Source organism: Dipodomys spectabilis, unplaced genomic scaffold (genome assembly GCF_019054845.1).
Source record: "Dipodomys spectabilis isolate Male_0828 unplaced genomic scaffold, ASM1905484v1 ptg000783l, whole genome shotgun sequence".
Taxonomy (NCBI): Eukaryota; Metazoa; Chordata; class Mammalia; order Rodentia; family Heteromyidae; genus Dipodomys; species Dipodomys spectabilis.
The window spans coordinates 18,164,664-18,427,500 of NW_024871460.1; the positions used below are offsets into that span (position 1 = coordinate 18,164,664).

The window sequence follows — 262,837 nt, forward strand, 5'->3', positions numbered from 1 at the left end:
ATATCCACTCGACAGCCCTTCTGATTTTTGTTGTTGTTGTTGGTCATGGGGCTTGAACTCAGCCTGGGCGCTGTCCCTCAGCTCTTCAGCTCAAGGCTAGTGCTCTACCACTTGAGCCACAGCACCACTTCTGGCCTTTTCTGCTTATGTGGTGCTGAAGAATCAAACCCAGGGCCTCATGCATGCAAGGCAAGCACTCTGCCACTGAGCCACCTTCCCAGCCCGCCAACAGCCCTTCTGGAATAAACCCAGTAGCCAAAGGCGATTGGTTTGCTCTGAGGTGCACAAACGCTTCACTTTTCCCCCCAAAACCAGTGCCATTTAAACTATGTCCACTGCAAATCCTAGCAGTTCCCTGGAGAAGTCTATACCATTTTTTTTTTTTTTTTTTGGTCCAGTCGTGGGGCCTGAACTCTGGGCCTGGGCACTGTCCTTCAGCTCTTCAGCTCAAGGCTAGCACTCTACCAGTTGAGCCACAGCGCCACTTCCAGCTTTTTTTAAAGTTTTTTCTGCTTTCGTGGTGCTGAGGAATCGAACCCAGGGCCTCATGCATGCAAAGCAAACGCTCTACCACTGAGCCACCTTCCCAGCCCTCCATTTTTCTTTCAATTTACATTTATTTTATATGTGTTGATTCTTCTGCCAGCTCTCAAAGGCAAATCTTTATCAAATAATGGTATGATGTTTTTCTCGTTTGGTTTTGAGCGCTCACTTGAGAATAATCAGAGACAAGACTGCAACTCTGGAGGACGGGACGGGGGGTGGGGGGTGATATTGGGTTCAGGTGTGTGCATCAGGTGATAAACAAGGACATGAACTCAAGCTGCTTAAAACAAGGAGGGATCTTTTACCTACAGGTGCTAGAGAGGCTGGGGCGCCAACTGAAGGGAGGCCAGGAAGAAGAAGATGCAGCAAGAGGCTCCAGCATCAGGTAAGCACAGAGGGAGAGGGCAGGAGGGAGAGGAGAAATGGGGGGAGACTCTACCCTGGTTAAGGCCCAGGGGCTGTGCGTGTTATTATGGTTGTGTCAGTCCTGAGGCTTTAAGTCAGGACCTGGGCACTACACCTGAGTGCTCAAGGCAGAGCTCCACTTATGGCTTTTGGTTGTTAATTGGAAATAAAAGTCTGACAGACATTTATGCATGGGCTGGCTTTGAATCAAAATCCTCCATTCTCAGTCTCCAGAGTAGCTAGGGAATTACAGGCGTTAGCTACTAGAGCCAGGCAAGAGGGGTGGCTTATTCTTCCATAGGGGTGTGAATTGACTAGTTAAAAGAAAACACACCAGCATTAAGCACTAGTCTGGGATTGTGGGGTTGTGAGTTTTTAGTTAGAGTCTCACTATGTGGCCTTTGATGGCCTCCAACTCTCAGATCTCCTGCTTCGGGTTCCCAACTTCTGGGATTGCGGGTATGCACCACTGTGCCCAGCTGACCATTAGATTTTAGTGTGGTTACTGGCTGAGGTGTGTGTTGATTTTTGAGTTGGTGAGATGAGGAACAAGTGGGCTACATCACAACCACTCAGGGAGGGGAAGCTTTAGCTACAGGAAAGGTGATGTATAATTAATTGGATTTTAAATAACATATAAGGCCTGCAATTGATGAAACCTTATTTACATGAATAGATCTAATGCTACTTACAGGAATAGAACTAATGTTATTTAATTCTCACAACAATCCTACCCAGTCAATGTTGTTATGATCCTAGGGTTGCAAATGAGCAAACAAAGGCTCAGAGAAGTGGAGCAGTTTGCTCAAGGCCTCACAGCTAGAAAATAGTACAGCTGGAGTTCAAATCCAAAGGATTGGACTCCAGAAACTATATTGTCTCTAAACTACAACAAATACAAACAGGCACACTCAGACATTTCCTATCAGCTTTTAATATGGTAGAAACTACCGTAGCACAAACTTGTATGAATCCTTTTGGAGCGAGGTCTTCATTCATTCCTTCAAATAACAAATGTTGTTGATTATGTACATACATCTCTATAGACTTCCTGTAACTGTATTGATTAGAAACCTCATGGCTCCACCCTCCTTTTAAAAAATATTTAGGTCTGTGCATATGAGATCACTTAAAATCAACCCCAGCATGCATGAGTGTACACTGACTGATGAATGAAGAACATTTTGAGGCAAATGTTGTATTTAGCCATTTTGTTATTTATTGTGAGTGCAATGTGATTGACTTTTGTAAATGATTTTCATATTCCCAACAAGAAGAGAACTGAACTTGGAGAGAGTAAGGGAAGGGGTGACATAGTCCAAAAAGAAATGTACCCTTTACCTGAGTTATATAATTGTAATTCTTCTGTACATCATTAATAATAACAATTTAAACACTTAAAAATAAAGAGAACTGTTAGCAGTTAGAAGAAAATGTTGTATGAGTGATTTGGTTTTTGTTGTTTTGTTTTTATTGTGGAGGGGGCAGGACTGGAGTTTGAACTCAGGGTTTCATGCTTTTGTTTTGCTTGCTTGCTCATTTGGTACCCTACCACTTGAGTTATGTCTTTATCTCAGCTTTTTGCTGGCTATTATTGAGATGGGATCTTGAGGTGCTGGCTTTGAACTTCAATTCTCTGGATCACAGCCTACTGGATAGCTAGTATTATAACTGTGAGCCACTAATGCCTACTTGTATTTCAATTTTTTTTTTTCAGTCATCGGGCCTAAACTCTGGGCCTGGGCACTGTCCCTGGGCTCCTCAGCTCAAGGCTAGTGCTCTACCACTTGAGCCACAGCGCCACTTCTTCTGGCTTTTTCTGCTTATGTGGTGCTGAGGAATTGAACCCAGGCCTCATGCATGCAAGGCAAGCCCTCTACCACTGAGCTACCTTCCCAGCCCTGTACTTCAATTTTTGAAACTAAAGTTGTGTACTTTTCTTTGAAATTGAAGGTTGAAGAGGCTTGAACTCTGGGCCTGGGTCTGTTTGTTATTTATTTATTTATTTAGTAGCTTTTTTGCCCAAGGATAGTGCTCTAGCACTCATAGTTCCACTTCATGTGTGTGTGTGTATGTGTGTGTGTGTGTGTGTGTGTGTGTGTGTGTGTGTGTGTGTGTGTGTGTGTGTGTGTGTTCTGGAGCTTGAACTCAGGGCCTGGGCTGTCACTGAGCTTTTTAGACTTATGGCTAGTGCTCTACCACTTGAACCACTCTGGCTTTTATGGTGGTTATCTGGAGATAAGAATCTCATGGATTTTTCTTGCCCAGACTGGCTTTGAACCATGATCCTCAGATCTTTGCCTTCTGATTAACTAGGATTATAGAATTACAGGCCTGAGCTACCAGCACCCAGATCACTTCCAGATTTTTGCTTGTTAATTGGAGATGAGTCTTGGTGGCCTTTCCTATCTGGGCTGGCTTTGAACCATGATCCTTAGATCTTAGCCCCCTGACAAGCTAGGACTACAGGCATGAGCCACTGATGCCCAGCTGAGCTGCACTTCTTAAAAGTCTAATCCAACTGACTTCATGATGCTGACAAGTGTCTTCCTGGAAGTTCTCTGCTATGTTGTGGTTCTAAGAAAACATAAGAGCTTCTCCCCAGAGGAGGCTCTCAGTTTTCATGTATTTCTCTATGCCTGGTAAGGATTAGCAAATCCTAGAGACACAAGCCACTGCCTTGTGAGAGTGAATATGACTTCTGGTGACTCATTCTTCTACTTCATTGAAGGGTAGTTCTTTGTTATAAATACCCAAGGAAAAAATGCTGCCATATATTAGTCTATATTCAAACAGGCTCAGAGTTAGTGTTTTCTGTCATCAAAATCAAAGTGTTTCCTTGTCATCAAAAAGAGTGGCAAATGGCCCTTGATAACACTAATCTGTAACAGGATTTACAAATTTTGTCTTTGACAATGTCTTTTCCCACAGATATGCACTGCAAAAGTACTGATGCCAGTCAGTACTGATAGTATATGGTTGGTTTCATGTGTCCACAGCTTTTGCAGCCATGAACCAACCAAAGATTAAAAAAAATTGCCAGTGACTCATATCCAAACTGCATAGGAAGCTGAAATCTGATGGTTGTGGTTCTAAACCAGCTAGAGCAGAAAATCTATGACCAGCAAGAAACCAGAAGTGGAGCTGTGGTTCAACTGGTACAGTACCAGCTTCTTGAAGGTACTGCCCAGGCTGGCTCAGATCTCAGCCTCCTGAGTAGCTAGTATTATAGATGTGAGCCACTAGCATCTGGCTTCATGCTCTTAATTTTAAAAGCATATGACTAGAATTTATTATCCTCAATTGTGTGTGTGTGTGTGTGTGTTCTGGTACTGGGAATTGAACTCAGGGCCTGGGTGCTGTTGCTTGGCTTTTTCAAGGCTGGTGTTCTACCTCAGTCATACCCAGCTTAGTGTGTCACTTGTCTGTCAGATTTCAGACTTTCCCTGATGCCACAGTACATATTGAATTGTACATCTGTTATAAATCCTACCTATGAACTTACAAATAAGCAGAAACTTTTTTTGTGTGTGTGGGGGGGGGCTGGTCCTGGGGCCTAAACTCTGGGCGTGCACACTGTCCCTCAGCTCTTCAGCTCAAGGCTAGCACTCTACCACTTGAACCACAGTGTCACTGCCAGCTTTTTCTGCTTATGTGGTGCTGAGAAATCAAACCCAGGGCCTCATGCATGCAAGACAAGCACTCTACCACTGAGCCACCTTCCCAGCCCCAATAAGCAAAAACTTAAAGCAACTCAACCCAAATAAGAAACTGGTTAAGGAAATTATTGTGCCCCTTTCAAGAATATACAACCATATGAACAATCATATTATCTATGTGCCAGTGGCTCACACTGGTAACGCTCTGCTACTCAGGAGGCTGAGATCTGAGGATCCTGGTTCTAAGCCAGCCTGGTCAGACAAATCTGAGAGATTCTTATTTCTAATTAACCAGCAAAAAGCTAGAAGTAGAGGTATGATTTAAGTGGTAGAGTGCCAGCCTTGAGCAAAAAAAAGTCAAGCAAGAGTGAAGGCTCTGAATAACAGCACAGAAAATAAAAACAAAAATCTCAACCCAATCATATTGTAGAAGCATATTACAGAAATGAAGTATTGGGCCTTTTAATAATCTCACAAAACTTGAATAATAGTATACACTTTGTAAAAACATAAATGTTCCTAGCTCAGAATGAGGTTGAGGCCATTTACCTGGATTTCTCTGAGACTAGGGAAAGGAGCCTGGGAGCGGGAGGGGGTACTCCTTTTTTTTTTTTTTTTTCCAAGTTCAGAGTGGCTGCCTCTCCTGTGGTGATAGACTAGAGCCTAGGGGCTAGGACCCTGGATGGGGGGGTAGGGCAAGAGGTAGGACTCTCTCCCTCCCCCCACCCATCTCCTGCCTGTCTTCTCCGCAGTTTCATACCTAAACCCCTGACAGATGTCAGCTCTGGGACCAGAAGAACAAGGAAAAACTGAGCAGTTCTCCTTGCCACCTCAGCCAGTTTGAAAGGGAGGAGTCACAGGGTTGTAGGACTGCACCACACAAGCTTTCAGAGCAATTCTGGAGAGAATCTGGGCTCGCCATCAGGCGGTGTGATTTTTGAAGATGTGATTTTTTTCTATGGATTCTATGTGTGTGTGACAGAATTTGAATCCAGGCCTCACCCATGATGTTAGGCAAGCTCTAGGCTATTGAGTGACATCCTCAGCTTTTAGTATTATTATTATTTATTTTTCAATTTGTGTCCAGGTCTTGCTGTGGAATGGAAGATGATCTCCAGCAGGAGAACCCCCCCACCCCCGCCCCACTGCCTCCCCCAGCTTTCCAAGTGCTGGAATTACAGGTGAGCTCCCACATCCACCCCAGGAAAGATTCTTACCTCCGTTTCCTTATGTACAAAATGAGGATGACACTAATAGTTAACAGGGTTGCTGTGACTTGTGTGCTGAAAATTGAATATCTTTGAACTTAGTGATAAATATCTTAGAGCGGATACATATTATGTACCAAATATGAATTCCAACTCATCACAAATACTGTTATTGGCTTATTTTTTATTTTTCCAGTATGAGACTTTGAACTCATGACCTTGTGCTTGTCTAGAGAGGCCTTCAACTATTTGGGCCATAGTCCAGCCTATAAATACTGTTAAAATCTTGTGCTGTTGGTTTTTTTTTTTAACCTTAAAAAATAGTGACTTCTTGGTGCCAGTGGCTCACGTTTATAATCCTAGCTACTCAGGAAGCTGACATCTGAAGATTGTAGTTCAAAGCCATCCAGGGCAAGAAAGTCTATGAGACTCTTTAATCACCAAAAGGCTAGATGTGGAACTATGACTCAAGTGGTAGTGTGCCAGTCTTGAGATAAAAAGCAAACAGTGCCCAAGTTCCGAGTTCAAGCCCTAGAACAGGCACAAAACAATACAAGTAATGACTCCCTGCTGTTTGCATGTAAGAAAAACCTGTCATTATTTATTGCTCTTCAGACTTGCCATTTCAGCATCTTAGAAATAAACCAAACAAAGAGAAATTAAAGTGTGTGACTGCATTCCTTCCAACAAACCAAATTGTTTGAAAATTTCCCTTTTCATTTCCAGATTTCAAGAGGTTTAGCCTGCTTCCTGCCCCTAATTGCTCTATTAACTTAATCTGCTCAGAGTTTCCCAAGACTTTTAAGTCATTGGTGTTTGAAGCTGTCTCAGGCTGGTCTGGGCTGGCCTCTTCCACCAAGAGTTGGAGCTGAACAGTTTTCCTTGTTATCTTGAGTTCTGTTTTGCTAGTTTCCTCCTTCCAAGAGCTTTGTCCTGACCTAATTAAAAGAGCTCTGGTATTTGTGCAAAGCTGCACAGCAAGTGAAATGATGTGTAGTTATTTTCCTTTCTCCAGTAGCAACCTGGAGCTACGCATTTGTCCTAATTTTCTCATTTGGCTCCTATTCTGTCTCTTGTGGGCATTCAGTTGCTTCACATGTAACTAGCGTAAATTAGTTCTCTGCATAAAAACAGACTGAGCAAGTTTATTCCTCTTTCTGAGCCTTTACTGTAAAATGGGAATAAAAATTTATTTATTTATTTATTGGGTCCAGTTGTGGGGCCTGAACTCTGGGCCTGGGCGCTGTCCCTCAGCTCTTCAGCTCAAGGCTAGCGCTCTACCACTTGAGCCACAATGCCACTTCCAGCTTTTTTCTTTTTGCTTATATGGTGCTGAGGAATCGAACCCAGGGCCTCAGGCATGCAAGGCAAGCGCTTTACCACTGAGTCACCTTCCCAGCCCATGGGAATAAAAATTTATGTATTAGCTGGACACACTCCTGGTAATCCTAGCTGAGATCTGAGAGTCACAGTTCCAAGCAAGCGGATTCTTATCTCCAAGTAAACAGAGTGGTGGGGTGTGTGTGTGTGTGTGTGTGTGTGTGTGTGTGTGTCTGTGTGTCTGTGTGTCTGTGTGTCTGTGTGTGATTCAAGTGGAAGAGCGCCAGCCTCAAATAAAAAAGCTAAGGGACAATGCCCAGGCCTTGAGCTCAAGCCTCAGTAAAGGCACACACACAACCAAAGAGACAAAACGAAATACTATATATATATTTATTTACTAGGATGCTGTGATACATTACCACAAACTTGTGGTCTTAAAATGAATTCATTCTTAGCCGGGAGCTGGTGGCTCACACCTGTAATCCTAACTATTCAGGAGGCTGAGATCTGAGGATCACGGTTCAAAGCCAGCCCAGGTAGAAAAGTCATGAGACTCTTATTTCCAATTAACCATCAGAAAACTGGAAGTGGTACTGTGGCTCAAGTTGTAGAGCACTAGCCTTGAGCTGAAGAGCTAAGGGACAGTGTCCAGGCCCAAAGCTCAAGCCCCATGAACAAAAAAAGAAAAGAAAAGAAAAAAAAAGAAAAAAGAATTTATTTTCTCATACTTTTAAAGGGCAAAGTACAAACTAGAGGTGTTAGCAAAGTGGTGGTATTCTCTCCAAAAGCTCTAGGGGAAAATCCTTGTAGCTGTTAAACAAAAATTAGAGGGCATTGTTTGGACTAAGCTTCTGTACCAGGCCCCAAAGATGAGGCTAAAAATCAATTAGAGTTGATTTAATCCAAACTGTTTCTTGACCTCCCAGGAATCAGGATTAGAAAGGAAACAGCCAAATGCACCTTCTGCCCACATCACATCAGGCCCAGTAGCATTGAGGATCTAACTAGGCATTTGCTACAATCCCAGGCCCAGGCTTGAAAATCAGCTAATATGTGATGTTTACCAATAAGTTATTTCTCCATTATTTTCTAGTCTCTGCCCTGCAAGGAAAATAACTTTGAAATGACCGATCTGCTTTTTTTTTGGCTGCTTGTTTCAGCTTTCTTCAGCCCTATTCCGTCTTACTATCCATGTCCTTACCACCGCTCTTGTCAACTTATTTTATTTTGTGGAAGTAGTGTTCCTGGCTAGAATCAAAATATAGGGCTAGGAATGTGACTGAGTGGTAGAGTACTTGCCTAGCATGTGTGAAGCCCTGAGTTCAATGCCTCAGTACCACATAAACAGAAAAAGCCAGAAGTGGGGCTGGGAAGGTGGCTCAGCAGTAGAGTGCTTGCTTCTCATTCATGAGGCCCTGGGTTCAATTCCTCAGTACCACATAAATAGAAAAGGCCAGAAGTAGTGCTGTGGCTCAAGTGGTAGAGAGCTAGCCTTGAGTTGAAAAGCTGAGGGATAACGCACAGCCTGAGTTCAAGCCCCATGACTGACAAAAAAAGAGAGAGAGAGAGAGAGAGAGAGAGAGGCAGGGAGGGAGGGAGGAAGAAAGAAAGAAAGAAAGAAAGGAAGGAAGGAAAGAAAGAAAGAAAGAAAGAAAGAAAGAAAGAAAGAAAGAAAGAAAGAAAGAAAGAAAGAGAGAGTGCCAGAAGTGGCACTGTGGCTCAAGTGATACAGTGTTAGCCTTGAGTAATAGAAGCTCAGGGATAGTGCCCAGGCCCTGAGTTCAAGCCGCAAGACTGGCAAAATAAATTAATAAATAAAAACAATTGTTTTTAAAGGGCTAAGAATGTGGCTTAGTGGTAGAGTGCTTGCCTTGCATGTATGAAGCCCTGGGTTCCATTCCTCAGTACCACATAAACAGAAAAACCAGGAGTCGCACAGTGGCTCAAGTGGTAGAGTAATAGTCAAACAAAAGAACAGGAAAAGAACAGGGACAGTGCTCAGGCCCTGAGTTAAAGCCCCAAGACTGGCAAAATAATAATAATAATAATACCAACCAAGATCTTTTTTTTTGGGGGGGGGGGGTCGTTGATCATGGGGCTTGAACTCTGGGCCTGGGCTCTGTCCCTCAGCTCTTTAGCTCAAGGCTTGCCCACTACCACTTGAGCCACAGGACCATTTCCAGCCTTTTCTGTTTATGTGGTGCTGAGGAATTGAACCCGGGGCCTCATGCATGCGAGGAAAGCACTCTACCACTGAGCCACCTTCCCAGCCCCAGGATCTTTAAATTGTTGTGCTTTTATAGTTCCACCTTCCTCAGCTTGTAACAATATAATTCCAGTCTTCTGCCTCCATCTTCACACATCTGTCTTTTCTCTTTCTCTCTCTCTTTTTTTTAATGTACTGATCCTAGGACTTGAACTCGAGGCCTGGGAATTGTCCCTTAGAGCACCAGCCTGGAGTGAAAAAGCTATCACTTGAGCTACAGCTCCACTTCTGGCTTTTTAGTGGATAATTGGAGGTAAGATTCTCTACTTTCTTGCTAAGCTGTCTTCAAACCCTGATCCTCAGGTCTCAGCCTCCTGAGTAGCTAGGATTACAGGTGTCAAGCCATTTTCTCTTGGGTCATTTTCTCTTAACAAGGACATCAGTCGTTAAGTTTTGGGCTTATTCTTAATTATCCTTAATTATATCTTCAGAGACTCTATTTTCACAAAGGTCCTACTCACAGGTCTCTAGGATATGACTAGCATGTAGTTTTTAGCAGACCACTACTCAGGGCCAAGAAGGTGGCTCAGGGGTAGAGTGCTTGACTTGCATGCATGAGGTCCTGGGTTCAATTCCTCAGCACCACATAAGCAGAAAAAACCAGAAGTGGCACTGATTGACCAAAAAAAAAGACCACTACTCAAGTACTAGAACATATGGATCTTGTGATGTTGTTGAGTAAGCATGGATGTGGTAAGGGCTGAGAGCAGAGCTCAGTGGTAGAGGCTGTGGGTTCAATCCCCAGCTCTGCAAAATAAAACAAAATAGGGGCTGGGAAGTTGGCTCAGTGGTAGAGCGCTTGCCTTGCATGCCTGAGGCCCTGGGTTCAATTCTTCAGCACCACATAAGCAAAAAGAAAAAAAGCCAGAGGTGGCGCTGTGGCTCAAGTGGTAGAGTGCTAGCCTTGAGCTGAAGAGCTGAGGGACAGCACCCAGGCCCAGAGTTCAGGCCCCACAACTGGACCAAAAAATAAAATAAAATAAAAAATAAAACAAAATAGGATACTCTTAAGTGTTAAGTGATGCATGGGACTCAGCCAACAGTACTCACTGTAATAATTACTACCATGGAGTGAACGTTTGCGTAGAGCCAGGCTTATCACCAAGTGTGCCTCAGCCACTTGTACAACTTCTTCAGAAAGATTCCAGAAAGATTAGCCAAAGTGAGCTAATGGTAAGATTCAGAGCTGGGGCTCCAAATTAGGCTGTTGTGATTTTTGGAGCCTGTAACTAATCCAATGTATTTGATAGTTTCCTAACTGTCTTCCTCGGACTAGCTGGGACCCATGCACCCCATCACCAGCTATCAAGACGCTGGGCTGGGAAGGTAGCTTAGTGGTAGAGTGCTTGCCTTGCATGCATGAGGCCCTGGGTTCCATTCCTCAGCTCCACATAAGCAGAAAAGGCTTGAAGTGGCGCTGTGGCTCAAGTGGTAGAGCGCTAGCCTTGAGCCGAAGAGCTGAGGGGGCAGCGCTGAGGCCCAGAGTTCAGGCCCCACTACCACCACCACCAACAACAAAAAAAGCCTGAGGCTGAGCTCAGTTAGGGACAAGGGCTTAGGACAAGTAAATTGTTTTACTTCACAAATAAAAATTCAAGGGCACTGGTGGCTCACGCCATAATCCTAGCTACTCAGGAGGCTGAGATTTGAGGACAGTTCAAAGCCAGCCTGGGCAGGAAAGTCCATGAGATTCTTATCTCTCCAATTAGCCACCAGAAAACCAGAAGTGGTGCACTGTGGCTCAGGTGGTAGAGTGTTCGCCTTGAGCTGAAGAGCACTCAAGCCCAGAGTTCAAGCCCCATGACCGACAAAAAACAAAATAAAAAAAACATGACTACAGGCCATGGTAGAACACCAGCCTTCCAAGTGGGAGGCCTTGAATTCAAACTCCAGTACCACACATGCACCTGCTCCCCCAAGTATGTGAATTGTTCAAAGAGATTTCACTGTGGTTATTTCACACATTCACACACTAGATTTTAATCAGATGGATCCTCTCTCTTACTCTGAAAGAGAATATTTAAAGCTGAAATATTGAATGTTCCTCCAAGATTCTACAGGGCTACAGTATTGCATATTTACTTGTTTAATACTTATTTGGCAGTACTAAGGATGAAACCCACAGTTTCTCTCAGACTAGGCAATAGCTCTACAACTGAGCTATACTGCATACTTTTCCAATTGCATACCTAAAAGTCCTGCCTGGAGTCTTGTAAGTCACTGTACTTTCTTGACAGTGGGACTGCCTCTTGGTTCTCTCTTGTCAAAGAAATCTAAAATGGGCCAGGTGCAGGTAGCTCATGCCTATAATCCTGGCTCCTTAGGAGACTGAGATCTGAGGATCTCAGTTCAAAGCCAGCCCAGACAAACCACTAAAAAGCTGAAAATGGAGCTGTAGCTCAAGTGGTAGAATGCTAGCCTTGAGCACAAAAGCTCAGGGACAGTGTACAGGCTCTGAGCTCAAGCCCCAGGACACACACACACACACACACACACACACACACACACACACACACACTCTAAATAGGCATTATTTTCTGTTCTAGAATGTGTTTGTCAGCAGAGAAAGTTAGTGTTCGGAAAAGACTACCAGAGAAAGAACAGAACTAAAAATGAATTGGTCATTTCTTTTTCTGCGAGGAGCTTCATTATTATGCCTGTCTCTCTAATCATGATTTCTCAGGATGTCAGATAAACAGCTTCATTTTATTGAGTGGAGTAGAACTTTGCCTTCAGTAACTTCATTTTGGTGTTTAGCCCTGGTCTTTTAGGACCTGGGAGCTCATTTAGTCCAAAAGCAATGGACTCTTATGACCTCTAGTGCCTGCCATTGTCATCTGTGTTCAATAAACATTTGTTGACTTGAGTATTCATAGGAGACCATTGAGAGATTAGGTAAAATCTAGTTCTAAAAGATTCCCACAGGGCGGCAGTGGCTCACGTCTGTAATCCTAGCTACTCAGGAAGCTGATATCTGAGGATCATGGTTCAAAGCCAGCCTGAGAAGAAAATTCCATGAGACTCTTATCTCCAATGAACCACCAGAAAAACTGGAAGTGGCACTGTGGCTTAAGTGGTAGAGTGCTAGCCTTGATCTGAAGAGCTAAGGGATAGTGCCCAGACCTAGAGTTCAAGCCCCATGACGGACCAAAAAAAAATTCCCAAAGGTCAGAATATTTTAGAAGTCACAAGGAAGCCCTATCCAATGGGCCTGGGCTGACTTGCTCTTTTCTAATTTTGGTGGAGTTTCCAGAAGAGGAAGAGGGCAGATCCCCCAGAGGGATTAGGAAGGATGTGGGAGGAGGTGGCAGGTGGCTGGCACATTTTTTCCCCATGCTATATGCACTTGTGCTAGTATTTTTAAATGGCCTATCATCTGTTTTCAAGGTCTGCTACCAAAGGCCATTCAAGATATCTGAGTGGTGAGAAGACATCCAAAGGGATCCATTACCTCCATTAAACTTTCACTGAATTAGACTGCCTTCCTGTATTGTTCCCTTTTCCTTTTATCTGTACATTTTGTGTCCTTAGATGATTGAATTCCATGGGCAGAGGATCACTTTCCCAATTCACCTCCACCCTCCAGCATAGCCTTCAGCCATACCCACTGCCAACCCTTTCACAATTACTTTTGCTCTTACCTCCAGCCTCTAGACTTGTACACATACCGGGCTCCTCACATAATGGAAGTGTTGGCAGGAGCTTTCTTGTTCAATAAGATCCAGAGAAGACTTTTGCAAACAACCTATATTCCATGGGCTGGGAAGGTGATAGAGTGCTTGCCTCGCATGCATGGGGCCCTGGGTTCAATTCCTCAGCAGAAAAAGCCAGAAGTGGCGCTGTGGCTCAAGTGGTAGAACGCTAGCTTTGAGCTGAAGAGCTGAGGGACAGCGCCCAGGCCCAGAGTTCAGGCCCCACAACCGACCAAAAAACAAACAAACAAAAAACTATTCCAGGGGCTGGGAAGGTGGCTCAGTGGTAGATTGCTTGCCTTGCATTCATAAGGCCTTGAATTTGATTCCTCAGCACCACATAAGCAGAAAAGGCTGGAAGGTGCTGTGGCTCAAGTGGTAGAGTGCTAGCCTTGAGCCAAAGAGCTGAGGCACAGCACTCAGGCCCAGAGTTCAAGCCCCACAACCACCAAAAACAAAAACAAAAAACAAACTATTCCACAGACTTCAGGAACCCCAGTGCCTTCTTTGAGATTTCTGCAACTTCCCAGATAATGGACAGGGGGTTTCCTCAGCTTTCAAATTTCCACACAAAATTGGAGGTCCTTGAGATCCATGTCAGGCTGTCTGACCAAAAAAGGAGAGTCACACAGGGTGAAAGTTTTAGCAAGAATTTATTTTAGTGGAACAAGGTTAAAAGTAGTGAAACCTTATGATGAATCCAAGTCTGAAAAAGACATACTTAATTCCTAACATCTGGCCTGCTCAACCAAATGGGTTGCCAGAAATTAGGGTAGTTAAATTGGCAAGAAACGAATTGAGGCAAGATGTGAACAGAAAAGTGATAGCATTTTTTGGAAAAGAAAGATGGTAGAGATGAAGCACATGGCATAGACATTCCATAGAAAAGACAGCACGGTCCTCTCATCTCTGCTAGCTCCTGAGGTTGACCTTGGGTTAAATATTAAGAACTAGATGGCTGATTGGTAGGTCTACTTTAAGGTTTTCTGTAAGGTTGAGACCATGTCAGAGATTTACTGTCTCGTCCTTTTTCATTATTTGGTAGTCCCTGGACTGAATTTGATGGATGAGCAGATTTCGGCAGATTAGCTGATCCTGATGCCTGCAAGCTGTTTTTTTGTTTTGTTTTTGTCATCCATGGAGCTTAAACTCTGGACCTGAGCGCTGTCCCTCAGCTCTTTAGCTCAAGGCTAGTGCTCTAGCTCTTGAGCCACAGCACTACTTCTGGTTTTCTAGTGGTTTATTTAAGAGTCTCACAGACTTTCCTTCCCGGGCAGGCTTTAACCAGGATCCTCAGATCTCAGCCTCCTGAGTAGCTAGGATTACAGTTGTCGGCAGGCACCTACAAGTTTTAAAGGCCTCAGTTCCTTCAGTGGCAGCTTTTCAGTTGGGAGAACTAGAAAAAGAAACATTTCCTGTTCTCCACACAGGAAATGGGAATTAGATTCAAAATGGTGGCTCTGAAACCTGGATTTTTAGACCGCGGGTGTAAGTTCTAGGAGTCCCAAGTTAGGTCTGGCTGTTCACCCCCACATGCCAAGTAGAGATGGGTGGAAGGGCTTCATTCAGCTCAAGGCAAGCACTCTACCATTTGAGCCACAGCTCCACCTCAGGTTTTCTGGTGGTTAATTGGAGATAAGAGTCTCATGGACTTTCCTGCCCAGGCTGTCTTTGAACCATGATCCTCAGATCTCAGCCTCCTGAGTAGCTAAGATTATAGGCTTGAGTCACTGGGCTGGGCTGGGCTGTTTTCTTTAAGAAGATAAAGCATAGCCCATTGGAAGGGCAGTGAGTCTTTTCCTCTAGATGCTTGTCACTGAATCTTCTGAATCCTGGATCTCAAGGTGATTGCAAAGGAACTTCAGCAGAGAAAAGCTCAGATCAAAGGCACCAATATGAAGTTGGGGAAATTTAATCTGCAGGGCCCAGCGAAGCATGTTTTAAAAGTTACCTCGTACATCTCCAACCTGTATCTGTACTTTCTGAAGGCTGTTCATCAAGTTGTACTTTCTGAGGTCTGTTCATCAAGTTGTCTGACAACTCCTAATCCTTAGACGGTGGTTTTGGGTGGGTGAGACAGGGAAGCCCCCTGCCCCAACATACCAGTAACTTTCCTTCTTGCCAAACCCACCTTTTTATTCTTTGTCTCTTCCCATCTGCAGAGTTTGCAGCTTTTTACCCCAGAGACTTTCCCCCCTCTGCAAAAAAAAAAAAAAAAGGTTATGGTGGGAGGGGACCTTAAATGGTTTTTTGATTTACTTTTTGGTTTGAACTCTGAGTCTGGCCCTTTGGGTATGTGTTTAATTTCCTGTCCCCTTATCTTCCTATCTACCTGCCTCACTTAAGTTTGGGGCACTTCCTGTTCTGCTCTTCTGCTTTGGTGAAGCAGTTCCCTATAGGGCTCTTATGGCTATTTTGCAAAACCCAAGTGCAAGACAGAGCCATTTCCTCGTTTTCTATAAATTCACACTGACACCTCTTTATGCGAACAGCAGATTTTATTTTTCACTAAGATTTCAGGAAGATAGAGGAATTTGCTCATACCTGTAACCTTGCTACTCAGGAGGCAGAGATCTGAGTATCGCTGTTCAAAGCCAGCCCCAGTAAGGAAAGTCTGTGAGACTCTTATCTCGAATTAACCGCCAGAAAACTGGAAGTAGTGCTGTGGCTTAGGTGGTAGAGTGCTCACTTTGAGCTGAAATGAGGGACAGTGCCCAGGCCCAGAGTTCAAGCCCCATGACAGACAAATGAAGAAGAGGAGGAGGAGGAGAAGGGGGGGGGGGGGGAGGGGAAGAGGAAGGAGAAGGAGAAGGAGAAGAAGGAGAAGAGGAGAAGGAGAGGAAGAAGAGGAAATCAGTAGCTGTCCTGCTTGGGTCCTTTCCTGAAAAACATCCTGTAGCCATTTCTTCTGTCTTCTACAGCCTGTAGAATCTTCTCTAACCTTACTGCTTTTTTACTTCTTTGTTTTTTGTGCTGGTCTTGAGACTTGAACTCAGGGCCTTATATTCTCACTTGGCTCCCCTGTCCCTTAAGGCTGGTCCTCTTTATCACTTGAGCGACACCTCCACTTCTGGCTTTTTGCTGGTTAATTGGAGTGATAAGAGTTTCATGGACTTTCTGCCTGGGCTGGCTTTGAACTGGGATTCTCAGATCTCAGCCTCTGAGTAGCCACTTGCACCAGCCACTTTTCTCTTTTTACTTCTTCCTTTTTCTCAGGAGGAAACAAAGTAATCACACACACACACACACACACACACACACACACACACACACACTTACTTATAATTCACTTGCAAATACAATTTCTTCCCATTTTTTTCCTAGGCCATTTTTTTTCAAGACCCATGCTAATTTTTTTTTAAGTAAGTTTTTTATTGTGAAAATGCTGTACAAAGGAGGGGTTACAGTTACATGAGCCAGGTAATGAGTACATTTCTTATCAAGCATTGTTGTCCCGCCTTTGTTTTTCCCCTACTAACCCTTCCTTCCCATCTCCACAACTACACTCGCCCCCCCCCCCCCCCCCCCCCGCCTAAATTTAAAGTTTGTTTTTCGACGTAGTGTTTTGTACATCTCATTGTTGCAATGGGTCCACTTGTATCCCTGTTTAAACAATTTGTTTTTTCCCTTCCCTTCTCCAAATTAAACTAACATCAAATACAGTGAAAACAGGGGTTATACCATGCGGGAGGGACATACAAAGCAACAACAACAACAAAAATCACATGGTACCTTATAAATACATTAGAAGTAATAGCAAGAAAGAAAAAAACCACTTGTGTCTTTATCTTGGAGTTCATTTCGCTTAACATCATCTTATCTGAACTTTTCTGCTTGTTTCAGACATATACTATATTACAAATAAGGGAAATCGTGGGACCTATGTTTCTTTGGGCCTGGCTTACTTCACTTAATATAACTTTTTCCAAGTCTTTCCATTTCCTAACAAATGGGGCAATGTTATTCTTTCTGATGGAGGCATAGAATTCCAATGTATATCTATACACACCACATTTTCTTGATCCATTCACTCTACTGAGGGGCATCTGGGTTGGTTTCATATCTTAACTATGGTAAATAATGCTGCAATAAACAATAGTTGTGCTGGTAGCTTTAGTATGGTCTTGTTTGTGATCATTCGGGTAAATGCCTAAAAGTGGGATTGCTAGGTCATAGGGGAGTTTTATGGGAAGTCTTTTGAGGAACTTCCATACTGCTTTCCAAAGTGGTTGGACAAGTTTATACTCCCACCAACAATGCAGTAGGGTTCCCTTCTGTCCACATCCCCTCCAGCATCTGTTGTTATTAGAGTTCTTGATTATAGCCATTCTAACTGGGGTGAGGTTGTTTTGATTTGCATTTCTTTTATGGCTAGAGAGGTTGAGCATTTCTTCATGTGTCTATTGGCCATCCTTCTTTCCTCTTCAGAGAATTTTCTCTTTAAATCTTTAGCACATTTATTTATCGGGCAGTTGTTTCTTTGAGGATTTGTTGTTGGGGGATTTAATCTTTTGAGTTCCAGGTATATTTTAGATGTGAGACCCTTGCCACGCTAAATTTTTTTAAAGGACTATTCCTAAGAAATTATCTTCTCCCTCCCTGGTCCTGGGGCTCAAACTTTGGGCTTAGACGCTGTCCCTGAGCTCCTTTTTGCTCAATGCTAGTGCTCTATCACTTGGGCCATGGCACCACTTCTGGCTGTTTCTGTGATTGACTGGAGATATGAGTCTCATGGACTTTCCTGCCCAGGCTGCCTTCCAATGGCGATCCTCAGATCTCAGCCTCCTGAGTAGCCTAGTATCCCCCTGAGCCACTGGAGCCCTTCCTAAGGGTTTCTAAGACAAACTAATCTCCATCCCTCCTCTTTGCCTACATGTTCATAGGGTCATTGGTAATGGCTTCGTTTTCTGGTTCCTAGCTTTCCGACCTGTAAAATATGAATAGCCGGGGGCGCCAGTGGCTCACACCTGTAATCCTAACTACTCAGGAGCTCTAAGGATTGTGGTTCAAAGCCAGCCCAGGCAGGAAGTCCATGTGACTCTTGCCTCCAATTAACCACCAGAAAACCAGAAGTGGCGCTGTAGTTCAAGTGGTAGAATGCTTGCCTTGAGTGCCCAGGCCCAGAGTTCAAGCTCATGACTGACAAAAAAATAAACAAAATAAAATGTGAATGTTCTTATCAACCAAGTTGGTAAGAGAATAAATAAGTTGACACGTGAAATCCTTAACACAGGGTTTGCACACACAGCACAGATTGACGGTACCTGTTCTTGCTTGTTCCCGCTTCTTTTCATTGTGTCCTGTTCAGACAATTAGGCACTGTCAAGTGCCAGTGCCCACACGCAGCCCTGTGAGCTCTCCCAGCCAGAACTAAGCACTCCCTCCAGAAATCCTTCTGGCCACAGAGTCACACTTCCCTTTTGGCAAAGAGGAATGTAAAGGTAAATAAGACAAACTCCTGAGCAAGTTAATAATCTGGGAGGACAGAGAGAGGTTGAAGGGAATAGACAAGAAGCCAAGGAGGCCCACGGAAAGCAGAGTGAGGGGTCAATGGCCGGCTTCATGGTCTTAAAGTTCAAAATTTGCAGTGTGAATGTGGTCATCCCTCAATACCCTGAGGCTGCTTTTCAGTCATTTTCCATTAATTAAACATTTACCACCTTCAGATTTAGGGCTTCTCACCTCTGACGTCATGTGGATTATTCCGAAGTTCACTCACAGAGGCAGAAACACTGAGTTAAGGTCAAGGAGTTTATTGTAGAAAGTGGACCTTACACAATTTCGGGAGAAATAGAAGAAGTAAATGTCTGGGAACAAGAGTTAGAGTCTGGAAAAAAGTCATTCACTGGCCCCGGCTCGCAGGGAAATCTGGAACCCAGGCTTTCCGGGTCTCTGGTCTGAGAGTCCCTGGCTCTGCCTGACTTAGCCTCTGTGACTTGGTAGCCCAGCAACCAGGCAGTCCTGGGGCTGCTGTTACTGGCAGGGCAGAGCTGGCAGCCAGGAAGGGCAGCCAGACTACGAGGGGGAGGATGTGGGCCCATTGTAATAGCCTGGCATGTTCCTTCAGGACTGTCTTAACTCTCACCAACATCCTTGAGAGCACAGGCGCCTGCCTGCTTCATTTCTGCTCCTAAATCCTTCCCAACTCCACCCTGAATCACACAGGAAAGGAAGGGCAGGAAATACAGGTCTCAGAGAACAATCTAGCACCATATTCCCTATGAATCTCAGTGTTACTGGCCAGCTGGGAACATGACTGAGCTTTGGTAGTGTGTGTGTGTGTGTGTGTGTGTGTGTGTGTGTGTGTGTGTGTGTGTGTGTGTGTGTGTGTGTGTGTGTGTGTGTGTGTGTGTGTGTGTGTGTGTGTGTGTGTGTGTGTGTGTGTTGTATCTTGGGGCTAGAACTCAGGGCCTAGGTCTAGGTGCTGTCTCTGAGCTTTTTTTTTTTCAAGGCTAGGATTTAACAATTTGAACCACATCCAACAACCACAACCAACACATTTGAACCGCTTTTCTGGTGGCTGATTGGAGATAAGAGCCTCATGGATTTTCCTGCCCTAGCTGGCTTGGAGCTGTAATCCTTAGATCTCAGCCTTCTGAGTAGTTAGGATTATAAGTATGAACTGCTGGCGCCTTGCTGATATCACCTTCATAGAACAAAGAATAAACAATATTAAGAGGCTAATCTTGGACCTACATAAATAACAGCATTAGAATTTCAGAATCTAACCAGGCGTCAGTGGCTCACACCTGTAATCCTAGCTACTCTGGAGGCTAAAATCTGAGAATCAAGGTTCAAAGTCAGCCCAGGAAAGAAAGTCCCTGAGACTCTTATCTCCAATTAACTACCAGTGCTCAAGTGGTAGAGTACTTGCATTGAACTGAAGAGCTGAGGGACAACGCGCAGGCCCAGAGTTTAAGACCCACGACCCACCAAAAAAAAAAAAATTCAGAATCGTGTTTATATGCTCACATGTGAACAGGTGTACTGGACTTAGGTGGTTTGGCACAGCAGTGGGAAAGAGCAATATTTTCAAATAAATGAGGCTGAGTCAACTGGATATCCAGGTAGAATAAACATTAGTCTTGACCCTACCTCACAATGTATATGACATGGCCCTGAGGCATATTATAGATCTAAATGTGAAAGACTAAATGTGAGACCACTCTCATAACTTTGAGCCTGGGCGCTGTCCTGTAACTTTTTCACTCAAAAATGGCATTCAACAACTTGAGCTACAACTCCACTTTTGGTGCATGCACCTGGTGTGTGTGTGTGTGTGTGTGTTCAATCAGAAATGAGAGTCTCATAGACTTTCCTGCCCTGACTGGCTTCAAACCTCAGCCTCCTGAGTAGGAAGGCTTACAGACAGGAGAATAGAACACAACAAGCTCTTGGGGTAAGATGTAGGGCAAGTTTAAAATACAATTATGGCGCCGGGCGCCGGTGGCTCACGCCTGTAATCCTAGCTACTCAGGAGGCTGAGATCTGAGGATCGTGGTTCAAAGTCAGCCCGGGCAGGAAAGACCGTGAGACTCCTGTCTCCAATAAACCACCAGAAAACCGGAAGTGGCGCTGTGGCTCAAGTGGTAGAGTGCTCACCGTGAGCTGAAGAGCTGAGGGACAGCGCCCAGGCCCAGAGTTCAAGCCCCACGACCGACCAAAAAAAAAAAAAATATGGGAGGAGTATATATTTAATCACTTTGAAAAAGCATTTTATGCTATTTGCTGAAGTTGAGTATGTTTATAACTCATATTGTAACTATTTTATTGGAATATACATGGGTACCTAATAGAAATGTATAAATAATTATACCAAACACTTGCATAAAAATGTTTGGGTAGCTGGGCGCCAGTGGCTCACACCTGTAATCCTAGCTACTCAGGAGGCTGAGATCTGAGCATCGCAGTTCAAAGCCAGCCCGGGCAGGAAAGCCTATGAGACTCTTATCTCCAATAACCACCCAAAAAACAGAAGTGGCGCTGTGTCTCAAATGGTAGAGCACTCACCTTGAGTTGAAGAGCTCAGGAACAGTGCCCAGAACCAGAGTTCAAGCCCCATGACCGACAAAAAAAAAAGTTCATGGCAGGCTAGGTGTCTGTAATGCCTATAATCCTACTCAGGAGGCTGAGATCTGAGGGTCATGATTCAAAGTCAGTTTGGGCAGGAAAGTCCATAGAACTATAATGGCCTATTAGCCAACAAGAAGCCAGAAGCTGAGCTGTGACTCAAGTGGAAGAATGCTAGACCCAGGGTCAGCTGGAAGAATGCTAGACCCAGGGTCAGCACCCAGTCCCTGAGTTCAAGACCCAGGACCAGCACATACACAAGGAAAAAAATTCCATAGCATCTTTAAATATAGTCAAAACAATGAACAAATGTGGTATATTCGTACTATGGAATCCATACAGTGATAAAATGAATTACCTCTTGCTATTTGCAGCATTAATTTCACATACATCATCTTGTAGAATGTTGTTATCATTAAGTAGTTGTCTGAGAGGTTTGATTCAACATGTCAGTTTGTGAGAACAGCACATTTTGATCAGCGTCACCCCTTCTACCACTCTCCCCTCATCTATCCCAGCCGCACCCATCCCCTCAAGTTACTAGGTTTCCTTTTCACATTGAACATTGAGTAATATGACTATACATACCTATCCTTCCTCTCTCCATTTGTCAGTTACCCTCCCCAAGTCCCAAAGAAGCTAGACACAAAGCAGCACACTGCTTTCAAAATGGGTGACAACAAGCAACGATACCAGAAGTCAGTGGCTTTCTTGGGTAGCAGAGGTTACTGACTGGAGGGCTGATATAAGAGGCTTCAAATGTTATTTTCTCTGGCAGGTGATTGTGATATTTCATTAAGCTACACATGAATAATACACACTTCCAGAAATACATTTATGTTAGTATTTTTGGTAGTACTGGGGTTTGAACTTGGGAACTTGCCCTTGCCAAGCAGGTGATCTATCATTTGAGATAAGCTCCTAGACCTCTATCTCCATCTTTAAAGTGTGTTCTAGAAAAGCATCAAAATGCTAAAGACTGTTTTCCTTCTATAATTCCTTTTGCAACTTAGACCCTTATCTTTATTACTCACAGATGTTTCTTGAGTAGTTATTATAGACCCAAGCACTGGGTCTATAATGGGAAGGCCAATGAGCTGTCCCAGGACCTGTCCCCTGTAGAACTGTTATCTCCAAAGCAAAGAGGGTTCTGGATGTTCTTGAGTCATGGCTGACTCCCATTTCCTACAGTTGAAGCCGTTCCCAAAGGTCCAGGCTACCACCAACTTTTCTTTTTTTTTGGAGGGGGGGATGGGTGGGGGATCTGGTCGTGGGGCCTGAACTCTGGGCCTGGGCACTGTCCCTCAGCTCTTCAGCTCAAGGCTAGCGCTCTACCACTTGAGCCACAGCACCACTTCTGGCTTTTATCTTTTTGCTAATGTGGTGCTGAGGAATCGAACCCAGGGCCTCAGGCATGCAAGGCAAGCGCTCCACCACTGAGCCACCTTCCCAGCCCTACCCCCAACTTCTCAAAATGAACTATTGGTGCCTTTTTTTTTTTTTTTGCCAGTCCTGGGGCTTGAACTCAGGGCCTGGGCACTGTCCCTGAACTTCTTTTACTCAAGGCACTGAACCACTCTACCACTTGAGCCACAGCACCATGTCTGGTTTTTTCTGTGTATGTGGTACTGAGGAATTGAACCCAGGGCTTCATGAATGCTAGGCAAGCACTCTACCACTAAGCCACATCCCCAGCCCTATTGGTGCCTCTTAAGGGGTCCATCGCTCCCCACATCCTCCTGGGTAAACCTGTAGCAGCATCTCGGACAACCTCTCCACCCCTCACTCAAAGGTCCACCCTCAAACTTCTACCATCAAAATGTGCTCTCCCCTCCCCCCCGCCCCGCCCCATACTCCCCCGTCCCCCCAGTAGAGCACCAGCTTCTGCCCCTGTAGCTCCTCATCTTGAACTCATGCGCAGACAAGGCTGGACAGCCTCAGGAACTGTTGAAAAATCTGGTAAACATATTGGAAGTAAAGTTTCCAGAAGCAACGCCCAATTCCTGAAATCCTATAATCCCAATTCTGCCTGATGCCCTTCTTTGCTGCTGCTGGCCCTGATCACATTGCTCCCCACCTCCTAAAACATCTGATGATTTGGCCTCACTGCTGAGCCGGCATAGATTCCCAATACTTGTGAGTCCAGATCCTCTGTAATCAGACCCCAACTTCTCTCTCTTTTTTTCTTTTTTTAATTGTTAATATAAAGGTGATGTACAGAGGGGTTACAGTTACATAAGTCAGGTAAAGAGTACATTTCTTCAACAAATGCAGCAGTGAACTCACTAGACACTACACTGGAAATGAACTATACAACTTGCGGGTGGGATGGGAGGGAAAAACTGGGAGAAAGGGATGGAAGGGGTGACATTACCTGACTCTTGTAACTGTAATCTCTCTGTACATTACCTTTACAATAACACTTACAAAATGAAAAGCCTTAAAAAAGCACATTTCTTTTTGGACAACGTTACCCCTTCCCTCGCTCTCTCCCAGTTCCCAGTTTCTTTTCCTGGTTTATGTCTTGCCTATGATTTCTTCTACCGTTCATCTTTCCCTAAGCTCAAGCAGTAGAGCCCTAGCCTTGAGCTGAAGAGCTGAGGGACAGCATCCAGGCCCAGAGTTCAGGCTCCACGACTGACAAAAAAAGCAGTATAACAATTCTTTCCATTCAGTATTTTAAGTAATCTGGTAGCCAGGGATGGTGGCTTATGCCTATAATTCTAGCTACTTAGGAGGCTGAGATATGAAGTTGGTAACTCAAAGCCAGCCTGGGCAGAAAATAGGTGAAACTCTTACCTCCAATTAAACCAGCAAAAATACCAGAAGTGAAGTGGAGGTGTGGCTTAAGTAGTAGGGCACAATCCTTGAGTGAAAAAGCTAATGAAGAGCACTGAAGAGCCCTGAGTTCAAGCCCCAGTATTGGCACGCAGGTGCGCGCGCGCGCACACACACACACACACACACACACACACACACACACATAAACACACACACACACACACACACACACACATAATCTGGAGATGATTTGTTCAGGAAGATAGGCAAATACTGCCATTTTATACAAGAGACTTGAGCATCTGAGGACTTTGGTCTTCAGAGAGGACCAATCCCTGAAGGTTATGATAGGATAGCTATAGTTAATAAGGATGTCGTGTTGAGAGATAAAAGAGATGTGGGCTGGAATCCTAGCTATGCCTGGACAAGTGAGTTCCTCGTAAGCATCCTCCATTTCCTGTTCTGTAAAATGAAGATAATAATAGTGCCTACCCCTCAGGCAGGTTGAAGAGCTGGTTGGAATAATCTACCACACCCTTTAAGGCTGGCAACCGCAAGGAGTATTGTCTTATTTACCTTTGCACCCCCTCACCCAGGTGCTCAGTAAATACCTATGAAATGAATGTGCAAGCCGAATCACATTGCAATATCGACCTCAGGTAACCTAAGGTCAAACCAGGTGATATTGTTTGCTACTCAACAGGCCTCTGGTGGGGTCAGCTTAGGATACAGGTATCAGCAAATAATTTCCACTTGTTTTACTAAACCAGAAGAAAATAAAAAGCTAAAAGGCGTAATCAAACAGTATTCTGGGACACCACCCCACAGTGCACGTTGTAGCAAGTTACCAATGTCTCATGAAGCAAAAATTGTATGAGAAGCCTGGGACTGGTAGCTTGCTCACACGTATAATCCTAGCTACTCAGGAGGCTGAGATGTGGGGATCTCAAAAACCCCAAATTGATAATGAATAGGTATATGCAAAGGTATAAAGTAGATTTTTTTTTTTGCAGTTCTGGGGATAGAACCCAGAGCTTCCATATGCTTGGCAAGGATTCTACCACTGAGATACATTTCCATCCCATAACTAGATTGGATATATTTCAGACATACAATCTGGAATAAGAAAACAAATTGCAGAATGATAGGGTATAATATAGAATTGCAGAATGATAGGGTATAATATAGAAGCAACATCATAAAGTCTGTGTGGCTACAAATATATGTAAAACTTAGACGATATGTTGAAGGATGATGTACTAAGTTAGTTAATGTGGTTATTTTGAAAAAAGAACTTCAACTGAGAACTAAGGATTTAATTCCTCTGGGTTGGGTGTGGTTGTAAATCCTTGCACTTGGAAAGTTGAGGTAGGAAGATTGAGTTTGAGACAGACTGAGCTATGTAGAGAGACAGACTGAGCTATGTAAAGAGGCACTGTCTCAATTTTTTTCTTTGCAATAATGTCTTTCAGTTAATCCAATGATGAAAACTGAGTATAGCTCATGGCTATTCTCCTAGCTAGTCAGGAAGCAATTTGAGGATCACAGTTCAAAGCCAGCTCAGGCAGGAAAGGCTATAAGATTCTTAGTTCCAAAAAGCTGGAAGTGGAGCCCTGGCTTAAATGGTAAGAGTGCCAGCCCTTTTTGTTATTGTTGTTGGTTGTGAGACTTGCACTCTGGGCCTGGGCACTGTCCCTCAGCTCTTCAGCTCAAGGTTAGTACTCTACCACTTGAGCCACAGTGGCCACTTCCGGCCTTTTCTCTTTATGTGTTGGGTTTTTTTTGGGGGGGGGGGGTCAGCTTGGGGCTTGAACTCTGGGCCTGGGCACTGTCCTCTCTTTCGTAGGGTCCTCAGTTCACATCCTGCATGGCAATGTAAATAAGTCAGATGGCTCTGGGAAACATAAGACAGAAAGCCCAGCTTCTGCTAGTCTAAATGCCAGCATTTCACCCTCAAAGTTAGTCTCTCAGCCAGAGCAGGAAGTGTCGGAAGCCCATCAGTCATGCAGATGGACTTGCATGTGCTCTGCAGGGACCATGTGGCAGGCAGATGGTAGCCAAAGAGTACTGCTTGCCTACTGCAGGGCCAGCCTCTGTCTCCCCTTGTGCTAAGGCTTTAAGGTTTCACCTGACATAGTGTGTGTGTGTGTGTGTGTTGCATGTGCACATTCATGTGTGTGTGCATTCATGCCACTGTCCCTTAGCTTTGTTGTTGTTGTATAGCTTGAACTCATGGCCTGGGCGCTGTCCCTGTGCTTTTTCACTCAAGTCTAGTGCTCTACCACTTTGAGCCACAGCTCTACTTGCATTTTTTCTGGTGGCTAGTTGGAGATAAGAAGCTTACAGACTTTTCTGCTCTGGCTGGATTTGAATGGAGATCTTCAGATCTCAGCTTCCTGAGCAGCTAATATTAAAGGTGTGAGCCACCAGCCCCCTAGCTCCCTTAGCTTTTCTGCTCAAGGCTGATACTCTACCATTTGAGCCACAGCTCTACTTCCAATTTAATTTATTTATTTTTGTCAGTCGTGGGGCTTGACCTCTGGGTTTGGGCACTGTCCATGTGCTCTTCAGCTCAAGGCTAGTGTTCTACCACTTGAGCCACAGCGCCACTTCTGGCTTTTTCTGCTTATGTTGTACTGAGGAATTGAACCCAGGGCCTCATGCATGCAAGGCAAGCACTTTACCACCTCCCAGCCTGTAATTCCAGTTTTTTAGTGGTTAATTGATTTTGTTTTTTTTTCTTTTTTGGGGGGGGGTTGGGTTGTGGGGCCTGAACTCTGGGCCTGGGCGCTGCCCCTCAGCTCTTCAGCTCAAGGCTGCGCTCTACCACTTGAGTCACAGTGCCACTTCCGAGTTTTTTCTTTTTTTTGCTTATGTGGTGCTGGGGAATCGAACCCAGGGCCTCAGGCATGCAAGGCAAGCGCTCTACCACTGAGCCACCTTAGAGGTTAATTGAAGATAAAAGTCTCACAAGCCGGGCATCAATGGCTCACGTCTGTAATCCTAGCTACTCGGAAGGCTGAGATCTGAGGAATGCCAGCCCAGTCAAGAAAGTCCATGAGACTCTTATCTCCTATTAACCACCAGAAAACCGGAGCTTTTCAGCTCAAGGACAGAACCAAGGCCCAGAGTTCAAGCCCTATGACCAACAACAACAAAAAAGAGTCTCACAGACTTTCCTGCCTGGGATGGTGATTCACAGATTTCAGTTGTCCTTAAGGGGGACAGAGACTTTCCATACGGGCCCTTTGTCTCTGGACACCAAGCTAAGAGTATGGTGGCTTTTTTTTTTTTGGTTGGTTGTGGGGCTTGAACTCTGGGCCTGGGCTCTGTCCTTGAACTCTTCAGTTCAAGGCGACCACACTTGAGCCACAGTGCCACTTCTAGTTTTCCAGTGGTTAATTGGAGATAAGAATCTCACTGGGACTTTCCTGATCTGGCTGGCTTTGAACCAGATCCTCAGATCTCAGCCTCCTGAGTAGCTAGGATTATAGGCATGAGCCACCAACACCGGCTTTATGATGGCTTTTTATAGCAAATTGTGATTGTTTAAATTCATTTTTGTATTTGGACTTTTTGAAATTGATATCTAGCAAAAGAAGAAAAATAGGAGAAATTTAGTTTAAAAATTCTGAAACTGGGCACCAGTGGCTCACACCTGTAATCCTAGCGTTGGAGACAGATCTAAGAATCACAGTTCGAAGCCAGCCTGGGCAGGAATGTCTATGAGACTTTTATTTCCAATTAACCACCAGAAAACTAGAAGTGGCACTGTGGCTCAAAGTAGTAGAATGCTAGTCTTGAGCGAAAAGAGCTCAGGGTCAGGGCTCAGGCCCTGAATTCAAGCCCCATGGCCACCAAAAAAAAAAAAAAAGGAAAAAAAGAGAGAGAAGAAAGAAAGAAAGAAAGAAGGAAAGAAAGAAGGAAGGAAGGAAGAAATCAAAGGAATTCTGAAAATTTATAGAGTTTCTCCTTTTCCAGTCTATGCCAAACTCCTTTGGGTTGAGTTGAGGTGACAATCTGCCAATATCTCAGAGTACCGAGTGGCCCAACCTTGAGAATGCATTAGACATTAAAAGAAACTTAATTCCTTCTACTGACAGAAAGTCAGACATTATCATTAAATATTTTATACAAAAACATTTACCAAAAAATTGACTTGGCCATAAATCACAGGCTAGTATTCATTAAGGTCACTGGTTGACAGAGACAGCTGACATAATGGTCTGGCCCCAAATTATTTTCAAGCCATAGAAAAGGCTATGGAGATATTTGTTTGTTTAGGGGTAAGCTATTCTACAACTGCCAGGAGAAAGTCTATGGAGACTGTGACCTTTAATGACAATCTGCACAACTCAGAAATGCAGAAAAGTCAAACATTGGGCTGGGAAGGTGGCTCAGTGGCAGAGTGCTTGGCTTGCATGTATGAGGCCCTGGGTTCGATTCCTCAGCACCACATAAGCAGAAAAAGCTGGAAGTGGCGCTGTGGCTCAAGTGGTAGAGTGCTAGCCTTGAGCTGAAGAGCTGAGGGACAGCGCCCAGGCTGAGTTCAAGCCCCACAACCGATCAAAAAAAAAAAAAAAGTCAAATGGGGCAAGAGACGTGAGCAGCCCCTGCCCAGACAGACCATCATAGCCCTCCTTAAAATCCCCACCTCTAAAACCAGGTGCTGGTGGCTCACACCCATAATCCAAGCTACTCAGGAGGCTGAGATCTGAGAATCTCGGTTTGAAGCCAGCCCAAGCAGGGAAAGTTCAAGACACTCTCATCATCAATTAAGCAGAATTTTCATTCTGTCTGATTAACAAGGCCCAGAGTCATGTCTGTGGCAGTGTCATGCTACTTCTGGGTGCTACTTCCAAACCCAGGGACATGGCAGGAGGAGTGGTCCTGCCAGCACACAATAGTGGGCACTGTGATGCTCATCCCCCTGGCAACACTGCCTTGCCACTCAGACATGGGCTTAATGCTGGTAGTCACTACTCTGAGACAATTCCCTACCACTGGTTCCCATCCGTATGTCATATAAGAAACACAGGCACACGTGCACACATACATGTGTGTATATTTATATATTTTTTTTCCATTTTTGGCCAGGCTCATGACTATATTTCTAGCTACTCAGGAGGCTGATATCTGAGGATTTTGGTTTGAAGCCAGCCCAGGCAGGAAAGTCCAGGAGACTCTTGTCTCAAAATATCTACCAAAAACCTGGAAGTGGAGTTGTGGCTCAAGTGGTAGAGTACCAGCTTTAAGCAAAAAGATGCTCAGGGACAGCATTCAGGCCCTGAATTCAAGTCCTAGGACTGGCATATATATATATTTCCCCCCCTGGGGCTAGAACTATAACTGAGTGGTAAGAGTACCTGCCTAGCATAAGCAACACCCTGGGTTCCATCTCCACCCCAAACCAGCAAACAAAACGACGACCACAAAAACCCACATTCTGAAGACATATGTAGTATACAGATTATATAGAAGACAAAGATTAGTATTTTCTTAATATATTAAGAGCTCTTACAAATCAAAGACTATTAGCTTGATCTAGTGGTATACACATAGCATCCTAGCATATAGGAGGCTGCAGCAGGAGGACCATGAGTTCCAGGCCAGCCTGGGTAATGTCAAGGAGATCTTAAGAAAAGAAAACGTAGACATTCTCCTCCTCCTTCTGTGCTTTCTGAGCATCGTGATGTGAGCTGCCCTGCTTCACTATACCTCCCACTGTGATACGCTGAAACCTCTGAGCCAGGAGCCAAAATGCACCCTTCCCCCTTTTGAGTTATCTTTGTTGAGAACCATTGTGACTACCTAACCATGTATGTCAGATGCCTTTGGAATTGTTTTGTGAGAGGTATTTGGGGCGTTTGGAGAGGTGGGCTACAGAAGTTGTAGAATGCTTAAAAACTTACAGCTTAATAGGCGATTCTGATGGGAGCTCAGAAGACCCAAATGCAGACAGTAAGACAATGACTTTTATACATTGTTGGAGACTCGGGCTGGGAAGGTGGCTCAGTGGTAGAGTGCTTGCTTTGCATTCATGAGGCCCTAGGTTTGTTTCCTCAGCACCACATCAGCAGAAAAAGTTGGAAGTGGCGCTGTGACTCAAGTGGTAGAGTGTTAGCCTTGAGCTGAAGAGCTGAGGGACAGTGCCCAGGCCCAGAATTCAAGCCTCATGACTGACCAAAAAAAAAATGTACATTTCTTTTTGTACATTTCTTTTTGAACAATGTCACTCCTTCCCTCACTGTCACTAAGTTTTTCTGTTTCCACCCACAAGTTGTATAGTTCATTTTTTTTTTTTCTGTTTTTGTCAGTTGTGGGGCTTGAGCTCTGGGCCTGGGTGCTGTCCCTCAGCTCTTCAGCTCAAGGCTAGCGCTCTACCACCTGAGCCACACCAACACTTCTGGCTTTCTGTGGGTTAATTGGAGATAAGTCTCTCACAGACTTTCCTACCTGGGCTGGCTTTGAACCACAATCCTCTGAGTAGCTAGGATTACAGGTGCGAGCCACCGGCACCTGGCTATACTTCATCTTCAGCATAGTGTCTAGTGAGTATCACTGCTGCATTTGTTTATCCTTTGTTTCTCCATTTCTGTGCTCCCCCATTCTCCCAAAGACAGATAAACAAAACAAAAAAGAAAACAACAAAATACCTTCTTGTTTCCATTTCTTGAAGTCTATTTCAATAAATATTTTGTTTGATCAGAGGCAATAGGCATTGCACCTTTGTTCTAGAGATAAACCTTGATTGTCAATTTGGTTAAATTGACAAGTACCTAAAGATCAGTAAAAGACACCCCTGGTGTGTCTGTGAGGAGGTCTCTAGGAGGGTTAACTAAAGAGGAAGCCCTGTACTGAATGTGGGCAGCACCATCCTATAGACGCAGGATGTGGATGAACTAACAGTGGAGAAAGGAGGAAACCAAGACCAGAGACGTTCTTTCTCTGCTTCCTGGCTGCCACATGTGAGCGGCACTGTTCTATCATGCCCCCTCAATATGACGGTCTAAAAGCCTCTGAAGTCATAAGATAAAATGAATCCTACAGGTTGTTTCTCCAAGTGTATTTATCCCAGTGATGAAAAACTGAGGAACACATAAACCATTGGAGACTTCTAATAAAGTAGAAAGTTGTTTTTTGTTTTTTATTGGTCATGAAGTTTGAACTCAGGACCTGGGCATTAGCTCTGAGCTCTTCAGCTCAAGGTCAGTGTTCTACCACTTTGAGCCACAGCACCACTCCCGGTTTTCTGGTAGTTATTTGGAGATAAGAGTCTCACAGACTTTCTTACCCAGGCTGATTCTGAATGTTGACACTCAGATATCAGCCTCCTGAGTAGCTAGGATTACAGGTGTGAGCCACCAGCACCCAGCTAGAAAAAATAGTCTTTAAATGTCACAAGAAAGGAAAGAAGGAGGAAAGAAAGGAAGGAAGACTGGAAAGAAGAAAGACTATTAACCAAATAAAATGGCAAACAGCATAAATAGGCAATCCATAATACTCATTTATGCAAAAATTATGAAGACTTAAAAATATATAAAAATAGAATTATTGTTGGGGTATGATGCCATGCACCTGTAGTTCTAGCTACTCTGGAATTTCAGAGCAGACTCAACAGTATAATGAAAACTCAAGAGGATGAAACCAAAACAGTTAATTCAGATGTAGTAACATGCATCTGTAATTCCAGTCCTTAGAAGGCTGAGGTCAGAGAATCCTAAGGTTGAAGCCACTTGATCCTGTCTCAAAGAAGAGAGAAAGGAAAAAAATATGGAAATGGTGCTATGGCTCAAGTGGTAGAGCGCTCGCTTTGAGCTGAAGAACGCAGAGACAGTGCCCAAGCCCAGAGTTCAAGCCCCATGACCGACAAAAAAAAAAAAGAAGAAAAAATATAGTATTACTCATAATTAACATCATGGATACTGTAGCATTATTGTCATTTTTTACCTGTAAGATTGGAAAAAATATAAAACACTTTAGCATTATTGGTGGAAGTATACATTTATATGTAACTTTTTTGGGGTTTTTTGTTTTTTTTTGGGGGGGGGTCCAGTCTTGGGGCCTGTCCCTCAGCTCTTCAGTTCAAGGCTAACGCTCTACCACTTGAGCCACAGTGCCACTTCCGGCTTTTTTTTTTTCTTTTTGCTTATGTGGTGCTGAGGAATCGAACCCAGGGCCTCAGGCATGCAAGGCAAATGCTCTACCACTGAGCCACCTTCCCAGTCCCACTTATATGTAACTTTTTTGGATGACAGTTTTCAATGTCTAATGTAACAGACATATCCCTTTGACCCTTTGGTTTTAACTTAGCACAAGTTTATAGTAGTAAAACTTACAATGGCAAAACCCAGAGGCAAGGTAAATATTGTCAATAGTAGTAAGGGCTTGGGAAGTAAGTCAGTGGTAGAGTTCTCAGCCTCCTGAGTAGCTAGGATTATAGACATGAGCCCCTGGCACCCAGCTCAGATTAAAAAACAAAGCAAAACAAAAACCCCAGTGATTTAAATAAATTACACCAGCTGGACATGGAGGCTTATACCTATAATTCCAGCACTTGGGAAACTGAGGCCACAGGAACATGAGTTCAAAGATAGCCTGGGCTACACAGTGAGACACTATCTCAAAAACAAAAATAACAACAAAAGCAAAGGGCTAAGGATATAGCCCAGTGGGAGAGCTCCTACCTGGTGTGCTGAAGACTTTGGGTTTGAACCCTAGCACTGAATAAACATTACATCATGGTTGCCCTCTGAAGTTTTCTGCCAGTACAGAAAAGGATGAAGTTGATCAGTGATCATGTAACAATATGCAAGATGTTAAGTGGAAACAAAAAGGCGAGATAATAGTGTTGTGTGCGTTCATCTCCATAAAAATATAGGTGATATACACATATATACTTACAGACATATTCAGAGATCTAAGCATACACTGATATGTATATATAGAAGGAATCATGAGAAACTGGCAATAGATTACCTTTGGGCAGAAATCTGATGGGCGCTCTATTTATTTATTTATTTATTTGGTGACAGTACTGAGGCTCAAACTCAGGGTCTCCCTCTCACTTGGCCTTTTTGGCTCAAGTATGTAGTTCTAACACTTGAGCCACATCTCCATTTCTGGCTTTTTGCTGCTGGTTAATTAGAGAGAAGAGTCTCATAGATTTTTCTGTCCAAGCTGGGTTTGACTGGTATCCTCGGGTCTCAGCCTCCTGAGTAGCTAGGATTACAAGGCCCAGCTGCCTCTTAATTTTAACACACACACATACACACACACACACACACACACACACACACACACACACGCTAGTTTTGCACTGTTAGTTTATTTTATTTGACCATGGCTAAATGTTTTTATTTTCCTGTGCTGAGGACTGAACCCAAGGCCTTGTTTATGCTAGGAAAAGGCTCTACCATTTAGCTACCCACTCAGTCCTCTTTCGCAAAGGAGGGGGTAACATTGCTGGACAGGAAATATACTCATTACCTTACTCATGTAACTGTAACCCTTCTGTACAGTATCTTTACAATCAGTTTTTTTAATTTAAAAGAATATCTATCTATCTGTCTATCTATCTATCTATCTATTTATAGCTGGGCACTGTTGGCTCACGCCTATAATCCTAGCTGCTCAGGAGGCTGATAGCTGAGAATCACGGTTTGAAGCCAAGCTACCCAGAAAAGTACTTGTGAGACTCTTAATTGACTACTCAAAAACCAGAAGTACTATTATGGCTCAAAGTAGTAGAGGGCTAGCCTTGAGCAAAAAGAGCTTAGGGAGTTGGGAATGTGGCCAAGTGGTAGAGTGTTTGCCTAGCATGCACAATGCCCCAGGTTAAATTCCTTAGCACCACATAAACAGAAAAAGCTGAAAGTGGCACTGTGGCTTTCAAGTGGTAGTATACCAACCTTGAGCAAAAGAAGCTTGGGAACAAGTGCCCAGGCCCTGAATTCAAGCCCCAGGACTGGCAAAAAAAAAAAAAAAGAGAGAGAGAGCTTAGGGACAGCTCTCAGGCCCTGAGTTCAAGCCCCACAACCACCACCAACAAACAAAAATATATTCCTGGGTTTTTCCTTAGACAAATTGGTTCTGAGTCTAGGCTGGTTCAGGGGTAGGACAGAGAATGTATAAGATAAGCCTGGAACAAATTGCAGTGCCCAAAGTAATGAAATCCTAAAAACCAAAGCCATGTGGTATGACACAGGTCCACAGGAGCCAATCTGAAAGAGTTTCAGATGGCCAAAGCTGGAAAAAGACTTGAGCAATAAAATAAATAACATAGTATTAGATTACAACCCAGAGTACAAAACAAATATCCATTAGCCTGTGTTGATAGAAATAAATGACTGGAGAAATAGAAAGACATGTGTTCTTTACTAAACAATTCCAAACATTCCAAATAAGTTACCCAGATGCCGCCTTCTAGACTTACAGCATTGGGGGAGGGGGAGGAGTGACTTTGGTGGGGAAACCTGGAGACTAATGTGACTGTCCACAAAGAAAAGTCATGCTGAGAATGGAGACTTGGACACGATAGGGTAAGAATACCTAACCCCTGTGGCGTCCTTCCTCTATCCATAGAAACCGGCTAGCTATGGGGGGTGGGTGGGGGGAGGGAGAAAACACCAGATAAACCCAAACTGAGACACATTCCATAAGAACACTGACACAGACTATTTAAAGCTGTCAAGGTCATGACAAAGAAGGAAATTGTAAGAAGCCATCACCAACCAGAGGAAACCAAAGGGAAAACAGGATGATTAAATGTCATGCAGCATTCTAGACAGGGATTCTGAAACAGAAAAAGGTTATTAGTGGGAGAACTAGAGAAATCCAAGCAAGCACAGAGTTCAGTTAATAATTATAAGCAGAACCAAAGCTCTACAGAGTTCTCATGCAGCCAGTGGCTCCCGGCTGCCTCAAATCACTTTAAAATCACTTCAACAGCGGGGAAGGTCTCAAGGTTTGGGTGTGCTAGACTCCTTGGGATTCATTAGTTTTCTAGATTTCACTGTGGGATTTCTGATTAACCCATGGGGAGACTTAGGGATATGCTTTGTCTTTTTTTTTTCTTTTCCTTTTGTTTTTGGATTAGTGTCTGACTAGGGCTTGAACTCAGGGTCTCATACTTTCCCTTGGATTTTTCTGCTCAAGACTGCTGCTCTACCACTTGAGCCACATCTCTCCTTCTGGCTTTTTGCTGGTGATTGGAGATCAGAAATTCATAGACTGGCTTGTAACTGTGATCCTCAGAGTTGACCTTAGAGCTAAAGCCCCCAGCATCCAGCCTTCAGTACAGTAGTGTTAATGTCCCAGACACCTGCCGAAACAATGCTTTTCCCTTTGCTGTGGCTGTACATTCCAAGGGCAACCCAGGCTCTATCCCTTTGTGACTGGGTGGGACCTACATTTTAAATAAGCATTACTAGGGGTTCTGAAATGTCTCATTTTGGACAATGTTCCAGAAGCCAACATCTGATATTTTACTAATAATTATACAACCCATCAGGACAATTGGCATTTCACCAGAACACAGATCTTCTGAAGATAGAAAGATCATGATCTCCCATTTATTATATAACATCTCCTGTCTATTTGGGGCATTCAATGAGTGCCCTAATAGAATTCTTACCACCATTTGACATGTGATAAGTGTGAAATGAACAAATACTGAAAATAAAGAATTAATGGGATATCTGCTAATGCATCCATCCTATCATCCTAGGACTAGAAGGGTCTATTTCCTCTGGCACTTAGTTCACATTTAGGTCATATTCTTTTCTTTTTCAGTATAATGAATTCATTTGTAGAATGAGAGCCATTTAGGGCAGAGGCATACTTCTGTGTTCTTGTTCTTCAGAGTCTCCTTGATCACATCTCTCCCTTGAATTCTTTTCACAAAATTTATGACATTCCCATGCCTCCCATCCCTTACCCCATCACTTTTATTTATTTTTGGGGGGGGGGAGGGGAGTGGTCGTAGGGCCTGAACTCTGGGCCTGGGCGCTGTCCCTCAGCTCTTCAGCTCAAAGCTAGCACTCTACCACTTGAGCCACAGCGCCACTTCCGACTTTTTTTTCTTTTTGCTTATGTGGTGCTGAGGAATCAAACCCAGGGCCTCATGCATGCAAGGCAAGCGCTCTACCACTGAGCCACCTTCCCAACCCCATCCCCTCACTTTTAGTTAATTCTACTGGAGGCTTAACTTGAGGATCGGATCTCTGGGTGTGGTTGGCAAGAACACATAATTCCCGCACTCAGGAGACTGAGGCAGGAGGATCATGAATTCAAGTCTATCCTGAGCTACATGAGCAAGGCCCTGTCTTCATAAAGACAAAAGGAGAAAGAGGCACTTCCGGTGTGGTCTTTAGATTTCTTATACTCTTCCTCAGACCATACTGATGAAAACAAAAGCCCACATTTCTCAAGCTCCAAGCTTGAGAATCTAAATATCAGATTATAGACAGGACTATAGGCATTCACATACAATGAGACCAAAGCAGGATACTCTTAGGGGAGAAATACAAGGAGTCAATGGCTCTATGCTTCTGATCACATAAAATAATGTTGATCAGAGCGGAGCACCGGTGGCTCACGCCTGTAATCCTAGCTACTCAGGAGGCTGAGATTTGAGGATCACGGTTCAAAGCCAGCCGGGGCAGGAAAGTCCGTGAGACTCTTATCTCCAATAAACCACTAGAAAACTGGAAGTGGCGCTGTGGCTCAAGCAGTAGAGCGCTCGCCCTGAGCTGGAGAGCGCAGAGACAGTGCCCAAGCCCAGAGTTCAAGCCCCAGGACTGACCCCCCCAAAAAAAATGTTGATCAAAATGAATTCAAAAAAATTTTTTTTAATAAAATAAAGATTCCAGATGCCTTATTTCTAGTTGAACCGTATAGTTCCTTTGAAGTAGAATTTCTTCTTAGCCAAGGAAACATATCAGGCTCAGACAGGTTACTTTACCCATGATACATAGCTACCAAATAATTAAAGTTGGGTTTTGAGCTACAAAAAATATTACTTGAGTCTATGCTTTTAACTATCATAGAAAACTACCTTCCAGCATCCGATAATTCATTGCCTCATTTGAGACTTGCATTTTCTATTAAGTTGTATGATAATCTTCTGTAAGATTTCACATTCCTTGGTGTCATTTACCTGTGTCAACTGCAGTTCAAAAGCATTATTTGGAAAATTCCAGAAATAAACAATTCTTAAGTTTTGAATTGCATGCTATCTGAGAAGTGTATGGTCTGAGCTGTCCAACCTGAGGCTCAAGTCATACTTTGTCCAGCACATCTATGCTCAGATAACTCACTGTTACAGTGGTATCCAATTGTTGAAATATAGTAGGGGGAGCTGGTGTTCAAGTAACCCTTATTTTATTTTATAATGGCCCCCAAACACAGAGTCTAAGAGAGGGCACAAGGTGCTTCCTAAATAAAAAGATGGAAAATTCTTTTCTTAATAAGAAAAAAATGTATGCTGAGATTATTACAATCAACAGTACTAGATATTTTGAGAGATATCATAGCTACAAACTTTTATTATAGGATATTTATATAATCGTTCTCATTATTTTTATTATTTTACTATGCCTATTGTTTTGTCTTTGTGTTTTTTTTTTTCTTTTGGTGATGGTATTAGGGCTTGAATTCAGGGCCTTGTTCTTACTCATGCTATTCTACCACTCAAGCCACACCTCCAGTCCAGCATTTTGATGATTAATCCTAGATAAAGTCTAGTGGACTTCTCAGCCCATGCTGGCTTCTATGCTCATCCAGATCTTAGCCTCCTGAGTTGTTAGTATTAGAGGTATGAGTCACTGATGGCTGAAACTATGTATAATTTTTAAAATTCTACTCGACCATAGGTCTGTATGTACAGAAAATAACATTCCATGTACAGTTTGGTAGCACTGTGATTTCAGGCATCCTCTGGGGGTCTTTGGACCCTGAATTGAGATTCAGGGTAAGGGAGACTACTTGATGCTTCCTCCTGCGTTCTTTCATTGACCAAATATTCACTGAGCAGCTACTTTGTAGAAAGCCATGTGCTGACCACTCGAATCCCTTGTGCATGAAAGATGACCTTACTCTTCAGGGAGTAACAGAATGTAAGGCAAGACACATGTCAACAAATTCTCACACAGAGAGCAGTGGCTGTGAGGGCGCATGCACAAAGTAAAACAGAAATACTTTAGTAGGAGGACAGGAAAGGTCAGGGGAAATAGCATGGAGGTGACCTTAGAGGTTGAGCGTAATGAAAAGATGCCTTCTCATTGCACAACAGAGAAAGATCCTGCAGACAAATAGAAGGTTGCAGACACAGGGTCAGAAGCACACAACAACCTGACAAAGAACAGCTCTCATAGCCACTGTTGCCCCAGGAAGATGTTGAAAACTTACACGATGTTTCACATAAGGGCTTGGGGCATGGCTCAAGTGCTAGAGTTCCAGATTTCCCCTAAATACTTCAAATCATCTTTAGATTAGTTATGATAACTATTACAATATAAATATTGAGTAAATAGTTGTTTAGGCTATATTGTTCATAGTACTTGAGTGAGATAAACTGAATATGAAGCCAAATACTGAGTGATGAGACACTACGTACATCTTCATTACCTTGGATCCAGTGTAGTGGTTGGAGTGCAAGTAATTCTCTAGGGTCTTTTTTTTTGGGGGGGGTCCGGTTGTGGGACCTGAACTCTGGGCCTGGGCTCTGTCCCTCAGCTCTTCAGCTCAAGGCTAGCGCTCTACCACTTGAGCCACAGCGCCACTTCCAGCTTTTTTCTTTTTGCTTATGTGGTGCTGAGGAATCGAACCCAGGGCCTCAGGCATGCAAGGCAAATGCTCTACCACTGAGCCACCTTCCCAACCCTTCTCTAGGGTCTTGATGGCCTGCTTGTATACTTGAGAAAACTTTCTAGATATGTGTATATGTGTGGGCATGTATTGTATGTATGTATAGGTATGTATGCAGGCTGGGAAGGTGGCTCAGTGGTAGAGTGCTTGCCCCTCATGCATGAGGCTCTGGGTTCCATTCCTAGCACTACATAAACAGAAAAGGCTGGAAGTGTTACTGTGGTTCAAGTGGTAGAGCAATAGCCTTGAGCAAAAGCAGCTCAGGGATAGTGCCTAGGCCTGAGTTCAAGCCCCAGGACTGGCACAAAGAAAAAAAAAGAAATAGGTATGTATGTATTAATTGGGATTTAACTCAGGGCCTTATACATAGAAGGCAGTCATCGTACCATTAAGCAACATCTTCAGCCTTAGATTTCTTTTTATATACATATGTTTATTATATATGCATTTAATATATGTAATGTATGTATGTTATATATGCATAATGTATGTATATGTAATTATGAAATATATACATATATGCAATGCATAGAATGCATGCATATAATATACATATAATTCATGCATATATATTTATTTAAAAATATAAAAATATGTGTTAATATTCAGATGGTTGAATGTATTTCATAAGCTTAAGAAGAATTGCCTGCAGTTTAGTATGGCTAAAATATTGGATCTAAGTCAGGGAACATGCGAAAACAATTACCAGCTAAAGGCCTTAAGCAAAGAACTCCAACCTTCTAGTCTTTGGATTCCTTATCTTCCTGTATAGTCACATGCCTTTAGTAAAACTAGACAAGTGTAAACACCAATCGTCCAGGAACATGGCTGCTCCTGAGCAAGCATTCATGTTCTTCCTCCACAGTGCCTTGGAGATCCTGATTTACATTTCATTGATTGATTGGTTTGTACACTGGTTGGATTTCTATCTTATCGGCACTGTCAAATAAGCACAGAGCCACACAGATGAATTTGTGTTGCAAGAAATGAGAAGCATTGTCTATTTTTTTTAAACATAGAGTTGTCCAAGAAGCTAGTTTCCTGTTGAATAGAGAGACAAAAGCAGAGCAAGAATGCAGGATATTACGTATGCTGGGGATGATAGCTCTGAGACTAAACAGAGCTGGCATCTACATGACAGGCACAGACTTTTGATTCCAGGGCCATGGCATTCTGGAATCAAGCCCTTCTAATGTCATTTATTCTAGAGAAGTAAGTAAATTAGACAGTAAAACAGGAGACTCAGCCTGTCTCACTGCCATCTTAGAATTAAATTTATAAATACAAATAAGAAACAAAAACACGCTTGGTTCTTCTGAGAGATTATTGACAAACGTGGGACTCAATTGACAGCTAATTTGAAATGCAATTTTTTTCGTCTATTGTTCTCTAAGATCATGTCTGAATTCACATTTTAATATCTTTGTTTTTGGAATACTTTATTTCCCTCAAGAACAAAGGGATTCTTTGAGGAGAATTATCTGTGAAAATTAGCTGAGTGGTTTGCAACCATTTCTAATGGAAATTAACATGCAGTGACAGTAGTCTAAAATGTAACGTTTACTTTATATAATTCTCATTATTTAAGAGACAAAATCTTACCAGCAAGTAAAAGTTTCTTATGAGAAACTGAGCATTACAATTGAGATTTGTTATCAGAGCAGAATCATATGATTATGGACAGAGTAAGGAAAAAGATTTGAGATTTAATCTTTGTGATTCATTGCAGCTATTTTCCTGGTATGGATTACTTTCACGGATATAGGTGAGGGATCGTGTTCAAAGAAGAAAATGCTAGTAAACCATGTCTTAGTCATATATATCCTCCTTGGGAATTTTTTTGCCAGTCCTGGGGCTTGAACTCAGGGCCTGGGCACTGTCCCTGAGCTGCTTTTTTTGCTCAAGGCTAGCACTGTACCACTTGAGCCACATTGCCACTTCTGTTTTTTCTGTGTGTGTAGTACTGAGGAATGGAAACCAGGGATTCATGCATGGTAGGCAAGCACTTTACCACTAAACCACATTTTCCCAGCCCTCCTTGGAAAATTTTTAAGGAAGAATGAGCATGTAAGAATGAAAGGAAAATGTAAAGAGACTGTGGATGTGAGGAAGTTTGGTTTGGAGAGCTGCTCTAGATATTAACAATGGGGCACAGTGAAAATCTAAACTGCCCAACACGACTGTCAGAGAAGATCCACTTATCTGTCCTGTCACTTGCCATTTCCACTTCCCCAACAGAAGAGTTTTCTTGTAGGTTGCCTTTTGACTGTAGAAAAATCTTTTCTGAATTAATAAGAGGAAATTGAATGACCCAACTAAGGATTTGAATAAGCTGCTTACAGAAATAGAAACACAAATGGCTTTTTTTTGTTTGTTTTTATTGTTGCTGGGATTAGACTCGAACTCTGGACTTGGACTCTACCCTGAGCATTTTTGCTTAAGGCTAGCATCTTGTCCTGGAGCCAAAGTTCCACTTCTGGCTTTTGGTGGTTAATTGGAAGTCTTACAGACTTTTCTGCCCTGGTTTGGCTTCAAACCACAGTATTCAGATCTCAGCCTATGCAGTAGCTAGTATTACTGGTGCCCAACTTCATTTTTTTCAGGTGATAAACTTTTGTTGTTGTGGGTTTGGGTTTCTATGGGTTTTTTTTTGCCAGTCCTGGGGCTTGAACTTAGGGCCTGAGCACCGTCCCTGAGATTCTTTTTGCTCAAGGCTAGCATTCTAACACTTGAGCCACAGTACCACTTCTAGTTTTTCTGTTTATGTGGTGCCAAGGAATTGAACCCAGCATTTTGTGATTGCTAGTCAAGTACTCTACCACTAAGCCACATTTCTAGCCCTCAAATGATAAACTTCTTTTCTTTTTTCTTTTTTTCTTTTGTCCGTCATAGTGCTTGAACTCTGGACCTTGTCCCTGTCCTTGAGCTCTTCAGCTCAAGGCCAGCACTCTACCACTTGAGCCACAGGACCACTTCCGGTTTTCTAGTGGTTTATTGGAGATAATAGTCTCAGGGACTTTCCTTGCCCGGGCTGGCTTTGAGCCCTGATCCTCAGATCTCAACCTCCTGAGTAGCTAGGAGTTCAGGCATGAGCCACTGGCACCTAGCTCATGAGATAAACAAGCTCAAGGACAGTCCTCAGGCCCTGAGTTCAAGCCTCAGGACTGGCACGCACTCATACACACACACACACACACACACACACACACACACACACACACACACACACACACACACACACACACACACACACACACACACACACACACACACACACACACACACACACACAGTTTAAACGAAGTGATTTTTAGTGAAAAAAAATAACAGGTGTATAAGAAATGCACTCTGATCTGCAAGGAATATTGATGTAATATGAACTCTAAACATAACTAGCTCCTTGAACAAAATTGAATGATCCAGCTTCAGACCTCTCATTTCACTTTCTCATTCCCATGGATGAAATATCAGACCATATCCACAGCTTTTCTTTTTTCTTTTTTTTTCTTTTCTTTTTTTTGTCAGTCGTGGGGCCTGAACTCTGGGCCTAGGTGCTGTCCCTCAGCTCTTCAGCTGTGGACTAGCACTCTACTACTTGAGCCTCAGCCCCACTTCCGGCTTTTTCTGCTTATGTGGTGCTGAGGAATTGAACCTAGGGCCTCATGCATGCAAGGCAAGCATTCTACCACTGAGCTACCTTCCCAGCCCTGGAGAAACTCTTATCTCCAATTAACCACCAGAAAACTGGAAGTGGTGCTGTGGCTTAAGTGGTAGAGCATTAGCCTTGAGCTGAAGAGCTCAGAGACTGCACCCAGGCCCAGAGTTCAAGCCCCACAACAGAAAGAAAGAAAGAAAGAAAGAAAGAAAGAAAGAAAGAAAGAAAGAAAGAAAGAAAGAAAGAAAGAAAGAAAGAAAGAAAGAAAGAAAGAAAGAAAGAAAGAAAGAAAGAAAGAAAGAAAGAAGAAAGAAAGGAAGGAGCTGGGAAGGTGGCTCAGTGGTAGAGCGCTTGCCTTGCATGCATGAGGCCCTGGGTTCGATTCCTCAGCACCACATAAGCAGAAAAAGCTGGAAGTGACACTGTGGCTCAAGTGGTAGAGCGCTAGCTTTGAGCTGAAGAGCTGAGGGACAGCGCCCAGGCCCAGAGTTCAGGCACCATGACTGGCAAAAAAAGAAAGAAAGAAAGAGAGAGAGAAAGGGAGGAAGGAAGGAAGGAAGGAGGGAAGGAAGGAAGGAAAGGAAGGAAGAAAGAAAGAAAGAAAGAGCTCTAGACTTATTCACTGGCTGAGGGAGACCTCTTGCAGTAAGAGGATACCCAAGGCTTGTCTCACAGCTACATTGCTATAATCAGGGTGTTTTAAATGTACTTACCTAGGGCATTATTCCACATCTGCCTGGCCATTGATTTGTTCCCTCAGCTCCTGGCCCCTCTTTGTTGGGGTCACTTTTAACCTTTCTAGACAGTACTTGTTGGAACTTTTCTTCTTCTTATTTTTTTTTTTTTCAGTTGTGGGGCCTGAATGCTGTGAGCCACAGTGCCATTTCCCATTTTTTCTACTTATGTGGTGCTGAGGAATCGAACCCAGGGCCTCATGCATGCAAGGCAAGCACTTTACCACTGAGCCACCTTCCCAGCCCCTCTTTGGAACTTTTAAATGCAACCTGTTAGCTAATTTCTTCCGAGATCTAATCTAATCCCCACAGAACCAAGCCCTTGCCACTTAGTAATGGGTGATAGATAGTAATCCTTGATTACTATCCAAACCACTCTCTTGTTCTGCTATCAGGCAGACTGCTGTAGTAACCTCCTGGCCTTTGGACTCCTTCCCAACCCTACCCCCAGGTGTGATTCTCATCCAACATTCAGGATCACTTTTTGGTTTCTGAAGAGTTTCTTGAAACTTCCTCGTCGTCTGGAACGAGGGGGAGACTATCCCATCCAGTGAAGCACATGGGGGTGGGGAGAGAGCATATATCATATATCTGATAACTCTCTCCAATGCAATCTCCACTTGTGATCCCTTCAACCCCCAGTTAATTCTTGGCCTTCTCTGTTATGCACTGGAGATAGTAAGTAGCCCAGCCTGGAAGAGTCACTTTGGGGCCATCTTATTTTCAATTCCTGTGTAGATTGTCTAGAAACTCTATTTAGAATGTGGAGGTTCTTTATACCTATTGTTCTCAGTTTTGGAGTCTAAATTGAAACTCAAAGACAAAAAAATCTATTTTAGTTGTCTATTACATAACTAAAAATGATTATATAATCATATTGTGAAGTCAGTGAGAGGAAAATGTGAATGTGTGTGGGGGTGGGGTGTCATAACTAGGAAGGATGCAAAAGGAAGTGTCTAAAATCAATAATCTATGAAGAAGCCATAGAAGCCCATTGCTTAGAAATATGGGGGAATGCTGGGCGCCATTGGCTCCATGTCTATAATCCTAGCTAACTCAGGAGGCTGAGATCTGAGGATCACTGTTCAAAGCCAGCCCCAGCAGGAAGTCTGTGAGACTCTTATCTCCAATAAACCATTAGAAAACCGGAAGTGGTGCTGTGGCTCAAGTGGTAGAGCACTAGCCTTGGGCTGAAGAGCTGAGGGACAGCGCCCAAGCCCAGAGTTCAAGCCCCACGACCGGATCCCCCCCCCAAAAAAAAACCCAATGCATTTATTTATTTATTTATGGCAGAGTACCACTATGTAGCCCAGGCTGGTCTCAAACTCATGATCCTCTTGCCCTAGTCTCCCAAGTGCTGAGATTTCAGACAGGCACCACCACACCTGGCTACATACTTCTCTTTTGCTGTGTGTACAACCTTAGCTAACCTTAAGCTAGCGAATCTCTCTGTGTCTTACTTTCCTCCATTATAATGTAGAGATAATAGTTTATACTTCATAAAATTGTGAGGATTAAATATGTCAATATATGGAGCTGGGAATGTTGCTTAGTGGTAGAGTGCTTGCCTAGCATACATGAAGTCCTGGGTTTGATTTCTCAGTACCACATAAACAGAAAAAGCCATGGGGTTGGGAAGGTGGCTCAGTGGTAGAGCGCTTGCCTTGCATGCCTGAGACCCTGGGTTCAATTCCTCAGCACCACATAAGCAGAAAAAGCCAGAAGTGGCGCTGTGGCTCAAGTGGTAGAGAGCTAGCCTTGAGCTGAAGAGCTGAGGGACAGCGCCCAGGCCCAGAGTTCAGGCCCCACAACCGGACCCAAAAAAAAAAACACAGAAAAAAACAGAAGTGGCACTGTGCTAGTAGAGTGCTAGCCTTGAGCAAATGAAGCTCAAGGACAGTGCTCCAGTCCAGAGTTCAAGCCCTAGGACTGACAAAAAATATATATAATAAAAATTTATGTGTGTGTGTGTGTGTGTAAAATATTTGGAACCATATCAAAACACTGCAGTGTTTGATGCTATTTGTTTCAGAGTTATCCAAAGAAACCAAGCCAACAAAAAAAAAAAATACAGTTAAAAAAAAACCCAAAGGGCTGGGATGTAGCTCAGTGGCAAAGTGCTTGCCTAGCAAGTGCAACGTCCTGGGTTCGATCCCCAGTACCAAAAAAGAAAAGACAAAAAAAAAAATACAGTTAAAAAAAAAAAAGAAACCAAGCCAAAAGTTTTGTTTGTGTGTGTATATATATGAATATATATGTACATATATATATATGAATATATATGTACATATATATATATATATATCAAGCAAAGAAATATATAAAGGAGAGAGGAAGTGGTAAAGAGAGAGTTTTGAAATTGGATCCCGTGGTTGTAGGAGCCAAGAAGTTCCAAAATCTGTGATCTGGTAGATTGAACAGCAAGAAAGTCAACCAAAAGGACTAAGACCCTGGAGGCCATTGTGAAAGGTACACACCTGAATCCAAAGACCCAAGAGCCCAGAGCAAGGTAGTCTCAGCTCGCACACAGTGCATTTGCCCTTCCTCTGCCTTTTCCATTCTACCTAGCCTTTGCTGAATTGGATAATAGGTCCTCACATTGTTGAGGGACATCCTCTTTACTCAGTGTTCAGTTCAGATGCTAATCTCTTCCAGACACAGTCTGAGACATTCCTATAAATCATATTCTACCAGTTATCTGGACACCCCTTAATGCAGTCCAGCTGCTACATAAAATTAACCATTATGCCATTGCTATTACAATGTAGGGTGGTTGATATTACTTTTTTTTTTTTTTTTAGTGCCCGTCCTGGAGTTTGAACTCAGAGGCTGGGCGCTGTCACTGCACTCTTTTGCTCTGCCACTAGAGACTCAGCTTCACTTTCAGATGGGAGATAAGAGTCTTAGGAGCTTTCCTCCCTGGGCTGGCTTTGAACCTACATCCTTAGTTCTCCATCTCCTGAGTAACTAGGATTATAGGTATGCACTCCTCCTCCTCCCCCCTCCCGCTGGGTCTGGTGTATTTCTGGTTTAACTCTGCGTCATATAATGATGGAGGCATTACAGGAAATACCCAGAACCAAAACACCCAAATTGCTCTTTCAAGGTCATAAGACCGAGGAGTGGTAAGGGAAAAGCTAGTATATCTGTACGAAAAGCTTCCACTGAGAACCAAGTGGTCTTACATGCAGTACATCTGATGTTTAGTTGGCTACTACAACTAAAAATGCTACAGGAGATAATTTTTCAGTTAGTAGTAGTTTTTTTTCTTTTTTCTTTGTCAGTCCCGGGGGTTGAACTCTGGGCCTAGACACTGTCCCTCAGCTCTTCAGCTCAAAGCTAGTGTTCTACTACTTTGAGCTACAACACCACTTCCCATTTCCTCATGGGTAACTGGAGTTGAGTCTCACAGACTTTCTTGCTGTGACTGGCTTTGAACGGTGATCCTCAGATCTCAGCCTCATGACTAACTAATATTATAAGCATGAGCCCACCAGCACCTGGCTAAATGTAGTCATTTTTAAATTGATTAATTTCAAAGATACATAGGAAGGTCATAAGAAGACAGAAAATACTCTATGAAATACCTTCAAAGTGTAACAACACTCAACGTGAGTCTGGGAGGGAAGAGGGGGGTGAGAACAGTGTTGCGTATTATAAACTTTTTTTTTTTGGTGGCAAGTGTTTCCCTGTACACGCATGTACAGTCAGGGTTTGAAACTCTCTACATGGTTGTCCCCTGAAAGAGACCTCCATTCAGAAAATACTTCCCTGAGATGCTGGAATGCCTCTGGTTATTGCCCTCTGGTGATATGGGGATCTAGACTTGAATCTGTCTGCTTCCTTTTTTTTTTTTTTTGCCAGTTCTGGAGCTTGAACTCAGGGCCTGGACACTCAGGGCCTCCGCTTCTTCCATCTGGTAAAGAATGTAGCAGAGGGCTGGGAGTGTGGCTTAGTGGTCAAGTGCTTGCCTAGCATGCAAGAAACCCTGGCGCTGTGGTTCAAGTGGTAGAGTACTACCTTTGAGCAAAAAAAGTTCAGGGACAGTGCTCAGGCCCTGAGTTCAAGCCCTAGGACTGGTACACAAAAAAAAATGTGGCAGGAAGCTGCACCTTGGTGGCTCATGCTTGTAGTCCAAGCTACTCAAGAGGACAAGAGTCAAGGCTCAAAGCCAAACAAATCCTAAAGACGCTTATCTCCAATTAGTTAGCAAAAAACTGGAAGTGGAGGTGTGGTTCAAGTACTAGAACATCACCCTTGAGCAAAAAAGTAAAGCCTGCCAGGGACTAGTGGCTCATGCCTGTAGTCCTAGTTTTTCTTGGTTCCAAGTCTGTGAGACTTTTACCTCCAATAAAGTACTCAAAAAAAAAAAAAAAAAAGCCAGAAGGATATGATGCTGTGGCTCAAGGTGGTAGAGCACTGGCCTTGAGAGAAAGAGCTCAGGGACAGCTCCCAGGCCCAGAGTTCAGGCTCCACGACCGGACCCCCACCCCAAATTATTTTTATGTACATGTATCAGTTCTTGTGAAACAAAGACTAAATAAATTTTTTGAAGTAACACGTAGCTTATATACTACTGAGAATATGAATAATCACTTAGAACATGAGAGAGGTGGGGCTGGGAAGGTGGCTCAGTGGTAGAGTGCTTGCCTTGCATGCATAAGGCCCTGGGTTCGATTCCTCAATACCACATATGCAGGAAAAGCCAGAAGTGGTGCTGTGGCTCAAGTGGTAGAGCGCTAGCCTTGAGCTGAAGAGCTGAGGGACAGCGCCTAAGCCCAGAGTTCAGGCCTATAACCTACAAAAAGAAAGAAAAGAAAAGAAAAAATGAGAGTCTAGGTAGATACTGACCATGGGGGGGGAAAGCTGAAAGCCCTCACTTTGACCTTGAAGGTTTTAGAGCTGTTACACTGATGGCCACCTGGGTCAATAGAAGAACAATCTTTATTGATTTCAGCCACACAGCTTTTTGGGATGGCTTCCAAGATAAATAACTTGCAAAATATTTGCTTGTCAGTATTTACAGACTATTGAGCAGCATCCCCAGAGCTGTGACTAAGATGGCCCTGTGAGTGCTAAACTTTAAAACCAAAACAGAATAGCTTGAAGTACAAATATTCAAAATCACCTTAGAAGTGGGAGGGGAATTGGGCACTGGTGGCTCACACTTGTAACCCTAGCTACTCAGGAAGCTGAGATCTGAGGATCACGGTTCAAAGCCAGCCCAGGCAGAAAAGTTTATCTCCAATAACCCCCCAGAAAACTGGAAGTGGTGCTGTGGCTCAAGTGGTAGAATGCTTGCCTTGAGTTGAAAAGCTGAGAGACAGCGCCCAGGCCCAGAGTTCAAGCCCCACGACCGACCAAAAAGAAAGAAAGGCGTTGAGGGTGGGGGACAGGGAGAATATGCAAGCAGATCTTGGCTACCTTAGAAATGCATCGAAGGAAATATGAGTAATACCTAGCGGAACTCTGCCTTGGGGAGCAGAAATCTTAGCCAATATTTTTTGAACCTTTGCTTTGCTTTTTTTTGGCCTGGAACAGCCATTGCTAATGTGGACATAAAAGTGGGAGATTGCTACCAAGTGACTAAGGGCGCAGAGATGAGACTTTCCCTAGTGCGAACTGGATGCATCACATTCTATGTGCATGACACTATTAATCATTCAATTAATCTAGCTCCTCTTCTCTCGTTCCATGTTAACCATCAGTCTTCTCATTACTCTAGCTTCCTATGCCAGAGAAATTTTGTGTGCAGGGAATATGGTTGTCATGTACTCTCATCTCTTCATAACAATAATCTTTGGCATTGTAAGGGAACTTAATGTTTTGTTTTGTTTTTGCCGGTCATGGGGCCTGAACTCTGGGCCTGGGTGCTGTCCCTCAGTCTTCAGCTCAAGGCTAGTGCTCTAGCACTTGAACCACAGAGCCACTTCCGACTTTTTCTGCTTATGTGGTGCTGAGGAATCAAACCAGGGCCTCATGCTTGCAAGATAAGCACTCTACCACTGAGCCACCTTCCTGGCCCAGGGAACTTAATGTTAATCAATTCGAGATTTGGCTTTGCACACAACTGTAACTACAGGGCGGAAATGAACTGCTTTGTATTTCAATGTACAGCAAGCCATTACTATTATTGTTATTATTTTGCATCATACTGAGATTGAAATAAGGTGTGTCCCTTACTTAGCTTTTTAATAAAGACTGGCAATGTACACCTTGAGCCACAGCTCTACTTTGGCTTTTTGCTGGTTAATTGGAAATGAGTTGCACAAACCGGACGCTGGTGGCTCACGCCTGTAATCCTAGCTACTCAGGAGGCTGAGATCTGAGGATGGCGGTTCAAAGCCAGCCCGGGCAGGAGAGACCGTGAGACTCCTATCTCCAATAAACCACCAGAAAACCGGAAGTGGCGCTGTAGCTCAAGTGGTAGAGCGCTCGCCTTGAGCTGAAGAGCTGAGGGACAGCGCCCAGGCCCAGAGTTCAAGCCCCACGACTGACAAAAAAAAAACAAAACACAAAAAAACATTTCCTGCCAGGCTGGCTGCAAACCATGATCCTCGGGTTGTAGGGTTGTTAAGTTTACAGGTGTGAGCCACTGGTGCCTGGCAAGAATACAAGCCACTATGTTTTGATTTTCTAGTTTAATCTAAGTAGGCCCCTTTTTTTCCAAGAATATGTTCTGCAGAAACCAAAGCTGTTTGCATAGGCATTGTCTGTGGTCATATACCTATTTTACTCCTAATATTGAAAACTGTTGCTGTTTTCCTTGGCCAGTCTGGCTAGAGGCTTGTCCATGGTATTGATCTTTTCAGAAAAACTAGTCTTTGTTTCACTGATTTTTTTTTTATAACCATTGTTTTTCTGTTCTCAATTTGTTTGATATCTGCTCTTTTTTTCCTTTAGCTTTTTTATAGGTTAAATAGAGTTTTTCCTCTTTTCTTTTTTTTTTTTTTGGCCAGTCCTAGGGCTTGAACTCAGGGCCTGAGCGCTGTCCCTGAGCTTCTTCTGGGCTAGCAGTCTAACACTTGAGCAACAGCACCACTTGCAAATTTTTCTGTGTATGTGGTACTGAGGAATGGAACCCAGGGCTTCATTCACACTAGGCAAGCACTCTACCACTAAGCCACATTCCCAGCCTAGTTTTCCTCTGTCTAATAGCTACATTTAGTGTTCTAGAACTCCTCTCAGCCAAGTGTTACTGTACCTCACAAACTTTGGTAGGCTGTAATTTTGTTTTCATCTAGTTCAGTATGTTTTAAACTCCCCTTGAGACTTGCTCTTTGATCCATAGATTATTTAAAGGTGTTAAGTGTTTGGAATTTGAAAGTGCTATCTTTCTCTTATTTGTTTCTTTTTTTTTTTTTTTTTTTTGAGTCCAGTCGTGGGGCCTGAACTCTGGGCCTAGGTGCTGTCCCTCAGCTCTTCAGCTCAAGGGTAGTGCTCTACCACTTGAGCCACAGCGCCACTTCCGGGTTTTTTCTTTTTGCTTATGTGGTGCTGAGGAGTCAAACTCAGGGCCTCAGGCATGCAAGTCAAGCGCTCTACCACTGAGCCACCTTCCCAGCCCATTTGTTTCTAATTTTGTCTTGTGGGAATAGTTTTGTCTGTTTTCAACTGTAGTCATGCAGAATAAAAATGTTTTCACCTACAATGGACTATTTATAGGATAGGTGTTCCATAAGCTTGTATGACCCACAATGGAGTCATTCATAATTAACGGTTCAGATTATGTCCCATTGTAAAGGGGTGCTTGAAATATGAGGTTTGTTTCAGGAGACAGGATTTGTCGTATCTTGGCCTGTGTGCTGTGGTACTTGAAAGAAATGTGTCTTTTGATGTGGCATGCCCTTAAAGTTTAAATGGATCATATTGGTTGGTAGTATTGCTAGAGCCACCTACATTCTTCCTGGGTTTCCATCTAGTTGTTCTTGAAATTCTTTTTGGTTAGTGGTGAGGCCTGAACTCTGGGCCTGGGCACTGTCCCTCAGCAATTCAGCTCAAGGCTAGTGCCTTGAGCTAGTGCTTTTTCTACTTATGTGGTACTGAGGAATCAAACCCAGGACCTCATGCATGCAAGGCAAGCACACTACCACTGAGCTACCTTCCCAGCCTTATTCTTGAAATTCTTGAAAAATACGTTAAAACTTCAAATTCTAACCAGTAAATTTATTTTTCCTTTCAGTTCTATTAGGTTTCTCTTAATATATTTTGCCACTCAGTTGTTTGGTACATATGCATTTAGGACTTTTATGTATTTTGGCATATTTTGGGTGAGGATAGGTAGTCTTGCTAAGTTACTCAAGTTGGCCTCAAACTCCTGGGTTCAAACAATGTTCCTGCATCAGCCTTCCACATAGTTGCACCTATAGCATCCACACAACACCTGCCCCCCATGCCTGGATTTTGTATTTTTTTTTTCAAACTGGGATTTAAATTCAGAGTCTTGTGTTTTCTAGATAAGTACACTGCCACTTCACCCATATCACCAATCCTTTTTTTTTTTTTTTTGGTCGATCATGGGGCTTGAACTCTGTTTCTGAGCCCTTCAGCTCAAGCACTCTACCACTTGAGCCACAGCGCTACTTCCAGTTTTCTGGTGGTTAATTGGATATAAAAGTCTCACAGGCTTTCCTGACTGGACTGGCTTTGAACCATGATCCTCAGATCTCAGCCTCCTGAGTAGCAAGGATTACAAGTCTGAGCCACCAGCGCCCAGCTACCAACCCTTTTTTTTTATTTAGTTATTTTCCAAATAGAGTCTCATTTATGCTTGAGCTGTTTTGGACCATGATCCTTCTATTTACACTTCACATGTCGCTGCGATGACAGTTATATACAACCACATCCAGCTTTTCATTGTTAAGAAGGGATCTTGCTAACTGCCCAGGCTGGCTTCAAGCTGCAATCCTCCCTATCTCTGCCTCCTGAGTAGTTTTCAGGCATGCACCATAAAGCCTGGGTTATTGTATAATCATGTGTGTGTGTGTGTGTGTGTGTGTGTGTGTGTGTGTGTGTGTGTGCGCGCACGCGCGCGAGCATGTACATGCCCATGCAAGTATCAGTTCTGGAGCTTGAATTGAGGGCCTCATGACTGTCCCTGAACTTCTTTGGCTCAAGGCTCTATAACGAGCCACAGCTCCACTTCCCACTTTTTCTGAGTAGTTTTGTTGCAGATAAGAGTCTTATGATGACTTTTCTCTCCAGATTGTCTTCAAACTACCATGCTCAGATCTCAGCCTCCTGAGTGGCTAGGATTATAGGCATGAGATACCAGTGTCTTGCTTATTGTATATTCTTGATAGATTAAATTTTTTATTGTTATAATGTCCTTGACCTCTGGGAGTGGTCTTCGCTTTATAGTCTATTTGACCTAGTATCAAAGCAATCATTCTGCTTCCCTCTAATTGATCTTTTTGAATGTATCTTTTCCCCTTTTTTATTCTTTCAACTTTGCTGTTGTTGTGTATAAAGAGTTTCTTGTAGATAGCACATGGTTGGGTTATGTTTTAAAATCCATTTTATCTCTGTATTAGTGTGTGAGTATAACTTATATTTATGTTAGGACTTTAATCTGCAATTTTTTTTTGTCGAACATGGGGCTTGAACTCTGGGCTTGGACGCTATCCCTCAGCTCTTCAGCTCAAGGCGAGTTTCCTACCGCTTAAGCCACAGCACCACTTCCAGTTTTCTAGTGGTTTCCTGGAGATAAGAGTCTCACAGATCTTCCTGCTTGGGCTGACTTTGAACCATGATCCTCAGATCTCAGCCTCCTAAGTAGCTAGGATTACAGGCATGAGTCACTTGCACCCGGCTTCAATCTGCAATTTTATGTTTTCTGGGACTGTTTTTTTTTCTATATTTTCTTTTTCCTTCCTTTCTGTGGATGACTTAAATGTTTCTCAGAATTCTATTTCTATTTTTGTACATTTATTTTCTGCCAGTCCTGGGGATTAAACTCAAGGCCTGAGTGTTGAACCTTTTTGTTCAGGCTGCACATTACCACTCAGCCACAACTCCATTTCTAGCATTTTCATGGTTAACTGGAGATAAGAGTCTCATGGACTTTTCTGTTCTATCTGGCTTTGAACTGTGATCCTCAGATCTTAGTCTCATGAGTAGTTAGGATTATAGGCATGAGCCATCAGTACTTGGTGTATATATGTTTATTTGTTTGTTTTGCCAGTTGTGGGGCTTGAACTCAGGGCCTGGACACTGTCCCTGAGCTTCTTTTGATCAAGGCTAACACTCTACCATTTGAACTACAGAGCTACTTCTGGCTTTTTCTGTTTATGTGGTACTGAGGAATGGAACCCAGGGCTTTATGCATGTTAGGCAAATACTCTACCATTAAGCCACTTTCCCAGCCCTGTATACGTATTTTTTTTACCTATATACAAACCTATATATACAGTATTTACATATGAAATAATATACATAATATATGCAGATAAATAATATATAGTAGTTATATGTAAAATATACATTATATATAACTTATACATACATGGATATAGATATAGATTTTCTCAGTGTTTTCTTTTGTTTTTTTGTTTTTTTTGGGTCCGGTCGTGGGGCCTGAACTCTGGGCCTGGGCGCTGCCCCTCAGCTCTTCAGCTCAAGGCTAGCGCTCTACCACTTGAGCCACAGCGCCACTTCCGGCTTTTTTCTTTTTGCTTATGTGGTGCTGAGGAATCGAACCCAGGGCCTCATGCATTGCAAGGCAAGTGCTCTACCACTGAGCCACCTTCCCAGCCCCCTCAGTGTTTTCTTTTGTTTGTGCTGGTCTTGGCAGGGCCTAGGCACTGTCTCTGTGCTTCTTTTTTTTTTTTTTTTTGGGTCCAGTCGAGTCCTGAACTCTGGGCCTGGGCGCTGTCCCTCAGCTCTTCAGCTCAAGGCTAGCGCTCTACCACTTGAGCCACAGCGCCACTTCCGGCTTTTTTCTTTTTGCTTATGTGGTGCTGAGGAATCAAACCCAGGGCCTCCGGCATGCAAAGCAAGCGCGCTACCACTGAGCCACCTTCCCAGCCCTCTGTGCCTCTTATTTTGCTCAAGGCTAGCACCCAAGGGCTGGGAAGGTGGCTCAGTGGTAGCGCGCTTGCCTTGCATGCATGAGGCCCTGGGTTCGATTCCTCAGCACCACATAAGCAGGAAAAAAAAAGCTGGAAGTGGCGCTGTGGCTCAAGTGGTAGAGCGCTAACCTTGAGCTGAAGAGCCGAGGGACAGCGCCCAGGCCCAGAGTTTAGGCCCCACGACTGGACCAAAAAAAAAAAAAAAAGGCTAGCACCCTACCACTTGATCCACAGCTCCACTTTAGTCTTTTGGTGGTTAATTAGAGATGAGTCTCGCCAGGTTTCCTGACTCAGCAACCTAAGATCTCAACCTCCTGAGTAGCTAGGATTACAGGTCTGAGTGACTGGTGCTTGTCCTTGTCAGTGTTTGTGTTTTTACCAGATTGAGTGAAGTGGAAGCCTAATTACTTCTCCCATCCCTTCCATGTCCTCGTATAGCACAGTTACCGTAACTGTTTCTTATAAATTTACTCAGTGCCATGTCAGTGTTGTAATTTCTACTTCAGTCTTCAAACACAATCTAAAACAGCAAAGTCTATTCTATTCACCCATGACTTTACTCACCGTATACTCTCTCCCCTCTCAAGGTTCCAAGATTTCTTCATCATTTGCTTTCTTTTCCAATAAATTCCTTTAGCCATTCATTTAAAATTTTTCATTGATGGTAAATTCTTTTAGTTTTCCTCGAATCTCAGAATATGTCAGTTTCCTCTTCATTTCTGAAGCACAGATTCACTGTCTGCAGAATTCTATGTTGATACTTTTTTTTTATGGTTTGAGGTATCATATACAATTTCTTAATTTAAGTATAGGCTTCTTAAGTATTAAGTTATGAGACTTTGGACATTTGTTTTAAAAGACCCTTTTGTTTCAGTTGCTTTTCTTTGACATTATTCTGGTGAGGATGCTTTCTTATTACTAATAAATAGAGGTAGAAATATAGATTTTCCACTTGGCTTGTGATACCAGAGAGGGCAGCCATACTCCTCACCATGGCTGTGGGGTGAGGGTATCAGCTTTCTACCAGGCCTGCACTGGTACCTTGGGCTGAAAGGGGTACAGGGACTTGTTACAGGACTTGTTACTGGACCCTCAGGTGGCGTCCACTGACATCACAGGATAGGAGGTAGCCTTATCACTTCTGGGTAACAGGGCAAGTCTCAGACATGACTTCAGTGGGATGGAAGGGTGCTTCATTACTATGTATGGGCAAGGGGCGGGGGGGAAGGACTCCAGTTTCCCTTGTGTTGTTTTTTTGCAAGAAGAGGTCCATTCCTTCTTCCCTACTAGAGATGAAAATCCCAGCTCCTTTCCTCCTATCTTCTCTCATAGCACCCTGGCAATAGATTTTATATTTCACACTCACAGTTTACATCACAGCCTGATGAGGATGCACATCTCAGCGCTCATCCAGCCTTTGCTCACACTGGCGAGATGGGGACTACAGGTCCTTGAGGGTGTGTGTCTGCTATAGAGCAGCTTCCAACTAAAAGTGCTCTTTTCTTGCTTGGCTGCCCCTTTTCACATCCCTTGGCAGCAGAAACATGGGTTTGTTGGGGCTTTTTTTCTTTTCTTAGCTTGTTGGCATTTCTAGGTTGCTGGCTTGTTTCACTCCAAATCTGAGATATATGAGGCAGAAAGAAATCCCAGGGAACTCACCCACCATGCTGTTCTTTGGGTTACAATGCACCTCACTGATCTGCCTACCTTCTACCTCTCAGAGTGTCTTATGCTTTTGGGTTTTTAACATTTTTTTATTGCTGTTGCTTATTTGGTACAGTTTTTTTTTTCCATGGTAGAGATCAATCTCAGGGCCTTTCCACATGCTAGATAAGTGTTCTGTTGTCTAGTTATCCCTAACCCCATTATGTTTGTTTCTATAGAATGTTTTCAGATTTTAGTTGTGTTTAGTAAAAAAAAAAAAAAAAAAAAAACTAGAGGGGAAAAGTGGCTATTCCTCTTCCCAGAAGCAAAGATGGGGTTGTTGGATATTTTGAAAAATGGACAAAACCTACATCAACCCAGAGAGAACTGCAGCCATGAGATTCATACTGGTGACTGGATTGCTGACCTGGTTGATGATTCTTTGAACCAACTGCTCTGGATGGCTTTTCCAGTAACATTAGGAGTAAGGAAAGGCAAGAATATCCTAGAATCTCCTCCTATTTACTCAGCTTGAAATTGTTGATCAGCTACTGAAAGTGATATACAACAGCCAGTTTCCTGTCAGAGAAAGATCTAAGCAGTTGACCTTGTCTTGTATAATGTGAAGCATCCATTACTCATGCAAGAAACTTGCCTTATGAAAGTTATATGTTGTTATTCACCAAACCTCCAAATCTACACTTACCATTGTCTCTGACAGCCAGCTTTCCAGTGGAAGTAACAATTCCTACTTTTTTATGGGTGGAAAACTTACAATAGACATCAAATTTGGTGATATTTTTTGTTTGTTTGTTTGTTTTTTGTCAGTCGTGGGCCTGAACTCTGGGCCTGGGCGCTGTCCCTCAGCTCTTCAGTTCAAGGCTAGTGCTCTACCACTTGAGCCACAGTGCCACTCACAGCTTTTTCTGCTTATGTGGTGCGGAGGAATTGAACCCAGGGCCTCATGCATGCAAGGCAAGCACTCTACCACTGAGCTACCTTCCCAGCCCAAATTTGGTGATATTTTGACCGTATGTTTGTCCTCAATCCTTGTCAAGACAAGTTTTTGGAGAATGTCTATGAGGCTTGCCAGGACATTCTGCAAGTAGAAATGAAATTTGGTTACCAACAATTCATTACTTAGTGGTGAAAGAAGAAATTTTACCCTGAAAGGTAGAGTTTGAATGGATTTCAGTCAGTAATAGACCAATAATAGTGTTGAAAGGCTTGGTCTCACCTTTCCATCCCATTAGAGAGTTCTGCCAGGCACTTCTGTCTCATGCTTGTAATCCTAGCCACTCAGGAGGCTGAGATCTAAGAAGCAAAGTTCAAAGCCAGCCTAGACAGGAAAGTCTGTGAAATTCTTATCTCTAGTAAACTACTCAAAGAAGCTGGAAATTGAACTGTGACTCAAGTGGTAAAGCACTAGCCTTGAGCAAAAAAGCTCAGGGACAGTGCCCAGGCTCTGAGTTCAAGCCCCAGAACCAGCACAAATGAAGGAAGAAAAAAAGGAAAGGGAAAGAAAAGAGAAGGAAAGGAAGGGAAGCGAAGGAAGGAAAAGAAAGGAAAGAGAGAAAGAAGGGAAGAAAAGACGAAAGAGAAAGAAAAGAAAGGAAGGAAAGGAATAAAGAGAATTTTGACTGTTCTAAAATATTAATTCTGGACTTGGAATGTGGCTTAGTGGTAGAGTGCTTGCCTAGCATACATTAAGCCTTAGTTTTGATTCCTCAGTACCACATAAACAGAAAAATCAGGAAATGGTACAGTGGTTCAAGTGGTAGAGTGCTAGTCTTGAACAAAAGCAACTCAGGGGCAGTGCCCAGGTCCTGAGTTCAAGCCCCAGGACTAGCAATAAATAAATAAATAAATAAAATATGAATTCTAAGATGAGGAATTTGTTTTTAGAATTAGACTCAACCATAAGTGCTGGATGGATCATCATGACAGCAGCTTAAACAACATAATAATTTGTTACTTTCATGCATAAAATCTAGGAGGGAAGCACAGAATTCTATGGCAGTTCTGACTCAGCAGAGCCCGGGCACCTTCCAACTTCTTGTTCTTCCATCTTCAACAAATGGTTTTGTTTTGTGTTGTGTTGTTTTTCCAGTCCTGGGACTTGAACTCAGGGCCTGGGCATTGTCCCTAAGCTTCTTTTGCTCAAGGCTGGCACTCTACCACTAGATCCACAGAACTACTTCTGGCTTTTTCTGTTTATGTGGTACTAAGGAATTAAACCCAGGGCTTCATACATGCTAGGCAAGCACTCTACTGAGCCACATTCCCAGCCCAACAAATTTTTTATGTTAAGTATAACATATCCTTTCTCTATGGTGATTATGGTGATACTTCTGAAACATTCATAGCACATTTTGGACTAAGTCACAAGTTACAGCTTGTTGGACTGAAAAGGTGCCTCATTGGTAGAGTGCTTGCCTTGCATGCATGAGGCCCTGGGTTCACCTCGGCACCACATAAACAGAAAAAGCCAGAAGTGATGCTGTGGCTCAAGTAGTAGAGTGTTAGCCTTGAGCTGAAGAGCTGAGGGAAAGCACCCAGGCCCAGAGTTCAAGCCCTATGATCGACAAAAAACAAAAAACAACAACAAAAACTAAATTACAGCTTGTTACTAGGAAGGTTAGGAAACACAGTGCTTCTCAGTGGCTGTGTCGCAGGGTAACCATTAGCTCTATTGCTCAGGAAGAAAGGAAGAATGAAAGACTTCTATCTCAATGAACAGCATATGAATGGGAGTTAGCTACCTAGGTTTAATACCCAGTACTAAAAAAAAAAAACAAAGTGTGGAGGGGGGAAAGGGAATAGAAATATTGAGACAGATAATAATTCTGTCACAGAAACTGATAATAAAAATTTATATGACTACCTATTAGTGACTACCACAACCCCTAATGACCTGCTTATGTGTTAAGAATCTTTTTGCTAGATACCTGACTGGAAGAGTGGGGTTCATCAGGAAGTGTGCTCTTCTTTTGTAGCTCCAAATAGGTGTGATCACAACCACCAGCAGGTTTAATGTTCAGTTCAGCTTCCAAGAATGATTAACTCTACTGTGGAGTCTATGAAATAAATACCAAATAAATACCACGGCAAAGACATCACAAGTCCAAGCAAATAGCATTCCCTCAGCAGGGAAAATATAAATGTTAGTGCAAATCACATCCATTTTGCCAAGGTGCCAGATCAAATCTGTAGGAAGCTCCAGACTACCTGACGTTAGCAGAGGTTTGAGGGACCAGTCTGCTCTTCTTTTAATTTCTCCTCAAAAGATGGAGGAATATGTTAAAAGTCTGGATTCATTGTTAATTGAAAAACCAACATGAAAAAGTTCAAGATTGGGCTGGGAATATGGCTTAGTGGTAGAGTGCTTGCCTAGCATGCATGAATCCCCAGGTTCAATTCCTCAGTACCACATAAACAGAAAAAGGCAGAAGTGGCTCTGTGGTTCAAATGGCAGTGTTAGCCTTGAGCAAAAGAAGCTCAGGGACAGTGCTCAGGTCCTGAGTTCAAGCCCCAAGGACTGGCAAAAAATAAAATAAAATAATAATGAAGATTGGGCACCATTGGCCCATGCCAGCAATCCTAGGTATTCAGGAGTATGAGATTTGAGGATTGAAATTTGAAACCAGCCCAGGCAGGAAATTCTGTGAGACATATTACCTTTAATCAACAAAAAAACTAGAAGTAGACCTGTGGCTCAAGTGGTAGAGCACTAGCCTTGAGCAAAAAAGCTCAGGGATAGCACCCAGCCCTGAGTTCAAGCTTCGGGAACCGTGAACATGTTCACACACACACACACACACACACACACACACACACACACACACACACACACACACACACACACACACACACACACACACAGAGAGAGTTCATAATTTTAGAGTATTTACTTGCCATGGCTCTTGGGGACTAGTAACTATGTTTGAAATTTAGTGAACACAAAACTGACGAGACTTTTGTGCTTTAAATAGAAGTTTACCTATTTCTAACCTCTCGATTCTCAGGAGCTCAGAAATCTGAACCTCTCAAGAACATAGTTAAGAAACAAAAATTAACTACATGTCTATGAGAAAATGTTTAGCACGTTCAAGGCCCTGGTTTAATCTGCAACTTTGCAAGCAAACAAACAAAGAACTGAACAGAAATATTCTGTTATGTGATTTTAAAAAAAAAAAACCCTCTTGAAAAGATGGTGACTAGCTGGGCGCTGGTGGCTCACGCCTGTAATCCTAGCTACTCAGGAGGCTGAGATCTGAGGATCGCGGTTCAAAGCCAGCCCGGGCAGGAGAGACCCTGAGACTCCTATCTCCAATAAACCACCAGAAAACTGGAAGTGGCGCTGTAGCTCAAGTGGTAGAGCGCTCGACTTGAACTGAAGAGCTGAGGGACAGCGCCCAGGCCCAGAGTTCAAGCCCCATGACCGACAAAAAAAAAAGAAAAGATGGTGACTTAGGGCCCTGACTGGGAAGAAGTGAGGACGCTCATAGCAGTCAGCGGGCTGTTGGCCCAAGGCATGCTGGCAGACATGTGGAGATGGCTTTCCTCTAAAGGCAGTGCAGCCAAGTGGGTTGCCAGGCTTCACAGAGTGCCTCCTAGGCCTAAGCTGGAAGTGTCCTTTGTTCCAAGTTTGCCTGCCAAAGATTGTTCAAGTTTTGAAGAAGTCACTGAATCTATTCTCCCTCCCTTCCTCCCTCCCTCCCTCCTTTCCTCCCTTCCTCCCTTCCTCCCTCCCTCCCTTCCTTCCTTTCTTCCGTGTGTGTGCGCGCGCGCGCACGCGCTACCAGGGCTTGAACTCAAGGCCAGGGCACTGTCTCTTAGCTTTTTTACTCCAGGCTGATGTTGTGCAACCGAAGCCACAGCTCTATTTCCAGCTCTTTGGTAATTAATTGGAGATGAGAGTCTCACAAACCTGGAAACAGTGTCTCACGTTTGTAATCCTAGCTACTCAGGAAGCTGAGATCTGAGGATTGTGGCTCAAAGCTAGCCAGGGCAGAATAAGCCACCAGAAAACTGGAAGTGGCACTGTGGCTCAAGTGGTAGAGTGCTATCCATGAGCTGAAGAGCTGAGAGACAGCGCCCAGGCCCAGAGTTCAAGCCACACAACCGAAAAAACAAAAAGAAAAAAGAGTCTCACAGACTTTCTTGCCTGGGCTGGCTTCAAACTGTCATTCTCAAATCTCAGTCTCCTGAGTTGCTGCAAGCATGAGCCACTTGTACCCAGTTCAGATGAGCCCTAGTCCTGGGCCTTGAAAATTCAGGGCTGTGCTGTCCCTAAGCTTTTATATATCAATGCTAGCACTCTGCCACTTGAGTCATAGCTCCATTTCCAGCTTTGGGCTGGTTGATTGGAGATAAAAGTCTCACAGAATTTCCTGCCCAGGCTGGCTTTGAACCATGATCCTTAGATCTCTGCTGCCTGAATAGTTAGGACTACAGGCATGAGCTACTTACTCAGATAATGTTTTTTTCTTTTATTCCCCCTTCTCTTCTCTATCTCCCCGCCTCCCTTCTTTCCCATCTTCAGTGTTGGAGATAGGACCCAGTTCCTTAAACATGCTAGGCAGGTCCTTTACCTCTAAGCTACCTTCACTCCCAGAAAACATTTTAAGGTCTTGATCAATATGCAAACAACATATAAACACACCAGAATGTCACAGAAAAACATTTGTAGTTTCTTTTCCATGTCAAAGGGAAAGAGTATCCATTCCAATTAATTGAAAATCTGCTTCAAAATACAAGACAGAGTACATATTTTGGACTGAGTGAGTAAAACATTCTGCCTCAGCTTCAAGTCCTCAAATATACCAACATCAAGACCCATGGGCTCACCAAGGCCTTTCCAATCACATGGAGACTATGTGGCTTAGCAGTGGGGTGAAAAATATTAATAAAAGGCCAGCCAGAAGTGGTGCTCCAGCTCACGTGGTAGAGTGCTAGCCCTGAGCTGAAGAGGACAGGGCCCAGGACCAAAGTTCATGCCCCATGACCAGCAAAAAAAAAAAAAAAGGCTGAGTGCCAGTGGCTCATGCCTATAATCCCAGATTATAGGAGGCTGAGATCTGAGGATTGAGGTTCAAAGCCAGCCTAGGCAGGAAACTCTGTGAGACTCTTATCTCCAATTATCCACTAGAAAACCGGAAGTAGTGCTGTGGCTCAAATAGTAGAGTGCTTGCCTTGAGCAGAAGAGCTGAAGCACCTAGGCCCAGAGTTCAAGCCCCATGACCTACAAAAACAACAGAAAGGTAGATATTTGTTTTCAAGTGCTCAAGTATATTCTATTTTATTCTCATCAGTGATGAGCTATTTTAGAAGTCTTAAAATGGCAACAGTGACAAGAACACATGAAGAAAGTCCTGGCTTCTCTTTATTCCACGTACCTCCAGCTCTGTCAACTTGAGCATTAGGAACATGGACATAATCTTGCATGCTGTCCTATTCGTTGTGGTTTTCTGCAAATAATTCTATTAACCATGGAGAGTGTCTTGGCCCTGTCTTTATCATCAATAAAACTTTGATGGGCTGGAGATGTGGCCTAGTGGTAGAGTGCCTGCTAGCATGCATGTATCTCTGGATTTAATGTCTAATATCAAATAAATAGAACAAAACATGGAAGTGGCTCTGTGGCTCAGGTGGTAGAGCGCTAGCCTTGAGCTGAAGAGCTGAGGGGCAGCGCCCAGGCCCAGAGTTCAGGCCCCATGAGTGACAAAAAAAAAAAAAAAAAGAGGAGGAGGAGGAGGAGGAAGAACAACAACAACAAAAAGAAAGCTCTGCAGCCGGGCGCCTGGGCCTCACGTCTGTAATCTTAGCCGGGTGCCTGGGCCTCACGTCTGTAATCTCAGCTACTCAAGAGGCTGAGATTTTGAGGATGGCAGTTCAAAGCCAATTTGAAGCCAGCCTTGGCAGGACAGTCCATGAGACTCTTATCTCCAATAAACTACTCAGAAAAAGCTGGAAGTGGTGTTATGGTTCAAGTGGTAGAGTCAGTGCTAGCCTTGAGCACAAAGAGGCTCAGGGACAGAGCCCAAGTCCTGAATTGGTGCTCCAGGATTGGCACCAAAAAAAAAAAAAAAAAATCAAGCTTTGATGTTTCCTGTGGCCATTTTACATAAATCAATACTATTTTTTTCTTTGTGCTATCAGTCTTCTTGAAAAGTACTATTGAATAAGCTGAGGAAAATTATCTTGTTTATGACAGTCTATGACTCTTATGTCTGTATTATTCCAATGACTATGAATTTGTGCATTTATAGAATCTAAAGAAAGCTAAAGAGAACTCTAAAAAACCACTTTCATATACAAATGAAATAAACTCTTAAATGTAGAAGTTTTCTTTAAAAAAAAAAGATCCATTCACCTAATATCTCAGGGATATTTTACACTTTTTCAGTTGTCTTGAATAAATGACTCAATTTGCATTAGAACATTAGCATGAATGTACTTTGAATATTTAAATGTTAGCAGTTTTAGAGTAAGGTTTCATTTTGTTCTACAAAGCCTGCCAAACTCTGGCTGAAACAAAGCAAATAGGCCAGCAGTATAAAATTAGACACAGTAACATGGCTTCTTTCATGAAACCTATTATAAGTAGATAACTGTGAAAGAAAATTACTGTGTTGTAATGTTAAAAGAACTTAAATGAACTGACTATAACTCATCAAAACCAAAAGCCCAGAAACAGCCTTGCTTTATGGGTCAAGCAAACAATAACCTGAAAGTTAATTCTGTGATTACATTGTATTTTGGAATGTTATTGAAGTTACTGAAGGTTAAGAAAATTCAATTTTAGCTGGTGCTGGTGGCTCCTGCCTGTAATCCTAGCTACAAAGGAGGCTGAGATCTGAGGATCCTAGTTTAAAGACAGCCAGTTAGACAAATCTGAGAGATTATTATCTCCAACTAACTAGCAAACAGCTGGAAGTAGATGTGTGTCTCCAGTGGTAGAGCACCAGCCTTGAGCAAAAAAGCCAAGTGAGAGTGAGAGGTCTGAGTTAAAGTCACAGTACACACACACACACACACACACACACACACACACACACAAGGAGAGGGAGAGTAACTTCAGAGAGTGTTTTGTGATGTTTTGTAATTTGAAATGTGTAACTTGTAATTCAAAAGAGGATGTGATTAGGAGGTAATTTTTCACTATAGAAAAAAGAGATGCATCTACAAAGAAAACTTAGAATAATTACAAATCAATTACAATTTGTAAATTTCCTTTTTTTTCTTTTTCTTTTTTGTCTGTCGTGGGGTTTGAACTCTAAGCTTGGGCACTGTCCCTGCGCTCTTCAGCTCAAGGCTAGCACCCTACCACTTGAGCCACAGTGCCACTTCTGGTTTTCTAGTGGTTTATTGGAGATAAGAGTTTCATGGACTTTCCTGCCCAGGCTGGCTTTGAACAGAGATCCTCAGATCTCAGCCTCCTGAGTAGCTAGGATTATAGGCATGAGCCACCAGCGCCCAACTACAATTTGTAAATTTCATGGGTTAATAATATTAAGGATAGACATTTGATACTCTAGCCTGATAATTGGATGGAAATAAAATGGTGCATAGTAGGGGTCTTCAGTGACATTTTATTTTATTTATTTTTTGCCACTCCTGGGGCTTGAACTCAGGGCCTGGGCACTGTCCCTGAGCTTTATTTGCTCAAGCTTAGCGATCTACCGCTTGAGCCACAGCACCACTTCCTGCTTTTTCTGTTTGTTTGTTTGTTTTGTTTTTTGGGTCAGGATGGGGGCCTGAACTCTGGGCCTGGGCGCTGTCCCTCAGCTCTTCAGCTCAAGGCTAGCGCTCTACCACTTGAGCCACAGCGCCACTTCTGGCTTTTTTTTTTTCTGCTCATGTGGTGCTGAGGAATCAAACCCAGGGCCTCATGCATGCAAGGCAAGCACTCTACCACTGAGCCACCTTCCCAGCCCACTTTCTGCTTTTTCTGAGGAATTGAACCCAGGGCTTCATACATGCTAGGCAAGCACTCTACCACTAAGCCACATTCCCAGCCCCAGTTTGTGACATTTTATGACCTTTAGGTACTTGTACGAAAATATTTATAGCAGGTACGTAGAAACTACTATTGCTTTAAAAAAAAAAAAAAAGAAGAAGAAGATGAAGAGAAGAAGGAAAAAAAAAACAAACACTGACTCCCACCTTGGGCCCACTTGGAGAAGAGCTTGACATCCTTACCTCCATTTTGCATCTGTCTCCTTTTAATCTATGTCTCCTGCAATCATTTTGGATTTAGTATCTTTGTGACATGGGATTGAGGCAGCCCCCAGGAAAGGCCTTACATGTGGGACAGACCAGTCCCCAAATGAGAACAATCACCTGTAATGGTAAGGCTGAACTCTGGAGCAACAGTAACCATCTGATGGGAACCAGACTGTTTCCTCCTAGTGGCTACAGCCATACCCACATCTTCAGTACCCCTCATAGACCCAGAACAGATCATGATCAACCAGGCTACACTTTGCCCAGGGCTGCTTAATTATGCAGTATGCATAAGAATAAATGTTTCCAAAATTCAGATGACCTCTACTGAGGTTAAAGATGACCCAGATGGGGAGGCACTCTTTTTTTTTATTTAAACTGGAATCAAACCCAGAATGTTGCATTTGCTAGGTAGGCAAGCACTTTGCCACTGAGCTACAACCCAGCCCAGAAAGGCACTCTCTTTTGGGGGCATATAAAATGAATTGCAGGGCCTAGTTCACAAAGCTTCCTTTGATACAACTGCTTTGACTTACTTCATACTTCCTTGGGTGAAAGTCACTTTTTCTTTTTTTCTGGCAATACTAGAGACTGCTTAGCAGGCCCTCTACTGCTGAGCTATGCCTTTAGCCCTTTCTGTGCTGGTTATTTTTGAGATGGGTCTTGCTTTCTGCCCATGCACACAGCTAGGCTGCTATCTACCTGTTTTAGACTTCTGGTCATGACTATGTTTGTGCCACCTTGTCCAGCTCTAATGTACCTTTATCTTTCTAAAAATTTTTTTGATAGGTTACTGAGGTTTGAATTCATAGACTTGAGGTTGCACTCTGCCCCTGGAGCTGGGACCCAAACACCAGTTGTTTGCTGAAATGAATATTTTAGTGGAGCTCGGGCCTGGCACTATCTTTATCTTTTTCCCTTAAGGCTGGCATTCTACCACTTGAGCCATACCTCCACTTCTGGCTTTTTGCTGGTGAATTAGAGATGAGTTTCACAGCTTTTTCTTCCCCAGAATGGCTTTGAAAGATGATCCTGAAATCTCAGCCTTCTATAGAGGTAGGGTTACAGGTGTGAAGCACTAGTGCCCACAGAAGATGGCTTTCTGATTGGTGAATCTCCTTTCTGTTTCCTGTAAGGTCAAAATGTCTAAGATTTACTGTTGTGATTTCCTCATTCTTTTCTCCTTGTATTTCCTCATTGTTTTGTAGCCCCCAGCTTCCATTTCATTGTCTGGTAAGTTTTGGTTTATGATCTTGTCCAGCTACTTTCAAGTTAAATAGGTTTATTTCCCTGCTTGGCTCCTTTTCTCCTAACTTATAAGTTGGCCATAGTGTGGCCTTCAACTAGGAATGCAATGCTTGTGAAATATTGATCCAGGAGAAAAGGACTTAGAAGTGAACATCAGAACTCTGTCTCTCCCTTTGTTATTGAGTAGAAGCCAGAGTGGCAAGGGACTCTCATTGCCCATGGATGCAGTTCAGAGTCACCTTCTGAGGGCAATTGCCCTGTGGAGGGGGAGTACAGTCCATCTGAAGAGGCTGAGTACCTATCCAATACAGGTGGGGGCCTGGGTTATGGGTTTGAGGGGATGTGGATTAATGGGGTACAGGGTAAATACACAAAATATCATCACTCTTTGACCTTTCCATTTGTCCCAGTCTTGCTTCAACATAGTACCTTAATGATTGTTTGGGAGACTGTCTTCAGAGGGTCTAAATGTTCTCTCCATTTCTCATACACTCATCCTGGATAAGCTTCTTATGGAAAAGTAACAAAAATCAAACCTATCTCATGGCAAGTTGTTGAATATCATCTTAGTGATCATCAGAGTGGCATTAAATAATAGCAGTGCAAAGCCTTAGATTGTCCTCAAATGGGTTAAAAATCAGGGCAAATCTAGAACTCTTGGAACTATACCAGTACCCTAAGGGAATCTAGTCTTTCCCAGACCACCCCTGCCTGCTCTTCCCTCTCCAGTTTGGTCTCTTGGGTCTCCATTTAATCATTGATCTTTCCTCATTGGGTACTAGAAGAAAGGAAATATAAAGAGAAGGAATCAAGGGTAAGTGTGAAACCTTTTCCTCTTCCGTCAGTCGTTGAAATAACACTGTACTACACATGGGACCTTGAGAACTTGAACCCATTCAAAGGAGGGTACTCAAGCTGACCTTTAATCATTTGTTGATTCAATAGTCACGCCCCGTAATATTATTCTCAGCATTGTGAAGATGGCATTACTCATAATTATTGGTATCTTTTTGTGTGCACAGGGCTCACAGACAAGTGGAGGCTAATGCTCCCTTTTAGACAGCACATACAAAATCTATTTTCTAGTCTGTGGGAACAGCCATTCATTAAAGCATCTGGTGCCATTTATGAACCTGCCTTTTTCATCTGATGGTAGGTAATTTTCCACCTGTAAAACTTGTCACTCCATCTCTAATCGGAAAGTACCAAGGCTAGTCTATCTTCCCTTGTCATTTTTCAGCAAATCATAAATCTAATGCATTGATTCTTGTAATGGAACTAGCAGAATCCTGAATGCAGAAATCATGAGCTCTTATCGCAGCATAGGCAAGTCTTACCAACAGAAGCTCAAAAACATCTGTTGAATAAACAAGTATGTAGTGTAGGGAGCTATATTTACTACTCCAAGGTTAAAGAGTAGAGTGAGAATATTCCTGGGAATAGAAAAGCAATTTTGGGCTAATTAATAGTAATATCACCTATAAGAGCTGTGGCAGATTAAATGAACTAATATATATGTGGAAGTGCCTGGTAAAACATGACAGCATTATGTCATACTAATTATTACACATAGCTAGTGCAGACATCTGATCTTTTTGGAAAGCATACAGATTTGGAGTCAGAAGATAACTCATCTGCACTGCCTTACTGGGAAAGTTACTCAGAATTGCTGAGACTTTAATTTTCTTTCCTTCCTTCCTTCCTTCCTTCCTTCCTTCCTTCCTTCCTTCCTTCCTTCCTTCCTTCCTTCCTTTCCTTCCTTCCTTTTCTTTCTTTTTTCTCTCTGCCCCTGTCTCCTCTCTCTCTCTCTCTCTCTCTCTCTTTGTGCCAGCACTGGGGGCTTAAACTCATGGCTTTGTGCTCTTACTTAGCTTTTCTGCTCAGAGCTGGCACTCTACCATCTCACTAATACTTCCACTTTTTGCTGGTGAATTGGAGATAAGTGTCTCACAGAATTTCCTGCCTAGGCTTGCTTTGAACTATGATCCTCACATCCTCCTGAATAGATAGAATTGCAGGATTGAGCCAGTACACTTTGCTGAGATTAACTTTTCTCATCCGTAAAATGGGAATGTCAATACTGCTATCTTCTTTCACTGATTTTATTTATTTATTTATTTATTTTATTTATGGTCAGTCGTGGGGCCTGAACTCTGGGCCTGGGCACTGTCCCTCAGCTTTTCAGCTCAAGTCTATTGCCCTACCACTTAAGCCACAGCACTACTTCCAGCTTTTTCTGCTTATGTGATGCTGACGAATCAAACTCAGGGCCTCATACACTTGAGACCAGCACCCTACCACTGAGCAAACTTCCCAGCCCAATACTGCTATCTTCTTTCTGTTGTAATGAAATGCTCTGAATTTTGTAAAACAAGACACAGATGATTGTTGCTGGCTTGTTTGAGGGATTACTGCACCATAGCCTGCCCAATGGACAGCATGTCAACAGGATACATACTTCCATCCCAGGAATTATAGTAAGGTTTTGTTTTGTTTTTGTTGCTTTTTAATGTACTGTGTGAAGTTATTTCTTTTCATTTTTCCCCTTTTGGTTTATCCCCTGTTGTCATTGTTTTTAATTTTGGTACCCTGTGTCTTGTATACAGGTTTATCTGATTTGAGGAAGGCAAGGGGAAATGACAAAATTGTGAGACAGAGGACAAAGGGTGAACCAACACAACAGCGATACTCACAAGAAGATATGTTGGAAATGAACTTTACAGCTTGGGAGGAGTCGAGTGGGTGGGGAGGAAAAGTGGGAGAAAATGAGGAAGGGGTAACAATGTTCAACAAGAAATGTACTCATTACCTTACTTAACTATTATCCCTCTGTACCTCACCTTTACAATAAAGTCAAATTAAATTAAAAAAAGAAAATATACACTTCTCAGAAAGTGTATCCATTTTGGGCCAAGACAAATGTGGACCACTCAAGGGGTGGATGCCATAGCCCAGTTGCCAGGCTAGAATATTCTAGCCTTTGAGGTTGACAGAATTAAATTTGTCTGTAATTCTATGTTGTAAGCAACATAGAAAATATACTCCCAAATAGCTCTTCAATGAGTAGCAAAATAGGGGAATATACATTCCCCAAGGGTTTAACAGTAACAACCCCGGAGCTAGCTTCAAGGCTGGATTGTTGTACTTTGTGACTGTGTCATAGCAGATAAGCCACTTATCATCCCTTTAGCTAGGAAAAGACAAAAATAAAAATCTCTTTGGCAAGTCAGGCCTTTTAGGAAGCTAAAATAAATTTGTATATGTAATGTCATTTTGTAGACTGCAAGGCACTAAAACAAATGTATTTAGTATTCTTCCCAGACACGGAGGGAGATTTTACTGAGTAGTAAAATTTCCTCACATATCAGCAAGAAGAAGAGAAAGGGAGAGGGAAGGGGGGAGGGGGGAGAGGAGTCTGGGTCATCTGCAAACTGGATTAACTAGCTCCTGAATCATACAGACATAGCCCGTCTGTGTCCACAGCCAGCCCTCTCAGCACTTCAGTGGCTAGAAAATGGGGCTGTAAGGAGAGCCAAAGAGATTATTTGCTCCACAGAAAATGATGGATGAGAGGGAAAGTAATGCTTTCCAAGTCCACATAGAGAACGACCTATAGGTGGACAGAGGGAGGGATTAGGATCATAGGTCGGGAGCTTTTTTTTTTTTTTTAGCAACTTTATTTTTAATTGCTGAAGTTTTGCCAGATATAGTACTTTATACCTGTAATCTCAGCACTAGAGATGGCTGAGGCAGGAAAATTACAAGTTGGAGGTCGGGAGATTTCTGTACTCCAGAGACGTGGAGCAGAGCTATGTGATCCAGTTGGTTATATACTCAACCAGATGGCACCTTGTAGACGTTGCTTGGGGGGGGGGGGGCGGGGGGGTTGTATTTAGGAAGATTAGTAACACTGAATAAACTTAGGGTGCCCCTTTGTTTGTGGGGTTGAGCAAAAGGTACCCAGGGAACAGGGACTTTCTTTTGACAGGTAGCTTACCCCAGACCTAAAGTATACCTTAATCTCTAAATTAGTTATTTAGGACAATTGATTACTAAGAACAGCCTTAGCAAGACCTTAATACAGCCTAAAAATTTGAGAAAGACATCATCCATTCATTTTTTTAAATTAATCAAGCTGGCACACAGGATGATAAAACACTACCCCCACCACACTCCCTCCACCTTACGCCTGTGATCCTAGAGGATTATGGTTCTAAACCAGAAAGATAGCCTGAGTAGAATAGTCCAAGAGATTCTTATTTCTAATTAAACAACAAAAAGCTGGGAGGTGTGGCTCAAGTAGTAAAGCATCAGCCTTGAGGGAGTTATGGGGAGGAAGCTATGCAAGAGTTCTAGGCCCTGAGTTCCAGCCTCAATTTTGGTGCCAAAACAACAACAACAACAACAACAGAAAAGAAAAACCAAGGTGAATGTAATTTAATTCTTACCTTTTTCTTTGGTGCTGATCCTGGGGCTTAAACTCAGGGTCTGGGCCCTGTTTGTGAGCTTCTTTTATTTTTGGGGGGGGGGTGGTTGTGGGGCCTGAACTCTGGGCCTGGGCACTGTCCCTCAGCTCTTCAGCTCAAGGCTAACGCCACAGTGCCACTTCCAGCTTCTTTCTTTTTGCTTATGTGGTGCTGAGGAATCGAACCCAGGGCCTCAGAGGCATGCAAGTCAAGCGCTGTACCACTGAGCCATCTTCCCAGCCCCTGTGAGCTTCTTTTGCTTAAGGCTAGTGCTCTACCTCTTGAACCACAGCACTGCTTCTGGATTTTTCTGAGTAGTTGATTGGAGATAATAGTCTCATGGACTGTCCTGCCTAGGCTGGCTTTGAAACCTGATCCTCAGATCTCAGCCTCCTGAGTAGCTAGGATTACAGGCATGAGCCACCAGCACCTGGCAATGCTTATCTGTTTATCAGTATTTATTAATTGTACAAAGTAAGAAGTTTCATTGTGATATTCTACATTTTCATTTAATGTACTTTAAACATGTTCACACCTATATATTACTTTCTTATCCCCCTTATAGTATTGCTTATTATATAGTAATCATGAAATAAATTATTTTTAGGTGAATTATAGAGACTTTTTAAAAATTGCAATGAGGAGCTAAGAGAGCAACTTAGTGGTAGAAAATGTGCTTAGCACGTCTGGTGACTAAGGTTCACTCCAACATCAAAAGTCAGTATAGGGCTGGGAATGTATCTTAGTGGTAGAGGGCTTGCCTAGCATGCATGAAGCCCGGGGTTAGTATCATCTTAAGAAAAAAAGCTGGAAGTGGTGCTGTGGTTCAAGTGGTAGAGTGCTAGCCTTGAGCAAAAGAAGCTCGGGGACAGCACCCAGGCCCTGAGTTCAAGCGCCACAACTGGCACACACACAAAAAAAAGTTTAAACTTCTGGTTTTCCAGTGGTTTGTTGGAGATAAGAGTCTCAGGGACTTTCCTGCATGGGCTGGCTTTGAATCGAGATCCTCAGATCTCAGCCTCCTAAATAGCTAGGATTACATGGAGTGAGCCACCAGTGCCTAGCGTCACTTCCGATGTTTTTTTCCATGTATGTGGTACTGAGGAATCAAACCCAGGGCTTCATGCATGCTAAGCAAGCACTCTACCACTAAGCCACATTCCCAGCCCCTCTCTCATTTTTAGTTTATATAATTTTGTTGGTATTGTACAATGAATATAATGACTACATTTGCTCACTCTTCCTACCTTCATTCCTGTCACCTTCCCCTTGCCTTGCCCCCAACATGTTTCTGCTTCCTGGTATTCATTTTGTTAAACAGTTCTTTTAACTGTTCATTTTATTAACAGTTTATTAAACAGTTTAATTTATATAACTTTTTATTCATATACATTTTTTTTTTGTCAGTCATCAGTCTTGAATGGAGAGCTTGGGCACCTGAACATGTTGGGTTTTTTTTTCCTTTTTTTTGTCGGTCCTGGGGTTTGAACTCTGGGCTTGGGCGCTGTCCCTCAGCTCTTCAGCTCAAGGAAGAGCCACAGTGCCACTTCCAGTTTTCTAGTGGTATATTGGAGGTAAGAGTCTCATGGACTTTTCTGCCTGGGCTGGCTTTGAACCGTGATCCTCAGATCTCAGCCTCCTGAGTAGCTAGGATTACAGGCGCGAGCCACCGGCGCCCGGCTTGAACACATGTTTTTGATCTAGCCTAGAGCTCCACCACTTTAAGCCACAGCTCTACTTCCAGTTTCCTGGTGGTTAATTGGAGATAAGAGTCTTTCGGACTTTCCTGCTGGGGTTGACACTGACCCACAATCCTCAGATCTCAGCCTCCCAAGTAGCTAGGATTATAGGTGTGAGCCACTGGCACCAGGACTATTTTTTGTGAAATATATTCAGATTTTGCATGCAGCTATAATGAATTCAGAGTTTTGCATGTATGGTATTACATTGAATGATATGCCATGGTAATCCCATTTTTGATGGTTGTGATAGCTAATGTTAGGTGTCAACTTAACTCATAAAAGAATACCTAGAAACCTGGTAGAGCATTATTTTGGGTGAATATATGAGTACTTCCAGAAGAGATTAGCATGTGAGTCTGAGTGTGTTTGGTAGGGAAGATTTTCCTTCAAGTGAGGCCCATGCAATGTAGGTAAGGACGGATGATGTGGAGAAAACAATTGCGGACATGATAGTCTCCTCTCTGAGAACTGTGTTATACTTTTCTAGTATATGGACACTGAAAATACAGACTTCCCAGGCACTGTGGTAGTTCAAGCCTGTAACCTAGTCAGGAGGCTGAGATCTGAGGGTCACTGTTCAAAACCAGCCCAGGCAAGAAAGTTTGTAAGACTCTTACTTCTATTAAGCACCCAAAAAAGCTGCATGTAGGGCTATGGCTCAAGTGGTAGAGCTAGCCTTGAGCAAAGTAAGCTCAGGGGCAGCACCCAGGCCAAGTTCAAGCCCTAGTCTCTGCACACATATGCTTCAAAAATCCAAACTCTTCAGGAATTATGCCTGTGACTGAGTTACATTGGTAGCTTCCTTCATTCTAAGGCCTTTGGATTTGGACTGAGCCCTGAATCCTAGAATTCGTAGCCTACAGATGGCCTGTCATGGGATTTCTCAGCTGCCATGATTTCATGAGCCAAGTCCTAAGCTCCCTCTCATCATATATTGGTTCTGCTCATCTGGAGAACCCTGACTAATACAACGGTTATCTGAATTCTTTCCAGGTTTGGACTTTTACAAATAGTGATGCTATGAATATTTTTTCCCTTGTCTCTTAGTCACCCATATATATTTGGTAAATACCTCATAGTAGAATTTTTGGAGTGGAGTATCTTCACTTTAATAGAAAATGACCAGATGCTTTTCAAAGTGATTATTTTATGTTTCATCAGCTGTGGAAGTTCTTGTTCCATATCCTCACTAAATTTTCACTGTGGTTTTAGTTTGCTTTTCTCTGCTGGAAGGAGATTAATCACCATTTCTTTTTATTATTTTTTTTATTAATTACCTTTTCTAATGTTTGCATATTAGTTTGTGTTTTGATGGAGTACTTGTTACAGACATTTATCTACTGATTTTTTTTTTTTTTGGTAGGTCGTGGGACCTGAATTCTGGGCCTGGGTGCTGTCCCTCAGCAATTGAGCTCAAGGCTAGCGTCTACTGCTTGAGCCACAGAGCCATTTCCAGCTTTTTCTGCTTATGTGGTGCTGAGGAATTGAACCCAGGGCCTCAGACATGCAAGGCAAGTGTTCTACCACTGAGCCACCTTCCCAGTCCCCAGATTATATATTTTTTAATATCTAAAAATTATAAGGAAAAAGGAAACTAAAAGAATTTCAGTAGGGTTGGGAAGGTGGCTCAGTGGTAGAGTGCTTGCCTTGCATGCCTGAGGCCCTGGGTTCGATTCCTCAGCACCACATAAGCAAAAAGAAAAAAGCCGGAAGTGGCACTCTGGCTCAAGTGGTAGAGTGCTAGCCTTGAGCTGAAGAGCTGAGGGACAGCACCCAGGCCCAGAGTTCAGGTCCCACGACTGGACCCCCCCCCAAAAAAATATAATATATATATATATATAATCTGGCCAGGCACTGATGGCTCATGTCTACAATCCTTGTTACTCAGTCTCAGATCTGAGGATCATGGTTTGAAGACAGCCAGTTGGGGCAGGAAAATCCATGCGACACTTATTTCCAATTAATTTTTAAAAAAAGCTAGAAGTGGAGCTGTGGCTCAAGTAATACAGTGCTAGCCTTGAGCTAGAAATTTCAGAGCAATAATACCCAGTCCCTTAGTTCAAGCCCCATACCACCATCACTACCTCCAAAAAAGAAAGGAAAAAAAATAAAATCAATATGAGTCATTGGACAGAATTGCAAATACTCTGGGCCTGGGTGCTGTCCCTCAGCTCTTCAACTCAAGGCTAGCGCTCTACCACTTGAGCTGCACAGCACCAATTGCGGCTTTTTCTTTTTCTTTTTTTCTTTTTCTTTTTTTGTCGGTCATGGGGCTTGAATTCTGGGCCTGGGCGCTGTCCCTCAGCTCTTCAGTTCAAGGCAAGCGCTCTACCGCTTGAGCCACAGCGCCACTTCCGGTTTTCTAGTGATTTATTGGAGATAGGAGTCTCACGGTCTTTCCTGCCGGGGCTGGCTTTGAACCGAGATTCTCATATCTCAGCCTCCTGAGTAGCTAGGATTACAGGCGTGAGCCACCGGCGCCCTGCTAATTGTGGCTTTTTCTGCATATGTGGTGCTGAGGAATAGAACCCAGGCCTCATGCATGCAAGGCAAGCACTCTGAGCCACCTTCCCAGCCCACTTTTTTTTTTTTTGGGTCCAGTCGTGGGCCCTGAACTCTGAACTCTGAGCCTGGGCGCTGTCCCTCAGCTCTTCAGCTTAAGGCTAGCGCTCTACCACTTGAGCCACGGCGCCACTTCTGGCTTTTTTCTTTTTGCTTATGTGGTGCTGAGGAATCGAACCCAGGGCCTCAGGCATGCAAAGCAAGCGCTCTACCACTGAGCCACCTTCCCAGCCCGACTTTGTAGTTTTAATACTCATGCCTCTACCTCCACTGTGCTGGCTCTTAATGTGATTTTTTTTTTTTTGTACTAGAGTTTGAGTTTGAACTTAGGGCCTCATGCTTGCTAGGCAGGCATTCTAATTCTAACACTGGAGCCATTCTCCTAGCCCTTAATGATATGTTTCTGATCATTAGAAATTATTATTCATAGAACTTTTCTTCCATTTAGGACATTTTTCTTTCTTTTTTTTTTTGGTCGGCTGTGGGGCTTTAACTCTGGGCCTGGGCGCTGTCCCTCAGCATTTTAGCTCAAGGCGAGTGCTCTACCACTTGAGCTACAGCGCCACTTCCAGTTTTTCTGGTGGTTATTGGAGATAGGAATCTCACGGTCTCTCCTGCCCCGGCTGGCTTTGAACCGCGATCCTCAGATCTCAGCCTCCTGAGTAGCTAGGATTACAGGCGTGAGCCACCAGCGCCCAGCATTAGGACATTTTTCATATGCTAAGGACCCTGCTTCTTAGAGATTTTATTATTTACTTCTTGGATCTACAATCCACCAGGATATTTTTATATATCATAGTTAAATGTTAAGATTAATCTTTCAGGGCTGGGAGTGTAGCTTAGTGGTAGAATGTTTGCCTAACATGCATGAAGCTGGGGGTTCAATTCCTCAGTACCACATAAACAAAAAGCCAGAAGTGGCACTGTGGCTCAAGTAGTAGAGTGCTAGCCTTGAGTAAAAGAAGCTCAGGGACAATGTTCAGGCTCTGAGTTCAAGCCCCAGGACTGGCAAAAAAAAAAAAAAAGAAGGAAAAAGAAAAAAGATTACTCTTTTGCCAGGCAATGGTGGCTCATGCCTGTAATCCTAGCTACTCAGGACACTGAGATCTGAGGATCACGGTTCAAAGCCAGCCCAGGCAGGAAAGTCTGTGTGAGACTCTTATCTCCAATTAACTGCCAGAAAACTGGAAGTGACACTGTGGCTCAAGTGGTAGAGCACTAGCCTTGAGCTGAAAAGCTGAGGGACAGCACCTAGGCCCAGAGTTGAAGCCCCACTACCAAAAAAAAAAAAGATTATTCAAGGCTTGGTGTAATCCAAGCAATTTGGGAGGCTAAGATCTGAGGACTGAGGTTTGAGGCTAGTCCAGACAGATTCTTATCTTCAGTTAAATCTGCAAAAGAACTGAAGTGGAGCTATGGCTTAAGCAGTAGAGTACCTGCCTTGAGGGGAAAGTCAAGCAAGAGTACAACACCTAAGTTCAAGCCCAAGTACAAGAAAACAAAACAAGCCGGGTGCTGGTGGCTCACGCCTGTAATCCTAGCTACTCAGGAGGCTGAGATCTGAGGATCGCGGTTCAAAAGCCAGCGCGGGCAGGAAAGACTCTGACACTCCTATCTCCAATAAACCACCAGAAAACCGGAAGTGGCGCTGTAGCTCAAGTGGTAGAGCGCTCACCTTGAGCTGAAGAGCTGAGGGACAGCGCCCAGGCCCAGAGTTCAAGCCCCACAACCGACAAAAAAAAAAACAAAAAAAAAATCCAAATTCTATCTTCCTCTTTCCCCTGTCTGTGTCATCTGGGACCAAGCAACAACAAAACGTATATAGTGACAACATGGTCACCAGTTTATTACTACTGAGTTTGAATGGTCTGAGATCAACTTACAAGCTGGAGAGAGCCCTTAGTTACAAGAAAGTAGGAGTGGGTAAATCAGACTGGAAGCAGAATGGAAGCTTGATGAAAAGATGAAGAAGGGCAGAATTAAAAGAAAGGATTGTGCCAAGGTAATGTCAAGGTGTTGTCCGTCTGGAGCAAATCTAAAGGGAAATAGCCAGATATGTTATTTGCTTAGAACATTCTTGATATCTCAGCCTAAATGACTTCTTAATTTTCTTGACTGGAACCACTTCCTCGTTTAACTTTTATAGCACTTATTGCATTTATCATATTTTTTCTATGGGTTTTGAATAGTTTGTTCCTCCTAAATTATTAAATACTTAGATGGTAACTGTGGTATGATTGGAAGAACAATGGAATCAGAGTCAAACCATAAAGGTTTTAGTCTTAGTTTCAGATCTTCCCTAAGGTGTTTGAACCACAGTATCCTTATTTGTATGATAGTGACCATTCTGTTTATCCCACAGTGTGATTTGATTGAGACATAAGGTATATAAAGTACCACAGATTGAGCTCATGAATTAATTTTACATATTTGATTTTTGTTTTTTTTTTTGTTTTGTTTGGGTCCGGTCTTGGGGCCTGAACTCTAGGCCTGGGCGCTGTTCCTCAGCTCCTTCAGCTCAAGGCTAGCGCTCTGCCACTTGAGCCACAGCGCCACTTCCAGCTTTTTTCTTTTTGCTTATGTGGTGCTGAGGAATCGAACCCAGGGTCTCAGGCATGCAAGGCAAGCGCTCTACCACTGAGCCACCTTCCCAGCCCCAATTTTACATATTTGAAATACATTTATTATATATGTTTTGTTTTGCTTGATGTACTATTTTATTTACATCTCAAAAAAATCTTGTGTATGCTATTATTATTCAACAACAACAAAAGATGCTACGTAGCGGGGTGCCAGTGGCTCATGCCTGTAATTCTAGCTACTCAGGAGGCTGAGATCTGAGGATCACGGTTCAAAGCCAGCCCAGGCAGGAAACTCCGTGAGACTCTTCTCTCCAATAAACCACTAGAAAATTGGAAGTGGCACTGTGGCTCAAATGGTAAAGGCTTACCTTGAGCTGAAGAGCTGAGGGACAGTGCCCAAGGCCAGAGTTCAAGCCCCATGACCGACCAAAAAAAAAGTAAAAAAGAAAAAAAAAGATGCTATGTTTGGGTAATCAAGCACAGACAGTTAAGTAGCAGTAAGAAGGCCCAAATTCAGGTCCTTCTGGCTGGGAAACTAACAGTGTCCATAAGCTCACATTAACTTGAACTCACCTTTTTGTAGAAGCTAATCTGGGCCGGTGTTGGAGATGCTGACCTACTAAAGTGCCCCATTAACTGTCTCAAGGGGTACCTAGTTTATCCTGATTTATAAATAAATTTTCATATACTTTACTTAAAAGAACTTCCTAAGCCAAAGCGTTGGATTAACAAAGGAAAAATATTCTAATACAACTCTGATTTATGAACATCCAGACTGACATTACCAGTTTTTATTCTGAAAAAAAAAAAAAAAACAAACCAAAAACTTGATTTTTTTTTTTTTTAACACATTGCAGAAACCTTTAAGAAGGTAGGAACCAGTTCCAAAGGGGGGTAAAACCCAGAAAGATTCAGTCATCTGCCATTATGAAAACTGGAAGAACCTCTTTATAGAACAGGTATATCATCTTTTATTTGGGTGTGATAAAAGAAATCACTTAAAATCAGAAAATTAGTGGAAATTTCCACATTTTGTCTTTGTGTAGGATCACGATGGTGGGGGTGGAAAACGGAGACTAGAGTGATTTAAGAAGTTCCTGCAAAGTCAATTACAGGATCCAACAGCCACTCTTTGATGAGGCCCTTACGTAAGTACCACACACAGCTCTGCAGGTCCTTCCCATTAATGGATTTTACAGTTCCACTTTAAACACAACTGCGGGTAAAGCAGGAGAAAAACAACAACAAATGCCCCCTAAGGATGCCCAAAATAATTAGGGTTGCCCCCAGGGAAATCAGACCTGGCGCGCTCGAGCCCCCTCCTCCCCCTCCCTCCTCCGGGACGCTAGAAGCACACGCACGCCCTTCCGGATTCCCTAGCCGGTCCGCCCTCCCTCCCCACCCCTCCATCCCTCAGCCTCTTCCCTCCCTCCCCAGCACGTGCTCCCGAGAACACTCACTCCCAGGCGCCCCGCCCTTCGGGGGGGGCGGGCTCGAGGACCGAACGCGCCAATCGGCACGCGCCTTACAACGTCGTGGCTCGACAACGTTAAGCCGCCCAATCGCAAGGGCCTGGCCGCCCGTTTCCCGGAGCGCCGCCCCTCGCGGCCGTGCCCCCGCCCGCCGGTCTCCTCCCTCCGCCTTTCCCGTCCGCCCCTCCCCCGCCGCTCCGGCGCGGCGCCTGAGAGACGGAGAAACTGGGGCAGAAGTGAAGATGGCGGCGGCCGCGCTGGCGGTCGCTCCTCGCCAGTGACGCGCGGTGCGGGCTTCTCTTCCTCCCCAGCCACCCCTTCCGTCCGATCCCGTCCGCCGTCGGGACCACCCCCGACCGCAGCTCCCTCCCTCGCCGCCCCCATTCCCGACGACCGGCCGCCGCTGGCCGCGGCGCGCCCCCGTCCTGGCCCCGGCCTCGCGCCCCGGCGCGCTGCGGCCGGGCGAGCGGGTGGCGCGTTGATCCGCTCTCCTGCCTGCCCCGCCGGACCGCCGGGCCGCGGACACACGCCCGGCAGGGAGGCGGCGACGGCCCCTCGGCGTTCGCGTTCCTCCGTTTGGGGACCGGGAGGCGGTGGCCGTGGGCTTTGGGGAAGGGAAGGGACTCGGGGAGGGCCGCCGAGAGCGGGCGGGGGCCGTCCTCGGAGCGAGGGCGCGGAGGAAGCATCATGACGTCCATCCATTTCGTGGTTCACCCGCTGCCGGGGACCGAGGACCAGCTCAATGACAGGTAATGGGGCTGGCGGCGGGCGTGCCGCGGTGGGGGCGCGCTGCCTCCCCCCCCCCCCCCCCGGCCGCGCCGCGCAGCACCGCGCCGCACCGCGCCGGTGTTTACGCGCCGGCCGGCCGGCCGGGTCGGGCTGCGGGCAGTCCTCCTGCCCCCGGAGGCTCGGGGCAAACTTGTGGTCCGGGGGGTCTGGGGTGGGGGGAGCGCGGGGCGGGCCGGAGACCCCGCTGCAGCCCCCTCCCGCTCCCGCGGGGAGCGCGGCGGCGGCGGCGGCGGCGGGGGGGCGCTGTAATTACCGCCCGGCCCCTGCCGGAGGAATCCATATTAGTCAAAGTTGAATTGAGACAGACAATGCGGATGGGGGATGGTGGAGGCTTAAAAAAAAGGAGGCCCGAGGAGGAGCGGGGCCGGGGCCTCCGGTTCGGCGGGGCCGGGTCCCCGCGAGCTCTGTCGGGTGGGGTGGTCCGGGAGGTGCCAGGCCTCGGGGGGGCCGGCGGCGATCCCCGGCCGGGCGCGGGGGTGGGGGAGGGAGAGAGGGTGACAGCGCCATGATGATCGTTATTATTATTAAATTTCAGCCGTGCGGCGAGGTTTGCCGGCCCCGGGAGGTGGCGGGGGTGGGGGGGTGGATTGCATTCCCTTTGCTCTCGTTCCTCCGAAATGGTTCTGGCAGCTCTTGCTCCGGTCCCCGCGGCGCGATCATCTTCTCCTTTCTTCTTCTTTTTTTTTTTTGTTGTTGTTTCCTTTTTTATTCTAATGAGAGTGTTTTCCCGAGTTGTAATTTGACAGCTGAAAACCGTGCGTACGGTGTCAAAGGAAAAAAAAAAAAACTCTTTGCGTTTGCAGTTCGCAATGCTGCTTTTCTTCACCCGCTGTACATTTCTGGGTTGGGCTTGCTATGGGCGGGGGAGGAATTTTGATTTATTTATTTATTTCTTGTCTTTCACGAGCTGTTTTGGTTTTGGATTTCTACCCTCCATCCAAGTACTCTTGCTTGTCAGTTTAGGATGTTGAGTTGCAGGGCCTCCTGCTCTCAGGCAACTGAGATAATGTAGGAAAAGTTCCTTCCCTGTTGCAAAACAGACAGGAGGTGGAGGAAGCCTCCATGAAAGCTTGCTTTAGAATCTAGGACTCAGATCTAATGATGGGCCAGATGTTTACAGGTCAGAGAGAGGGACATTTTAAACCTCCTCCCCAGTGCTTCCTTGCCCTTTGTATTTCTTTTGAGTATAGAAGGCCATCTAGTTTACATATTTAGAAATTAGATGTCATTTTTGCTAAGTGACTGTGTGACTTAAATTGCATGACGCTCTGTTTGTCATGCGCTTCCTGTGGAGAGGAAGAGGCCTAAGTTGCTAAGACGCTGGCCTTCGTTTTAGCTTGTCTAACTCCCTCAAGTAGAGCAGATAGTTCTTAAATCCAGAGCTAGCATTGTAGCTTTTGGCATTGAGTTTGGATTTGCCTCATCTTTGCCGTGGCCATATTGTTTAATACATGCTTATGAAACTTGGAATAGGTTTAGAAAATAATTTTTGGGTTGTCTTATAGCTCCATTAAAATACAGAAATAACTTTACCTTTTTTTTTTGGTCGGTTGTGGGGCTTGAACTCTGGGCCTGGGCGCTGTCCCTCAGCTCTTCAGCTCAAGGCAAGCACTCTACCACTTGAGCCACAGCGCCACTTCTGGCTTTTTTCTTTTTTGCTTATGTGGTGCTGAGGAATGGAATCCAGGGTCTCATGCATGCAAAGCAAGCGCTCTACCACTGAGCCACCTTCCCAGCCCTGAGCCTTTTGTGTACAAGGCTAATGTTCTATGCTAAAACCACAGTTGCACTTCCGGTTTTGAGGGGTTTATTGGAGATAAGAGTCTCATGGACTTTCCTGCCAGAGTTGGCTTTGAACCTCCATCCTCAGATCTCAGCCTCCTGAGTAGCTAGGATTACAGATCTGAGCCACCGACTCTCAGCCAATAACTTTACCTTTAAGTTAACATTTCTTATATTTGCTTTACTCCTTTATTTCATTAGAGCTCTTTCTAAAGATCTTAACATATATTTCTGTAAATTTTAGAACCAGGCTAGTAAGGATACCTCTACTGTCATTCATGAATGTAATGTCTGTTCTGTAACTTGTTTTTGTATCTTAGAAAACTGCATCAAAGGGAGAAATGGGGCATGTTTTTTGTAATGATCCTAACTTTATGTCCCAAGAACCCTCACTAGCCTATGCATACTGGTTATGCATACCAAAATCTGTTTTGTAATTGTTGAGAACATTTGGATTAACTTTTTTTTTTTTTTTTTTGGTCGGTCCTGGGGCCTGAACTCTGGGCCTGGGCGCTGTCCCTCAGCTCTTCAGCTCAAGGCTAGTGTTCTACCACTTCAGCCATAGCACTACTTCCAGCTCTTTTCTGCTTATGTGGTACTGAGGAATCGAATCCAGGGCCTCATGTAGGCTAGGCAAGCACTCTGCCACAGACCCACCTTTCCAGCCCCTTGATTCACTTTTTAAGTTTTCCTGTTGCTTTAAGTGTTTCAGAAAGTTACAGGTAAAGTAGTTTTTCAAGTACCTTAATTTTTTTTTTTTTTTTGTTTGGGTCATGGGCCTGAACTCTGGCCTGGGCACTGTTCCTCAGCTCTTCAGCTCAAGGCTAGCCCTCTACCGTGTGAGCCACAGAGCCACTTCCGGCTTTTTTTTCTGCTTATGTGGTGCTGAGGAATCAAACCCAGGACCTCATGCATGCAAGGCAAATGCTCTACCACTGAGCCACCTTCCCAGCCCCTCAAGCACCTTAATTTTTCTACTATAAATAATCAGTTTGATTCTTGTATCAGTATATCATAGTAATTAGGATTTGTGAGACTTATGTTTCATAAGGATAAAGGCAACTGGATTACTATGTTTTGCATAAAAATAGGTGAGAAAATAGAATGGTGCTCTAGGTAATAGTGATCCATAGTTGTATCTAGTAAATGTGCCTCATCTGATGAAGCACCATTTGAGACAAGTCAAGGCACCCAAAGTTTCAAAGTTATTTGTGACAGAGGCTGTTGTATCCACTCTTTAGGAGGAAGATCTTTATTGTGTACCTACTGGCAAAGTGATAGGATCAACCTATTGCTTGAGATTTCCAAAGAACCTCTCCCAATGATACAGGGATTTGAACTCAAGGTCTCTTGCTTACTCAGCTTGCTGCTCAACTGGCACTCTACTACTTGAGTCATGGCTCCAGTCTGTTGTTGTGTTGTTGCTTAATTGGAGTCTTACACCTTTTTTTGCCTGGGTTGGGTTTGAACTGTAATCCTCTAGATCTCAGCCTCCTATGTAGCTAGGATAGATAGAAGTGAGCCATTGACACCCAGTTTTTCTGCAACTTTTTTTTTTTTTTGTTCTGGGGCTTGAACTCAGGGTGTGGGCACTGTCCCTGAGCTGCTTTTTTGTTCAAGGCTAGCACTCTACCACTGAGGCACAGTGCCACTTCCAGCCATTTCTCTTTATATGGTACTGAGGAATCAAACCTAGGGCTTCGTGCATTCTAGGCAAGCACTCTACCATTAAGCCACATTCCCAGCCCCTTCTGCAACATTTTTTTTTTTTTTTTTTTTTTGTCAGTCATGGGGCCTGAACTCTGGGTCTGGGTGCAGTCCCTCAGCCTTTCAGCTCAAGGGTAGTGCTCTACCACTTGAGCCACAGCGTCACTTCAGGTTTTCTGGTGGTTAGTTGGAGATAAGAGTCTCATGGACTTTCCTGCCCTGGCTGGCTTTGAACAGCAATCCTTAGATCTCATTCTGTTTAGTAGCTAGGATTACAGGTGTGAGCCACTGGTGCCTGGCTTCAGCAACTTTTTAACTGACAGAAAAGAAAGCCTAGATTTTTTTCTATTTTAGATAGAAACTACCAAGTTTTAGTAAGTTTTGGAATTGGAAAAGAATGGCCTACTGTAGCTTCATTTTAGTAAGGATAATGACAGCCTAGGAGAATAAATGAGCACACTTTATTCCTCACACTAAAAGCTCAAAGATTGGACAGTGTAATACTTCAAATAGTTGCTTGTGTATCCTGTATGGGGCCCCTGGGTTAGACCCCAGTCCTGTCAAAGGGGGACGGGTGGAGAAAGTTAGGGGCCTGAAAATATTTTCTTACCCAAATAAATTTTCTTCTGTGAGGTTTCAGCTTTTTTTTTCTTTTTTTTTTTTCCAGTAAATTTCTTCAATTAGTGCTATGTTCCTGCTTAATGCTTTCTAAGAGAAACCGCAGAACCATACCAAGAACATAAAGCTGAATGTTAAAGGGAGTGCTGGAGTTGTCTCCTAATACCTGGAAAGTGGCTGAGAAGTTATATAGATCAATCTCCCCAGTGAGCTAAAGAAACAGACGCAGAGGTTTATGGAATTTATACTCCAGTGTGAGCTACTGAGAGCCAGCTGAGATTCTCGTGATACTCTTGTGATACTCTTGCTTCTCTCTCCTCAAATCTCCCACTTAAAATCTTTTTAAAGTCCAGAGCTCTTTGCAATATTCCCTAGGGCTTATAATATTCCAGAATATTTCTACTGTCTTGAGTAACCTAGTCATTAAAGCTGTCACCTGTCTTTATAGTTTTGATTGCCCCTCCTGTATACTTTGCCAGGGCTCTAGATGTGATTTTTGTGTTTTGTAGGGGGCTCACTCTGAACCCTTGCCCAATACTAGATCAGAGAGGTTGAACTCCTGCCCAGTACTAGATTGAGGTGTTGTGGGCCTGGCATGGTTTATCCCCAAATTACTCTTTAGGATTCAGGTTAGTTCCAATACAAATCAATTCCCATTGTTTGTATATGGAATTTTCCTGTGATCTTTTGCCACTATAATATGTTATGCAATTAGAAGCAGTCTTGATTGCCATATCAAAAGGATTTTTATTCACTAGTTAGCTCTTTTGGGTGCTATGTTAGAAGGGTACTATATAGTACCAGCATGCTGTTGGTAGGAAGATAGCTTAAATCTCTCCCTCCCAGCTGCTCCCTCCCACCTCAGTCTCTAAATTAGGCAAAGTACCCCCTCAAGGTCTGGGAATAACACTTGAAATATTAAATGGGGGGCTGGGAAGGTGGCTCAGTGGTAGAGGGGGGGGGCTGGGAAGGTGGCTCAGTGGTAGAGCGCTTGCTTTGCATGCCTGAGGCCCTGGGTTCGATTCCTCAGCACCACATAAGCAGAAAAAAAGCCGGAAGTGGCGCTGTGGCTTAAGTGGTGGAGCGCTAGCCTTGAGCTGAAGAGCTGAGGGACAGCGCCCAGGCCCAGAGTTCAGGCCCCAAGACCGGACCCAAAAAAAAAAAATATTCCTAGGGAGGCTGGGAAGGTGGCTCAGTGGTAGAGTGCTTGCCTTGCATGCATGAGGCCCAGGGTTCTATTCCTCAGCACCATATAAGTAGAAAAAGCCGGAAATGGTTCTGTGGCTCAAGTGGTAGAGCACTAGCCTTGAGCTGAAGAGCTGAGGGACAGCGCCCAGGCCCAGAGTTCAGGCCCCACGACCGGACCCCCCCCCAAAAAAGAAAAAGAAATACTAAGTGGGAAAACATATAATGTGAGTTCTGTGGAAAATATTATGAAGAGGTGGTTACTTGTAACTGCTTTTATGTAGTGCCTGGTTTCCAAATAGAAAAGCAGGAATTCAAAGAACATGTTGTATAATATTCTTGGTATTGAGCAAAGTCTCCGGTCTCTATTTTTTGGGGGGGGAGGGGAGTGGGGTCGTGGGGCCTGAACTCTGGGCCTGGGCGCTGTCCCTCAACTCTTCAGCTCAAGGCTAGCGCTCTACCACTTGAGCCACAGCGCCACTTCCGGCTTTTTTTCTTTTTGCTTATGTAGTGCTAAGGAATCGAACCCAGGGCCTCAGGCATGCAAGGCACATGCTCTACCACTGAACCACCTTCCCAGCCCCAGACTCCAGTCTCTTTAACACCAATATTTCTGATTTTTAACTGATAGTAAGTTTTCTTCTCCAGGGTGTGTGTGTGTGTGTGTGTGTGTGTGTGTGTGTGTGTGTGTGTGTGTGTGTGTGTGTGTGTGTGTGTGTGTGTGTGTGTGTGTGTGTGTGTGTGTGTGTGTGTGTGTGTGTGTGTGTGTGTGTGTGTGTACACCTTAAACTCCAGGGTGTGTGTGTGTGTCTGTGTGTGTGTGTACACCTTAAACTCCAGGTCTGGATTTTTGCTTCAAGGGTAGTGCTCTGTCTTGAGCCACAGCCACATCTCCACTTCTGGCTTTTTGATGGCTAATTGGTGATAGACTTTCCCACTTGGACTGACTTTGAACTTAATTCTTAGAAATCAACCTCCTGAGTAGCTGGGATTACAGGTGTGAGTAACTGGCACCTGGGTGCAGGTGGGATTTGGCAGTGTCCAGATGGACCTCAGGACTTTAGACATGTAAAGTAAACATATGGTTAAGCATATGCTATGCCATTTGAGCTGTTCCTGCAACCTGGGTGGGCCCTTTTTTGTTGTTTTGAAACAGGGTATTGCTATGTAGCTTAGACTGGCCTTGAGTTTGAGGTGCTCCTGCCTCAGCCTCAGTGCTGGGATTAGAGGCCATGCCCCGTAGAGCACATTTTTTTGGCTGTCACTCTGGGACCTTGCTACTAGCCTCTTAGTGGATAGAGGCCAGAGATGGTACCAAAAGTCTTGTAATGCACACGATATCCCCTCAAAACATATAATTAACTTGGCCAAAGTGCTAGTTGTACTGAAGTGGACAGTCCCTACTTGATTCTTCAGTGCATGTAGATATAAAAAATGGAAATAACCTATAAAGAACAATTCAAGCAACATTAAATTTTTGTTCTCAATACATGATTGATTGATTGATTGATTGGGTCCGGTCGTGGGGCCTGAACTCTGGGCTTGGGCGCTGTCCCTCAGCTCTTCAGCTCAAGGCTAGCGCTCTACCACTTGAGCCACAGCGCCACTTCTGGCTTTTTTTCCCCTGCTTATGTGGTGCTGAGGAATCGAACCTAGGGCCTCATGCATGCAAGGCAAGTGCTATACCACTGAGCCACCTTCCCAGCCCGATTGTTTAAAGTTAATTACAATTACAAAAATATTTAAGTCAGTCCTTTGGTAACCAGGCTTGCTTCAAGTACCTTGAGGCCACTTGTAGTTAGATGTTGATTATCTTATTGGACGTTTAGAGAACAGAAGGTGCTGTTGGAGAGTGTTGATAGAAAAAATAGGGTAGTGGCACTGTGGCTCAAGTAGTAGAGCGCTCACCTAGATCAAAAGAATCTCAGTAACAGCACCCAGACCCAGAGTTCAAGTCCAGGACTGGCCAGAAAAAAGGTATGAGAAAGTGTGACTTGGCACAGATCAAGACATTTAGTAAAAGCTTATTTTTCTTACCTTTCTTAGTTTAAAGTATAAGATAGATATATCCTTGCCCTTTCAGTAGGAGCCAGAAAGTATGCCAGGGAATTTACAGTGAGCTGAACAAAAATTGTGAGTAGAGGTTATAAAATGAAAACTGTTTGGAATTTTATTGTGCTGTACTAAAACCAGTAAGAACCACCAAACCTCCTAAAACCAAGTAAAACACAGAAGCAAACAAATAACCCCACCATGAAGAAAACCTAAATATTAGGCTGTGTGCCATAGAGCATCACATAATCAGTGGGAAATCTCATTGTCTTGATGACTTGAGATTATTATCTGAAAACTGTGCTGGAAAAGTAGTCATGCTTAGTAAATGAAAATGCTTAACGTGAAATTAAAAAATAATATAAAATAGCCAAACAAAAAATTAAAAAATCAAAACAACCAGACCAATTTTATGAATCAAAAAGTTAGTAATTAAATCATAGACCTAGAAGCACATAGACACTAGTGAAAGAAATTACAGAGTATACAGAGTGCAGTTAGGAATAATCAGATGGAATTGGGAAAGGATTTTTTTCGCCTTAGCTCAATTATTTAGAAAATGGTTTCTGAAGGCAAATTTAATAACTGAAGACTGTCACATTACCCTTAAGTACATTTTTATAGGGTATATTGAAGGAAAACTACACAAAGATGTACCTAATATCTATTTCATGTACACCTAATTAAGAAGATTGCAGTTATCACCTATATTTCTGTTATTTTGATGCCTTGGCAGTCTGATCAAATAGACTTTTCTCCTAGCTTGCCATGATTATGAATTATTGATTTATTTTTGTTTTTCCATGAATATTTTTAAGCTTTTTACTATGGGTAATTACAAACATATGCAAAAGTAGAATGGTATAATGAACATCCATATACCTGTCAGCCAGTCTCAGCAGTTATGAATTCCTGGTTAATCTTCTTTCAGTCTTCGCTACATTTATGCCTTTGTGCCAACTTTCAACATTTACGCCTTTGTGACAGATTTCAATATTTCAGATTTTCCTGTTTACTGCTTTTTGATGGATAATTTTGGTAATAAAGTTGAGCGCTAACATGTTATAAACTTGTTTGTATTTTAATCTTAAAAGAAGGTACAGAGCTGGGTGCTGGTGGCTCATGCCTGTAATCCTAGCAACTCAGGAGGCTGAGATCTGAGGATTGCAGCCCGGGCAGAAAAGTTCCGTGAAACTTGTTATCTCCAGTAAACCACTAGAAAACCGGAAGTGGCGCTGTGGCTCAGGTGGTAGAGTGCTCGCCTTGAGCTAAAGCGCTGAGGGATAGCGCCTAAGCCCAGAGTTCAAGCCCCACAACCGACTAAAAAAAAAAAGTACAGGAGCTGTGGGCCGGTGGCTCATGCCTATAATCCTAGCTATTCTTGAGGCTGAGATCTGAGGATTATGGTTCAAAACCAGCCCGAGCAAGCAGGTTTTTTCTTTCCTGCCTGGGCTGGCTTTGAATCACGATCCTCAGATCTCAGCCTCCTGAGTAGCTAGGATTACAGATGTGAGGCACTGGCGCCTGGCAAGGATTTCTTTGTATTGATTGATTTTGCCAGACCCTAGGCTTGTACTCAGGGCCTGGGCACTGTCCCTGAGCTTCTTTTGCTCAAGGATAGCACTTTACTACTTGAGCTACAGCACCACTGCTGGCTTTTTCTGTTTATGTGGTACTGAGGAATCAAATCCAGGGCTTCATGCATGCCAGGTAAGCACTCTACCACTAAGCCACAGTCCTAGCCCCAAGTTTCTTTGATTTAAAGCAGTGCTTTTCGTAGTGTCTGAATGGCCTTTGCTTATAGGGAGACCACTGTTTGAAGAACACCATTAAAAAGGGCTCTTACTAGCTGGCCTCTAGTGGTTAATATCTGTGATCCTAATTAGTCATGAGGCTGAAATCAGAGGATCCTGGTATCGAAGCCAGTCTGGGCAGGAAGTCTGTGAGACTCTTTATTTCCAATTAACTACAAAAGAGGTGGAAGTGGAAGTATGGTTTAAGTGGTCGAGGGGAAAAGCTACAGGAGAGCTCAAGTCCCAGTAGCAGTGCAAAAAATGAAAAAGAAAAAAGACTTTGTTTACCTATCCCCCTATTTAAAAGAGTTAGCTCTGGCTAGGAAGGTGGCTTAGTGGTAAAATGTTTGCCTAGCATGCATGGAGCCCTGGGTTTGATTCCTCATATCACATAAACAGAAAAGGCCTGCCGGGCGCTGGTGGCTCACACCTGTAATCCTAGCTACTCAGGAGGCTGAGATCTGAGGATCGCGGTTCAAAGCCAGCCCGGGCAGGAGAGACCATTAGACTCCTATCTCCAATAAACCACCAGAAAACCGGAAGTGGCGCTGTAGCTCAAGTGGTAGAGCGCTCGCCTTGAGCTGAAGAGCTGAGGGACAGCGCCCAGGCCCAGAGTTCAAGCCCCACGACCGACAAAAAAAAAACAGAAAAGGCCTGAAGTACTGCTGTGGCTCAAGTGGTAGAGTGCTAGCCTTAAGCAAAAGAAGCTCAGGGACAGTTCCCAGGCCCTAGGTTCAAGTCCCAGGATTAGTTAAAAAAAAAAAAAGTTACCTGATGGTGGTGGAGGCATTTCTCAAATGATAGAGCATTGACTAACTTCACAAAGACAGCAGGCAGGATCAAAACTGCCAGTTCTTTACTGCTCTTAGCTTTTTTTCTTTTCCTCCTTACATTAGAGCCTCTTAGCTGTTTTGAGGATGACATTTTCCTGTTGTCCTTGAGTTTGTTTAATTCGTGTGTATAGATGTGCAACTCAAACCGGAATGTGAGGGAATTATTTGTAATAATTCATCTTTGTCAAACTTTTGTTACTATCTTGAAATTAAGAAAAATTGAGTTGCACAGATACCAGCCCCTCCCTGGAACTGTAACATGCTCAAAGGGCACCTCTAAAAAACCTGTGTTGTGCTCTGAAGCTTACAGTCTAGTTGCAGTAAAGAAACTGGTCCACAGACCAGTAGCACATTATGAAAGACTGGTAAATGAGGTACTTTAGCCTGTGCAAATATTTGCTATGCTATTGCCTGAACAGACTTTGAGAACGGCATAGATTAGTTTTCCTTGTTCAGCGGATGCTGTGTGCTCTCTCATGTGCAAACATGCTCTGCCACGGGGTGGTTGCTGTGTTTCATTTGTTCCTGGAACTTTGGATTGAGGAGTGTTTGAAACTTGTAAAGGAATGTTTGAGAAACTTCAGAAAAGAGTAAAACTGATGTGTTCAGTGAGTGGCTATAGGTGGTTATGTCTTGTTTTTCTTGAGTGACTTTGAAGCAATTACAGATGGTTGAGATGTTGTAAAAATAGTTCCATTTATCTATCAGCTTTCCTTATGCTAGTATGCCATTCTTGTGACCTCCTAGTCACATGACTAAATACATTTTCCCCAGTATTATTCTTTTCTTTCTTTTTTGAGAATTATTTCTCCTGAGATAATATGATAAGAAGAAATAAAGGGGTATTTCTAGAGAGTGATTTAAATTGATAACATGTGCACTGTACAGTGATTTTTGTTTTTCTGTTCTTGTACTGGGGCTTGAACGTGGATATGGGCACTGTCCCTTAGCTTTTTTACTTAAGACTAGCGCTCTGCCACTGAGGCCACACCTTCACTTTTCATCTTTTTGGTGGTTAATTGGAGATAAAGAGTTTCACTGATTTTAATTTTTTTGTGTGTGTGTGTCAGTTGTGGGGCCTGAACTCTAGGCCTGAGTGCTGCCCCTCAGCTCTTCAGCTCAAGGCTAGCGCTCTACCACTTGAGCCACTTCTGGCTTTTTCTGTTTATGTGGTGCTGAGGAATCGAACCCCGGGCCTCGTGCATGCAAGACAGGCACTCTACCACTGAGCCACCTTCCCAGCTTCTAATTTTTGGTTTTGATTTTTACTTTTTGTCCATTGTAGTGCTTGAACTCAGCCTAGGTGCTGTCTTTGAGCTTTTGTTGTTGTTGGTGGTAGTGGGGCTTAAACTCTGGGCCTAGGCGCTGTCCCTCAGCTCTGAGCTTCAGCCACCACTTGAGCCTTAGCACCACTTCCAGTTTTCTGGTGCTTTACTCTGGGGATAAGAGTCTCACAGACTTTCCTGCCCTGGTTGGCTTTGAACCGTAATCCTCAGATTTCAGTCTCCTGAGTAGCAAGGATTACAAGTGTGAGTTACTAGCACCTGGCTGATAATAAGTTTTAATTTCAGTCCAAAACTCTTAATTGCACGCGCGCGCGCACACACACACACACACACACACACACAGTGGTTTGTTCATTTATAAATGCACACACACACACACACACACACACACACACACACACACAGTGGTTTGTTCATTTATAAATGATATGTACATAGTGGGACCACCCTGTGAAAACAGATTGGTTCATTCAGTGCCTCGACTTTATGGTAGAAGAGTATACTTTGAGGGTTGGCAAGGAGGAGAGAGGGAATTATTGAGCTTCTGCACCTATATTTCTTTCTGGTCTCTTGTTTATTATGCCCAGGACAATTGACCTGGTGGCTTTCTTAAGTGCTGCTAGAAAGTGGTGACATAGCACAGAGATAATTATCGGACTCTTTCATTGTTGTCTGTTTGAAATACTTAAGTCTTATTTAGTTATTTCAAGATTATACTTGGTGGGTTTTTGTTTTACTAGTCCTGGGGCTTGAGCTCAGGGCCTGGACGCACCATCCCTGAGCTTCTTTTGCTCAAGGATAGCACTCTACCATTGAGCCACAGAGCCACTTCCGGCTTTTTCTGTGTATGTGGTACTGAGGAATGGAACTCAAGGCTTTATGCATGCTAGGCAAGCACTTGACCACTAAGCACATTCCTAGTCCTGTAACTTGGTTTTTGAAGACCTCAAAGTGAGATGAAATAATAAAAAATATTCATGGACTTTATCTGTCCAAGTTGGCTTTGAACTGTGATCCTCAGATCTTAGCCTTGTGAGTAGTTAGGATTACAGGTATAAGCCATTGGTGCCTAGCAAGTTTCTTTCTTTCTTTTTTTGTTGTTGGATGTGGGGCTCGAACTCTGGGTCTGGGCTCTGTCCCTGAGCTCTTCAGCTCAAGGCTAGCGCTCTACTACTTGAGCCACAGTGCCACTTTTGGTTTTCTGGTGGTTAATTGAAAAGTCTCACAGACATTTCTGCCTGCCTGGGTTGGCTTTGAGTCGCTATCCTCTGATCCCAGCCTCCTGAGTAGATAGGATTACAGGCCAGAGCCACTGGTTTATCCAGGCAGGTATAGTAGTGCAGGTATAGCACTTGGGAGGCTGAACCAGGAAGATTTTGAGTTTGAGGCAAGCCTATGCTACATAGTAAAACCCTGTGGCCACTCACTCTCCACACTCCAAAAGTTTTTCAACAATATTCTGCTGTAAGCATTTTGAAAGAAGCAATAAAACTGAAAAATGAACAGGGAATTCTCTGGTTGTCTTCTTTCTGGATTAATAAATAGCATTTGCTATGTTTTCCAAGCATGCATGTATATATAACTTGGTTGAGTTATTTGAAATCTTCAGCCATTGGGAAACTTAACCTTTATGAATACATATCTTGATCAGTACATGTCTCAAATATAGTTCTTTTCTGTACAACTAGTGTACCATTATTATAACTTAAATTCCCTGTATCGTTCATTAACCAGTATATGTTCACTTTTCTCCACATTTTCAAAAATAACTGTGTAATAGTGGCTTTTCCAAGCAGAAGTTGGTTTCATTGAATTTTATCATGGTATCTTTTTCTGTGTGTGCTGTTCCTGGGGCTTGAACTCAGGACCTCGGTGCTGTCCCTGAGCTTTTTTGCTCAAGGCTTACAGGCTACCACTTAAGCCACAGCTCCACTTCTGTCTTTTTTTGGAAGTTAATTGGAAGTAAAAGAGTCTCACAGACTTCTCTGCCTTCATTGGCTTTAAATTGAGATCCTTAGATGTCAGATTCTTGACTGGCTAGTATTACAAGCATGAACCACTGGTGCTTGGTGATGCTATTGTGTTACTAAAACATTTGCAGCTTTTCCTTGTGCCACATATAATTTGATATATAAATCATTCTTTTTTTTTTTTTTTTTTTTGTCGGTTGTGGGGCCTGAACTACGGGCCTGGGCGCTGTCCCTCAGCTCCTCAACTGTAGACTAGTGCTCTACCACTTCCGGCTTTTTCTGCCTATGTGGTGCTGAGGAATCAAACCCAGGACCTCATGCAATCAAGGCAAGCACTCTACCACTGAGCCACCTTGCCAACATATAAATCATTCTTGGACTCTTGAGTTCATGCTTTTCTGCCCCTCAGCCTCCCTAAGTGCTTTGCATAGCATGACAGTTGCTTCACTAACTTAACCTATGTAGAATATTGTTTTATTGACAGTGATGTGTGTATTTTGATGAATTCCCAATATTCTGTGGACCTCATATAACCTTATACTCTTTGCCTGATTTAAGTTCATTTTGTAAGTTCATTTTGTAAATGCTTTGTTTTGAACAACATTATATTGTCAGATAACATCCTACAATAAGTGATCAGTATGATAGGACAGGTTATGCACTTGTTAGTCTTACAGGAATGTTTGGAGACTTTTTTTTTGCCAGTCCTGACGAGGCTTGAACTCAGCACTGTTCCTGAGCTTGTTTTGCTCAAGTTTAGCACTCTACCACTTGAGCCACAGTGCCATTTCTGGATTTTTCTGTGTATGTGGTACTGAGGAATTGAACCCAAGTGCTTTATGCATTCTAGGCAAGCACTTGACGGACCACTAAGCCACATTCCCAGCCCTAGAGACCATTTTTCCAAGAGATTATTGGTTGGTGAAGCTTCGGCCTTGTCAGCTTTTTTTTCCCTTGTGCAGTCTCTTTGTTGTGAGAATGAAGAAATGAGAACATTGTTAGTACATGTTAACGCTGTGTGATGTTGAGTTTGCCTATCAGTTTTGTGTTTTACTTAGAGTATATAAAAGTGTGGCTTTTTTGTTTATAGATAAGGATTGGATTTTTTTTTTTTTTAATTTAAAAAAATTTTTGGTTGTGGGGCTTGAACTCTGGGCTTGGACGCTCTTCAACTCACTTGAGCCACAGCAACACTTCCGGTTTTCTAGTGCTTTATTGGAGATAAGAGTCTCATGGACTTTCCTGCCTGGGCTGTCTTTGAACTGAGATCCTCAGATCTCAGCCTCTTGAGTAGCTAGGATTATAGGCGTGAGCCACTGGTGCCTAGCTTGGATTTTATTTTAAGCAGCATTTTACTATTCAGAAGTGCAGCTTGTAAATAGGTTATTTGAAATAGATGTAAAATTTAAAGGTGTAGATAATAGAGTTTGCTTTTTTGTGGTGCTGAGGGTTTAACCCAGGCCTTCTGCATGCTAAGCAAGTCCTCAACCACTGACTGAGTTGTACTTCAGTTGTGTAGCATAACTAAGGGATGCTAGTAAGGAAGATATCAAAGGAATAAAATTACTGAGTCTTTGATCAACATGAAAGGAAATGCTGTGATACTCTATGATCATCCTTATTTTTTTATTGTTGGGTAATAAACCACACATCAACAATAGGTAAAACAATTTATATTTATATTCTGGGGATTTATAGTGCTCATTTAGATTATATTTTGAGTTTTTTATGTAATTGCAACTATAGTATAGTTGGAGTGATGTAGAAAACATGTCTGGAATTGCTGAGGTTCCTCAGGCATTTTTGTTTGTCTCTGGTCTCTTGAGAATGGAGGCATAAGGTATCTAGGCTTGTCATGTGACAGCTTAGAGTTTCAAAGGTCCAAGAAAGAGGATGGCTGGTTTGCTTTGGAGTGACGTGACATCATTCTTGCTTCTGGCTCTTTTTGAGAAGCAGGTCCTAAGTCTAGTGTAAATTTCAGTGGAGAGCAATTACAGTCTACCTCTTGATGAGAGAGAATAGTGTCAAAGAGTATACTTTCTCAGCTACCATTAAGAAAGATGATTAATAATAATAGTAAAGATGTGGATACTATGAAAAGACTGGTACCATGTGAAAATAGAAATGCTGAAGGCTTGACATTTATGGCATAAGACATTTTGCTAAAGTATAATTACCAGACAGAAGTACTGAACTTGACAGTTCAACAGGTTAGCATTACAGAAGCCCTAAGAAGCACATAGGCAATAATTACAAGGGAAGTCTGTCTTTTTTTTTTTTTTTTTGGTCATCACTGGTATTATTCCTATAGTCAGATGGTTGATCCAAGTTCATCATTTAGGAAAGATGAACATGTATTCTGAGAATTAAATTGAAATGTGGACAAGTGATAAGATTACTTTCGAGCTCTTTGGTGTATTTCCCTATGAAATGGTATTTTCTTTGGATAAAACTATTTGACTTATTAATCAGTTTTAGGATTGAATATTTTGCATTTTCTGAGATATATCTGACCTGACTAGGCATTATTGCTGCTTTTTTTCTTTTCTTTTCTTTTCTTTTTTTTTGCCAGTCTTGGGGCTTGAACTCCTCAGGGCTTGGGCACTGTCCTTGAGCTTCTTCCTCAAGGCTAACACTCTACCACTTGAGCCACAGAGCTTTTTCTGGTATGTGGTACTGAGGAATCAAACTCAGGGCTTCATGCATGCTAGGGAAGTGTTCTCCCGCTAAGCCACTTTCCCAGCCTCCACATAATACTTCTATGTTTAGTTTTTTAATCATTTGCTTGCTTGCTTGTGTGCTTGGCATTGTACTAAATATTGGGTATGTGGTGGTATTCAGAAGAAACCCAATAAGGTTCCAAAAGGAGAGGTTCAGAAATCTTACCGGTGGGATTGTTATTGTTGAAACAAATGTGTAACTTGCCATTATGATTAAAATAAAGAAGGCAGGGCTGGGAAGGTGGCTAAGTAGTAGAGTGCTTGCCTCGCATGCATGAGGTCTTGGGTTTGATTCCTCAGCACCACATAAACAGAAAAAGCTGGAAGTGGCGCTGTGGCTCAAGTGGTGGAACACTAGCCTTGAGCTTAAGAGTTGAGGGACAGCACTCAGGCCCAGAGTTCAAGCCCCATGACTGACAAAAAAAAAAAAAGATGAAGCCATCTGTTCACTTTTAATATTTATTAGAAATAGGAAAGGGTGATGTAATTTAGCATGCCTAAGGCCCTAGATTTGATCCACAGCACTGCTAAAAACAAAAAATAGTTTATTAGAAATAGTCTATTTCATAGCTTTGCCTGAAAGGAGGTATATTTGATATTATTTTGTCATGTGTCACGTGTCATTTTTCTTGCAGTTTTGCAGTTTATTTATTGAAATTGTAGTAACCATTGCGTGACTGAAAAGACCTTACAGTTCGCATGTACATTGACCTTTGTTGTATTGGTGTACCATCCCCTCTACTCTTCTCCCTTTCCCCTCCCTCTCACCCCCCTCCTACCTTTCCCCCCTTTCTTTCCATGATACCAGGATTTGAACTAAGATCCTTGGCACTCACTTGGCTTGCTTGCTTAGCTGATATTGTATCACTTGAGCCATGCCTCCAACCTGGCCTTTTGTATCTCATGGACTTTTCGGCCCGGACTGACTTTGAACCTGATCCTCTGGATCTCAGCCTGTTGAGGCTTATAGGTGTGAACCACTGGTATTTGGCTGTTTGTTACTCGAGACCATTCTTAAAGTAGTCTTACTGTTGGCATTTGTAAGATCAGAATGCAGGACTACATAGTTTTCCTGGAGCCTAACTAGGTACAACTTTCAAAGGAGAAAGAATAGTCAGAAGTCCTAGATAAGAGACGAGAAATGTACTCATTACCTTACTTATGTAACTGTAACCCCTCTGTACTTTACAATTAAAAAAAAAAAGAAAGAAACTTTCAGCAAAATGCCAAATTCTTCAGAGTCAGTTTTTAGACTTTTTAGAAGCCAAAATAAACATGGACTAAAAAACTTACAATGCTAATTATGTAAATGAGAGCCTTTTAATCCTGGGCTGAATAGATTTTTAGTTAATATTATTTACATTAGAGATAATAAACTCATTGGACCATATCTTTTTTTCTTTTTTTTTTTTGTTGTTGTTGGTTGTGAGACCTGAACTCTGGGCCTGGGCACTGTCCCTCAGCTCTTCGGCTCAAGGCTAGCACTCCACCACTTGCCACAGCGCCACTTCTGGCTCTTTTTGCTTTTGTGGTACTGAGTAATCGAACCCAGGGCCTCATGCATGCAAGGCAAGCACTCTACCACTGAGCCACCTTCCCAGCCCCTGGACCATAACTTTTATAATTGATATAATTTTCCTTACGTGACTTTTAACATTGGTCAAAACTAAATTATAATGTCACTCTTTTATGGAAGTCACTCTGGGGAATGAAGATTATTTTCTAGGCTAGAATTAGTGTTTAGAGGTTGATCAGTCAAATTTTCAGGTTTGTTCATAGGTAAGCATTATATTTAGTACTGTTGTTCTTTTTATGTGTGAAGCACTGTATTTTCCAAATAGCATCTCATGTAAGCCCTGAAGCACTGTTGGGGAGGAAATTTGAATGAAGGCAAAGAAGTGTGGTTCCATTTCTTTCTTACTGTGTAAATCTCAAAATAAAGGTTGCAAGTCATTAAGTTCCAGGCCCTGCTGCTGAAATTTATGGTCTTTTTTTTTTTGGAACTTGAACTTAGGCCTAGGTACTGTCCCTGAGCTTATTTGTTAAAGGCTAGCACTCTCCCATTTGAGCTACAGTTCTTCTTCAGACTTTTGTGGTGGTTAATTGGAGAGGGAGTCTTGCAGACTTTACTGCCTGGGCTGCCTTTGAACTGTGATCCTCAGATCTCAGCCTCCTGAATAGTTAGGGTTGCAGGCATGAGCCACTGGGATCCGTCCGGCTCAGGGTCAATTTTTTGTGACTAAAGTTCGAGAAATACTTGGAAACAAAAAAGCAAAATAGTCTGGTGAAAGAGTCTGTTCTATCCTTTAACTGTTGCCATGTATCAACATGAATACATCTTTAAAATTGCTTTAAAACTTAGATCTGTTTGCAGAGGACAGGATCCTGAGCATGTATCATGAAGCTTGATAGAGAAGGGGAGGACTATGTGTAGAATGACAGTCTTTTACGCAGTTTATTGAAACTCCTAATCTGCTCAGTTGGTAATTGAAACTAGTGTGAAACTAAGTATTCCATTGCTAGTTGCAAAGCTCTTCTTTACCCTAAAATATTATTAGGTTGTTAAGTTGTAGATTCTGGACAGAGTGGAATCATTATAGTGACATTTAATTATTTCTATTTTTATGTATTTAGAGAGAATTTTTATGTATTTATGTATTTTATGTGTTTATGAGAAAGATAACGAACAGTTCCTCTCTGGTTTTACGTAATATATAGCATCGTTAGTCATTCTGTTAGGGCTTATTATGCAGAATACCCATCAGTCAAAAGTTTTGTGATAGGCCTTATTTTATAATTAAACTTACTGTACACTTTGGAAAATAAGACTGAAATGTAAAAGATAGAATTGGAATAGCTGACATAACATTTCATTTATATTTTTGTGTATATGCTGGTCCTGGGGCTTGAACTCAGAGGCTGGGCACTCACCCTGAGCTTGTATACTTGAGGCTGGTGCTCTACCACCTTACCTAGCCCCACTTACTACCCCCACTTCTGGCTTTTAGGTAGTTAATTGGAGGTAAGAGTCTCATGGATTTTCCTTTCTGGGCTGGCTTTGAACCATAATCCTTGGATTTCAGTCTCCTGAGTAGCTAGGATTACAGGTGTGAGCCACTGCACCTGGTCAGAAAATGATCAGTCACAGAATTGAATAGAATTGTTGAGACATGGAGCAGGTCAGAAGAGAAATTTGTCACTGAACTGTAATAATATGTCCTACTGAAATTAAAATACTGGGCTGGGAAGGTGGCTCAGTGGTAGAGTGCTTGCCTTGCATGCATGAGGCCCTGGATTCCATTCCTCAACACCACATAAGCAGAAAAAAAAAGCCGAAAGTGGCGCTGTGGCTCAAGTGGTAGAGAGCTAGCCTTGAGCGGAAGGGATGAGGGACAGCGCCCAGGCCCAGAGTTCAGGCCCCATGATTGGACCAAAAAAAAAAAAAAAAAAAAAGAAATTAAAATACTTTTTGTAGCTACAGTATTTGGTAGTAACTTGGGTAGGTTTAATTCTTGTAATTCTCAGAAGTTGAAATTGGTAGGATTTTGATAGATGCTATGGAGTTAAATAATAATGGTAATAATTATTATTTCCAGTCCTGGGGCTTGAACTCAGGACCTGGGCAGTGACCCTGAGCTTCTTTTCTCAAGGCTAACACTCTTAACACTTGAGCCACAGGGCCACTTCTGGCTTTTTCTGTATATGCAGAAATGAGTTCATATTATGTATGAACCGTAAGCCACATTCCCAGCACTTACTGTTTTTAAAGCGATTGTGAACTAAAATATTTATTCATGAACTTAAATTATGGCTTGTTTGTAGTATATGTTGATTTGAGATAGATGTCAGAAGTCTCATTGCTTATTTTGAATGGTGTATAGTGATAGGTATTGGCTTCATGCTTTGCTATCTTCGTCCATGGTGCTACTGCCTATCAATGATAGCAGTTCTGTGTCCCCACTTTCCTTTATTTTCCAGCCAGCTCCCATTTCCTTTTCTTTCATTCATTCAGAAGTGGTACCATAGAAATAGCAAGAGCAACTAACATTGTGTACCCAACACTGTACTAAACGTATTTTGTATTATAATATCCTATTAGTTGAAATGTCTGGTAAAATTACTAAATTACTTCTCAGTATGTGTTAAGGGACTCAATTACTCCATCTCTGATATTTTAAATCAAAACTTGATATTTAATTTGAAGGTTAGGCTTCTAAGTCCTAATCATTAAAGTTAGGCTTTTGTTGATGTTGTTGATGTTTTTGTTGGTTTTGGGGCTTGAACTCTGGGCCTGGGCTGTCTCTCAGCTCTTCAGCTCAAGGCTAGTGCTCTACCACTTGAGCCACAGTGCCACTTCTGGTTTTCTGGTAACTTATTGGAGATAAGAGTCTCACAGACCTTCCTGTCCCGGCTGGCTTTGAACTGAGATTCTCAGATCTCAGCCTCCTGAATAGCTAGGGTTACAGGCTTGAGCCATGGGTGCCTGGCTAGGTTTTTGGCTTTTCAGCTTTATAGACTGGCCAAACCAATCATTTGAGTAATAGAGTTTTTAGAAGGTCAAGGTCTTTTAATTAATTTACTTTTTTATTTATTTTTACCAGTCCTGGGCTGTAGCTGTAGCTCCTTTGCAAGCTCAAGAGAACTTTTCCTTTAGTGTTTTTTTTTTTTTGGGGGGGTGTGTGTCCAGTTGTGGGGCCTGAACTCTGGGCCTGGGGGCTGTCCCTCAGCTCTTCAGCTCAAGGCTAGCGCTCTACCATTTGAGCCACAGCGCCACTTCCGGCATTTTTTCTGCTTATGTGGTGCTGAGGAATCGAACCCAGGGCCTCAGGCGTGCAAGGCAAGCGCTCTACCACTGAGCCACTTTCCCAGCCCTTCCTTTAGGTTTTAAGAGAGGCTGTTGGATAAGGGAGAAAAGGGTGAGAAAGGGAGAGAAATAATTGATATGTGTGTGTATATGTATATATATCCTGGGATTGAACTCAGGACCTGGGCACTGTCCCTGAGCTGCTTTTGCTCAAGGGTAGCATTCCACCACTTGGGCTACAGCATCACTTATGGCTTTTTTTGTGTATGTGGTACTAAGGAATTGAACCCAGGGCTTCATGCATGCTAGGCAAGCACTCTTACACTAAGCCACATTCCCAGGTCCCTTGTTGCTTAATTTAGATGAAGTCAGATTTATTTTTTGTGCAGTACTTCCTGGCTAGATATGTAATTTCTAGTTGGAAATAAGTTTTTCCTCAAAATTAAGACATTATGTGAGATTATCTCATAGCTTTTTTTTTTTTTTTTGGTCGGTCGTGGGACTTGAACTCTGGGCCTGGGCGCTGTCCCTCAGCTCTTCAGCTCAAGACGAGCGCTCTACCACTTGAGCTACAGCGCCACTTCCGGTTTTCTGGTGGTTTATTGGAGATAGGAGTCTCACGGTCTCTCCTGCCTGGGCTGGCTTTGAACCTCGATTTTCAGATCTCAGCCTCCTGAGTAGCTAGGATTACAGGCATGAGCCACCAGCGCCAGGCTCTCTCATAGCTTTTTAGTATTTCTTTTGAGGAAAGAAATTTTGACTCCCGATCCTTTTTTCTGGACACTGGCCTGAAAGTTTTGGGTCCTTCTTTTGATGCTTGGTTCTGAGAAATTCCACACTTACCTACCTTGATAGACTGTATTGACACTTTTTTGTAATGTGACCCCAACATTCTTGGAAGCTCATGTCATTTAGTTTTAGGAAATTTTCTCTTTATTTCTTCAGTGTTTTTTATACTACATTTTTTGTTGGCTGTACCTACGTAGTAGGGTAGTATAAACCAGGCTTAGTCCCTATAAATCAACCCCACAAACCAATATACTCCCCTTTCTCCAAAGAAAATGTTATATAGCAAGGACTCATAATTAGTTTAAGGAGAGGTAGTTTTGTTTTCCTGAGTTCACACGAAAGTTAACTAATTCTCTCTTGGTACCAGTTTCTAAGAATGTTCCAGATTCTTTTTGATGGATCCTTGAAGCCCAAAATGAGGGTGCCAGACCCTAATTGTGGTAGCTGTTTTACCACATGGAAAAATACTTCTCTGCGTTTGTAATCCATAGTAATGAAACAAAGGGATCTAATAGAGGCCTTACATTTGAGTATGGTGGCTTTATAATCTTGTGATACTTGGCTCTTGTGGTGTAGATATATGAATTCTTAAAAGAAGATTTTTTGCATTAGGATGAATTAAGAACCCTGGTAAATGAAGATTTTGAGCCATTAGACACAGTTTTCAGACCCATTTTGAGTATATAGATCTGCTTGCGTTTAGTAAGAAACAGGGTTATCATGTAGTTTTGAGTGTATAGCTTTCTTGATTAGTCTGGCCTAGTAGGAATAAAGATGCACAACTAGTTTTGCTTATACTGGAGGAGGAGAACCGCTGAAATCAATTCCTCTCTTTAACGTAAGTGATTTTTATTTATACATTTATTGTTTTTGTTGGTTGTGAGGTTTGAACTCAGTCAGGGCCTGGGCACTCACTGTCCCTCAGTTCTTCAGCTCAAGGCTAGCACTCTACTGCTTGAGCCACAGCGCCACATCTGGCTGTTCATGTGGTGCTAAGGAATCGTACCCAGGGCCTCATGCATGGTAGGCAAGCACTCTACCACTGAGCCACCTTCCCAGCCCGTGATTTTGATTTATAAAGATCTTTTAACACTTAAAAAGAGGGTTGGCTTGTAATAAATACTAGGTATATAGGAAGTAGAGATTGGGAGGATAGTACTTCATGTTAATGAGATCTTCATCCCCATAACAACAACAACAACAACAAAGTGTGGTGGTGTGGTGCCTGTCAACCTAGCTGTGTAGGAAGTATTAGTAGGAGAATTATAACTCACATTAGCCCAAGGCAAAACACACTAGACTTTTCTAGAAAACAACTAACAAAGCAAAAAAGGGCTGGGGATGTGGCTCGAGTGGTGGAGCATCTATCTAGCAAGTGGGAGGCCTGGAGTTCAAGCTCCAGTACCACCAAAAAAGAGAAAAAGTAAAATGCTTATTACCATATTATTTGAGTTTTAAAATGATTTTCTATAGATAGTTTGTAGATGGGCCTTTTAAATATTATTTTACACCATTTACTTAAAAATTTTTTTTTAGTTAAAAAAAATAAGATGGGTATTCTAGTTAAGGAGGACATAGAAGAAAGGCAGTTTGTTAGTAGTGTTGGTTCTCTTTTGGAGGGGGTTTCTATTATCTAGCTCTATTACAGATTGAGAGATAAATAAGACTTGGTCTCTATCTCAGGAAGACCTCAAAGCAGTATTTCATGGCTCCCTAAGATCTTACTGGAAAAAATGTTTTGTAATGTTTTTGTTATTTCTCTCTTATCATTCTCTTTTCTCTCTTCTCTTTCTCTTTTTCTCTCTCTCTCTTTCTGTTAGTGTTTCTTTCCTCTTGTACTGGGGCTTGAACTCAGAGTTTCATGCTTTTTCTATACAAGACTGGTGCTCTACCGCTTGAGCCATAACTCCACTTCTGGCTTTTTAGTAGTTAATTGGAGTTCAGAGTCTCATAGGTGGGCAGTTTTGCCTACTGACCTAGCCTCATGTGGTCATAGATCTCAATCTCCTGAGTAGCTAGAATTATAAATGTGAGCCTCTGGTGCTCAGCAAAGAATGTAAGGCTTCAGTTTGGAAAACAAGAACTTGAGCAGACTTACTACTTATTAAAAGTTTGTGAATTTCTACGAGGTACAAATTTGAAATAATATGCTTGTATAATACCTCTCTTCAGTGGACTATTGAATATTATAAATATTTCAGATGATCCTACTGTAATGATGGTATTTTATAGTAGTTGGTCCCAGACGGTAGTAGTAGCTACTAGCCCTTACTAATGGATCATCAGAATAACTTAGAATGCTTAGGAAAAAAAAATTTTGGGGGGGGGGTCGGTCATGGGGCTTGAACTCAGGGTCTGGGCACTGTCCTTCAGCTCTTCAGCTCAAGGCTAGCGCTTTACTACTTGAGCCACAGCACCACTTCTGGCTTTTCTGCTTATGTGGTGCTGAGGAACCGAACCCAGGGCCTCATGCATGCAAGGCAAGCACTCTGCCACTGAGCCACCTTCCCAGCCCAGAAAAAAAATTTTTAAAAATTAATTTTAGTATTGCACTACATTCTTGTGGTTTGAAATTTGTAGTATAAATTGCTGTAAAGTCTTTCTTTCTGCTCTATTCTTTGCTTTCAACTTCCTTCCTCATAACTAAATAAGATGATTCTTTCTGGAGATATTTCATTATGTAGTAATATTTATTCAGCCAAGACACAAATTATTGATACCCCAGCCCTTAACATTTCTCATTTAGTAGGTTTGTATGGGGGCCTCTGAATATGTCTTTTAAAAATGTTCAAAACTTTTATGATCGAGTAGAACAATGGAATTTTTACATTATGTTTACAACATGCTACTCATTTCTTAAAAGTTTCATTAAACATGATAATCATTTGGGGGTACAGATGGAAACTTCCTGGGCTGCTTTTAGATATCTAGGTAGAGGCAAGGTGGCAGTAGTTTTTCCTTTGAGTTATAATGCTGATGGTGATTGGGCAAAACAAACCAACAGAATTTGTATGTGTATTTTATATTATACTTAGTTTGGTTCAGCATTAGCTGTTAAATTTTTTTTTTTTTTTTTGGTCTGGTCCTGGGGCCTGGGTGCTGTCCCTCAGCTCTTCAGCTCAAGGCTAGCGCTCTACCACTTGAGCCACAGCACCACTTCTGGCTTCTTTCTTTTTGCTTATGTGGTGCTGAGGAATCGAACCCAGGGCCTCATGCATGCAAGGCAAGCGCGCTACCACTGAACCACCTTCCCAGCCCCTGTTAAAATATTTTATTGCATTATTTGCCAATAAAAATTGTCTAACAAGTGGACTTTGTATAGTTTGTGGGTCAGTTGGACTCCCAATGTAAGGCATGTATATAGGCTGGTTGCACATAAATAAGCTTGCTTTTTTTTTTTTTTTTGGTACAGTGCTGGGGGTTGAACACAGAGCCGGGGCACTGTCCCTGAGCTGCTTTTTTTGCTGCCTTTTTTTTTTTTTTTTTAACACTTGAGCCACAGTGCCACTTCTAGCCTTTTCTGTGTATGTGGTACTGAGAAATCAAACCCAGGGCTTCATGCATGCAAAGCAAGCACTCTATCACTAAGCCACACTCCTAGCCCATAAATAAGCTTTAATTTATATATTTCCTTTTCCCTTTGCTTCTGCCTTCTTGGTCCTTTATCACATTTCTCTCAACATTAACCCAGATTAAACCACAGGACAGAAAGAGCAGACGGGAAAATATCTCACAACTATAAAGTGTTGAGTGATTTTCCTATCTGTTTGGTCAATTCTTTCTGGTGTTTATTATCAGAAAGCTTCAAAAATTCTTCAAAAGAGCTGGTCACAATGGCTTACTCCTGTAACCGAAACTATTTGGGAGTATTACCATTTGAAGCCAGCCTAGGCAAAAAGTTGGTAAGACTTCATCTCACCCAATAAAAGAAAGCTAGGTGTGATTGTGTGCACCTGTCAACTCACAAATGAGAGATGTAAATAGGATCACAGCCCAGGTCCACTCACGTAAAAAATGGGGCCTTATTTCTAAAGTAACTAGAGCAGAAAGGGCTGGAGCTGTGGCTCCAGCGGTGCTTGCCTGGCAAGTAGCAAGTACTGTGCCCTTCCCTCTTCTCCCCTCCCAATTCTTCATAGGATTGCAGCACCAGTTGACTTTGGGTAGAGCTTCTAGGGGAATCTTCTTAAAATAGTGGTCACATAGCAGAACATTTAAAATTCTTCTTTAAATGAGTATCAAAAGACAAAACTGACCAGTATTTTGAGGCCAGTGTAGGGTTTTAGGCTAAGACATGAATATCCAACACTAGTTTATAGTTATGATGCATTTGCTATGTGACAAGATTTATTATTTTAATTTTTTATTGTTAGGTGACATACAGAGAGGTTACAGTTATGAGTACATTTCTTTTTGAACAGTGCATGCAGCAGGATTTAGAAGTTAACAAAACATAGTTCTTGCCTTCACAGTTTGTTGGGCATTGAAGGAGACAAATATTTCATTGGACAAATAATAGCAGTGTAAGAAATGCTGTGGAGGAAGGTAGGTACTAGGTATAATAGAATTCAGAAGACTGCCTAATTTAGTCTGGAATGAGTTAAGGTTTCCTAGTAGCTGGATATGTGGAAAGCTGTGGCAGTGTAGTTGTTATGCTAGGCTGGGGAAAAGGTATGTGAAAAAAAAAAATATGGGAGAGTAGTTTGCTAGGACAACTTAGTTAAGGAATTGTGATAGGATAGAGATCTTTGGAGTATAGGTTGTTTATTGAAGAAAGATGAGATTGGAGATACATTATAAGGACAAGAAGAGAAAATCTCTTTGTGAGACATAAACTAATACACAAGAACAAAGAGTTACAGTACATTTACAGATTTCTATTTCTAAAGAATTCCCAGACTTAGCAGTCATTCCTTGGATCCTCAGATTCTTGCCATCACAGGATTCAAATTGGGCTTTATTTAGTTGGGCTGTCAGACTTGGCAGATCTGAAGGTTGAAGTATAGCATACTATAAAAAATAAGAGTTTAGGAATATGGATAATAGCTGTAATTTAGCCTGTGTTTAAGTGATTGGTTCTTTCCAAGGCACATGACCAAGTTACCTTTTGGGGGGGAGGAGGTGCTGGTCCTGGGGCTTGAACTCAGGGCCTAGGTCCTATCCCTTAGCTTCTTTTGCTCAAAGCTAGTGAGTGCTCTACCACTTGAGCTACAGTTCCACTTCTTGCTTTTTTGGTGGTCAATTGGAGATAAAGAGTCTCACGGACATTTCCTCCCCTGGCTGACTTGAATCCTGATCCTCAGATCTCCTAAGAGCCACCTACACCTGGCCTAAAAACTTACCTTAATCCTTGTTTATGCAACAGAACCTTGAGAAGCACTGATAGGCAGTTCTGTTTCCATTTAACAGTTTGAGAAACTTAAGTCCAGCCAAAGTTGTCAGAACCAGATAACAGTAGGGAGAGGCCTTCTGCTTGTTTTGTTTGACACTATTGTGCACGCTCAGTTCACTACAATACCCCTTACAAGAGTGTAGGTATAGCGGCTCTGGATCTATGTAGCAAACATCTGCCATTTTCATCCTTGTTAATAAAAGGTCAACAAAAAGCTGTCTTAATAGGTCTTATTCAAAGAAATTCTTCAGAACCCAGCGACATCAAGATCTGTGGTCAGGCAGATAACCTTTTATAGAAAAATAAATTTCATTATAGGTATTTTATTTCACTGTATAGTTCTCTATCAAAAGATCAAAGTGTGCAGTTATCTCTTGAGACATTTTGTGTGTAGAGCTAAAAGTAGGTTTGTAATGATTTGAATACATTATCTGCATTTGGCAGATGCTTTAACATGAATGAAGTTGAAGGTATTCAGAGTGGATTTGGCATAAAGGTGAAGAAATGCCAAATGTTTTCTCTTGAAATTTTGGCTGGTGCTGTCCTTTTTTAGTGATGAGAGTTCTAAAGACATCTTCTTACTCAGTTAGCACAGTTCCATTCATGCGTGCGTGTATAGCTTTCCTGTTAAAATGAAGCTAGACAAGACAGGAAGGCTTAGGAAGTTAACAAGAATTATGCATAAAAGACGGTGCCTTTTATCTTTTCCTACCAAATTTCTTCTTGTCCATTTGGTATGTGTATTTTCCTTTTCCTGTTTTGAATGAAAACAACATGGTTGATTTTGCTTCAAAGGAAAATGGCTTTTTATAAAATTCAGGACTTAGTTCCAAGAGATGTTTTTTGCAAATGGCATAATAGTTTGGGATTTGGTCTCCTTTCACTTTATTATGAAAAATCTCATTCATGATACTGCATAGGAATTTACAGATTAGGGGATGAATTATTTGTAGGCATAATACAATTTTTCTTGTACTTTGCAGAGTTTTCTCTATAACTTGGATTTTGCAATTTTAATACAAATCTTTTGAAGTTTCAATTGAAAATCATTTTAGTAGGAGTAGTTTAAAGGGTTCAGATTTAGAACATACCTATCATTTTATACATTTATAATAATTTATTTAGAACTTAAGTTTTGGTCACAAGTCCATCTTGGAGGTAAATGTCCTATGTCATTTAGGGTAAAGTAAAAGAATATAAGTGATTACCTGCCATCTTCATAAGTATTTAAGTAAAATCCTATGTATGTAATGTGCTGACAGATGAATTTTTTTTTTCTGTACAAAAACCATTATTTGTATGGCTTGTAGTCATAAAGTTAGATGTTTGCTACTAAACACAGTTTTCTTTCATTAGGAAACAAATCAGTAGAATTTATGTGGCCAATGTAGCCAGAAGGAAAGAAACAAAATGTGGTTAAGCTGGCGACTGAGCAAAGATTCTTTAGAAATGAAACTACACGCTGAAATCTAAGTTATAGGACTGATCTGATTACTGTTTAGTAAGGAAATATTCTGTCTCAGTGGGTGGAGGAGTAATCCTTTATTAGCTGTCCCTAAACCATAAGCATCTAAGAGTCTCCACTAGGGTATGATATAAGTTTAGTTGCTAACTACCTACCAGATTATTTACAAAATCTCCCATGTTGGCCAAGAGTCTTAAAACCATTTGAAATAGGATATGGCTCTATTAAAGTGTATCTGAAAACTGGCAATTTGTGACTGCTGTTTAATGCCATCTTTCTCTGTCTTAGCTTGCTCCTTCCTCCCTTCCTTTTTTTTTCTCTCTTCCCTTTCCCTTTTCTTTTTCTTTTTCTTTTTGTGGGAGTGGGGGAGGAGGTGAGGTACTAGCATTTAAACTTGGGGTCTTGTACTTCATTTTCCTAGGCTGGTGCTCTGCCTGAGCCATGCCGCCAACCCTAAGCCTCTTAAACAGGTTTGTTTGCATTCTTCTTGTTCCTACTGCCTGCCTCGCTTACATTGAAAAGTATTGGTTGTTAGTATAACTGTTGTAAAATTTCTTTTTTGGGGGTAGTGCTAGTACTGAGTTTTGTACTCAGCGCCTTAAACTTTCTCCTTTTGTCTCAAAGCTGGCACTCATCACTTGAGCCACACTTCTACTTCTGGTATTTTTTTCTTTTTTCTTTTTTCTTTTTTTTTCCTGGTTAACTGGACATATGAGTCTCTTATTTATTGAGGCTAGCTTTGAACTGTGATTCTCAGATCTCAAGCTTCTTTTTTTTTTCCCGGTTGTGGGGCTTAAATTCTGGGCCTTGGCACTGTCCCTCAACTCATCAGCTCAAGGTCAACACTCTACCACTTGAGCCACAGCACGACTTCTGGATTTCTGGTGGTTAATTGGAAATAAAAGTGTCACGAACTTTCCTGCCCAGGCTGGCTTTGAACCAGGATCCTCAGATCTCAGCCTCCTGAGTAGCTAGGATTACAGGCATGAGCCACAGTCGCCCAGTAACAGTCACTTCAAGGAAAACAACTGATGGTACTTGAGCTTGTAAACAGATATATTTCAAGGTTTTCAAAAACTTTTGAGAAACCTGTGTTCACGGTGAGTTTAGCATTTTAGATTGATCATATTGACAAATAAAATCTTGAATTTCATTTGTGGAAGTTAGAAAACCGGTATTTTCCAATGTATGCTCTTACAGTAGATTGATGTGTGAGTAAAAGATTTATTCAGAATTCATTAAGAAATTATTAGTTACTGAATTTTGATGTTTAGGCAGAAACACAGATGACTAGAATATAAAATGGAAGTCAAGGTCTGATAGTGCTGACTTCAGTGATAATTCTGTATAAACATTATACACAATACACACACATACCCATCCTCTTCGGATCCAGTTGCTTTTCATACATTGTAAGAATTTTGGGACTGTGAAGCGCCCGAGATAATTCACACTGATGAGAATTAGTGTTATGTAATGTAATTCTGGAGTAGATTAACTGGAAGAAAACCCTAGATAACTCACAGGGTATTGTTTCTGTTAAACTGGTATACTTTTCAGATGTGGTTTAGGGCAGTATGGGTTTTTGGGTTAGAATATTCATTGATAACAAGAACCATTTTTATTATGGAATTAGTAGCCTGGAATTTGCTCTTGAGTTCCTATTTGCTAGTTTATTTTAGTTTTGTAGATAATAATCAACTGAAATGATATTTGGAGCCCAGGAATAAAAATTTAATTGTTAGTCTTATTATTACTTAATTTTGCTTAAAAAAAAAAAAGCATTGGTGGCTCACGCCTGTAACTCAGGAGACTGAGATCTGAGGATCACAGTTCAAAGCCAGCCCGGGCAGGAAAGTCGGTGAGAATCATCTCCAGTAAACCACCAGAAAACTGGAAGTGGTGCTGTGGCTCAAGTGGCTAGTCTTGAGCTGAAGAGCTGAGCGCCCAGGCCCAGAGTTCAAGGCCCATGACTGACCCCCCTCAAAAAAAAAAAAAAAAAAAAGGAAAAGCTTTGACAAATCTGTATATTTCCCCAGTCTGTCATTTTGTGAAAACTCTAGAGACAAGTTCAGAGTAGTAAAAAAAAATGGGGTTAGTTGTGTTCTAGTGAGTGACGAGATATTTTCTGATGTGTCACTATTACTGCTTTTGGCAATTAAAACCTTTCTCTATACTCCGTCTACACTTCCTGAAAAGTTTTGTAAATTACTCATAGTGGGTGTTTTCTGCCTCAAGGCTACTGGTAGTCTTTGAACAGAGGGTCCAGTTTGTCTTGTTTTTTAGTCAGCTTTCTCCCACAGCTGATATTCACAGTGCATTACTCTTATCTGACTTGAAATATAGAAGCGTACTTTGTAAATAAACAAACTAGAATTTAGTAAGAAGACCATAACCTGTCAGGACCAATAAAACATGTTTTGTTACTGAAAGTAACACTGGACTACAAAAATAAAAATGCATTATTTTATTATGGACTATAAATAACACATGATCAGATGTTCTTTGGGAGTGAGGATAAAGTTAACCAGTGAGTATCTGTACTTACCAAAGAAATTAAATAGACCATCATTTGAAAGTTCTTGTAGCCATTGAATGCAGTTTCGTGCCAGACAGTTAAAATTCAAGTTTTTAAACAGTACTCAGGAATTGAACGGAGGATAGAGCTTACAGGGTAAAAGGACAGTGATTCATATTTAGAGCTTCTTGAAGTAAACAGTTATTTACCAAGAATGTATGACTTGGGGCAGCTTTTAAATCTTAAATTTTTGTACAAATGATTAAAATTTGATTTCCTTCTCTCCCTCCCCCCCCCCCCCCCCCTTTTTTTTTTTGTCGTTGTGGGGCCTGAACTCTGGGCCTTGGCGCTGTCCCTCAGCTCTTCAGTTCAGCTCAAGGCAAGCTCTCTACCGCTTGAGCCACAGCGCCACTTCCAGTTTTTTAGTGGTTTATTGGAGATAAGAGTCTCATGGACTTTCCTGCCTGGGCTGGCTTTGAACTGCTATGCTCAGATCTCAGCCTCCTGAGTAGCTAGGATTACAGGCGTGAGCCACTGGCGTCTGGCGCTTGCCATTAATTTTTAAAGAGCAGAGTTCATGCTCCCTACCCCCAACTGCATTCTAAAATTCTGTTTACAGAAGTAACTTGAGGGCTTGGAAGGTGGCTCAGTGGTAGAGCGTTTGTCTGATGTGCATGGGGCCTTGGGTTCAATTCCTCAGCGCCACATAAGCAGAAAAAGCTGGAAGTGGTGCTGTGGCTCAAGTGGTAGATGCTAGCCTTGAGCTGAAGAGCTGAGGGACAGCGCCCAGGCCCATAGTGCAGGCCCACGACTGACCAAAACAAAACAAAAAAAAACAAATGTTGCTTCATGTCTGTGGTTCACACCTATTATCCTGGCTACTCGGGAGGCTGAGATCTGAGAATTGTGGTTTGAAGCTAACCCATGTAGGAGTTTGTGAGAGTCCAATTAACTGCCAAGAAAGCCAGAAGTGGAGCTGTGTCTCAAGTATTAATAGAATGCTAGTCTTGAGCAAAAAAAAGACCAGGAACAGTGCCCAAACTCTTTTGAGTTCTAGCCCTGGACTGGCACATGCATACTCACAAAAAATGTATATATTTGAATTACTTTCTTAGGTTTATTTAGGTTTAGATTAACTTCCTTAGTTTAATTGAGCTGAGTATCAGTGTTTTATATTAATTCAATACTGTTTCCTTGAAGGAAACAGAAAAATCATAACTGGTAATATGAATTAATATCTCTTTGTTACATGGTCCTTTGAGATTTTCTAACTACGTTCGATACTTCTAGAAATGGAGCTCTTATCCTTAATTGTTAGTCAGGACAGCGAGACTATTCAGTTTTGAGTTATAAGGCCCTTCAGGAAGTTGAGACTATGATTGATTAGGATTTCGGTATTTTCCCCCCATTATATTAAAATTCTTAACTCTCAAGATTTTTATTCTATGATATCCATATATATTCAAGAATTTCTTTTGGCGTAGATAGCAGGGTTTTTTTTGTTCGTTTGTTTTTGTTTTTATCTGTCCTTTGAATCATTTGGTATTGATTCAAGTGCCAAGCTCTACTGCCACTGGTAGAAACTCTAGAAACTTAATTTCTTCAAATATACAGTGGTACTAACAATTATTGTTAATGAAGTTGCTAGTGGTGAAAAGGAAGTGAAAGTTTGCTCGGGATCTTTTTGGAACAAAAGCAAAAATATATAAATATCTTGCCATAGCAATGGTTTTTATGTGCTGCTATTGGAAATCAGCCAAAATGCTACAATGTTTGTTAGAAAAGTATTTGCTTACAAAGGATTTGCACATGTGTTTTATTAATTTTTTTAAGGTTACGAGAAGTTTCAGAGAAACTGAACAAATATAATTTAAACAGGTAAGAATATTAAGATACTTTATTATTATTTTTTTATATAAGATAGCTTAAATGTAGACTTTCTTTTCAGTGCTGTTGATTGAACCCAGGCCCTTGTGCATGTTAGGTAAGTGTAAATATTTACTGAATTTATATTCTTAACCCATGATATTTTTATTCTGATTTAAAAAATGAGTTTTGTAGAAAACTACTCATTTAGCCAATAGTCTAATATATCTGAGTATGACTAATTACTAATTTCACTATCAACTTTCTACAAGTTGGGTTCAGTTTGAACTATAGTTTCTATTCATACTGGATTTTAAACCATGTAGCATACCATGGAGCTGTAGTAATTATGGGAGTATCATAACTATGTTTTTAATTATTGCTTTACAGTATTAGATTCTTTTAAAAAATAGACTTTGCCAACTTTTTTCTTAAAAAATAGACTTTGCCAACTTTTTTCTTTTGCTAGTGGGATTTAAGAAACAACTAAAATGTGTTTACCATTTAGGAAGTAATTTTAGCTGGGTGCTGGTGGCTCACACCTGTAATCCTAACTTCAGGAGGCTGAGATTTGAGGCTTGTGTTTTAAAGCTAGACTGCTCAGTAAAGTTTGTGATACTCTATCTCCAAATAACCACCAAAAAGGTGGAAGTAGAGGTGTGGCTGAAGTGGTACAAGCTCCTGCATACACCAAAAAGATTTTACTTATATACATTTTTTTTTTCTTTTCTGTTCCCTAGCCATCCCCCTTTGAATGTATTGGAGCAGGCTACTATTAAACAGTGTGTGGTGGGACCAAATCATGCTGCTTTTCTTCTTGAGGTAAACTACTTATTCAGAGTAGAGAAATAAAAACCAAACAATTAAAATGTAAAAATGTGCATCATTTCTTCTTTTAACTATGGAAAATAATATGTACTTTAGGAGAGTTTGTTCAAAAATAATTTCTTTCCTTCTTATATAAATTCTCTGGCCTACAGTAGGTGTAAATGATTTACTTGAGCTTGAAGTAGTTAATAATAGATGGGGAAGATACTGAAATCCAGTTGATTCTTTTCTCTGGATTCTGTCAAGTTGAGATGCTTTGAACTTTTTTCTTGGCGATACCTGTATATTATAATTCCCCAACTCAGATTTCAGCACATTTTGTTGTCTTCTCAGTTCACATAGATAGGTAAAGCCTATGCTTATTTTGTACATTCAAATTTTAATACATACTGGGAAATTTCTTCTGTTTGCTTTTAGGATGGTAGAGTTTGCAGGATTGGTTTTTCAGTACAGCCAGATAGATTGGAATTGGGTAAACCTGATAATAATGATGGGTAAGACATTGTTTTTTTGTGTGCTTGCTTCATTGTGTGGGTGTGGGTGTGGGTGTGGGTGTACGTGTACGTGTGGACACAGTATATCACTTCGTGTTTATTAGCTTATATGAGTTACGTAGGGATAGATTTCATTGTTATCTTTCCACATGTATTTACAATTATCCCAATCGATTTAAGCTCCATCACCTTGTCCCTTTTTCCCCTTCCCAAAACAATTTCAACAGGTTTTTATTGTTACAGTTTTATAGTTACAGTCACCAGTTTTAATTTGTATTCAACTGCCTTCATCCCCTTTGTTAGCCCAATCCCCTCTTGCTAGTACCTACCCAAAAGTTTGTTTCTCCCCCTACTTCTCCCATTCCTCTATTGACCAATAACTTTCTTGAGATTTTTAAAATGCTTTTTCAAATATACTTGTATTGCATTACAGAATTATTTAGTTTGTCTTTATCAGAGTTACTTATTTTCAGAATAATTCACTTTCCTCATCTTCGTTTTCAAAGTATTACCTTAGTTTGATTCATGTTCTTTGTTTATCCATATAATTATATATGTGATATATATGTATGTATATGTTTATGAAAGTATTATATAAACCTCTTTTAATCCTGGTAACACTCAAAATTAAAAAAATACTGCAAAAAGTTGGATGTTTAAAAATAATAGTGTAATAGTTAGTTTGCATTTTAATTATTAAGCAAGCAATAGGTTATAGCCAAAAGGTTAGCTTAAAAGTAGAGGGGTTAAGCCAGGTGCGATTGGCTCACACCTATAATCCTAGCTACTCGGGAGGCTGAGATGTGAGAATCATGGTTCAAAGCCAGCCTGGGGAGGCAACTCTGTGAGACTCGTATCTCCAATAAACCACTAGAAAACAGGAAATGGTGCTGTGGCTCAAGTGGTAGAGCTCACCTTGAGCTGAAGAGCACAGGGACAGTGCCCAGGCCCAGAGTTCAAGCCCCATGACCGACCAAAAAAAAGTAAGAGGGGTTAATTATCACTTGACTGGAATATGCTGTCTAAAGAAAGATAGTACATATTTTGTTGATACTAAATAAGACCTACTTTCATATACAAAAAAAAATTAAGATAGGGATCTTCCTATGATGTTCAGCCTGGTCTTGAACCTCATGGGTTTTAGGGATCCTCCCAACCTTAGCTTCCCAAATAGCTAGGAATGTAAGCATGTACCAGCACGTCCAACTGACTGATAATGATTTTCCACATGATGCTCTTCCTTTTAATATTTCCAAGTTGAAGAACTCAATTTGGAAGCATAGTTACATTTTTTTAAAACCATATTTTGTTTTTTAAAAATTATAGCATGTAGGGCTGGGAATGTGGCTTTGTGGCAGAGTGCTTGTCTAGCGTGCATGAAACCTTGCATTCCATTCCTTAGTACTATATAAACAGAAAAAGCGGGGAGTGGTGCTGTGGCTCGAGTTGGTAGAGTTCTATCTAGCCTTGAGCCAAAGATGCTTAGGGACAGTGACCAGGCCCTGAGTTCAAGCCCCAGGAGTACCCCCTCCCCCCCAAAAATTATGACATGTAAAATAGATGGGAGGTGAGGTATGAAGAGTGTGACTGGATTGCTTCTAAGGAAAACATTAATTTCAAAATCTAAGGAACAACTTACTGTATTTACTTATAGTTGAATTGTGAAAATAGTTGAACAAGAAGAATGTTAAAGGAATATTTTGAAGGTTACGAAGTTGATGAGTATATTCTAGAGCAGCAAGACCTGGAATTCCAGGTTTGATCCTCAGCAGTTTAGAACAGTTCTGTGATTATTCTTTCTCTTGGTCTTTCCTAGGTCAAAGTTGAACAGCAACTCGGGAGCAGGGAGGACTTCAAGGCCTGGTAGGACAAGTGACTCTCCATGGTTTCTCTCAGGGTCTGAGACCCTGGGCAGGCTAGCAGGCAACACCTTGGGGTAAGTTTGTGTTGCATTGAAGACACCAACTGTTCTATACTCTTTTTCTGCCTGCCCGCCTGCCCTCCTCCCTCCCTCCTTCCCTCCCTCCCTCCCTCCGTCCTTCCCTCCCTCCCTCCCTCCCTCCGTCCGTCCCTCTGTCCCTGAGTCTCTTTGTGCTTAGGGCTAGCATTCTTCAACTTGAGCCACAGTGCCACTTCCAGTTTTGGAGTGGTTAATTGGAGATAAGAGTCTCACGGGGACTTTCTGCCAGGCCTGGGTTTGAACTGGGTTTGAACCCTCAGTTCTCATTCTCCTGAGTAGCTAGGATTACAGTCATGAGCCACTGGTTCCTGACATCTTCAATGTTTTCTGGCAATAGAGAGAAGTCTTTCCGAACTTTGGTGTGGGTTCATAGTGTCCCCTTATCAGAAAATAGCTATATAGGTTAATTATAGTTAGCCTATATTCTTGATCTTTTATAATGTTTACAATTTTGCTTATTTGCTTATGCTGTTTAAAGATTAATGGTGTTCTCCCTCCTCTTTCCCCATGGGGTTTGAACTCTGGGCCTTTGTGCTGTCCCTCAGCTCTTTAACTCAAGGCAAGTGCTCTGCCACTTGAGCCACAGCTCCACTTCTGGTTCTCTGGTGGTTAATTGGAGAGAAGAGTCTCATGGACTTTTCTGCCAGGGCTGGATTTGAACCGCAATCCTCAGATCTCAGCCTCCTGAGTAGCAAAGATTATTGGTGTAGGCCTCTGGTGCCTAGCTCAAATGAAATTTTTTTTTTTTTTTTTTGTCGGTCGTGGGGCTTGAACTCTGGGCCTGGGCGCTGTCCCTCAGCTCTTCAGCTCAAGGCGAGCGCTCTACCACTTGAGCTACAGCGCCACTTCCGGTTTTCTGGTGGTTTATTGGAGATAGGAGTCTCACGGTCTTTCTTGCCCGGGCTGGCTTTGAACCACGATCCTCAGATCTCAGCCACCTGAGTAGCTAGGATTACAGGCGTGAGCCACCAGCGCCCGGCCAAATGAAATTTTTTTTTTGCGATTTATTGGGTAAAAAAAGTCTTAACATTTCTTTCTGGTTCAGAATCTTATAGTTATTTCTTATTTTAAATTAGTGAGTTCTTCCTCTACCATTTTTTATCTAAAGTTTCTGTATTGTCAAATTAATATACAAATTTGTTGTTGTTGTTTTTGTTAGTCATGGGGCCTGAACTCTGGGCCTGGGCACTGTCCCTAAGCTCTTCAGCTCAAGGCTAGCGCTCTACCACAGTGAGCCACAGTGCCACTTCCAGCTTTTTCTGCTTATGTGGTGCTGAGGAATCGAACCCAGGGCCTCATGCATGCAAGGCAAGCACTCTACCACTGAGACACCTTCCCAGCCCTTAATATTCAAATTCTAAGTCAGTTTCTTTTACTTACGTTATGTCTTAAACCTAAAATGGGCATATTTTCTAAGAATACCTTGTTAATGATTACTTAATTGCTAATTTAGTAAAATCATGTATTTTCAAAGACTGACAGTAATTTAGTAAAATCATGTATTTTCAAAGACTGACAGATAATGAGCAGCAATTTAAATTATTTTTACATATAATTGAAAGGAAGAAGAAAAGTAATTGTAATGTGAATTAGTAGATAAAGAATAGGATTTACAGATATCCTAAAATTCATCCTCTCTCCCTTTTTACCTTCCTTCCCATTTTCCTTCCTTTCTTTTTTCCTCCCTCCCTCCCTCCCTTCCTCCTTCCTCCCCCCCCCCCTTTTTATTTTGAGGGGGGCGGCTGGTCCTGGGCTTGAACTCTGGGCCTAGGTTCTGTCCCTTAGTTGCTTTTGTTCAAGGGGAGAGTGCTCTACCAATTGAGCCACAGTGCCACTTTCAGCTTTTTTGAGTAGTTTATTGGAGATACGAGTTTCCTGACTGGACTGGTTTTAAACTGCAGTCTTCAGATCTCAGCCTCCCGAGTAGCTAGGATTACGGCTACTAGCACCTCCCTATGCTGAACATCATTCTTTAGGTTATTTTTTGCATACACCAGTTCATTAGCAGGAAATAACAGTCCTGATCTTTATTTTAAAAATGTTAGGTATCTATCTCTTTTTATCTCATTTATGCAAACCTAAGGCCTTGTTTATGTGAGGTAAGTGCTCTGCTGAGTTATATTCCCAGCTCTTAAATTGCTTTCTTCATGCACACAGTTTATGATGAATTCTGAAAACAGCATGTGTTAACAAATGACATTTACTTAAGGGAGTAATAGTTATCTATTGTACTTTGTCAAATAATACTTTCTTTAAAGATAAGCAATTCTTGGCCAGGTGTGATGGCTCATGCTTAAAATCCTAGCTACTCCAGATGCTGAGATCTGAAAATTGTGGTTTTAAGCCAGTTCACCTAGGAAATCCCTGAGACTCTTCCCTTAAATAACTACCAACAAGCTGGAAGTGGAGATGTAGCTCAAGAAGTAGAGTGGCAGCCCTGAGCAGAAAACGCTGAGAGATCCCAGGTTCTGAATTCACATCCTAGTACTGACACATACATAGAGAGAAGATAAGCATTTCTTTGTTTATTTCAGTGGTCAGCAAAGTACAGATTGCAGGCCAACCCCAGCACTACCACTCTGTGTTTACTTAACCACACATAGCTGCTACTTTTGTGTAGTAACAGCTGAGATGAATAATTATGACAAAATGAATTTGGTTAGCTCTCAAAGCCTAGCCAGTTAGTTATCTTTCAGACATTTACAGGAAATAAAATTTTACTGATCAGTGGTTTAGCATATCAGTGTATGTAGTAGCATTTTCCCCCTAGTTGTGTGTTCTTTATGTTTATTTAAGTTCATCTTTTAATTTCAAAATAATCTTACTCTAAGAAAGATTGTAGTTTTAGTATTGGGAGGCTGAGTCAGGATGATACAAAGTTTAAAGCCAGCCTGTATATAGGGCCAGAGTCTACCTTAGAACAAACAAACCTACACAAGAACAGCTGAGCAAATTAATAAAAGTTTCAAAAAAGCTACAAAGAGGTCTGAGAATGTGGCTTAGTGGTAGAGTGCATGGCTAGCATGCATGAAGCCCTGGGTTGTGTCTCAGTGGTAGAGTACTAGCCTTGAACAAAAAGCAGCTCAGGACAGTGCCCAAGCCCTGTGTTCAAGCCCTGTGCCCCTGCCTCTCAAAAGAAAAAGCTACAAAGAATGCTTTTATATACCTTACTCTAATTTCTCTCAAGATTAGCATCTTACATAGGCATATTAAAACCAAGATACTAACATCGATCATTGTTAGATCCACAGAACTTATTCAGATATTTTGCCAGCTGGGCCACTAATACCTTTTACCTATTTTTAGAATTCAATACAGAATTCCTTATTGAATTTAGCTGCAAAGCATCTTTAGTCTCCTCTAATGTCTGTAAGCCATCCTTGGTTTTGCGCAGAACCCGATTAATTTGTAAAGCTGATGGTTGGTTATACTGTACAGTGTTTAAGTTTGTCTGTTGGTTTCCCATGATTAAATATATGTGATTTTTTTTTTTAAAGCAGGAATATGGCAAAAGCAGTGATTAGCCTTTCTTTTAGGGTATTAGGTGTCACATGATAATGTCTCTTACTATTGGGGACCAAATTACTTCTGATTATTTGGTTATAGTAGTATTTGTCAGGTTTTCCTACTCTAAGTTGCTATTTTTCCTGTTGTGATTAAAATAAGTTTTTTGTTGTTTGTTTGTTTCAAGCTCCAGGACTGGAGCTTGAACTCAGGGCCTTGGCACTCTCCCTGGGCTTCTCTGCGCTCAAGGCTTGCACTCTGCCACTTGAGCCACAGTGCCCCTTCCAGCCTTTTCTGTTTATGTGGTACTGAGGAATTGAACCTAGGGCTTCATGCATGTTAGCCACAAAGTCTACCACCAAGCCACATTCCCAGCCCATTAAAATGTATTTTATTGGGAGATAACTGTGATTTTATGAATATGCTTTTTATACTTTTCACAGATTTTAATATCTTGATTTTTTTTTTTTTGGTCTCAATAAGTTACTATAGTACAGTTGGCCAATTGATTTTTTGTTATTATTAAGGAGTTGTATAAAGGGGTTACAATTCTACACAATAAGTACAGTGCTTCTTGGACAGTGTCATTCTTTCCTTGCTTTCCCTTATTTTCCCCCACTTGTTTTTATCCATAAGCTGCATAAAAACACAGAATTTTTTGAGCCAGGTGTGGGTAGCTCACGTCTGTAATTCTGACTACTCAGGAAGCTAAGATCTAAAAATTGAAGCCAATTTATGTAGGAAAGTCTTTGAGACTCTTTCTCCAATTAACTATGAGAAAGCCAGAAGTTGTGCCTCAAGTGGTTAGAATGCTAGCTTTGAGTTAAAAGGCTAAAGGGGAAGCAGAGCACTCGAGCCCCAGTACTGGCACCCCCCCCATCCTCCCAACCCCCATCCTCCCAACCCCCACCCTCCCAACCCCCACCCCCCCAACCCCCCCCCTCCCAACCCCCATCCTCCCAACCCCCATCCTCCCCCCCCCTCCCAACCCCCCCAGAAAAAAAATCATTTCTTGTTAATTGCAACTTGTTCTTTCCTACTTCTCTTTTTGTTTGTTACGGGGTTTGAACTCTGGGCCTAGGTGCTGTCCCTGAGCTCTTCAGCTCAAGGCACGCGCTCTACCACTTGAGCCACAGTGCTACTTCTGGTTTTCTGGTGGTTAATTGGTGATAAGAGTCTCACGGCTCCTGCTGGCTTTGAACCGTGATCCTCAGATCTCAGCCTTCTGAGTAGCTAGGATTACAGGCATGAGCCACCACCTCCCTGTTCCTACATATTTATTTTCTGTTCACTTATTATTGTGGCCTCATGGATGTTTGTTTTTATTCCATGAATTATAACTCACTGCTGATACTATAACACTTAGCCTCCCAATTTATTTTGTATTTATTTTTTGCCAGTCCTACATCTGGAACTCAGGGCCTAGGCACTATCTCTGAGCCTCTTTTGCTCAAGGCTGGCGCTCTACTACTTGAGCCACAGTGCCACTTCTGTCCTTTTTTGTGTATATGGTAGTAAGGAATGGAACTCAAGGGTTTCATGCATGCTAGACAAGCACTCTACCACTAAGCAACATTCCCAGCCTAGCCTCCCAATTTAAATCTGCTGTCTTAGTAAACTTTAAATAAAACCTAGCCACAAATGTGTGACAGAGTGAGTGAAGAAGTAGTAGAATTTTGAGCTTATCAATAAGATATGCAATAGATAAAATATAAGCAAGCTTGTGGGGTGGGAAAGTGGCTCAGTGGTAGAGCACTTGCCTTGCATGCCTGAGGCCCTGGGTTCGATTCCTCAGCACCACATAAGCAAAAAGAAAAAAGCCGGAAGTGGCGCTGTGGCTCAAGTGGTAAGAGTGCTAGCCTTGAGCTGAAGAGCTGAGGGACAGGGCCCAGGCCCAGAGTTCAGCCCCCACGACCGGACCCCCCCCCCCCCAAAATATATATATATATAAAGCAAGCTTGAATAGAAACTTTTCAGATTACACTAGAAAGAAAATTAGAGCAAACTTTAACTTCAAGATTTACTGTTTTTTTGAGCCCTACTCCCTATGTTTTACTGTATTCCTCCTCAGCCTCTGCTGCTCACCTTCACCCACCACATGCACAGATTCTGTAAGGGTTTCTTAGCATTGACACTATGAATTACAGTATTGAAAGGTGTCATAGTGCTTATTAGCTAACTCAGTAGCAGTCATTTATTGATTTTGGAATTTGTAGATATCTGTCTTAAGTATAAACACTTAAAGGGTGTTTCTCTTGGGCTTCATGAAAACTCTTGGTGAAATTATGTTCAAATTGAGTTTATTTGTGATAAGTTTAAAGTTAATAAGGAGCTGCTGTTAAAAGCCTTTTATTTGTTATTACTGGACAATAGCCAGCTAGCTAGATGGATGATAGGTATAAATTGTGTTGAATAATCTAGCTTCTGGTTGTTGGGATGTCATGTAGGAATAAAGACATCAACTTGAACTCTTTGGCATGGTAGAGTCATTACTGCAGAAGGGTAAGTCATTAGCCAGAAATTTGGCAAACAAGCACACATAGCAGGCAGTTTGCTCCTTTATCCCTAATGTAGCATGCCCTGCTCTTCTGCTCGGATTGGCTGAGGATAGGTTCACAATCTGCAAGAGAATATGGCTTAGTTAACAGTATGCTACTAGAATTCATTGAGCTTGTAAAAGGGTGTATTAATTAAGGTGTAGCAGGAAAAGGATGTAACTAAAATATAATCAACAAGGGCCAAGTCAAAGCAGGAAATTTTTAGAAAAACACTTGTCACAAGGTTGACACTTGGGTAGAAAAATACCACTTTTCTCACAGCTGTTTTTCACTGAAATAAACTAACAGTCTTTAGGATTTAGTTTCAACTAATTGGTTTATTTGAAAGATAGAAGCCAAACAAGACCTTAGAAATTACAAATTGGTGGGTAAAATAGCAGGTAATAGGTTTTTGACATTAAATATTCATTTATTGCCACAGGATAATATGAGGCCATTGTGCCCAACTTCAAACCTTCATGCTCTTTTACCTGTTGTCTTCCCTCTCTCTCTCCTCTCACTGAAGAAAGGTTCAAATTGAATTTTTACATGAAATCTCTTGACATAAATGTTGTGGAAGTAAGCTTTGGAAAAAATATAGGCATAGTCATACATTGATCATACATACACCATATGTCTGTGTATGCAAATGTGTGCATATATGTACACATATACGTACTCCACTTGAGTCACAGCACAACTTCTGTTTTTTGTTTTTTGGGTTTTTTTTGTTTTTTTTGGGGGGGGGGTCCAGTCGTGGGGCCTGAACTCTGGGCCTGGGCACTGTCCCTCAGCTCTTCAGCTCAAGGCTAGCACTCTACCACTTGAGCCACAGCGCCACTTCCGGCTTTTTTCTTTTTGCTTATGGGGTGCTGAGGAATCAAACCCAGGGCCTCATGCATGCAAGGCAAGCGCTCTACCACTGAGCCACCTTCCCAGCCCCACAACTTCTGTTTTTTGTTTTTTGTTTTTTTTTTTTTTTTTCTGTTTAGGTGGTACTAAGGAATTGAACCCAAGGCTTCATGCATGCTAGGCAAACACTCTACCACTAAGCCACATTCCCAAACCCCATATTACTTTTTAGCTGACTACCAAGATGGCTAGAGGAATGTTTAGGAGCAGTTGAGGTATTGGGATAGGTATTTTGGTTTGAATTCTTACAGGAGAAACATTGCAAAGTAACTTTTTTTTTGGGGGGGGGGGGGTCTGGTGGTGGGGCCTGAACTCTGGGCCTGGGCGCTGTCCCTCAAGGCTAGCGCTCTTCCACTTGAGCCACAGTGCCACTTCCGGCTTTTTTCCTTTTTGCTTATGTGGTGCTGGGGAATCGAACCCAGGGCCTCATGCATGCAAGACAAGCGCTCTACCACTGAGCCACCTTCTCAGCCCCGCATAGTAACTTAAGAGTGGGAAAACCTAGTATCTTCCAGAATAACCTAGAATAAGCTAGAGATACCTTGCCAGTTATCTTTCCACTAAACTCAGGGGCTTGTGTAGCAAAGATTACACACTAGCAGCTGCTGGTGGTCTAACGGCAGAAGTAAGCAGGACTTAAAGATCTGAATATTTTTAGATTTTCAGATTTCTGTACTCTAGTTATCTTTAATTTGTATTACTTGTCTACCTCTTGGAGATTTTAGTCTGCTCATGACCAAGCTACATACATATTAGGTTTCTAATATTAATTTGGAAAATAATGGTGTTCTTTACTTGGTAGAAATATCAAGCTATGCCTTTGGTGTCCACTGGCCATATAATATATTGTCCAAACTGGAACTTATTTTTTTGGTGGGTGGGAGGGGATCAGTCAGGAGGCTTGAACCCTGGGACTGGGTGCTGTCCCTGAGCTCTTCAGCTCAAGGCAAGCGCTCTACCACTTGAGCCACAGTGCCACTTCTGCTTTTCTGTGGTTAATTGGAGATAAGAGTCTCATGGACTTTTCTGCCCTGGCTGGCTTTTGAACCATGATCTTCAGATCTCAGCCTTCTGAGTAGCTAGGATTTCAGGCCTGAGCCCTGCTCAACTGGAACATTTTCGAGTAGGCCCGGATAGCAGGCTTAAATGGTAGAGTATAAAGTCACAGATTATATCTTTTTAAGACTCTTAGATGTGGTTCTCCTTCCTTTCAAGTTGGACTTAGGGCCTAGGCACTGTTCTTTAGTTCTGCTGCACAATGCTGGCACTCAACCATTTGAGCCACAGTTCCACTTCTGGCTGTTTGGTCGTCAGAGTTAAGAGTCTATTCATAGAGTTTCCTGTATGAGCTGGCTTGATCTTAGCTTCTTGGGTAGCTGGGCCTATAGGCTTGAACTACTGGCTCTCTGCTTAACATTCTTTCTTGAGTTCTCTACTGCGTTTTACTTTCTGTGTAACATTGGTAATTTAATCTTATGGCTCTTTTCTCCCCTCTCCCCTCCCCCTCTCCCCTCTCCCCTTCCTCCTTCCTCTTCTCCTCTCTCCCCTCTCCTCTCCTCTCCCCTCTCCTTTCTCCCTTCTCCTCTTTGTTTTTTCTGACAGGATCTCACTATGTTCACACTGTCTTTGAGCTTTCTATGTAGCCCAGGCTGGCTCAAACTCAACCTTTCTGCCTATGTATCCTGAGTATTGAAATTACAGGCCTTTTCTACTATGCCTGGTCCTGAATGTACACCTTTTAAGATTTTTCTTTTTCTTTTTTTTGGGTCTGGTCATGGGGCCTGAACTCTGGACCTGGGCGCTGTCCCTCAGCTCTTCAGCTCAAGGCTAGCGCTCTACCACTTGAGCCACAGCACCACTTCCGGCTTTTTTCTTTTTGCTTATGTGGTGCTGAGGAATCGAACCCAGGGCCTCAGGCATGCAAGGCGAGGGCTCTACCACTGAGCCACCTTCCCAGCCCTTCAGATTATTTTTTATATTCTTTTTTTTTTTTTTTGTACTGACCCTAGGGCTTGAACTTGGGGCCTGGGTGCTATCCTGGAGATTTTTTGCTTAAGGCTACTGCTCTACCACCTGAGTCACAGCTCCACTTCCATTTTTTTGGTGGTTAATTATAGATAGTAGTCTCAAACTTTCCTGCCTGGGCTGTCTTTGAATTGCGATCTTCAGATTTTAACCTCCTGAGTAGCTAGGATTATAGGTGTGTAAGCCACTAGTACTGGGTTTAAAAAATAATTTTTTAAAAAATGAAAAAATTATATTTAAGCATTAAACATTCAGTTGTAAAGCTGACTCAGTTTTATTTTGCCCAAACTACTATAGTAAACATTGTAACTAATCTTGACCGAAAAGAATTAAAAAAAACCTTAGGTGACCTTTTTAAAGAATGGTTTGTTTAAAAAGCTAATTTTATAAATTCCCCAATACTTAGAAGCCGTTGGAGTTCAGGAGTTGGTGGAAGTGGAGGAGGATCCTCTGGTAGGTCATCAGCTGGAGCTCGAGATTCCCGGCGGCAGACTCGAGTCATTCGAACTGGACGTGATAGAGGATCTGGACTTTTAGGCAGTCAGCCCCAGCCAGTGATTCCAGCATCCGTTATTCCAGAGGAGCTGATCTCACAGGTATGGCACATTAATGCAAGACAATATAACAACTTGAAACTATACTGATTGAGGTGGGTTACACTCATGACTTGTGGGAAAAAAAAATTTTTTTCTGTATTGATTCTAGAAAGCTGATTCTGATAAAGATTTTTAAAATTAAAGTTAGCATACTACTCTCTTTTCTTTTGATTGATTGATTGGTTGATTGTGGGGCATAAACTTAGGGTATTGTCCCTGACCTCTTTTTGCCCAAGGCTAGTGTTCTACTACTTTGAGCCACCAGTGCCACTTCTGGTTTTCTGGTGGTTAATTGGAGATGAGAATGATGGACTTTCCTGCTTGGGCTGGCTTCAAACTGTGATCCCCAGATCTCACACTCTTAAGTAGCCAGTATTATAGGCCTGAGCCATCAGCACCTGGCAATTTACTATTTTTTTGTGCTGGTACTGCGGTTTGAACTCAGGGCCTGGGTGCTATCCCTTACCTTTTTTTGCTCAAGGCTAAGTCCCTACCACTTTAAACCACATACCTACTAGCATTTTGGTGGTTAATTTGGGATAAGAACCTCACAGATTTTTCTTTATTGAGCTGGTTTTGAGCCATGATTCTCAAATCTCAGCCTCTGAATAACTAGGATTATGTGCTAGGCTCAGTATAATTTATTTCTCTATTTCTGTTTTCTTTTTTCTTCTTTTATAGTACTGGGGCTTGAACTCAGGTCATTAAACTTTTTGCCTAGGCTTCTGCAAACCAGTTAAGCATGTCTCCACTTCCTTCATTTATTTATTTTTCTTTCAGGCCCAAGTTGTTTTACAAGGCAAATCCAGAAGTGTAATTATTCGAGAATTACAACGAACAAATCTTGATGTAAACCTTGCTGTAAATAATTTACTTAGCCGGGATGATGAAGATGGAGATGATGGAGATGATACAGCCAGTGAATCTTATTTACCTGGAGGTTGGTACATCCATGTCATGTTAAGAGTTTTCTCATTTCTCCATTCCTTATTTGAGGGATGAAGTGTTTATCCCTAGCTGACAGGTGATTGTGGAATGTTGTATTTTGATATCTTATTACTGAAAATAGATAGCAACTGGACTGCATTTAGATTTTGACGATGTTGTCTTTGTGTTATAAATATTATATCTTAAAAAGTAGTCTTTGCCAGGCACTGGTGGCTCATGCCTGTAATCCTAGCTACTCCGGAGGCTGAGCTCTGAGGATCGCAGTTCAAAGCCATCCTGGGAAGGAGAGTTTGTGAGACTCTTACCTCCAATTAACCTCCAGAAAACCAGAAGTGGCGCTATGGCTCCTGTGGTACAGCACTCGCCATGAGCTGAAGAGCTGAGGGACAGTGCCTAGGACCAGAGTTCAAGGCCCACAACCGACCAAAAAAAAAAAGTGATAGATGATAATTTAGTAAGTTGAGCATGCAGCAGTTAGGTATTTGCTGATCCTCAAAATCTGTGTTAATATTCATTTTATTTTCTAGATTTTGGGTTTTGCTTAGGTAGCATAAGTCCTTTATGTTAATATATCTTAATTTTAGAGATCTTTCAGTGATGAATAGTCTATAACTGTTATTGTTTATATCTTTGCTTGTAGAGGATCTTATGTCTCTTCTTGATGCTGATATTCATTCTGCTCATCCAAGTGTCATTATTGATGCGGATGCCATGTTTTCTGAGGACATTAGCTATTTTGGTTACCCTTCTTTTCGTCGTTCATCACTTTCCAGGCTAGGCTCATCTCGAGGTAATTTTGTACTTTATTTTACTGTGGACTGCCTGTTGAAGGATAGTGATGACCTCATTATATTAAAGTAGATAATCTCTCATGTTTCGTAGTGCTTTGACTTAAAAGCTATTTATTTTTATTTTGAATAGCTACAATAATATTTCAGAGATGGTCTTACATTGTGTAATGCATAATCTAGGGTTATGATAATAAGGTTTACCTAACTATATTTTAAATTAGGAATATGGATTCTGAACTAAAAGTTCAGAATGACATGCAGCATTCAGAAAACAAGTTTGTTTGATTAAAATAACTGAATGGTTATGTTTAAGTCCTGTTTAGATTAAAGAATGAACTATGAAAAACTTAGTAGTAGGATTCTCCAATATTAAATATTAAATGCAAATGTTGGGCTTACTAAACTATATTTGTGGGCTGGGAAGGTGACGCAGTGGTAGAGTGCTTGCCTCACATGTATGAAACCCTGAGTTCAATTCCTTAGCACCCTATAAATAGAAAAAGCCAGAAATGGCGCTGTGGCTCAAGTGGTAGAGCGCTAGCTTGAGCTGAAGAGCTGAGGGACAGCACCCAGGCCCAGAGTTCAAGCCCAACAACCAACCCCGGCCCCCCCAAAAAATGTTATTTGTGAAAATTTGAAATCTTAATGCAGTCAGCTTTCTCAGTATATATATTGGTGTAAGCTTTGGTGTCAAACTACAGTCAGTATTTTTACTTTCTGGAATTAAATTTAAAACTGCTTGGTCAAATTAGTAAACAAAAATAAATTATTGCCGGGCAATGGTGGCTCATACCTGTAATCCTAGCTGCTCAGGCTGAGATCTGAGGATCATTGTTCAAAGTCAGCCCAGGCAGGAAAGTCCAAGAGACTCTTATCTCCAGTAAACCACTAGAAAACTGGAAGTGGTGAGTGGTGCTGTGGCTCAGGCGGTAGAGCGCTGGCCTTGAGCTGAAGAGCTTAGGGACAGTACCCAGGCTTAGAGTACAAGCACTACTTTTTGTTGAGCCATATAAACAAGCCACAGTCTTGGAAAATGAGAGAGAGAGAGAGAGAGAGTGTGTGTGTGTGTGTGTGTGTGTGTGTGTGTCTGTGTCTGTCTGTCTGTCTGTCTGTCTATGGTGTCTGTCAGTGGTGTCTGTCTGTCTGTCAATGAGTTGATTGGTTGGTCCTGGGCTTGAACTCAGGGCTTGGCTTTGGGAGCTCTTCTGAATCACTTTACCACTTAAGCTACAGCTCCATTTCTGGCTTTTTGATGGTTAATTGGAGATAAGAGTCTCATGGACTTTTCTGCCTGGGCTGCCTTTGAGCCATGATCTTTAGATCTCAATCTCCTAAGAAGTTAGTTATAGGATTATAGGCATGAGCTATCAGTGCTCAACTTCATTAAATTTTCAAATACAATTTTTTTTTGGTCAGTTGTAGGGTCTGAACTCTGGGCCTGGGTGCTGTCTCTCAGCTCTTCAGCTCAAGGCTAGCGCTCTACCACTTGAGCCACAGCGTCATTTCCTGCTTTTTCTGCTTATGTGGTGCTGAGGAATGGAACCCAGGGCCTCATGCATGCAAGGCAAGCACTCTACCACTGAGCCACCTTCCCAGCCCCTCAAATACAAGTTTTATCTACAAAAATCACTCCTATAAAAATTGTCAAATTAAGCTGGGTGCCGGTGGCTCAAGCCTGTAATCCTAGCTACTCAAGAGGCTGAGACCTGAGGATCCTGGAAAGTCCAAGAGACTCTTATCTCCTATTAAACCACCAGAATACTGGAAGTGGTTCTGTGGCTCAAGTTGTAGAGTTTTAACCTTGAGTTGAAGAGCTTAGGGACAGCGCCCAGGCCCAGACTATCCCTCCCCCCTCCTCCCCCCCCCCCCAAAAAAAAAAGTCAAATCATAATTTATCCTATTAAAGTTTTTCTGTATCTTAATTAAAAAGAAAACTAGTTGAAGTCTAACATGTTTTTTTGTTTTTTTTGTTTTTTTTTTGGTCGGTCATGGGGTTTGAACTCTTGAGTTTGGGTGCTGTCCCTGTACTCTTCAACTCAAGGCGCTTCAACTCAAGGCTAGCGCTCTACCGCTTGAGCCATAGCACCACTTTCGGTTTTCTGAGTCCTTTATTGGAGATAAAGAGTTTCACAGACTTTCCAGCCCGGGATGGCTTTGAGCCTGGCTTTGAACTGCTATCCTCAGATCTCAGCCTCCTAAGTAGCTAGGATTATAGGCGTGAGCCACCAGCGCCCAGCTCTAACATGCTTTTTTGGTTTGCTTTTAGCTAATGTGTTGAAATTCGAATTTATGCATCTTCTAATTCATAAAGTTTATACAGAGTGTTTCTAAGTGAAATCAAGCATTTTATAGTTAAAAACGCAAATGGCTGGGAGCTAGGGGCTCACGCCTGTAATCCTAGCTGCTTAGGAGCCTGAGATCTGAGGATCGCGGTTCAAAGCCAGCCCAGGCAGGAATGTCTGTGAGATTCTATCTCTAGTTAACCACCAGAAAACCAGAAGTGGGGCAGTGGCTCAAGTGGTAGAGCACTTGCCTTGAGCTGAAGAGCTGAGCAACAGCGCCCAGGTCCAGAGTTCAAGCCCCACTACCAACTCCTCCCCCGCCCCCCCCCAAAAAAAATAAAACCACAAATGTACCTTTAAAATCACTTTCATTTCAGAAACATGTAGTTAAAATAATGGAGCAATCAGTCATTATATAGTTTATAAAAATGTTAGCTTATAATTTTTATCTACTCATTTGCAAAGGGTTGGTGTTTTGAATGTTGCATGTCAGCCTTGGTAAATTATACATTTATATAAATTGTTGTGAGTAGATAAACTGCTGTTAGTTGCATCCTGAAGGGTCTTTACTAGAGAGTGGCTTACTTTTATCCCACTGGTGTGACCCAATTGCATACCAGTTCTCCTTCTTCCCTTAGAGAGAGACTCTGAGCTGTTGCGTGAACGTGAATCCGTTTTACGTTTACGTGAGCGAAGGTGGCTTGATGGAGCCTCATTTGATAATGAGAGGGGCTCTACCAGCAAGGAAGGAGAGCCAAACTTGGATAAGAAGAACACACCAGTTCAAAGTCCAGTATCTCTAGCAGAAGACTTACAGTGGTGGCCAGATAAGGTATTCCATAAAAACAATTTCTACCTTTTCCATTTATAAATTGATTTCATGTTCCTTTTGTCCTCCCTTGGAAAGGTTATTAAAGTTTATTTAGAGCTTTGTTAGACTGTTTGAAAGAAAAAAAAGACACAGTGGTATTTTTATTTTGTTTTAAAAGGATAAGCATTTTTATTTGGTATTGCATGAGGTATTTCTGTTACGTTCAATGCTGCTATCCTTACATGATGAAGGAATTCTGAAATTGGGATGGTAATTCCATTCATTCTATTCTTTAGTAACGTAGGTTCCCATTATTTGTTTTGCCAATTTGGTCATTGATGTAACATGTGGGTCAGGTAAAGATCAATAATGTATATTTCCTTGATTGCTTTAACTATAACATTTATCAGACAGTGAGTTGGGACAGACATTTTGTTCTGAATGTTCTGGGACATAGAATAGACTGAATAGGACTGGACTGAGTGAGCTCTGCTCAGCATCCTGAGAAATAATACAATGAGTCAATTTCAGAAGGCACCTAGAAGTTGTTCAGTTGAGCCTTTAAGAAATCATTATTGCCACAAATGAAGTGGAGATCCAAGTAGCCTGTCAATGATGTGTGTGTTTCATTGTCCTTCTGTAGTTGATAATTCATCTTCATATGTGCTGATAGGAAAAAATATGTTTTTACTTGTTTACTAAAGTGTGCATATTGTTTCTTCGACAGACAGCTGGGTAGGAAATTTTCTTTAGCACACGTAAACATAAAGGATGACGAGAACTTTGAGGTTACTAGCCAGCAAATATGAAGAATCTGGGTTTCTTTTCTTTCTTTGAATTTTGGCTCAAATTGGGGAAAACAGTTAACTTTCCAAAATTGTTTTTATAGCTATTGTGAGTCTGGATGTTTTTTAGTTATTTGGCATGCATTCATTCATGTGAAAATTTTTGTAATATAGGACATGATTTTTAATCAGTCTGTTTAGAAGTAAAAGGGTTTATTCTGTTTTTTTTGGTAGCCAAACTTTCACCATTGTGTTCTCCTTTCATAAATCATGAAACATTCTAACTTTTAACTTTTTTAAAGAAAAAAAATAGCATGATAGAATTAATCCCAAGAGGCTTTGGGGAAGCACAGGAGTTCATCTCTATACAGTGACCATGAAGGTTGGGCTCTTGAGTTTGAGTACTATCTGTTACTTGCTGTGTTACTTTGGTCAAGTTCTTTAATTTCTCTAGGACTTAATTTTCCTCATTTGTAAGCCATATAATGATTTTTTCCTTACTAGACTCATGAGAAATGTGTTACACTATGCATTAGTATTCTCCAAATAGGTAAAGTACAAAGAACAAGAAATCTAGTTTTGTTTTTGGAAGAGAAAACAAGCAGATGCTGAAGGTCATTGGGGAGTGGGTAATAAAGACCAGTGGGCCAGAGGTGTACTGCCGAGTAGGTGCATTTAGCAGTCTGTTTTGTGTTCCAAGTCTAATATTCGTAGTGAATTTACCATAAACTGAAAAAATGTAGAATTTGACTCTTGTCTGCCTGAAAAAAATGCAAGAGAACATCTTATTATAGTTGTAATACAGCACAATTAAGGAAATTAACAGGCCTTTACCAAATGGAGGAAGTGCCTAAGTAAGTATGCTCTTAAGTCCAAGTTTTTGTTGGTTTCTGAAGAGTTTTACCTTGAGAACATCAACTTTTTCTTCTTTCCCTCTTGTATCCTACCTTTCTTCTCCCACCTCTTTTCTTTCCTCCTTTTCTTCCTTCACCACCAATTGGTCATTAATATCCCCTTTTCTGCGTCTTCTATTTCCCTATCCCTTTCTCATCCATTCAACCATCGAACCATCTATATCCATTTAACTGACTTACTTTCTTTTCCCTGTCTATTCAGTCATCAAATTATATCTATCTAATGTGACTTTTTCTGGCTCCTTGACTGTTCATTATAATTCATAGTTTTGATAATCGATGAGATGAGGTTTAGCTATGTAGTTATCTGTCTCCCCCTTTTCTCCCCCCCCCCTTTTTTTTTGTTGTTTGTGGGGCTTGAACTCTGGGCATGGGCACTGTCCATCAAAGCTAGTGCTCTACCATGTGAGCCACAGTGCCATCTCCAGTTTTCTGAGTAGTTTATTGGAGATGAGAGTCTCATGGGTTTTCCTGCCTAGGCTGGCTTTGAACTGCCACCCTCAGATCTCAGCCTCCTGAGTAGCTAGGATTATAGGCGTGAGCCACCGGATTGTTTTTTTTTGGGTCTAGTCATGGGGCCTGGGTCCTGGGGCCTGGGTGCTGTTCCTCAGCTCTTCAGCTGAAGGCTATCGTTCTACCACTTGAGCCACCAGCGCTACTTCCGGCTTTTTTCTTTTTGCTTATGTGGTGCTGAGGAATCGAACCCAGGGCCTCATGCATGGAAGGCAAGCGCTCTACCACTGAGCCACCTTCCCAGCCCTGTTTTTTGTTTTTTTAATTTGTCCTAGTTTGTTTTTTTTTGTTTTTTGTTTGTTTTTTTTTGTTTTGTTTTGTTTTTTTGTATTGGGGCTTGAACTGGACCTCACAAGTTTGCAAGGTGTGTTTTAACAATGTGATATGCACATTAATAGGATGAAAGATAAAATCACCATGAGCCTTTGATACTATCTACCCAGGAGGTTGAGATCTGAGAATCATAATTCAAAGCCAGTCCTGGCAGAAAAGTTTGTGAGACTCTTATCTCCAATTAACTATCAGAGGGCTGAAATTGGAGGAGTTGTGGCACATGTAGTAAATTGCTAGCCTTGAGCACAAAAGCTCAAGTGGTAATACAACATAGTTGAGGACATAAACAGGCTTTTTGTCTGTACCAAAGTGAAGAATGGAGGGAATGCCTAATTGTGCTAAAGTAGTATGTTCTAATCAGGGACAGCAAAGGCCTTGAATTCAAGCCCCGGGACTGGCACAAAAACCAGCAACAACAAACAAACAGCTCCCCCCCCCCCCCCCCCCCATCCAGCCACTGGTGGTAGATACCTGTAATCCTAGCTACTCAAGAGTCCAAGACCTGGAATACTTTGATTCAAAGCCAGCCTTGGCAGAAAGTCTTCTCCATCTCTAACCATCAATACCAGGCGGCTGTTCAAGTAGAGTGCCAGCTGTGAACAAGTAAGCTAAGCCAGCATCATTTCTTTCTTTTTTTTGCCGATTGTGGGGCCTGAGCTCCAGGCCTGGGTGCTGTCCCTCAGCTCTTCAGCTCAAGGTTTGCACTCTACCACTTGAGCCACAGTACCACTTCTGGCTTTTTTCTGCTTATGTGATGCTGAGAAATCGAACCCAGTGCCTCATGTATATAAGGCACTGAGCCACCTTCCCACTGCATCATTTCTTAATTAAAATCTCTTTATAATTTAGACCTACAGGGAAAGTTTCTCAATATTAGTCACTTATGAAATTCCCACAGCCAATGTCATAATCAGTGGGGAAACCTGATTTTTCTCTTAAGATCTGATATAAAGCACTGATGCCCATTTTTACTGCATTAAAAAAAAAGCACTAGAAGCACTAGAAAGGCTGCTAACAAGGTGGGCAGTGAATAGCATTCATGGGGATGGAGACTGAGGGTAAGGAACAGCTTTTTAAGAGATGATGAATTCATTTAGGAGATGTTATGGTGCTTTGTTGTTGTTGCTGCTGCTGCTGTTTGTTTTTGGTGCCATTCCTGGGGCTTGAACTCAGTACCTAGACATTGTCCCTGAGCTTTTGTGCTCCAGGAAAGAGCTCTTATCACAAAAGTCAGAGGTCCACTTCCAGATTTTGGGTAGTTAATTTTAAGAGTCTCATGGACCTTGCTGCCTGGGATTGCTTTGAACCCTGATCCTCAGCTCTCAGCTTCCTAAGTAGCTAGGATTATAAGTATTGGCCTCCTGTGATTGGCTTATAATGCCTTTTAAGGCATCCAGATAGAAAGCTCTTGCAGTTACTCTGGAAGCTAGAAGATTTACATATTTTAAAACCTGCTGATCTATTGGATGTAATCACTGAGAGTAGAGCATAATTTGAAGAAAGGGACCAGGACAGAATTTGTGGTAGGGAATGTATTATACTGTGAGGAGTTGGAGAAAATGGTCATGAAGGTAGCAAAAAGGCTGTTAGAGATTCGTACTCTGTGTACTGTGGTTCCAGAACTTATGATGAACAAGGGCAAGTAATTTGAATAGTTTTAGAGAAGACAAGGTAAGTTAAATTCAAGGGGTTCTGATTTATTTGGCAGGTATAAGTGTGATTATAGCTGTTAAAGTTCTTGGGGTACTGATTTGGCAGTAAAATTATAGCTGTTAGTGAAAGGTAGGTAGAAAGGTGAAATAGAGGCCAGGTAAGACTTCACTTTATCTTGAGGAGGACTGATGGTGGGTTGTTGGAGGATATGAGAAAGGGTTGCATTCAGAGAGAGAGAGAGAGTGTGTGATCTTTAAGGACTTAAGATGGGGAATGGTAAAGAAGTAAGACTGAGGTAAATGTAGAGATTACTGTTATTAGAAACCTGTTTCTAAAATTAACCATTTCCTTGATGAATAGGAGATGAAGGTGAGTGAACAGTGTGGTCATAGTTGAATTGATTTGAGCTCATGATATGATGGATGGCAGAGACATAAAGTAAAATTCACTAATTATCAGTTCTTCCCTGCTTCACCACAAGTACCTGAAACCTACTGTCAGCTCTCTCTGTGTTGTATACTTCATATGTTAACTCATCCCCCCAGGTGTGTAGTACAATGCCTATTTTAGAGGTAAGAATGGGTTTGGAGAAGTTATGTAATATACTTGAAGTCATTTAATTAGTGATGGACTCCACTTGTTCTGATCCCATTGTCTTTAATTCTGATCAAGAGATTGAGAAAAAGTCAGGTAGAAAAGGTTAGTGTTTGATGCAGCTACCTTGGAAAAAATAATCATTTTTCAAATAGAGAAAAGAGGAATTTATGACATCGCCAATTTCACTTTAGGACTCTATGCCAATTACTACCCCACCCCACCTGAACGTGACTTGAAAATAGGGCTGATTGGTAGAAATAGAAGATTAGAATTAGTGTTCTTTCTGTATAAGCTTTGAGGCATAAACCTGTTGTTTATAAGTCTTGGTAGAGTTCACAGGCATGAGGTGAGCACTGTAACCCCTCTAAGATTCTGTCACTGGCAAATTGTGCTGTGAGATTTCTGGGTATCTTCATGGCTCTAGCAGGTTTTTTTTTTTTTTTTTTTGGAGGGGGGTCTGGTCGTGGGGCCTGAACTCTGAGCCTGGGCGCTGCCCCTCAGCTCTTCAGCTCAAGGCTAGTGCTCTACCACTTGAGCCACAGTGCCACTTCCAGCTTTTTTTTTTTTTTTTTGCTTATGTGGTGCTGAGGCATCAAACCCAGGGCCTCATGCATGCAAGGCAAGCGCTCTACCACTGAGCCACCTTCCCAGCCCCTCTAGCAGTTTTATCTTAGTTAAAATTTTATTTATATTCATTAAGCTTTCTGATTTAATTGCATCTCAACCTTTATTGCATATATTTCACTTTCAAAGTTAAATTTTCACTCTAAAAAGCAAAATAAAGTATGTTGGAAGATCCTATAAGGAAAATTTAGTGTCATCTGACATTTTAGTTTTCCCTGCTTTAATTAATTTCTTTGTTGTCCTTACCACTGTTAGTATTACTGTGGTGAGTTTTTTTGGTTTGCTTGTTTTTGTTTGTTTTTTCCTGTCCTTGGGGCTTGAACTCAGGGCCTGGACATTGTCGCTGAGCTGCTTTTGCTCAAGGCTAGTGCTCTACTACTTGAGTCAGAGTGCCACTTCCACTCTTTTCTTCCACATTCGGCAAACACCGCATGTATTTGTTTGTGTTTTAAGACTCATTCAGTAGTTTTATTGAGTACCTGTGAGCTCTTCTGTGAGCACAGTGGCAAACAGAACTTATATTTATGTGACATAAACATGTAAATATTAAAATTGAATTACTGTGATCTAGATTTTGAGAGTGGTGATTATGTAGATAGTATCAGAGAAGTCTATTGGAGCAAACTTGATTTAGAAGAGGAAATGAGTTATCTGAGCAAAAGTAACACAGGCAGAGGGGACAGATCAATGGTAAGATGGTGGACACAATCAGGAGCACTCAGGTCAGCATGATTGAAGGAAGTTGAGTTCATGGAGGCGTCCAGAGCCTTCTGATGACCCTGTAGTCTGTGTTGAAGCTATTGGGTAGCTGTGGTGTATGTGTTCCCATAATTTAAACAATCTTTTCTATAGTGACTAAATTACAAAGACTTTGGTAGTTTTTGTATTTTTATAGTATTTTTACTTTGCAGGATGGAACAAAATTCATGTGTATTGGGGCTCTGTATTCTGAGCTTCTGGCTGTTAGCAGTAAAGGAGAACTACATCAGTGGAAGTGGAGTGAGTCTGAGCCTTACAGAAATGCCCAGGTATTTCATTTATATTAAATCTTACATTGAAGAATGAACTCTACATGTCAACATAAAATAGTAATCATTTTTTTTTTTTGATGCTTTTAAAGAATCCTTCATTACATCATCCAAGAGCAACATTTTTGGGGTTAACCAATGAAAAGATAGTCCTCCTGTCTGCAAATAGTATAAGAGCAACTGTAGCTACAGAAAATAACAAGGTAGGAATCATTTTGTGCTTATAAACATTTCATGCTTAAACTCATGGTTTTCTTTCTCTCCCAGCTCCTTTTCATCTTTTCATTTTCTATCTTTTTGTCTAATTAGGTCCATAAGTACATGTTTTTGAAGCCTTATGAGCGTGATCCAGTGCCTGGAGGGTGGGGGTGGGGGAAATGCCAGTTTAGTACTTTAAAAGTAGCATTCTGCTTTAAGAAAAAGAAAAGAATGAGAAAAGTGAAAAGCAATGTGTTTTCTTTTGAGAGAGGAGATTTTGAAGCTATAAAAGTAGATTGAAAGTATGGATTTTAAACCTCAAATGCTCAGTTTAGCTTTAAGCCACTACTATTAAGACTTGTTGCTGGGGCTGGGAAGGTGGCTCAGTGGTAGAGTACGTGCCTTGCATGCATGAGGCCTTGGGTTCGATTCCCCAGCACCACATAAGCAAAAAGAAAAAAACCAGAAGTGGCGCTGTGGCTCAAGTGGTAGGGCACTAGCCTTGACTCAGCTAAAGAGCTGAGGGACAACACCTAGGCCCAGATTCAGCCCCGTGACCGACTAAAAACAAAACAAAAAAACTGTTGCAGGGGCTGGGAAGGTGGCTCAGTGGTAGAGCACTTGCCTTGAATGTATGAGGCCCTAGGTTCGATTCCTCAGCACCACATAAGCAAAAAGAAAAAAGCCGGAAGTGGTGCTGTGGCTCAAGTGGTAGAACGCTAGCTGAAGAGCTGAGGGGCAGCGCCCAGACCCAGAGGTTGGGCCCCACGACTGGACCCCTCCCCCCAAAAAAAAGAAAAAGAAATAAACGACTGGTCATAAATACTATAAATGTTTTTAAAACAAACAAAAAACGGTTGCAGCAAGCCAGGCCTAGTGGTTTATCCTTGTAATCCTAGCACTTGCAGAAGAATTAAAGACCAGCTATCCCCCCATCCCCCAGGATGTACCCCCCCCCCCCCTTGCACTCTATTGCAGAGCCATATCTCCATCCCGATTTTTCACTGATTAATTTGAAACAGTGTTAGGTGTGTGCCTGGGCCATTGATGGGGTGAAGGCATCTAGCTTCCCTCTGTTGAAAGACTTCTGTTTGGGATGGCTTGGAGTCTTTTTTTTTTTTAATTTTTTTTTATTTTTGCTTATGTGGTGCTGAGGAATCGAACCCAAGGCCTCTGGCATGCAAGACAAGCGCTCTACCACTGAGCCAACTTCCCAGCCCCTGGCTTGGAGTCTTGATCCTCCTAATCTCAGTTTCCCACATAGCAAGATTTTAGAATACCACTCCCAAGAATCGTTATGCCCTTCCCTCAGTTTGATCATAGTTCTTTTAGAAAGATTGCTCAGGCTTTCCTTGAGCTCTGGAAATAATTACTTAATTTTGTTTAAACCTTTACTATTTGGTTCTTTAGGTTGCTACCTGGGTGGATGAAACATTAAGTTCTGTGGCTTCCAAATTAGAGCACACTGCACAGACTTACTCAGAACTTCAAGGAGAACGCATAGTTTCTTTACATTGCTGTGCTCTTTATACCTGCGCTCAGCTGGAGAACAATTTATATTGGTGGTGAGTCTGTAGGGAGGAAGAATTTCAGTGAATTAACTTGAGAAGGCCAATCCTATGTAGAGCAGGAAATTCTACTTTAAAGTTACATTACAAGAAACTTAAACATAAATTTATGAAAATAATACTGTATTGAATTTTATGAAAGAGCTGCTTACATTTGGGGATATTTTTAATTCTTGCCTCTTTAATACATTTGAACTTTGCTTTTATACAATTAGAAATACAAGATATATGGTATTTTTAGTTTCCTTGCTGAGTTTTGTTTTAACTGTAAGTTCTGTTAGGGTCCAAATTTTTTCTTGTATTTAAGGAGATATCAGTAATTTTTATTGGCAAAAACTATATTTAGGTAAGATTTACAATAAAGTCTACTTATTTGTAACAGAAATATCCTAAAGGTTTATTAAACTTATGAACAAGTTGCAGTTGAGAGTAATTGCACGTTAGTATTCTGAAATAAAAATACTAGAGAAGGAATACATGAGCTCTCCTTTGATGAATTTTGTAATTTTTGTTTGTTTGTTTGTTACTTATTTGACCAGTTGATTGTTTCCTTTTCAGGGGGGTAGTCCCTTTTAGTCAAAGGAAGAAAATGCTAGAGAAAGCTAGAGCAAAAAACAAAAAGCCCAAATCCAGTGCTGGTATTTCCTCCATGCCAAATATCACTGTTGGTACACAGGTAAGTGTTTAGTATTAAGCCTCTCTTATGAGACAATATTTCTCTTACAAATTACTTTCTTCCTCTGTAAGTTAAACCTAAGTAAGCACTGTTTTAGATGAATGTCATTTGAAGCACCAGATTCTAATGTCATGTATGTGTTACATCATTATTATTCATTCAGTGTTGGTAGCATTTTATAGATTCTGGCTGAGTGCCAGTAGGCTTACTTATGGTATGGAGTTCCTACATTACTTGAAGATCATTTGGTACTTTGTAGCAGAACTGCCTTCACCAAAAATATTTGTTTACTTTACCCTGGTTATATGGCCAGATCTCATTATGTTTGACAGCTTTGGTTATTACTAAGTTGTTGAAAGATGTTGCTCAGTGGGGATCAGTGTCTGTAGGAGGCTTTGTCAGATCTCTGCATTTCTACCAATTTCTGTTTTTTTACAGATGGTTTCAGGCTTATACAGGTATGATTTTCTAATACCAGTACTCTTAACTGGTCCTGTTGGATGGAGCAAAGCCATTTGTTTTCTGATCCTGTGACTGTGTGAAGCACAGTTGCTTCCCTTTGCTTAAAAACAGCTTCACAGCTGGTTGAATGCAGAAGCAGACATGAGAAATAAGCTGTCTTATTAAATCTGACATTAAGATATTTGTAAAACTGCAATGAATGCCATTTCTCTCACTAACACTTTTGAACATATAGTTACAAAATTGTATTATTACGAGGTTTTGTTATCTAAAAATTTTCAGATTTTGTTGGTAATACATTTAATTACTGTAGGTGTGACCTACATGAACAGAAAAGTTTTGGGGGGACATAGTAGTATTGGAAAAGGGTTCTGAGATGATAAGGGTCCTAATAACTGCAGTAAATGTTCCATTACTTCACAATTCTTAAAACTTAGAGAAAAGCTGAATTATATTACATAATACGGCACTTCCTTATGAAGCATTTTCATTTCAGGTTTTGTTCTCATCACCAAAAGGTACTATTATCTATATTCCCTAAGACTTAAAAAGTAGTTTGTTACAACTGGGATTGTTTATTCCAAATCCACTTAAATGTGCTGAATTCTTTTTGTTTGTGAATCTGTTTTTTTTGTTTTGTTTTTTTTCTTTCTCTTTCTTTTTTTTGTTCTTACAGTTGTCTTGTTCTGACCCTTGTTGGCTTTCCAAATAGAAATTTCTCACTGATTACCCACTGTTCTAAACATTATTGCTCACTTTTTATTATTTATGATTTGGTGGGCTGTCTGCCACGGGAGCCTCTTTCTATTTTGTTAAGTCTGTTTCTTGTATACTCAAAATCCCTTGTCAATTGGTCTCATAAATAGTAAGATGTGGCAGCTGCCTCTTTATAGCATGTGGGATGACATTACTGTAGGCTGGGAGGGGAAGAATACTGGAGAAAGGAAAGCTTTAAAACAATAGTGTATTAAAATGCTTTGGTATACAATTAAGGTTTTCTTTCAAAGCTTTGGAAAACCTGAAATTAGCTACTGTTGTAACATGCCACATTTCTCCTTTAAGGTCTTTCTTGTTGAACACTCTTTCAGTCTTTAAACTTTAACCAGTCTTTTTTGAAAAATTCTGATGAAACTTCCTGAAAATGGAAATGAAGCAGGGTAGAAGAACTTATTAATAAAGATGCCTACTTTTATGAACTGTTTGTCTTGTAATTGTACTTTGGGATGCCTATTCTTTGGTACATTTGTAATTCTAAGCCAATAGTTTCACTTCCCATGTGTCTCAAGTATACCACCAGCCATCTTTTTTTTTTTTTTTTTTTTGGCCAGTCCTGGGTCCTGTGCTCTGTCCCTAAGCCTCTCTGTGCTCAAGGCTAGTGCTCTACCACTTGAGCCTCAGCACCACTTTTTCTGTTTATGTGGTACTGAAGAATCAAACCCAGGGTTTCATGTATGCTAGGCAAACATTTTACCACTAAGCCTCATTCCCAGCCCACCAAACATCTTCTTCTTCTTCTATTTTTTTTGGGGGGGGGAGGGGCACGGTCATGGGGCCTGAACTCCGGGCCTGGGGCTGTCCCTCAGCTCTTCAGCTCAAGGCTAGCACTCTACCACTTGAGCCACAGTGCTACTTCCGGCTTTTTTCTTTTTGCTTATGTGGTGCTGGGGAATCGAACCCAGGGCCTCATGCATGCAAGGCAAGTTCTCTACCACTGAACCACCTTCCCAGCCCCAACAATCTTTTTATGTCTCATTTAGCTATAAGCCATCAACATGATCTTCATGAATGCCAATAAGTTTTTTGTTTTGTTTTGTTTTGTTTGTGGGGGTCCGGTCGTGGGGCCTGAACTCTGGGCCTGGGCGCTGTCCCTCAGCTCTTTAGTTCAAGCCTAGCGCTCTACCACTTGAGCCACAGCACTACTTCCAGCTTTTTTTTCTGCTTATGTGGTGCTGAGGAATCCCAGGGCCTCCTGCATGCTAGGCAAGCACTCTACCACTGAACCACCTTCCCAGCCGACCAATAGTTTTGTATAACACAATCTTTTAATTATTTTAATTGTTGGTTGAACTGTTAAGAGACATCAGATGAAATCTCGAGATATGCTTCTGTTTCAGATGGAACTATTGGTGATATTTGACAGTGCCATTTTATAGGTTTTCAGGGTTATAGGTTTTATAGGGTTTATAGGTTTCAGGGTTTATAGGTTTTCAGGATTAAGGAGGTAGACATTGTAGGTGAGAATTTCACAGATTATTTGCTTCTAAATTCAGTTAAACTTCTGACAGTAGTGTTTTTAATTTAAAGGGAGAATTACAGTATCCACCAAAGTATCTGGCTAGTATAAAACATCAGTCTTCCTGAGGAAACATCCATAGAAATCAACTTACAGAGCCTTTGTAGCATTGTAAATTAAAGGCGAAAATTTAAATTACAGGAAATGCAATTTGTCTTCACATTTTATTGTTTAAATGATAAACATTCTTAGTTTCTCTGTTTTCCTTTGGGCAGAGTGATTAATATTTACTGCATTTTTAAAGTTAATGCTAACTATTGAGCAAAAGTTACTTTGGCTTATTAGTTTTAGGAACAAAATTTTTGATAGATACCTTTAGTTCTACTTTAGCCATATTGTGTAAGATTGTACTGGAAAACCTAGGATATAATACTGTTACATACTACGTTTCATAATTTGTTCTAAAGTTATGTCACCTTGGTGGTTTTCTTTTGTTTCCTAGGTATGTTTAAGAAATAATCCTCTTTATCATGCCGGAGCAGTTGCATTTTCAATTAGTGCTGGGATTCCGAAAGTTGGTGTCTTAATGGAGTCAGTTTGGAATATGAATGACAGCTGTAGATTTCAACTTAGATCCCCTGAGAGCCTGAAAAGCATGGAAAAAGCTAACAAAACTACTGAAGCTAAGTATGTATTATAGTTTTATATTACTTCCTACTTGCTGTTTTTATGAATCTGTATTATAAAATGAGATAAAGAGTTACTAGGAATCAATAAATTTTGCTGATTGCAACTAATGTAATAATTTGTTCTCGCTAGTGGCCAAAATGGCAGTGCAGCGTTGGCTTTTCTGGTTCTTCCCCTCCCCTCCCAACATCATTAACTTGCCATTTTTGAAGTTGTTACATAGCTGTAATGTGTTGTTTTGTTTTGTTTTTGGTTGGTCTTGGGGCTTGAACTCAGGGCCTGGGTGCTGTCTCTGAGCCTTTTTCGGCTCAGTACCACTTCTGGCTTTCTGGCATTTAGTTGGGAAATTAGCGTCTCGTGGCCTTTCCTGTCCTGGCTGACTTTGGGCTGCAGTTTTAAGATCTCAGCCTCCCGAGTAGCTATGATTACGGGCATGAGCCAGGCTGTAATAATGTTTTTAACCTTACTATTATGCTGACATTTTTTTTTCCTCTGTAATTGTCTTAATTTATTTTTTCTCTTTTTTCTTCATGTGTTTGGATTTTTTCCCCCCCTATTCCTGAGGCTTCAACTCAGGGCCTGGGCAATCCTTGAGCTTCTTTATGCTCAAGGCTAGTGCTCTACCACTTGCCAAAAAGCTATTTTCAGCTTTTTCTGCATAGTTTATTGGAGAAGAGAGTCAAATAGACTTAGTGAAACCCAGGATGTCTTCAAACCGTGATCCTCAGATCTCAGGCTCCTGAGGAGCTAGTATTACATTTGTGAGCCATTGGCGCCTGGCTTGTCTTTTTATTTTTATTTTTATTTATTTTTTGTTGGTCGTGGAGTGTGAACTCTGGGCCTGGGCACTGTCCTTCATCTTTTCAGCTCAAGGCCAATGCTCTACCACTTGAACCACAGCAACACTTTTGGCTCTTTTTTTTTTGCTTATGTAGTACTGAGGAATCGAACCCAGGGCCTCATGCATTCCAGACAAGCACTCTACCACTGAGTCATCTTCCCAGCCCTTGTCTTTTAATTTTGAGATGGGCTTGTTACTGTAGCGCAGGCTGGCATTGGACTCATGATCCCCCTGTCTTTGCCTCATAACCTCTGGGATTACAGCTATGTACCACCATACCTATCTTAATTTCTAAAATCTTGCTTATATCTTGATCATAGGAAGGGTTTTACAGGTTAATGTGTTTAAGATGGAAATAATAAAGGATTTGTAAACTTTGGGTTGAGATGGGGGATTTAAGGGAAATGTGAATAGAAATGTAATTGAATTTTAAATTGTTATGAAGGCAAGACCAGCATCTTAATATTAATGCTCCAGAAATACTTCATTAATCATTAAAAAATACATAATTTGGCTTAGTAGTTTTCCTCCCTCTGGTTTCTAGTAAAACTTTTCTTTTTGAAAACATATTTGTGTTTTGGGTCTTGTCTCATCCTTTCACTTTTAATCTTGTTACAGATATGTGATCCTTATTGCACCATGCAAGAGTATATTCTATAAATAACATTAAAACATTTTGGTTTTTTTTTTCCCCTAAGTACTTTGAGGCATTGAAAAATGGTTATGATTACATTGTATGTATAAGTTTGTTTGTTTGTTTGTTTTTGGGTCCAGTCATGGGGCCTGAACTCTGGGCCTGGGCGCTGTCCCTCAGCTCTTCAGTTCAAGGCTAGCACTCTACCACTTGAGCCACAGCACCACTTCCGGCTTTTTTCTTTTTGCTTATGTGGTGCTGAGGAATCGAACTCAGGGCCTCAGGCATGCAAGGCAAGTGCTCTACCACTGAGCTACCTTCCCAACCCCTGTATGTATAAGTTTTTAAAGATCCTAGTTTGGGGATGGGATCGTGGCTTAGTGGTAGAGTGCATGCCTAGCAGTGCCACATAAACAGAAAATAAGCAGAAGTGGCTCTGTAATTCAAGTGGTAAAGTGCTAGCCTTGAGCAAAAGAAGCTCAAGAACAATGCCCAGGCCCTGAGTTCAAGCTCCAGGACTGGCACACACACACTCAAAAGGATCCTAGTTTGCTCTTCATGTATGCTTATATGTGGTGACAATATATGTTTGGTTCTGGTATTGGCATTTCTCCTAATATTTAAAATGAAAACTGAAAAGCCAGGCACTAGTGTCTCCCACTTGTAATTCTAGCTATTCAGGAGGCTGATATCTGAGGATAGTAGTTGAAAGCCAGCCCAGGCATGAAGAACCCTGAGACTCCAGTTAACCACAAAAAAGTAGAAGTGGAACTGTGCCTCAAGTGGTTAGAATGCTAATCTTGAGCACAAAGGCCCAGGCCATGAGTTCAAGGCCCCAAATTACCACCAAAAAACAACAACAACAACAAAAAACCCTGAACAAAAAAAAAACACGAGCCAGGTATTATTGGCTCACGACTGTAATCCTAGCTACTGAGCAGGCTGAGACCAGAAGGATTGTGGTTTGAAGCCAGCCTGAGTAGAAAATTCCAAGAGACTTCATCTCCAATTAGCTATCAAAAAGCCAGGTAGAGGCCTAGTTCAAGTAGTAGAACACCAGGAGATCTAGAAGGCCAAATAAGAGCAAAGCCCTAAGTTCAAATCCTAGTACTATCAAAAAACAAAAACAAAAAAAAATCTTTTTGGAGCAAAATTAAACAATATGTATGAGAAGACTTTAAATGCATGACCCTTGAGGAAATGTTTAGCCTAGCCAGCACAAGGCCCTGAGTGCAAGTTTTAGTACTGGCCAAAAACAAAACAAAAAACCCTAGCCAGAAACATGAGGATAGTTATTACAAAAGTTGAAAATATAATTTATTTCCCCTCCCTCCCTCCTCTCTCCCTCCCTCCCTCCCTCCCTCCCTCCTTCATTCCTTCTTTCTCTCTCTCTCCATTCCTCCCCCCTCCCCCCCCCCCTTAATTCATTTGCTGTATTTCAGTCAGTGTTTAATGTTGCTGTGTGAACCTTGATTGCTCAAGAGGCATATACTAGGTTGATATTTATTTTTCCTGGATGCAGCTTATATAAACTTACATAAGCTTAATTGTCTAACTTGTTGGTAGCTTTTATTTTCTTTCTTATGTTAAGATACTGAAATTATATATTAACATTTTCAGGACAGGAGTTTTTCATATTTTACTCCTTTATAAATATAAACTTGTCTTTTTACATTATTTGAAAAGTCCTTTAATTTTCTTAAATGTAATATGAGCATCATTTCTTATCTTAGGCCTGAAAGTAAGCAGGAACCAGTGAAAACAGAAATGGGTCCTCCACCATCTCCAGCATCTACATGCAGTGATGCCTCCTCAATTGCAAGCAGTGCGTCAATGCCATACAGTAAGTTTTCTTTTTTTTTTTTTTAATTGGTCGTGGGGCTTGAACTCTGGGCCTGGGAGCTGTCCCTCAGGTCTTCAGCTAGTGCTCTACCACTTGAGCCACAGCACCACTTCCTGTTTTCTGAGTGGTTTATTGCAGATAGTCTCCCCAGCTGGCTTTGAATTGTGATCCTCAGATCTCAGCCTCCTGAGTAGCTAGTATTACAGGCTTGAGCCACCACCCCCAGCTGGCAGTAGTTTTATATAGGGTGCTTAGGTCAAAATAAGGGCCTAGAGAGACAGCTCTAGGTGTATTATTTCTGACTAGACTCAAGTCATACATACCACCTTAAAAGTACTTTCTGTGTAAGTTATGTTTTAACTAGCTGAACTATGCTTTAGAAAAAAATGTAAAATTGCCCGGCTCCAGTGCCTCATGCTCACACTCCAAGCTACTCAGGAAGCTTAGATTTAAAAGCACAGTTTGAAACCCTCCCAGGCAGGATAGTTTGTGAGACTAATGTCCAGTGAACCCGCAAAGGCCAGAAGTAGAATTGTGGCTCAAGTGGTAGAGTGTAGAGTATTAGCTTTGAGCAAAAACGTTCAGGGACAGCACCTAGGCCTTGCTACAAGGTCAAGTCACAAGACTGACATACATGTACATGACAGTATTCATTGTGGTACTAGAAGGAAACCATTTACCACTAGGTAGAATGTCCATCTTTTTAAACGGTTTTTTTTTTTTTTTTTTTGCCAGTCCTGAGGCTAGAACTCAGGGCCTGGGCACTGTTCCTGAGCTGCTTTTGCTCAAGGCTAGTGCTCTACTACTTGAGTCACAGAGCCACTTCTGCTTTTTTTTCTGTTTTATGTAGTACCACTAGGCATGTACTCTACCACTAAGCCACATTCCCAGCCCAAACTCTTGAATTTTGTAAACTCATTGTAGCTTGGTCACAACTTTTGCTCATGATTGGTACAATTTGTATACTGGATTTATAATTCACTGGATTTAAGGAATTTTTAAAAATTGCCTCAAAATTTATGTGACAGTTTCTGATGCTTCCCTCTCTCTCCTCCCTCTCCTCCCCAATTCCCCCCTTCCCTCCTCTTCTTTCTTTCTTTATTTTTTTATTGTGAACATACTGTACAGAGCGGTTACAATTACATGGGCAAGATAATGAGTACATTTCTTGTCAAGCATTGTAGCCTCCTCCTTTGTTTCCCCTTCCCATCCCTTCCCAAACTCCCCCCCCGCCCCCTCTTCCCTCCTCTTCTCCCCTCTTCTTCTTCCCTTCCTCTTCTCCCCTTCTCCCCCTTTTCCACTTATAAAAAAGTACCTCAAAATTTATGTGGTAGTTTCTGAAATGTATTACCCAGCAGATAATCTCCCTTCCTCCCTCTCCCCTCCTTCCAGACTTCCCCTGCCTCCCCATCTTGGGGCTTGAACTTAGGGTTTGGGTGCTGTCCCTGTGCTTTTTCACTCAAGGCTTGTGACATCCCTCCACCACTTGTGTCTTTTTTGGTAGTTAACTGGAGATTAAAGTCCCACAGACTTCCTGCCTAGGCTGGCTTCAAAGTGTGATCCATAGATCTCAGGCTTCTGAGGAGCTAGAATTATAGGTGTGAGTTACCACTACCCAGCACGGCATTGTTTAATTACTTGTTTTTGTTCAGATACTGGGCTTCATGCTTTTGTGGGTTTTTTTAACTGAGAGTTGGTGCTCTACTACTTGGGCTACATCCCTACTAGAATTTTTTTTTCATTTTAATAATAAAAGATATTGTCTTTCATTGTCCAGGCTGACCTAAAAACTTGGCATCCTTTTCCCACACACAGCCTCTCCAAGTGCTAGGATTGCTAGTTTGTGCCACCAAACCTGGAAGGTGGTCATTGTCGTCTTCCTCCTCCTCCTCTTCTTCTTGTTCCTCTTCCTCCTCCTCCTCCTCTTCTTCCTCCTCCTCTTCTTCTTCTTCCTTCTTCCTCCTTCTTCTTCCTTCTTCCTTCTTTTTCCTCCTTCCCCTCCTCCTCCTCCTTCTCCTCCTCCTCCTCCTCCTCTTTCTTCTTTTTTTTTGCTTGTTGTAAATTGGTTCTTTTTGAGATACGGTTTCTCTTTATGATCTAGGCAGTTCAGGACCTTGTGTTTTCCTGTGGCATTGGAGTTGACAGGCCTATGCCCTTTCCCTTAGTTAGCATAACAAGAGCTCAGTAATACTCCTAGCCCTTGGTTGAGATGGAGTCTCATGAAGGCTGGCCTTGAACTATGATTCTTTTATCTCTGTCTTTCAAGTAGCTAGGATTATAAGCTTGAACCATTGTGCTCAGCCCTGGTCTTTTTAAGCCTTGGTCAAATAACTTTAATTTTGAACATCCAAAGTATGTAATTTTCTTTTTCCTTTATCATTGTAGACAATAATGTTAGTATAATTAGATATTAACAGTTACAGCTATTCCCTCTATTTGAAATAGAAGTTGGTCATAAAACTATGATTTAGAAAGGGACGAGTCATGAAATTTTAGCTAAAAAACTACAGTTATAGATCCCTTTAAAATTGGCTATTGTTCATATGTTTAGATGAAATCTATAAAGTCTCTTTTACATTTTCTTTTTGGTACTTACCATTTTGTTGTTGTCTAAGAACGACGTCGGTCAACCCCTGCTCCAAAAGAAGAGGAAAAAGTGAATGAAGAGCAGTGGTCTCTTCGGGAAGTCGTTTTTGTGGAAGATGTTAAGAATGTTCCTGTTGGCAAGGTTTGTTCAAATTGCTAAAAATTAGTTGCTAACAATACTATAGTGGTATTGGGTATTAAGTTTATTATATGTAAGGCTGCCTTTAAATCATCACTTCAGTGTTTTTCCTTTAGTTCCATCCAGGAATCTCATGCAGGTTGGTCTCCTATTCAACAGCTTAAAAAAAGGATCCCTCACTTTGAGAATTTATCATGATGTATTGGTTTAAAACATAAACACCCTGGGCTGGGAAGGTAGCTCAGTGGTAGAGCGCTTGCCTTGCATGCATAAGGCCCTGGGTTCGATTCCCCAGCACCACATAAGCAAAAAGAAAAAAGCCGGAAGTGGTGCTGTGGCTCAAGTGGTAGAGTGCTAGCCTTGAGCTGAAGAGCTGAGGGACAGAGCCCAGGCCCAGAGTTCAGGCCCCACGACCGGACTTAAAAAAATATATAAAAATAAAACATAAACACCCAAACAAAGATTGTACAGTTATATTTATTTTTGTGTGTCTTGGAGGAGGGTTCTGGGAATGAACCCCAAAACCTTGCATTTGTCGGGCAAGCACACGACCAAGTTACATCTCTAGTCCTTGTTGATACAGTTCATTCAGTGGGACTGTCAGACTATGCAAAATGAGATTATCTTCAGCTATTTAGGAGGCTTAGATTTGAGGATCACACTTCCTAGTCAACTCAGGCTAGTGTGAGACCTTTAATCTCCAATTAACTGTTAAAAAGCTGGAGGTTCAGGTATGGCTCAAATAGTAGAAGGTCAGCTTTGTGCAAGAGCTCCAGACCCTAAGGTCAACCTTCAGTAACAGCACAAAATAGTAGCAATAACATTAAAAGTGTTGCTTCTCAGTTATATTAGTTCTATTTTAGTACGTAATACCTGCTTTAAGGTTATTGCACAGCATTGATGTTGAACTTTACCATCATCCAGAAAGTTGTCAATGTTTTTTTATCTCATAAAGAGGAAAGATGAGATGATTTCAGAGATTATACTTAGTCTTTTTCAGTTTATTACTAAACACGCACTGATTGTAAGCAAAGTGTTAGTGATTTTTGTGTAAGTTAATTTTCTCTTTGTGATTATTGAAGAAACATAAAAATGAGCAGTTAAAATGTATTCCAGGGGCTGGGAAGTTGGCTCAGTGGTAGAGTACTTGCTTAGCATGCATGAGGCCCTGGGTTTGATTCCTCAGCACCACATAAGCAGAAAAAGCCGAAAGTAGTGCTGTGGCTCCAATGGTAGAGTGCTAGCCTTGAGCTGAAGAGCCCCACAACTTGGGCCCCCCCCCCCAATATATATATTCCATATGAATATATATATATATATATATATATATATATATATATATGAATATATTTAAATGGATAGAATTTGTGTGGTGATTTCATATAAGTTGTCAATATTCAGTTTGTGTCTGTTTCTAGGTGCTAAAAGTGGATGGTGCCTATGTTGCTGTAAAGTTTCCAGGAACATCCAGTAATACAAACTGTCAGAGCAGCTCTGGTCCAGATGCTGACCCTTCCTCTCTCCTTCAGGATTGTAGGTTACTTAGAATCGATGAACTTCAGGTAAGTATAACAAAGTCCTTTACCAGGTAAATAATACTGGAAAACTTAATAAGTTCTTCAGTATGAGTTTGACAGCAAAATTTCGTATTGTCATGCAGGTTGTCAAAACTGGTGGAACTCCCAAAGTGCCCGACTGTTTTCAGAGGACACCTAAAAAGCTTTGTATACCTGAAAAAACAGAAATATTAGCAGTGAATGTAGATTCCAAAGGTAAAGATTACTATTTCGGGTAGCAAACTCTATCACAGGAAGAGTATAATGTAGTTTGAATTATTTACAATGCTTGTTTCATGTGTAACATAAAATGATTTACAGCTGAACTGATTCACAATTGTGTCCAGAGAGGTAAAAATTTGGTTGCTACACATTGGAAATTACCAAAAATGTATTTATAGATTTTTTTTTTTTTTTGTAAATTTATGTGCTCTGAAGGTGTACATGCTGTTTTGAAGACTGGAAACTGGGTACGGTACTGTATCTTTGATCTTGCGACAGGAAAAGCTGAACAAGAAAATAATTTCCCTACAAGCAGCATTGCCTTTCTTGGTCAGAATGAGAGGAATGTAGCCATTTTCACTGCTGGACAGGTCAGAGGTTCTTTTTTCTTTCCAAAAGTGTGACAGTAATACTAACATGTTGCTTAGATGTTGTCTTTGGTTTGTGTTTAGTGAGCTATCAATTTATTTAGAATATTCAGCACACTCTGAGATTTATAAAACAAAATTAAGTTTATTATTATTGTTTTTAGCGGTGGCACTCCAGCTTAAACATCTAAATTTAAAACATACTTTTTGGCTGGACACTGTTGGCTCATGCCTGTAATCCCAGCTACTCAGGAGGCAGAGCTGAGGATTGTAGTTTAAAGCCAGCCCAGACAGAAAAGTCCATGAGATTCTTATCTCAAGTTAAATCACTAGAAAATTTGAAGTAGAGCTGTGGCTCAAAGTAGTAGAGCACTAGCCTTGAGCAGAAAAGCTCAGGGATATAACCCAGGCCCTGAGTTCAAGCCCTATGACTGACAAAATAAACCTTTTGTAAAATCCATTTATCATTGAGAACCAATCTCTGTTTTCCCTCTGTTATAGGAATCTCCCATTATTCTTCGAGATGGAAATGGTACTATCTATCCAATGGCCAAAGATTGCATGGGAGGAATAAGGGATCCTGATTGGCTTGATCTTCCACCTATTAGTAGTCTTGGAATGGGTGTGCATTCTTTAGTAAACCTTCCTGCTAATTCAACAATCAAAAAGAAAGCGGCTATTATCATCATGGCTGTAGAGGTAATTTGACTTTTGAAACTAGTTGGCCTGTAATCTACAAGGCATTGCTAGAGTCTAGAGATAAGGTTTGAATAGATCTTTTATTACTCCTTCTTTCCCTACACTAAGAACCAATAATGTGTTAAAACAGAAAAAGAAATCAGTGACTGTGGTATGTTATTGGTGAATGAATAGGGGTGCTGAGATGCACAAACCAACAGGCTAAAAATCCGACTGACCATACAGAATGTTTCTTTGAGGAGAAGGGGACACTTGTGCAGATTGTTAAATGATCAGATAAGGGGTGATGGTGGCAAGAGTTAGTTGCCAGCTCGATATTTGTATATCATCAATAAAGAAGATGTGATATTGATTAAGGAGAAATGCAGGAAAAACAAAGGGAGTGAAGGTAAAGGGTGTACGTGTACTTGTGGGTATTTGTTAGATGTGTATGTGGAAGCAGTCACTAGAAACTGCTGGTTCAGGTTTAATACAGACAGACATAGATTTAAAAGGATCATTATTTATGTGCTTTAGGGTACTTGTGGGTTAAGTGGAAGTAAGAGGTATATTTGGAAGGTATTGAAAAAACCCAGGTTACATATGATAGTGACTGAAGCACAGTTATTTATGGAAGATGATTAGATTTGCTTTTAAGATAGTATCAGAAGGATTTGTTTTTAGTAAGGGCCAAATGGAAGCAATGAGAGCAGAAGGTTTTAGAAGAATGAAGCTGTTGTTTATTAATATGAAAATTATGTAAGTGATAAAGGTAACAGGAGTTCACAAATAAATGTGTGAAGTTGAGATTGCCTATCAGATATCCATGAGGAGATGGTGACTAAAAGGTAGGTAAATCTAAAAATCAGGAGGGAAGGAGCCATGCTGAAAAAAGATACATGGAGCTCCTTTGAAGAGTTATGCTGAATGGGGTCCTCGAGGTTATAGGGAAAAGGCTTGGGCCTGAGCCCTGTTATTCTAGCTTTCAATGCTAGAGCAACAAAAGAGAATGTAAGGGGCATAAGCAATGGATGAACAGTGTATTGGAGACAGCTGAAGAACATGTGTTAGGTAGGATTTTAGGAATTGGTTGTATGTAGGTCAGGCAGTGTCAGAACTGAATATTGACTGCTGGATTTTGCTCCATATAGGTCATGCTTGAGAGTAAAGGTAAGTTATGCCTGATAAGAGTTAGCTAAGGAGAAAATGGCGATTGAGGAACTGGAGATAAATATAAATAAGGGGACTTTCTTTCTTTCTTTCTTTCTTTCTTTTTTTTTTTTTTTTTTTTTTTTTGGGTCAGTTGTGGGGCCTGAACTCTGGGCCTGGGCGCTATCCCTCAGTTCTTCAGCTCAAGGCTAGCACTCTACCACTTGAGCCACAGCACCACTTCCAGCTTTTTTCTTTCTGCTTATATGGTGCTGAAGAATTGAACCCAAGGCCTCATGCATGCAAGGCAAGCACTCTACACTGAGCCACCTTCCCAGCTGTAAATAAGGGGATTTTCTATAGAGGATGTTGATGATTTTCGTGTAAGATGTTCAGTATTTAGATTAGTCATTAGTTTAGAGGTGATAGGTGAACTTTTTAGAATAGACTGAATCCAAATACTCCTGATAGAGAGCTACTTAAAACCTTTGGTTTAGAGACACAGACTGATAATCTTAAATTAGTTTTAGTTTAGTAGTTCCAAAATATAAGAATTATAGATCAGGAAGAGGTTTTTTGATTTGAATTTGATACCTGTAAATATGCTTTTAATTCTTGAGTTTGACAACATTCAAAAGTTTACAGGCTTAGCTGGGTGCCTGTTGCTCAAACCTGTAATGCTAGCTACTCAGGAGGCTGAGATCTGAGGATCGTGGTTCAAAGCCAGCCCGGGCAGGAAAGTTCGTGGGACTCTTATTTCCAATAAACCGCTAGAAAACCGGCAGTGGTGCTGTGGCTCAAGTGGTAGAGCGCTCGCCTTGAGCTGAAGAGCACAAGGACAGTGCCCAAGCCCAGAATTCAAGCCCCACGACTGACAAAAAAAAAAAAAAGTTACAGGCTTAATATTGAAAAATTCAGATTTTTTTTTTTCAGTTGCTCTTAGATTAAGTGATTTGGTAAAATGCTGTGTAAAGGGGTTATAGTTACCTAAGTCAGGAAGAGTACATTTGTTTTTGGACAGTGTTACTCCTTCCCTACTGGAGGTCTTTTATCATTTGTTAATATGATGGGACAGAGCTGTATGCATCTTGCCTTTGGCCATCTGCCTGTGGTGATCATTTTGTATGGCCCAAGAATGATATTACAAATACCCAAATGGCTCTTGGCAAAAAGCAAAAAAAAAAGGGTTCCCCCATCACTGATAGAACCTGATGGTGGTCTTTTCTACTTTTTTGTGGTCCTATGACCTGTTGTTGAATCCAAATGTCAGTTGCCTTTTATTGTAGCACCAATATTATCTTTTATTTTTAATTAATTTATATTAATAGTACTGGTGCTATCACAGTTTTTCAGCTGTGTCCATTTGCATTTGAATATGGCTGCTTTTCTACTATAGTTCATTTAGTTCATTTAGTTGTGAAAGTTGAAATTCCAGCTTTACAGAAAGCTTTCATTCTCTTTTCTACTCCTGACAACTGAGTTCTGTGCTTAGAGTGCTCATAAATTTCAACTTCTTTTGTCAGATTATCTGCAGTTGTCTTTAATTAAAAGAAAAAGGGTGTTGGTTTTTTGTTGTTGTTGTTGTTGTTGGCCACAAGGCATTTTGACATATGTAATATGCTATGTAACCTCATTGAAGTTTTCCTCCCTAATTTTATTTTGAGTACAGAAACAAACCTTAATGCAACACATTCTACGCTGTGATTATGAGGCTTGTCGGCAGTATCTTATGAATCTTGAGCAAGCTGTTGTTTTAGAGCAGAATTTACAGATGCTACAGACGTTCATTAGTCACAGATGTGATGGAAATCGGAATATCTTACATGCTTGTGTATCAGTTTGCTTTCCAACCAGTAATAAGGAAACTAAAGAAGAAGAGGGTAAGGTTAAAAACTGCACAATAAGTAAGATCTTCAAAGTTTTGGGCAACCTCAAAACACACTGTCACAAAGAAAATCACTATAAAGCATTTTTCCTTTTACTTTGTTGTGTAAAATTTGTCAGCTTTAACTTTCTCAAAAGCTAAAAATGCCTTTCATTATGTAATTAAAAATCTTGTATCTGTGTTTTTATTGCTTTTGATTCATTTCACTGTCACTATCTAGTATAACACTTAAGTGTGTTTTACTGAATTTTGTAATTGCAAATAACATTACTTTTATTATAAATTTGGCAATTTAATTAAACCAAGTTATAATGACACAGCTTTTATTCCAGTGTTTAGAATTGGAGATAGAAATTAAGTTAGTAAGTTGTTAAGATATTTTTGGAAAAAAAACATAAGTTGGTTTTTGTTTTTTCCAGGGAGATTTTAATGGGCTAAGTGTAGGTAGAAACTGAAAACCCAGAGTGCAGTGTGTGTAATTTAAAATGCTTTTCCTAAGTCCAGTGATAATCTTGAGCACATGAGAGTAGAGGTAGGGTTACACAGTCACCCTGTCTTCCCCTGCCCCATCTTTAAAAAAGAAAAAGAAAAAGCAGAAAGAAAGGAAAGGTACTTAAAAATATTTCATTTCTGCTGTCAATATTCTGCTAGTAGCTACATTTTCAAGCAGTATTTTGTATACTTCTGACCTTCGTGTCATTGTCACCGATATCACTAGAGAAATGAAAACAGATGTTGGTTAGAAGCTCTTTCTCTTAAAGATAAACTTCAGTCTGTTCTGACCTTACTTTTGACCTTTGTGAGTTGAAAGGCAAAGCAAAGTAAAAAAATAGAGTATTCCTTTCCAGGGAACAAAGTAAGTCATCAGTGTGTGTACTATGTAAACTGACATGTATATACTATAACAGTGTGTACATGTATTTGTGAAGTATTGTATATGTATTTTTGAAGCTTCAGTTGATCTTCATCTTTCCCCCTTATGTTTCAGAAGCAGAACGCTCCGAAAGAAATACATTTGCAGAAAGGCTTTCTGCTGTAGAGGCTATTGCAAATGCAATATCAGTTGTTTCCAGTAATGGCCCAGGTAATCGGGCTGGATCTTCAAGTAGTCGAAGGTAATGTGATTTTTACAAGGAAACATTCCTTTACAAGAAAAACATGCCAAGTACAGAAAGCATTTTATCTCTTATGTATATTGTATGCCTAAGTTGGTGGATCCTATTTTTATTTTTTTATTCCTTGCAATAACAGCATGACAAAATTACCTGATAACCAATTAGAGTTTAAGTGTAGAACAATAGGATTTCTTAATAATTAGTAAATTTGAGGCAATTTTAAACATTCAGATTTCCTTTTTGGAAGTGTTCTGAATTCATCATTCTTATTTCCTAGGAAGTTCATTTGGAGAACAAGTAGTATAAACAGTAATTGAAATAAATCTTAATCTTTTAATTTTCAGATTGTTTAGGTCAGTTTCTGAAATGATTTAGTGAACTGAGAAGAAATGAAAAGCTGCATGAATGGTGTTTACATTTTCAGGTTTTATTAGATAATACGGATGTTGGATAGTTTTCTCTCTAGGGGAAAAAATCATCCTAGATATGAGAGCGCTAAAATTCTTGGTTACTGACTGATGATAAATGGAAGCACTGCTCATGCATGGTAATACAATAGGTGGTCTGTTTTCTGCTTCATAATCATCTTTCCCTTTGATAAATGGTTATTCCTTAATTGGCACCAGGAAAGCTACCAAGTTGATAGCTTCCCTGGTTCAAGAACATCTGGAAGGGAGATATATTAAAATCTGTTTGTGGATGGTCCAATTATAATTTTAAACAGTACAAAAATATATAGACTACACAGAATGGAAATTAACCAGCTTACCTAGGATTGCATTAGGTAGACAAAGTGCTGGGTCTAAAATGGAAAGCAACTTAATTCTTCATGAAGAAATTAGTGTCTGAATTATTTTCAGGTATTTTATTTCCTCAGGGAAGTTACAGGTGCAAATCAAGTTGGACTCTGATATGGTTGGTCCAATGCCAGTTCTGCCATCTTTTTTTTTTTTGTTGTTCATGTAAGGAATATTTTGAAGGCAAAGACTAAAAGGAGCTTCAAGAGTGGGTGATGTGTTGCTCACAGAATAATTTGCACAGTAAGCTCCTTTGAGGAATTTGCCGAAGATTTCACTGCAGTGCTCTTAACCAGTTCAAACTCAGGGCTGCCGGTTGAACAGATGAAAGCACAGGAATCTTATTATCCACGCCGGGCAGTAGGAAGTCCACAGACTGCTTCATTGAAGTGAAACCCTCCTCTAGCCTACAATGGATTTTCTAGGCGATGCCCCTTGATGAGTATGCAGGCTGGGATTCATGAGCTGTAAGCTCAAAACTGATGCAGTTTCACTATTGAATGGAGTACTGTTAAATGCCTTCAGATGATGATTTGACTCAGAAGTTTTGTTATGTGACTCAATAGTTCCTGAGTACAAAGGGCAGATTTAGTGGAAAGCTTGATTGATGCAACTGATTGTACTCTAGAGATTATTAATCTGGAAGACACATGACCTTCGCTTTTTTGTCACAGTGTTATGTTTGAACATGACTGGATTCTAAGGCTTCTGTAGCATGGATATAACGTGCTTACAATGAGGAAATTACATCATCCTTGAATTCTTCCATATTATCAGAAAATACGATGACTCCAGGCAAGCATATATGAAGAAATGTCAAAACTCTGAATCTTAGCAGCCAAGGTGGTATCTCCTCAGTATTGTCCTCAGCCACTGAGGATCCAGGTGAATCTTCATGAATTGTGTACAACATCTTGAAGAATAATTTCCTTTTTTTGTTTTTTGTTTTTTTGTTTTTTATTTTTTAAGAATCTATATGAGGAGCTGGGCAATACACTTAAAATGTTCCCAAGACCTAATGAAGAAAAAGTGGTTAAGGACAATCTAAAAAATGACAAGGAATGACCCCCTCATTTAATATTGAATTGACTACAGTACATCACAGCAACAGAGTTGGGAGTTTGCAAGTTCAAGATGAGACTCTGGTCTCAATTTATCTTCATTCTTAATCTACACTAAGCTAGACATTGGAGAATAGCCCTCTTTATGTTTTTGTTTGGCTTGTGCAGTGTTAAATTTTTTTCCTTAATTTGAATACCTTTAGAAGAGCATGTATGCCTCTATTTTGCCATTACTCCTTATTTCTTACACCTGACATCCTTCATTTATTTTACATTTCTGGCCCACTAGGTGTTTTGTTTGCAACCTTGGTGTAAGCACTCCTTTATAAGCCCAAAGCATTTATTTTCAGGTTATTGACAGTACCTCCCAATTACTGCTGATTTTTTTCTTCTGTGCTTTGAGTACAGCACATTAGGATACCCAGTGTCTTATGAAGCGTAACTTAAATTGTAAAGGAGCATCACAATGTGAAAAATCACTATGATGTGTGATGTGACGGGTAAGGATCCTGCCCTTGATGATGACTTTGGACAGGGAAGTGACCTTGAATGAAATCATCACTGTACCCTGATCCCTTCTGTATTATAAAAACTCTTTAAATTCTTAATTGGGAAGAAGATAAGTGATAAAAAGACCATATTATGTGATTTTTAGTAATATAATAGCTAATGTATAATGAGACAGTAAATTTTACTTTTTGCTGGATCTTCCAAAGAGTTTTTCTGTTTCAAAAAATATACCATAAATAAGCCTTAAAAATACATATGTTCATGAAAGTAACCTTTAATAGAAATTCTTCTGAATGCCTTTAAAAAACTTTTTCCTTATAAAATGAAAATATGTTTATGGAAAACCAAATATATCCACAGATGAACTAATTTTTACTATTAGAGATGATTCAAACATTACATTAAATAAACTTTCAAAATTACTTATTCATATATTGTAGCATGCTTACCTTAGTATGGTGTTAGGTCTTTAAGATCAGAAGTATCATGTCTGGGTAAGTCCACATGGGAGGGAGAGTGTTGTCTTGCCCTTAAAATTGACCTTTTCCTCTATTTAGAAGCTCTAAAATTGTGGCTTAGTGGAAGGAATTTGTGCTCTTAATCGCTGTTAGTCCTAAATATGTTAATTTTATAGCCTTTGTAAGATTTTATTAAGAGGTAAAGTACAGACTACCTCTGTAAAGGTAGTTTCTAGTTCCCCTAATAAGGTCTGTGTTTATGATTCTTTGTCTTTCTAGTGATGGAAGCAACTGTAAATTATTTTTTTTAATAGATGGAGAAATAAATCATGCCCAGACAGTCTGATAACACATTTTAGAAGTTCTAGTTTTATTTGTTCTTTGGGATTCAAGTTGTACTGCCAAAATGTTTCTTTTGTCTTAAAAAAAAAAAAGCGAAATTGCTCTTTGCTTTAAAATTGCCTATGATATAGGTATTAGTTTAATTGCTTTTGAGAGCACAGAAAAAGGTAGGCCAACTAGGTTTTGTGTTGATTAGTATGTTTGCTGATATCTATTATTAAGTTTTACTGCCTGTAGACAGAACAGAAAAACTTGGTTTTAATATGTAGCTGTTTATCCTAACTGTATGAAAGATATTTCTAATCTTACTTTACTACAGTTTTGTTCCCTGTGCTTAAGTTTGTATGGGAGCTTACTATAATGGCTTTAGTTTTGAACTGAGTACTAGAACTCCCTAGTTGGATTTATCACTCACTGATTTATTCTGTGATTTCCAGAATTAGCGTTGTATTTCATTGCTCTTGCCTTCACTTCCTTTGCTTGTAGAACATAATTGAGCTTCTCAGATGAGAACTTCTGTGCACTCTTGGTTATAGTTGGACATCAAAGTAAGCTCTGATTTTATCCCTGTTCTTCCAGTTTGAGATTACGAGAAATGATGAGACGTTCATTGAGAGCAGCTGGTTTGGGTAGACATGAGGCTGGAGCTTCATCCAGTGACCACCAGGATCCTGTATCACCCCCCATAGCTCCCCCTAGTTGGGTTCCTGACCCTCCTGCAATGGATCCTGGTAAGAACTCTTACTGTTTTTTAGTGTTAACAAAATGGCAAGGTCATGAATGAAAAAAAAATTAAACATTTTATGGAATAGTTAGAAATTGGAAAGCAGCATAATGGATAACATGTCTTATTTAGTTACCAAAACTTGCTTTAAAAAGGTATGTATTTTACAATTTTCTTATACTGATAGACTTACTTCTTTGTTGGTAAGAAGGTAGATAGTCCCATAATTAGTAACATATCAAGATAAGTTGGTAATTTACCTAGCATGTTCCTTCTCTCATAGTTTGCAAAGGAAGTTTTCACTTAAAACTTCTCACAGATTTGACCTATGGCTTACAGAGCAAAGCCTTAAGGCCAGTTAAGAGGACATGTTAGGGATGTGTTGCCTATAATGATGTACATCCTGCTGTTCTGTTTACTGAAAGATGGTGACATTGATTTTATCCTGGCCCCCGCTGTGGGATCTCTTACCACAGCAGCAACTGGCAGTGGTCAAGGACCAAGCACCTCCACCATTCCAGGTAAGAATCTGTACTATTTGTCTGCCTAGGCTTTTGGAAGAAAAAAGGACACACTTTGGATATAGGTTTCTACAGATTCAAACTTCAAGATTGTTTGAAACAGCATGTTAGGTTCTTGTACAACTTCAGTAAGTCCAGAAAGCCAAAACTATAAGGGAGCCTGAAGGACTGGATTTTTAACTCTTCAACCTTTTCAAACAGTATGGAAAGGAAGTTGTTTCACAGTCAGTGACTGCCACACACCTTGATCACACTGAACTTCTGAATGGCAATGGCGACCAGATCGTGGCAACACAGGCAGGAATACATTTGCTCTCAGTATACAAGACCATGTGCCTTTTGCTCAACCTATCTAAAAAGACAACTAGTTATACCTGCCAGATCCACTCTCAAGACTCACTCGGCTCTACTTGTTAACCCAGTGTTTGTGGAGACAGCAGACTGAATCAATTCAATGTTTATTAATACAGGATGGTAAATGTGGGTAAACTGTGATAAAATGCTTTGGTAATGCTTGGAGCAGTGGCTGAAGCCTACAATCATACTTGGGAAGTGGAGATTGGGGATCACAGTTCAAGGCCAGCCCAGGCCAAAAAGAAAAGAAAAAAAAAAACAACGTTGAGAAACTTCTATCAATTAATGACTGGGTGCAATGGTGGGTGCCAGCGATCCCCAGCAGTTTAGGGAAGCACAAGTTGGATCACAACCCAACCCAGCAGGAGCACAGAGTGAGCCCCTGCCTCAAAAATAGCTAATGCAAAAAAGAGGCTGGAGGCCCAGCTAAAGAGTAGAGTGCTGCCTAGCAATTATGAGGCCGTCGGGTCTTCACTGCTGTCAAAAAGGAAAACAAAACTGATGTTCAAAAGACACAATAAAATGGAGCTAGGTATGATAAGGTTCAGAACCCCTGTGGAGTTTTCAGCACTGACTTGAATACTAAGATTATGTGAGAAGTTACAAAATAAAAATTAAAAACTGTGAGCACACCACACTGAATAATGGGTTTCATCACCTCTGAGGGTGTGGTTGCTTTCTGATTTTGACGTTTTTCTTACTGATTTTCTCAGCTGAGGCTGCCACCACAAATGACCACAGAGGAGCAGACTGAGCCACAGAACTTACTTCTGTAACACTATCGTGCTGGGATCAGGATTTTAACATACATTTTGAGCAATGCAGATGGTGGGTCTGTAGCTCTGATTGTGAAGCCCAGTATAAACTGAGCAACTATCTGCTTTTCTGCCAAAGCTAGGACAGACATTTTCTAAGATGGGACAGACATACACATAATACTTTTTTTATGTGTAGCTATCTCGAGTGGATTCATCAGAGAGGAAACTGATTTTTTACTGGTTGCCGTCTTGTGCCTCTCAGTTTGTTCTTGTTTGGTTTTTATAGGTATTTGTTACATTTACTATAAAAACAAATTTAAGAAAAAAGATCTGGTGGCTTACACCTGTAATCTTAGCTACTCAGGAGGCTGAGATCTGAGGATTATGGATTGAAGCCAGCTGGGGTAGGAAAATCCATGACCCTCTGATCTCCAGTTAACCAAAAAGCTGGAAGTGGAACTGTGGCTCAAAAGCTCAGGCACAGTTCCCAGGCCCTGAGTTCAAGCCTCAGGACTGGCACCAAAAAAGTAATCTTAGTTCTTCTTTGTCAGTAGATATTTATAAAATTCTTTGTACTATATTTCTAGTACTAGAATATTAATCTGATGATTTATTTAATATATGCTTGATAGAACATTCTTTCACTTTGTCTTACTTACTTTTGGTATCCAATGATCTGCTTACTTATAGGTCCTTCCACAGAACCTTCTGTAGTGGAATCCAAAGATCGAAAGGCAAATGCACATTTTATACTAAAGTTGTTATGTGACAGTGTGGTTCTGCAACCCTACCTACGAGAACTCCTTTCTGCCAAGTAAGAAGATTGAGTAAAGTTCTCATAAAAGATTTTTGCCCAGTGATTTTTATTATTGTTGTTTTTTTGTTGGCAGTTTATCTTCAGTGAATGTTAGTTTATCAGAATCTAGTATTTTCTCTGCTAAGCTCTCTTCAATGTAAGCGTTTTCTTGCCATCATTTGATATACCAACTTTTATGTTAATTTGGTCATTTATTTCTAAGTTCTTAAAATTTAGTGCTGTGTTTGATCACACTTTCTTTACAGTCAAAAAATATTTTTGTCTCAAATATTCTCATTTTAGAGATGCAAGAGGAATGACTCCATTTATGTCAGCTGTAAGTGGCCGAGCTTACCCTGCTGCTATTACCATCTTAGAAACAGCTCAGAAAATTGCAAAAGGTAATTAATAAATTTCAGGTCCTATGTGTTGGTTATGTTTGAATAGATTTTCTTCTGTGTATATAACATTAAAATAATCCACACACTTGTTTGTTTATTTATTTGCCGGTACTGGGCCTTGAACTGAAGCTGTTTTTCCCAAGATAAGTTCTCTACCACAACTCCACTTCTGGCGCTGTGTGTGTGTGTGTGTGTGTGTGTGTGTGTGTGTGTGTGTGTGTGTGTGTGTGTGTGTGTGTGTGTGTGTGTGTGTGTGTGTGTGTGTCTGTGTGTGTGTCTGTGTGTGTGTGTCTGTCTGTGTGTGTGTCTGTGTGTGTGTGTCTGTCTGTGTGTGTGTGTCTGTCTGTGTGTGTGTCTGTGTGTGTGTGTGTCTGTGTGTGTGTCTGTGTGTGTGTCTGTCTGTCTGTCTGTGTGTGTGTCTGTGTGTTAATTGAGTAATTGAAGATAGAGTCTCAAAGACTTTTCCTGCCCTGGCTGGCTTTGACCTGGAGTCCTCAAATCTCAACTTTCTGAGTAGCTAGGATTAACAGGTGTGAGCTACCTGCACCCAGCTCAAACGATATTTTTTTATACAAAAGTAATACAACTTAGCCAGGTGCTGGTGGCTGACACCTGTAATCTTAGCTACTCAGGGGTCTGAGACCTGAGGATCGTAGCCGAAGCCAGCCTTGGTAGAAAAGTCCATGGGAGACTCTTCATCTCCAGTTAACTACTCAAAAATGGGAAGTGGCACTGTGGCTCAAAGTGGTAGAACACTAGCCTTGATCCAAAGAATTCAGTGACAGAGGCTAGGCCCCAAGTTCAAGCCCCATAACTGCCATTACTACCACCAACAAAGTGATTCAATTAATGAGAAACATGTAAAAATTTCATGCTTGGATTTTTCTCAAGTATGTTATACTTTACAATTTTTCATCAAAAAACATTGACAGTTATATCTCCTTTAAGAAATAAAGGTAGGGCTGGGCACTGCTGGCTCATGCCTGTAATCCTAGCTATTTAGGAGGCTGAGATGTTCAAAGCCAGCCTGGGCAGGAAAGTCTGTGAGAATCTTACCTCCAGTTAACCACCAGAAAACAGGAAGTGGTGGTTTAGCTCAAGTGGTAGAGTGCTGGCCTTGAGCTGAAGAGCTGAGGGATAGCTCCCAGGCCCAGAGTTCAGGCCTCACAACAGACACCCCCCCCCCCCCCCCCCAAAAAAAAAAAAAAAAAAGAATGGTAGAAGCAGGGCATCCCTGGCTCCTGCCTATAATCCTAGCTTCTCAGGAGTCCGAGATCTGAGGACTGCAGTTCAAAGCCAGCCCCAGAAGGAAAGTCCATGAGATTCTCTCTCTCTCTCTGTTTCTTTTTTTTGGGTCCGGTCGTGGGGCCTGAACTCTGGGCCTGGGCGCTGTCCCTCAGCTCTTCAGCTCAGGCTAGCACTCTACCACTTGAGCCTTAGCACCACTTGCGGCTTTTTTCCCCCTGCTTATGTGGTGCTGAGGAATCGAACCCAGGGCCTCATGCATGCAAGGCAAGTGCTCTACCACTAAGCCACCTTCCCAGCCCCCACCGTGAGATTCTTTATTTCCAATTAACCACCAGAAAACCAGAAGTGATGCTCAGGTAGTAGAGTACTTGCCTTGAGCTGAAGAGCTCAGGGATATCATCCAGGCCCAGAGTTCAAGCCCCAGGACTGACAAAAAAGAAAGAAATAAAGGTAGATTACTGATAGAACCTTTAATGGACACTTAGAAAACTAATAAGTGAATATCTTACTGTAGCTCTTTCTGATGTAATTCCAGTTTAATACAAAGCATTAATGGGAATATTAGTTTCTGGTAGTTAAGCCTTTAAAGCACTGGTGATTGGAACTAGATGCATAGTATTAGGACACTAGCCAGAGTAGAAAAGGCTAAGTGAAAGCTGCCTTGAGTTCAAGTGTTAGGACCCCTCCTTCCCAACCCCACATCAGATTTGAGCAGAAAACACTGATGATCAACAATTTTATGAGACATCCTATACCTTACTATATAGAGCTGCAACTTGTTTATACAGTGCTAAGAATTTAGAGGGCTAAATTGTGTCATCACAGGCAGTTAATATTATCATGCTTTCCTTTGCTATTGAATTGAGCAAATCTCTTCATACATTTTTCTTTTATTAATACAGTATGGTTTCTAACGTATATGTTAAGGCTTTTCCATTTGAAGAAAATAGTAGATTGCTGTGATCAAGTTCTTTCCTGATAAGTTAGAGTGTTCTTAATTGTTTTAGCTGAAGTATCCTCAAGTGAAAAAGAAGAAGATGTATTTATGGGAATGGTTTGCCCATCTGGTACCAATCCTGATGACTCTCCTCTATATGTCTTATGTTGTAATGACACCTGCAGCTTTACATGGACTGGAGCAGAGCACATAAACCAAGTAAGTTATCTTACATTTCTCTGTATACTCTCTTCAGATTTTCCTTTTAGTGTCACTAGAATTACAATATTTAGCTTGCAATTAACATTTACATTTGGTATTTCCTTCTTTTGTGTTACCAGTTTTTTTTTCCATAAAAGCTAATTTTTATTTAATTTCTAAATAAATGAGACAAGTTGATTGCTAAATTAATGTGGTACAATATGAAAATTGAAAGTCTTCATTAGTGTACTGTAATCTATGACTCTTGGTACTGATTCGTAATTGAGTTCATAAAATTATTTTTCTAATAGTAATAATATTTGATTTTCATATATATAGTATAGTATTCTATAATGACTATATCCTCCTATGACTACTTTTTAGAGCACCTTAATTTTACTGTTATATCATTGTAATCACATTCTTTTAGGACAACCTGAAATTATGAGTTATACATGTAATTACTCTTTTAAAAGTACACTTCTTTAATTATAGGATATTTTTGAATGTCGAACTTGTGGTTTGCTGGAGTCACTTTGTTGTTGTACAGAATGTGCAAGGGTTTGTCATAAAGGTCATGATTGCAAGTAAGTACAGTTTATTTAGATTTGTATTGCTGTATAAAGTATAATCTATGCTAAATTGTGTTTTTACTATACTTTAGAATACATGTGGTTTTCTGCAGTTTTCTGTCAGGCAGTATAAAAATGTTGTTTTTCATTGGGTACCAGTTACTCATGCCTTTAGTCCTAGCTACTCAAGAGGCTGATATCTAAGGATTATAGTTCAAAGCTAGCCTGGGCGAGAAAGCTCTTTGAGACTCTTATTTCCTGTTAACCACCAAAAAGTAGAGCTGTACCTCAAGTGGTAGAGTGCTAGCCTTGAGCAAAAAAGCTTAAGGCCAGCACCTTAAATTCAAGCCTTGTACTGGTATCAGGAAAGAAAAACAATAGTTATTCGAGGCACCTCTTTACTTCTGGCTCTGTGTCTATGTCTGTCTGTTGAAGCCAGTCCAAGCAGAAAAGTCCGTGAGACTTTCATGTCATATTAAGCACACCAAAAGCTAAAGTGGAGCTGTGGCTCAAGTTGTATAGAACAAAAGCTTAGAGACATCACTCAAGTCCTGAGTTCAAGTCCTAGGACACAATACACATACACATCATAAAAGTTCTATCCTGATTTCTTTATGTCAATATATTTTTCTGTGTATTAAAAATGTATGTATATATATATATTGTGTGTGTGTGGATTCTTTTTAGACTCAAACGAACATCACCAACAGCCTATTGTGATTGTTGGGAAAAATGTAAATGTAAAACTCTAATTGCTGGACAGAAATCTGCTCGTCTTGATCTACTTTATCGTCTGCTCACTGCTACTAATCTGGTCACTCTGCCAAATAGTAGGCAAGTAGATTTTTTTAATGCACAATAAAAATTGAACATAGTATATGTTAGTAGCCTTCCTCCATGCTCACAGCACAGTTTTGTTTTGTAGGGGAGAGCACCTCCTGCTATTTCTGGTGCAGACGGTGGCCAGGCAGACAGTAGAGCATTGTCAGTATAGGCCGCCTCGAATCAGGGAAGATCGGAACCGAAAAACAGCTAGTCCTGAAGGTGAGTCAAGTGAACATTTCTGTCTTTATGAAGATTAGTAGGTTTTATTTTTAGCTTACTCTTTATTCTTTCTTTTTCTTTTTAGATTCAGATATGCCTGATCATGATTTAGAGCCTCCAAGGTTTGCCCAGCTTGCTTTAGAGCGTGTTCTACAGGATTGGAATGCCTTGAAATCTATGATCATGTTTGGGTCACAGGAGAATAAAGACCCGTATGTATTAGTTAAAAGTATTTTTTGAGAGGGCTGGGAATGTGGCTTAGTGGTAGAGTGCTTGCCTAGCATGTATGAAGTTCTGGGTTCTATTCCTTAGTACCACATAAACAGAAAAGGCCAGAATTGGCACTGTGGCTCAAGTGGTAGCATTCTAACCTTGAGCAAAAGAAGCTCAGGAACAGTGCTCAGGCCCTGAGTTCAAGCCCCAGAATTGGCACCTCCCCCCTCCAAAAAAAGAGAGACAGAGAGAGGGGAGAGGAGGGCTTTCCTGTATTTGTGTAGGTTTTGCAGTTCATTCTATCTTTTTGTCTCCCTCCAGTTTGAGTGCCAGTAGTAGGATAGGACATCTTTTGCCCGAAGAGCAAGTATACCTAAATCAGCAAAGTGGCACTATTCGGCTGGACTGTTTCACTCATTGCCTTATCGTCAAGTGCACAGCAGATATTTTGGTAAGTTCTTTGAATGTTTGTTACAAGTATGTGAAGAGAATATTTTTGTTTACTTAGCATCCCATGATTTTGTAGTTTAGACTGATAAATACTTGGAAGTTCATTAAAGGGAATTAAATTTTAGAGGTGATATAATAATGTTTCAATTAACAGAAGAAGCTCCTGTCCTAAGTAAAAAATGCTAAAATATGTTAGTGTTTAAAATGACAGTATATTAGGAATTTAAGCCATAAGAACCAATGTTGGTGAGGTTATGGTAAACAGAACTTACTTAGGCACTGAAATGATACCATTATGTATGAACCTCTTTTGGGAAAACAACTTGTTAGTGACAAATGTCATAAAAGTATCCTCACACTTAAAGGAATAATTGATAAGAAAGATAAAATTGTAGATGAATGCCTAATAAGAAACAGAAATGATAAAATACTTTATGACTGTTTATTGTGGACTATTGAAGCTAATTAGAGTCCAAACATTTGCTGAAATCAAGTATGGCAATTGAAAGATAAAGGTTATTGCAAGAAATACTTAGAAGAGAAAGCAGAACAAGAAATTTGAGTTTTGTCTGTAATAGTTTGTGATAACCTGCATGGAAAAGAGACTAGAATCCAGGTGCTGGCGGCTTTGAGAGCTGAGAACTGTAATTATTTCTTGCCCAAGCAAGAAAATCCACAAGGCTCTTTCTTCAAGTTAAACCACCAAAAAAGCTGAAAGTGCAGGTGTTGTTCAAGTGGTAGAGCAGTAGTCTTGAGCGAAAGAGCTCTGGGACACCATTCAGGACTGGCACTAAAAAAATTGGGGGTCTGGGGAAAAGCAGAGACTAGATAGTAATCAGTGGTTCATTGATAGAGATAGGCTTAAGAATTTTTTTTACATATATTTGAATCATACATTTGGTTCAGTACTCTAAATGAGTAAAATAAATCCTTCTGACTTGATACATCTTGTTATGGGACAAAAAACAGGAAGTTATACTTTCGGGACTACGCTTTATGTCAGACACAGTGTTGTTTGTTACGTAAATTAATCTTTGACCTTATAAATGTTTTGTTAAACTGGTATCAAGATAGCAATATAAAATGTTAACACTGAGAAGTATTTACTCTATGAAAATGTGAATAACTGCCTGTGAAATACCTTACTATTAATAGAATGAATACATTTTTTTTTTAAAGCTTTTAGATACTCTACTAGGTACATTAGTGAAAGAACTCCAAAACAAATATACACCTGGGCGCCGAGAAGAAGCTATCACTGTGACAATGAGGTTTCTACGTTCTGTAGCAAGAGTGTTTGTCATTCTTAGTGTAGAAATGGCATCATCCAAAAAGAAAAAGTAAGATGCTCTTTTTATTTTGGCTTTTATATCATTTTACACACAATTTTTTATAGTAGTAGTATCGTATATATGAACATACTGATAAAGACTCCTGTCACCCTTTTTATTCTAGCAACTTTATTCCACAGCCCATTGGAAAATGTAAGCGTGTTTTCCAAGCACTGCTACCTTATGCTGTAGAAGAATTGTGCAATGTAGCTGAATCATTGATTGTTCCTGTCAGAATGGGGATTGCCCGCCCAACTGCACCATTTACTTTGGCCAGTACTAGCATAGATGCCATGCAAGGCAGTGAAGAACTGTTTTCAGTAGAACCACTACCTCCACGACCATCATCAGATCAGTCTAGCAGGTAAATTTCTTTAAAAAAAAATTTTTTTTTTATTGTGAAAATACCATACAGAGGGGTTACAATTACATGGGCAAGGTAATGAGTACATTTCTTTTTTTGGGGGGGGGGAATCCGGTCGTGGGGCCTGAACTCTGGGCCTGGGTGCTGTCCCTCAGCTCTTCAGCTCAAGGCAAGCAGTCTACCACTGAGCCACCTTCCCAGCCCAATGAGTACATTTCTTATCAAGCATTGTTGCCTCCTCCTTTGTTTCCCCCTCCTATCCCTTCCCATCTCTTCCCCCGCCCCCGCCCCCAACCCCCAGCAGGTAAATTTCTATCAGTAAGAGATCCTGATTAATTTGTTCTATGTAAAGTCATATTTGATTCATGAAATCTTGAATAAAACACTTAGTGATGAACATGATTATTGAGGCTTAACTCCTTTCAGCTAGGCCTACCTCCCAGTTTCTTCAATTTCCCAAGATAGTGCCACTATCTGGAGACCAGATGTTCAAAACTTGAGTGTAAATTTAATGGGACATTTCCTATTCACAAACCATAACCATTCTTGTGATGGTGTGGATCTCAGTAACTCTCTTGAGGCAACCATCAATTTCTTATGTGCTACTGCTTTGTGAATCCTTAGTTCTCTTCTTGATTATTGTTCTAGAACATAGTTTGGTTTCTGTAGATAGATTTAGGTATCATCTCAACTTTAAATACTGTCCATGCACCTCTTCTTACTAAGTTTTAAAGTTTCATTTTGTTTTATTCCTTACTCTCATTATTAAAATATTAATGTTTCAATACTTTAAAGAATTAAGAGGGGAAGAAGTACTGAGCTTTACTTCAGAATCTTGAGGTTACTAGGTAGGTGTTCTAACATTAAGTCTGACCTCTCTACCCATTTTTGCTCATCTGATTTTTTTTTTTTTTTAATGGCTGTGGGGTTTGAATTCTGGGCCTGGACACTGTCCCTCACCTCTTCAGCTCAAGGCTAGCCACAGTGCCACTTCTGGTTTTCTGAGTGATTTATTGGAGATAACAGTCTCATGGACTTTCCTGCCCAGGCTGACTGACCCTGATCCTCAAGCCTCCCAAGTAGCTAGGATTAAAGGCATGAGCCACGAGGGCACCCAGCTTAATCTGATTATTTTTGAGATTGGGTCTGCCGAACTTTTCTTCTAAGGCTTGCCTTAAAGTTTGATCCTCCCCCTTTTAGCCTTTGAAGTAGCTAGGATTACATATATGAGCCACCAGTGCCCAGCTAAAGTAATACATATTCTTGGGCTCATGTCATTACTCCTCTTACTTGATTATGCCCTTTTGGGTCCAATGTGTCATCTGATCATTGAAAAAGAACTGTTTTCTGCAGCTATTGTTATAGGATGTCATGCATGCCATATGTAAAATGCACATACTTGATCAGTCTTTGGGATTTCCACCCTACTGCGTATAAGGTCTTACGGCAGTAGTTTTCCTTTCTTTTGCTTCCCTTCACCTGTTATGTTCTTATTAATGTTTGTACAATACCTCCTGCTTCTCACATGATAAGTTTCTGGAATTCTAGTATGTATTGGGAACTTTCTTGAGGATTATAAATACATACTCTAATTTCCTTATTAACTCACAAATACTATCATCCTAATTTTTAAATGGGGTTAGTGTCCAATGTTAATGCAGCTATTTAAAGTGTACAAATTAGTTTTTGATCTACACAAATGTCTGTTTTTCCTATACTTACTAATGGTGAATTTCAGAGTAGAAACTGCTGCTAGGTGTTTGGTAATTTTATTGAGTCATTAGATTGAACATCACAAAAGCATATGTTTCAGTCTTAAAGATCTTGAGTGCAGACTTAAAAGTTCCTGAAGAGGGCTAGGAAGGTGGCTCAGTGGTAGACCGCTTGCCTTGCATGCCTGAGGCCCTGAGTTCGATTCCTCAGCACCACATAAGCAGGAAAAAAAAGCTGGAAGTGGCACTGTGGCTCACAAGTGGTAGAGTGTTAGCCTTGAGCTGAAGAGCTGAGGGACAGCACCCAGGCCCAGAGTTCAGGCCCCATGACCGGGCCACCCCCCCCCCCCCCAAAAAAAAAAAAAAAAAAAGTTCCTGAAGAGAACTTCATTGTGCCCATAACCAGCCATGGTTGAAATGAGCAAGTCTCTCTATTTTCCTTTCATTTTACTGCTTGATAGTGTTCTTCAGCATTTATATGTAGTTTTATATGTGAGGCTAGACAAAGCAAAAAATTGCAGCTGACTTCTTCCCTTGCCTAGATCCGAGGTTGTTTACTAGGAAATTTGTGCTTCCTTGAAAACCTTTTTGCTCAAGAGACACTCATTGATCCCTTTGGGTAAATTAGTGCTTTCTTTCTAAGCTTATCAGAATGATTTTTTTCTTCCCTTTTATGCCAACATAGCTGTGCTCTTTTCTCTTAGCATGGTTGTTTTAGCATATATGTGTCCATACCAAGAGCTTCCCTATACCAAGGGCTTCCCCTGGGCCTTAAACCTTAGGGCTTTAGTGTTCTCCCTTAGCTTTTCTCTTCTTAACTTCCTTGTCCTATCTCCAAGCTGCAATTCACATCACAACCTCCTGAGTAGCTAGTTACAGACATGAGCCATGGGTACTTGGTCCTTAAAGTATTTTGACAGGGCTGTAATTCTGCTAGATATTTATCCCATGATTGATGTTTATTGTAAAAAGGAGTCTTTATTTTTACCAGTTCCTAGAAGTCTTAGTCACATGGTGGTGTGTGTATTTATTTGTTTATCCAAAGACATAGTTGTCTCAGGTGGATCTCACGTGTAACTGATTTGATTTCATTTCTTAGAAAAAATGCAGCCACTTAAAATCTGAATTTGAATCTCCTTTAGCTTCCTAATCTCTAAATAAAGCTAGGTTATTTAGCAGTAGTCACAAGATTTTTGGTCTATGTTTAATGCTGTATCCTCTGGCTCCCTCCCTCCCACCCCACCCCCCCTTTTATTTTTTTATTTTTTATTTTTTTTCGTCGGTCATGGGGCTTGAACTCTGGACCTGGGCGCTATCCCTCAGCTCTTCAATTCAAGGGAAGCACTCCACCACTTGAGCCACAGCACCACTTCCGGTTTTCTGAGGGGTTTATTGGAGATGTCTCCAATAAGCCGAGGCTGGCTTTGAACCACGATCCTCAGATCTCAGCCTCCTGAGTAGCTAGGATTACAGGCGTGAGCCACCGGCGCCGGGCTTTCTCCCGTTTTATGAAGGCATATTTCTTTTCTTTTCTTTTTTTTTTTCTTTATTTTTTTTGGGGGGGGGGTCCATTCTGGGCCTGGGCGCTGTCCCTCAGCTCTTCAGCTCAAGGCTAGTGCTCTACCACTTGAGCCACAGAGCCACTTCGGGCTTTTTTTCTTTTTTGCTTATGTGGTGCTGAGGAATTGAACGCAGGGCCCCAGGCATGCAAGGCAAGCGGTCTACCACTGAGCCACCTTCCCAGCCCAATGAAGGCATATTTCTGAGTAAAGTTTTGAGAGGCATGAAACTTGTACTGCCCCAACTTTGGTCATTATTCTGTTTTAAAATCCTACTTTGTAAGCTGATACTTCCCTTCTATGTGTTAGCAAGTCTGTGATTAACAAGCTAGTGCAAAAAGATCAGCATGCCTTTTTATTATTAACTGGTAAATGTTGTCATCTGAGCCTTCAGAACTGAGCCTTCCCACTGCTGGTGGGAAAGGAAACAGATATGAGATGTATAAGTTAAATCTGTATGGTATTTGAGTTCATATTTTCTGATATGACAAATTGTTGGTTTCTTGTTGGTTTCCAAGGAAGTCAGGCTAAAAATAGCATCCTGGCAAGTGTGCATATAATTGTGAGCTAAATGCTCTCTGAGAGAAGCATAAAAGTGTGCTGCATGGTTGAGATGTGGAAGTATTGTACTCATCATTTCCTCATTCCTTACAGCTCCAGTCAGGCTCAGTCATCCTACATCATCCGCAATCCTCAGCAGAGGCGCATCAGCCAGTCCCAGCCTGTTAGAGGTAGAGATGAAGAACAGGATGACATTGTTTCAGCAGATGTGGAAGAGGTGATTTAAAAAAATATTATTATTAATATTTTGTGCCAGTCATAGGGCTTGAATTCAAGGCCTAAACGCTGTTTCTGAGCTTTATTACTCAAGACTAGCTATATAACACTTGTGCCAGCTGCACTATCTGTTTTTTAGTGGTTAATTAGAGATAAGAATCTCACAGGCTGTCCTGCTTGGGCTCGCTTTGAACTGCAATCCTCAGATCTCAGCCTCAAGTAAGGAGGATTATAAACATGAGCCACCTGTGACTGACTGAATTGTTTTAATTGTGGTAGATTCAAAACTTGTATTTGGTGGAGGAATAGTCACTGGAAGTTACATTAATAGTAACTTAAGACATTTAATGGAACATTTGTGTCCAGCTTTGTAGATTGGTTATATAGTCTTTTTTTGTTGTTGTTGGTCGTGGGGCTTGACCTCTGGGCCTGGGTACTGTCTCTGAGCTTTTCAGCACAAGGCTAGTGCTTTACCACTTTGAGCCATAACGCCACTTCCAGTTTTTGAGTAGCTAAAATTGGAAATGAGTCTCCCATGGACTTTTCTGCCCAGGCTGGCTTTGAATTGTAATCATCAGATCTCAGCCTCCGGAGTAGCTAGGATTATAGGCATGAGCCACCTGCCATGTTATGTGTAAACATGTTTATGTATATTAACATGATTTTAGTAACCATTGACTTACTGGATATTTGGCACTATTTTTAACCTAAAGCAAGGGTTGCCAGTATTCAGCCTTGTAGGTCATATGAAGCCCATGAAGCCATCTGGTATGTGACAGGACAGATGAGTGCTTCTCATTGGCTGCCATCAGATATCTGCTTGTATTGATAATTTTGTGAGGCTTGCAGTGATGTTGTAAATATCCAAATGGCTCTTTGAAGAAAAACAGTTCCTGGCCCCTTCCCTAAAGGTTGAGAATGAAGAATTCCCAGTGTTTATAAAAAACAACAAACATCACTTGGTAGCTTCATGCAATGTATTTGTATGTGAAGATGTTAAAGTGCAGTGTTAAAATGGTTGAAGTGCTCAAAAATCTTACCACTCTCCCTTTTCTCCAGAAAAGTTTTAAATCTTTTAACTGTAGGATTCTATGCACAACTAATCATAAACTTTCAGATATGTTGATAAGACTTGATAAAAGGTAGTAACAAATGATTTTTTAAAGCTGTTCAATGGTATATGTGATTAGGGGTTTTTGTATTTTAGTTTACTGGTTGCGATGGAAGAACACCTGATAGAAATAGGGGTTTGTCTATAATTGAAATCCTACATTTAGGTGGAGGTGGTGGAAGGTGTGGCTGGAGAAGAAGATCATCATGATGAGCAGGAAGAGCATGGAGAAGAGAATGCTGAAGCCGAAGGACAGCATGATGAGCATGACGAAGATGGTACACTTCTTATTTGAGAATTACTCAGTATGAATAAATCAGATCTCTATGAAAGAGAGATAAGCCCATTTTATGTATAAATCTTAAACTTATTTTCTGCTAATTGTCTCTAGCAATTGTTTTTTTTATTTTTTTATTTTTTATTTTTTAAATTTTTGGTTGGTCATGGGGCTTGAATCCTGGCCTGGGCGCTCTCCCTCAGCTCTTCAGCTCAAGGCGAGCGCTCTACTACTTCAGCCACAGCTCCACTTCTGGTTTTATGGTGGTTAATTGGAGATAAGAGTCTCATGGACTTCCCTGCCCAGGCTGGCTTTGAACCGAGATCCTCAGATCTCAGCCTCCTGAGTACCTAGGATTATAGGCGTGAGCCACCAGTGCCCAGCTAAAAAATATTTTATGAATGTACTTATGTACATACATAATGCAACTTATTCTTTTTTTCCCTTTTGGTTTAAGGAACTTTGTCTTTTTAAAAGATAATTAAAAACAAAATAATTCAGGGAGAGATGGAGTCTTGGTAACTTTTGTGTAGGCCAAGATCCTTCCATCTCTGCTTCCTAAGTAATAGGGATTAAGAATTAATGTTTTTGTTTTTGTTGGCTGTGGATCTTGAACTCAGGGCCTGTGCGCTGTCCTGAGCCTCTTTGTGCTCAAAGGTAGCACTCTACCATATGAGCCACAGTGCCACTTTCAGTTTTTGAGAGGTTAATTGGAAATATGAGTCTCACAGGGACTCTCTGCCTGGACTGGTTTAAAACCACAATCTTCAAATCTCAACCTCCTAACTAGCTAAGATTACAGGCATAAGCCACTGGTGCCCAGCAAGATTTAATGTATTTGATGAAAGTAAAACAGATAAAAATGGAGTGTGGACCTAGTGGCTGATGTCTCTAACACTTTCTGCATGTACCTATGGCTCTACAGGAGAGATTTTTTGTTTTTGTTTTGTTTGTTTGTTTTGTTTTGCTGGCTGTGGGGCTTGAACTCTGGGCCTGGGCGCTGTCCCTCAGCTCTTCAGCTCAAAGCTAGCGCTCTACCACTTGAGCCACATGCCACTTCTGGCTTTTTCTGTTTATGTGGTGCTGAGGAATCGAACCCAGGGCCTCATGCATGAGAGGCAAACACTACCACTGAGCCACCTTCCCAGCCCAGGAGAGATTTTTTAATTGCATATATAATCAGTCATTGATTACCATGATATACCTAGTAATTAATTCTTCAGATGCTGAATAGTCTCTGCCTTTTTTAAAAAAAAATTCTATCTTTGTATTTTTTGGTCTTAATACTATACTTCCTTAGATCCTAATTTTTGGCTTCCCAGATCTTAACCCATGGTTTGTTTTCAATTTTTGTATTAATACCATTTAAATATATTTCCTAGGTAGTGACATGGAGCTGGATTTGTTAGCTGCTGCTGAGACAGAAAGTGACAGTGAAAGTAACCATAGCAACCAAGATAATGCTAGTGGGCGCAGAAGTGTTGTCACTGCAGCAACTGCTGGCTCTGAAGCAGGTGTGTTGCCTCATCTGAAGTTCTTGCTGAAGCTTAGGCTGTGTATTTAACATGAATTAGTATGATGTGTATAAGAGGAAAGTCTTTATCACTTCATTTCTTGATGTTATTGAACCAGATTTTATTTTAAAGACATGTTCTCCACTTTCTGGATTTTAGATAATGGAAGTTTTGAAGTTTGTTAAAAGTTACTTTCTAATTTAACCATTTTGTGTATGTGCATGTGCATTTATTTTTGTTGGTCTGGGGCTTGAACTCAGGGCCTGGCGCTGTCCCTGAGCTTTTTTGCTCAAGGCTAGCACTCTATACCTCTTTGAACCACAAAGCCACTTCCAAATTTAACTATTTTAATCATGGGCTTTGTAGACTATTTATTTCATGTAACTTGCCATTGTACTTAATATATGTGTTTTTTCTGTTTTTGTTTTTTTTTTTTTTGGGTCCGGTCATGGGACCTGAACTCTAGGCCTGGGCGCTGTCCCTCAGCTCTTCAGCTTAAGGCTAGCGATCTACCACGTGAGCCACAGCGCCACTTCCGGCTTTTTTCTCTTTGCTTATGTGGTGCTGAGGAATCGAACCCAGGGCCTCTGGCGTGCAAGGCATGCACTCTTACCACTGAGCCACCTTCCCAGCCTCTATGTGTTTTTTCTGAATGAGAGTATATTTTAATCTAAATTGTCAAGAAACTTAATGTTGTTTTGGTTTTAAACATTCAGGAGCAAGCAGTGTTCCTGCCTTTTTTTCTGAAGACGATTCTCAGTCAAATGACTCAAGTGATTCTGATAGCAGCAGTAGTCAGAGTGACGACATAGAACAGGAGACTTTTATGCTTGATGAACCTTTAGAAAGAACCACAAATAGCTCCCATGCCAGTGGTGCTGCCCAAGCTCCCCGTTCCATGCAGTGGGCTGTTCGCAACACCCAGCATCAGCGAGCTGCCAGCACAGCCCCTTCCAGCACATCCACGCCCACAGGCAAGTCTGAAAAAGCATCTATGTTTGGGCTTCTTAAGTTGTTTATTAAAATTTGGGAAATGGTTTTACAATAATAGTTCATTATTATTTTGTTGAGTCTCAAATACAGATTATGCTTTTTGTATGGGGACTTGTGTATTAGAGGTTGTTAGCCAACATCAAAATTTTACCCACTTCACCTTTCCTCTACACTTCCCCACTGTGACCACTAAAAATTTTTGTAGCTGTCACCAGTCCCTCTATTATCAGTGGTGGTACTAGATTTTGCTAACTTAAATATTATCAACTGGCCATTTAGATTTACATAAATGACATTTTACAACTGACATTAGCTCATTGTGTTTGTCCTTTTTCCTTATAGCTAGTTCTGCGGGTTTGATTTATATTGATCCTTCAAATTTACGCCGGAGTGGTACCATCAGTACAAGTGCTGCAGCTGCAGCAGCTGCTTTGGAAGCTAGCAATGCTAGCAGCTACTTAACATCTGCAAGCAGTTTAGCCAGGGCTTACAGCATTGTCATCAGACAAATCTCGGACTTGATGGGCCTCATTCCTAAGTATAATCACCTAGTATACTCTCAGATTCCAGCAGCTGTGAAATTGACTTATCAAGATGCAGTAAACTTACAGGTATGATACCACTAAAAAGTTACATATTCAAATATATTTTTGGCCTTTTATTATGAGAATTCCAGTATAATGGGTATTTAAAATTATAAATGTTAAGACATACTAAATTTAGCTCTCTTTGGATAGTTTTAACTATTTTAGTTTGATCTTCATAGAACTACGTAGAAGAAAAGCTTATTCCCACCTGGAACTGGATGGTCAGTATTATGGATTCTACTGAAGCTCAATTACGTTACGGTTCTGCATTAGCATCTGCTGGTGACCCCGGACATCCAAACCATCCTCTTCATGCTTCTCAGAATTCAGCCCGAAGAGAGAGAATGACTGCACGCGAAGAGGCTAGCTTACGAACCCTTGAAGGAAGACGGTATGCAATTCTTTAGATTACTGTGTCGAGGAGAGTATCCTAGAAAGTTCCAGTTTTTTAGTTGCTATTAACATTTGATCTCATCTTCTTGTAAAGAACGAAGTGAGGGGCTGGGAAGGTGGCTCAGTGGTAGAGCGCTTGCCTTGCATGCATGAGGCCCTGGGTTCGATTCCTCAGCACCACATAAGCAAAAAGAAAAAAGCTGGAAGTAGCGCTGTGGCTTAAGTGGTAGAACTCTGTGCCTAGGCGCTGTGTCCCTCAGCCCTTCAGTTCAAGGCAAGCATTCTACACTTGAGCCACAGCAGCACTTGCAGTTTTCTGAGTGGTTTATTGGAGATAAGTCTCATGACCTTCCCTGCCCAAGGCTGGCTTTGAACCATGATCCTCAGATCTCTGTCTCCTGAGTAGCTAGGATTATAGGCATTAGCCACCAGTGCCTGGCTAAGATGTTGTTTGTTTTGTTTTAATTTTAGGTGTTTGGTCCCAGGGCTTGATTTCTCCACTTGGGGACTGTCCCTGAGCTCTTTTTTTGTTCAAAGCACTCTAACATTTGAGCCACAGTTGCATTTTTGGCTTTTTTGTAGTTAATTAGAGATAGACTGTCATGCTCAGCTGGCTTCGAGCTCTGATCATCAGATCTCAGCCTCCTGAGTAACTAGGATTACAGCCATGAGCCACCTGTGACTGGCAATCCAAAACATGCTTAAATAATCCATTCATATTATTGCTATTACAGTTATTAGCGTTGTCTCCTTATACATCATTCTTCCCTGTTCCTTCCCCACCTGTATTAGGCATGCAGTAATCATGGAAAGATTTATTTTGACTGTAATTTTACTTTGTACTCAGGAAGGGGAAAAATATGTGTGATTACCAATTTATTTATTTCTTAATTTATATTTTTCCTACTTTCCCTTTCCTGTTGAATGATAGTTAAAATATTTATCTTTATTATTTTTGTTCTTTCTACATAATTACAAGTAAGCAGAACCAGGGATTACCCAAACATTAGTAACTCCACTATTTCTGATTACTTCATTGTATGGATTACTATGATTTTTTCATTCATCAATTGATGTACCTGTAGATTATGTCTACCTTTTCACTATTGTTTATAATGTTCTGATTTGCATTTGTATTACAGGTTTTTGTATGGGTACACATTTTTAGTCCTTTCGGGTAAATTGCCCACTTGTGGAACTGATAGTTGATTATATGTTGAATTGCATGAGTTTTCTATATTTTGAATACAAAACTCTAATCAAGTGTATGATTTTTTAAATTATCATCTCATTCTGTGGGTTATCTTTTCCTTTTCTTGGTAGTGGTAGGGTTTTTGATTATGATAAACTCCAGCTTGTGTATCTCTGTTGTTTGTGTTTTCATTGTCAAATATGACACTGATTCTCAAATGTAGTCCCTAGAACAGCATCAGTCTTACATAATAATAACTTATTAGAAATGCCAATTCTTTGTTAATGCTTACACCTGCAAATACTTTATTTTTTTATTACTATTTTTTTGTTGTTGTTGGTCGTGGGGCCTGAACTCTGGGCCTGAGTGCTGTCCCTCAGCTCTTCAGCTCAAGGCTAGCGCTCTACCACTTGAGCCACAGTGCCACTTCCAGCTTTTTCTGCTTATGTGGTGCTGAGGAATCGAATCCAGGGCCTCATGCATGCAAGGCAAGCACTCTACCACTGAGCCAACTTCCCAGCCCCTCAAATACTTCATTTTTTTTATTTTTTATTTTTTTTATTATTGTAAAGATACTATACAGAGGGTTACAGTTACATGAGTGAGGTAATGAGTACACTTCCTCTTGAACATTGTTACCCCCCTCCATTGTTTTCCCCCTACCATCCCCTCCCTCCCTACCTTCCCCGAGGTTCTTTTTTTTTTTTTTTCCTCAAATACTTTAAATAGGCTCTCCAGGTGATTTTGATAGACCTTGAAGTTTGAGAATCACTCTTAAGGGCTAAAGTTCTTTATGCTACTGCAGAGGATCCTAGAATTTTATGCCTAGACAAAAGCATGGGGCTGTAAACCATAGACAGTGCTTACATTTCTAAGTAGGACCACATGCTCAATGAATACTCTCAGTTCTAAATATTTCATTTATGATACTGATATACTTCATAATGTGTTTCTTAATAAACATCTTTATTTCTTTTTGCTTCTGTAGACGTGCCACATTGCTTAGTGCCCGTCAAGGAATGATGTCTGCTCGAGGAGACTTCCTTAATTATGCTCTTTCTTTAATGCGGTCTCATAATGACGAGCATTCTGATGTTCTTCCAGTTTTGGATGTTTGCTCATTGAAGCATGTGGCATATGTTTTTCAAGCCCTTATATATTGGATTAAAGCAATGAATCAGCAAACAACATTGGATACTCCTCAGCTAGAACGCAAAAGGTATTTTCATTCTTGGCATGAAATTGTTTTAAGAAGTACTTGATTGGTGTGGTCTCTAAGTAAATGGTCAGATTTGGGAGTAAGGAATACACACTGCAGGAAAGATACACTACAGGAACATTTCATGTGGGGGAAGTAGGCCTAGTTTGTCCCACGTTTCTATGTCACAATTCACTGAAATTTAAGAATCCAGTTTGGCCTCATACTTAAAATACTTTGACTTTTAAGTATCACATTTTCTGTAAGAGTTTGTGTAGACACTATTTCTTTTCTTTTTTTTTTAGTCAGTCGTGGGACCTAAACTCTGTCCCTCAGCTCTTCATCTCAAGGCTAGCGCTCTAACACTTGAGCCACAGTGCCACTTCTGGCTTTTTCTGCTTATGTGGTGCTGAGGAATCGAACCCAAGGCCTCATGCATGCAAGGCAAGCACTCTACCACTGAGCCACCTTCTCAACCCCTAGACACTATTTCTTGTTTGATTTTTATTTCTGTTCAGCCTATTAGTGAAATACATTAGGCAGATCAGTCCACCATTTATTAGTACCTGAACATAATCAGTGTTAGATACTGCCTAGATACTAAAGTGACTTCAGTGGTTTTTTTTTTTTTTTATTACCTACCATTCACCTAACTTTTTGACCAGATTTAATACTTGATTTAAAGTGACTCATTTGTCTTTTCAAAGGACACGAGAACTTTTGGAACTGGGTATTGATAATGAAGATTCAGAACATGAAAACGATGATGACACCAATCAAAGTTAGTGCACAGAAAATCTGCTAACCTACTTCAAGAACTGGCTGCCTCAGTATTTTCCCTTCAAGCTTTTTAACTTCATTAGTTTCTGTCTGGGTGGGAATTTCTCTTTTCTTCTCTATGTCCCATTTCTTACCTTTCTATTTTTCCTTAAGTACCTTTGTAATATACATCTCATAATTAAGGATGAGTTAATGTTAAAAAAAAAGTCTCAATAGTCATTGTTTTTCTCCTTTATCCTTCATTTGCGTTTCTCTTAGTTTTATACTTTTGATTCCTTAAGTATTATTTGGGCACTAAATTTATAGTCTTAGAAAAAGCATTTGTTAATGTCAGTGACTATAAGAACTCATTAATAGATAATGCATAATCTCATAAGGGTTTTTTTTGTGTGTATATGTACAGCTGAAGTGCTGTCCTTGAGCTTTTTGCTCAAGGCTAGTACTCTGACACTTGAGCCACAGCTCCACTTCCTCATCCTCTTAACGACAGTTGATCTAATAACCCTTTTGAAAAGTTGGCCATAGCTTATTATTCTTACAGCACACTAAGCCATACCAAAGTTCTCTTTCATAAAGAAGAGTTGATGCTGGTGTGTTGACTGCTATTGGGATACATGAGTTAATGTGGAAAGTAAATGATTAGAGTTAAGCTTCTGGAGGTTATCTTCTCTTGGACTAGTCAGTGATAGGGTACTGAATATGCCCTGTTATTCTGCTTCAACTCTAGATAACATGAAGGAAGGATATGGCACATGCCAATATAGGGAGGAGTCATATTTGTTTTTACTTTTGTTGTTGTTTTGATATAGCATAAAATTTAACACTGTAACAATATTAAGCTGCCATATTTGGAATTATCACTTAAAAATATCAGTATTGTGGCTGGGATTGTGGTTTAATGGTAGAGTGCTTGCCTAGCATGCATGAAGTCCTGGGTTTGATTCCTTAGTATCACATACATAGAAAATGCCAGAAGTAGCGCTGTGGCTTAAGTGGTAGAGTGCTAGCCTTGAGCAAAAAGAAGCTCAGGGACAGTGCTCAGGCCCTGAGTTCAAGTACCAGGACTGGCCAAAAAAAAAAAAAAAAAGCCAGCAAACCCCCCCTGTACCCCCAGAAAATAGTATTTTGGATTATTGGTCTTGAGTACATTGACATATTTGAAAGACACCAGGAGTTCTGGATTTGACAGTTAATAATACTCTTCGCTAATAAAATTTCTTAAACATTCTATCTTTCTATGTTTAGGTGCTACTTTGAATGATAAGGATGATGACTCTGTTCCTGCAGAAACTGGCCAGAACCATCCATTTTTCCGACGTTCAGACTCTATGACGTTCCTTGGGTGTATACCTCCAAATCCATTTGAAGTGCCTTTGGCTGAAGCCATCCCGTTGGCTGATCAACCACACCTGCTACAGGTGAACGGAACTATTTTTAAGACTTTTTTTTTCTGACATTCTTTATAGAGTCTTCAATGTAACTAGAATATCTCTTGTTACACTTCCAGCCAAATGCTAGAAAGGAGGACCTTTTTGGCCGTCCAAGTCAGGGTCTTTATTCCTCATCTGCCAGTAGTGGGAAGTGCTTAATGGAGGTTACAATGGACAGAAATTGCCTTGAGGTAAGATAATACCTCAGTTTAATATTTATTAATGAGAACTGGTCCCAACATTTAGATTTGTAGAAATTAACAGAAAATATTTGTCCATCGCTATCATTAACTTGCTCCATAAAAGCAGCTTTATTATGTACTTTGGTTCACAAAGTTAATTATTTTATGATGCTGAAAATTCAGATGTTCATATGTATGTATATGCTTTTTTTATACATATGAGCATACATAATTTGAGCTTAAAATTTGTTTGACTTTTGCTAAATGAATGAATCAGTGATAGGGGTAGATAAGCATCAATGGTATTCAACAGTTCCTGGTGACACTGTGTCCTGAATACTCTCTTTATCTTTCTAGCCATGTTGAGTAGAAAACATAATTATCCTAGTTTTATGAGTGAGAAATTGAGGCTTTGAAGGGATAAATTTTACATGGGCATGTCTTTTGCCATACAGCCAAGTTCGGTGTTAACATCTAGAGATATAGGTGTTACTTGAGAGCCTCAAATTAAACTCTTAAGCTTTTTTTAAAGATAATACTTTAAAAAAGCAGGGGCAGAAGAAACGTAAGTGAATAAATTTTTTAATATTAAACAGTAAGAGGGAATCCAATATTAAAAACACTAGAAATATATTAGGGACTTAAGTGGCCCATGTATGTTTTAGATTCCTTAAGACTGCTGTGATGAGTGCACTGGAATGGGTGGCTTGCCAGGGGATTTGCTGGCTCTATAGCAAAAACTTGCAAAAGGGGGAGTAAATTATTTAACGTGATTTCTGTGGAGACTTGGCCTATACTGAATTGAAAACAAAATCTTAATGATTTTTTTCGTTTGTAACTTTTAAACATAAAATTGATAGGTTCTTCCAACTAAAATGTCTTATGCTGCCAATCTGAAAAATGTAATGAACATGCAAAATCGGCAAAAAAAGGAAGGAGAAGAACAGAACATGCAGGCAGAAGAAGCTGAGAATTCAAAACCAGGCCCATCGGCTCATGATCTTGCTGCACAACTGAAAAGTAGTTTACTGGCAGAAATAGGTCTTACTGAAAGTGAAGGACCACCTCTCACATCTTTCAGGTACTCACTAAATGAAAGTACTGTTCCTCCTTTATTGCTTACTGCTATTGTGCTTCTTTTAGGAAGTTGTATTTAGAAAACCCTTATGTAGAAACTATAAATTTTGTGGACTTAGATTTTATGACAGTTTTGTAGTTGAATAACATTTCTAAAACTTTTTTTGAAAAGTTCTAAAACTTTGTTTTTAATGTTTAATATACTGTCTTAAAATATAGGAACATGGAGCTGGGAATGTGGCTTAGTGGTAGAGTGCTTGTCTAGCATGCATTCCTCAGTATTACATAAACAGCACAAAGAGACTCCGGGACAGAGTCCAGGATTGGCAAAATACACACACACACACACACACACACACGTACAGATATATACATGTATACATACACGTGTATATATACGTATACACGTGTATATATACGTATATACATGTATGTGTACGTGTATATATAAATATGTGTGTATACGTGTATGTGTGTACATGTATATATACTCACACCAAAATGCCAGACTATAAACCTGTTCTGGTCACTCAGCTAAGACAGACTAGTATTTTCTAAATATATTAATTCATATTTGGGTTCCTTTGTCTTGTGTACATATGGTAATTTTCTTAGTAAAGTTGAATTTTGCTACTAAATGAGAATTTACACATATTATGTCTTAATATTGGTAATGGCCATACTTTTTACCCTAATGACCATGCTTTACAATATTTCTTCTTTGGTATCTGCAAGTTAATGAGCTAACTAGTGGGGAAAAATACTTGTTTAGAAGGTGTAAAAAAGCTAACAAAAATAAGATACACGGTGTGTACGTTGTCTAACAAACATAAGGCAGGAGATAGTTTCTGTATTCTGGGGCAGTATGTTTTGAGCTAAATTGGCTCTTAATGTGTGGGAACAAATTGGAGAGAAGAATTAAAGGTAGGAAGACCAATTGGAAAGCTGTTACTTATTCTAGTTAGTGACAAAAATGGAGTTGAAGATAGGGATGGAAAGGAAATAACAAAGGAAGAGAAAGTCAACATGGGGTTTTATTGCTCTAGACAAGGGGGAAGAAAAACTGCTTCACACCTGTTGTAGGGAAATAAATGGTACTAATAGAAAAGAAAAATCAAGAGGAATTGACACTGTCTTTAGGCCATGTGGAATTTGAGTTGAACATCATTGATGGAGATATATTTAGGAAATGGAAATTCTGGCAAGGAATGTCATAAAGGGGATTCAAGAATTGTCTAACTGGGCTGGGAGGGTGCTCAGTGGTAGAGTGCTTGCCTTAAGATGAAGAGCTGAGTGACAGTGCCCAGGTCCAGAGTTCAGGGCCCACAACTGACTCCCCCCCACCCCCCCCAAAAAAAAATTGTCTAAGTAAAGCTGGAAATGGGACTTTTAGAAGAGGATATAAGATGAAATTTGAACATAGGCAACATGCTGAGGTTATAGGAATAAGTGGCTATAGAAATGTTTATTAGAAACATAATGTTATTGGTATTAAAGGTGTTGTACAGAGGGGTTAACATTTCATAAACTGACATTATTTTTACAGACCGCAGTGTAGCTTCATGGGAATGGTTATTTCCCATGATATGTTGCTAGGACGTTGGCGTCTTTCTTTGGAATTGTTTGGTAGAGTATTCATGGAAGATGTTGGAGCAGAACCAGGATCAGTAAGTACTGTGCACTTTAGAATTTTATCTGATAGAACCATTTTTCAGACAATAATTTATTTGGTTGGGCTTTTTTTTTTTTTTTTAAGATCCTAACTGAATTGGGTGGTTTTGAAGTAAAAGAATCAAAATTCCGTAGAGAAATGGAAAAACTGAGAAACCAGCAGTCAAGAGACTTATCACTAGAGGTAAAGGTATTTAGATTTTCTTATGTAATACTTATAGGATGCCATTTTAAATGCGAAAGTTTGCAGAATAACAAGAAATCTATTTTAGAGATGGTCATAATTTTAATTTTCAAAATTTTCAAAAATGGATTTTTATTTTTGATGTTAGTACTGGAGCTTGAATTCAGGGCTTGTACACGTACTTGGCTTTTTTCACTCAAGGCTAGTGCTCTGCCAGCTTACTTAAGCCTCACCTCTACTTTTGGCTTTTTGATCTTAGAGATAAGAGTCTCATGAATATTTCTGCCTGGGCTGGCTTTGAACCATGATCCTCAGATCTCAGCCTCCTGAGTAACTAGGATTGTAGGTGTGAAGCACCTACAAGAAAGGATAATCATCAGATTTAGATTAAAAGGAGTAACAAGTTAGACAAGAAATGCACGTATTACCTTACTTATATAACTAATCCCTTTGTACATCACCTTGACAATAAGAAGAAAAATTTAGATTAAGATATGGCTCTTAGTTACACATTGCTGCTGTGTTTGTATTTGTTTCTAGACTTTTTGTTTTAATTGGAGAGTTAGAGAATACTTCTATATATCTTAATTCTTTTACAATGTTTTTACAGCACATGCCTGTATTTATAGCTACTCAAGAGGCTGGGACATGGAGGATTATAGTTCAAAGCCAGCCCCAGCTCAAAAGTCTTGGGACTCTCCAATTAATCTGTAAAATACTGGACTGGAGACATAACTCAAGAGATAGGGTGCTTATATTTTTCAAATTATAATCCTTTTATCTCTATGTCCTGCATAGCAGGGATTATACAAATGCACTATCATATACAGCTTTTTTCCCTACAAACTTTTGGTTTTGTTTTTGGTTGACTCTAAGGTTTGAACTCAGCTTTGTCCTTGTTAGTCATGGACATTACAACTTGAGCCACACCCTAGCACTTTTAATTTTAGGATAAGGTCACACATCTGTTCCTGAGCTGGCCAATGCTACTCTCCTCTCCTATTTACACTTCCCACATAGCTAGATGATAGGTATATGCGACTGTGCCCTGCTTTTATTGATTGAAGGAGTCTCACAAACTTTTTGCCCAGGTTGGTGTTGACCCGTGATCATCATAATTCCCTAATAAGAGATGAAATGCATTGTCTTTTCTTGGGGGGGAGACAGTATGGTGCTGGAGTTTGAATTTAGGGCCTAGAGCTTGCTAAACAGAGGCTCTTATGGGCCACACCTCATCTACCTGCTTGAATTTTGAGATAAGAGTCTTGCTAAATTTATTATCCTGGCTAGCCTTGAGCCTTGATACTGGCCCTTCTACCTGGGATTTCCTCATCTATACCTAGAATTATAGGTGTATATCACTGTGCCTAGCCCCTTTATTTTTAGATATTTCACCAAAATTTATGGTTTCTAGCACTGAATTTACTAACTTTTGGCATGTTTTAATAGGTTGATCGAGATCGAGATCTTCTCATTCAGCAGACTATGAGGCAGCTTAATAATCACTTTGGTCGAAGATGTGCCACTACACCAATGGCTGTCCACAGAGTAAAAGTCACATTTAAGGATGAACCAGGAGAGGGCAGTGGTGTAGCACGAAGTTTTTATACAGCCATTGCACAAGCATTTTTGTCGAATGAAAAATTGCCAAATCTAGATTGTATTCAAAATGCCAACAAAGGTACCCACACAAGTAAGTATATCAAAACGTTGATTAAAATTTTTTTAATAATAAAAGCAACGATAAACATTAGTATATGTCTGCAGTGGGAAAATTTTATATACATTTATAGTTCTTATATAATTTTGTTCTAGATTGATTTAATAAATGTTTGTAATTGAACTAGTTTTCATCTCAGTTTCTTATTTGTGGGTGGCAGGTTGTTATAGATATATGGGGTAGGATAAAAATTCCATGAGAATATTACAGTGTTCCCTCTACCTCTGCATTTGAGAATAGAATAAGGTCTCAAGATAGGTTATCATAAATAAGGTTTACAAACTTTGTACCAGCCCCAGTGAGATAAGAAAGTTACAATTCATTCTAAAAACCAGTTACCCCATGCTGGAGAGTATAAACCTATGAACTTACTAGAACCAGCCCTTTGTGATTATAATATATTATAGTTAATAATCTCCAAATTACAGTTAGCACAGTTAATAGTTTGTGGAAATGATAAGTTTTAGGAGATAATTGGTGATTTATATCAAGTAGAGTCAAAAGATTGTCAGCCTTATAATTAGAAGACAAGAAGTTTATAGACATTAAAAACACCCTGAATTTTACCTAGGTTATCCTATATCTCACTGGGATCTATAAACCATTGGTATGAATGCTAAAGAGGTTATAAAAAGGATAAAGGGTAAAATGCCTTTTAGCATCATTTTTACCATTTGACTAAGTTTTATAGTAAAAGTAGATTTCACAGATTTGGGTGAGAAAACATGGACAGTCATACAGATTTCAGACTTTTAGGAAATTATACTCTGCCTTGAGTTTAGTCATTTAAATAGGTTGGGCACTGGTGGCTCTAGCCTATAATCTTAGCTACTCAGGAGGATTATGCATAATTGCTAACAATCTTGGTAGCTCATGATATAATGCCAAAAACAAGGACTAGAGAAGATATTTATTGTTTGGCAGTACTGGTGTTCTGAACGTCAGGGTCTTAGACTAGACTTTGCTGGTACTCTTAACCACTTAAGCCATTCTCCAGTCCCTTGTGCTTTATTTATTATAATAATATATAATATTATTATATTATAAAATAAAATAATGTTTCAGGGTCTCATAGGGTTTACAGGTATGAATCATCATACTATAATCACTGGTTGAGATACCCATCTTTTTTTCTTTGAGCTGTTTTCAAACTTCAATCCTCCAGTGTTGACTTCCTGAATAGCAGGGATTATAGGTGTTCATCACAGTTTCCAGCCCCAGAACGGAGAAGATATTTGAATGATTAACCACATGAGAAATCGTAGTGTTATTTATAGTGAAAATAACACAGCCTGTAAGCTATATATTTCATAGCCTTGACATAAGGGAAAATTACATTTAACAAAATCACTGAAGTGAACCTATGATGTATGTGCCAGATACATTCTCAGGAGTCACTTGCAATTTGCCAAACAGAAAACAAATAGAGAATGGGATGAAGACAATGGTAACAACAGATTGTCTAGGAAAATGATTTTAAGGGTCATGCACAGTTATATTTGAATATATTTAAATGATATTTTATCTTTTCTAGGTTTAATGCAGAGATTAAGGAACAGAGGAGAGAGAGATCGGGAACGGGAAAGAGAAAGGGAAATGAGGAGGAGTAGTGGCTTGCGAGCAGGTTCTCGAAGAGACCGGGATAGGTATGGTAATTTTCTGTTCTATTGAATATGAACATTTTGGTCAATTGGACATAGTCTTGTTAAAAATTACAAAGTCATAATTATGGACTGTTCTGTAGACAGTGAAAGTTTTAATGTTTGGACATATGTATAGTAACTTAGTATAGTCTAAGTAGTTGTTACTAATAACTCAGAACCACTTGAAATCATGTTGCCATTTCATTTACCCACTGACATTCCAAATTGTTGACATTTTTACTGCCTTTGTATTACTCTTTTGCTTATATAATTGTGGCAAATTGGTATTTAAACCTTCTGATTTTTTGTTGGCCAACATTTCCAGGAATTATGGGTATTCTCTTCACTACCAGTACTACTATTACCAGAATCAAGTCAGAGTACACATTTATAGATTTAAGTGACAAAATTGAACTAATTTTTATTTTCCAAACATCTCTTTGATGTCATACCATCTTGGTACTAATCTGCAACAATCTGTATGCTCCAGTTTCTACATTTGTTCTAAGTGTGCTGTTCAAAGGAAACAAAATCATTAAAGCTTTCTTTCTCTTACAGAGACTTTAGAAGACAGCTTTCTATTGACACCCGGCCCTTCCGACCTGCCTCTGAAGGGAATCCTAGCGATGATCCCGATCCTCTACCCGCACATCGGCAGGCACTTGGAGAGAGGCTTTATCCCCGTGTGCAAGCAATGCAGCCTGTATGCACTGTACACTTAGCTACCTCTTATTTGGGAAAATAAACTTTGAGCTGCTCACAGTCACATTGTTTAGCTTTGCAATAACAAGCATGTTTAGGAAGGAATGTTTCGTTTACTGCAGGAAAACAGCATAGAGATAGGATTTTTCCTTCATCTTCGTTTAGCTGGGTCATTGTCTCCATTCTGCCTAGTGAATTTCCTTTTGTATAAAAGTGGAACTGTGCTTTGTTTATTTTGCAAGTCCTCGGGCTAGAACTCAGGGCTTTTGGACAGTGTTCTTTAGCTTCTTTTGCCCAAGGCTAGTGAGCTACTGTGCCACTTCTGCTTTTTCTGAGTAGTTTATTGTATGTAAGAGTCTGATGGACTTTTCTGCCTGGGCTAGCTTTGAACAGATTCTCAGATCTCAGCCTCCTGAGTAGCTAGGATTACAAGCATGTAGGAAGATTTTTATTTTGAGTGCTCTGTAAGATTCCCCCCCATACCCGGTCGCGGGGTTTGAACTCTGGGCTTGGGCTGTCCCTGTGCTCTTCAGCTCAAGGTGAGTTCTCTATCCCTAGAGCCACAGTGGCATTTCCAGTTTTCTAGTGGTTTATTGGAGATAAGAGTCTCACAGACTTTCCTGCTTTGAACAGATTTTCAGATCTCAGCCTCCTGCGTAGCTAGGATTACAGGTGTGAGCCACCTGCACCCACCTTCTTCCTTTATTTTTTTATACTTTAAATGAAAAAGATGTTTCTCACTGTCTTGTGTACAGAAAAAAAGTGGAAATTGAGTGTGTGTATATTTACTCATGATTAAAACACCCTAACAAGACTTGTCACAACAGACACAATAACTGGCTCACATAAGACTGGAAGTGCATGAACTATGCATTGCATAAGTTCTCTGTAATGAAGTTTATATTTCATAAAATATCTTCTTAGTTCAAGAAAAAAAAAAACATTGTTTTTTTATTTGAGCTTTTTACATTCCTCCCTGATTCTAGGTTTTGACTAGCAATTTCTGACTAGAGAGAGTAACATTTGCTTAACATTTACAGGCATTTGCAAGTAAAATCACTGGCATGTTGTTGGAATTATCCCCAGCTCAGCTGCTGCTCCTTCTAGCAAGTGAAGATTCTCTGAGAGCAAGAGTAGATGAGGCCATGGAACTCATCATTGCGCATGGACGGTAATGTGTGCAATTGGGACACCAGCTAATTTTAGGTTGTGTGTGCCATCATATCCTAAATTTTATGTCATAAAGTATACTACTTTTTTGCTTTTAAACTGGTGACTTAAGATATGTAAATTAGAGAATTTGTTCTAGAGTGATAGTCTTAGCACTTAAAGACTCTTAAAAAGGTATGACATTTAGAAATGGCTTGAAATGTGAGCATCTCAAATTCTCTACCAGAATACCCTAGTAACTAAGAGTCCATATTTTATACTTAAAGTATCTTGGGCTATAATCCCTTAAATTCTTGGCTGTAGTATGAACTTTCTTTTAGGCCTTCAGACTTACCTTGTAAGTATTCAGGTTTTGGTTTGCTTTAAATGTAAAGTCTGAAAGTATCTAACGATTAAATTATTTACCCTTTTTTCCCCAAGATAATAGGAAGGTATGCTATACTTCCTTCTGGCTTCTGTCCTGGATTTACTTTACTCTTTTAGTTTGTAGCTGCAAAATGTTGATTTTTTTTTTTAGAAGGATATATTTGTAGTGAATGGGAGTTGAACCTAGGGCCTTATATGTGGTAGACAAGCATTCTATTGTTATTCCTAGATGAAAATTTCTATAGGGAATGAGATTAGATGGACTCCTAGAGGTACACAAATGAGGCTAAAATTGGAATAGCCACTTTGAGAACCTTTGAATGGTTCAAACTAAAGACTTTTTGTCCATTGATTCTTTTTTGTTTTTTGGTCCAGTTGTGGGGCCTGAACTCTGGGCCTGGCCGCTGTCCCTCAGCTCTTCAGCTCAAAGCTAGCGCTCTACCACTTGAGCCACAGCGTCACTTCCTGCTTTTTTCTTTTTGCTTATGTGGTGCTGAGGAATCGAACCCAGGGCCTCATGCATGCAAGGCAAGCGCTCTACCACTGAGCCACCTTCCCAGCTCTGTCCATTGATTCTTACTACTTTTTTTTCCCCTGGACTTTTTATGCATGTGTATTTGTTTCTCTCAAGCTATTATTTCCTCTCTTGAGCTGAGAGTTTGGTCCAATACAGAAAAAGCTTAGAAGAATATGTTTTTTGTTCTTGTTTTGAGATGATGTTTGCTAAACTAGCCCAGGTTGACTTAGAACTTTGTATAGTCTAGACTGGCCCAGAACTTTTGAGATTGTACGAATGTGCCACCACAGTAATGAGAAAGTGGCTTTTCAATACAAACATTTTTGTAAATATATGCATGTATTTCTAGTTTAGCATTACTTTGTTATACATATATACACATTATACATGTATATTTTACATTACATTATAACTCATAAAATGTACTGCTATCATGTGTATTATGAAGTATTCTAGAATTATGAAGTATTCTAGAATTCTAATGTGCTAGAATTATTAGAGAATTTGATTCTTGTTGTGATTGCTTCTTGAACATTTTTCTGCTGAGTTTTGTATTGTCAAGTAGCCTCTTAGTTCATTACCTTGAATCAGACATAACATCTGATAGTATTTTAAGTAAATTTGGTTTATTTTTGAGATAGCCATGCTGTGTAGGGCAGGCTGGCCTTAAACTCACATTCACTGTGTAACCTAGGCTCCGTAGTGCTAGGAGCTTGTGGGCTTTAAAAATATGTATTAAAAACCCCAGCTTACAAGTTTGTTTGTTTGTTTTTTTGGGGGGGTCCGGTCATGGGGCCTGAACTCTGGGCCTGGGTGCTGTCCCTCAGCTCTTCAGCTCAAGGCTAGCACTCCACCACTTGAGCCACAGCACCACTTCCGGCTTTTTTCTTTTTGCTTATGTGGTGCTGAGGAATCGATCCCAGGGCCTCAGGCATGCAAGGCAAACGCTCTACCACTGAGCCAACTTCCCAGCCCCCAGCTTACAAGTTTTAAAAATATATATTACTGAAGGAATTCCAGTGTTATACAAATACTTGACCCTAGATGTTTGCTAACTTCAAGACTTAAATGCATTTATAAATTGTCACAAATTCCTATTAATGTGTTTTCTGTATAAAATTGTAGGCATATTTGGAATTTAAAGGGGCTTTGTTTTTTTAGGGAAAATGGTGCTGATAGTATCTTGGATCTTGGATTATTAGACTCCTCAGAAAAGGTACAGGTAAGATGTTTTGTGCTTTATACATGTTAACAAGGACTTAGAAGAACTTAGAGCCTTAGGAAATTCAAAAAAGATTGAGGGGAGGAAAACAGCATTTAGGAAGTAATTATGCCTTTGTAAATAAAATTCATGATTATAGTATCAAAAAAGAATCAAAGAAGCATATGATAATTATACACACCTGGGGCTTAAACTCAGCCTGGGCACTATCCCTGGGCTGCTTTTTTGTTTTTTTGTTTTGATTTTTTTTTTTTTTTTTTTGTCAGTTTGTCAGTCATGGGCCTGAACTCTGGGCCTGGGCGCTGTCCCTCAGCTCTTCAGCTCAAGGCTAGTGTTCCACCACTTGAGCCACAGCGCCACTTCCGGCTTTTTTCTTTTTGCTTATGTGGTGCTGAGAAATCGAACCCAGGGTCTCATGCATGCAAGGCAAGCACTCTACCACTGAGCCACCTTCCCAGCCCTCCCTGGGCTTCTTTTGCTCAAGGCTAGCACCCTACCACTTGAGCCACAATGCCACTTTCTGCTTTTTCTATGTATGTGGTATTGAGGAATCAAACCCAGGGCTTCATGCATGCTAGTCAAGTACTCTACCACTAAGCCATATTCCAGCCTAAGGGAGCTCTTTTAGGGCATATAGCTCATGCACTAATTTTTTAAAATTTATTTTCTTTATTTTTTCATCAGTCATGGGGCTTGAACTCTGGACCTGGGCGCTGTCTTTGAGCTCTTTAGCTCAAGGCTAATGCTTTGCCACTTTGAGCCAGAGCACCACTTCTGGTTTTCTGGTGATTAATTGGAGATAAGAGTCTCAGGACTTTATTGCCTGGGCTGGTGTTGAACCGCTGTCCTCAGATCTCTCAGCCTCCTGAGTAGCTAGGCACCTGGCTTCATGCGTTAATTATTAAGGTACTGGAGAACCTTCTATGCCAGCCAAGAGAAGCAAACCCAACTAATTGAACCCTCTTTCATTGATTACAACTAAAATTCTAATCTGAAAAATAGATACAAAGGGATTGCCTGTGAGTTCTGAAAAGTAAATGGTAGTATATGGAGATAGATAAGGTAGTCAGAACTTGAAAAATGGTGGACTGACGTGACATCTTTGCAAGCAGCAAGGTAAAGCTAATTCTTTGTTACTTTATCTCATTTGAAGACAGCCAGAACTTGAAAGCTAAACTTCTTATGTTGTGGAACATAGTTTTAAAGATTGTATATAGTTTTGAAACAGTAAAAGCTTATCTTTAGTATACATATACATATGTTTAAGTAATGAGTATTTCTTTGCCTTTGAATAATTTTGAGAACCAGTACATGTAATTTAATGTAAGGGGAAAAAAAAGAAACTTGGAATCTCTGATATTTTGTTATTAGGAAAACCGAAAGCGTCATGGCTCTAGTCGAAGTGTAGTAGATATGGATTTAGATGATACAGATGATGGTGATGACAATGCCCCTTTGTTTTACCAACCTGGAAAAAGAGGATTTTATACTCCAAGGCCTGGCAAAAACACAGAAGCAAGGTTGAACTGTTTTAGAAACATTGGCAGGTAAAATAACTAATCTTAATGTTTATATTTGTGGGGGGTGAGTTGGTTTAGAGACTGGACATAGGACTTTGTCTACCTACCATTCCCTTAGCTACCTGCTGCTCTTGTAGCCCCTAAATTTTAAAACAAAACAACAACAAAAAACAGTTGAATGAGACTTTTCTAAAATACCTTGTTTTATTTTTAGTGTGTGGGTGTTTTTGTTGGTGGTCGGGGTAGGTTTGTTTGTTTTTGTTGTCCTTTTTTTTTCTGCATGTGTACATGTCTATCAGTCCTGAGGGTTCCTCCTCCCCCCTCCCCCCCAAGTTTCTTTGCTCAAGGCTAGTGTACTACCACTGGAGCCTCATTTCCATTTCTGGCCTTTTGATGGTTTAATTGCAGGTAAGAGTTTTACAGGATTCCCTGCCTGGGCTGACTTCCAACCATGGTCTTTAGATCTCAGCCTCCTGAAAAATTAGGATTAAGCTGTGTATCACCTGTGCTTGCCTTTGTTGTTTGTTTTTTTTTTTCCCCTTTTTTTTGAGACTGTCTTGTAGCCTAGGCACTAACCTCTTATGATCCTCCTGCCTCAACTCCCCAGTGCTGTGTTACAGGCACGTGCTACCACTCCTGACAAAAATATATTCATGTTTTTATATGTATTCTACTATTATCTTTGAATTTAAGTCTTATTCTTATTTTACTTTTAGGATTCTTGGACTATGTCTGCTGCAAAATGAACTTTGTCCTATTACATTAAATAGACATGTAATTAAAGTATTGCTTGGAAGAAAAGTAAGTTTAATAAGCACAATTGGATAATTATAATTTTTTTCTTTTATAAATAATACTGTATAGTTTTACGAATTAGAGTCATTATTCATAAAATAGTTTTCCTCCACTTAATGATGTAGGTAAAGTATCGGTGAAGCTTATCAGTGAAGACTATCTGGGTTGGTTTTACATTTCTGTTAGTATAGAGTACTATCTTTGAGCAAAAAAAAAATAAAAAACCCAAAACCTTAAGATAGTTCCCAGGCCCTGAATTCAAGCCTCAGTACTGGCATACATACATACACTTATCTGTTATGCTTTTATAATATATGTTTGTTGGTAGGCCTGAAATTATTGATCCTCTTTCTTAAGTTTGCTGAATGTACACTGGAATTATAGGAGGTACTATTGTGTATACCCATAAGAAAACTTCTTTATGTAGTACTGTCACTCCAGTGAGATCTTTAGCCTGGCTTTATGCTAGATAATTTGAGGTTGAGTCTCACAGACTTCTGTTCAGGCTAGCCTTGAACTTCTGTCTTCCCCAATAGCTAGTCTTACTTGGTGAGCCACTGGCCCAGCTTAAAAATTCCCCCAGCCCCAATCCTGAGGCTTGGGTGCGACCCTGAACTTCTTTTTGCTCAAGGTTAGAGCTCTTTCTGAGTGGTTTATTGGAGGTAAGAGTCTCAAGGACTCTTATCTGAAGCCTGACAGAGCTGGCCTCAAACCGCAATCCTCACATCTTAGCTTCTTAAGTAGCTAGGATTACAGGTGTGACTCACCAGCATCCGGGCAAAAAAAAATACTATTTTATACTTTGGTTCTAAAAATGTATTTAAGATCTAAAGATTTACTAAATTCTACCCCTTTATAGCAGTTTTTATATAGTGGGAAATTCTTCCTTCTTTTTTTAATTTTATTGCCAGGCCAGGGTTTGAACAGAACCTTGTTGCTTGCTCAGCTATCTTGTTCTGCTGGCGTTCTACCACTTGAGTCACATATCTAATTCTATAGCAAGAAATTTTGAGTGAGCAAATTTTTCTCTTTTATAATTAAATTTCATATGCTTACTTTTCTAGGTCAACTGGCATGATTTTGCTTTTTTTGACCCTGTGATGTATGAGAGTTTGCGACAGCTAATCCTTGCTTCTCAGAGCTCAGATGCTGATGCTGTTTTCTCAGCCATGGATTTGGCATTTGCAATTGACCTGTGTAAAGAAGAGGGTGGAGGACAGGTATGGAGTTTCTGATTCTGTATTAATCTGTTAAGCTAGTTTTACATAGAAAGTCTAGTTATACACTTAAGAGTGAGTGTGTTAAGATTAATAAAGAGAAAGCCAGGTACCGGTGGCTCACGCCTGTAATCCTAGCTACTCAGGAGGCTGAGATCTGAGGATAATGGTTCAAAGCCAAGCCCAGGCAGGAATGTCCATGAGAAAACCAGAAGTGGGGTTGTGGCTCAAGTGGTAGAGCACTTGCCTTCGGCTGAAGAGCTGAGGGACAGCACCCAGGCCCAGAGTTCAAGACCTACAACCAGGTGCCCTCCCCCCCCCCCCAAAAAAAAAAAAAAATAGAGTGAGATAAACTGAGAAAAAGAAAGGGATATTTTACTTGAGCCTAAGATGTTTATATGTCTAATACTTGCCTTTAAATATTAAAATTCAAAGAAGTAGAGTTTTGGGGTTTTTTTTGTTTGTTTGCTTTGTTTTGGTCGGTTGTGGGGCTTGAACTCTGGGCCTGGGCGCTGTCCCTCAGCTCTTCAGCTCAAGGGTAGCACTTTGAGCCACAGCACCACTTCCGGCTTATTCTGCTTATGTGGTGCTGAGGAATTGAACCCAGGGCCTCTGTATGCAAGGCAAGCACACCACTGAGGCACCTTCCTAGCCTTAGAAATAGTTTTTCAACTGTTAATTATTACTTTGATAAAATTGCTTTAAATGTCACTGAATTTTTCACAGGTTGAACTCATTCCTAATGGTGTGAATATCCCAGTTACTCCTCAGAATGTGTATGAATATGTGAGGAAATATGCCGAGCACAGGATGTTGGTAGTAGCAGAACAGCCATTGCATGTAAGTGTTTATTCTTAGGAGAGACATTAACCAAGAATCAGTCATGTAGTCTAAAATGCAACATCAGGCCTGCTGTGTTAGCTTTTGAAGTATTTCTGATTCTTCTTCTTTTTTTTTTTTTTCCTTTCCATTTTACAGGTAAGGTCTTATGGTGTTGTGGTCCCTTCCTCTGCACACACGCGCACACACACACATGCCCAGCCTAGACTGCAATGAAGGTGCAGAGCACCACACTCCATTTTTTTGTTTGAGATGATATCTTTCCCTAGAATGGCCTTTGCTTGTTTGTTTTTTCTTCTTCTTGTTGTTTTTTCTTTTTCTTCTTTTTTTCTTCTTCCCATCATGGGGCCTGAACTCTGGGCCTGGGAGCTGTCCCTCAGCTCTTCAGCTCAAGGCTAGTGCTCTACCACTTGATCCCACAGCAGCACCACTTCTGGCTTTTTCTGCTTATATGGGTTTTTTTGTTTGTTTGTTTGTTTTTTTGGGAGGGTTGGTCATGGGGCTTGAACTCTGGGTTTGGACGCTGTCCCCTCAGCTCTTCAGCTCTACCACTTGAGCCACAACGTCACTTCTGTTTATGTGGTTCTGAGGAATCAAACCAGAGCATCATGCATACAAGGCAAACACTCTACCACTGAGCCACCTTCTCAGCCCTGTATTTCTGATTCCTATGCTGGATAATTATTGTAGTCCTGGGGTTCCAGTCATTGTTCTACCCTCTGTCTATATATGATGCTAGCTAATTACTTTGGGCCTGGTTCCCTCCTCTTCAAGATCAGTATAAGATTAAATGAATTTATGCATGCAATTTACATGGAATAATTTCTGGCACATGATATTTAATTTCTCTCTGGAGTTTGAGTCTGAGAGGATTAGTGTCATTATCATACTTTGACTTTCATGATAGGACTTTTGACAAATTAAAACTTAATCACTACCATGTTTCTTATTAACATAATTTTTAAATAATTTCAGTTAACTGCTAGTATATACTACTTTTTTAAAAATCTAACATAATTCACTATGCATTGTTATTATTATTTATTTTTTGCCAAGTTCCGGGGGCTTGAACTCAGAGCCTAGGCACTGTCCCTGAGCTTCTTTTGCTCAAGGCTAGCACTCTACCACTTGAGCCACAGCGCCACTTCTGACTTTTTCTGTTTATGTGGCAAACACTCAGAATCAAACTCAGGGCTTCATGCAAACACTCTACCACTGAGCCACATTCCCAGCCCCTGAATTATTTTCTTTACTGTCTTCCTCCTTTCTCTCAAAAATCTGTTAATAGGAAATTCAGAATACAAAGCTGACTTTTCTATGATTAAAATGAGAAGTAAAATTATATGTTGGTTTTCAAATAATGTAATGTGTGGATTCACTGTACTAAAAGGGGAAATTTTGAAATTCTTTAGGCAATGAGGAAAGGTCTACTAGATGTGCTTCCGAAAAATTCATTAGAAGATTTAACAGCAGAAGATTTTAGGCTTCTGGTAAATGGCTGTGGTGAAGTTAATGTACAAATGCTGATCAGCTTTACATCTTTCAATGATGAATCAGGTAGGAAACTTCTTTAAATGTTTACCTAAGAAATAATGAGAGTGTAGTGGGTATTTTTTGCATTTTTAGTTCTTAGATCTATTTATAAGGCTTTGGAAATATACTCTGTTACTCAGAGATTTGAAGGAATTACATTATTTTAAAATTATGATTGAACTAATATTTTGCTTAGCATGATGTTATTAAATCTTTGCTTAATTTTTTTTTTGAGGTGGGGGGGTCCGGTCATGTCGCCTGAACTCTGGGCCTGGACGCTATCCCTCAGCTCTTTAGCTCAAGGCTAGCACTCTACCACTTGAGTCACAGCACCACTTCCAGCTTTTTTTTTTCTGCTTATGTGGTGCTGAGGAATTGAACCCAGAGCCTCATGCATGCAAGGCAAGCGCTCTACCACTGGGCCACCTTCCCAGCCCTGCTTGCTTAATTTTTTTTCTAGTTTTCAAGTTTAGTCAGGTTTTGTCATGTGTTCTTGGAATCATACCACTGGGGAGGCTGAGGCAATCAGTCTTGTCTAAATATTAGCAGAAACTTACCTCCAAAGAAAAGTTCCCTAAACACACTCTAAAAAACATAAAAAGCCATGTGGGTTGGGCACCGGTGGCTCACGCCCATCATCCTAGCTACTCAGGAGGCAGAGATCTGAGGATAGTGGTTTAAAGCCAGCCTGGGCAGGAAAGTCCATGGGATTTTTATCTCCAGTTAACCACCAGAAAACTGGAAGTGGCGCTGTGGCTCAAGTGGTAGAGTGCTAGCCTTGAGCTGAAGAGTTAAAGGACAGTGCCCAGGCACAGAGTTGAAGCTGACTGAAAGACAAAAAATAATAATGGTTTTGAAAAAATATACTAAACATTTTGTGTGTGCTTGTGCAGTGAGCAAATGATTTATCTACACAGGTTTTGTAAAGGCTAAAGAATTTGCTATCATGTTGCTTTGTAGAGCTAGACTCAGATCACACATTTGTAAAGACATCAACAGCATTCACACATGGAAAATCTAGAAAAAAAGAGAAGCATTAGTAATCTCTTAGAAAAAGCCTACTCCTCCTCCCCCCTATCTTTTTTTTTTTTTTTCTGACAGTAGTGTTTGAACTGATGGCCTTGGGCTTGCTAGGCTGGCACGCTGTGTCTGTGCCATGCCTCCAGCTCAAAAGCTTTATGGGAAGTGGTGCTGTGGCTAAAGTGGCAGAGCGTTACCCTTGAGCTGAAGAGCTGAAGAACAGTACCTATGCCCAGAGTTGAAGCACGCACGCACACACTCACGCACTCTTTCATTTGCTAGTCATTCATTCCTCCAACTCTATGACTATACAGTAAAGCATTTGTATCTCCAAAAAGTTCACTATCACATACTATACCCAAGATATATACTACAGTCCAGGATGACACAAAGGTACTATTTTTTACCTTTTTGTTTATTTGTTTGTTTTTTTGCAATCAACTTCAGCCAAATTATAGAAAGTTAAATTTGGGTACGTTTTCTCTATTTTTTCTTTTGTGTTTGACCATGTTTAGATTGTTCTGTAGTAGTTTCTTTTTTGTGCTAGTACTAAGGGTTTCAACTCTGGCTTCCCATTTTTAGATGTTTTACTGGAGGCTAGTGCTCTCCTGTTTGAGCCACACATCTACATCTGGCTTTTTGCTGGTTAACTGAAGATGAGAGTCCTATAGATTTTTCTGCCTGGGCTAGCTACAAACTTCAGTCCTCAGAGATCTCAGCCTCCTGAGTAGCTAGGATTACAGGCATGAGCCACCAGTGCCACTTCCAGCTTTTTCTGCTGAGGAATCGAACCCAGGGCCTCATGCATGCAAGGCAAGCACTCTACCACTGGAGCCACCTTCCCAGTCTGGTGGTAGTTTTTTTTTTTTTTTTAAATTTGCCAGTCCTAGAGCTTGATCTCAGGGCTTGGCCACTGTTCCTGAGTTTTTTTTGCTCAAGTCCAGCACTCTATTACTTGAGCCACAGCACCACTTCTGGCTTTTTCTGTGTATGTGGTACTGAGAAATCAAACTGAGGACTTCATGCATGCTATGCAAGCACTCTTCCACTAAGCTACGTTTCCAGCCCTGAACTACTTTTTAATGTAATATTTAGTTCTCATGAAAATTACCTCATTTACAAAAATTCTAAGAAGCTGCCTCTAAAGCTTACATCAGCAGCATAGGCATCTGGAAGCTTTTTTTTCTGGAATCCTTTCAGAATGTAGAATCTGCTATTTCTCTCAACTCTCTAGTGAAAGGAGGAGGAGAGTCTGCATTTTTTTTTTTAAATTGCATTTTATTTATAAACTTAATTTGAGCACTGGCATAAGGTCATAACTCACTAACGATATTAAAGTCATGTAATCATAAATTTTAAAGATGATGTGCTTCTTGTTTTGGTCATCCTGGGTAGACTGTCAGATACTCTTTAGTTTTCAAATGCTTTGATTTCCTTTGTTAGGAACAAGACTCGAATTTGCAATAACTAATTTTGTGTCTTATCCTATTTTTATTATGTTTGAAGATGCAACAACTAGTAAGTATAATGCACTGAATATCTTATTATTCTTTCTTAGGAGAAAATGCTGAGAAGCTCTTACAGTTCAAGCGTTGGTTCTGGTCTATAGTAGAGAAGATGAGCATGACAGAACGACAAGATCTTGTAAGTTAGATTTCACAAAGTTTGTGAAAGGAGGAGATACAGGGTGTGTGTTGCTGGGGGTGGGGGGTTGCTAAGTATATCCTGTACCACTGGGTATCATCCCCAGCCAAGAATATTAAAATTCGGTGTAGGATAGGATTGTGCTTTGAAATATTTGTCATTTTAATTTGGGGTAGGTAAAAGGGCAAAAATAAAACATCTTGTTTATTTTCCTACTGTATTACAACATACAGAACTTTTACTCTTTTTTCTTTTGCACATGAGAAGTATTTTACAGCTTCTGTTTCATGTATCTGAATTGCCAGCCTTCTAGTCTAGCACTTTTGAGCCATTAAATAACAGTTATTTGAAGTTATTTGAACAGTTTATTTGGCAGTTAACCTGATAACTGATGTAAATACTATGTAAATACTAATGTATTTACATTAGTATTTACTATGTAAATACTAATGTAAATACTAATGTAAATACTATGTAAATACTAATACATAGGCTATCTTAGATAAAGGGATCATTTGTGTTCTTTTTTTTTATATATATAATTTGTGTTCTTAATCTGCGTAGTTTATGAATAAGGTTTACATATTCCTCATTACTTGTTTTTTGTTTGTGTGTTTGGCCCTTGTTTTGTTTTTGGTGGGACCAAGGTTCGAACTCTAGACTTTGAGTGGTATTCTTAATGTGTTTTGACTAATGGTAAGCCTTTGCAAAATTTCTCAATACTATTTTGTTATCTGTTCAAAGTCTGCTGTTTCTGTCCTACTTAGTATTAACACCCCCAAGATCCTTACAAATTAGAAAACAAACTTTAATTGCAGTAGAATATTTACTAGTCAGTAAAAAACCTATCTATCCTCAAACACATTCACAGCTATGTCAACTCATTTATTAATCTTGAAAAACAGTCTGTTCCAGAATTTCTTATACAATAATTTTATAGGTTTGGGTTTTTTTTGTTTTGTTTTGTTTTTGGCCAGTCCTGGGGCTTGAACTCAGGGCCTGAGCACTGTCCCTGAGCTTCTTTTGCTCAAGGCTAGCACTCTGCCACTTGAGCCACAGCACCACTTCCAGCTTCTTCTATGTATGTGGTACTGAGCAATCAAACCCAGGGTTTCTTGCATGCTAGGCAAGCACTTGACCACTAAGCCACATTCCCAGCCCTGGAAACTATTTTTCCAAGAGATTATTGGTTGGTGAGGTCTTTGGCCTTGTCAGCTTTTTTCTTCCTTGTGCACCCTCTTTGTTGTGAGAACAAGGAAATATTAAATACTAACTAAGCCAAAATTGTAATTGCTGTATTTCTATTTAGGTTTACTTTTGGACATCAAGCCCTTCATTACCAGCCAGTGAAGAAGGATTTCAACCTATGCCCTCAATCACAATAAGACCACCAGATGACCAACATCTTCCCACTGCAAATACTTGTATTTCTCGCCTTTATGTCCCACTCTACTCCTCTAAACAGATTCTCAAACAGAAATTGCTACTTGCCATTAAAACCAAGAATTTTGGTTTTGTGTAGCCTATAAAAAGTGTGTATTGCTGTGTAATATTCCTAGCTAATTTTGTAGATTTTTTTCCATTTGTCTATAAAGTTTATGGAAGTTAATGCTGTCATATCCCCTGGGTGGTACTTCAATAGAGATTAATTGCAAACATTCCTTGCTTAAAGGCCTGAGAAGCACTAGCAACATTTGGCTATAATTGTTTGCTAGTCAACAACTTCTAGGTCTAACCCCAGCCAAAGATGACAGCAGAAAAACATAATTTACACTGTGATTTATCTTTTTGCTGAGGGGGTGGGAAATGTAAAATGTTCTGAAAATTAACTGCTACCTTTGTGGAAAGTTTCAGCAAAGGTTCTTGTATAGTGGGAATAGGGAATTTCAAAATAAAAAATTAAGTATGTTCTGTGTTTTCATTTAACTTTTTTATGGTGTTTAATTTGTGGTTGGCTGCAATCGTGTATTATGTATGTGGAACTTTTAAAAAGTTCTTAACATTCAGATCTTACAGATGAAATCACTTTTACCTATAAAAACCACTTTTATTGCGGTTTACTTTCAGTGCATTGAGTTCTAGAATATTAAGTGATATCACTGATTTTTTGCATGTAATGTGTTCATTTAAGGGCACTTTTTTGTACATCTGGGGCCAATGCACAGTAGTCACAATCACCTTTTTTTCCCCTTTGTATCCCTATTTCAACGCAGTTAGTCAGGTTACTGCACTTCAGTTCTAACTAGACATTTGTACTAAGCTATTTTCAGTTATGTATACTCAGCCTGGGCACTTTCTGATAACTGTAAAATGTTTTATAAAACCATGATTATTGAAAATACATTTTGGAAAGTTTTAAATGTTCGTGAGCAGCTTAACTACTTTTGTATCTAGCCTTTTTTAAGTACCTTGTTACATTTACTTTTTTAAATAAAGAAATTATAGAAGAAATGTCAAGTAACACTGAGGAAACAATAGTTTTTATTTATATAGTTGTACATTTTTTAAATTAAGGGCAATATACTGATATGGTTATGTGCATAAACATTTTGATTTAAAAACACAGTTTATATACACATGGACTATACTAAACAGAAGAAAAGCAGTCCACATTTTACAGTTAGCAGAGAATCTTGAAGGGTACCTGGCCAGGCCTGGTTTTTTTTTTCTCCCATAAATGGGAGAAGTGAAGTAAGACTGTTACTTGGCATAGAAAAGTTAACTGAAAATGAAATGACAGGTTCTTTTTTGATAATCCACTGCTTATGTCTAGTCCTAGGACTAGGATATCTTGTGGTTTTTAGCAGCTTTCTTCAGTGACATAGAAAGAAACACTTTTTCACTGTTATCACTAAGACTTAGACACTTCACATATAAAAAAATGGGCAAAATCCTCTGGACTGTCCTTGAGTTCCTGTATAAAATCATGTTAGGTACTGTTTTCATGTTCAAAGACATTATGCTTTTATTATATGACTTCCTTTAAAAGACGGACTCTCATGATATTCTCTCAACTTTGTTGACACTAAAAATACTAAACCGAATGGTACTAGTGAAGTTCACTATATTACTTAAAACTTATTCAAGAACACATTGTATTAGATCTGTGTAACTTAGTCAAAGTGAGACATTGATTTGTAGTCTAAATGCTATTTCTAAATAAATGAAATAGTAATTAGATTAAGAACTGAATAGCATCTTGAAAGTTTGAAAGACATAGAACTTAAATATCACTATAACGTTTGTATGCACATCTTAAAATTGATATTAAATAAAAACTAGATATGACTAGGACACTTGAAACCCTAATTGTGAAATTATTTTCAGTAGTTATTGAAAGAATGAAAATATTTAACACAATGTATAAAGTCTTCCCAAATCAAGATTTTGGTTAAAATGCTTTTAGTAGCAATTTGAAAAAAGCAGACTGAGTCTTTTTTAAGTAAAGAATAAAACAGGTCCTAAATGTAAAATAAAGATCATATAAAATAAAGTTCTCTTTTGGCCTTCTTTAGTGATTTATTAAATCTAATATAATTGGAAATTAATTTTAAGATAAGACCAAGAATGAACTTTACTGTGGGCTTTCAAAGTTTTATAGCATCTTTTTTTCCCTCTAAATCATCTGAGTATTCCCTACCACTATAATGGCCTTACTGTTACTGACTTAACTGTTCTTTCAAAAGAATTTCATTGTTTAGTAATTGCCCCCAAATATTAAAGATACAGTTTTTTGTGTGTTTAAAATTAACCAGCCACTTCTCTGCTTAAACTCAAATTGAGATTTTGAGACTGTATGACTCACCTACATGTTTTTTTGATTTAGAAAGCCTTTGGTAGAAGCATGACATCTTCAAAATGTTTTCAATGGCATTTGAATTCAGGGAGCACTTGCTTTTGGTGGTTATGCCATCCAGATAACACTTCTACCTTTATTCAGGGTCTTGTAGGCTCTTTTGTTATTTTTGTTTTGTCTGGACCTGCGTCCATTTATGCTGGAATCCTCCTTGGCTTCCCATGTCACCTGGTTAGGGGACCCATGTGAGCCACTATACTCAACTTGTTGTTGATATAGGCATTGCTGACTTTGCTGTCCTTGAACCTTAATTCTTCTAATCTCTGCCACGTGAGTCACTATGATTATAGGCAGCATCCTAGGTGACTGAAACTTTTTACTCATGAACATAAATCTTCCTGTTGGAAGCTTCCTTAAAGTCATGCAATTCCTACTCAAAATCTGTGGAAAGATATTTTTGGTCATGCAGTTGTGGCAGAAGTGCTTCAGTGGTGATAAAGTATTTTCATCAAAATAAGTAGGCATGAGCACAAATTCCTCAAATATTCCAACTGATTAGTGTTTTTTTTGTTTTAATCTTATCACTGTCCTCAATCACACAGATTAGGTAATTGGCTCAAATTATACAGCAGCAGGTGATAAATTGTTAAGCTTATCTGTAGGCATTCTGGAGTCTGCTTTCCTAGACATTGGGCTATATTCTTTGGTGGAATGTATGATTACATCTAAGTGTGTTGATAGAATAATAAAATTAATATTAAGAGTCTGGGTGCATTATTTTGGAAAGTACAATTTTCTAAAGTCAGCCATGTCACCCACCTTAGTTCAAAGGTCTTAAAATGAAAAGCATATAATGGATATCTGACATTTTTCTTACCTCATAGGTATGAAGGGCTGCTGTAAGATGAGATGTCTTAAGGATAAAACAACTCAATTTCCTGAATCTTTTGTAGACTGCTGCTTTGATTGCTTCTAGATTCTGGAACCTTTAATTGGTAGCTCTGATACAAGTTAGATCTCTTCAGAAAAAGCATCTAGTTAATGCATTTGTATTTGAAGTGCTTCCTTCAATGCTGAAGATGAAATTTGGCAGTTACACTGTTAGTCTAGCAAGCTTTTGGAATAGTTAATGAGCTTTGAGAGTTATGAGTTTGCCTTTAATACATTTTTAAGTGCCTTATGCTCCTTCCTATGTAGCATAAGAGTCGAAGTTTTTCTAATGGACTTGCACTGTATGGCTTACAGAAGTGATGAGTACCTTTATATTGGTTTAGTACCTTTAGGGAACACATACCTGTATTTGTATCATGTTTCCTTAAAAATTCTGCCCATGGGAAAATGAATCCTCTGAACTTCCAAGAAATCGATTGGGGTCAAGAAGAGTGGAAATAAATCAGCCCTAACATTTTTTCTCACTATAGACACCAAAATCCAAGCATAATTAAAGGAGAGGTTTTGATTCCTAGAGGGCTTCATCAGGTCCTTTCTTCAGGCACTAGAAAGCAAAATTCCCATCAAGGAAGGCAGCAAACATCCAAAATCAATAGGATGGAGCCATTTAATGTACAAAAATGATTATACGAAGTCTAAAAATTTGTAAGAAATGAATGAGTTTAATTAACTATCAGGAGCCTTAATCTAAAAGCACCCAAGGCTGACCTTACTTCATTTCATTTAAGTCAGGGACACATGCACTTTAAGAGATGCATATTCAGGGGCTGAGAAGTATAACACCACATGCAAAGTCTCCAGAGTTGATAAGCCTACGGATGTTAAAACTAGTCTGAAAGCATTTAAAAGTATACACATACGTGAATGAGTTTATTTCAAGGTATCAAATACCTAGTACTAGTATAAGTCAAGGGGAAAATTACAGAAAGACTCATTCTTGATGAGTGTTAGGTAATGTTAATTTTGATAAAGTCTTTGGAGTATCTTGAAAAATAAAGCCGGGCGCTGGTGGCTCACGCCTGTAATCCTAGCTACTCAGGAGGCTGAGATCTGAGGATCGCGGTTCAAAGCCAGCCGGGGCAGGAGAGACCGTGAGCCTCATCTCCAATAACCTACCAGAAAACCGGAAGTGGCGCTGTAGCTCAAGTGGTAGAGCGCTCGCCTTGAGCTGAAGAGCTGAGGGACAGCGCCCAGGCCCAGAGTTCAAGCCCCACGATCGACAAAAGAAAAAGAAAACAAGCAGCTGGGCGCTGGTGGCTCACACCTGTAACCCTAGCTACTCAGGAGGCTGCAATCTGAGGATCGCAGTTCAAGTCCGTGAGACTCCTCTCCAATAAAACACCAGAAAACCAATAAAAAACCAGAAAAAGTGGCATTGTGGCTCAAATGGTAGAGTGCTAACCCTTGAGCTGAAGAGCTCAGGGACGGCACCCAGGCCCAGAGTTCAAGCCCCACAACCGAGATAAAAATAGTAATAAAATAATAAAACAAGCAGGATTATCTTGGAATATACAAATAAGGAAGACAGAAACTTGCCAGTATTTTGTGTGTTTGTATTGGGGCTTGAATTTGGGGGATTCTTGCTGTCATTTTGCTGCTCATGAACGGTGTTCTACCACTTAGGCCATGCCTCCAGTCAGGTATTTTGCTGGTTAATTGAAGATGGGATCTTACGGACTTTTCTGCCCAGCCTGGCTTTGAACCACAATCCTTGTCTCAGCCTATTAACTAGGATTACAGAAATGAGAGACACTGTCTGGCATCAATACTGGCTCAAGGCGAGCACTCTACCTATCACTTGAGCCACAGTGCCACTTCCGGTTTCCTGGTGGTTTATTGGAGACAAGAGTATCACAGACTTTTCTGCCCTGGCTGGCTTTGAACCTTGATCCTTGATCTCAGCCTCCTGAGTAACTGGATTACAGGTATGAGCCACTGGTGCCTGGCTCCATACTATCTTTTTTTTTTTTTTTTGTCGGTCGTGGGGCTTGAACTCTGGGCCTGGGCACTGTCCCTCAGCTCTTCAGCTCAAGGCGAGCGCTCTACCACTTGAGCTACAGCGCCACTTCCGGTTTTCTGGTGGTTTATTGGAGATAGGAGTCTCACGGTCTCTCCTGCCCGGGCTGGCTTTGAACCGCGATCCTCAGATCTCAGCCTCCTGAGTAGCTAGGATTACAGGCGTGAGCCACCAGCGCCCGGCTCCATACTATCTTAAAGTACAGCATTTTAAGGTTTAAGTGAAGAAAGAAGTAGGGCTTTTGTTTTTTTTTTTTGTCATTTTCTACTTTTCCTGTGGCCCCCAGAAGAGGGGAATTAACAAGCTCCCTGCTCTCCTATAGCTGTGACTACAAGTATCCCTTAAGCAGCGCCCCCACTTTGGCCATTGCTTGTTTACAATATGACTTATCCAAATGTTCATCCAATATTCAAATTAACCATAAGGCCCCATAGTTGGTAAATTCTTATCTTGGATTTTTAATATTTTTATTATTATTTAAGTAGTTGTGCAAAGAAGTTCCCATTCTACAAAACAGTATATGAATACTAGGTGTCTGACAACATTGTCACCAATCACTCCTAACCCATCCCTTCTCTCACATAAGGCCCTATAGTTGGTACATTCTTTTTTTTTGGGGGGGGGGGGGGGAGTCCAGTCGTGGGGCCTGAACTCTGGGCCTGGGTGCTGTCCCTCAGCTCTTCAGCTCAAGGCTAGCACTCTACCACTTGAGCCACAGCGTCACTTCCAGCTTTTTTCTTTTTGCTTATGTGGTGCTGAGGAATCGAACCCAGGGCCTCAGGCATGCAAGGCAAACGCTCTACCACTGAGCCACCTTCCCATCCCAGTTGGTGCATTCTTATATTGGATTTTTTTGCACTGTTAGGTCTTATGCTCTTCTTTGGCTAGTTTTACTTTACAAGCAGCTTCAGTCAAATTAGAGAAAGCTAAATTTGGGGAACATTTTCCTTTGTGCTTTACAATGTATAGATGCTACATGTCTTTGCTTTTATTTTTCTTTGGTGCTGGTACTGTAGTTTGAACTCAGGGCCTCCCACTCTTGCTGAGATTTTTTTCAGGCTGGCACTTTGCCACTTGAGCCACAGTTCCACTTTTGGCTTTTTGCTAATTAACTGGAGATGAGTCTTATGATTTTTTCTTGGCTGCCTTCAAATTACAATCCTCAGATCTCAGTCTCCTGAGTAGCTAGGATTATAGGTGGGAGCCACCAACACCAGGCCCTAGTAGTTTCTTTATGAAAGGTTAACTCGGCTGGATGCTGGTAGCTTATGCCTATAATTGTAGGTATTCAGGAGACTGAGATCCAAGAATTGTGGTTTGGAGCAGACTGGGCAGAAAAGTCTTGTTTCCAATTAACTAGCAAAAGTGTAGGAAATGGAGCTGTGGCTCAAATGGTACACTGCCATCCCTGAGCACAAAAGCTCAAGGATTATGCGCAGGCCCTGAGTTCAAGCTCCAGTACTCACTCTCTCTCTCCCTTCCCCCCCTCTCTCATACACACACACACACACACACACACACACACAAAGAGGCTCCCTTCTTTTTAGGTTAGATTTTAGAATGAGCCAACAGCCATTTTCAAAGCTTAGAAATAAAATTTCATACTTCAGACAGCAATCCATAAAATAAGTGCAAGTTGTTGAAGTTATGACAAAGTTCCCTTCATATTTCAGCTTCACTCTACTTAAATCTTGAATCTTTTATTTGTGTTGGTGCTAGGGCTTGAACTTACGGCTTGTGCACCAGTCCCTTAGCTTTTTCTGTTCAAGGATAGCTGTAGTACTTGAGCTATAGCTCCATTTCCAGCATTATTTGCTGGTTAATTAGAGAAAGTCTCATGGACTTCCCTGCCTAGACTAGCTTCAAATCCAAATCCTCAGATCTCAGCCTCCTGAGTCACTAGGATCACAGGCATGAGCCACCTGTCCCTTATTTATTTACTTACTCATTTTCTTTCTATTGTAGCTAGCATACTGTGAGAGCATGGTATTGGAAATTTGGTGGGATTATTTTTTGTGATGCCTTCAGCTGCGATAGCAAAAGAGATGGTTTATTGTACATGTGTGACATCTGATCACGACTATGAACAGCACTAGTCCAGAATGTCACAGGTCCAGCGCACACAACCATCAGGGGCTGCTTGGTTATGAGCAAGGTAGGTGTCTCTCGGAGACGGTCTTGGCAAGGGAAGTTCTAGATCCACTGGGAAATTGTAGACAACGATAAGCAGTCCAACAACTCGTATTGGTGTCTTGGCCTCTGGCATTCCGTATTTCTGTTCCTCTGGCCTCAACTGGTACACACGCCGGTTTACTTGGACCTCTGCCTCCTCTTCCTCCTTTTGCACTTGAGCCTGCGCATTTGCTTCTTCCTCCATTTGGCGCTCATGGTGCTGTGGTTTCTAGGAAGATGTTGCTAAGGCCGAGCGTCAATGGAGTTACACAGGATTGTCACCACTGCCCCGCAGTCACCGCTGGCCTTGAACACTAGCAAGAAGACCGGAGACGACTTCTTTTATTAAGCTGGATAAACATGAAATGAGAAACAGCAGTGTCAATCACACAAATAAGTCCTGAAGACCCAACAGTTGGTGCACACAACGTGCGCGTTACTGGCGCAGTGCCGGACACTGTGAAAGCTCAACACGCGCGGCAGCAGCACTTAGAACGATTCCAACGAGCGCACACCACTTCCGAAGCGCTCCCCCGCTCCCGCCCGGCTGCGCGCAGACCTGCCCGCGCCCGCTTCCTCCGTGCCTGGCTGGACACGGGACGCAAGCCCGGCTTTTTCCTCCGTGGTCTCTTCCTGCTGGCTCCCCGCCCCACCCCGTCACCCAGTGGGCCGCCCCGCAACCACTAGCCATCTCTCAGGAGGCGAGAACTAGCGCAGCCTGCCGTGTTCCCGGGCCGCCCGCTGGGGAGCCCCGACCCCGCAGGCCCACACCTGCCGTGGTTAAGTGAGCAGAGCGCGAGGCGCAGCCGCGTCCTCGGAGCTGACCTCCACACCGGAGGCGCGGGGGGGAGCGGCCGAGGAGGGGGCGGGGTCTGCGGGAGGGTGGGCGTGGCCCATCCCGCCCATCAAAAAATACCCCCTCGTGAGTGGGTGGAAGGCGGAGCCAGGGAAGTGAGGTGTGACGTAGACAGGAGGCGGGGCCCCGGCAGAGAGGTGGGCGGGGTGCTACGGAGCTTTTTGGTGGGCAGGAAGGAAGCAGCACCTGCAAGGGACTGGTGTGATGGAGAATTCCTCAGGCTGCAGGTGGGGAGGGTGGACTAGTTCAGTGGAGTGGAACGGGCCGGAAGAGGTCGGTGGGAGCCCGAGGCGGGGCCGGACGAAGTAGGTGGGTCTCTGGCTTGGGTAGGGCCTACTGGAGTGGGCGGATCTCTGGCTTGGGGGCGGGACCTGCCGGATAGGGCGGTCCTTGAGGCGAGGCGGGGAGAACGGAGTGGTCGGGTCCCTGCGGCGGGGGCGGGGCGCGGCGGGGTGGGCGTGTTCTTGAGGCAGAGGGTGGGGCGTGCCAGGCCGCTGAAGAGAGGCTCCCTCAATGGGCAAGCGAGAAAACGGGGCCGGGGCCTGGCCGCGGGGCGGGTCCCTGGAGTTGGGGGCGGGTCGCGCTCCGAGGACCCCTTAGCCACCTAGGCTCGGTCCCAGGTGGAGGAAGCCTGTGGCGCTTCGTTCTCTTTGCTCTGGTAGCTCTGGCGGAGTCTGCGCGATGGGCGACCCGGAAAGGCCGGAAGCGGCCAGACCCGAGCCGGATGAGGTAAATGTTCCCGCGGCTTCATCCTTCGCCCCAGGTCACGCCGGGCCTTTAGATGGCCCGCGGCGGCGGGGACCCGCCAGGCGCTGGACTTCCGTTGGATGTGGTGTTCGTCGCGGACACAGACCGGGCGCAGGCCTGCAGCGCCGTTGCGGCACCCGGGCGTCGTGGTTGCTGCCCCGGCGGGCCGCTCGGGGAGGGCAGCGGCACGAGCGGCCTGCCGCCCCCAGGAGCCGCCCCACGCGCCCCGGACACTGTGGGGAGACTGAGGCAAGCAGAGAGGACTGTGACAGAGCTAGGGGAGAAAGGCATTGACACAGGTGGGTGGGGTGGCGCTGACAGGTGGAAGGACTTAGGGGCCAGTGTTGCTCACCCAGGCTACTTAGCTGAGCCTTGGGGTGTCCGTTTCTTTACTGAACTCGGCGGAAGTGATACCTCCCTCTGGAGAAGGCAGGTGCTTTATGCAAAGTACCACCTACGTGCTAGTGCTCTTTTTTTTTCTCTCTCCTCTGTGCTAACAAAAGTAAGAGTAAACGATCTGTAGGGTTACCTGGTGGTTTAAATTGTTGCGCCAAGATTTTCACACTCTTGTTACTTTGCAAACCATTTTTTTTTTTTTTTCGGTTCCGGTCGTGGGGCCTGAACTCTGGGCCTGAGCGCTGTCCCTCAGCTCTTCAGCTCAAGGCAAGCACTCTACCACTTGAGCCACAGCGCCACTTCCGGCTTTTTTTCTTTTTGCTTATGTGGTGCTGAGGAATTGAACCCAGGGCCTCATGCATGCAAGGCAAGCGCTCTACCACTGAGCCACCTTCCCAGCCTCCCTCCATTTCTTTATAGAGTTGTAGATTACAGATATATTTTAGTTTATTTTGATTTTGAAACCATAAACTGATAAATAGTAATCAGTCAAGCGTAAATATCCCTCAAACTTTTCTTCCTCTTGAAACATACATTTAGTACCAGTTTCCCCATAAGGGAAAATTCAGACTTTTCTGTTTTGCTAATGGCACCTGGAAGCTAACTTTTTAATTGTTCCAGTCTCAAAGCTAAGACACAAAGGCAGGTGCACAATTTTAGATCTAGGATGCATTTTAATGAACATCTATCTTAGTTCAGAAGTTCTGAATGTAAGGATGCCTTAACCCTCTTGTTTTTGTGGATTTGATGGTACAGCTTGGGCCATCTGCATGGGAACCGTCTGGACTACTATGTAAACGAAAAAAAGTAAAATACTAGCCCATACCCCAGACCTAATGAATCAAATTCTTGGGATAGATCTGAAACTACACCTAAGCACGTTGGGAGATCATAGTACACTGATTTTTTTTTTTTTTTATTGTAAAGCTACTATACAGAGGGTTACAGTTACATGAGTGAGGTTATGAGTACACTTCCTCTTGAACATTGTTACCCCTCCATTGTTTTCCCCCTACCATCCCCTCCCTCCCTCCCTTCCCCGAGGTTCTTTTTTTTTTTTTTTTTTTGATTGTGATTAAATGATTACATAATTTCAAAGTCACAAGTTCATTCTAACTTCCCTGGAGCAAATTGTCTACCACAGTCTGTAATAAATAACAGAGTACACTGATTTTTAAGAAGCATTACCTTAAAGAAAAGGGCTCTTAAAGGGCTTGAAGGGAGTTTATGAATCTCCCAAGGGTATATATTGGTTTTGTATGCCCAGGTAGGAATATATGGTGTAAAGGGTCTGTAGTTTCTCAAGGTTGGAAGTGCTGCTGTGGCTCAAGTGGTAGAGCGCTAGCCTTGAAGAGCTGAGGGACAATGCCCAGGCCCAGGATTCAAGTCCCACAACTGACAAAAAAAAAAAAAAAAAAAAAAAGAAAGGAAAGGTTTTCAGGGTGAGAAAGTTCAGGCCAGAAACCATTAAATGACATGCCCAAGCCTCAGAGGTAGGTCTAGATGTAAAGCCACATTCTTGGGTATTCCATCTGCTTTGTCAGAGTTGGTGGGAGTTGGAAGAATGAAAAATGATACCCATAAATAGTCTACAAATATGACAGCATGTATATGTTCTAGAAGATAAATTGATGAGGCAAACACTTGGAAGTACTGGGTGGAATTAGAGTATGGTTGGGAAGAAGAGACATGTAGAATGTCACTCTAAATCAGGGTACTCTGTTTACTTGAGCCTTTTGACCTAGATTTTTGTCCTGGCATGCCTGGACACCACTTCAGACTAAATGACCAGGAACTAAGGGGATAAAAAATAGAAGCACGGGGCTGGGAAGGTGGCTCAGTGGTAGAGCGCTTGCCTTGCATGCATGAGGCCCTGGGTTCGATTCCTCAGCACCACATAAGCAAAAAGAAAAAAAAAGCCAGAAGTGGCACTGTGGCTCAAGTGGTAGAGTGCTAGCCTTGAGCTGAAGAGCTGAAGGACAGCGCCCAGGCCCAGAGTTCAGGCCCCACAACCGGACCCCCCCCCCCAAAAAAAAAAAATTGATGAACTACTTTGGAAAAGACAATGGAATATTGGTTAGTAGAGTGCCTACTACTCAGCTGTGTGTCTGATTCTCATCATTTCACACTTGTGTAAGGACAATTTAGCTGTTGTTATAACTCCCGTTTTACATATTGCATAATCCTATTTACCACTGCCAAATCAATTTTCCATTAAATTGGTGCTTTAGTGTCATTTCCCCCCAATAAAACTCCCCAAAAGGTTTCAATTTTCACCCAAAGTGGCCAACTCTACAGATTGGAAATCTTGTTGAAACATTTTTAATGCTAATTTCCATATCTTAATTCATGTTTTCATTTCCATTTCTGAAACAAAAATGTAGTATTTCTCATTTATCCTATACATGGATATTTTATTTTCTAATGCTATCTCTATTCATGTTAATTCCTACCCAGAAACCCTCCATAATTATCTATAGGAATAATTTGCAAAATGTATCCCAAAATGAATGCCAGAATCAGGAGGTTGAGAAGGTCAAGAGAGTTGGAGCCTCTAGGACTCCCAACCGTTTGAATCCTTTGGCTCCACAAAATTAACTCCCAGCCTCTTAGCCTGATTGACATACACAATCTGCATCTTTTATGGATTTTTGTCTGTCTCCTGACTGAATTAGGATATTAATAGTAGCTTTAAAAAAATCCCACCCTACTGATTTAAGAAATAATTATTGGTACAATTAGTTTATTAAAAAAATTTCAAACACTGGCACTGGGTGACTATACAAAATAAGAGGTAGGTAGAAGGTACTTCGGAGCATAATTGAGCAAACCAGGCAAAAACATTTGTTTCTCACATTTAATGTGTAACAGAACTTGACTGCTACTCTCATAAGCCCATGTAACAAGTTCAAAGTCTTTATAAAGTCAGCTCAGTCGATAAAAATTATAATGAAGCCAGGCATTCGTGGCTTGTTCCCATCTGTATCCTAGCTACTCAGGAGGCTGAGATCTGAGGATCACTGTTTGAAGCCATCCTGGGCAAGAAAGTTCATGAAACTCCTATCTCCATTTAACCACCAAAAAAGTACTAGCCTCGAAAAAAAAAAGCTCAAGGACAGAACTTACGCCCAGGACTTGTATGTGTGCACATGCGCGCGCACACACACAGACATAATGATCCTTGATTATACCTGTAATCCTACCTACTCAGGAGGCTTAATATCTAAGGCTTATGGTTCAAAGCCATCCTGTGCAGAAAAGTCTGTGTGAGACTCTTATCTCCAGTTAACCACCAAAAAGAAATGGAAGTGTGGCTCAATTGATAGCTCAAACTTGAGCAAAAAAGGCAAGCAAGAGTTCAAGGCCCTTGTACTGGTAGATACATATAAAAAGAAGGGATTTAGTTTTTAGATGCCAAATCGACTGCTGAAAATATAATACATAGCATAGTGGTGATGGAGATCCTATTAGTGGTTGCTAAGGAATAGATGTGATCATCTAGAAGAACCTATACAATATGTAAGACAGCTGAGAATGCAGCTGACAATTCAGGGAAGAAGGGGAGCCAAATGGGATGAAAACAGACTGAGATGGATTCAGGACAAACAAAAGCAAGAGCAGAAGTGATCTGATTTGGTGAAATGATGTGATCCTTGCACTCTAGAGGCTGAGGCAGAAGAATAGCGAGTTCGGGGGCTGGGAAGGTGGCTCAGTGGTAGAGTGCTTGCCTCACATGCATGAGGCCCTGGGTTCGATTCCTCAGCACCACATAAACAGAAAAAGCTGCAAGTGGCGCTGTGGCAGAAGTGGTAGAGTACTGCCTTGAGCTGAAGAGCTTGAGGGACAGCGCCTAGACCCAGGGTTCAAGCCCCACAACAGACCAAATAAAAAAAGAGTGAGTTCAGGGCCAGCCCGGGCTATAAATCAAGATCCTATCTCAAAGAACAACACCAAGAAGCATACGTTCTTGTAAAGTATGGATTCTTTTTATTTTTTAGTTAAATTATAAGTATACATTAGTTGTACCAGAGGGCTTGACATAGTGACATTTTCATTCATACATATGATGTATCTGGATCCAATTTATCCCCTTCTATTATTCTCTCTTATCCCATTCCTCTTTAAAACAATTTGGGCAGGTTTTATTATCCTATCTTAATTCATGCAAATAAACTACCTATTGTTATTCATCTTCATTAATGTCAAGTCTTTATACTCTATTACTAAAATAATGAATTCAGTTTTGTGATGCTCAATATGCAGCTGAAAATATAACACTGTGGCACAGGAGTGATGGAGATTCCATTAGTGATTGTTAAGAGATGGATGTGATTATCCCCAAGCCTGTTTTATAAGCTACAGGTTCTTAGGGGGAACCTGGAGAGCCCTGCATTTACCTCCTCAAATTATATTAGAATAAACATCATGAAGTAAGTGCTACATCAGCTCTAGCTTGGTTCAAAGGTTTGTGATGATTAACCTCCTGTTCCCTAGTTTCTTTTCTCAATTCATATTTTATCAAGATATAAGAAGAATGTATACGGCTGGGAAGATAGATAAGTGGTAGAGCACTTGCCTTGTATGCCTGAGGCCCTGGGTTCGATTCCCCAGGACCACATAAGCAAAAAGGAAAAAAAAGCTGGAAGTGGCGCTGTGGCTCAAGTGGTAGAGCGCTAGCCTTGAGCTGAAGAGCTGAGGGACAGCGCCCAGGCCCAGAGTTCAGGCCCACGACCAGACCACCAAAAAATAAAAAAAGAATGTATATACAAAATGTGACTTTCACCCCAGCCTGAAGGCACTATTCAGCAGTTTTCTAGATCCTGACACATACTTACCAGCTGACTTGTTGCCACTGGATTACTGCTTATGTTTTCCTTCTTCACTTTCCTGCCCCAGTATGCTCCATATAGCAAATAGGGTGTGGTAGAGATTTCTAGCCCTGAAATACATACCTGTGCACTGGTAATTTAATACAAACTCAAAAAAACAATGAAGAGTAGTATCAAAATGCTATGAAAGCATGATCTAGAGGGGTTAAAAGAAGAGCATTGTAGATCAAGGAAGGTTTGAAATATTTGTTGACCATAGACCTCTACCCTTTCACCCTTTCAATTAGATTCCAGTTTTCTAATCTACACACACACTTTTTTTTCTTTTGTCAGTCATGGGGCTTGAACTCTGGGCCTGGATGCTGTCCCTCAGCTTTTCAGCTCAACAAAAACGCTCTACCACTTGAGCCGCAGCACTTCTTCCTGGTTTATTGGAGATAAGAGTCTCACAGACTTTCCTGCCCAGGCTGGCTTTGAATGTCATCGTCAGAGCAGCTCCTCCTGAGCAGCTAGGATTATAGGCATGAGCCACCAGCACACAGTTACACACACATTTTTAAAATTTCATTCTTTTTTTTTTTTTTTTTTTGGTTGGTTGTGGGGCTTGAACTCTAGGCCTGAGTGCTTGTCCCTGAGTTCTTCAGCTCAAGGCTAGCGCTCTACCACTTTGAGCCACAGCACCACTTCCACACACATTTTTTTAAAAGACCGTGCTTTGCTTATATAGCAAAAATTAGCCTAAGGTTAGCCCAAGCTAACCTTGAACTCACAATCTTCTGCCTCCTGCTCCTCAATTGCTGGAATTATGGGCGTGAACTCCCATACTTGGCTGAATATCTAATCTTTAAAATCTTTCCAACTCTTCTCTCAGTATTTTTTTTCTCATTATTTCAAGATACTTTATTGTCAAAACAAGTCCCAACACTAATCTCTCAGTATTTCATGAGTGAATGATCCTTCAGGTTCCTTTAGGGAAGTTACGGAAGATCATGGTTGCTCAAATAATGGTTAAAATAATTCTTTGGATAGAGGAACAGCCTTTAAAAAGACAACCTGAAACATCGAATAGTCAATAATTTAAAAGCATATAGCATCTAAGAATGTTCAAAGTACTTTTACTTATATTAGTTCCTCTGATCTTTGTAGTTGTCATTTGAAATAAATACAGTATTAATTTGGCTGGGAACATGACTATATGCCCCTATAAGTAAAAATAATTTATGCTATACAGAACACACACACACACACACACACACACACACACACACACACACACACGAGTTAAGTTGAACAAAGGTGATAAATTGTTAAGTTTTCAGGTAAGTTTTTATTTATTTATTTATTTTTGGTCTTGGGGCCTGAACTCTGGGCCTGGGAACTGTCCCTCAGCTCTTCAGCTCAAGGCTAGCGCTCTACCACTTGAGCCACAGCGCCACTTCCGGCTTTTTTTCTTTTTGCCTATGTGGTGCTGAGGAATCGAACCCAGGGCCTCATGCATGCAAGGCAAGCGCTCTACCACTGAGCTACCTTCCCAGCCCCTCAGATAAGTTTTAAGATGAAACCATTTAGAAACTAGCTTTTAACAGTGTCATAATCATATCAATATTCTATATTAAGTGTACTTGAGGGGATATTTTATCCACAAACCTAGAAATGAATCCACAATGACTTTTACGTCTTTAGCTTTGTACTTAGATTCTCAGAAGCAACAATAAGTATAATAATTTTTGCATTTTTGCCATCAGGTAAGTTATTACTGTTTGTATGTATATGTGTGTATACTGATCCTAGGGCTTGAAGTCAGAGCCTGGGCATTGTCCCTGAGTGTTTGTGCTCAAGGCTAGTACTTTACCACTTGAGCCATAACCCCACTTTTGACTTTTTGGTGGTTAGCTGGAGATAAAAATATCACAGACTGGGGGTAGGGGGAATGGAGGAGTGGCAGGGAGGTGTGGGGGGTGGAGAGGGGAAGGGATGGTATGGGGAAACAAAGGAGGAGGCAACAGTGCTTGGTAAGAAATGTACTCACTATCAGGGCTGGGAAGGTGGCTCAGTGGTAGAGTGCTTGCCTTGCATGCATGAGGCCCTGGGTTCGATTCCTCAGCACCACATAAACAGAAAAAGCCTGAAGTGGCGCTGTGGCTCAAGCAGTAGAGTGCTAGCTTGAGCTGAAGAGCTGAGGGACAGCACCTAGGCCCAGAGTTCAGGTCCATGACCGGCAAAAAAGAAAAAAAAAAGAAAAAGAAAAAAATGTACTCACTATCTTGCCCATGTAATTGTAACCCCTCTGGTATTTTATAAATATATTTATATATCACAGACTTCCTGAGCAGGCCAGAATGGTGATCCTCAGATCTCAGCTTCTTAAGTAGGTAAGAGTACAGGCATGAGCCATTGGTGCCCAGCTTGAGGTAGGTATTATTTTGCAGTTGCAGAAATTGAGTGAGGCTCAGAGAAATTAACCAGTTTCCCACAGTCATGTAGCTGACCAAGCACTGTCAGCCAGCTACCAGATACCTGGAAGGATTCTCCACAGGCACCTTATGCTAGCTTCCTAACTGTATATTTACATATGAATGCAAAAGAAATATCTGCATGAAAGTGATATTTGTACTTTTTTTTTAAGAGGTTATCTTCAGATACCAATGAAAGTGCAGTGAAGTCAAATGAAGAACCACTTCTAAGAAAGAGTTCCCGCCGGTTTGTCATTTTTCCAATCCAGTACCCTGATATTTGGAAAATGTATAAACAAGCTCAGGCATCCTTCTGGACAGCAGAAGAGGTATGTACTGGCATGGTTTTCCACCAGCGCTCATGTTCTGTGGTGCAGTGTTCACTTCTTGCATCACACAAACTTGAAATATTTTGACTTGTAAAATGCATAGAATAATGCTGGGTACAAGTGACTGACACTTGTAATCTTAGCTACTTAGTAGCTGAGATCTGGTGGAGGTTTCAAGCTAGCCTGGGCATATATAACTTGAGACACTTTTACCTCCAATTAACCAGCAAAAAGGTAGAAGTAAAGGTGTGGTGGAGTGCTAGCCTTGAGCAAAAAAGCTAAGCAAGGTTTAAGCCCTAGTAGCAACACAACACTCAAAAGATAAATTGTATAAGGTAAGTAGTGTAAGATAAGATTTGAAATGATTGAGACTACAGAGATTTCCATTGTTTTGGTTGGGTCTGTTGTCTGTAAACAAGTATCTCACTATTAAAAAATGGCAACTTATTTTACTCCCTTTTTATTTATTTGTTTGTTTTAATTATTTTTTGGGGGAGGGGGGTCGGTTGTGGGGCTTGAACTCTGGGCCTGGGAGCTATACCTCAGCTCTTCAGCTCAAGGTAAGCACTCTACCACTTGAGCCACAGCACCACTTTTTGTTTTCTGGTGGTTAATTGAAGATAAGAATCTCATGGAGGGGCTGGGAAGGTGGCTCAGTGGTAGAACGCTTGCCTTGCATGCCTGAGGCCCTGGGTTCGATTCCTCAGCACCACATAAGCAAAATGAAAAAAGCCGGAAGTGGCACTATGGCTCAAGTGGTAGAGCGCTAGCCTTGAGCTGAAGAGCTGAGGGACAGCGCCCAGGCCCAGAGTTCAGGCCCCACGACCGGACCCAAAAAAAAAAAAAAGAATCTTATGGAGTTTCCTGCCTGGGCTGGTTTGGAACTGTGATACTGGGATCTCAGCTTCCTAAGTAGGTAGGATTACAGGAATGAGCCACTGGTGACTGGCTTATGTATTTTTTTTTCTTTCATATATATGTTTTATTGTAAAAATACTGTACAGAGGGATTACAGTTACATGAGTAGGGTAATGAGTACATTTCCCATTGAGCATTGTTACTGTTAGGTTTTTAAAAAGAGGTAGCCGTGTAAGAACAGCACCACACATGTGGTATTCAGGTAAGGGGTAGTTTTATTCATCGTTCAGGCTGGCACCAGGCCATCTTGGTCCTCCACACGGTGGGGAAAGGCCTGGGAAAGAGAGAACTGGGAAAGAGAGAGAACTGGGGGAAAGAGCTAAGAGAAAGCTAGAAAAGAGAGAAAATAGCTAGAGAAGAGAAGAGCTAGAGAAGAGCTAGAAAAGAGCTAGAAAAGAGAGCATCTGGGAAAGGTGGGAAAGAGAGAGCTAGGAAAGAGAAGAGAGCTGGGAAAGAGAAGAGAAGGAAAGAGCTGAGAAAGAGCTAGAAAAGAGCAGAGAGAGGGCATCTGGGCCTGGGCTAGGCCTTATCTAGGGTATGGTAGAAGGAGAAAGGTGTGGCCACATCAAATTCAGATGTGACCTCAGTGGATGCAGATGTGACCTCTTCCAGGTGTCCCAGTTGCCTAGGTAACGCAGGTACTGGGTGGAGACTTTGCTGTGAGGAGGGTGGGGTCTGCTAGCCATCCAGAAGCGGACCTTATAGTTACCTCCTCCTTTGTTTTTCCCCTATCATCCCTTCCCTCCTTCCCTCCCCAACTCCTCCCTCCCCAACCCCTCCCACCCAAAATTGTAAAGTTTGTTTTCAACTTAGTGTCTTGTACATCTCACTGTTACAATGGGTCAACCTGTATCCTTATTTAAGCATTTTATTATATCTCTTTGCCTTCCCAAATTATAAAAATGTATATACAAGATGCAAGACACCGGAATCAGATACAGTGAAAATGGGTTATACTGTGGGGGAAGAACATACAAAAGAAACAAAAGAATCACATAGTACATTATAAGTACATTAAAAACAATAGAAGGAAGAAAAAAAACCACTTGAGGTTCATTTCACTTATCATCTTATATGGTCATATGTACATAGCTTTTGACCTTTTCTGCTTGTCCTAGACATGTACTAGTTATTACAAATCAGGAAAACCATGGGACCTATGTTTCTTTGGGCCTGGCTTACTTCACTTAGTATAATTTTTTCCAAGTCTTTCCATTTCCTAACAAATGGGGCGATATTGTTCTTTTTGATGGAGGCATAGAATTCATATATATATATATATATATATATATATATATATATATATATATATATATATATAATTTTCTTTTATTTTTATTTTTTTGCTGGTTGTGGGGCCTGAACTCCGGGCCAGGGTGCTGTCCCTCAGCTCTTCAGCTCAAGGCTAGCACTCTACCATTTGAGGCAAGTACTGCTGCTGGCTTTTTCTGTTTATGTGGTGCCAAGGAATCGAACCCAGGGCCTCACGCATGCAAGACAAGCACTCTACCACTGAGCCACCTTCCCAGCCCCAAACCACATTTTCTTGATCCATTCATCTACTGAGGGGCATCTGGGTTGGTTCCATAGCTATGGTGAATAATGCTGTGATAAACATAGTTGTGCCGGTAGCTTTAGTATGGCCTTGTTTGTGATCATTTGGGTAAATGCCCAAAAGTATGATTGCTGGGTCATAGGGGAGCTCTCTATAGAGTCTTTTGAGGAACCTCCATACTACTTTCCAAAGTGTTTGAACAAGTTTACACTCCCACCAACAATGCAGTAGGGTTCCCTTTTGGCCACATCCCGGTTTATGTATTTTTTGAGTGCCAGTCTCCAGGCCTGAATTCAGGGCCTATGCTCTCACTTAGCTTTTATGCTCATGGTTGGTGCTCTACTACTTGAGCCATAGTTTCAACTTTTGCCTGGTTAAATGGAGATAAAGTTCTCTCAGATTTAGATTTATCTGTCAAGGCTGATGGCCAAGCCCTTTTTTTTTTTTGGTGCCAATCCTGGGGCTTGAACTCAGTGCCTGAGTGCTATCTCTCAGCTTCTTTTGCTCAAGGCTAGGGCTCTACCACTTTGAGATCTACTTCTGGCTTTTTTTGTAATTTAATAGAGATAGATTTCACGGACTTTCCTACCCAAGCTGGTTTTGAACTGCGATCCTCAGATCTCAGCCTCCTGAGGCATGAGCTACCAAGTGCCTGGTTAGCCAATCTTAATTGCTGTTGTTACTACGGATATCTCCAGCTTGTTTCTTTTTTTTTTTTTGGGTGGGGGGGGTGTCCGGTCGTGGGGCCTGAACTCTGGGCCTGGGCGCTGTCCCTCAGCTCTTCAGCTCAAGGCTAGCGCTCTACCACTTGAGCCACAGCACCACTTCCGGCTTTTTTCTTTTTGCTTATGTGGTGCTGAGGAATCGAACCCAGGGCCTCATGCATGCAAGGCAAGCACTCTACCACTGAGCCACCTTCCCAGCCCCCCCCCCCTTTTTTTTTGTCAGTCGTGGGGCCTGAACTCTGGGCCTGGGCACTGTCCCTCAGCTCTTCAGCCCAAGGCTAGCACGCTACCACTTGAGCCATAGCACCACTTCCAGCTTTTTCTGCTTCAGCTCCCCTTCCAGCTTTTTCTGCTTATGTGGTGCTGAGGAATCAAACCCAGGACCTCATGCATGCAAGGCAAGAGCTCTACCACTGAGCCACCTTCCCAGCCCCCCAGCTTGTTTGTTTTTGAGACAGGTTCTCTCTGTGTAGCTCAGGATAACCTTGTATTCTTGATCCTCCTGCCTCAGCACCCTAAGTAGTCATTCTGTCAGATTTTGCTTGTGAAATATTTCCATTTTGAATAGACTTTTGGTTTGTTGTGGTTAAATAGGACTATTCTTTGCTTACAAAAAGCAATAGAATTAAGAAGTCACAATAAAAATGAAAGTGTAAAAGTTTTAGAGACCTTGCTTTCACATGAGGGACTTATCTGAATGCACAAAAGGCAGTGTCATGTGAACACACTGACATCCAGGCAATGCACTCATTCTTGAGCCTGTCTGGCTGACTTCACATCCTAACAAGTGCTGCCTTCAGCTGCATGGACAGAGAAACAGCTGCCTCCGACACAAAGCTGTCAAATGCTTTCTGTTACCTTGGAAATAAGTTTTGAACACAACAAATAATATGTACAGGTTTGTTTAGTACAGTTGGTCATGCAGTTGACTGCTCTGTAGTCTGAACACATGAAGAGTTAGTTATTGCCTTTAAATATGTTGGATGGCATTTGCATAACAACTTACACAGTTTGGCTGTGTTTGTATACAAAACTGTCTATCTGTATGGCTAGATATATCTCTCTGGATAGATATATTTGGTTCTACCTAAAGATCTGTCTGTCAGGAGATTGATTGTGTATATGGAAATACACCCTTGAAAAATGCAAGCTTTGGAGTCAGGCTGCCTAGATATGATGCTGGGCATGATGGTAATTAGTTACTCAGGAGGCAAAGGTTCAGAAGACTTCGATTCAAGTCCAGCTAGAGCAAAACTTAGCAGGATTGCATGTCAACAAAATAGGTATGGTGGGTCAAGTCTGTAGTCCCAGCTATACAGTAGGCATAAATAGGAGGATCATAGTCTGAGGCCATCCCCAGGCAAAAAACATAAGACCCTATCCAAAAAGTAACTAAAGTAAAAGATGGCTGACTCAAGTGGTAGGGTACCTGCCTAGCAAGTTTGAGGCCCTGAGTTCAACCCCTTTTCTCACCAAAAAATACATACATGTACACACACACACACACACACACACACACACACACACACACACACACACACATACACACACACACACACACACACACACACAGCCTGTTCTGACACTTAGCTGTGGAAGTAGGAAAGTTTTTTAACCTCTGTCAATAAATAAGGGTAGCAGTAACTGGCCCATTGGGTTAGTATGAGAATTAATGAGATATTTAGAATGGTACTTGACAGTATGCAATAAATAAATGTACTCTATCATTTTGTACATAGATTGGGTTCATCTTAACCTAGAATTCAGAAAGGCATCAATGTCTGAAGTTTCTCTTATTCTAGTTTTGCATCTGTATCCATGTTTGCTATGTGGTCAACATCTTTGTTATGTGGCAGTTAGTATATAGAGCACAGAGACAGACAAAAATGAACACCTGCTATTTTTACACTGGGTCAAAATGCTTGGCACACCTGACTCTTAACCGTCTGTGGTTTTTAGAAAGCTTTTATGGTTTGGAGAATAAGTAGAGTGCATGGGTGTTTTTCATTTGTCCACCACCTCCACGTACCACCACATGCTACCAACCAAGCTTTTGGTACATGGGAACAGCCATGTATTAAATAGAACAATAGCAGCCAGTTTGTACCAAATATTTAGAATAGATTATGAGATTGATAATTTGCTAAAATGAGATGAAGTTTGTGTGTCTGGTGGGAATATGACCAATGTAATATAAATAAAATTCATAAGACATTTTGAATACCAGACACTGGTGGCTCATGCCTTGAGCAAAAAAGCTAAGCAAGAGCTCAAGGCCTTGAGTTCAAGTCACAGTACCAGCACCAAAACAAAAGAAAAGAGAAAAAGGCATTTAAAGTTGAAGGCATATGATACGTAAGAATGAAGACGATATCCCTCAGTTAAACCTAAGTTTAACTCTTAATAAAATGAATATAGATTTTTAGCATATATATTTTACAAGGTAAAATCCCAGCACACATAGAACAATTTCAAGTTCAAGACCAAGCTGGATCATATAACAAGATACTATCTTTAAATCAAAGACTTAAATATTTTTTTTCTTCCCAGCCCATGATATTCTCCGTAACTTAGTATAATGTCATGTGTTATATTCTCACCAAACATTTAAAAAATAATAGGAATAAGTTTTGAAAAGGACCATATTCCATAAAAGGCTGGGTGCCAGTGGCTTATACTTTTATTTCTTACTTCTCTGGAGATCATCATTTGAGGCCAGCCTGGGCAGAAAAGTTTAGTAGATTCCTATTTGTAAAATAACCAGGATTGGGCTGGGAAGGTGGTTCAGTGGTAGAGCGCTTGCCTTGCATGCCTGAGGTTCGATTCCTCAGCACCCCATAAGCAAAAAGAAAAAAGCCGGCAGTGGTGCTGTGGCTCAAGTGGTAGAGTGCTAGCCTTGAGCTGAAGAGCTGAGGGACAGTGCCCAGGCCCAGAGTTCAGGCCCCATGACTGGCCCCCCCAAAAATAAAATAACCAGGAAAAACCAGGGCTCAAAAAGCATGGCTCAAGTGGCAGAGGATCAGCCCAGCTGTCTCCAGGCCCTGAATTTAAATCCTAGTACGGAAAAAAAATTGTTTGTAGGGGAATAGAATATTAGTTTTTTTTCTTTTTTTGAGAATCAAAGATATTAGGATTAAGAATAAATGAAGGGGAAAGTACATTATATATTTTTTTCTTTTCTTTTTTTTCTGGTCATGGAGCTTGAACTCTAGGCCTGTGCACTGTCCCTGAGCTCTTCAGCTCCAGGCTAAAACTCTACTACTTGAGCCACAGCACCACTGTTAATTGGAGATAAGAGTTTCACAGACTTTTCTGCCCAGGCTGGCTTTGGACTGTGATCCTCAGATCTCAGCCTCCTGTGTAGCTAAAATTACAGGTGTGAGCCAAGAACACCGGATATGAGCTTTTTTTCCCCTCAAGGTTGATATTCTACCACTTGAGCCATAGCTCTACTTCTCGATTTTTGCTGATTGACTGGAGATAGAGTCTCACAGACTTTCCTGCTAGGGATAGCTTTGAACCCTAATCCTCAGATCTCAGCTTCATGAATAACTAAGATTACAAGTGTGAGCCACCTGTGCCCAGCCACAATCACATATAAAGGACAGTTATATATTTTATTTTTATTTTTATTTTTTTTTCATAGGGGAAAAAGTTTATGTTTTATTCACACAGGGGCATCTCATAAAGAAGTGAAAAAAAACCCCACTGGTAATTTGGACAAAGCACATTGACTTTACTTCAATATCAAGAGGAGATGGAGAACCACCCCACCCTCACTATAGTTGATTTTACAAATATATCTGTGAATTTTGGCCCTTAGAAGAGACTTCAGGCTTAAGGGGTTCCCAAAAGTTGTGGGGGGAAAAGATTTCGAACTTAGATAAGGTGGGGATGTAGATGGGGGCCCAGTTCCTTGGGGGGCCCTCTTCCCTATCAAGTAGAAGAGTAAGAGGAACCCAGGAAAACACACAGCTTTCTAAATGGGTTGCCTCGAAGGACCAGGGCTCAGTCAGAATCAAGGGGTGGGCCTGGAACTCAGGTATAAACCCTCCCTCACCTCCCCACCTCCCCACAACTGTGCAGGGATCTTGAGAGTGAGAGAAGTTTCAACACCTGGGAATTAAACTTGAACTAGAAAAGAACGTTAGGCAGGACAGTTCACATCCTGCTCTGTGCACATGAAGGTCAAGGTTGATCCTCCCAGGCACCCGCAGAATGTGCACTAAATATTGACTACGGGCACCCAGCTTCCCCAAACACATCACAGACACTCAAGGAAACCTCTAGGAAGGGGATTTCTTTGTAGAGTGTCTTCAGGGGATAATTGCATCAGGTTTCCTAGATCAGGGAGTCTTTGTCCCACGGGCTGTGAGCACCGACCATTACAGCTTCTGGGGTGGAGGTAACACCCTGTTCCTTCCTGAGAGGTCAAGTTCAGGGAGACTGGATGACAGTAACCTTGTTTCTCTTGAGAATTTGTGGACAGGACTTGCACAGATTTCCTAGTACAGACTTTCCATTTGTTCTAGAAGGAAAGAAACAGACTTTACTAGCTCTCGTAGAAGTAGGAATTCAGTTGAGTTCACGAAAGCAGAATCCTTTCAGTGGAGCCAGCTCAGGGCTGTTTCATGTCTCCCTGTAATCCTTGAGAGGATTTTCAAAAGCCACGTATGTCAGGGCCCAGGATTTTTAAAGAACCAACTTTCTTAGTGCTAAGCACCTAGGCTCCATCAGCTAAAGGTGGTTTAGTGTTCTGCGCATGCTCAGGTAAACCAAGAAGAAATGCGAATTATGTGGTTTAACTGGGTTTACTGATTAACATGAACTAGAAACGATTTGAAGCTCTTCTTGTTATGTTATTCATGAAGGCTCAACCATTTGCTACCTCTGATAGTCACTTGGGTATTGAGAAGTCTAAAGTAGGTTAGTTTTTTGTTTTTGTTTGTTGTTTTTTGGAGTAAAAGCCATGGGCTATGCTCTCTGGGTTGAAGGAACTCCAAAATATGTTAGAACATTCCACTCCATTCATGAGCATTTATAAAGTGCATGGTGAATGTATCATTATTATTTTCTTCTCCATTTTAATTGGAGACAAAGTCTTGCTCTGTAACCCATGCTATCCTTGGATTCTCAGTCTTCTGCTTCACCCTCCCAAGTGCTGGGATTGCTGGTGTCAGGCACGTACTACTGCCTGACCCTGGAATGTATTCTTTTTTTTTTTTATTGTAAAGATACTATACAGAGGGTTACAGTTACATGAGTGAGGTAATGAGTACACTCAGTTATATGTTTTAAATGTTTCTGAGGTTATTATGAAGTGTATGAGATTTTTCTAAGGTGATAGGTTGAACAGCAGTGGACTAAATATTTTATCCTGCTTCCCAAATTCATATATTGAGTCCCCAGTAGCTTTCTTCCTTCCCTGTAACAAATGTAGCTATAATCCATCCAAGTAGCAAATACAGTATGCTATTATTCTGAATACAGTATTACTGTTTTTTAACATAATGTTTTGTGTTAGTTTGTTTCTTTGTGATGTTTATGTTGTTTTCTTTCCTTTTTCACCAGTTTACTAGTAATAGGATACCACTTCTTAATTTTGGAGTGGAAATTAGCTTTCTAAAATCTTTAACTCCAAGTTTAAAAGAAATAAAAAATTTTTTATTCTAGGTTGACCTATCAAAGGATCTTCCTCACTGGAACAAACTTAAATCCGATGAGAAGTATTTCATCTCTCACATCTTAGCCTTTTTTGCAGCTAGTGATGGAATTGTAAATGAAAATTTGGTAAGATTCTTTATTATACTTTTGTTCCTATTCAGCAGTTAAATGCTGATAATGTTAGTAAGTCTCTTTAGGTTGATTCTGAGAAAGAAAATCTAAGGAATGGGCTAGATAAAGCTTAATTCTTAAAATTACTTTTCTGATAAAGTGTCAGAGGAAGGGATAACTTATCTGTCTTATATATCATTTGACCTATTAAATGCCATAAAATCAAGCATAATCTGTACCAATAAAAACTACATACAGGGCTGGGAAGGTGGCTCAGTGGTAGAGCGCTTGCCTTGCATGCCTGAGGCCCTGGGTTCAATTCCTCAGCACCACATAAGCAAAAAGAAAAAAAGCCGGAAGTGGCGCTGTGGCTTAAGTGGTAGAGCGCTAGCCTTGAGCTGAAGAGCTGAGGGACAGCGCCCAGGCCCAGAGTTCAGGCCCCACGACCGGACCCAAAACAAAAAACAAAAAAAACTATATAGAACAAGGAATGTGGGTCAGTGGTAAGTGCTTACCTAGAATCTAACCTTATAAAGCAACAACAGAAGTGGCACAATGCACAAACTTGATTTTTATTCTCATATATAAAAACCTAGTAGAGAACTTGCAACTGATAATGGCTTCAGGCTCTGTATATATCACTAGGTTCTGGATTCTCATTTTATTTAAAAATGTGCTGTGGTTCTTGATTAGAATGTACAGTTTGTTGTTAAGGAACATGCATAGAAGATACAAATTTCCATTGTAGATTAGAAGAGGCTTCAGTAGATCTGTCTGCTAGCAAAAATCCAAAATTCTTCAAAGCCAAATTTCTATTTTTAATAGATACTCTAAAATCTATTTGTTTCTATGGGCTTTATGTGGAGTGGGTGGTGTAGTTCAGTGGTAGAGCAACTGAAAAGAGAAAAAAGAAGACAAGGGGAAAGAACATCAAACCAAAAACGTACAGCAAAATTTTGGGCGTGTTAAGTGGATAAATACTACTGCTTAAGGTTCTTGTTAAATGATTTATAAAGTGTTTTTGGCTTGTTCGTTGTGTGACTGGCAGTTTTTAAGTGATAATTCTGATGTTCAAATGTGGTTGCACAGTGTTTTAATCTTGTGTTTCATGACATCTCATAGCAGTGAATCTGTCTTTTCCCTTCATTTTCTTAGGTGGAGCGCTTTAGTCAGGAGGTACAGGTTCCAGAGGCTCGCTGTTTCTATGGCTTTCAAATTCTAATCGAGAATGTTCACTCTGAGATGTACAGTTTGCTAATAGATACTTATATCAGAGATCCCAAGAAAAGGTATTACTGCTGAAATTTATTTAGAAAGTTTCTACTATTGTTTAAGAGAAGAATTTATTCTGAAAACTAAATGTTAATGAATGGTTATTCAGATATCAAGTGATGATTTTGAGTATGGTATTTTTTGTTTTCTGTTGCTTAGTAATATTTGTTTGACAACACAAACCTTATAAGGCCCAGTTAATCTTTGGATACTGTATACTAACTTAAAAAACTGTTTATTAGCACATTCTGTTTATGAATTAAACCATCATGTTTTGTTATTTTTATATCAAGCCAGATCATTCTGTATTTTATGAGCATGCAAAAATGTAGGAAATGCAACTACCATAGATTTACAATTAGTGTCTATGATTAAACTATTAAAATTTAAGAAAAATAAGTAACTTTTCCATGAATTCTTTTGTTTCTACAGGGAATTTTTATTTAATGCAATTGAAACAATGCCATTTGTTAAGAAAAAAGCAGATTGGGCCCTGCGGTGGATAGCAGATAGAAAATCGACTTTTGGTATCTAGCTCTAATTTATGTATAATTAAATTTGCATTAGGTGATATGGTTCTATTTCTTGTGGTAGTAATCAAATTCATAGTGTGGAAAATAACTACAGGCTTTTGTTATTATCATGATTCCTAATGATTAATTGGAAATCAGCCATAAAATAAAGCTGTTACCTATTTTATTTAATAACTTAGAACTGGAAAAGTTGAGATGTTGGTGCATAATGACAGGTAAATAAGAGTTACATATATTCTACTAAGTATTACAGCACCTACTTTTAGAAATGCTTGTTAAGCTTGGGTGCCAAGCTCATGCCTATAATCCTTGCTACTTTAGGAGACTGAGGATGGGAGAATCATGGTTCAAGCATATGATAATTAATATTAAATTGTAGCATTTACAGATTTGTCTTTGCTATAATTCCTTTGACAAAGTAGGTGCTCAGTAAGCACTTATTTAATTTATACTTCTGGATTTTTTTTTCCAAAAATGGATTTTAAAATTGTGCTACAGAAGTAAAGTCTTTCATGTTTTAGTTTAATATAGATAATTTGGATGAATTTATTTGATATAATTGACGTATTGATTTAAGATAGTCAGGGAAGAGAATAAGGAAAAACCAGAGTATTCTTTGACTTTTTTTTTTTGCCAGTCCTGGGGCTTGAACTCAAGGCCTGGGCACTGTCCCTGAGCTTCTTTTGCTCAAGGCTAGCACTCTATCACTTAAGTCATGGTGCCACTTCTGGCCTTTCTGTTTATGAGGAATGGAACCCAAGGCTTTATGCATGTGAGACAAGCACTCTACCATTTTTTAACTTAGTCATTGTTTTGAAAATTAGATAAATATTAATTTTCTTCATTGAATGCTTATAATTTCTAAAAATAGATTTTAATGTTTCTTATCCCCTACCATTTCTATAATCTCCACTGAATTCTGGTTGTATTAAATAAGTAGGGGCTGTGTGTTTGGTTCTGCAATAAGTACTGAGATGTAAACCAGGATGTCATTTACAACAGAGGTCAATGGTTTCCTAAAGCACTTAACTGCCTTTGTCTCGTAGAAGACTATGAGACTATGTCATTATGCACCAAAGACAATGAGCCTGTACTTCATAAGTATTTCTCTTAAGCATATGCAGTATTGTGACATAGTAACTTACAAATATCTTTTGGATTATACTTCCCCTGGAGAGGTTATCAGAACTAATGATACCAGTAGAGACATTTTAGGGTTTTGGGTTTTTTTTTTTGTACAGTCGTGGGGCCTGAACTCAGGACCTGGACACTGTCCTTCAGCTCTTCAGCTCAAGGCTAGCGCTCTACCACTTGAGCCACAGCACCACTTCCGGCTTTTTTCTTTTTGCTTATGTGGTGCTGAGGAATCGAACCCAGGGCCTCAGGCATGCAAGGCAAGCGCTCTACCACTGAGCCACCTTCCCAGCCCCGGGATTATTATTATTATTTTTTTAACAAAGCCCTTACCTAATAGTGAGTAACCTCTTAAGTTGGCCCATATATGTTTAGCAGAAAATAGTATTTTTACTTATATGATAGGATATTTTGCCCAAAAGATAGTTATTATTTTCAACTTGGTTTATCTACATTTTTTTTTATCTACATTTTTTAAAATTGCACATGTTTGGCAATATTTTTTCATAGTATGTCGAGAACCATAAGTTTTTTTTTTTTTTTTTTGGGTCTGGTTGTGGGGCCTGAACTCTGGGCCTGGACGCTGTCCCTCAGCTCTTCAGCTCAAGGCTAGCGCTCTACCACTTGAGCCACAGCGCCACTTCTGGCTTTTTTCTTTTTGCTTATGTGGTGCTGAGGAATCGAACCCAGGGCCTCAGGCATGCAAAGCAAGCGCTCTACCACTGAGCCACCTTCCCAGCCCAAGAACCATAAGTTTTGAAAAATATAAACCTCAGCAACCTCTTCGCTCAGAGAGGAAGACATTTGTCATAAAATCTGCATTGTTTCTTACTCTAATTCCATACACACACATACATAAACATATATACAAATTATACTCATAAATGTGAGTCATATGTAGCTTATAGACAAATCACCTTTTTTTTGTGCCACTCTTGGGGCTTGAACTCAGGTGATGTCCCTGAGGTTTTTGTTCAAGGCTAGCACTGTACCACTTGAACCACAGCTCTAGTTCTAGCTTTTGGGTGGTTAATTGAAGGTAAGAGTCTCACATCCTTTCCTACCTGGGCTGGCTTTGAACTAAATCCTCAGATCTTAGCTTTCTAGGGAGATAGGATTTCAAGTGTGAATCACTGGTGTCTGGTGCAAATCACCTTTTTGTTTATATGGAAGGCTGTCTTTTGTTCATATACCAAGGCCTGGACAAGACACAGGATTTAAAGTAGACTTATCTTTCTGTTTTAGCAGGTAGAGGTAGAAAATTTCTTTCTTTGAGGACTTGTGGCTATAGCAGTAATGGTCATTTTATTTCTTGGCAAAATATTTATGGTACTGTAAAAAAGAGAATTTGTATGTTCATAAATTTTTGTCTACAGTGCATGCTTTTTCAGGAAGTGAAATTCTTCTGTCTCCCAGGGGAAAGAGTGGTGGCCTTTGCTGCAGTAGAAGGAGTTTTCTTCTCTGGATCTTTTGCTGCTATATTCTGGCTAAAGAAGAGAGGCCTCATGCCTGGACTCACTTTTTCCAATGAACTCATCAGCAGAGATGAAGTAAGGAATGAACTGTTCTTCTAGTTTATATTTGTATTCAGATGTGGTATTCATTTAGTTTCCTTTCTCTTAGGTAAAGCTTCTACCAATATAAATATTCTGGTAATTAAAAGAAAATAGGAAGTCATGTGTTCCTTGGCTTGGAAGACACTGCATTTTCCCTCCTGGTGTCTTATCATTTTTCTGCTCATCCTTAAATATTGATGTCACCTTCTGGTTGGTCATGTTCAAGTGCAGTCAGCTACGATCTAAACGCTCTTAACTCCCTACATTGTATCTTTTATCTTAGTCTTTTTTGAGCTTCAAACCCTTATATTCAAAGGCATGTTAGGTGTTTTTCTTGTTTTCCTTTTCTGGAAGACTTCACAAGTATCAACAACCTGCTATTTTAGAAATCAATAATCTGTCTTCTAAAACTTGTTCTTCCTTCTGTTTTCCCTTCTGCAGTGAGTGTTTGCTATCATCTCTCCTTCTGCCTGAAATATCTCCCATTTTCCCTACCCTGTTTGTTTTTGTGGTTGTTGTTAGTTGTGGGGCTTGAACTCTGGGCTTGGGCACTGTCCCTGCACTCTTCAGCTGAAAGCGAGTGCTCTACTGCTTGAGCCACAGCACTACTTCCAGTTTTCTGGTGGTTAATTGGAGATAAGAGTCTCATGGGAAGTGGCGCTGTAGCTCAAGTGGTAGAGCGCTCACCTTGAGCTGAAGAGCTTAGGGGCAGGGCTCAGGCCCAGAATTCGAGCCCCATGACCACCACCACCACCACCACCACCACCAAAAAAGAGTCTCATGGACTTTTCTGCCTGGGCTGGCTTTGAACTGTTATCCTCAGATCTCAGCCTCCTGAGTAGCTAGGATTACTAGGTGTGAGCCACCATGCTGGCCCTACCCTGGTTTTTTTCTACTTGTTGACCACTTCTCAAACAAGTCAAGTCAAAACTTTACTGATCCAATTAGGTAAAATAAGCCACTTTTTTGTTTATGTTTTCCTTTGAAAGCTAAATCTTCCTCTTTCTTTTTTTTTTGGGGGGGGTGTCCAGTTGTGGGGCCTGAACTCTGTGGGGCCTGGGCGCTGTCCCTCAGCTCTTCAGCTCAAGGCTAACGCTCCACAACGCCACTTCCGACTTTTTTCTTTTTGCTTACGTGGTGCTGAGGAATGGAACCCAGGGCCTCAGGCATGCAAGGCAAGCGCTCTACCACTGAGCCACCTTCCCAGCCCAATCTTTCCCTTTCTTAAATCCATACATTGCACTTACCTCTTGGCTCTGGTAGACTCTTAAGTTCTGTAACATGGAGACCTGGTCCTAGTTTGTCTCCTATTCTCAGTGTTCACATGTGAGCTGCCAGCTTGTAATATTTTCCTTACGAGTGCCTAGACTATTTTAAGGTTATTTATTTTTTATTTTTTATTTTTAGGTTATTTATTTATGTATTTACTTATTTATTGCTGGTACTAGTGCTTAAACTCAGTCCCTAGTGCTCACTCTTGGCTCTTTTGCTCAAGGCTGATGCTCTGCCACTTGAGCCACTTGGCTTTTTGCTGATCCATTAGAGATAAAGAATCTCACAGATCTGTTTGCCTGGAGTGGCTTCATACTGCAATCCTCAGACCCCTGCCCCCCACTAGTTCTTGGCTTAAGGTTATTTTTATGTTAGTCTATAATATTTAAAGACAAAGTTTACACTTGCCTTATTCATTGTTCTATTCTAGATAGGATGAGAGTTTTTATTAAGTATTTTATGAATTTGCTTCATTTTTAATATTTATTGCAAAACATATAACAAAATAACTTTATTTTGTTTATATAACCTATAAACTCTTACATTAAAATTTTTTCATTAGCATGTATTAGTTGTGCAGGGAAGTTTCATTGTGATATTTTTACTCATGTAAGCAGTGTACCCTAATCTAACTCATCCCTCTCTTCCTTACTCCCATTTCTTAAAAACTTTTCATTGTTCTATTTTCATGTATATATAAAGTATATAAAGTACTTTGAGCATATTTACTCTCATTCACTCCCTCTTTTTAGTCCTCCGGGTTCCTTGGTACTTGACCTCCCAACATAGCCTAAAAAAATCTTAAATTTTATGTGCTATACACTTCCAGAGATAAGTTAAATGCTCACATATATTTGATTCTTTGCTTGTTAACATTTAACTTTCTAATGCAGTTGGAATTTATTTAATGGAATTATTTATAGAATGGAATCTAAATATACTCAGTTGAGTGTAATAAAATGTTAGAATTTATCTTAACTTTAATTCAAATACTTGGGGAATTTTTCCAATTTCTTCTCTATTGACCTGTCCTATTTATTACATATTATTTTATTATGATAAAATCCTTGTCAAGGTTATTTTCCCAACCTCATTGAAACTAATGAAACTAATTCCATTCATTAATTGATATAACAATTATGAATGCCTACCTTTAATTTACTGGTCTCTGCAGTAAATAACAAGCTGTCAGTTCTAATTAACACTTTAACATCTCTCTGTAATTTAGTTGACACAGCCTTTGGTAATTTGAATCAGGTCTACTGCAGTAAATTTCCTAAGATTAGTTGTTCAAGGAGATTGGTTTGAGAGTTTCTTATGGGAATGACAATTAGGTTAATAATCCTTGGAATGCAGTGTTTGTTTTGAGGGGTTTACCTTGTAGTTGTTTGAGTTTTTGTTAATTCATTTGAAACACCCAAGGAACTCTGATTTGTAATCCATTAAAGCATACATCCCATCCTCCTCCTACCTTCCTTGTTGCTTATAAAATTATTACTGCCTATGTATAGTTTAGAAATGTTTATTGATAGCTGGAGGCAGAAGGATAAGTTCCTGATCCAGCAATGCTTTCCAAAATGCTTTAGTTGCAGTCTTTTGTTTGTGAATTTCTCTCTCTTTCTTTTTTTCTCCCTCCCTCCCTCCCTCCTCCCCCTCCCTCCCTCCCTCCTCCCCCCTCCCTCCCTCCCTCCTCCCCCCTCCCTCCCTCCCTCCTCCCCCCTCCCTCCCTCCCTCCCTCCACCCTTTTTCCCCCCTCCCTTCCTCTCTTTCCTCTCCTTCTCTCTCCTTCCTCTCCTTCTTCTCTCTCTTTCCCTTTCTCTTTTTCTCTCCCACTCTTGCTCCTCCTCACAAAGGGATTTCATGGTTTGACTGCTACAAGTCAGATTTTGAGTACAACACATCCTGAAAATAATTGTTTAATGTTAATATTTGCTGCCATTTAATGTTACTGAATTGGTATTTAATGAGATTTGAAGGGAAGTTCCTGGCCATCTTACCATCTCTTTCATCTGGCACTCTTGGGACCTACTTGGTAAGATGCTGAAAACATCAGGGGGTGCAAATAGCTGATTAAAAGTTCTTCTACCACTTGTAATCCTAGCTACTCAGGAGGCTGAGCTCAGAGGATCATGGTTTGATGCCAGCCCAGGCAGGAAAGACCAAGAGACTCATCTCCAATTAATCACAGAAAATAGGAAGTGGTGCTGTGGCTTAAAGTGGTAGAGTGAAAAACCTTGAGTGAAAAAGCTCAGAGATAGCACCTAGGCCCTGAGTTCAAACTCCATGACTGACCGCCCCCCCCCCCTCCCGCCCCCCCAGAATTCTTCCACTATATTTGTTTTCTCTTTAGGGACTTCACTGTGACTTTGCTTGCCTGATGTTTCAATACTTAGTAAACAAGCCTTCAGAAGAAAGGGTCAGAGAAATCATTGTTGATGCTGTCAGAATTGAGCAGGTAAGTAGGCGAGTTCATGTAGTCAGCACACCTGCCTTTTTCTGTTGTCTGTACCATTCTCATATTTTATTTTAACTTTTTGAGATGGCTAATCACTACATTGCACTTCTGGGCTAATATAGTCTTCACACTTCAGCCTCCTGAGTAGGTGGGACTATAGGCAAGTACCACTGTGTTCAGCTATACCAGTATTGTGCTGAGTCATGTTATTGTGTAGGTAGGTCAAAACAATTATCAGCAAGTTTATATAGTCAGTTTAACAGTACTAGTACATGGTATATTGTAATTATTGCATGCTTATGATTTGGTTTGTAAGATTATTATATATTAAAGATATTTAGGTTTTCTTTGTAAATAAACTAGTTGCAGGGCTTTTTTTTCTGTTCCATTGATTTTTTTCTGTCAAATTTCTTACCATAACTGTTATAATTATTGTAGCTCTATATATTTTTAGCTACTGGAGGGCAAAGATAGTTTTTTGTTGGTTTTATAGTCTCAATAATGTAGCAGGTTACCCAGCTTGCCACACACTAAATATTCATATGTCATAAATCAATAAGTAAATTAATTATTGAGTATTAAAACTTAAATTTATGTCATATTAAGATTTTTGGCTAGGAAAAAACTAGATGTTCCACTTAGAGTGTACTTTTATCATTGTAGCGAACTAACTTAAAAATAAAATTTCCGTTTTTTTTGTTTTTTTTTAATCGGTTCTGGGACTTGAATTTAGAGCCTGGGCACTGTCCTTGAGCTCTTTTGCTTAAGGCTAGCGCACCACCACTTTGAGCCACAGCTTCACTTCTGGTTTTCTGGTGGTTAATTGGAGATAAGAGTCTCATGGACTTTGCTGACTGGGCTGGCTTTGAACCATGATCCTCCAGATCTCAGCCTCCTGAGTAGCTAGGATTATAGGCATGAGCCACCAGTGCCTGACAAATTTTAGGATTTTTAAATACTGCATAATTTAATAGGTATGGTTTTTATGTTGAGAGGGGAGAAAGTATATGTATTTTTAATGGTTTTGCAGTTTTCATTTTAAATGGTTAGTATGACTTCATTTTCTTCTCTATTAACACTTTTTAACATTGTTTTTTAATATTCCAATCTCAAAATCCATTTCTATTTTTCCTCATAGTCTTTCTTTTGTTTGTTTTTGTGCTGGTACTGGGGCTTGAACTTAGGGTCTCACACTCTTGCTTGGCTTTTTGGTAATGGCTAGTCTCTATTGCCTGAATCATTCTTTCACTTCCAGCTTTTTGTTGCTTAATTGGAGATTAGAATCACTTAGATTTTTCTGCTCAGTCTGGCTTCCAACTGTGACCCTTGGATGGTAGCCTCCTGTTTAATTGGGCTATGGATGTGAGCTACTAGCACTGGGCTCTTGTAGTCTTTATTGAAATTTCTCTTTCCTGCTTGCCTTTGATAATTATACACTCTCTGACAATTATCTTTGATGCATCCTTATCTAGCATTTCAGAACAAAGCATCTTTTTCTATTGAGAAAAATATGTGAATTTGATAATAGTTGCTTTATTTTGGCCCTTCTGGAAAGTGAAATAATATAACTAGAAATTCCCCAAACATTTGTAATCAAATGACTATCACTTGCCACGTTAATTTATCCTACAGTCCTTAAATAAAATGAATCTTAGAATAGTACTAAAACTGACCCTCTGTTTATTCAGAAAATGCATATTTATTATGTTGTCATTGTACCTTATTCTGGTTTTATTTATATGCCAGGAGTTTTTGACGGAAGCTTTGCCAGTTGGCCTCATTGGAATGAACTGTGTTTTGATGAAACAGTATATTGAGTTCGTAGCTGACAGATTACTTGTAGAACTTGGATTCTCAAAGGTAAAATGTTTTTATAAGTGTCACTAGTAGTCAAAGTACTCATGTCAAGTCCCCCAAATATTTTCTCACTAAAATCATTTGTAATATACTATTCTACTTTCAAAATGTTCATGACAGTGACAGCGACACATTAAAAAAAAAGTTGATTTTGCAAAATTGAAACCTCTTGTTTCCATATCACGAAGATCATTTTGATTGATATCACTTTATGTGGTCATATGTACATAGCTATTGGGCTATAGTGAATCTCTGCTAGGACTATACTAGGCATATACTAATTATTGCAAATGAGGGAAAACAGAGCCTGTGTTTCTTTGGGTCTGACTTACTTTACTTAAAAAGATTTTTTGCAAAGTCTTTCTATTTCCTTGTGAATGGGACGATGTCATTCTTTCTGATGGAAGCATAGAGTTCCATTGTGTGTGTGCGTGCATGTGTGTGTGTGTGTGTGTGTGTGTGTGTGTGTGTGTGTGTGTGTATACATATATATATGTATATATATATATATATTTTATATCACGTTTTCTTGATCCATTCATCTACTGAGGGGCATTTGGATTGATTCCATATCTTGGCTATGGTAAATAATGTTGCAGTGAACATAGTTCTGCTTTAGTGGGACCTTGTTTGTGGTCATTTGGGTAAATGCCCAGGAGTGGGATTGGTGGGTCATAGGGGAGCTCTATGTTTAGTCTTTTGAGGAAGCTCTATACTATTTTCCAGAGTGGCTGAACCAGTTTACATTCCCACCAACAGTGTAGTAGCGTTCCCTTTTGGTCACATCCCGGCGGGCATCTGTTATTTGTTTTCTTCTGTTTTTTTTTTTTTTTTTTTCCTTTGTCAGTTGTGGGGCTTGAACTCGGCTTGGGTGCTGTCCCTGAGCTCTTCAACTCAAGGCAGCGCTCTACTGCTTGAGCCACAGCACCACTTCCTGTTATTTGTTTTCTTGATAATGGCCATTCTAATTGGGATGAGGTAGTCCCAATGTTGTTTTAATTTGCATTTCTTTTATGACCAGAGATGTTGACCATTTCTTCATGTGTCTCTTGGCCATTCTTATTTCCTTTACAGAGAAGTCTCTTTTTAATTCTGTAGTTCACTTATTAATGGGGTGGTTTTTTTTTTGAGGATTTGTTTTTGGGAGGTTTAATTTTTTGAGCTCTAAATATATTTTTGATATGAAGCCCCTTGTGTGTTGGATAGCTAGTGAAAATCTTCTCCCAATCTGTGGGCTTTCTATTTATCTTGCTAGCTATGTCCTTTGCCCTGCAGAAGCTCTGCAGTTTATGCAATCCCATATATTGAGCCTTTCTTTGATTTGTTGTTTCTGGATCTTAGGAAGTTTCAACCTGTGCCAAGGAGCCCTAGTGTTTCCCCTAACCCTTTCTGTTATATTTTCAGGATATCTGCTCTTACCTTGAGGTCTTTGATCCATTTGGAGTTGATTCTGGTACAGGGATTTAATATATAAGGATCTAACTTCTGTGTTTTGCACATGTATAACCAATTCTGCCAGCACCATTTGTTGAAGAGGCTGTCATTCTTCCATCCTGTGTTTTTGGCTCCCTTATCAAATATTACGTGGCTATAGGTCTGTGGGTTCATTTCTGAGTCTTCTATTCCAGTGGTCCTCAGGCCTGTTCATGTGCCAGTACTAAGCTGTTTATTTTTTTGTTTTTTTTGTTATAATAACTATGGCTTTACAATAGAGTCTGAAGTTTGGTATTGATATTCCTTCAGCACTGTTCTTCCTGCTAAGGATTGTCTATGCTATTTGGGGTCCTCTATTATTCCGTGTGAATTCTTGGATTGCTTCTTCTATGTCATTAAATAATGTTGTTGGGATATTGATGGATATTCATGTAATTCATTTAAAATGAACAACTCAGTGATTTTTACCTGTATTCAGACTTGTGTAACCATCATAGCAATATACTTTAAAACATTTCTATCACTCCAAGGAGAAAATCTATTCCAATGAGCCATCAGTCATTCCCCTGCTCCCCTGCCCCACAACTATGGTCCTGGCAACCACTAATCTAATTTCTTTCTTTATAGATTTGCCTGTTCTGTATAGTCCATTTGTTATAAGTGGAATTGGCTTTTTGGTACTCTTCTTTCCTTTGTATGATGGTTTCATGATTTATTCATAATCTTTTCATCTTTTCATGTGCTTGTTTGCCTTTTGTATATCTTCTTTAAAGAAACACCTATGTGTATTAAGATCTGCTCACTTTTAAAGTTAGGTTATTTGAATATATTCTTAGCTGTGACATTGAACATTGCTGCTCTGATTCTCCTAAAATGAAAACTCTTATTCTTTTGGGCCTTGTGAATCCATGAACTACCTCTAGTTTCTATAAAGTGTTTCCACCTATGTTTCTTGAATTCAGAAGGAATAAAGAAACAATGTGCATATCACATTTATTTTATTTATTTTATCTTTCCTCATTATGGTTCCTCATTGTCAATTTGTTGGTTATTACTTTATGAACTAAGAAATGTATTTAGAACTACAGGACACTACAGCAGTTTGTAGATCATGTGTAGTGACAAACTACTAGTAACTAACACCTGTGAAAACTGGCTGGAGTCTCTAGGGTATATTGGGTTACTTGAGCTGTGAAAACATTTTCCTCCAGTCAATATTAAATATTGTATTTCCTGAAATAATACTTTAAGGGATAATAATTTTTAAGGGATAGCAGTATAGTTTCTTTGAGAGCTTAGTAAGTAACATGAAAATTTGTCAGGGTGACCCTATCAGTGACTAGGCAGATGTCAGGACATGCAAGCTCAGTATTTTGGGTCAGTTTTGCTTTTCTGTGTGATATAATTTGACTTCTTCAGAATGACTAATGACACTTCTTTTGTTTTCAGGTTTTTCATGCAGAAAATCCCTTTGATTTTATGGAAAACATTTCTTTAGAAGGGAAAACAAACTTCTTTGAGAAACGAGTTTCAGAGTACCAGCGTTTTGCAGTTATGGCAGAAACCACAGATAATGTGTTCACTTTGGATGCAGATTTTTAAAACCCCTCCCCTATTTAAAAACACTATAAACCCTATTCTGGTAAACAGCAGTCTATATTTCTGGTTTTTTGGTTTTTTTTTTTTTTTTTTTTGGAAATCAGGGCCTGGTTGCTGTCTCTGAGCTCTTTTGCTCAAGGCTAGTGCTCTACCACTTTGAGCCACAGCTCTACTTCCTGCTTTTGTTTTTAATAGGAAATTTTTCCTTTAAGGGAATGGAAGTTTGACTGGAAGGAAATCTGAAACCAAATTCTAATCAAGCTAAATTTATACAAACACACTGTCATTTTCCTTTATAACAACAAGAATGTGACCTAACTTTTTGTCACTAGAATACAAGGTAGGATTGAAAATATGGGTTGAAGGGTCGGATAAGAGTTTGAAGTAGGGGGCTGGGAAGGTAGCTCAGCGGTAGAGTGCATGCCTTGCAAGCATGAGGCCCCGGGTTCAATTCCGCAGCACCACATAAACAGAAAAAGCCGGAAGTGGTGCTGTGGCTCCAGTGGTAGAGCTCTAGCCTTGAGCTGAAGAGCTAAGGGACAGCGCCCAGACCCAGAGCTCAGGCCCCATGACCGGCAAAAAAAAAAAAAAAAAAAGAGTTTGAAGTAGCCGGGCGCTGGTGGCTCACTCCTGTAATCCTAGGTACTCAGGAGGCTGAGATCTGAGGATCACAGTTCAAAACCAGCCCAGGCAGGAAAGTCTGTGAGACTCTTATCTCCAGTTAACCCCCAGAAAACTGGAAGTGGCGCTATGGCTCAAGCAGTAGAGCTCTTGCCTTGAGCTGAAGAGCACAGGGACAGCGCCCAAGCCTAGAGTTCAAGCCCCACGACCAACAAAAAGAAGAGAGAGTTTGAAGATTTGCACTTACTTATTTGTATGACCCTGGGTGAATCAGGTAATCTCTGTAAACATCAGTGTACTTATCTTTGAAATGGGTGCAATAGTATATATATATATATATATATATTTTTTTTTTTTTTTTGGTCAGTCATGGATCTTGAACTCTGGGCCTGGGTGCTATCCCTCAGCTCTTCCGCTCAAGGCGAGTGCTCTACCACTTGAGCCACAGTGCCACTTCTGGTTTTCTGAGAGGTTTATTGCAGTCTCACAGAGTTTCCTGCCCGGGCTGGCTTTGAACTGCGATCCTCAGATCTCAGCCTTCTGAGTAGCTAGAATTATAGGCCTAAGCCACTGACACCTGACTAGTATATTCTTCAATTCTTAGTGGTATGAGGGTTAATAGGCCAAAATAAGTGCTTACCCAGTAATTCTACCTCTGAGGCCACTAGTACTACCAATTCTTATTAATGAGATTAATTGCCATGGTACTGTGATTCATGCTGTCTTCTCCTCAAAGTAATTATAATTCTAGGTCTTAAAGATGTTGATTCATAAATTTTTAAGGTTTGGAGGCAGAATATAAGGTTTTCCTTAGAAAAATCAGAGTCTCATCAACTTGGAAATGACTTCATTGCTCAGTGTTTATTTCCTTGGGGATGCATGATTAATGGAGTGGAAGCTAGGAAGTTGACCTTGTAAGTAAAACGATTCTTCAGGAATTAAAAAGGTAACTGTTGCCAGATTTAACCCTGGAATGTTTAGAACCAGGACTAGAAGAGGCAGTACCCCCAAGTATATTCTCATCTGTTTCACCCTCTAGAATCTAGTGATAGAATACCCTGGGGCCAGGGGCCTGTGTCTTATGCCAGTTAATTCTAGTTAGTCAGGATGCTGAGATCTGAGCTTTGCAATTTTTATTCAGTTCAGGCAAGGAAGTTTGACCCTTATATCTAATTAAGTACCAAAAAAAGCTGGAAGTGGATTTATGGTTCAAGTGGAGGAGAACCATCCTTGAGCAAAAAAGTTCAAGGACAGCACCCAGAACCTGAGTTTAAGCCTCAGGACCAGCACACACACACATGCATTGAGGAATGTTGTACAGTCCTTCCTTAGAATGTATAGTCAACGTATCAAAGACACAGTCTGCAGTACCACAACTCATCTTCTCCCGGACCCCACATCTGTTCAGCACACACCTGGTTTCTTGTTCACATCTCCCATAGCTGTGTTCCTCATAACATAGATTAGACCTGAGATGGACTTCAGCTCTGTTTCTTCATCCTGTGCTGTTATAAGAAAGCATTCTTTAAGGAACCATGTATACCCATCATGGTAATAGATAGGGAGGAGGTGCAGGTAGAGGTATCTCTAGGGGAGATACAACAAAAGCCAGGAACCAGGATATCTGTGCAGCCTACACACTCTTCATTTTTTAGGAAGTGTCAAGAGGTACCCTGAGCCCATCAAGCAGTGATTTCCTACTCAAATCAAATTCTAGAAGCTAAAATTGAGAAATTTTTTGGTCTTGTTCCATTTATACTACAACTGGCTAATTGGCCCAAACTGGGAAATCTCAAGTGAATGCAAAAGGACCAGGTCATTACTTTAATATTAGAGATGGCATATTTTGACTTATGGGAATACTACTTATTTGTTCCATGTTTTGCAGTGTGATAAATGTTTTCTCATTTGATCTCACAAAGCCCTTCTGAGCTTGACAGCAGCTCAGTCATGAGATGGAGTTTGTGACTTAGTTAAAATCCCATATATATAATTTAAGGATTTCTCATCTTTTAAATTTAGTTCTTTCTCATCCATTTCAAGGTGACTTTGCCTGCTTATTTGTTCATTAAAATGTCACATACGACAACGTTAATGTGTATGATTCAGTGACATAGAGAAACATTCGAATTATATTTATAATATGTTCAAAGATATTTACTACCATACGAAAACATTTAAAACTGATAATATAGAATAATAGAATAGAATAGAATAATAGAATAGAATAGAATAATATAATAGAAAAGTTTTACAGTACTTATTCCCTTAATTTTTTCTCATGCATAATGACAGATGCCTTAATGTGAAGTTTATTTATAATAGCAGTAGCATAACTTTTTGGAGGAAGAGGTCTTACTAATGAAAATACTGGATTTTTAATACACTGGTTTATTATATTCAGTAGTCTATACTTTTCCATGCCTCCAGGTTGTACATTTGTTATTATGCTTAGTACTTTTGTTCTTGATCTTAAAGAATCAAAAAGTTGTGGAATCCCTTTTTACTATTTCACAAATAAAATATAAAGTATGTTTACAATTGATTTCTCTTTTTTACAGTACATGTATTTAAATTATTGCTATGGTATTTAAAGCTGAATTTATGATTTAGGAATATAGAACCTTGTAGTTCTGTGACAAACTGCGTTTATTATAAACATTTTATTGCAGCATGTAGAATCATGGCTAGAACTTGGGGAAAAAAGTTTGAGTCAGTTTTTTCAAACAGGAGTGGTTTTGCTGTAAAATTACATATAATAATACAATAGTAAGCAATTGGCTCCAGCTATATTGTGTTATATGGAATTTTTATGGTATGATTTTGCATTTTGCAAATTATTCTGCTTCTTTTGTCACTTTTTTTTTGTCAGTTGTGGGGCTTGAACTCTGGGCCTGGGCACTGTCCCTCAGCTCTTCAGCTCAAGGCTATATAGCTCTACCACTTGAGCCACAGCGCCACTTCCAGTTTTTTGGTGGTTTATTGGAGATAAGAGTTTCGCAACCTTTCCTGCTTGGGCTGGCTTTGAACTGTGATCCTCAGATCTCAGCATGAGCCACTGGCACCCGGTGCTACTTTATTTTTAATTTAATTCATTTTTCTTTTTTTGAGACAGGCTCTTACTATGTAGCCCAGGCTGGCTTTGAACTTGGAGTCCTTCTGCCTCAGCTCCGTGAGGGCTGGGATTACAAGTTTGTAAATTTGTTTTCACTTGTTTATTCACATCCATATTTAAAATAAAAATTTCAAGTGATATTCCTCCCATATTTAGCTTGAGAACATGGCTGAGGTGATTTATGCCAACTCCAGTTAATTCTAATTCCAACTGACTGAGTGGGATCTTACTGTTCGCCTGAGTTAGGCTTGAATTCTTGGGCTCAAGTGAGCCTCCTGTCGCAGCCTCCTAAGTACAGCAGTTATGGGGGTGTGCCACCACTCTGGATTGCCACTTTACTTTTCAGTTGTACATAGATAAAATGATTACCAAAAGAAAAAAATGTAGCAGTATGCATATTAAAATTAATATTCACAAATTTGCATTTTGTTTTTAAGTGTCCTAATGTCCCAAATTTCTTTAGTACAGTTTAAGTACAGCTAAGGACTAAATACTAGATAAGAATTTTCCATGATAAAAGAAGTTGCTAACAGGTTACATAAAAACCAAATTAGTCCTAAAATTAGATATCATGTATTTGGCCCAAGATGAGTGAATTGGAGCCAACTCCAGATCCCTTCTCCCTGAAGAGCCTGTTCCTCTCCACTTCCATGGTCTGTTCTGTTGAGACAGTTGTAGATTTGAAGGAGAGCCTGCTATTCCTGAAGCCTTGAGGAGGAAAAGTTTAATTCTTCAAATTTGGGACTTGATTCGGTCAAAGAAAATCTTTGTTAAAAGGGAAGACTGTAAAATGATTTTTAGTATCGATAACTGACAATATTTTTATGTACTTTGATTTATAATTTTGTTGTTTTTTCTGAATTTTGGTCATTTTGCAAAATTATTTTGTATTTATTGTGTATGTTATAGAAAGCTCTATTACACCTGGCATACTGAAATATATTTTGATAAAATGCATTATGGTCAACCAAGCCAATTTTGCACATAAAGAATTCATATTTTTTCCAAAAAAGTATAATTATTTTTGATTTAGTATGTTGAAATAAACTAGATCATAGCTATATCCTTTTGTGCATAGTTTTGTTGTTGTTTGTTGTTTTGTATTTTTTTGGGAGTAAGACTTATAAGACCAGATGCTTCCCTAACCAATGAATATATATATATTTATATATACACGTATGTATGTATATAGATTCTCTATTTGTGTACAAATACCAGTGCATATTTGTAGTTTTGTTCAACTTTTCTCCCACCACATTACTTATACCGAATCAGTGCTTTTGCATCATTTCTCCCAACTCATGAGCCTCTGCATTCATCTGAGATCCTACAACCAATCATATCATGAGTAATAACCCTCTCATTATGTCCTGAATTCTGTTCTTCTGCATTTTATTGTACATTGAAAAGTCCCCAAATGCACTGGCCAAGTTTTTACAAGTTTGCATCTATTTCTTCTGCTAAAAAGAAATGTCATACCACAAGGCAAATTGGCCTCTATAAAATCAGTTACCTTATTATTGTCACTCTCTGGCTGTCCTACTAAAGTTCCTGGTAAACTTGGTCTCTATTCTCCTACATTGCTTTTTCACACCTCCTCTTGTTTATCTCTACCCTGATTCTGCAAACAGGCAACCTTCCCATCTTTTTCTTTGTGGAGTTTGGACACAGAGATACTCAGGATAAATAGGAGCCCTAAGTCTGGACTCTTAAGAAGTTGGCAGCAGAATTCAAGATGTGAAGTTCTGGCTGTGTGTGTGGAACGGGGAAGGATGGCTCAGTGATAAAGTGCTTGCCTAGCAGGTGTGAGTTCCTGTATGCAATCAGCAGTGCATGTGTGTGTGTGTGCGCGTGTGCGCGCGCACGCACACACACACACACACACACACACACACACATACAGTGTTGAGTGAGGGAATTGCCACAGAGGAGAGGTGCATGAAGATAAACTTCACAATAGGTAACCTTCAGTTTGGGAGACAGCAACCCAAGACAATGTTGCTGAGAAAGAGCTAGGGAATAAATACCATCACCTCTTCCTGCCTATCTCCTTCCAGGATCACCATTATCCCAAACCAACCAGGATCCAGAGAGTGACACAGCCTATTAATGTCATCCCTACAGTCTAGATCCTGGAGGTGTGGGGGGGTATACAGATGGTACTTGTCAAAGTACTTGTCACAAAGTATGTTGGAAAATGATTGGCACTTCTGCAAAGAACTATAAAAAGGAGGAGCTCAGGAAAGATTTGGCTTGGTTATAAGAAAAACCAAAAGGGAATTGAAAGATTATAGAAATTCAGAATGGGAAGGATATGGTACAGCGGGTTGATTTTAAGCTCAATCAAAATAGGAACTGGAATTGAGAAAATTAGAGTTAGTATAGTCTTAGCAAAGATCAGAATAGGAGTGTTTGTCAGTGATTTAATCTTCCTGAGAAGATGACAAGGCCAGAAGTCTAGGCGGAGGGCTGGCTCTGAGGGCCATGGATACTTTCCTGATGTGATTCCAATGTGGTTCTAGGAGTCTAGAGAAGGTAGGTAGATGGTGATGTGAATATCTGTAGGTCAGCAGTGACATTGTAAACCTAACTTTTTTATGAAACAGATGAACTAATATTCTTGGAGATCAGGGACAGGGGTAGAGGAGAGAGGTATGAGAAAGAAATTATGGAGGATGGAATAATAGATCTGGTTTGTCTTGTTGAATGTGTACTTATTCTAACATCATCTGGCTACTAGGTACAAATATTGGAAAACTATTACATTTGGGATTTCTGGATTTCTCTTTTATTAGAATAGTACAAATTGTACAAGTTTGTAGTAATTATTTTTGATGGTTACATATATACATATTATGTACTTGCATCAATTTCACCCTGCCTATATTGCTCTTAGGATTTTTTTGTAGACTGTAAAATGCAGAGAAGGAACAGTGTCCGAGATATTAGAAATTTTGTAATTGGATATTTTGTAATTTGAGTGTACTTTGAAAGCCCAAATTTAGTTTAAGTCTTCAGTGAAAGAGAGGAACTGTGGAGGAGGACGGGCACACAGCTGAGTTGTGCATCTCAAAAGGAACCAGCTTGTTACGAAAGAATGGAGTGTTTATGATCAGGAGGTGATGGAGTTAGAAAATATCAGCTTAACTCTCATGGTCCTCAGAGGTCCACAGCAGGAGGGAGAAAATGAACCCTCCCTTTGGCTGTGTGGGAAGGAGAGCTCCCAGGGCAACACCCTGCTGCTGATAGCAGAAGTTCTGGTAGGATATAAGAGCAGTCTGATTTTGGGGCAGGGGAGTCAGCAAAGGCTCAGCAAAGGCTCAGGGAGAAGGTTGAGGGGGAGGGGACAAATGAGCCGAGACCAGGAATGGGCTATATTGTATGCTATGGGGATAATGGTGCCATGACTAAATAGCTGAGAAGGTGTCACTTAAACCTCACTGACTGAGGTGTGGAGGGAGGGCAGTGGAGAATTAGCACCTGCAATGGAAAAACAGCAGTCCTGGTGTTCTACCATTTCTCTAGGGGACTTGTTTATGGCAAGGTAGTACTTAAGGTGCATCTGGGCTTTCTACCTCCCGTGCCAACTCTCATGACCTCATCCCTTGTTCGCTGCCTATTAAAGTATACTCTATTACTTAGTTGTCTAATGGTTGAGACACAGAGCGTGTTCTTCATAACCATATTTCTTCATCATGAATTGTAATGCTCAAGTTCTGTAATATGAATATGTGCTTCACTGTCTCCTGAAACTTTAAATTCTTAGTGAAATCAAACTTTGTTCACAGGGTGATTTTGCAATTGTGCCATTGTAATCATTCCATTAGAGCACTAATTTTCCAAGGACTTGCTCATAGTATTATTGGTAAGGGACCGGATGCTTGCAGAAGTGAAGTTCTTCGTCCAAGGCCACACAACTGGAGGATGTTAATGGCTATCAGTACAACATGGCTGTGACTCATCATCTTTTCACTGAGGGGACCCACTGATTTATACGCTGCCAGTACAAAGGAGTGTAATGAGGGTGCGTAGGTCAGCAGATCATGTACTAATGTCAATTTGAAGTTTTCATCCTCTGAAGTGCCTGCCCCAAGGCTTTCTGGGGCCCCAAACAAAATAATAAAAAAGAGATCACAAAAGAACAAAAGAAAAAAGCATCAGTTCTTGGAGGAGTAGCGCACTCTAGCTGGAGCCTGGCTCAAGTGGCAATGTGTTGTAGACAGAGGAACTGTGAGTGTCATTGGTACTTGTTGATAATAATATTTGTGGAATAAATATTCTTTGAAAGGATTTTGTTAGCTACAAAGTAATTTAAAAAGTATTAATTTGGCTGTGATGGCATTTAAAACAACAACAACAAAGCTGTGAAAATGGCCTTGGAGCATTATCTTTAGTTACTTGAAGAGTTTCTAGTTTTTTTTTTTGTTTGTTTGTTTTTTTTTTGGTCCAGTCGTGGGGCCTGAACTCTGGGCCTGGGCACTGTCCCTCAGCTCTTCAGCTCAAGGCTAGTGCTCTACCACTTGAGCCACAGCGCCACTTCCAGCTTTTTTCTTATGTAGTGCTGAGGAATCGAACCCAGGGCCTCAGGCATGCAAGGCAAGCGCTCTACCACTGAGCCACCTTCCCAGCCCCTCTAGTTTTTTTTTTAAATACAGTTTATGTTAAAATAATATTAATTTAGAGAAGACTATCTGCGAGAATATGGACTTTCTCTGGGACTTTCTTTTGAGGTCACTGTGAGCTACTGCTTTTACCTGTACTTAGGCTCCCATTCAGCCTTTGTTCTAAAACTTAGACTGGCATTTAGCCTTAACAATCTTACTATGTTTTGTTTTCCTGAGGGGGAATAATTATAATGATGTTTAGTCTTGTACTATTGGTGTGATGGTGAATTTTAAAATTATGTTCTAACTGCAATAAATTATATGAACTGACAAAAAGGTATTAGGTACAGTATTAGTACAATTGACACCAGAATGGCATGAATTTGCATTTATTAAAAATTTTGGGAACTGTAGACTACATCTTGTGGTCTCCAGGCTGAAATGTTAAGACTTACCTAAGGAGTTTGGAGGAGTTTCCTGAGAAGTCCTGCCCAGAACTCAGTGTAATAAAATAGTGACCAATCAAGATATGATTGTGGCTGGGTACCAGCTTAGGCTATAGACTGAGACCCTGTCTTAAAATGAAAAATCTGGGTTCCAGTGGTTCAGCCTGTCATCCTAGCTCCCCAGGAGGCTAAGACATGAGAATCATGGTTTAGTAGCCAGCCCAGGAAAGTATTAACCTCCAAAGAGCTAGAAATGGAATGTGGCTCAAAGTGGTAGAGTGCCAGCCTTGAATGGATAAAAAAGGACAATGCTTAGTCTCTTAGTTCAAGCTCCAACACACACACACACACACACACACACACACACACACACACACACACACACACACACACCCCAAAACAAAATAATAAAAAAGAGATCACAAAAGAACAAAAGAAAAAAGAAACGAAAGCGCTTGCTTCAGTGCCAGCACACAAAGCAGTGCCTGCTTCTTATTCCTGTCATCTATGGTCTGGATCTCTTGATGTGAAGCCTAAAATACCAGAGGACTTACGCTGACTTCTACATAGTTTTCAGAGAGGGGGAGTAAAAGAGGGAGCAAAGGAAGAGGAGAGAGGGTAGGGGAGAGGGAGAGTAAGGAAAGGTAGAGAGCATGTGCGTCTTGCCTGTGGGAGGCAACTTCCAGATACAACTAGCTTTTTCACATTTGAGCAAATGAACTCATAAAGCCTCTCTTCCGAGGTTACCCCTGCCACATGGTAAAATCTATCATCTCCTGGGATCCAGCTTGTCAATGGGTCACAGAGAATAATGCAGAGCATTTATTCCTTCCCAGACTTCCCTTCCTCCTTCATGTTTACAGACTAGTTTCCATACTTATCACAGTCTATACTTAGGACCATTTAGCAAATGATAACACTGAGATTGCAGTTGAACCACTTTTGTGTAAGCACTATGTATTATCCTGGGATTGGGATGTAGCCCAGTGGTAGAGCACTTGCCTGACATGCACAAGACTCTGGATTTGATCTCCTGTACCACAAACATCAATAAAAACAAAAAACATATGAATTGTTCTGTGTAACATGTAGCAGTTGCTCAGGAAGATTTATTTGACAAATGAATGTGTGACAGTCCTAATTAGTTGACGATTTATTTGACAAATGAATGTGTGACAGTCCTAATTAGTTGAAGCAGGAAGCTGACTGTCATGTCACTAGAATAATTGAGAGCCAGAGGCCATTCATTGACCCAGAGCATACTCCTGACCCACAGGTTTCATAGATGCCGTCTCAATCTTCTAGCAATCCTATAAGGAAGGTAATTTTTCCCTCCACAAATATTTATGGAGTGCCAGGCACAGTAGAGGTGATGGAGATGAGCCCGTGAAATGTCTGCCCTCACCAGGTATACCCATCAGAACCAAAGTATGTGAACTATTGCCCTCATTTTCCAGATGAGTTTAGAGAGCTTCTACTCCTTCACTTAAAGGGAGTTTGATAGAATCACAACCCCATGTCCTGACTGATACTAAATCTAATGCTTTCCCTAGAAGGTTCATCCCCCAAACACTGCTGAGTGCTGGCGGCAGCCACCTCAGAGGGCTGGTAGCCTTGGTGGGGTGGTGAGAGCCACAGGAATGGGTCAGACTCAGGGGAGAAGCCCGCAGAGGGGCGGGGGGCATGCTGCTAACAGCTGGCAGGAAGTGCTGTTGCAGCCAGTGGGATTTGGTGAGCAGGGATGATGGGAGGAAATTAGCGAAGCTAATTGCATCTAATTCTCTGAAGGAGAGGAATAGCTTCAGCATCTTGCCAGCTGCTACCAACATAGCAGATGGAGATCAGTTGCTGATCTCCATGTGCCTGGCATGGAGCTGAGCAAAAGCCAGCCAGCCAAGACTGCAGTGGCTTCTGGCCTTCCCCTAGGCTGGGGTGGTGGGAGACAAGGAGTCAGGGATATAGCTACATCATGCTAAGTTCCCTTCCTCTCAGGCAGTGCCAGAGGTAGACCTAGCTGCTCCCCTGATCCCATTCCCCATCCCTTACCTTGTACTTCCTGTGAGAGTACACCTGTTCAGGAAGAAGATAGCAATGTCTTGCTAGAAGCCTCCATCTGACTTCCTCAAGGTGGAGCTCTTGAGCCACTAGCTTGCTCTCTGCTGGAACTGAAGAGGGAGATGGCAAAGCAGGAAGATCCATTGCCAGAAAAGCTCTATCAGGTTGAGCAAGGCTTCTGGACAGTAGGAATATCTATAGCATGCTCAGCCCTGGCTCTTCAGGACCCAAACTCCATCAGGAACCTGTAGGAAACTGCGCCCTTGGCCAGATATGTCCAGGATCACTGAGAGACAAGTCTAGGGACAGTGGCACAGGGAAACCCTGTGTTTGTACAGAATGAAAGAAAATGAATCTTTTTCTGCAAATAGATCCCAAGCAGTTGTGGGACCACAAAATGCTATGTGTCTATGTGAAGAGTCAGGAGCCCTGGACTAGCCACTGTGACTTTGGTGTTTTCTTATCCATCAGTTAGGTGGAGAGGGTAGAGAGCGCCACAGGTTTCCCGTGAGCTGGCAGTGAGGGTGTCATTCAATGATGCTTCATTTTATGAAACATAAGTCTCTCTTAATTTAGTCTATCCACAGAGTACCTTAAAATATGGGGTGTTGCATTGTGAGATAAAAGCACAGGCCCCAGAGCCACGTCCTGGCTTCCTGCCATCCCTGGGGCTGGAGGAAGCAGAGAGGCGAAGGAAAGACAACTTTCAGATTCTCCTCATTGTCTGGGTGACTTTGAAAAATTAACTGCCTTCAATATACCTCAAGTTTGGGGCTGGGAAGGTGGCTCAGTGGTAGAGCGCTTGCCTTGCATGAGGCCCTGGGTTCGATTCATCAGCACCACATAAGCAAAAAGAAAAAAGTCGGAAGTGGTGCAGTGGCTCAAGTGGTAGAGCGCTAGCCTTGAGCTGAAGAGCTGAGGGACAGTGCAGAGTTCAGGCCCCACGACCAGACCCCCCCCAAATATATATATATACCTCAAGTTCATGATCTATAAACTGTACATAAAAAGTACATAGTATATACTTCTTGTGTGGTATATAAAACACACAAAACACTTAAAGTAGCACCCAGCACAGACTGAGTAGTCAATAAATGAGGCTGTTATTTCAAACGATTGTTTCTATGTAAAACTACATTTTTAGGTTTATGCTGGGACATTCATGTTTGCTTAAAGAGACCCGGAAGTCGATGATTCCTATAAAACGAAGCTTACTGGCTTCCTGCTTTGTCACTTTTAACAATTTTTTCAATTGTGTATTTCCATTTCCATTTTGCAGACCAACCGTAGAACATTTTAACATCTATCATTTTTGGTTACCTGATACATATTCTCATGTTTCCTTAACAAATAAGATAGCTTTATTTTGCTATTGAAATCAGGAGCAAATGAAATTCAGTTGATCTTTATTATCCATGAGGGTTTAATAATATTATTATTATTGTTGTAATTGTTATTGTTGTTATCCTGAACATTTCCTTTAAGGCTAATGAACAAATCACAGGCTTAATAATGAATAATTTCCCCTTTAAAATGTATTGTTATTATAACAGTGATATACAAAGGGGTTACAGTTATACAAGTAAGGTAAAGAGTACATTTCTTTTCAGACAATGTCACCATCCCCTTTTGTTTTACAAGTAGATTTTGCAGTGTGGTGTGTCACTGTGTTAGGAAGAATCTTCAGTCTGGGGAGATTTCAGGCTATATTGTGTCTCCCAATGGACAGCTTGAGGGTCTAGCCTTGATGCTTCCCTGTCTTTAAAGACTACTTTGTCCAGACAGAATTCTGTCTGGTTATCATTTGCAGTAGGGCTCCACCTATTGAGACACAAAACTGAGGCTATGTGGTAGCTGATCCACGTGTGTTTGCATGGGGTCTCTTAAAAGAGAATCAATTCAAGGAGAAAAGACTGATGTGGTAGGTGTGCTGGAGATTCTGTATGCAGCATAGAGATCATTTTGCAAACCCTCCCAGTAGAACAAGGGTGAAGGTGGTATTTAAAAGAGAAGTTTCAGACTGGGAGAAAATGAGGGAAGACGTGTCACTGTTCAAAAAGAAATGTACTCATTCCCTGACTTATGTAACTGCAACCCCTCTATACATCACCTTTACAATAAAAAAGTCAAAAACAAACAAGCAAAAAGAGGGGGTTCAAGTGGTCTCCAGTGACTCATTCCTGTAATCCTAGCTACTCAGGAGGCTGAGATATAAGGATCTCAGTTCAAAAGGCAGCCAGGGCAGGAAAGTCCATGAGACTCCTCTCTGATTACTAAAATATCAGGAAGTGGAGCTATGGAGCAAGTGGTAAAGCATTCACCTTGAACACAAATGCTCAAGGACAGTGCCTAGGCAAGAGTTCAAGCCCCAGAGCTGGCATACAATAAAAGAGGGGTGTCATGAAACCTTGCCCATGGAGACACAAAACATAAAGAAGATAATGCAAAGCAGGGAGGACCGTTTTCTCTAGATGGACTTTGTAATCCACCTCAGTTCCCTGCACAGCAGGGAGGCGTGCATGGCTTGCTCCAACTGCTTGCTATTCTAAGCATATTCAATGAACATTCATATCTGCATTTGCACATGTGTCAAATCTATCTATCTGTCTGTCTGTCTATCTATCTTTATACATACCCATGATTGGTCTCTGGGATAAGGTTGATCAGAGGAATGTAGAAGTTTGATGCTAATCTTTTCTATTGCTTGTTCTTTGTAACTATGTGAAAATGTATGTATGGACAAGTTTTTTTTGGGGGGGATAGGGGGAAGAATATTGTTTTTGCCTTTTAAATAAGAAATTTTCTTTTTACTAAAACTTTAGATACATTCTAAAATCATTTCTATCATTTTAGAGGAATAATTTTTAATTACAAGTTTTTTGAGTTACATATATTTATAACACCAGGTTTCATTGTGATATCTCCATCCACGTACACAGTGTTCCTTGAACAAATTCACCTCCACCACCCCATAGGGGGAGAAAACTGAACCAAAATGTACTTATTGGACATTTGTACTTTTTCCTCTGGGATGTGTCAGTTCAGTTCACTTGTCTATTTGTTGATTAGATTGTTTTTTGGTGTTATGTTTAATTATACAAAGTAATTACCATTCAACAGCTCAGTTTATAAGTACAATGCATCTTGATCGATGTCACCCGTTTTTTAAAATTATTCCTCCCCCACCCCCCACCCTGCCCAATCCATTCCCTCCCCTCAATTATCTTAGCTTTATACGCTATGCACTGAATATTATGACTGCACTTGGTATATATGTGTGTGGTTCTGGGGTTTGAACCCAGGGCCTGTGCTTACTAAGCAGGCATTGTAGCACTTGAGGCACATTTTAGGGGAAGAATTTTTATTTTCATTTTCATTTTAATTTATTGGTTCCCTAAAGACAGTAATCTTAGCTATCCACTCCAAAACCCTTCTAAACAATAGTTGCCTATTTCTAAAGATACAAGTTGGGAATACCTTATAGTTGATTTTCCAGATTCTCTTGCTGCTATATGTGGCTACATGATCCTTGTATGTACGCTAGGCAAATGTTCTACACTGAGCTACATCCTGTGGTTTTAAAGATACTGATACATGGTTGGACCAGTCTTGCAGTCTCCTATCTTCCATTTTCTGCTCTGAGGCAGAAATTATTAGGTACCAATAACCAAACCCACCCTTTCCCATGGTTTCTATTAGAGCAAATACGTCTTAATTAAAATTACCTCCCCTTTTAAAAACAATCAAAAATAACATCATTATTTTTTCATTCTGCAACCCTCATCCATAGAGTGGTTTCAATATTCCTACTCTGATTACATTCTTTACAAAACATTAAAATGTAAGATACTCAGATTCTCAGCAATTCTAGGATCCTTCATAAGCATTCTTTCCCACCAAGCCTGGGTTAACCCTGGCTTCTCTGCATTTTGGCAGAAGAGACAAGGAGGTTCTGAGCAGTCAGCTGTCTTCCTAGAAGCCTCATCTCCTAGTGGTGGAAGGCTTCCAAGGCACTCCTAAGTTTTGCCATTGGGCTTCCCTGCCTGCCTATAATTTTAGAACCGTATCCCAGTGTCCTTCCTGGGAGGGGTTATAGCAGTTGGGACCTCTGTACTACTTTATTGCCTTTTAACTGAAACCATTAGGAATGCTTAATGTTCATACCAGAACCTTTGTCTTGAAACAGTACATCAGGTACTTGAGCTTACAATACAAAGAACACAGTGATTCAGATTGGATAACAGCTAGAATTGTTTTCCAGTCTGAAGGTATGTTTGGACCAAGTAAAATGTTTGATTGCATTACTCCTGAATGTCTGGTTTCCTGTTGTGATTTAGCTAATAATCAAGTTTCCTGTGACAGGAATAAATTACAGGGATTATTCCACCCGAAGGCCCACATCTTTCACAAATATCCTGTTGGGAGATCATAGATCCAAGAGCTCATGCCAAATGGCTGGGCAGGAAGGCATAGGGGCAGGTGAAGGAATATCTCCTTTCTACTTTAGAGTTCCATAAGGGAAAAGGGAGTGAAGTGAAGAGAGTGGAAAGGATCACCTGTAGGTATTTCCAGGTGCACTTGGCAAAGACCAAGGTTCAGAGTATGTGTGGTACATTGAAGAGCACTGGGCAGGGAGTCACACAGAGTAGCTGAGGGGAAAGGTGAAATGCTTTAGTCAGACAGACAGATGGGGGAAAATCTCAACTCCACTCTTCATTAGCTTTTGAGTGAGATGTTTTCTCGGATTTTCTCATCTATAAAGCAGGAGTACATATTGGCCTAGGGTTTAAAGAGTTTCAATGTAATGAAATATGAGTAATCTGCATTGGAACTGAGTGTAGACACCAAGAAAGACAGCGAGGGGGCCAAGTGTCAGTCATGGCTGAGCGGCCTTGCTGGGTGTTAACTGCTGACCAATTTAAGTAATGGCTGGCTCTTTTATGGTCAGGTCAGACTCTTCATAAAAGCTGTGTTATATTCAGCATGCACTGCTCATCGCGTGCCGCTTGGAGGCTTATTTTCTGAGATGATTAGGCTGGGCACATGCGGTATGTCTTTGCAACTCTGCTGACAAATGAGGTGCAAAGTTTGAACCTTGGCAGATGATGATGGACCAGAATGATGAGCGTAGCTCACACACTGCCTTCTGATGCAAACTCAAGATGTCCAAGCCTGGCTCCGCAGGAATAGGTGAGGACAAGAGTGGGAAATAGGAGACTGCTTTCAGGGAGCTTCGTTCGTGCAGTGAGCATGAACTGACTCAGCCATGAGTCTGGACATTCAGCCAAGACGCATTTTCAAAATGAGGCATTTACAGTGGAACCTGGTTACAACATGACTCACAGACCAAGCTGACCATAAACAAATCCAACAGCTGTTTAAACCTTGGAGTGCATAAGTATCATTTGTGTATTTAGATATGCAAGTTCTGGGCCACCTTCAGAAAGTCTGACTGAGCAGATCTGGGGCGAGGACCAAAAATCACTCAAGCCACTTATTCCACATGATTTGTAAATTGCTTTCTTTTCTATTTGCTGATAAGATAAGGGTTCAGTGTATTGTAACACGAACTAGATTTTTAAAAAAACTAATTGATCAGATGGACACACGGTCTCACATAAAAGTAGTGCTGTCATTCTAAGTAGTAAAATTCTTTGTCATCTATACAAAGGTAAGGAATGGGATGGAATCCATGGTAAGTAATCTTGGGATGTCAAATCATTTTATTTTAAGAACTTACTTTTACCTATGTCATCTGTAATTTTACCACGTGCTCTTTTCCCTCAAAAGCCATGAAATATGTTTCAGATATTTAAAAAGTCATGATTGGTACAGGAAATAACAATAATTCATATCACTAATCAATTCGTACTGACTTTAAAACAAATCTTGGGGCTGGGAAGGTGGCTCAGTGGTAGAGCGCTTGCCTTGCATGCCTGAGGCCCTGGGTTCGATTCCTCAGCACCACATAAACAAAAAGAAAAAAGCCAGAAGTGGCGCTGTGGCTCAAGTGGTAGAGCGCTAGCCTTGAGCTGAAGAGCTGAGGGACAGCGCCCAGGCCCAGAGTACGAGCTCCACGACTGGACACCCCCCCCAAAAAAACAAACAAATCTTGGAGAGTTTAAAACTTTATTTCTGCTAAAAGCTAACTTTGCTCTTCTAGAAATCTAAGAATGAACTCAAATTTCAGCATATGAAACACCAATTCTGTCTCCTTTTGTAGTGTAATGTGGTTAAAATAAAACCAAAAAACAGCACAGCTGTTTATTCTTTTGTAGTACACAGATCCTATCAACTTAGGCAGCAACAACAACAAAAAATACCTCTGGGACAGGGCATTGTTAAGACTTTCCCTCATATCACCAAACAGACTCTTAATTTAGTTTGTGTACAGGTAAACCAGGCCTCTGCTGAATGAACAAACATGGTCTTAGGCCAGCATGACCTTTTAGAAGGAAATCAAATATGGAGTCAGGTTTGACTGGATACTTTCAGCATATGTAAGTATCTCTATCTTGTGGAAAGTTGAAACCAGAAATCCTCTACCAGCGATCTTCTATCACTGTCTTAAAACAGCTGAGGATTCAACTTGTCTAGGTTTAAGACTTCCATTGTGATGAGGGTTGAGTATTACGAACAGTGGCACTTCTTTCCTGCCTCTCTGGAGGTCAAATAAAATAGTAGGAATTGGGGAGGGGGCATCATCAGACCTGGCATCCTCACACTATCATTTACTATGCAATTCTGAAGGCACTGTTTAACCCGTGCCTCAGTTTCTCACTTTAATAAATGGGACAAAGCACCTGCCTTACTTTATCTCCTTTAAAACCATGGGCTACTGTGAGAATTAAATAGGATAATACTGATAAGAATAAGAATGTGGGGGCTGGGAAGGTGGCTCAGTGGTAGAGCACTTGCCTTGCATGCCAGAGGCCCTGGGTTCGATTCCTCAGCACCACATAAGCAAAAAGAAAAAAGCCGGAAGTGACGCTGTGGCTCAAGTGGTAGAGCGCTAGCCTAGAGCTGAAGAGCTGAGGGACAGTGCCCAGGCCCAGAGTTCAAGCCCCACGACCGGACCCAAAAAAAAAAAAAAAAAAAAAAAAGAATAAGAATGTGATGTGGTGAGAGCAATACCTGGTGTTACTAGGACTCTTTAGTGTTAACTCTTCCTCTCCCATTCATCTGACCTGCTCCCTTGTTTCTTTCCTTTCCTTTTTCTTTTTTTTTTTTGGCAGTTGTGGGTCTTGAACTCTGAGCCTGGGTGCTGTCCCTCAGCTCTTCAGCTCAAGGCTAGTGCTCTACTACTTGAGCCACAGCGCCACTTCCAGTTTTCTGGTGGTTTATTGGAGGTAAGAGTCTCACAGACTTTCCTGCCTGGGCTGGCTTTGAACTGTGATCTTCAGATCTCAGCCTCCTGAGTAGCTAGGATTACAGGCATGAGGGACCACTTCCTGGCTGCTCCCTTGTTTCTTGGCTCATGGATCTTAAGACAGCAGATGAAAGTGGAGCCCTCTCGGCGTCTTCTAGTCTTGGTGTCTTCCGCCTCTATCGTTGGGCCGCATTCTTTCTCTTCTGTTACTGCATACTTTTCTGAAGGGATTCCATTATTTCCCTGGTGTTTGTGTAAACACATTAGTGACTCCTAGAACTCTTCCTCTTGTCAGAGCATCAATGCACATTTGTATTGCTCACAAGACCGCCTGCAGACATACATGTCAAATTTATTGTCTTTCCTATCACAGCAATATATTGAAATTCTTTTTTGTTATTTCTTATTATCATCCACTAACTGTACAAGAGAGTTTCAATTGAACATGTCTACTCATGTGTACATTGCATCCTGACCACAGTCACCCTTTCCATTATTTCCCCCTCCCACCTATCTTTTCTACCAGACGGATCAAGTTTCCTAGTTCCATTTTCACATATGTATTTTGGGCTTTATGACTGAATTCACCTACCATTCCTTTCTCCACTTATCTATCCCCTTCCATGAGCCTTCACCCTCCACAATCAGACATGTTTCAGCTTCTTGATAGTCGTTTTGCAGTTCTCTTTATATCTTCCTGATTAGATTTAATGATCTTTTTGAGGGTAAGGAATGTTCTTATTTATAATGGGTGACAATTTGAAAATAGATTTTTACTCTAGAGCTCTTAGCCTTAACCTGCCTTTGTAAGTTTTCCATATTCTTGGTTAAAAAAAATTAGTAATCTTCCAAAAAATTGTATGCATTTAAATCTGTATAAGGGATAAACAATAAGATTAGAGAATCTATTTCTGGATATTTTTTGTTAATTTTGGTTGCTTTAAAAATTATATTTTTTTATATAGATTTGGGAAGGTGGCTCAGTGGTAGAGTGCTTGACTTGCATACCTGAGGCCCTGGGTTCAATTCCTCAGCACCACATAAGCAGAAAAAGCCAAAAGTGGCACTGTGGCTCAAATGATAGAGGCTAGCCTTGAGCTGAAGAGTGGAGGGACAGCGCCCAGGTCCAGAGTTCAGGTCCCACTACCAACCAAAAAATAAAATAAAAAAATAAAAATTATACTTTTTATAAGTAAGTAAAAACACAATTTCTAAAATATGCTTTTCTCTGGATGTGTCCTCAGAATTTTGTTTTCTAACTATAGATAGTATTCTCCAGACAACATATGGTAAGACAGGAGATCTAATGGCGGAAGCATCCCAAATCTACCTTTTCAAGAAAATATATTTTAATTTAAATGAACTCTTGAGTGAAATGGTCGTAGAGAGGCATGAATGGTATTCTGATGAAATGACATGGCCAGCTTAAGTTGCTCATCCACCGTGTATGGCGTCTGTTGGCTTTCTGTCGCTGTGACAAAATGCCCTAGAGATATCAACCTACAGGAGGGAGTATTTCTTTGGTCTCACAATTTCAGAGGCATCAGTCCTTGGCCACTTGGCCTCATTACTGCGAGCTTGTGTGAGCAAATCATCGTGGTGGGAAGTGCATAATGGAGCAAAACTGCTTAGGGCATTATGTCCAGGAAGAAAGGAAGGAAGGAAGGGGGGTGGGCGGGAAGCAAAGGGGAAAGGAGAGAACAGAGGAGAGGGGAAAAAAGGAGAGGATGAGGGGGAAAAGAAAGGGGAAGGGAGGGAAAGGGGAGAGAGGAGAATACTAAAGCCAAAAGTACTCCTCAAGGCCACACTCCTAGTGATCTACTCTTACCATGTAGGTCCCACCTCTCAAAAGCACGTGAAGCTTTGAGCTCATCGATGAGATCTGAACACTGCTGTTAGAACTAAGTCTTCAATACATGAGTATGTGAGAGTCATTTCATATCCAAACCATAATAATTTATAGCCAATCTTGTGGCCTGTTGCTACCAAAGTATCGTGAAAAAAAATCTCATTCTTAGCTCAAGGAGGGAAGTAACATTTCTCTATGAACGCCAGTTATTTATGTGGAGTTACCAACATATATTTTTCTATGCTGTTGAGTGAATAAACTCTAGCATGCTCTATAACTACTGTTTTCTCACTCTATGTTTAAAGAAACACCATCAATATAAATTGTGCTTTACCCAGTAACAGTAAATATGCAAATAAGATTCATTGGTAGCAACTTAGTTTAGAAGACAGTATTGTTGATGGATTTACATTTGCCTTTCCCTTTGAGGATGCCCTAGAAAGTTACATGGTTTTCACATTCATCCCAGAAGGAAATGCAAAATGGTTTCTGTGGTGATTTTTCCCATGGCATTATTATTAGAGAGCAGATGCTTTCCCTTTCTGAATGAGGACAAAGAATCATTTCAGATAATGAAATCACCATTTTCAACACTTCTCAATGAGAATGAGAATAGATTGATTATGAAGACTTTGTTTTTTTGTGGTGGCTTGGTTGCTGCTGAATTTAGTGGGATAAACAATGCTTTTGCCCCCTAAACTCTTTTAAATAAAACATTAAATCCTTTTGTTAACTAGTTTGATCACAATATTTTGAAATTA

General features: G+C 40.9%; 2 protein-coding genes across 7 annotated transcripts; both read left to right on the plus strand.

The window, feature by feature from the left end:
• The first annotated feature begins 79,792 nt into the window (after window positions 1–79,792).
• On the plus strand, window positions 79,793–203,312 carry Ubr5 (ubiquitin protein ligase E3 component n-recognin 5). Of its 3 annotated transcripts, none has more exons than XM_042672947.1 (59): window positions 79,793–79,966; window positions 112,751–112,795; window positions 113,524–113,605; window positions 114,029–114,105; window positions 115,922–116,041; window positions 125,450–125,639; window positions 126,420–126,579; window positions 127,228–127,377; window positions 130,281–130,492; window positions 136,802–136,918; window positions 137,011–137,121; window positions 138,527–138,681; window positions 139,243–139,360; window positions 142,558–142,742; window positions 145,951–146,060; window positions 148,676–148,788; window positions 150,204–150,347; window positions 150,446–150,557; window positions 150,780–150,934; window positions 151,433–151,630; window positions 154,428–154,638; window positions 155,632–155,758; window positions 159,506–159,657; window positions 160,076–160,171; window positions 161,974–162,097; window positions 162,383–162,480; window positions 164,736–164,884; window positions 165,362–165,453; window positions 166,126–166,272; window positions 166,364–166,482; window positions 166,568–166,694; window positions 167,017–167,146; window positions 168,325–168,485; window positions 168,601–168,840; window positions 172,766–172,889; window positions 174,166–174,277; window positions 175,659–175,790; window positions 176,507–176,764; window positions 177,126–177,394; window positions 177,550–177,761; window positions 179,944–180,174; window positions 180,861–180,934; window positions 182,179–182,351; window positions 182,441–182,554; window positions 183,406–183,626; window positions 185,169–185,289; window positions 185,379–185,477; window positions 186,927–187,170; window positions 188,732–188,843; window positions 189,399–189,543; window positions 190,583–190,713; window positions 192,757–192,811; window positions 194,189–194,364; window positions 195,054–195,138; window positions 196,197–196,352; window positions 197,076–197,189; window positions 198,602–198,746; window positions 201,301–201,386; window positions 202,696–203,312. In XM_042672947.1, the coding sequence occupies exons 1-59, from the start codon at window positions 79,905–79,907 to the stop codon at window positions 202,906–202,908; spliced, it is 8,391 nt and encodes a 2,796-aa protein (XP_042528881.1). In that variant the 5' UTR covers window positions 79,793–79,904; the 3' UTR covers window positions 202,909–203,312. The 3 variants fall into 3 exon arrangements, with proteins under 3 accessions (XP_042528881.1, XP_042528880.1, XP_042528882.1); XM_042672946.1 differs by having other exon boundaries at window positions 79,795–79,966; window positions 192,757–192,817; XM_042672948.1 differs by having other exon boundaries at window positions 79,795–79,966; window positions 130,299–130,492; window positions 192,757–192,817.
• An 8,094-nt stretch (window positions 203,313–211,406) lies between these two features.
• Rrm2b (ribonucleotide reductase regulatory TP53 inducible subunit M2B) lies at window positions 211,407–242,401 on the plus strand. 4 transcript variants are annotated; one of them, XM_042672950.1, is made up of 10 exons: window positions 211,685–211,907; window positions 219,777–219,932; window positions 228,804–228,920; window positions 230,061–230,194; window positions 230,610–230,704; window positions 233,261–233,394; window positions 237,023–237,127; window positions 238,874–238,987; window positions 241,868–242,060; window positions 242,213–242,401. In XM_042672950.1, the coding sequence occupies exons 1-9, from the start codon at window positions 211,860–211,862 to the stop codon at window positions 242,018–242,020; spliced, it is 1,056 nt and encodes a 351-aa protein (XP_042528884.1). In that variant the 5' UTR covers window positions 211,685–211,859; the 3' UTR covers window positions 242,021–242,060; window positions 242,213–242,401. The 4 variants fall into 4 exon arrangements, with proteins under 4 accessions (XP_042528885.1, XP_042528884.1, XP_042528883.1 ...); XM_042672951.1 differs by lacking the exons at window positions 211,685–211,907; window positions 242,213–242,401 and adding an exon at window positions 211,407–211,487 and having other exon boundaries at window positions 241,868–242,070; XM_042672949.1 differs by lacking the exon at window positions 242,213–242,401 and having other exon boundaries at window positions 211,686–211,907; window positions 241,868–242,070.
• The last annotated feature ends 20,436 nt before the right edge of the window (window positions 242,402–262,837 follow it).

Bases quoted from the DNA above. Each gene is read 5' to 3' on its own strand.
- Ubr5 (XM_042672946.1), top strand. From the start codon at position 79,905: ATGACGTCCATCCATTTCGTGGTTCACCCGCTGCCGGGGACCGAGGAC. The intron at 155,759-159,505 runs GTAATGTGATTT...CTGTTCTTCCAG, and splicing joins GGATCTTCAAGTAGTCGAAG to TTTGAGATTACGAGAAATGA. The intron at 166,273-166,363 runs GCAAGTAGATTT...TTTGTTTTGTAG, and splicing joins GTCACTCTGCCAAATAGTAG to GGGAGAGCACCTCCTGCTAT.
- Rrm2b (XM_042672950.1), top strand. From the start codon at position 211,860: ATGGGCGACCCGGAAAGGCCGGAAGCGGCCAGACCCGAGCCGGATGAG. The intron at 230,705-233,260 runs GTATCTAGCTCT...TCTGTCTCCCAG, and splicing joins AGATAGAAAATCGACTTTTG to GGGAAAGAGTGGTGGCCTTT. The intron at 238,988-241,867 runs GTAAAATGTTTT...TTTTGTTTTCAG, and splicing joins TAGAACTTGGATTCTCAAAG to GTTTTTCATGCAGAAAATCC.